Below are 288,358 nucleotides of genomic sequence, written 5' to 3' on the forward strand. Positions count from 1 at the left end.
TTTTCAATGTATAACATTGAAACTTGTTCCTGAATGTCCAAGAATTAGTGCTGTATGTCAGGCTGGCCTCAAACACACAAAGATCTAGCTGCCTCTGCCTCCCAAGTACTGGAGCTAAAGGAATAGACCACTGCCACCAAGTAAGAGTTGTGTTTTTTAAATATACTTAAAAATGTTATAGATATTATGTTACAATATTTTTATTTTGATTAATGACATGAACAATTCAGTTTTTCACTTGTTTAAATGAATCCCTGAAACACTTCCAGATTACAAATATAGATATGGATGTAACTTATCTCAGGCTAGTTAGTGATTCATAGGTTCTTATGAATGAATGAATGAATGAATGAATGGAGCCTAGTACACGCTGAGCCATGCATCCCACATTATCAGGATTAGAGCAGAGGTAAAGAAGGGCACATTGTTCTTTAAAGTTATACTCAGGAATTAGTCACTTGTGATTGTTTCCTGGAGCAAAACACTGCTTGGTGATGATGAAATATAGTGAGATCTACTTTATCAAATGCAAGAAAACTAAAGGACCAAAGACAATGCTTAAAAATGGTCATGTTAAATTGCTAAGTTTTAAGGTAATGGATAATTTTCTCACTTTATTCCACCTACCCAAGTTTAAAAAAGATCTAAACAGACTGATAGCTTCTAGTGATACAAAAGTAATTAAGAGTTTTCAAACCTCAAAATGCCCAGGGTCAGATGGTTTGAGAACAGAATTCTACCAGACATTTATGTAAGAGTTAATGCCAATACTCCTCAAATTTTCCATTAAACAGAAAGAATTGCTACCTGAAGCCACAGGTAATATGATACCTAAACCACATGAATACCCAAGAAAGAAATAGAAATGAATTTCCTTCATGTACATAAATGCAAAAATTCTCAATAAAAATACTTTCAAACTGAATTCAAGAACACATGAAAAAGATACCATGAACATGCTGGCTTCATCCCAGAGAGGCAGGTCTGCATATGAAGACAATGAATGAAACCCACCTAACAAACAGACAGACTATAATCCACATGACTATCCCATTAAATGTAGAAAAGGCCTTTCATAAAATAAAACAACTATTCATTGAAGATTTGCTCTAATTAATATTAATCAATAAAAATCTTGAATCAAATATTGGGGTAAAAGCTGAATGATCAGAGAAATAGAACAGAAGCTAATAGAGACTTCTAACCTCTCCAAATCCTTAGAATAGAAAGGCAAAGATGCTGTCTACTCCCCATATTATTACTTCCAGACTCCACTGCTGCAACTACTGAGGGCAATAACACAAGATTCACAAAACACATCAAATCAATATGGAGCTTATTGGGAAAGGGAACAGAGGGAAGGGTATGTTTTGGCCAACTGGTAACAGAGATGGAAATGGGAAGGGAAGAGAAAAGAGGTAAAGAAACACAGAGACAGAGAGAGAGAGGAAAAGAGAGAAGCAAGAAACAGGAAAAGTACAGTCTGCCCCAGGGGAACAGCAGGAAAGAGAGGATAACAGGAAAGATAGAGTGGAAAGAGAAGAGTAGAAAAGAGAGGAGAGCAGAAAGATATGAGCAGGCAAAAACCTGTTAAATAGGTCGGGGTTTTGTCTTAAATGGGTACTTTGCACCTCCAAGGAACCCCGAGCTGACCAGGGTACTGTCTGAGTGTGTTCTGCTTGGTGACTAGGGCAGGCCAGATAATGCCTGAATCCTTACATTCCAACCTTTATTTATTATTAAAAGATTAGGAATTAGGTGTTTCAGGACAGGGAATAAGGGTGTAGAGTTTGCTGAATTAGTTCTTGCTGACCTGGGGCCTTAATCATCTTTGTGGAGTGCTGCCACATCCTAGGGTAGCTGGTTGTGTCATTTAAGTCCAGGTTGTATGGAACTCACTGGTGCCTCTCAGATATGTTTGACTGGGTCCAATTCAGCTCCCTAGAACTTAAAAGAATCCTTTGGGTTTGTGAAAACATAAGTTTAAGACACATTAAATATTTGAGACTTAGCTCATTTGAATTTAAGTTGCCTATAGAGAGTTAGCTTGCATTCACATATATAGCAAACAGACAGGACATTTAAAGAGACCGGCTGGACTTAAACCTAACAGTGACAAGAAAGTAGATCCACTGCAGATGGAACCAGCAGGGTTTTTGAGTAAAATGTGTTCCTGCCAAGGCCCTGGAAAGGCACGCAATTATGCAACAAGTCATATGGAACAGAGTCACTGAAAGAAGAAATTAGGGACAAAGAAACAAAAGACAGAAAAGAAAACGACTTGTTTCTGGCAGTGGGATTTGTTGGCAGAAGCTGTCTTGATTGCCCTTCTGCCTAGACTGAGCAAAGGGAGTAACCCATGGAGTAGCTGGAACTACAGCTAGGCTGCATGGTTGCCCTCAAACTAGATAGTGGCTGTTATAAGCAGGGTCCTGTCTAATGGCAGAAAATAGAAAGTTTTGAGTGGCTTGCTTCCCATGACTGAGGCAGAAAAAATATGTGAAACCTATAGGACACCAGAATCCAAGGGGCACAATATCCAAAAAGACCACTGTAGGTCCAATAAACGAATGCACCAGTCAGTATAGACAGTTAGGGTACAAAACCCTAAAACCTCATTCGTGGGAAGAAGTAAAAATAAAAAATCTCAGAGCACAGTTGAGTAGAAAACAGGAAGAGGAAGAGAATGTTTAGCAGAGAAGTAGAAGGCTTGGATATATGGTAACTCCTTCCATTTACCTGTCCACTGGCAGTAATTGGAAAGGTCCCATAAAATATTGGGATGTAAAGAGGCTTTAGGCAGCTAATTTGGGACATTTCTTAGTACAGAGGTGAGTGAGTCTGAGGGCCTTCACAAGGACATTAAGTGCAGGGGCTTTAGATTTTCTAACAGGCATCCCAGTGGAGTGGATGGGCATATATATCAGGGACCTCCAGCCATCAGTCAGCTTACAGAGGCCGCTGAATGCCTATTTGGTCCTCAAGACCAGAACAGCCCCTTCCTCAAACAACTAGCCTTTGAAAATGCTAACCTTGCTTGTCAGGATATCCTTAAAATTCACCGTACCAAGCCTCTGACTGAGTACTTCGCCTCTGCTCTAGCTTGGGAACCGCCCATGCTCTAGGCTTGGCTATTGGGGTGGCTATTTGACAAACTGGTATCCCAGCCAGCTAAAACCTCTTTAATTGCAAATAGCCTGAGCATTTTCAGAGATAACGCCCTAAACATAAGAAGTCCAAGCCCTCTCGACCAGGGCCATTCATTACCTGGCTTTCCCCTCTGGGAGGGTTGCCAGGTTCCCCACCTACTCTTTGCCCTCACTGCAGTGCAGCTACCACTGGAGGAGAGAGTGCAAATCCCGTTTTGATTCACAGGGACAAGACTTACCCTCCCAGCCACAGGGAAAGTTCCTGCAGGGACAGCTGCCGGTTCCCAATTCTCAGACAAACGCCAGGGGCATGTCAGGGTTCTTCCCCCCCCACAATCAACTCAATATCACCAAAAATATGTCCCTTCATTTTCCAGCTCTGGTGGGCCACTGCTGGCAGCCCAGGAGTAGATATCTGCTCCTCCGCCAGCACAGTATTAACACAAGAGGAGGGCATCAAAGCCATACCAACTGGCGCATTTGGATCTCTTCCCCAAGATTTATTTGGCTTGATTATAGGCAGAGCAACTTTCTCTAAAAGGCCTCCAGATTATCCCTACCCACATTGCCCCGATCACGAAGGAAAGATTTTTGTTTTAGCTAGATTTCAACGGGGTCTTATACATGTCTCCCCCTCTCAACCTATTGCACAGCTCTTGTTCCTGCCTGTGGTTCCCCTTACTAATCCCTCGCTCAAGAATTACAGAGAGCCAGGCGAACTAGGGATTGCAAACGTGTTTTGGGCACAAAAGATCACCCACTTCTGACCCAGGCTTTAACTTTAGCTGGTAGAGAAGGAATTTTCGGGGGTTCTTGATTCTAGAACTGACTCCACTGTGATTTCTTCCCTCTCACCACATCATTTACCTACCTTCAAGGTACTGGCCAATTTAATAATCCCAAAATCAGCTCCAGCCCCTTGCATTGGGCAGACTCTGAGGGAAATTCAGGCACAGTCACACCGTTCATAGTCCGCGACCTCCCCATAAACTTCTGGGAGAGACATCCTCTCCCAGATGAATGTTTTTATGTGCAACCCGAATGAGGTGGTTGCCAAACAAATGCTCTCTCAAGGATTCCTCCCAGGACAGGGTCTTGGGAAGCATAACCAAGGCATTAAAAAACCCATTCAGGTCTCGCGCCACCGTGCCACATTGCCAGACAAAGCCTTGGGTTTTGCAACCTGCCTTTTTCCTATCAGCCACTTGCTCACCTGCTCCCCAGAATTATGCAGATAAAATCAGCTGGAGGGACAAAGTCCCAGTCTGGGTGGCACAGTGGCCACTTACACAAGAAAAGCTCTCAGTGGCAGGAAAGTTAGTGCAGGAGGAATTAGCCGCTGGTCACACAGAACCTCATCCTCGCCCTGGAATACTCCAATCTTTGTAATAAAAAAGAATTCCGGTAATGGAGATTCCTCCAGGACCTGAGGGCTGTAAATAAGTTCATGATTCCCACGGGAGCACTGTAGACAGGACTTCCCTCCCTGGCTGACATCCCTACTCATCTTTTTAAAATTGTCATAGATTTAAAAGATTGTTTTTTTCTCCATTCCCCTCCACCCTGAGGATTATTATCATTTTGCTTTCACCCTCCCCCAAATAAATTTCCAGGGACCTATGAACTGCTTCCAATAGCGAATTCTGCCCCAAAGAGTGGCCAACAGCCCCACCCTAGCTCAAAACTTTGTACCTCAGGTTATAGCTCCACCAAAGCCTGGCCTCAGGCTTGAATACTCCATTACATGGTTGGTATTTTACTGGCTGCCCTCATGGACACAGAGGGCCTTGACTGCTTTTCCCATCTCCAACAAGCCTTAACTCAGACGGGACTCAAGATCGCCCCTGAAAAGGTACAGACCCACCCGCCCTACTCCTATCTCAGGTTTGAACTCAGAGGCAGCAGGTTTTTACAGCAAAAATTGAGTTTCACCTCTCTTCCCTTAGGACACTTCATGATTTTCAGCAGCTCCTTAGCAATTTGCAGTTTTTGTGACCCTAGCTTGCCATTCCCCCTGACATCTTAGAGCCCCTACATGACCTATTAAATGGTGACTCATACCCTCTTTCTCCCTGCATTCTAAGTGAACCTGCCAAACAGGCCCTGGCTGGAATCCAGCAGGCTATTTCTTCTCATATTTTGTTTCAGTATGACCCTAGGCTTCTTCTCCATTTCATTGTTTGCAAAACCACCCCACCCCCTTAGGAGTCTTCTGGCAGAGGCAACAGAGACAGCAGCCTCATACCAGCCATTCACTTCTTTGGGTCCCCATTTTCTCCAAGCCCTCCAAAGTTCTTGCTACCTATTATTCCCTAACAGCAAGCCTGATTATAAAGGGCCAAAGGTTGGCCGACAGTATTTTGGTAAGGACCCTGACACTCTCATTGTCACCTACACAGCTGATCAGGTCACTTGGCTGTTACAAACAGATGATGATTAGTCTATTGTATACACTGCCTTCTCAGGAGAAATTCATAATCACTATCCAGATGACCCCCCCATTCAATTTGCCCAGCTACATGCCTTTACCTTCCCCAGAGGAACAGCTACCAGACCACTTAAAGAAAGACTGGCTGTATTCACTGATGGCTCTTCCAATGGTACCGCTGTACATGTTGTTAATGACAAGGTTATCTCCCTAGTCACCTCCTACACCTCTGCTCAGTTGGTGGAATTGAACTCAGTCCTTCAAGTGTTTAATATATTACCACCCACCCCATTCAACTTATATACAGATAACGCATATGTGGCTCATTCCATTCCCCTCCTCGAAACAGTTCTCTATATGAGACCCAGCTCTACAGCCTTTCAGCTATATTCCCAGATACAGACTCTCATTAGGCAAAGGAACTCCCTATTCTATGTTGGGCACCTAGGAGCCCACACAGGACTTCCTGGGCCACTCGAGGAAGGCAATGCTGCTGCGTATGCAGCCACTAATCTCACTGCATCCATCTTCCTTCCCTCTCAGCTTACACAAGCCCAGCAGGCTCATGTGCTCCATCATTTGAATGCCTCCACCCTGCGTCAGATGCTTAACATAACCAGGGATCAAGCTAGAGAGATAGTTAAAGCATGTGCTGCTTGTGCCAAGATGGCACCAGCCTCATATCTGGGGGTCAATCCTCGAGGACTGGTCCCCAATGGCCAATGGCAGATTGACATCACCCATTTCCCTGCTTTTGGTAAGCTCAAGTACATCCATATCACTGTGGATACCTTTAGTGGGTTCCTTTGTGCCTCACCCCTTATGGGACAAATTTGCCGAGATGTGATTACTCGTGTCCTGCACTGCATTTCTGTCATGGGCACTCCCTCTAACCAGACCTGGGTGGTCCTCAATGCACGTGGTGATGTTGTCTGGAGCCTGTCCGACACCTCCTCAGGTAAAAACAATGCCTGGTGGCCCGATCTGTATCCAGAGCTCTGCAAGCTTGCCCTAAGTAGATGGGATATCGAGGCTTGGACAAATCTTAACACAGCCCTGAATTCCCCCCCCCAATACCAAGATTAATAAAGATCCTTGGGTTCAGGGAGGATACCGCAATGCCATGTTCCGACAAAGGGTTAAGCGGCTCACACTTTACGTGTGTGTGCCCAGGATTTCACAATACCCGTAGAGGAGGCTATGGGGGCAGGGGTGATATTTTTTTTGTCAGACATGGGGATGTGAAACCACTGGCACTGGATATTGGAAGCCATCCTCCTCCTTGGATTTTATAGTGGTCAAAATTAACTATATTACCCTACTTACTGTTTTGGATGGTGCCACCCACTATGGATCTCCTTCACGGAGCCTGGAAAAAAGACCTTAAACTGGGAGGCCGGATTTACTTGGGGTCTCAGGCTGTACAAAGGCAGACATGACCCAGGTTTCCTTTTCACCATCAAACATATCAGAAAGCTGGTTAATTACCATCACTAATCACCTTGTTCCTCTGGCCCTACCACCACCTAAACTACCTAGCAAACCCCTCCTGCCTTAACGCCACTCCCTCCAATCACCCTACCTACTCCCCATTTTCCCACTGCCCTCCCCCCAGACTCAAAACATTGTGCTTAATATCATAGATCAAACCTTTCTCACACTTATTGAAACCTCCTTTGAGCTCGTAATGGATTGCTGGCTATGCTGTCACTCCCAGGCCCCCTTCTACAAGAGTATAGCTATCTTGGGGTCTGCCACTTATCCTAATGACTCACAGCATTGGAGATGGCACAGACTCCACTCGTGGAGTCTCTATCACCCAGATATCCAGTCTTTGGCTGTGCATCTCTACCTCTGAACCCCCTCCTCAATATAGACATCTTTGTACTATGACTATTAAGCCTGATCCAACACATGCCTACATTATTCCCTCTAATGACACTTGGTGGGCATGTATCCATGGCCTCACCCTTTGCCTGTCTACATCTGCCTTTGCAAGTAATAATAATGAACTTTGCATTCTGATCATGCTTTTACCCCACTTGCTCTATTACCCTCCCAATGAATTCCTTCCTTTATGGGAAGAGAGAGATGGCTCCTCATTTCTGAGACACCGTAGGGAGCCAATTACTGCCCTCACCATCTCTCTCCTTCTCAGCCTCGGTGCTGTTGGTGCTGAGACAGGCATCACCTTCCTTGTCCTCTCAAACAATAGGTACTCTGAACTGAGTTTGGCCATCGATACAGACATCCTGTGACTGCAAAAAGGAATAGACGACCTGGCAGATTCCATCGACTCTTTGGATGAGGTCATCCTACTAAACCGAGAGGGTTAGAACTCCTGTTCTTTAAAAAAGGAGGCCTCTGTGCTGCCCTTAAGGAAGAGTGTTGCTTTTATGACAGTAAGACCAGAAGAGTTAAAGACAGTATGAGAAAGGTCAGAGAGGACTTAGAAAAAAGAAAAAGAGAGAGAGAGCAATAGGGGAGTTGGTATAATAATTGGTTTTCCACTCCCTGGCTATCTACCTTATTGCCCAACATTTTGAGCCCCCTTTTAGGCTTTATATTGCTTATTTCTTTTGGTCCATGGGCCCTTAGGCATCTGACAGACTTTATTAAGCAGCAAATAGATAATCATTTCACAAGGCCTATCCAGATGCACTATCAGAGGCTGACCATGAAGGAGAGAGTCCCATTTCAGAAAGCTGACAATAGTAATGGCAAGGAGGAAGGCGAACTTCACCTAATTTTCCCAGTCTCCACATAGCAGAAGGAGACAAACTGCCCTGGGGCACATAATCTGCTTGTATCCCCCCGACCCACACAGCCCCAGCCAGGGACCTTGGATGGTCCCTTTACCCACAAAATAAATTCCCATCACTATGATGGTTGACCATGGACGGGCTCCCTTCTGATGCTTCCCCCGCCCATGACAGGAGCTTCAAAGGCTGGCAAAGTAATCCAATGACAGGTAAGGGATGAAGCCTCTCAGATCAATCCTAAAACAGGCTCCATCATCCTTGTGGTTTTTTGGGTAACTTACACTCTGTCTGCGCCTAATTTTTGTTAAACAGAAAGATGTAAGGGACCTCCAGCCATTAGTCAGCTAGGCTGTATCAAGTACTCATAGAGAAGACATGACACTAACACCACCCTGCCGCCTCTTCTGACATAAAGAAAGTTCCAAGAAATAGGCCTGCAGATTATCTGTCAGTTAAAGATCATCTTAATTGGAAAACTATAACATCCTCAGGAGCTAGGCCTGAGCAATAGTAAATTGTAATAGATAGGATCAGACCCTGCTGTCAAGTTAGCAAACAACATAGAAGGTCCTACCTCTGAACTCTTGGACTGTAGAATAGGTTGCCAGTTGGACAACTGGGACCAGAGATGGAAGGGAGAAAGGAAGAGAAAGGAGGTAAAGAGACACAGAGACAAAGAGAGAGAACAGAAGAAAACATCATGTTCTTAAAACGACTTCCTGCTGTCCGTGGGTGATGGCACCTTTAGGGGACCCTGAAAAAATTAGGTTAATTAATAAACATTGGGAGAGGTAGATGTATCATTTGTTGTTCAGTGAAGATGCAGGGTTTCTCTCAGATCCTGATTAGATTAGCCTGTGTGGGTGGACCATCTCATCTATCCACATTGAAACTGTCCTCAGCAGTTTGTAGTCCAAAGTTGATCTTTCTTCAGTGTTTGTAGGTTTAGTGTGACATTATAAGAGCCTTGGTGGAATTCTTTGGAGAATTCACAGGTAACTGTTAGGCATGTTCATGGTTCACTGAAGAAAACCTAAATAATTTAAATGCCACATGCAGAATATCTGGAATAAATTAAAGTGCCATATTTTATTAAGTACATCCAGAGTACAAAACCTTAATTCCTAGTTACCTGACAGAGACTCAAATGTGAAACGATGTGCAGGGAGCTAGATAAAGCCTTTTTCTAGAATCACTTAGTACTCTAAATTACCGTTAATATCATGACAAAAAGATTAATATATATGTATTATATATTCGTTTTATAAATTTTGAGCTAGTATCTTATTCCTTAAGAAAAGTTTAAAGATTCAAACTAAAACAAAAAATTATAAGGCTAGTGGCAATAAAATATTTCCTTAATTTTGGTTTTTCTTCTGTCCCATGTCAGGTGGCTCTTCTGTCATGAAACAGAGATTTTGGATTTTCCTCTAGCAAGCAAGCTTGGGTTTAGAAAAGGAGAGAGACACACTCTAAATCAAAAGCCAGCTTTAATTTTTATTTTGACTGGGACTACAAAAATACCATTTGCTTTATGTGTATAGAAAACATCAGAAACAAACATTTGGGAAGATTATAAAATTTTATTTTGTGGGAAATGTTATATACCAATAGGCCAATTTACTCTTTTTTCTTGGGACATTATCTCTGAACGATTCATCCTTTTTCTTCAGATGTGTCATTTGCTCAGTGATCTTCAGATTCCTTTGTTGGGTGCCTTCATTCTCCTGGTAAAAACAAAGACAAAGCAGAGCTCCAACCTTAAGTTCAGGGAGTTTCCCTTCTGGAAAGTTATATCTGATCAAATAAAAAGCATTTGTTCATTTTATAAATAATTTTAGATTGAATGATCATGTTATTTGGTGAACTATCATCATTTCTAATCTTTACCAATTTTGATGGTATTCAAATCTTTTCTTATGCTGTACAATGCCATTTATTTGTATTTTTAACTTTGGTATTTGATCATTTATGGAAGTTTGCCAACATATTTGCTTTACAGTTTCTCCTGAAAGTTTTTTTATCTTCTAAAGCTGTTCTACCATCCAGAGCATAATTGTTCTTTACAATATGCATTAGGTACTTTAATTGTTCTAGCAATGAGTTTTCGCCCATGATGGCAAGAAATGATTGAGCCAAATTTGGTATGGGGACCTGAGAAAGACCCCACTAGGCATTTCCCAACAGTAATATGATACCCTGTCTGTCTCTTGTTGATTTGAATTCATTGGTCCAATATAAGCCTTTGCTATATCTTCTGCATGTTCCAGAAGGCAAGGGCCTGCTGTTTAGATTAGAAGAAACATTGTACTTTGGAATGCCCAGTCTACAACCCCTTTTATGGTGACCTTGTATGTCACAATAAAAATACCTGACCTTTTATTTTTCTTCAAGCCTCTGGAAATCACCTCTCTTATCCAAGCATCGTCACAGTTACATGTAATGATATATAATTTATGATTTATTACAGCTTGCCTAAGGATTGAGAAAGCAAAGACAGCCACAATCCACAGAAGGCAGGCACACATCTTTAATCTCACCAGCCAGAAGCAAGGAGGAGGTGGTATACACATTTGATCCTAGGACTCAGGATTAAGAGGTAAAAGGATCTCTGTGAGTACAATGCCACCAAGATCTAATAAGATCAATTCAGTCCTAAAGAAAAGCAGCTCACACAAAGAAGATCTCAGCACCTGATGATCACATGACTTTAATTCAAGCATTAAGGAGATATATAGACAGGAGCAAGGTATCAGTATCAGGCATTAAATATCCAATCACAATGAAGTTAGGAAGCCATTAAGTCTCAGGATTCTCCAGTCAAGCTGAGGAGAGGCAGCAGGATCATTTCATTCAGACTGAGGTAGTGGTAAGAGCTAGGTGCCCAATTCCTTGCTTTTCTGATCTTCAGCTTGAAGTATGAACCCCAACATCTGTCTCTGGGTCTTTTATTTTTCATGCAACAGTTTTGAGATTCAATATTGACTGTATCTCAGATCCATTCCTCTATGGGTGCTGATCTTGCCTTTAAAGTGCTAATTAACTTTTTGCATTGTGAATTAGCATTTCTAAAAGCCAAGTATTCAATTATGATTTCTTTTGTTTCTGACTTTGTTATCATTATATTTACTGCTGAAGTCAATCTTCTTAAAAAATTAGCAAATGTTTCCTGTACAACATTGTTAAATGTGTCAGTTCTCTTTCTGAATCCTTCAATTCTATCCCCAAAATTCAAAGTTGCTGCACAGAATGGAATCAATGTGTGGTCATCATATAGATACTATCTTTGTTCATCAGTATAATCACCCCTTTCATGAAGTTGAGAAACTTCGATACCTCTAGCTCTATGGTCCTACTCTCATCTTTCTACCAGGTACTCTACTGAAATTGAAGACCAGTCTCCAACACTACTGTTACAAATTCTCTCTGGTCTTTTGGGATAAGTCTGTTACTATTTGACCATGAGTTTAACATCTGCTTCACAAAAGGTGAATGTATATTATATGAGACTATCACTTCCTTAAATCTCCTCAAATATAATATTTAGAGAATTCAGTTCATTCTTACAAAACCTTAGGGATAACTGCCATTTGGCAGTTCCCATGAGGTGAATGGAAAAATTATTGATTATCTGAAAACTTTTGCCTCTTACTTTCTAACCTTACAATATAATACTGAGATTTGTTCTCCTTTAAATTGTTCTGTCTGGGTCTGAATATCTCTATAATCTGTCTTAGTAAATTTTTGTAAGACTTGTATCTTGACATTCACATCAACCAACATTTTAAAGGATAAAATAAGATTTTTCAAAATGATAATTCACATTATGTCAATCTCAGTTAAGTTGATTATCCCTTCATTTAATTGTTCTATTTTAAGCCATCCATTGTGTAACCATACAGAGACCTAACCTCTCTCTATCATAAAAGTGTTTCCAATTTTTTAGCATAGGAAAAAATTCTCTCTCTCTCTCTCTCTCTGTCTGTCTGTCTAACTTATCCCCTCTTTAAGAATTCCCAATTGTTTTACAAAATCTGCTTAGAATAAAAATGAAGATGAGTATAAAGTATGAAGTTGGCTGCTGCTACAGAGCAGTAGACACCAGAGTGGGTAGCAAGGCAACTGTCTAGTGGGACAGTAGCCTGAGAATGGGGACCAGGGAAAGATCTCAACCCACTGGAAGAGTGAGCATGCTTTCTAAAAATACACACAGAGGACTGTGGTGAATAATTATCTGTGACAGGACCTGCTTAAAGGCAGAGCTGGTGGGTGCTGAGGAGATAACCCTGGCAACATTTGGAGCCCAAGTGTCCATGAAGTTTTCTACAGAGAGTCTCCAAAAGAAAACTCCCAGACCTGTTCAGAGGTCATAGGAAGAAAAAAAAAAAGCAAAAACTGATTAGCCATGCCATGACTCTGGCAAGATCTGCCATGTTATGTACAGCATGTGCAGGTGGCTGCAAAGTCACATGTAAGCAGATTTTTCATGAATTCATTCCCTAAAAGTTGGGTGCCAGATGAAGCATTAATCTAATTAACCCTAATCAATGAATACCAGTGTCAGGTATGAGGGTAAAGGCTGAAAGATCAGCTAAGTAGAGCAGCAGTCACCAGAGACTTCTTAACTTTCCAAATCCTCAGATTGAAAGACAGATATCCTGTCTACACCCTACCTTGTCACTTCTTATCTGTACCTCCCAAGTGCTGGGATTAAAAGCATGCCCAACATCTTTGGTTAACTATCAGCTAGATTTACCATCTGATCCCCAGGCAAGCTTTATTTTGTCAGAAGACAAACAAAATATCACACAATACTGCATAATTAAAGTTATAGAGAGATTAATAGGGATACAGGAGGGCATATATCAACATAATAAAGGCAATTTACAGCAAACCCATAGCTAGTATCCACTTAAGTGGAAAGAAAGTGAAATTTTTCCACTAGAATCAGGAACAAGGCAAGGGTGTCCAATCTCTTCATACCTCTTTAATACAGTACTGTAAGTATTTGTTAGAGAAATAAGAAAAGTGAAGAAGATCAAGTTACTACAAATTGAAATTGAAAATATGAAAGTATTTTTATTTGCAGAAGATATAATGTGTACATTAGTGATTCTAAAAATTTTACCAGAGAACTCCGAAAGCTAAGAAATACTTTCAACAAATCAGCTGATATGAGTAACTCAAAAAAATTAGCAGGATTTCTGTACACAAATGACAAATGGATTGAGAAAGAAATCAATGGAAAAACACCATTCACAATAACTTCAGATAAGATTGTCTTGGGGTAAATTTAATAAAACAAGTGAGAGACTTATGTGATAAAAACAAAAAGACATTGAAGAAAGAAATTAAAGAATATACCAGAATATGGAAAGATCTCTAATCCCTGTGGATCAGTAGAATTAGTGTAGAGAAATGGCAACCCTACCAAAAGCAATCTCTAGATTTAAAGCTATCTCCATCAAAAACTCAAAACAATTATACACAGGCCTAAAAGGATAATGTTCGACTTCATGTGGAACACAGGAGAGAGAGGGAGAGAGACAGGGAGGAAGAGAGAGAGGGGGAGGGAGAGAGAGAGAGCAACAAAACATGATAGCTAAAACATTTCTGAATGATAGAAGAACTTCTGAAGGGATCAGCATCCACAATATCAAATTGTCCTACAGAGCAGTAATAAAAGCAGCATGGAATAGCCACAAAAACAGATCAATGAAATAAAATTGTAAACCCTTATTTTTGATAAATAACTCCAGAAATGCAGACTTTAGAAGGAAATATTTGAATAAATATTGGGCAAAATTGGATGGCTGCATGTAAAAGAATGGAAAAAGATTCATATATATCACTGCATATAACTATTTCAAATGGGCCAATGATATCAATACAAATTTAGATATACTGAATATGATAGAAAAGAAAGTGGGGAATAGTCTTGAATTCATCAGCACAGGAAAAATTTCTGAACAGAACACCATTATCACAGGCTCTAGAAAATAAAGGACTAGAGTGAAGGACTGGATATCCCTAGTAACAGAAAGTAGTATAAATTGTTAAAGAGGAGAAGGGTAGCAGACTAGAATGGGACTATCAAATGGGGAGGATAATTAAGAGGGACACAACAAAGGGAGGGAGAGCTAAAACTAAGGCACATTTTAGGGGTCACATGGACACCCAATACTGTAGAATTATGTACTGAGAATACTGTAATCTATCATATATAGATAGATGATATATTTATATGAAGGTTATCTAAGCAATATTGCCAAATAACAGAGAACACAGAGCCCTAAGTGAACATCTCGTGTCAACAAATGAAGCTTCCAGTACTGAGAATGGGTTACCTATAATCCTGCTTTGGCCAAATAGGTCCCAAGGGAATCCACAAACAATTGAGATTCTTGCAAGTCTATTGGTGGCATTCTACAAACTGACAGAAAATCCCTATTTCTGAGGACAATGCCTATACAACTCACTGAACATAGAGAAGCCAATCTGATACACACCTAGAGCCTTCACCCTTATAGACTAGTTAATATTCATGGTATTGGAATGCACCCTTCAGCCTACCAAATGACAAAAGTTAACAGCAGCCCAGATACAAATCCCTCAATCTACAAAAGTGACCTGGCTGCAAGATAAGCTGGCATAGTATTGGCACAAAGCTTTTGGAATAGCCAAGAATAAGTTGGTTTGAGTTAAGGCCCACTCCCTGATATGAAACCCATATCCTGCGACCCCCCGGGAAGGGACCCCACAACCCGCGGGGGTGAGGTGATGAGGGTCGCTACTAATTTGGTGGGCCTTCACAAGCAGATCCGATCTGGAAAGTGAACTTCAAGAGGTTAAGGGAAGCAGGCTCAAGACAACTTTTGCTGATCAAGAGCCTTTATTTTTTGGGGTGCGCTGGAACTTATAGAGGAAGGACCTCAGGGGGGTGGTACAAGCATGTCAATCAAGTCAAAGCTGTAATTTTCCATCGGTCATCAGTTGCATTCCACAAATGCTTGTCAGTGTAAGTCAGGTGCAGGAATTAGGGAGGGGTAGGAAGTATTCAATGGAACACTTTAATCTTTTGTTAACAAAGACAATTACTCTGTAAGGGTACTTCCCCCTGGCTAGGCGGGTGGGCTGCCCTGTGTAAATTTAACTTTTATGGTTAGCCTTTTCCTTTGTCTCAAGGGCATGTGTGCTCCCAGTCACGTAGGCAGAAGGCCAAGAAACGGTTGACAGACTCCATTTTGTTCAAGGTTCTAGCAGTCCCCAACAATATCCTATGTTGCTTGGGTGGCCACAACCTGAGACTACAAAGGCTATGAACATAGGTTAAAAATATACTATGGTTCTGTTAAAGGAACATAGGAAAAATAAAGACTCCTAATGACATTCTGCTTTACTCATCGATTTGATTCATGTCTTGTTCAGCAATCATCAGAGAAGCTTGCTCCTGCAACAGATGGAAATAAATACAAAAACCCACAGCCAGACATTAAACGTTGAGTAAGAGACCTTGGAACACTCTTCCTTAAACTGGCAGTGTTTGTCATATTAATCCCCTTGACAAACAATGAAATCTACAGAAGAGAAGACAGCAAGACAGCAAGAATATAAAAGACAAAGGGGATGTTAGACACCAAGGAATCAAGGCCTTCTAGTCACAACAGGGCTTATCACATGTATGAAAAGATGGGTGCAGCATGCCCACTGCCTGAGCATATCTATACCATTTGGGATCCTAAAACACACACACACACACACACACACACACACACCATTTCCTATCCCAGAAGGTATCTTCAATTGATAGCCTCTTACAAAAAAAAAGTTTTCCTAAAGGAAGAATCACTGGGTAAACAAACCACACTGAAAGGTAGACCCCATACCCATTAGTACATGGAGGATATAGAATAAACTCAGTGCCATCTTTGGAAGATTTTTGTCTCATAATGTTGAGTCAGGGTTGCCAGGCCAAACTTACAAGACCCCATGTATCTGACACTTTTTAACTTAATTCAAACTGCTCACAGTTTCAAAGATTATGACTTCTAAATTTACAGTTTTATCAGATTTCTGGTAGGTAGTCAGAGTCAAACATTTTGTTTACCTAGGAAGTATATTATTTCTTATTGTAAATACAGTATTATACATCTAGTGGACAAAATAATGTAATTGTTAGTAAAATTATAATTGCTAAAATTACATTTTTTATCAAAGAGAATAGGACATAGTATTATACCAAACTTAGTTTTCTTATTATATTAAGAATAATCTGAAATATATCATCCAGCTGATTAGAATATTGGTAATTTTATTCCACTTTGGAGCAGATATAATTTGAATACATACTCACATTTTTCTTATTAGCTTAGCAAATATTTAATGAGCTTTACTGTATTAAGTGAATCACATCCATTATTTTATTTTAGGAATGTAAATATACATACTAATCAGCACAAGGGGCATCCTAGCAGACATCGAAGTCTTCATTTTGCAAGTAAATAATTCATTGAAAATCCTTTGAAGTTCTATTTTTAAAATGGTACAACATTGTGATAAATTACAAAATAAAACAGAATAATCCAGTGTTCATTTTGTTCTATTAAAGAAAATCTTTTTGTGAAACTTCCACTAGCTGTGTCACTTCACAACACATATTTGGTCTGGATTTCAAATTCTAGGGACCTTCCCAAGAAAGTTAATATAAATATTGATAAAAAGTTACCAAAATGCATAACAGTGGGAAGAGAAGAAGCAATACTCTGATTAAACATTAGACTTACTAGTGGAGTAAAGAACACAAGGCACAAACGTTCGCTGTCTGGTTTTTGAGTTTAGACTTCAAAATTACTAACCAATAGAAGAAAAGACAATAGGCAATGTTTAAGTTATTTATATCATGTTCAGTCCAGCAGTAGTGATACTGCATTTTTGAGTCTCCAAGTTCTAAAGGTCCGACTAGGGATTGTGGATGTTTGGTTAGGGGTCACTAATAATAAAACCCTTTGCATTTAACCATTTCTTTCTGAAGACTACTGAAATGAGGGGAGGGCTGTGTGTTTATCTTCACTGAATCAAGATGGCACCACTTCTATTCAAGACAGCAACTATATAGGCATTATATATATATAATATTATGCAGACAGAACAGGATACATTTGTATACTTAGGAATATGTACATATATACATACGTATGTAACAACAATTAAAAATATAGGTTATTAGTTTAAAAGAGAGCAAAGAGAGGTTCATGAGAGGTGACGGAGGAAAGAAAGGAAAGGGAGAAAATGTAATTACATTTAATTTCAAAAAGTAAAAATAAAATTTTAAAATAAAATAAATGCTGTTGCTGCAGCCAAAACAAAAAGATAGGCTTGAGGTGCAGGTCACATTTTTCTTTATTTCCCGAGAGTACCCTTCTTTTTCCTTGTGTACAACCTGCTTTGGCCAGGATCACAGTTATCCTTTTAATCTACTATCCCTTACATCTAAGATACTGTTTTTCATTCCATTGCCTTTACTCTGAGACAGTCTTGCATTTACTCTTAGACACTCTAGATTAATGGTTCTCAACTTTCCTATGTAACCCTCATGTGGTAACCCCATCCATCAAATTATTTTTGTTGCTGTAACAAACCTGTAATTTTGTTACTCCTATGAATCGTAATGTAAATATCTGATAAGCAGGATATCCGTTATCCGACCCCTGTAGAAGGGTTGTGACCCACATGTCTAGGTAGTCTTCCTTGGCAAATTAATACTCATTATTTTCTAGCTATCTACTTGCCTTTCTCACAAGACTCTGCTGCTGTTCCCAGACTCAGCAGCCCATCACATTTCCTCTGCAGTATATGTACACCATCTAAAATGACCATATGACTCATTCATCTGGTTTCAAGTGTTCAGAAAAGGAAATGGACCAGCATGCAGTAGAAGGTTAAGTTTGGTGTCTGTGGATGAAGACAGCAAGCAGAATTTCTTTTTATTTCAGAGTTGCCTTCTGAATGTGGAAGACCCAGAATTGGAACCTCAACTCTTAGAGAAACATGTAGAGGGAGAGAGAGAAGAGGGAATAAAGAAGAAAGGTAATCTGTTCTAATATATGAAGGAACACCTCATATTTGTATAATTCAGACAATTCCCACTTTAATAGACATTCAGTGAGTCAATTTAGGGCATATATACATATGCATACACAAAATATACACACAGACAAAACACACACACACACACACCACACACACACACGCATATTCCTTTTTGAAAGATTGTTCTAAATACTCCCATGCATTATTTCTTTATTTGTGACCATGGAAACCTGCATATATAATCAAATATCAAATTCTAGACTGGTATAATTTTCTTTAATGATAATACCCATTACCAGTGCTGATTTACACTCACACTAGTAGTATATGAGAGAACTTGTTCTTTCACACACTCACCTAGCAAACATTTCCTTTTTCAAGATGTATATTTAGTGGAGAGTGTATTATCCTTGCTTGGATTTAAATTTCCATGGCATATTGAGCAGCTTTTCACTGTTGGTTTTCTAGTTTCAGGACTTAGTGTACATCAGATTGTTGGGTGATATTTTGATGTGTGATATTTAGATCATGTTCTGGCAAATAAAGCTTGTTTGGAGTCGGACGGAGGAGCTCACCACTAGCCAAGCAAGATTAGCCATATAAATTTTGGAGGATTGTAGACTGATAAGATAGGAAGTAGTAGGTTGGGCAGAGAAGAATCTAGTCACTTTTGGAGGCAGGAATGGAACAGGTAAGGGAGGACTGGTGGTTTCTCTGCTCCTCTGATCCTTCAGGTTCTTACCCTAATATCTGACTCCTGAATTTTTATTGATAAAGAATAATTAGAAAGATGCTGCATCCGATGTCCAATTTGAGTGCACTAAAGCACAAGATATTTGCCCACCCTTTTCAGCTGTTGTTAATAGTTGCCACCTGTGGTTGCAGTCTTGGTGGCCACAGTTGGTGGAGTTTTCCTCCTTTGACTTAAAACCCTCTGCAAGAGTCCAGTTTCAGCCTTTCTAAACAGTCTCCACAGGCCTCAAACTCCATGGGGGCCTGGGCTCCAAAAGTACTAGGATTAGTGGCCTACGACCAGCCAGCTCTGCCTTCAAGCAGCCCTCTGCTCTCACTTTCTACCCATCACAGGTGCTGCTTCTGCATGTTTCCCTGTGACCACTTTTGAGATGAATGGCTGCTTGGCTCCATATTCCTATAGGTTGTGGGTTCCTCCTGGACCCCTCCTCAGGCTGTTGCCATACTTGGTTAGCTGCCATGATACTTGAAATCACTTCTATTATTGTTGTGACTGACACATACTCTGAACTGACAACTATGTGTGAGCAGTTGCAGCTGCCACTGCCCTATCCAATCTATATAATGTTGTGTTCTTCACCAAGTCCTCTCCACCTCACCTGGCCTCACACTTCAAGGTGATGGTCAGTAGATATGGTGAGACACCTAGGAATTATTAAAGAGGGGATTTAGTTTAAAAAAGAGAGAAAATGTTATTAAGCACAGAATTTGGTTGCTATATAGTTCCATAATGGATGGTTTGAAAATTAAACAGTAAAAAGAAGGAATGGTCAACTTATTTAGACTAGACACAATGTCAGTTATCATTTTGATAATTCTTATATTATCCCTAAAATGGTTGTTTGATATCAGTACCAAATATGAAAAATATACTGACAAGATAAAATCCTTAGAAAGACAGACAAATGGAACTAAGAAAAATATTCACACACAGAGCAAGACAGGCAAATTGATCTAAGAGGAATATTCAAACATAGAGGAGTTTAGAGCAGAAATTACCACACCATGGCATTAGGAAACTGAAAAGCACATACACAAGGTTATAAGAAAATCATCCTTAATTCATCCAGTTATCATTCAAGAATGACCACCAGATGATAGGCAACCCAAAAGCTATTCAGAAATTAATAAAGTCTATATAGAAATGTTAGATTTTAAGATGTCTAAGTAGGAAAGGAGAAAATAGTTTCATATGGTATACATTCACCTTTTGTGAGACAGATGTTAAATTCATGGCTCACTTGAAACAGAAATATTCCACAAAACTTGAAAGATTTAATTACAGCTGTATTGGAATCTGGCTCTCAGTTACAGTGGACTATCTGGTGGAGAGATGAAGCTAGTAGCATAGAAAAAGAAGGTAGAGTTAGAGGTTATGTGATTTTCTAATATCAAATCCTTGGTAAAGGCTCTTGTGCTAATTTGGAATGAAAAGTTACATTTGATTATCATAGCTTGGCCCTATGGTATACAGCAACTTTGAGTGCTTTGGATAAGACTGAAGAATCAAAAAAGAGAACAAAGCCATTTATTAATGTTCCACAAGACCGAAAAGGAGAAAGTTTCACTGATTTTCTTTTTAACGAGGACTGAACTCAGCTGTAAATAAAATGATATCAAATCCAGAAGTTAGAAGAATATTAATTGAATCTTTATCTTTTGAAAGTGCTAATTCAGCATATAAAAGGATAACCACACCTTTAAAGGCAAGATCAGCACACATATATGAATGGATTAGAAATACAGCTGAAATTGGATTTTACATTTATGATGATACTTGGATAGGAGAAGTAAACCCCCCAAAAATTTAAAAATCCAACTGGTTATATGTTTTAATTGTGGTAAACCAGGTTACATGAAAAGAAATTGCAGGCAAGGAGTTTCTAGTAACAATTCTTTCTTTTTCTATACATAATCCAAACATAAGACTACAGACTTCTGAAATATGCAGGTGTGGCAAAGGCCAGCACTGTCTAATAAATGCAGACTAACACAGTACATTCAAGATAACACTTTTCCATTGGAAAATGCTATAGGGGGCTTCTTACAGGCCACTGTAGCAAATTCAGTCATTCTTTGTCAGCCTTGGGGAAAGTCCTCTACAGAGCAATTGAAAGACTCAACACCTGTTATGGAAAACCATACTTATCTGGGTGACAGAATAGCTTTAGAAGATAAAACAAAATTTTCAGAAGAAACTATAAAGCAAATGTTTGCAATCTTTAATAAATGATAAAAGATCAAAGCTAAAAATATGAAGAAAATGCCATTTTAGTTGAGGGACTTGTTGACACAAAGGCAGAAGTAACAATAATTGTACAAAAATCTTGGCATCCAAATTTGCCTCCTTAGGAGGTAATGGTTTAGCTTTAGAAATTGGAACTTTATCTCAAGTAAAACAAAGAGCAAGATGGGTTGAATGTATAGGGCTAGAAGGACAGAGAGGAAAATTAAAGCCATATGTGGCTAATGTAGCAATGAATTTATGGGGATGTAATTGGTACAGCAAGGAAATATCCAGATCAACATTCTTCCAATCTCAGAAACAAACCATAAACTAACATATGTTTCTGGGGAAAATATTAAAAGATACAAAAAAGAGTCAGTGGCCATTCAAGTTGTATATAAATAAAGGTATAATAGCTCTGATATGTCAAAGGCACCAGCAGCATGTTGAATAATCAACCAGTCTTTGGAATTCTGTATTTGTTATTAAAAAGAAATCTGAAAAGTAGAAAATGGTAACACATCTAAGAACTATCAATAAGGTGATTCAGTCAATGGGTGCTTAACAGCATGGAATTTCTTTGTTTGCTCTATTACCTGAAGGATGGCCTATTATAATCATTGGTTTAAAAGGTTGCTGATTTACTATACCTTTGCAGGAACATGATAGGGAAGATTTTGCTTTCACAATGCCTACTTAAAACAATTCCTATCTGTTAAAAGATATCAGTGGAATGTATTGTATCAATATTTTGTACAGCAATCACTAAGAATAATTTGTATTTAGTTTTCTCGATCTATATTTACCATTATATGAATGATATCTAAGTAGCTGATTCAGATGCAGATGCCTTTAAGAAAATGTTAGACAAAGCAAAGAAAGTTTTGGCTTGTTGGTGATTTCAAATTGCTCCTGAAAAATTACCAAAGAGATTCTATTGATTACCTAGGATATATGATAGGCTTACAAAAAATTCAACCGATCTTCACAGGGTCTGCACAAATTGGCATTCCTACCAGCAGTGGAGGAGTTTTCCCCTTTCTCCACATCTTCTCCAGCATAAATTGTCATTGGTGTTTTTTATTTTAGTCATTCTGACAGGTGTAAGATGACATTGCAGAGTTGTTTTGATTTGTATTTCCCTGAAAACTAACCACGTTGAGCACTTTCTTAAGTGTTTCTCACCTATTTTAGACTCCTCTGTTGAGAATTCTCTATTTAGTTCTATAGCCCACTTTTTAGTTGGATTCTTTGGTGTTATGGAGAATTTCTTCTTCATTTCTTTATAAAGTTTGGAGATCAGTTCTCTGTCAGATGTGGGGTTATTGAATATATTTTCCCATTCTGTGGATTGCCTTTTTGTCTTGTTGACTGTGTGCTTTGCCTTACAGAAACTTCTCTGATGCTCCAAATGATGCTGTAATGATAAACCGCACACTTACTGAAAGTAAAACTAAGTATTTATTGTAGAAATTACTCACAAGATACCAAACAAGTAATCCAGATGAGCCCAGTATTTTTCTGCTGCCGAACCGGAAGCCGAAAATCCGGGAAAAGAGACCAAGACTTCCTTTGTGCAGTCTTTTATGCCTTCCCCCGTAATGCACCTTAGCCATGCCCAAAAGTGGGCCTGGCTAGTGACGTAGTTCACCGCCTACGTACGTATACGTCTTTACGTCCGTCCGGATACTTCTTTAGTCATGCTTAAAGTGGGTGTGTTTAGCGGTGTGGTAAACTGCTCTTTCATTACCTTATCTGTATATGCCTCTAGTAAGTCACATGGTTAATGGCGGCATACAGGCTTCCTCCTACAAGTCCCCTTTTAGTCTAAAAAGGACAACTAACTTGTGTCAATGAACAAAATGTATCAAACATCTATTCTATCTAAATCTAAACTTATCTGAAACACCCAAATCTGAACACCTCCTTCCAATCCCAACTCTAAAATAATTGAAAACTAACACTAACAAGTGTAAACTATCCTATAATATCAATAGTAGTGAAGGGGGTGTGGAATTCTCAAAACCACTTCCTGCTGAGATGGGACGATGATAATCTCATGGGGACCTGTGAGAAGAAAATGTTAGTATAACAAAATCTCAGTAGATCAGACAGTCTCTGTATGGCAGGAGATGCTTGATTGAAGTTCCTGACTGGGGTTCTAGTGTTGATTGAAGCTCTCATCTGAAGCTCTGGCCAGATTGTAGAAGATATGCTGTTTCAGTTTCTTGGTCCGGAGATGTGTAGAGTGATCTAGTTTCAAGCCAGTTTCAGGATAGTGCTTGTCAGGTGGAGTCAATGATGTGGGGCAGTTCAGATGCCTCCAGTAGAATCAGGTGAAGTCAAGGAAGTGGATCTTCATTCTCTTTCTGAAGCAGTTGAAGATTGATGCCAGGAAATCCCTTGTTCTCTGGAAAACTCAAACATTAATGTTAACAAAGAAATATTTTAACTTTTATATGTATGCATACTGGAAGAGGTGACAATAGGGAAGATGGTAAACCTGAAGGAAATTAAACTTTGCAGAAAAAGAAATCCACAGATAACAGTCCCTAATTTAATTTTCTTCTCTCTTATATCAATGGCTCTTTGATATAATACAGAAATTCTGAATTTTATTTAAATAATATGCTTGAATTTAGAGTAGGAGAGCCAATCCAACTCCAAAGCCAGCTTCAGTTAAATGAATGGGGACTAAGGTATGTGAAGAAATAAAGATAAGAGGGTACTATGAAAAAACAATATAGAGAGATTTAGACTTTGATACCACACAGTGAGTTACTGTTAGTTTGATGGTCCTCGGGGTAGCTATTCATTCTTCTTCAGGAATCCATATGTCCAGTATTCTTTGCTGAGTTTACCTGTGAAGACAAAAAACAAAACACTTCTCTTTCCTTTTAGGAGGTCACTTTACCCTTGGTAGAATATGAATATGTAGATGAGTTGTTATCTTCCTCCTCCAGAGATGTCTTCTGTTCTGATCGAATTTTAATTAATTTTGATGGAACCCAAAGCTTTTCTTCTCCTGTGGAAACAAAAGCATAACCCCTTCCCCAACGTAACACATATCCTGGTTTCCAGACTGAGGTCATAACATCCTTAAAATACACCGGTTGGTTCAGTTCAGAAGTCTTCTCTGTAGTCCAGTGTCTTTCTGCTGCCGTTTGTCCTTTTTCATCAGCATTAAGAAAATTCAACATTAGTAAAGCATTATGTAACCTGTGTTTAGGTGTCTTTGTTTTCCCTGGCTGTTTATGAAGCATCTCTTTCAAGGTTCGGTTAGATCTTTCAATTACTGCTTGTCCTGTGGGATTGTAAGGTATACCAGTTACATGTTTTATATTATAATATTTGAAAAATTGTTCCAATTTACTGGAGACATATGCTGGAGCATTGTCAGTTTTTATTGTTTTAGGTATACCCATAACAGCCATCACCTCTAAGAGGTGTGTAATAACAGAGTCAGCTTTTTCAGAGCTGAGGGCAGTAGCCCATTGGAATCCTGAAAACGTGTCTATGGTATGGTGTACATATTTCAAACTGCCAAATTCTGGGAAGTGAAATACATCCATTTGCAAAAGTTCATTTCTGTGAATACCTTTAGGATTACAACCTTCTGGTAATGGAGTTTGATTATAGAATGAGCAACTGGGGCAATTTCTTACTATTTCTTTGGCTTGTTTCCAGGTGATAGAAAAATCCTTCTTTAAGCCTTTGCTATTAACATGGTGTTTCTTATGAAATTCTGAAGCTCCAACACATTACCTGGCAGACCTGTATGGGATCTGATGTGTGTTTTATATATATAGGATGAGTCCTGTTTCTGATGATTTCCTGCAATTGTAAAAACAATGAGGTTAATTCTGTATTATCAGGAACAAATTCTGCAGTCTCAATGTGCAAGACAACTCTTTCTGCATACTGAGAATCCGTGACTATATTGAGAGGCTCTGTAAAGTCTTTAAGTACCATGCGAATGGCATATAACTCTGCCTTTTGTACTGAGTTGTAAGAGCTTTGAACTACTTTACTTATATTTCCTGATTTATACCCTGCCTTACCTGATTTGTTTGCATCTGTGTAGAAGGTAAGAACTCCAGAAATAGGTGTTTGCCTCACGATACGCAGAAGAATCCAAATTGTTTTCTTTATGAATTTGATTCTCTCTGTTTCAGGATAGTTATTATTAATACTTCCCAAAAAGTCACTGCAAGCTATTTGGAATACTCATTATCCTTCCATAAGGAGGAAATTTCCTCATTCGTTAAAGGTACAATAATTTCAGCTGGGTCTTTCCCAGTCAGTTGACGAAGCCTTAAATTACCTTTTAATATCAAACTGGAGATCTTTTCTATATATGTTTTCAATTTTTTATTCTGTTTATGTGGCAGAGATACCCATTCTAGAATGATGTCTTCCCTCTGCATTAATATTCCTGAGGGGTATTCTCTAGATGGTAAAATAACCAGAATACAGTCCAGCTTTGGATCCACATGGTCCACATGTGCTTCTAATATTCTTTTTTCTACCCATTCTAATTCTTTTTCAGCCTCAGCTGATAGTACTCGTGGGCTTTTTAGGTCTTTATCTCCTTTTAAAGCCATTTTCAGGTGTTTTAAATCATGCCCTTCTACACCGATAATTGTCTGTAATTGAGAGATTTCTCCTAATAGTTTTTGAATATCATTAAGAGTCCGGTAACAATCTCTTCTGATCTGTACTTTCTGCGGTCTAATTTTCAGAGCATCTATTTTATAACCTAAATAGTTAATAGAATCTCCTCTTTGTATTTTTTCTGGGGCAATTTGTAATCCCCAGCGAGGCAAAGTTTCCTTTACTGCTTCAAACATCTTTTCCAAAGTATCCTTATTTGAATCAGATAGCAATATGTCATCCATACAATGATATATTAACAAATGTGGAAATTTTTTATGAATTATTTCTAGAGGTTTATTCACAAAATATTGACACAAAGTTGGGCTGTTTAACATACCTTGAGGTAGTACCTTCCACTGGAATCTCTGTATCGGACGGGAATTATTATAGATAGGTACCGTGAAGGCAAACTTTTCTCTGTCGTTTTCTTGTAGCGGTATGGTGAAGAAGCATTCTTTTAAATCTATAACAATAATTGGCTAATCCTTAGGAATTAGAGAAGGTAACAGCATTCCAGGTTGTAGAGACCCCATAGGCTGAATTACCTTGTTGATGGCTCAAAGATCAGTAACCATTCTCCACTTACCAGACTTCTTCTTGACAACAAAAACAGTGAATTCCATGCACTAGTTGATTCCTCAATATGTCCAGCATCTAGCTGTTCCTGAACTAAATTCTCCAAAGCCTCTAACTTCCCAGATGTCATAGGCCATTGACCCACCCAGATGGGTTCATCTGTCAGCCATTTTAAGGGTAGAGCTTTTGGTTGCTCTGTAGGTTTGGCACTAGCATCCTGCTTCTGTACAGCCTGTAAATTTGGCATCTGTTTTCTGTACAGTCTTACTATATTCTTTCTACCACTAAGAGCTTGTCTATAATTCCTAGCTGATACAGGAGGAATGTTAATCTGTGTATTCCATTGCTGGAGTAGATCTTGACCCCAGATGTTTATAGCAATATCTGCAACATATGGCTTTAACCTTCCTCTCTGTCCTTCTGGCCCAATAAAAAGTCAATCAATCTAACACTCTGTTTAACTTCAGATAGGGTTCCAATCCCTAAGAATTGAACATTAACCTCTTTTAAAGCCCAATTGGGGGGCCACGACTTCTGATTAATGATAGTGATGTCACTTCTGGTGTCTAAAATGCCATATTCACCATATTATTTACTTTAACTGGTAACTTGGGTCTATGATATTGTATAGAAGTTTGCCAAAATATATGTTTTGTATCTCCTCCTGATATAATTGATTCATCCTTTGGAGCTAATGTATTATCCAGTGCCATATTATTTACAATGGGCAGTGGATCTTCTAATTCTCCTGGGAGAGGCTGTCCTCCACTGTCAGTGGGAATGACCTGATAATCTTTTGTTCTGTGGCCCACTTGAGTCCCCGATCCCCGTTCCCTAGCTTTAAAGATCTACCTTGTCTATCTCTTGTGGACCAGCATTTGTCAGTCCAATGTTCTCCCTTTCCACAACTCCTGCAGAGACCAGGAGGCTGAGGCCTTCTGTTTGATGCATTCCTGGTGAAAGAATTATTTCTAGGAATGTGTTGTCTACAGTTCCTACTAAGATGTCCTATTTTACCACAGTTAAAGCATGTGGCATCTTTATGTCTATTAAAATTCTTGGAGATTGCCTTCCCTACCCAGGCCTCTGTATCATCACTGGTAGGGTATTTGGCATCCTGGTGTCTCCTCAAGCCTGTAGAAATAGCTTCACCTACCCAAGCTCCCGTATTCTGACTTTTACATTCCAGGTTTGCCGTATGTAGGACCCATTCCTCCAATGGTGCTGATCTTATTTTTAATGGCCAAATTACCTGTCTGAATTGAGGATTTGCATTCTCATATGCCAAAGATTCTATAAGGAGTTGTCTAGATTCTGGATTTGCTACTTGTACTTCTATTGCTCTGGATAATCTCTCTAAAAATTCAGTGAACGTTTCCCTTGGGCCCTGTAATACCTTGGTATAGGATTGCATTATCTCTCCTGTTTCTCAAACCTTTTCCAAGGCATTTAAAGCAGCTGTACGGCATAAAGACAGCATGTGCTTGTCATATGCAGACTGAACCTGTGTGTCAGCGTAAGGACCCTCCCCAAGAATCTTGTCTTGGGGTACTTCATGACCGTTCTTTAATTCCTGAATCTCTAAGACTATCGCCTCTTGCCTCCACAAAGCTATCCATTGAATTTGACAAGAATTTTTGAGCACTGCCAAGGCTAATTGGGCCCAGTCTTTTGGGGTTACTTTATTTACAGTGGCCCATGAGGTTACGAGCTCTCTAACAAAGGGAGAATGAAGACCATACAAAACAATGGCCTCCTTGATTCCCTTTATATCCTTCATCTGTATAGGTTCTCATTAATAAGCAATGGGGCCATTTGATTGTTTTTTCATTGCTGGGTTTTCTGTTACAGATACTGGGAAAACCATAGGTGACTGCATAGCAACCTTAGGGAGATCTTTCCGCCATTTGAGAGGTGTTGGGAAACGCCTGTCCTGACCTGTTGCCTGTATGTCTGATTCTGAAGTATCAGATTGAACGTCTTCTAAACCCTGCAGTCTATTCATCATTGTTACTCTCACCTCTTGAAGTTCTAAGGACGTCATGGAATCTTTCATTTTTTTGCATTCATCATTTACACGTGATTACAAATACTTAATATTCTCATCCTTAGAAAGTACCTCAATGGCATGTAAATTACCTTCCACAAATGACATTCTATCAGTTAGTTTGTCATTGCTCTCAGACATGGAACAATTCTTTTCTGTTAGCATTTCAATCTTATGTTCCAGTCTTTGTAGTTTGCTAGTGAAATCATCAAACATGGAACAGTTTTGTTGGTTAAATGTTTCAACATTATGTTCCACTTTTTCTATGCTATCAGTTGAACACATTTTTCTTGAAAGTAATTCAATTTTGTGTTCTGTCTCTTTAAACCTGCTTGTCAGACCTAAATTATCATTTTTAATATACTGAATATTTTCTACCAAACCTTCCTTACTATCCTGCAAGATATTTTGCATTTCCTGAATTCTTTGTACTAGGATTTCAAAACTATCCTGCGATGACCGTATGACCTATATAAGTTTCATCCTATTTTTGAGCCATTTCTTTAGCAAAATTATATTGATTATGAAACTAATAATCACCATTGTGGGTAGGAAGTACCTTTCAGTTAGGTCCACAACCCTTTCTAAAATCCCATCCATACAAAAAACAAGAAAATTCTTAACATCCTGCATCGTAATGTTAGCTGACATTGTATAAAGCAGTTAAGTTTGTTACCAGTGGAGTCTAATTCAGACCGAGATCAGCAGGCTGCCAGCGTACGTGGCCGAAGTCAGCAGGCCGCGAGTAAAAGAGTACGTGGCCGCGAGAGAAATCTCGGAATATCAATTAACCTTACCGGCAGGTAGAAGGTGCTGGTTCCTGGTGGCAGGAATCGTGTCTTGCTGAGCGAGCGAAGTGCTGGGGAACTTAGCGAAATGAGAATCCACCTGTGCCTGGTCGGGCCAAGGAGCAGCCGCTTTTCTGGGCATCTGGATCCAGGTTCCAAAACTCCTGACACCAAATGATGCTCCAAATGACGCTGTAATTATAAACCGCACACTTACTGAAAGTAAAACTAAGTATTTATTGTAGAAATTACTCACAAGATACCAAACAAGTAACCCAGATGAGCCCAGTAGTTTTCTGCTGCTGAGCCAGAAGCCGAAAATCTGGGAAAAGAGACCAAGACTTCCTTTGTGCATTCTTTTATGCCTTCCCCCGTAACGCACCCTAGCCATGTCTAAAAGTGGGCCTGGCTAGTGACATAGTTCACCGCCTACGTACGTATATGTCTTTACATCCATCCATATATGTCTTTAGTCATGCCTGAAGTGGGTATGGTTAGCGGTGTGGTAAACCGCTCTTTTATTACCTCATCTGTATAAGCCTCTAGTAAGTCACATGGTTAATGGCGGCATACAGGCTTCCTCCTACACTTCTCAGTTTCAGGAGGTCCCATTTATTAATTGTCCATCTCAGTGTCTGTGCTACTGGTGTTTTGTTCAGGAACTGGACTCCTGTACCAATGTGTTCAAGGGTACCTCCCAATTTCCCTTTCAAGAGGTTATTGTGGCTGGATTTATGTTGAGGACTTTGATCTTTTGGACTTAAGCTTTGTGCATGGAGATATATATGGGTATGTCTGCAGTCTTCTGTACACCTGCATCCAGTTACGCCAGCATCATTTCATGAAGATGCTTTCTTTTTTCCATTGTATAGTTTTAGCTTCTTTGTTAAAGATCCGGTGTTTGTAGGTATGTGGGTTAATATCAGAGTGTCCAATTCAATTTCTTTGGTCTACCTGTCTGTTTATGTGCCAATAACAAGCTGTTTTCAGAACTATATCTCTATAATAGAGCTTGAAGTCAAGGATGGTAATGCCTCAGTACGTTCCTTTATTGTACAGGGTTGTTTTGGCTATCCAGGGTCTTTTGTTTTCCATAAAAAGTTGACTTTTGTTCTTTCAAGGTCTCTGGAGAATTGTGCTGGGATTTTGATGGGGATTGCATTGAATCTGTAGATTGTTTTTGGCAAGATTGACATTTTTATTATTTTGATCCTACCTATCCAAAAGCATGGGAGATCTTTCTTTTTCTGGTACCTTCTTTAATTTCTTTCTTTAATGACTCAAAATTCTTGTTATCCAGGTCTTTCACTTGTTTGAATAGCAGTACTCCAAGATATTTTAGGCTGTTTTTGGCTATTGACATAGGTGATGTTTCTCTGATTTCTTGCTCAGCCCTTATATTGTCTGTATATAATCGGGCTACTTATGTTTTTTTTTTAGTTAATCTTGTATCCTGCCACTTTTCTAAAGCTGTTTATCAGCTGTAGGTGTTCCCTGGTAGAATTTTTCAGGTCACCTATAGGAACTATCATATCATCTGCAAATAGTGAAACTTTGACTTCTTCCTTTCCACTTTGTATCCCGCTGATCTCCTTTTGTTGTTTTTGTTCTAGTTAGATCTTCAAGTACAATAATGAAGAGGTATGGAGTGAGTGGGCAGCCTTGTCTTGTTCCTGATTTTAGAGGAATCACATTGAGTTCCTCTCCATTTAGTATGATGTTGGCTCTTGGCATGCTGTATATTGCTTTTATTATGTTTAGTTATATTCTGGTTATCCCTGATTTCTACAAGACTTTTATCAAGAAGGGGTTCTGGATTTTGTCAATGAATTATCAGCATCTATTTAGATAATCAGGTGGTTTTTCTTTTTCAGTTTGTTTTATATGGTGGATTACATTGATGTATTTTCATATGTTGAATCATCCCTACATCCCTGGGTTGAAGTCTACTTGATCATGGTGGATGAATTTTCTGATGTGTTCTTTAATTTGATTTACCAGTATTTTATTGAGAATTTTGCATCAATGTTCATAAGGGATATTGTTCTATCATTCCCTTACTTACTTGTGTCTTTGTGTGATATGCATACCAAGGTAAGTGTAGCCTCATAAGAATAGTTTGGTAATCATCCTTTTGTTTCTATTGTGTTGAACACTTTGAGGAGTATTGGTATTAGCTGTTCTTTGAATTCCTGGTAAAATTGTGCATTAAACCACATTGCCCTGGGCTTTTTTGTTAGACTTTTGATGAATGCTTATATATCATTAGGTGTTATAGGTCTGTTTAAATTGTATATCTGCTCTTGATTTAATTTTGGTGATATCTTTCCCCAAAAATGTCCATTTCATTTAAACTTTCAATTTTTGTGGAATACACATTTTCAAAGTATGACCTGATAACTCTGAATTTCCTCAGTGTCTGCTGTTATGTCCCCCTTTTTCAATTCTTATTTTGTTAGTTTGCATGTTCTCTCTGTCTTTTGATTTGCTTGGGTTGAGGTTTGTTTATCTTGTTGATTTTCTCCAAGAACCATCTTATTTTTATATTGATAGTTTGTATCATTTTATTTTTTCTAAGTTACAGATTTCAGCCTTAATATGATTATTTCCCTAGCATTTACTCCTCTGAGGCAAGTTGGCTTGTTTTTTGTTCTAGAGCTTTCAGGTGTGTTGTTAATTCTCTAGTGTGACCTTTCTCCAGTTTCTTCATGTGGGACCTCAGTGCTATGAACATTTCTCTTGGCACTGCTTTCAAAGTTTTCCATAAGTTGGGTATGTTTTTTCTTTATTATCATTGAATTATAGGAAGCCTTTAATTTCTTTTTTTATTCATTCTTTGACCCAGGAATGGTGCATTTGCTCTTTATTCAATTTCCATGAGTTTGTATGTTTTCTGCAAATTTCTGCTCTTGTTGAATTCTAACCTTAAATCATGGAGGTCTGATATGATACAGGGGCTTATTCCATTTTTTGTATCTGTTGAGTTTTGCTAGAGAAGGTTCAATATGACGTTGAGAATAGGGTATATTCTTTTGTGTTTGGGTGGAATGTTCTATAGTTGTCTGATAAAACCAATTGGGTCATAATGTCTGTTAGTTCCCTTGTTTCAATGTTAAGTTAATGACTGGTGGTTCTTTAAAGTGGTAAGGTCGGGGTGCTGAAGTCTTCCTATATAAATGTATGAGATTTTTATGTGTGATTTGACTTTTGGAATGTTTCTTTTTTATAACATGGATGACTTTGTATTTGGGGCAAATATGATGAGAATTGAAACTTCAACTTGATTGATTGTTTTCTGTGATGAATATAAAAGAAATCTCTTCATCTCTTTTCATTCATTTTAGTTTGAAATCTAATTTTTAGATATTAGGAGTCCTACATTTGCTTATTTCTTGTGTCCATTTGTTTGGAAAATGTTTTCCCAACCCTGAACTCTGAGGTACAGTCTGTCTTTGAAATTGAGGTGTATTTCTGTATGTAGCAGAAATCTGTATTGATTCTATCTTAGTATCCATTCTGTTAGCCTGTGTCTTTTTAAAGGCTAGTTAAGACCATTGACATTGAGGAATATTAATGACCATGGATTGTTAACTCTTGTTTCTTTTGGATTTATTGATGTTGGTGGTATTGTGTGTGGATTTCCCCTCTCATTTTTTTCTTTTGGATGTTGGTAAAGTGGGATTATCTATTGCATATATTTTTATGGTTGTAGTTAACTTCTTTGGGTTGGAGATTTCCTTCCAGTACCTTCTGTAGGACTGGATTAGTGGGTATGTTTTTTTTTATCTGAAATTGTCATTGAACATTTTGTTTCTCCATCTATAGTGATTAAACTCTGCTGGTTATAATAGTCTCTGCTCACATATGTGGTCTCTTAGTGTTAGTAGGATATCCATCCAGGACCTTCTGACTTTTAGAGTTTCCATGGAGAAATCAGGTGTGAGTCTGATAGGTTTGACTTTATATGTTATTTGGCCTTTTTCCTTTGCTGTTCTTAATATTCTTTCTGTACTCTGTATGTTTGGGGTTTGGTTATTATATGGCAAGGCAACTTTTTTGTGGCCCACTCTATTTTATGTTCTGTAAGATTCCTGTACTTTCATTGACATGTCTTTCTTTAAGTTGGGAAAGTTTTCTTCCATAATTTAGTTGAATATATTTGCTGTACCTCTAACGTGGGTTTCTTCACATTCTTCTATACCTATTATTCTTAGGTTTGGCCTTTTCACAGTGTCCCATATTTCCTGGATATTTTGTGTTTTGGTTTTGTGGGACTTATGATTTTCTTGCATCGATGAATCTATTTCTCATAGTGTGTATCCAATGTCTGAGATTCTTTCTTCCATCTCTTTTATTCCATTGGTTATATTTGCATCTGTAGTTCCTGATCATTTACCCGGCTTTTCTTCTTCCAGCATTCCTCAGACCATGTTTTTTATTGTCTGTATTTTAGCTTTCAAGCCTTGCACTGTTTTTTTTCTTTGATTTCCTTGGTTTTCTTTAAGAAATTTATTTATTTATTGCAATTGTTGGTTTGTCTTTTCCTGCATGCCTTGAATTTTTGTTTGTTTTTATTCCATTTATTTAAAGGATTTTATCATTTCCTCTATATCATCCTCATAAAGTTGTTTTTAGGGTCATTGTCTTCTGCTTCATCTGTGGTGAGATGTTCATGTCTTAGTGGTCTGGAGCCCTAGACTCTGGTGGCATCAAATTGTACTTCCTGTTGTTGAATTTCTTCTTATACTGTCATCCTTCCAACCTTTCTTCCAGTGTGTGCTGGTGGAGTCTTCCTCTCCTAGTAACTATGGGTCCAAATTTCTCTTTGGGTGTAAGCAGTTCCAATACTCCAATGGCTCTCTACTTCCTATGGGTGGATGAAGGAATATCACCATGATGCTGGAAGACTCTGAGTGTGCTGGTTCACTCAGACTGGCTCCCCTTTGTGCAGTCATCAGACCCCAGGAGGTTCTGAGCAGAGCACCCCTGACTTCTTAATTTTTATTGATAATGCATAATTAAAATAATGCCTCATCAAAGTCTTCCATAACCCTTAACTAAACTTGAAAAAATGAAATCATAGAATTTCTACACAGAGCACACTAATGTAGAAGGAAAAAAGGGTTGTTTTAACACAGCAAAAATTGTAGTTAGTATTTTATACTCACTAATCTGGAATACATTGGTCTCATTGCATTCTTTTGAAGGAAATAGCTGAAAGAAGGAGTGTAAAAGAGGAAAAAGTTTTTTTGGTTCCAAGTTTTAGAGATTTACTTCTTGGGTTATCTGGCCCCATTGTCATGACCTGTCATGACAGCATCAGCATGAAGGGTTAGCTGTGTGTCATTCATCTCACAACAGAGTTTAAAGACTGAAAAATATAGGAAGGGTGGAGGGTCAGGAACATGATATACAGATAAATAATTAGTAGGCACACTTCTAATGATCTAATCTCTCTAATATGAATTCCTTCTAGCAGTTCATGCAGCTGTAAATGCACCCATGGTGTATGCCATGGTAGTAGCCTTATGACCAAATCACCAGTGAATAATGAAACTAGTTGGGGATAAACATCTTCAACACATGAACTTTGGGTACCACTTGGTATCCAAACCATAACACAGGATGTCACATAGTGACAGCATCAATTCAATTGTATTCACACTTGCAGTTATTTAGCTTTTACATCCCCACCTTGTGTATAACCTTAAATCTTGTATTGTTTCTCTCAAGTGCTGACAAATACAAAGTACAGCTTCACTCATTTGGAGCTTCCAGTAAATGTGTGTTGAATAATTGAAGAAAGAGCCTGAAGGAAATCTCTCAACCTGGAAATGAATCTTATGCATCCCTGAATTTACTTCTCCCAAGCTATTTTTCTTTTATTATTCAAAACAAAGCTATTGATTTAAAAAGAATAGTATACAAAGTTACTATTTGGATTCACAATATTGAAATAAAGCAGTCAACAAGATAAAGGCTAGCACAATAAACAGAATACTTGTTCAAATTGTCTGCAAATTCCTTTGTCTTCGGTAAATTTTGCTGATAGAATTTGAATGTATTCCGTTTCTGATGATAGAATAAACTACCCTAGGTGGGTGCTATCTTCCACTCTCTTCTTAAATGTAGACATGCCATTGCATGTGTTTAACAAAGCAGCACATCTGAGACAATGTGATTATTTGAGACTCAGGAGACTATTTGACGTGAGTAACTAGATAAAACAATACCATTAACAACTTCTAACAAACACTCAATTTGCTCCATTGAGTGTCCAAATTATAGCCTGAAATTAATTATTCATTTATCAATAACAGTCCACTTAATACATAAATAAATATGTTGACCTAAAGGACTTCATAATGTGTCACACAAGTTGTGTATTTTAGAGGTTATTTTGAAAGTATAAAAGGGCAGAGAAGTAAGTCTCTTGTCCAAATCTGCATTATATTTTCAGCACCATAATTATTGTCATTTTCAGCACTGTGAAGCTTTAATCCAGGGGCAACTCATCAGTGGAATATGACTCAGTTTGATCTGAGAGTCCTTGAGAGGAGGAGAACTTTCTGCAGATGGTTGCTCATCTGCATCTCATAATTACAGTGTATGCTCACACTCTAATAAACCTAAAAATATATGAAGACCAACATAGTCAGCCTTCTGAGTAAGCAATAACTAATGAACATCTGGAAATGCCAACACAGCTTATAATTGGGGAGATAATTTCCAGATCAGCCAGTGAAGCAGGGGCTGTTAATTTCTCCATGTACAAATCCCAGTCTCACCTTGGCATTTAAAAATCACCAAGCACATTCAACCATGCATCTGTACAAACTATAATATTCTGTAATTCTAAATAGGCCATAAGAAAGTATACTTCGATACAGACAATCACATTGTTTGGAGAGGGGCTAAAAGCACTGGTAAGAGAATTCTAGGATAAGCTGGACAGCTGTTGGGAAGATGGGTTCTCTGCATATACTTTGTACAGCACAGCCAGACCTGGGGTGGGGAGGGGACAAGTTAGGACAAACTATTTCCAGATACCTCACTTCCAATTGCCTTTACCATTAAATTACAACCAATACTCCTGTGGCCTTTGTTTAAAATGAAGTACAGATTTTGTTTAAAATTCATTGACTAGGATGCATGGAGCTCTTCAAAGTAGTGGTTTCTAAGTTTTGTACTTCAGCTGGGGCTCTAGGCTCCTAGATGTCTGACAGTGCTTGAATCAGATTTGCTCTGTTTTCATTTCCTTTAGATTTTCAAATGTCATCAGTACTCTGTTTTAATTAGGCTCTGTGGTACCACAGGGAAGAAATGTTTTACTCTTACACATAGAAAAGTGAAGGCAACTTTCTTAGTGACTTTTGCATGGAAACAGCTCTATCTCTGCCCCTGGTACTGGAGATTGACTGAAGCTACGGTCTCACACCTATTAGTCAAGTACCTTACCACTGATTTATACTTGTAGCTCAGAATGCAAGGTTTTTAACCAACAATGAATATGAGGTGTCTCTTACATAAAAAATCCAAAATGTAGAATCCTGAACAGTTAGTGTTAAAAAAATCTATGGTCCACTACTCCCTCTTCTAGGTATGTAGCCTAATGAAATTGGGACTCTGAAGATATGTTTATGTTCCTATTCCTAGAAAACAGCTCATTTAAACCAAGATATTAGAAAATCCTATCTATCTATAAATAAAAACACAACTTGACAATGGAATAATTTAACACATAAATTTACTATGAACAATATGATATTATTTGAAGTTACAAAGACTTAGAAACATTTGCAGTCAATCACATGGACAAATTTGAACAATATTATTATAAGTTTTCTGGTTTCATTTGCATTGCTGTCATAAAATACACTGACAAAAAAGTAAATTAGAGGAAAATGGCTATTTGACTCATAATTGCAGGCCACGGTTCACCATTTTGGGAGCACCAAGGCAGGAACTTGAAGCAGCAATTCGCATCACATCCACAGTCAAGAGAAAAGAGAAACGAATGTATGCAAAACTTCATGACCAAGATCACTCTTATAGAACTCAGAATCCAAACCCAGGGGATGGTGCTGCCCATTTTCAGTCAAAATCTTCTCAGATCAACTAAGGAAAACAAGAACATTTCCCACAGGCACTCTCACAGGCAATCTGATTTAGAAAATCCATGATTGACCCTCTCTTCTCAGATGCCTCAAGACTGTGTTTATGGCAAGAGGAAATAGTTCGTGAGTCGTGAGTCTAATCTATTGTGCAACACACTTTAATTTGCTATTATATTCCCACTCAAAGAGTTACATGTTGATTGTGATTATAAATTGCATGCTTTGTGTAGTCATTCCGCTAAGGACAAGCATACTGAAATATTTCATATGATATAAATTTAAATATAGTAATAAAGAAAAAGCAAACAATGAAAATTACAGTAATATTTTTTAACTTGGATATGATTTCCACATTATTGCTTTCCTAAGATGGGAATTTTAGACTTGTTTCCCTCTAGTATTAGATACAAAAGAGAATGAAGGGAACAGAGAAAGCCAAAACCCTTCTCTTACATTTTGTAGGCATTGAGTTAAATGCTTAATAAACATCATCTTATTTAAATTATAAAGCAACATTTTAAAATTGACAAAAATGGGTGGTATGACTTCTATCCCAATGTAATAAAGATTATAAATTTTACCTCTGACTGACATCCTCATGCCTCCATTGTTTCCTTAATTTTATATCTGACTCATTTTCCTGTTCTTGAACCCTTTTCTTCGTACTGGATTGCCTCATGTTGCCCTTATATGAGTGTTTATTCTTATTGTTATTGTGTCTTGTTATTCTCTGTTTGAAGGATTGGGGATGGGGGAATTGTGGTGTGGATGTCATGTATAAGAGAAGAGTTTTAAAATACACACACACACTCACACACACACACACACACACACACACATATATATATATATATATACATGAAGTGGACTCAGAATTATGTGAGCTGATGTGCCTTACTGTGTCTCATATTTATATTTTTCTCAATAATATGGATAAGGACAAAAATAACTGCTGTCACTTGCTCTTAACTACAAGCTGAATAACCAGTTATTCTGGATACAAAAATACATTCAAAATTTCTTTTTAGCTAATGTGAGTCAATGATTTTTTCCCAAGTAGATATTTTACACCTCCTCACTTATTTTGATGTAAAAAATGACACAAAAGGCAAAACATGTCATTCTCCTCAAAAATAATAGCAGCCCCCTCTCCATGCTTCAGATTATTAGGCATTTATGAATTTGAATCTGTGATTTATTAGTCAACTGCTTCCTAAGCTACCAACTATAGTTGCTAGCATATCAAAGTGTTTGGTGTTCTTTCTTCAGAAACAGGGAGTTTGACTTCCCTCATTGCATTCAGTCACCACTTTGTGACAGAGAACTAAATTAGATGAATTTATTTATTTATGATTATATTAAAATTATATGTTTGGTGGGGTGTGATATATGAGGGCCATTATGAGAGCTGGCTTAGTCCTTCACCATGTGGGTCCTAGGGTAGAAACTAGACCATCAGGCTTGTTGGTGGGTCTCTTTACAAAATGAGCTGTGCAATTAGCTTAATAAATCTACTTTGGCATTATCTTAAAATACTATTTTATTTACTTTATCAACTAGAAATATACTTAACCTTCACAGTGGAGAGGCTACCTTAAATGCCCTTCCCCTATAATGAGATTGATGTCTACCTTAAATGCCATCATAGAGCCTTCACCCAGTATCTGATGGAAGCAGAAACAGTGATTCACAGCTAAGCACTGAGCCAAACTCCTGGAATCCAGTTGTGGAGAGGGAGGAGTGGTGAGCAAAGGGGTCAAGACCATGATGGGGAAACCCACAGAAACAGCTGACCAAATCATGAAGGAGTGCATGGACACCAGTCTGACATTTGGGGAACACAGAGTGTGAACATGCATATTAAAAAATCAGAAATTAAAAGGGGGATTATAACAAAGGACACTAAGGAAATCCAGAGAATCATCAGGTCATACTTTGAAAACCTGTACTCCATAAATATGAAAATCTAAAGGTCATTAGGCTTTGCTGAAAGTGCCTTTCTGACTGAGCCCTCTCCCCAAAAACAAGAAATCCTTATTTGTAAGATATTTGCTTGAAGACTGGGAGGCCTGAGGACTGCACACAGAAGTTTCCAGCCTGCTCAGACACTGTCAGCTTCCAAGTCCCATTCTCCATCCATGGGACAGGAGAGGTAAGAGTGGGACTGTCTCCAGCCTGCCTTCTGGTGCCCTGAGCAGAACCACCAGAGACATGTGGACTGTGCAAAGCGGATCCCATCCTGACAGGATTCAGCCATCCCAGAGACTGCTAGCACCATCATCTCTTTCTCTACCAACAGAAATAGAGAGGTCTGGGCCTGTATACAGCCCACCTTCTGGTGATCTGGGCAAAACTAGCAGAGGCCAGGGTACTAAGCACTGCAGCTCCCACCCCGGCAGCAGCCAGCCTGCCCAGAGATTGTAAGCATCCAAATCCCATTCTCCACCCACAGGACAGGCAAGGTTCCAACCTACCCAGAGATTGCCAAGGCGCTGATACTAGGACGGCCTCCATCGATGCAAGCAGAAGGAAGGCCACTAGGGTATTGGACCTGCAAAAAAATGAAAGAAATGGAAGAAAAAATCCCCAAAACTGCAAAAAAATGCAAGAAATCGAAGAAAAACAAACCAAAAAATCCAAAAATGCAAGAGAGGAAAACACAAAGTAAAAATTGCAAGAAACAATTCAAACAGTGCAAGGGTTGAAAACTGAAATAGAGACAATAAAAAACACAGTAGGAATGAATGCTGGAAATAGAAATTCTGGGGAAACAGTCAATTACAACAGTACACAAGAGAAGGAAGAGAGAATCTCAGGTGTGAGAAATACACTAATGGAAATAGATTCATTGACCTAAGAAAATCTTAAGTCCAACAAATCACTAACACAAAATATCCAGGAAATATTGGACATAGTGAAAAGACCAAACCTAAGAATAATAGGTATAGAAGAAAGTGAAGAAAACCACCCAAGGGGCAGAAAAGATATTCAACAAAATCATAGAATAAAACTTCCCCAACCTAAAGAAAGACATGCCAATGAAGGTACAAGAATCACACAGAACACCAAATAGAGTGGACCACAAAAAAATCCCCTGACCACATAATAATCAAGGCCCCAAACACACAGAATAAAGAAAGAATACTAAGAGAAGCTAAGGGAAAAGATCAAATAACATACAAAGGCATACCTATCAGAATTAAACCTGACTTCTCCATGGAAACTCTGAAAGCCAGAAGTTCCTGGATAGATATTCTACCAATACTAAGAGACCACGGATGCCAGCCCAGACTGCTATACCCAGCAAAGCTTTCAATCAATATAGTGGAGAAAACAAGATATTCCATGACAAAACCAGATTTAAACAGTACATACTGACTAACCCATCCCTACAGAAAGTTCTGGAATGAAAACTCCAACCCACGGAAGTTAACTACAACCAGAAAAATACAGGCAATAGATAATACCACCTTACCAACAGCCAAAAGAAAAAGAGGTGGAAAACCACATACAATTCCCCCACCATCAACCATTCTAAAACAAACAAGAATGAGCAATGGTCATTGATATCCCTCAATATTAATGACCTTAACTTGCCCAAAAGAGTCACAGGCTAACAGATGGATTTGAAGACAGAACCCATACTTCTGCTGCATACAAAAAGCACACCTCAGCCTCAAAGACAGATTACCTCAGAGTAAAGGGTTGGGAAAATATTTTCCAATCAAATGGACCCAAGAAACAAGTGGGGGTAGCAATCCTAATATCTAAAAACTAGATTTTATCATAAAATCAATCAAAAGAGATGAAGGAGGGTACCTCATGCACATCACAGGAAAAAAAGTGCCAAGATGAAGTTTCAATTCTGAATATCTATGCCCCAAATACAATGGCATCTGTGTTCATAAAAAAATTACCAAAACTGAAATCACATATAAAGTCCCACACAGTTGTAGTAGGAGACTTCAACACCCCACTCTTACCACTAGACAGGACTACCAGACAGAAACATATCAAAAAAGCAAAGGAAGTTATGACCCAATTGGGATTCACACACATCTATAGAACATTCCATCCAAATAAAAAAGAATATACCTTCTTCTCAGTGCCACATGGATCCTTCTCAAAAATTGACCACATACTTGGCAACATATCGAACCTCAACAGGTACAAAGAAATTGAAATATCTCCATGCATCTTAACAGACAATCATGTGTTAAAATTAGAATTCAACAACAACACAAATTGCAGAAACCCTACAAACTCATGAAAATTGAATAATGCACAATTGCACCATTCCTGGGTCAAAGAAGAAATAAAAAAGGGAAATTAAAGACTTCCTACAATTCACTGAGAATGAAGACACAACATACCCAAACTATGGGACACTTTGAAAGCAGCGCAACAAGAGAAGTTCATAGCACTAAGTACCCACATGAAGAAACTGGAGAACAATCACACTAGAGAATTAACAGCACAATTGAAAGCTCTAGAACACAAAGAATCACACTCACTTCAGAGGATAAGATGCCAGGAAATAATCAAATTGAGGGCTAAAATCAATAAAGTAAAACTAGGAAGACAATACAAAGAATCAGTGAAATGCAGAGTTGGTTCTTTGAGAAAATCAACAAGATAGGCACAACGTTATCCAAACTTATGCAACAGCAGAGTGTGAACATGCATGCTAACAAAATCAGAAATGAAAAGGGAGACATACAAAAGGAAACTGAGAAAATGCAGACAAACATCAGGTCATACTTTGAAAACGTGTACCCAACAAAAATTGAAAATCTAAAGGAAATGAAATTTTTACTGGATTGATATCACTTGACAAAATTAATCAAGAACAAATAAGCAATTCAAATAGAACTATATCCCCTAAGGAGATAGAAGCACTCACGAAAAATCTCCCAACCCAGGTCCAGATGGCCTCAGTGTAGAATTCTACCAGAAATTCAAAGAACAGTTTATACCAGTTCTCAAATTATTCCATGCTGTAAAACCTGAAGGGTCTTTGTCAAACTCTTTCTACGAGGCTTGAATAATCTTGATACCCAGGCCACACAGAGACACAATTAAGAAAGAAAGCTTCAGACCAATATCTCTCATGAGCATTGATGCAAAAATACTCAATAAAATACTGGCAAATCAGATCCAAGAACACATCAGAAAACTCATCCACCATGATCAACTGGATTTCCTTCCAGGGATGCAGTATTGGTTGAACATACAAAAATCCATCAATGTAACCCATCATATAAACAAGCTGAGAAACAAAAAAAATAACCTGATCTTCTCACTGGATGCTGACAAAGTCTTTGACAAAATCCAACACCCATTCAAGATAAAGGTCTTGGATAGATCCGGGATAACAGGAACTTACCTTAACATAATAAAAGCTATATACAGCAAACCAACAGACAACATCAAACTAAATGAACAGAAACTCAATGCGATTTCTCTAAAATCAGGAACAGGACAAGGCTGTACATTCTCTTAATACCTTTTCAATTTGTCCTTGAAGTTCTAGCTAGAAAAATAAGACAAAAAAAGGACATCAAGGGGATACAAATTGGAAAGGAAGAGGTAAAACTTTCACTATTTGCAGATGATTTGATAGTTTACATAAGTGACACACAAAAAAAAACTCTACCAGGGAACTGCTACAGCTGATAAATACCTTCAGTAAAGTGTCAGGATACAAGATCTACTCAAGAAAATTGGTAGCCCTACTATATACAGATGATAAAAGGGCTGAGAAAGAAATCAGAGAAACGTTGCCCTTCACAATAACCACAAACAACAAAAAATACCTTGGGTTAGGGCTAACCAAACAAGTGAAAGACCTGTATCTAAAGAATTTGAGCTTTTAAAGAAAGAAATTAAAGAAGACATCAGAAGATGGAAAGATTTCCCATGCTCTTCTATAGATGGGATTAACATAGTAAAAATGGCAATCTTACGGAAAGCAATATACACATATTTAAAACAAGCCCTATTGAAGTCCCATTACAATTTTTCACAGACTCTGAAAGAACAATTCTCAACTTTATATGGAAAAACAAAAGACCCAGGATAATCAAAACATCCCTGTTGAACAAGGCAACATCCTGAAGCACCACCATCCCTGACTTCGAGCTGTATTACAGAACTATAGATCTGAAAACTGCTTGGTATTTGTACAAAAATAGACAGATAGACCAATGGACTCAGATAGAACACCCCGATATTAATCCACACACGTATGAATACCTGATCTTTGACAAAGAAATTAAAATTATACAAGGGAAAAAAGAAAGAATCTTCAACAAATAGTGCAGCATAACTGGAGGCTGCCTTGTAGAAGACTGCAGATAGATCCACGTCTATCGCCATGCACAGAACTTAAATCCAAATGTATCAAAGACCTAAACATAAATCCAGCCACACTAAACTACTTAGAAGAGAAAGTGGGAGGTACCCTAGGACAATTTGGTACAGGAGACTGCTTCCTGAACATAACTCCAGTAGCACACACTCTAAGATTGACAATTAATAAATGGAACTTCCTGAAACTGAGAAGAGTCTGTAAAGCAAAAGACACAGTCAGCAAGACAAATAGGCAGCCCACAGAGAGTGAAGATATTCACTAACCTCTCTTATGACAGTGGGCTGATCTCCAAAATTTACAAAGAACTCAAGAATCATGTCTCCAAAACACCAAAGGATCCAAACAGAAAGTGGGGTACAGAACTAAAGAGAGAATTCTAAATAGAGGAGTCTAAAATTGGTGAGAGATACTTAAGAAAGTGCTCAACATCCCTAGTCATCTGGGAAATGCAAATCAAACAATTCTGGGATACCATCTTATTACTGTCAGAATGGCTAAAATAAAAAACTCCACTGACAATTTATGCTGGAGAGGATTTGCAGAAAGGGGAACACCCTTTCATTGCTGTTGGGAATGCCAACTCTTACAGCCGTTTTGGAAATCAGTATAGAGATTCCTCAGGAAAATGGGAATCAGTCTACCACAATACCCAGCAATTCCACTCTTAGGCATATACCCAAAAGATGCACATTCATACAACAAAGACATCTGTTCCCGCTATGTTCATAGCAGCATTATTTGTAAGAGCTAGAACCTGGAAGCAACCTAGCTGTCCATCAACTGAAAAGTGCATAGAGTACGCATGGTACATTTACACAATGGAGTACTACTCAGCAGAAAAATCAATGGAATCTTAAAATTTGCAGGCAATTGAATGGCACTAGAAGAAATAATCCTAAGGGAGGTACCCCAGTCACAAAAAGAGAGACATGGTATGTACTCATTCATATATGGATTTTAGACATGAATCAGGCAAGTGCCAGCTCACAATCCCACTGCCAGACAGTCGGGGAAACAGAACCTTCATGCAGAGACTGTTGGAAGCAGAGGCAGACACCCACAGCTAAACACTGAAATGAACTACTGTAATCCAGTGACCGAAAGGGAGAACTGATAAGCATAGGGGTTAAGACTGGGCTGGTTTAACCCACAGAAACTGTTTACCTGAATAAGTGGGAGGCTCTTAGACCCTAGATTGATGGCTGTGTAGAAAGCATGGGACTCATCCAGACCCCCTGAATGTGGGTGTCAGAGAGGAGACATAGGTAATTTCTGGGGCCTTGGGTAGTATTTTTCCAAGGCATACAAATAGACTTTCGGTACCTATCCGACAAAGAGGGATGGTCTCTCAGCCTGGACTCTTGTGGGAGGGCCTAGGCCCTGCCCTGGATGAAGTGACAGACTCTGGAGATCCACCATGGAAGATCTCACCCTCCCTGGGAATCAGAGAGGAGATTGGGTGGGGGACTTGGGGACGAGGAGGGGAGGGCAGGGGAGGAGGGAGAGGGGCCTGGTGAAATAAGCTTGTTTCTAACTTAAATTTAAAAAGGGAAGAGAAAAAAAGATATTTGCCTTGATTTTCTATGAAAACTTGATGTCATTTCCCTTATAAGTTGTGGTTTGTGGACTATTGCTATTCAATGAATTATATCTGTTTGGGACAATCTCAACCTTCTTTATTCCAAAATGTGATCATGTAGAAGGATGACTTTTTAAAAGGTAATTAATATTAAATGAGAAGGATGACATCATGGGTGTAGAGTCTTTATCTTTCATGCCTCATACCTGAATAAAAAATAAAAGATACAACAGATAAGGTACATGAACAGAGCAAATGATCATGTGAGGACAAAACAAGAAGCCAGCTGTCTGCAAGACAAGTTTGGACATCAGGAAGAGTCAAGCTGGGGAAATCTTGATTCTCATTTTCTGTCCTCGAAGGTTACAAGAAAATAAATTTATAGTGCTTAAGGCATACAAACTGTGATTTGTCTTGTCAGTCCTAGAAAATTAAGACTTTATAGAGTTTAAGTTTCTTGGTAGCTACACAGGAATACTCTACATTTGAGCTGGTAATATAGATCAGCAGTTTAGAGTCCTTGCTGCTTTTGCAGAGGACCTGAGTTTGGAAGCACCCAAGTTGGGCAAGTCACAAATGTCTCTACCTCCAGTTCCAATGGATTTAACACTGTCTTCTGGTAGATAGTTATATATATATGTGGTATGCACACAAGTGCTCAAACACACACACACATAAATAAAAATAAAAACAAAATTATAAAAAATGATATTACCCTAAATTTGGAAACTCTGAGTGCATTTAATTTTAGATGAGTGTCAGATATAAGGACACAATTAATATACTCAATTAAGTGGCTAACTTATGTGACACAAAAATTTATTAAGCTTCAAATACTAAAGAGGAAAAATTATCAACAATTTAAAAATAAAGCACCTGATACTGAATGAAATCTATAAAAGCAAGGAAAAAATGTCAACCATACATTGCTTCCAATATACTCATTCTGAAGGGTGACTGATCTAATAATATAAAATTTTGTTTAAGTCAATATAGGCTTTTGCAGTTACCACTGGTTACTTCTCACTTGTTGAATGAAATTCTTATTACTGAAGATACTGCATATTTAGGACACAAGCTTTGGTTACACAAAATTGAAGGTAACCTGAAAACCTCCTTCTTGTGTTCTAACTTTCTTAGTACTAAAATATACTATGCAAGCTACCAAGGGGGAAGAGCAATCACTAGTTCTATACAGGTGTAATGTTTATGAACCACTATAATTATCAGCAGTTCAAGGTATCCGTAAAAATGCAATAGTGACACTCACATTTTTCCAGTAAACAAACCCTGTCAAATTGGATTTAAGACCTACCCAACAGGAGAAAAACCATGACTGCTACTAGAAACCTAGGAAACTACCTACTGCTAGTCCGGTCATGGATATTATTAAAGAATCTACTACTGCCACTTTAAAAGATCAGCATTTTTTAAACCTTTTTTGGGGATTTTACATTATGCATCATAATTCCACTCATCTCCCAGTACCCTCACTTCTGCCCTCTGTCCTTGAAACCTCCCCTGAAAGCAAAATTTAACAGTAAAACAAACCAAACAAAAAGAAAATTTAATCTGGGCATGGAAGCTATAGTTTGGCCCAGTGAGTCACACAGTATACCCATTAGGCCATACATCTTTACATGTAAGTGTTCAGGACAATGAGTCATTGGTCTGGCTTCAAGGCCTTAGGCTTCTGTAACACTATTTATACCGGACCCTCACCTGGACTCCTCTTGGATATTCTATTATTATTGCCTTGTTTCATGGAGGTCCTGTAGGGTTGAATCTTCAGTTCTGGCCCATTCACATTTTCCAGAAGTTCATAGATGAAGCAAATGTTGCTATGGGCTACCTAGTAGTCTGGTTTTTTTTTTAACCTGGGTGGTAGCTGAATTGGTCAGAGTGTCAGATTTCCTTTATAATTAATGGCAGGACAAGCTCCTGCCCTAGATAACTCACCCAATGCAGCAGACAGCAAGGAGAGAGACAAGTTCTCCTTCTTATAGACTCTCAGGACTGGCTCACCTGCACTCATAATACCAGGACCAGAACTACTATTTCTCCCAAGTGAGTTGCTGCACTTGGTAAGAGACAGGACAAGCTTCCACATGCTAGTGCCCCCAAGGGCAGCTCTCCAGACTTCCTCAAGGAGCAAGGGGTATTCGGGTGAGGGTGTATTTTGCTCACCCTTGCCACCCACCCATGGTAAAAGAGTGAGGGGGCTCTCCAGCTCTCCAGCATGGGAAGCTCTCCAGCTCCCATGCCCACATGTTTTACTCACTTGAACCCTCATCAACTGGATCAGCTCTAGTGTGCTGCCCAGGCAAGGTTCAGTGTCTGTTCTCTCATGTACTACAGGTGTAGAGGGCAAGGCCAACTCTTTCTCTCTCATGACCCCAGACCTAACTCTTTCACTTGCTGCAGATGGAAAGGCAATGTATGGGCAGTTCATTTTTTTCCCCTCACTCATGCTACCCACATGGCCGACAAAGAAGATGCTGGGGCTGCAGGGTTAGTCCTCCTGCCCTCATGCCCTCATGCCCTCTGGGTCAACTCATATGAGCTCCTGCCAATAGGATCAGTTCTATTGTGCTGTCAGGGCATGGTGTGGAGCCTGCTCTCCCAAGTGCTGCTGCTGCTGTGTAGCAGTCTCAGTTCTCCCACTTTCGTGACTCCCGAATCAGACATCCCAAACTTGCGACCATGGGACCAGCTTTACGTGCAGGAAGTAGGAGGTGAGGGGTGACAGGCAAGTGTGTGTGTTTGGAGGGGTGTCTCTTCCTCTCCCACACCACTGCGTGACTGACGATGAGGGTAGCTCTTCTACTCTTGGGTCTTCAGAGATGACTCACCCACATCGCTGCCAGCAATGGTAGCTCTACTGTGCTGCCCTGTGCAAGGCCCATTCTCCCCAGTTTTGCAGCCTGTGAGGGGCAGAACCAATTCTGTGCGCCTCTATCCTAAAGATTCCAATGGTAATGAGGACCCACAGACTGCAGCTGGGCCAGGGTCCTTGGCAACAGTCTGGTCCCAGATGTCATTGTGGCTATAGTTTACAATGCACATTGACCAAATTGGAATGGCTCCGGTGTTGGTACAACCCTCCAATGTCAACATGTCCCCAGGTGGCACCTCAGACCCAAAAATCTGCTCTGCCTTTGACGTTAAAAGGAGTCACAGACATAAAAGTCTCAGAGTGGTATGACAAGGCTGCAGTTCAAGTCTGGATATTACCATGGCCCCAGGGGGCAGCATGGGCAGGCCATTAAGGTCTTTGTGGCACTGCCTCAGATTGACTCCCCAAAACCGAAATGGCCTCAGGTCTCAGGCCAGACTGTGGGCCTCTGCAAGGCCCTTACTGGCAACAGAAGCCATGGGCATCAACTCAGAGCCTCACTACAACAGGACCATGGATTCAGACATGGCTCCTGGCAGCAGTCTGTGCCTGGATGTCACCATGTTTGTCAGTGCAGAACTCTTGGATCTACATAGCTCCATGGTCCCAGGTGGCAGTGCAGCCTCTTAGACCTTGTGGCAGCACATCCCTCAGACATCAGTGTGGTCACAGGTGGTGACCCAGACTCTGGGCAGCTGCATGGCTCTCGGGGGTACTGAAAGTCATGGACTTAAATACAAACACTCACAGCTACATCAGGGTCATGGACCAAGTCATGGTCCTTAGCAGCAGCCTAGACCCCAACATCATCATGATTCTATGTGGTAAGCAAGGAATGTCAGCCCATTCCTAACTGCCTTTCCCTTTACCTCATGCAGCCTTGCTATGAGGGTTTCTGTCTAGACTTATTGTGTCTTGCTATGCCATGATCCATTGATATCCCTGGGAGATCTGCTTTTTTTTTCTGAACTAGGGAATCAGTGGATCTGGGTGAGTAGGGTGGTGATGGGAGTGAACTGGGTGGTATGGGGGGAGGAGAGGTTGTGGTCAGAATGTGTTGTATGAGAGAAGAATCAATAAAAAATAAAAAATAAATTAAAAAAATAAAAAGTTAAAATCCTTTTTGACTTGCCTTACCATCACCTCAAGATCAACTCCAAATGCTTGTAATTTGCACAGGGTGGCAGCCTGAAGACCGCCATATTTACCTCTGGGCACTTTCCAACTTTCAGTCAGTAGTCCTATGGCTCTCAAACCCCTGCATCTGCCACATTCCTGGTTTACTCACTTGTTTGTATTACAGCTATACAGTTGTTCTTCTGTTTAAGTTACTCTCTTTCAACAACTTCATGCTATCATGCTGCAGTGGTAAAGACTGAAGATTCTGTAGCTAGATTTCATAGGTTTAAGCACTATTTTGTGAGTAATGATAATCTTACATACTATATGAGAAAAGTATATGTTTTCAATAAAAGGGAAAAAGGCATGATCAAAAATTAATTTTAAAACCAATATGCTAATAATTCAGTTTCCCTGAATTGCAGATATGAATATAAAGAATACTAGGTTCAAAAAATAAAAAAATAAGTAACCTCTTTTGCCACTTACTGGCTCTTCCCTTCTTCAGTGTTTTCATCTTTGGTAATTAAATACATATTTAATTATCATTCTAAGATTGTTAGCTTAATAAATGATTCAATACTTGTAAAGAGTGCAGTATCTCGTTTATTCATTATAAGTACTCACTTGACTGTTAGTTGTCAATTTAAAGCACTGGGTCTCTGAATTTGGGAAATCATTCCTAAGCCACTCCCCAGTATTCTGCATTTTTCTATTGTAAGAAGCCAATACATCTTAGCACAATTGACACCATTTTAGAGGCAGTATTCCAACCTTAAAACCCCCCACACAGGTTCCAACACCTGCCAAAACAGGAACAAAGACATAATACATAAAAATCTGACTCATAGTCCCAGGATCCAGGAAAGTCCCTAAATATACTAACCTTGTCTTTAGGTTCTACAGTTCTGCTTTGTAGTATGACAATATGCCATACTTGCACAGAATTCATAAAAGGAAAAAAAACCTGTGAGGACTTGGGATGCATGATTTGAGCAAGTTCCCCTTACAACTATTGGCAACAAGGAAAATTTTCTTTTTAGGCTTAAGGATGTCCATATGTGTTCTCTGGTGAACTTATGTCACACCATATTCGCATCACATTATCTAAAATGGATCAGATAAACACAGCTGTATATTTTTTATAATCTTTAAAAGAATTAACAGTTTTGTTAATTTATTCCTGACAATATCAAACATGTATGGAATACCTTTTGGTCATATTCATCACTCCACACTCTTATACTCCTCCCACTTTAGATCCTCCCTTTCTCCCTTCCTTCCTTCTTTCCCTCCTTCCTTTCTGCTTTCCTTCCTTCCTTTCTGCTTTCCTTCCCTCCTTCCTTCCTTCCTTGTACTGAGTACTCATGCCACTTTCATATCTTTCTTGTTGTTATTATTGTTTAAGTTTTATGACCCACTGATTTTAATCAGAGCCCTCTAGATAGGCATGAGTGGATCATGACTAAGTCACCCATGGTTATAGCACCGAAGTAATCACTTCCTTTCCTTCAGCTTTCAACTGTCTTTACGTCCTTGGGTGATGCAAAATTCCCATATGGCTCTCCTTTATTTATGACTGAAAGTTTACTGCCTCAGTCTTATGCAGACCTCACTCAGGCAATAAAGCTGTGAGTTTGTGAGTACCATAGCCATATCATACTCATGTCATTTTATGTGCCTTAGACATGCTATTCTGCCTCCTCTTTCAGAGTGTTCTTTGCTTCTTTGAAGAATGATGAGGTGTCATGGTCTTATTGGTTTAATAAAATGCTGACTGGCCAGTAGCCAGGCAGAAAATATAGGTGGGCCTACCAGACTAGGAGAATTCTGGGAAGAGGAAAGGCAGAGATATAGTCGCCAGCTGGACACTGAGGAAGCAAGATGAGAATACCTTACTGAGAAAAGGCACTAAGGCGTGTGGCTAAACATAGATTAGAATTATGGATTAATTTAAGTTCTAAGAGTTTGTTAGTAATAAGCACGAACAATAGGCCAAACAGTTTGTAATTAATATAAGCTTCTGTGTGCTTATTTGGGACTGAAATGCTGCAGGACTGGGTGGGACAGAAACTTCCATCAACAGATGAGATGGGTGCACTATTTAAAGATGATGACTCAACAGTCACATGCTCTCAATATCTTAACAGACATGAGTTAGAATTAACCTCCATTTACTGAAAAGAAAAGCTTGTTTGACCAAGGCTAATAACAGCACTAGTCTACTGGTGCAAACATAAAATATTTAAGTGTCTATTTATCTAGAGTCTATGATCTTCTCTGTCATGGACCTTTGTCCTTTGATAAGGTGTATAGGACGAAACATGTCCTGCCTCTTATGCATCAGATCTCAGATTTAATCAGAAATTAGTTACCCCTTAACAGTAGTGCCACTTTCACCAATAAACACCTCATGCCTGGAAAGTGGAATTGTAGAATGCAATGTGTACAGCTAGGGATCACCATTGCTGACTTTGCTTGATTAGTTGTCTGCTTAGCAATTTCCAGTACCCTGAAGCCTCACAGAGGGGAAGAACTTTTTATCCCCGTTACAGAATAACGTTATGGTCAAAATGTTCAGTGTCTCACCATCAAGTTCTGATGGCCAACCAACAGTAATGGTCACAAATTGTATGCTTTGGGGAATTCTCACCAATAACTTCCAGGAAGTCACCTCATGGCTTGCTCTGCATATTAGGTGCCTGTGGAGATGTTCACAATTTTAAAATGCATCCTCATTTTAGATTTGCTGAAATTTACAAAGCTTATCCTTTAATCTAATCTTTATGTGTCTAATAATATAAATGATGATGATATGGTAACCACATGAGCATGCTTTGAGTTGTATTGGTTCATGCTCAGATTTTTATATTATAGGTTACTTCAATGCAACAGTCTTCCTGAGTGTTTTTTTTTTTAGTTTTTATTTTTCTTTTTTATGTGTATGGATGTTTTGCCTCAATGTATCTCTGCCTGCAGAGGCATATCAGGGAATTGGAAATCCTGGAGGTAGAGTTTTGAGCTTCATGTGTGTTCTAGATGTCAAACCCAGGGTTTCTGGTAGGGCAGCCTGTGTTCTTAACTGTAAGCCATCTCTCCAGCTCTGGTAATCACTTCTACACTTACAAGTCAATGAATAGAAATAATTGATAGGTACCTCATACTGCACTCAAATTCTTAAAGAAAGAGTACATGGTTTTTAGGTGTTTATCAATATAAAACGCATGTTATGCTGTAATGTGTTATCAGAATGTCTCATAAGTAATAGACAATTAAGACTTTACTGATCAGACACCTCTTGCTTTCTCTTTCTCCTACTGATGAAGCAAGCACAGCTTCTCTCCTCAAAATTCTTTGATTCCAAATCAAATGTGTTCTTCCCACTGAAGCCAGTGTTTAAGACTTACTCTCTCATATATTTGCAGTAGAAATTTCCCAAGCTGCTCTTCCATCACTATACTTTTCTGTTTTTCACACTGACTCTGGCTGTCGAGGATTTATCTGCCCATTGTGTCTCAATTTCTGTTTCCCAGTTGTTGTTAGCGATGAGCCTACTGAACTAGCTCACACTTCTCTGCAGTGGGAAGCAGAGTGCAGACACAAGTCATTCCCTTGCTGCAAGTCAGTGAGTGCTTTCAGGAACAGCCTATTTCTGACTACAGGGCAAACTAATGATGCATCCCCAAGAATCTTTCTTCGAGAAAGCAATTACTAGCTATAGGTCCTGAACAATGACACTGTGGTGTTTGATCATAATACTCTCCTTATTAATTTTTAAATTACTTCCATATTAATACCCACCAAATTTGACAAGACTTGATCTAGTGGAGGATTTATTTTCATGCAACTCCTATATCATAGGCTGAAGAAACAGCTTTAGTGAAAATGGAATCATTTCATTATGTATTTGTACTGATCATAATATTTGGAAAATGGCAAATCATTATTTTTTCCACTTCATTAGCTTGCTGCCTTTTTAAAATTTGGCTTTAATATGTAAGAATATTATTCCTTTATAGTACAACAAAAGAATTATTTTTGAATAGCACAGATTTTTCTGATAATGTAAAATAATTATAGAGGTGGCATGTCAAGATAAGGGTTATGATTGCATAACAATAAGTCTCATTCACAACATCTGATACTTTATTGTCATTTATTGTTAATGACATTGATAGTTATCCTCTGATCGAAGTTCACTTTTTCTTTTTTGTTCTTTATAAAACTATGACTACAATTAAAACACAGTAGCTTAATCTATGAAAGCTTTTGAAGCTTATGAAAGCTTTTGGTAATGTTTTTGCAAGCCAGTTTCTCAGGAGCAAACTCATAGCAAAGACATATATGCATATATATATCTGCAAATGTGCCTGTGAACTACATTACACTCCTGCCTAACAATTTTCCTCATCCCATAAATTTTCTTTCTTGTTAATTGGCAGTATTTGTATTTTAATCTCTACTTAATTATCTGTTGACTACTCTAATTATTAGGCTTAAATTGCAAATACCAAAGAGGTATTTGGTTTGATTGAGTGCATATTGTGGATAGAGAAGGTTTGGGTTCACATGTGATTCATCTGGAGGTTTTTTCTTTCCTGGAATACTCAGCTATAAATGTGTCTTTTCTATATGTCTTAACATATTGGTTTATATTAATGATGGTTTTATTAACATAGCTGTTGAAGTCCTGGGCTTTATATTTGTGCATGGCACCATCAATTTATAAGCAGCTTAGTAATAGTTCAGTAACTCTGAGGTTTAATATTATTGGCCCAGTTTAGAATGTTTACACCCCTAAACCATGAACAGAGCAAAGGAACAGAGTGTGTTAAGATGGTATATTTCCCACATCTACTACTTGTATCCCATACAAATTATATCCACATTATAAGACTGGACACATTGGTGTACCATATTAAAGTTAGATACTGTTTGAAAAAAAGTAAATAAAGGAAAACAGATAATGAAGATATTGCCTATAAAAAGAGACTGTAGCTTCACAGTGTGTCACAAAGCAACAACAAAAGCCTCTGTGGTCTTCTGACTGCTATGTCCTATTCTGTAAGCAAAGTCTGACAGTGTCCTCAAACTACTTTAGCTTTTCTGTTAGGAATGAGTGTCAAAGAGGAGTTCAGCATGGATGCAGAATGAGGAAAAGATTGGACAATTTCCCAGCCTTCCTGAGTCAGGTCTTCACAGTATGGCTTCATTAATCTCTTTGAAGTAATTTTTTTCAGAACATCAGACACATTCCAATGTTAGCACAAAAATGGATTTCAAAGCCAAATAAAAAGTACTCATCATGCTATGCATGTTGTGATGAACCATATCTCTTTGGTACACATTTACCTATTCTTCCATGATTTAGCCAATTGTATCATTACATAGATATAAGAAAGGTATTCAAATAGTTATTGTCACTAATCAAGTCCTGGGTGATTGATAGTCCTAGAAATATCCTTCCACATGAAATCTTGAGTGGCCATATGAGGTCTTAAGGAATAAAATAATTTACTATGTAATGTTAGTAAAAAAAAAGCTATTAAGTGATCTCATGCCTTTTCCCTTTTCTAACTACTGTCGGACAACCTGCTCTCATTTTTCTTTGGTCTTCATTAGGTCTTTTTCCTATTAAAAGAATAAACATAAATTGGATGCTTTTTTACTTAAATCGTCATCAAACATAACTTTTTGATCATTTAGAATAAACAGCTTCTTGTTATCACAAGTGCTTTCTTTGTTTTGATTTACTTTTACTCTGTTGTTCTTATGTTACTATTCTGACTATGCTATTTCATTTTCTTTGTGAAATATGCATTTACTGAAATAAAATCAACATGTGCTTGGGTGCTGCTTTGGTTTTTTTCCTTTCCTTCCTAACTTTCTTCTTTCTTTCCTCTCTTCCTTCCTTCCTTCCTTCCTTCCTTCCTTATTTCCTCCTCCATTCCTTCTCTCTCTCTCTCTCTCTCTCTCTCTCTCTCTCTCTCTCTCTCCCTCCCCCTCTCTCTTTCTTTCTGCTATAATAAAATAGCAGAGACTGGATCATTTATAATGAACAGACACTTGGTTCCTGGTTCTGGAAGCTACAAAATTTAATGCTGGTATGCTATCAAGCTATGTGAGCCTTAAGTTGTATCATCCCATAGAAGAATTAAGAAAGCATGTTGGAGAAGCAAGAAGGGGATAAATTTGCATTTAAAGCATTTAAATTGGGAACTAATACCAGAACAGTAAGTTCACTATAGAAGTAATTCAGTCAATACATTGTTGAAGACAAAACTTTCTATCCTGATTAACCCCTCACAAAGATCTTTGTCTCTTAATATTGGCAAATTGCTGTGAAGTTTTACCTTAAGTTTGAGAAGAATGAATATGCAATTCTTAGCAATTATAAACTATCTATATAGTTGCTTGCATGTGTTCCCAGCTTTGCCATTTTTGTAACCAAATAGAGGACTCATGAATGAGAGCTGCCACAAATACACAGTATTAATTGTATATTTAATTTATTTTTTATTTTTATTCAGTGAGGTATCACTGGTAACTTTTGGAAAAATATTGGTGGTGATCTCCAGTTATTTAAAGCATTCACAGTTAGTAATTTTTATCAGATTCAACACTGAGATAAATACCAAAGCCAAACAAAAATAAAATGTGGTCTCTTTGTTAAATAAAAGTGGGTACATTATATGCTTTAACATATCAAATAATTGTGATGTATAAGAAGTTCTATTTACTTTCTAAAATAGTATCAAATTTATAATTGACTTGATATCTGCACTGAACATGAATATGTCTTAATTGTCAGTATCCCCAAGGAATGTGGTCTTTGAAACACAATAAATATGTCTATGTCTACATTTAGATAAATTATGTGTAGCATTTTCCTGGTTAGTTTTATGTTTGTTCATTTTTTTGTTTGTTGGTTTTGTTTTGATTTTGTCAACTAGACACAACGTATAGTCAGCTAAAAAGCAAACTTCATTTGAAGAATTGTCTTGATTAGATTGGCATGTGTCTATACCTGTATTAGATTGCATTGATAAATGTACAAAAACTCAGGCCACTATGTGTGATGCCATTTTTTAAACTTTTATTGATTTTATGTAGATTTTACATCATGCATTCTGAATCCATTATCTCCCTATCCCCTAATATTCACCCTCTACACTTACAAACCCCACTAAAACAAATTTAAAAGAAAAATACAAAAACCAACAAAACAAAGAAACAAAACAAAAGAAAATGAGAGAATAATCTTGTCATGGGAGCTGTAGAGTGGTCTATTGAGTCATACTTTACCCTTTAGTCCATTCATCTTTACTTAAAGAGTACATTGCTACAAGTCATTCATTGATCTGACTCCAGGCCTCTGGTTTCTGCTATGCCATCAATAATGGACTGTCACTGGGGCTCCTCTTGGATATCCTGTTACTGTCCTGTGTCATAGCGATCCTGATGTTCTTGATCTGTAGTTTTGTCTTCTTCACCTGCTCTAACAGTTCATACTTGAGGTGGATGTTGGGCTGGGCCAACTCAGAGCCCTGGTTCTGGGCCTGGGTGGTAGGCAGGTTGGTCACCTTGCCAGCTTTCTCTCATAGTCACTTCCTGGGTAAGCTCTACAACATTTCCTTGGCTAGCTCACCCAGTGCATTCTACAACAAAGAGTGGGGCAAGTTCTCTTGACCTTAGGTCCTCATATCCAGGTCACTTACAGTTACACCACTAGGTCAAGTTCTATTGCTTTGCCCAGGCAAGGTACTGGGAACTTTCTCCTGAATGCTGTAGAAGTGTGTAGTGGGGGTTTGATATAGTCAGCTCCCCTGCTCTCATGCCCTCATAGCTGGCTCACCTACACAGCCAATAGAAGGGTAAGCTCTAGTGTGCTGTCAAAACAGGGTTCAGGCCTGTTGTCTGGTGTGCCTCAGCTGGTTAGGGTCAGGGCTATTTCTCCCACTCCTGTGAACCCAGAGGAAGCCAGCTCCCTTAGCTGCAGCAAGTAGCCAAGACAGAGGGAGTAGGACATCTTTCCCTCACTCATGCCACTTCGTGGAAGATAAGGAGGCAGGGTCAGCTCTGTTGCTCTAAAGCCCTCGGTGCTAGCTCACCTGTATCCCTGAAAACAGGGTCAGCTCCAGTGTGCTGCCTAGATAGCATGCAGAGCCAGGTCTCTAGTGTGCTTCAGCTGGTGAGGGTCAGACCTAGATCTTCCACTCTTTGACCAGGGGTCAGCTCTTTCTTGTGCTGCAGGTGGCAGGTGGTAATGGGTAAAGAGGGAAAGCTGTGATGCCATTGGAAAGCAGACAGAATTCAATTGTACAAGAAAATTATACATACTAAACATGAGTTAGAGTGTGTGCAAATCAGTGAGAGTGTTCCTCAATTGTTTCTGATGACAGATTCCTACCTTGCATTTCTGCCCTGATTTGACTCAGTGACTGATTTTGATCCGAAAGTGTAAACTGAACTAAAAACTCTTTACCCAGCAAGTTGCTTTTGGTCAGATTGATTTATCACATCAACAGGGATCAAAGTAAAACATTATTATTGTTCTTCTATCTATGTCTTCAGTTACATGAGAGAGGGGAAATAGAAGAGGCAGGGAGGGAGAAATGTGTTTTTGAAAATTGGCTCGTATGAATGTGGAAACTTGATGAGTTTAAATCTAAAGCAGTTGACCAGGAAATTGCAATTGGAATCCTAAGTCAGCCTAATGGTATACTAGGAGGAGTCAATGCTGCATGTGAATTGCAAAGCTATCTGCTGAAGCATTTATTTATCCATGGTCAACTAGTATTTTCCATTAAACAGACCTTCAGTCTCTGTCACAAGATTACTTTTCCCCCCCCAAACACCTGGACTCTGTGTACTAGCTAATATAGTGTGTGTGTGTGTGTGTGTGTGTGTGAGTGTATGTGTATGTATGTGTCTATAATCATTAAAATTTATTTTTCCTTTGCATAGCTTTTTACTAGAACATTATATCTAGAGAATAATACATGAATTTTTCTTGTGAGTATATGTCATTGAATTTATGTAAAGAATACATTTTGATGCATGGGTTTTGTCTGGCTTAAGCCTATCACAATCAATGTAAGATCATATAAGCATCAGTGTTGTTATGTCTAAAAGACACTCTTATATTGAGGTCATCTACGACCTCTGACTCTATCTTTTTGCCTCCTTGAGTCTTAAGGGGAGTGGTTTGATAAAGATTCCACTTAGGGCAGAATTCTCCAAAATCTCTCACTCTCTTCACATTGTCCAATTATGAATCTCTGTTTTAAAGTGCAATATACTGTCTGTCCAATGAAGGTTTTTTTGATGAGGACTGAGTGATAGGCTGATATATTCATATAGCAATATATTATTAGAAATAATTTCATTTCTGTTTTTCTTTAGCAGAATAACACTAGTAGGTTTTCCTGTAGGCCCATGACCTATCTATTCTTGAGTTCCTGACATTATAGCTATGCCAGGTATGCATTTGATGTCATAAAATGTCCTTTAAACACAAATTATAAAAAAATTATTATTACATTTCTAACATCTGTGCCACTATTACACAAATATATTTTGTAGGAAGATTGCTACTGTAAGTCACAAGGTTGTAGCACCATTAAAGCTAGTAGGTAGGAGTAAATATTCTACTTGGGAACCAGCCCAATTTCTCCATGTTTGATGATATAAGTGGTGTCTTCAACAATAGGGGCTTATCATCAGGTTTTAGAGAGTAACTGATAGCCTTGGAAATGATCTGTGATGTGGGTAGGGCTCTATAGGATCTCTGTAACTAACCATTCAAAAGGATCTATCCCATTCCTTAACCTGGAAATTTTATTTGTTGATATGAGGTGTCTAACAGGCTTACCCTAACCAACAAGCTGTTTGCAACTGATAGCTGATTGGAAAAGGAAAATCAGTTTTCTCCATGGATTGCCACTGGGTATATTAGGCATAGTCTAGGGCTGGTCCCATGTCCAAAGGACATACTTGGCTAACATAATAGACACCATGTTTTCTTGTGACTTTTGTTTTGTTTTATGTTTTTTTATCCTAATTGGCTTTTTAAAATTTATTTTGTTTTTGTTGTTTTGGATCTTGTTCACAATTTTAAAAAGTTAAAAACTAAACAAACTTTGCAGGAAAATCCTGCAATGAAACAAATTAATTTACATCTTAATTGAAAATGTAATCACAATTAAAGCACAAGTCTGTAGATTCTGTTATCATTTCTTTTAATAATCTCATTTTTATGAGTAGTTTAAGAACACATCTGTCTTTAGAACACATCTATATGTCTGTCTTTAGAACACATATGTTGAAGTTTCTATTATTTCCTTGGATTGTTTGCTCATAGAGTCCAGGTTGGAAATAAATACAGTTGCTGTCTGCCATCAGCTTTGTATTGGATTCTCAATGTCTTAAACTAAAATACTCATTACAAGTGTGGATACAATCCAAATCAAAATGTTTACATAATCTACTATTTATTACTATTGTATAATAGGATATCATCTAGATATGTCTAAAGTGGCAGCAGAGGACACCTTCTCTAAGTTGCTCTCATTTTCCATAATCTCAAAATTTAATAAGAATATGTCTTTGGGATATGGTACATTTTTCTGGATAATCAAGCTACAAGAGAAGAAGCTGGCTTTATGGCTTTATAGAATGAGTTAGATAGTTCATTTATGGAAATATTTCTAAAATCATTTCCTTTAGATACTATTCCTTTGAAATATTAGTTCAGTCATCAAGAAGTTCAGTTAACACTATGCTGTAATGCTTGAGTGAGTCATGGCATGCAATAAGGGCTATTAACGAATTTGTGTACTTTAGGAAAAGTTGGTTTCAATCCTTTTTTCTGAAACCTTCCCAACTTTTCCCATTATTTTATATTATTTAGCATAATTCTGAGCTACACAATTATAAAATGCAAATTCAGAAGGTCCTGCTGCCATTTTAAACTCATTTACTAATAGCCAATTTGAACTTCTATTGTGTATGGTATTGCATATTTACACTGTGACACAGAAATATAAATTATGATGCCTTCTTGTTCTGAAGGGATCTACAGGTTCAAATTTCCAGAAAGAAAAATGGGAAATTGCAGTATTGTTAGCTAGAGTTTTAATGAAAGATCAGTATTGAATAAGGAATTGGAGAGTGATAGATTTGTGTTTCAGGTAGACTTGAGACACTAAAAATACAAGCATTGCTTCAAATACAGTATTTTCATCTTAGAGCAGGATTCAGACATCATCAGTTAAGGGTGTCTTAGACCTATGGTTAAAAATATGGAGGTGATAGTAGAGAAGAGAGCCTGGTGGGGTAAAGAATATATGAGAAGCTAAAGCAGTATTTCAGCAAATTGATGCTATTTATCCTAGTTATTGAGCTAAGGCAACCTAGGGAAATAAGAGAATACAAGACAACAAACATTGTGAGAAACAACTAATAAAGGATGCAAGAGTATGAATATGGAGAAGAATGGAGACAGAAGAATGTGTTGACCCAGGTTTCTTTGTTGAACACAGAGTGGATAGTAATTGTAATACCACCTTTGAGACAGAAGAAGAAACGGTATGTCTTGGGGATAATATTATTGATTTCAGATTTGGACCCACAAACCTTGATAAGCTTGTAGGACAAAAGTCACACATCAAACTAGAATTAGAAATCTTTACATGAAAGTCAAAAGAGATAAGAGCTGACAAGATAGATTTAGAAGACATCAACCTGGAGATAATTGGATTTGGGAGTGATGGCAAGAACGCTAACAGAGCATACTGATTGAAGAAGTAAAATAAACAAGACAGGAGCCTAGCTCAAGAGTACAGTGCACATGATGATAAAGTCCAAGAGACAGCAATTTAAAATATAAATGTATAGCAAAAAAATGGAGTTCTAAGTGACAGTGAAAGAAGAATATTTTTTAGTACTGCAGAGACTACTATTCACTTCTGTTGTTACAGTTTGTTCTACTGCTGGGGTACTTAAAAACATCTTTAGAGATGTTAATGACTATCAGCTAATTTGCAATTAATTACCAATTGCAAATGTGTAACTTGCTAATGAACCACCTTTTTAATAGTGTTGTTTTCTTTATTTAATTCTTCAATTCATTCACCTTTTTAAGGAATCGCATGCAATATATATGTTTAAAACAATAAGTTCTCTTACGCAAACCATAGTCAATTTTTCAATCTCAAATATACAACATGTGACAGACATTCTGCCCCAACCTTTCTTTCTCATGTGTTTATTTGTGCCAGCTTCAGGAACTATCCTTAAGACCATATGGGCCCTTCTGCATCCTGCCTAAGACCTAATGAAAGGGAGTGAGAACTTACTATTTTGTTTCTTTACAATATGTATTTAGGAATCTTCCTTTATCAATCTCCTTGAAGCATGCTGATAGCCAATGAAAATTGGGGTAGCCCTCAAAAGCAAGTTATCTAATTCTGGATCTAAGGTTTAGGCATTACTCAAGACTAATAATGAATCAAAATTTATTAATGATTCATTCTTTCCCATTGGTTTGCAATTCATCTATGTATTAATAAGTTAAATAGGTTTGTGGGGCTAAAACCAATTTATTTGATTCCTCTTTAGTTTTCTTATTTCCATTCCATAATGCTTTTTTAATATCCAATAAGTCAATTCTCTATACATTGTCCTTCATTTTGTAGAGGAGGACCATTTTGTAGAGGAGAACCATTTTGTAAGCTCTTTAGGGTCTCTTTCTGGCACTAAAAACAAATCTGAAAATGTTGCTCAAATATCAAGCATACACATTTATTTGATAGCATCTTTTCATTATGTAAGAACCTACAAAAAGGAAGCCCTAATTCCAAAGATAGCATACTTTGATATGAATCTGTTGAATGGCAATGAGAAGGTAGTGGTATGACAGAATGATAAATAGTGAGAACCCAGTATGATGTATTTGTTTAGATATCTTTGTGCTTTTATGTTATACTTTCTCACCATGTAGCAGAACTCTGGTCACATGAACACCTTTATGCAGCAGGGTAGGGATAAGTTACAGACTTTTCTAACTTGTCTTTCTTCTGTGAAGAAGATGTGTTCCATGATTGACTTCAAGGAGAGAAATTCCAATTGTTCAGCATTGTTTGATAGAAAAGGCAAATATTTACGTTTTCTTGCAACACTGCTTGATTATGCATTGCTGCCTAATAAGAAGGCATTGCTGGACATGAGAAACATTTCTCTGTTATTAAAATTATATATTGAGAAAGGCTTTGTAGAAAGTTGATAAATGACTACATATCTTCCTTACAACTGGTACAGAGCATCAGGCCAGCCACTCTTGAATTGTGTTCAGTGCAACTTGTGGTATCCTAAAGCAAACACCTGAATCACAGCTGGAAAATATAATGGAAAGAGGCCATTCCTGGGTGATTGACCATCAAGGTCACAGAAGAGGGCTTTCACAGGGAGCATGCTACACTGATGGGCAAAGTGTATTTTAAGGAGTGGAGGCTGTAAACATTTTATGAGGGACTCCAACTTGCTTCTGAAAGCAAAGCAAAGAAGTTAGGAGAAGAGATGTACTCTCAGAAGCAGGAAGCTGAAATGTAACCTTCTTTTTGCACAATAATGAATATATTCTAAAGAGACACTTTTGTTCCTTATTTGGCTATCAGATTATCTAAACTATGGATTCTAAGATATAACAATTTCCCCCAGAAATATCCTTTTCAGAGATTTAATAGCAAAAGCCATGGGTTTCCAGAGGATGTAGTTGGTCTCCCAGAAAAAAAAGATTTACAATTTGCCAGATGACCTTCTACAAAAAACTACCTTTGGCGGACAACCATGGAGCTAACACATAGACCAGTGACCACACCTTGCCAAACTGTTCAGTTATGCTTATCTCTTGCTTTCTGATTAATGCTTACCCTCATGTCATCACCTCCCAAAGACAACTTGGGGAGGTGATGGGGGCTTCCTCTCTTTATCTTTCTTCCTAATCAAATAAATATTTATTTTCTTCTTTGTACTATTATTTTGCCTCCTTTAATTGGCTGGTTGAACATGGGTGGCAAAACCTGGTTTACTGAGACAAAGTCTGTGACCCTAAGTACAATAGAAGAAGGAGAACTTCAGGAGAATACCAGAGTCAAGTTGAGATTGCAAGGCACAGGCAGGGAAGTTTTAAGAGCACTCAAAAGACACTCAATACATCTTCAAATGGAAGATCTACCAAAGAGGTTAACCCCACTAAGATTCAAATCCTTTTAATTCTTTTACTCCATGAGTATGAGACAGTGATACATGGCCTCTGAAGGATGACAAGAGTTTAGACAATTAAGAGCTGCCAAGGGTGATCCAGACTATTCAGATGAGGCCCTCCCTGAGAGATCTGAAGGTCAGGTCTGGAGGGCAACTGGGAGCCTGCTTAATGTTACATTTCTAGTGACTAAGACTATCTTAATAAAAATGAATACTTTCTTCCAGAGAACTAATCTAATTATCTCTAACTTGGGTCAGGTCACAGGGCAGCGCTTTGCCATCTCAGGAATCCAGAATGTCTGGATCACATTCCCCATCTTTCAGCCATGTATATGTATCATCTTCATCAAACCTAGGCTTTTGCTCTACCCAGCAGCTCTCAGTGACTCCAGAGTAGATTATCTTTCTGACCAGTACTAGCCCTAGTGATCCATGATGATTTCCCATCCTTATTTAATCACATAACAAAGTGCCAGTTGCCCAGACATTAAAATGTCTTGCAAGGAAACCACTCTGGAACAGGACTACTGCATATAAGCACTGAATGCAAAATGTCAGACATTTTCCAGAAGAGGTAAAGTAGATAATGTAAATAAACAGAGAAGGAATGTGACCCTTTCCTGGAATGTGAAAGTATAAAGATACAGGCTACTCTATATAGCTAACTTCCTTTTCATTGGCACTATATCCTAACATTTATTTTGTTTTATTATTTTCAGACTCTGAAAATCCCTCATGTAATCCCTTACCTCCCTGTGGAGGGGAGGGAAGATGGAGTGTGGCAGGGGTTCAGAAGGATTGTGGGATCAGTGGAGGAGGGGAAGGAGAGGGAACTGAGAGTATCATGTGTAAAAAGTTAGAAAAAAAAGAGTGTGTGCTTATGAGTGTGAGTGAATAGCAGTGTGTGTGTGTGTGTGTGTGTGTGTGTGTGTGTGTGTGCACTATGAGTCTGTTTTTATTTAGGACTTAAGATAAATAAGGGAAAGTTACAGGTTTTCCCAGGGTTTGGAAGGTATGCAGAACGAAGCATCAATGACAGTTTCTTTTTAATAGTATAGCAACTTTGTCTTTAAAAACCACCAAATTAAATTAGTGGTAAAAACTGACTTGGGATAGTGACTGTCACCTTGGCTTAGTGAGGAATATAGTTTTAAGTGACCTAAAAAGACAACCTCTTAAATCAGTATTATAAGGAAAAGTTTAGCTGGGAGCCTTGTTCCCTTTCATAGCGTTATCTCGATAGATTTGAACTTTACAACTGGAAGTCTTCCAGGGCAGTTCCTCTGGTGTCTCTTTGGCCTTGAGTTCCTGTTACTCCTGTTCTCTTCTGTCTTCTGTCAAAGCGAGTGTGCAGTCCAAGCATTCATGGACCTCAAAAACAATCTAGAGACTGGGGAACACTGTGAATAGTGAAGGCTGTTCTGGAGGACCCTTCTCACGGTGAAAGGCTGTCCACTTTAGGTTTTGCACAGTTTCTTGCCCTTTCATCTACCTCCCTGCCCTCTCCTTCTCTGGGAGAAATAACAAGCAATTCTCCAGTCTCCCACTGAGAGCTCTCTACCTGACTTCTCATGTTCCAGTATCTGACAGATTCAATTCCTAGGACAGATTTTGGTGGAAAAATCTTTCAGTTTTCCAATACAAGAAGGTCTTTAGGGGAATTACTAATTTTGTTTTGCTTTTTCTTCTAATTCTGTTCTTGCTATGCATGGATGAAGATGTCTTTTGTTTGAATGCTAAGAATTCAGTCCTTTCCAGATAAAAACAAGGGTTTCTTGCATGCTTAAGCAGGGAGGTAGGTGGGTTTCTCTCATCTTTGGCCAAAGGAATCATGAACAGGAGCAAGCAAATATAGGAGTAAGCTAACACAGGAATAGCAAATGTTCTCATTAAGGAAGACCAGTGAGGGACAGTGTGTGGTAACTTCGGATTAGCCATGGTAGAGCAAAACTAGGCACATTCTGATTTATTTTGAGTTGAGACCAGAAAACAGGCTGCAATTTACAAACTGACAGCAGTATAATGAAGAAAGAAAACAATAGAGATCTTCTAAATTAATTATTATTATGATGATTTAATATTTTGGCTCCAAAATTCTTTGTAGCCTCATTACTAGAGATACTCCATAGAAATTATAAATTCAGGTAGACATAATGTTTTGATTTATTTTTAACTGAACTTGAAAATATTTCATGGCAGATTGTAGGGTTCATTTTGTATTTAGGTGTTGTACAAATCTTGGAATCAAATACTTCTCAGAAGTAAATGCTATTTCCATCCCATTTTAGTAGTAAAAATACACAGCACCACTGAGAGAGCACTAACTCGCCTAATACCACACATTCAGCAAGTGTAAAGCCATAATTTCTACTCTAACAATCTCTCAAGGCAATCAGGGATCTGTGTCAAGATCTTAAACATCACCTTGTTTTGCTTTCTTTGTGTGTGTGTGTGTGTGTGTGTGTGTGTGTGTGTGTGTGTGTGTGTGTACAAGTATGTTTTGGACATGTTCATTCCAGGGGACTCATGTACAAATGCCTTAAAAAACATGCACATACATACATATACAAGCATGTATATACACACACAGTTAAATCCTAAGGAAAGCACAGTGAAACAATGGATAATTAAAGAACAAAGTGAATTACACTTCCTTTTTACTGTAGATGAAGAATGTAAGCTTGACAGGAAATTCAGTGGTTCATGCTCATTTTTAATTTTACATTAAATTGTTCAGGCAAAATATTTTCCCTGATAATTACAGCAATGCTCAATGTTTTGGCCAGGGCTTACATGTCTAATTTGTTGGTACAGTTGAAGCTTTTTCCAAGAAGACTACCTTGCCCTTCATCTATGTTACCTGAAACAATTTATGTGAGACCTTTTGCAGCCACAGAAGCAGTCTTGTCATTCATTTGTGTTATGAAGAAGCATAAATAATCACTAGGTGACACTTTGACACCAGGGTTTATTTAGTGATGTTTGTATCCTGACATTGACAGAATATGTGAGGACATTGCATCAGCAGCAACTCAAGCCTTGCAGAATGCAAAATTGAATATGCACTTGATTGATAGCTGGAACTGGGCATTGACCTTCTTCTACCTTCTAACGGCTACACACTTCTTTGTTTTTTACTAAGATAATCATGAAGAAAGGACTTGTTTTCCACACATATACAAAGTTAATTCACAAAGTTAATTCATTAGTTAATAACTTCATCATATTTTATATTTGTCTTTAAGCTTAATACAAAACACAAACAATAATGCCATGTAAATAGTACAGTGGACATCCTGCTGATGTTGCGTGTATAATAGAGTTTTAATGCACACTCACACTTTTTTTTTTGGTTTTGCGAGACAGGGTTTCTCTGTATTGTTTTGGAGGCTATCGGTCCAGCCCAGCCTCAAACTCACAGAGATCCACCTGCCTCTGCCTCCCGAGTGCTGGGATTAAAGGCATGGGCCACCACCGCCCAGCTATGCACATTCACACTTTTAAGGAAGATACTTACTTAATTTAAGTCCTCTTTGCTCAGCTCAGAGAACAGATGATCAGCAGAAAGAGAGAATGAACAAGATTAGCTTTGGAAACTATTCAAAATACTTATAAGTTCTCCCTGTAGATGTTTCTAGAGTTACGATTTTAACTATTGGGTCACAATATATAGGCAAATGAACTCTGTCAGCAAAATATACATAACTTTCATTTTCAGACCATATTTGATTAGAAATTGATACTCACCTTCAAATTTGTGTTGCTTAAATGTGGAATTTGCAAGTTGGAAAAGTGGCTGCATGACAAGAAAATGGAAAGTGGTCTTTTCCATGGTTTCCTGGGAAATCCGGAGCAGAATTGGGTGGGCTGCTGGGTAATCATGAAGGTAGGAAGGTCTTTGTTGCTATTAGTGGGTTGAGCCTGAAACTGGTTTATTTCTCGAAGTCAAAAATTGATGACTATTTTGGAGTTTCCTGGAGAAAAGCAGCATGATACTCTGCACAGAAGCAGGTGTAGTGACACTCCTATTTCTAGAAATTGTTTTATTCCAGCAGTTACACCTCATTTCACTGTGTCCCAACAATCACAGTACAAAAAATAATAATAAAAAGTAGTAAAACAGCAGCGCAAAACCAGAAACTGTCCAGCATGCATGACCCCATCTTACCTCTGCCCTTCTGGATGCTTAGTGATGAGCTTCTCCTCTAGCTTATAAATAGTCATTGTGATGACTGAAATTTCCATGCTTCTCTCCTTTCTACTTCCTCCCTCTTTTCCTCTCTACCTCGGTTCAACAAAATGTGACATATAGTGATGAAATTCTGAAGGCAGAAATTTTACATACTCCTCCGCAGAAAGCAGAAACATTATTAATGAATAACTTAAATCATTTATGTGTTTTACAACCCGTAGTTCTGGATTCCCCTATTCATGTTTCATTTATGACTGTGTGGGTGGTAGGATTGGTTTAACCTGCCCTTGTTGCAAAGCAACGTATCCTGCTCTGCTTAGGTGCTCTCCACTGAGGGAACGTTCGAACCTGCTGTAATCTCAAGCTTATGTCCAAGGATGGTGGAGTCTGGTGAGTCCTGAGAAAGGAGCCTACCTTTGCTAATCCCTGCTCAGTTTGTCACTAAAGATGAGGGCTGTCAGGAGAGGGCCAGAGATGGATGGGGATTCTGTAGGTAACATTTCCCAGGGAAGCTCCTTGCTAATGAGTGTGCAGTTCCCAAGCCACACCACTTCAGAGTCCCAGCTGTGCTGTCAGAAAAAACAGATGGGTGGGTTGTTCAAAATACTGATGCCTTGGTCACTCCCCTAGAGCCTGACATATATAATCTGGAGTGAAGCCTGAATGCAAAGATAATGCATTTCTAGAAGCAGTAAACATGACTCTTCTATTTCAATAAATTGTATTCGTGGCACTCCCATAACGCTTTGGCCATCATTCCTCTTCCTTTGTCTTGCAGCATCTTTCCTAGTTTTCTGCATTCTTCTCTGTCCCCAGCCTTGGACTGTTGTCTCACTGCTCCATTACTCACTGGTTTATCTCTCATGCTCTTTTTATGCTACCTTAGTATTGGAGGATGCTAAAGCAGAAGCACTGGAGAATTTCTACTTTTTAGTTGCATCTATCAAAACTAAGATCAATAGCCCAGGGCCACCCATTCCCACTCTCAAAGAATCTCATGTGATTGCACCAAAATGAAGCCAAAGGTTTATGCACATACTTAATATTACTTCTGGGTCTTCCTGAGTAAGCTTCTGAAGAAACACTGTGACTTCGGGTTTTTTTTTCCCAATAGCCAGGGATGTATGTTGCTGGATTTTCCAGATGGAGGAGCCTTTAGTTGGAAGAAACAGCTGTACTGCACTTCAAGGTGATGCAATAATCAAATCTTCTCAAAAGCAACCCCTCTATTGGCAGACACCAGTTATAGCAGCTTACTGGGCTTTGAGGACCAGGCTATCTATAACCAGGGCAAATAACTTTTGTTCCAGAGCTCCTATTTTGCTTGGTAAAAATGTATCTGTTTTACACCATGGCTTAGTTTTCTAGTCAATTCTTCTTACCTACCTTGCCTTTTATTGGTGTAGTAATATATTTTCATCACTGCCTCTAAATGATTCAGGCTACATGATGTTATAAAGAAAATAAGTTTATTTAGCTCACAATAAGGGAGAGGTAAGGGTTTGTATTTTGTGATAACAGTCTAGTCAACAGTTTTCCCAGACTGTGAAAGGTGTCACATGCCAAGAGACAGGCATATACACTATCAATTCTAGTCAGCTCTTTTAAATGATGTTTAACAAGATTCTACAGGATGAGTTTAGTCTAATCCTATCATCTCCCATTATTTCTACTTCTAACAGCATCATAGTCACATTCAGTTTCTACCATTTAAAGATTTCAAAAGGAAAATGAAGTTTCAACACAAAAACCTGGAGACACATAGCAGCTTCAAGCCAGAGCACAAGGCGTGGTCTCTGCATCACAGCTGAAACTTCTGCCTCCTCTGTCCTCCTTTTCCTGTTCCAAGTTTTTAAGTCCTAAAAAAAATCCTTGTCCTAAATCTTGGCACCTTCTTCACTAACTGAATTATTAGGTGGTGTTTCTAAATCTATCTTTTCTTTAAGTACTAACACATAGCATCTATTATTTTCAAAATACTTTCTATTTTATGTATTATCATTTTTTGTCTGTTTGTTTGATTTTGTTTTGCTTTTCTTTTAGAGACAGGGTTTATCTGTGTAACAGTCCTGGTACTCTGTTTGTAGACTAGCCTGGCCTTGAACTCACAAATATATGTCTGCCTCTGCCTCCTTAGTGCTGGGATTACAGGTGTGCACCACCACTGGGTCCTATATTACCATGTTAACATACTTCTGTTATAGATGGAAGTTTCTGTCCTGCCCCATCCTTCATGCATTTAGTGCCAAATAAACACACAGAGGCTTATATTAGTTAAAACCTGTTTAGCTGATGGCTCAGACTTCTTATTGGCTACCTCTTTCTTAATTATTAACCCATTTCTTTTAATCTGTGTATGTCTATGTAATCTTAGTTTACCCGTGATGCCTGGACCTCCAGCTTCCTCAGCATCTACGTGGCATCCACTTCACTTGGCCTAGTATATTTCTCTATCCCTGCTTGGATCTCCTGCCTGGCTAAATCCTTCCTGTGCATGGACTGAAACAGTTTTATTTATCAACCAATGAGAGAAACATCTATTCACACCATACAGAAGTACCTTTCCCCATCATTCCAATCATTCTGTGATGTGGTATATCTGATACTTGCCTTGATGTTGCACTAAATTCCGTGCCAGAAAGCAATTTTGAAAAGGAATGGTCTGTTTTGGCTTGCAATTGCTTGGGGCAGTCACCATAGTGAGGAAGTCATGGTAGGAGCATGATGTTGCTGGCAACCTTGCATCTGTATACCATTGGTAAGATATTTTGTTGACATGCTGTCCTCCCATTCCCCATCGGTACAGCTCTGGTCTAATGATAGCTACATGATATACTTACTTTTGTTATTTGATGTATCTCAGTAGTATAATCCTCATACAGATTTTTGTATCTCAGATTTGGTAAGTCTCCAGGTGCTCTTCGAGGCCAATCCTAGGAAATGTTGACACAGGGAGGATTTTTTTCTTTATACCTTCTCTTTATACTTGTGCACCTTTATGCCTTATAAAACAAGCATTTACTTATTAAACAGACTGACTTCCAGAAGACTCTTTAAAAGTCTTTACTATTTTATAGACCAGAGTAGTCTATGGCACAGCTCTGTGGTAAAGAAAAGGTTTAGTGAGGAAAGCCTTGCTAATAAATGTCCTCCTGGTAACAATGGATTATTGCCTTTCTCTGAACCCTTAGGCAGAGGCCAGGGTGGAGCCGAGATGAAAGGCTTCCTGAATCATCTTACATGGTATGGAAAGGCCTCTGTTCTCAAGTCTGTGCAATCAAATTTCAAACTGATTTCTCTTTTTGGTTTTCTTCTTCTTTTTTTGGCAAGAGAGAAAATAACTCCTGTATTCTTTTTTAGGAGAGTGAGAAAAATGAATATCATTCTATTGCTCAAAATTGCATATAGAATTTCAAAAAGTGACCTCTTCCCAGATGTAGCAAAAACCTATGTTAGCAATGGGAGCATGTCATCTTTTGAAGGATGAAAGCTTTAGGACTCCTGCCTTGCCACACCTTCATTAATCTTTTAGAAAGGATTTGGAAAAGAAAATCACCTACAAAATAATATAAAACAAGTTTTCCTTTATGAGTAATTAATAATTCTGGCAAGCTGTCAAGTCAGCTGTCTCATGGTGTGTCACTGTCACAGACCATGAATGAGGAGACCCACTCCAGGTGCACTGGAAGGCTCAAAGCCTTACTTTTGTCACAGTTGGACGATTAAGTCATTTTTAGAATTTGGACTTGTCAGGGGCAGAGGTTTTATCTTTTATATTAGGTATGTTCTTTTCCTCACACTGTTCTGTTACATAATAGGATAACTACATGTTCAAAGTCATGCTTTTTTAAGTATAAAATACAAAATCATATCCTTTACTTTTGAAGTAACAGTTATTCATGATATTACTTATTTTGGACACAGCAAATAAGACATAGCCAAAAGTACTCTCTGGGCAAAATAAATATGCAGCTGGGCTTTATCTGAGTTTGTTGTTAAATATAGCTTTGCTCTATCCCTCTGAACTCCACGTTAGTTCACGTATCATCTACCACCTTATCTTGAAATACTAGACTCCAAATGAATAGGCACTCTGTAATTATTTTTCTTCCAGATTTTTCTGACCATTGTGACCTGTTCTGAATGTTTGTCCCTCTCCCACATTTTGACCCAGTCTGTACAATACTTTCCCTCAATTCATCTACTGCACCAGATCCAATGGCCTTCTGTCATCTGTTCCTCACACATTCTCCTGGCCTCAGAACTGTGGGGCTGGCTGCCCTCCAGAACCTCATCCTGCAAGCAGCTGTCCTCACAAGGAGAGAGGAGCTTGGTTCATCTGTAAACATTTTCAAGGAGGGGGAATCAATGTCACAATGGGGTCAAAGCTTCAGTCTTATGTGAAGTGTGAGATGATGGCATTCTAAAAAATCAAATAACTTACCAGGAAGTACTTTGTATTCAAAATGATAGGAACCTGAAAGTGAGCCAGTGTATATTGGAATTTCTGCACCACTGACTTTCTAGCTAGATACTACAAACACAACCTTAAGATGCAAGTATGTTGCCTTGAATATTTCAGTGAGCTCCTTGTATAGCTTGGTTCTTTAGAGCTCTCTTAAGTACTCATATAGAAGGCTAGGATATACCACTGGAGTACAGGGAGTATCAAAATATTAACAGATACATGCACAGAGGGCTGGCTGTCCACTTGGACAATTTTGGTGAATTCCAGTCTCAACCCAAGCTAGAATGTTAAACATGTCATAATGAAAATCTAAAGAAATGGGCACATAGGGAGAGGATGTATTATTGCCAGGAGGAGGATTCAGGAAAGTATTATGCAAGAAGTGGCCACTGAAATAAAATGTGGAGAAATTCTATTACTGCCTTGTATGCTAGTGTCTGAGATGTGGATTTCAGAGTGTTAGGAAAAACTTTATGTCAGTAATGGGAAATAAGGTGAGTTAATATGACAGTGACTTAATGAAGTTAATATAGAGTACTGTTTGGAGAATAGAGGTGACTAGAGAAAAAGCCCATTGCGAGCAGGATGTAGAAAACAACTTGATAGACAAAGCTGGACCATTTTGGAGAGCTGTGGATCTTAACAAGAATGAGAAACATGGCCTTATTTGAACAGGGTTTGAAGGTTTGTAAACCATTCTTGGAGTAGTAAACCACTCCTCTAACTTTGCTTGCAAGGGATGGATGGACCACAAAGTTCTAGACACAATACTGCTTGAATTAAAATTTAAGTATGTACTTTTGTGTATGTGATACTGAATAATCATTTGCCCTTTCTAACCCCAGATCGCTCTTTTATAAAAGGAGAAACTTAAGCTGTACTAAGTCTTCTTAAAATTTCAACTCAGACTCTTAAGTGTATAAAATATACATACAAATCAAACATAATTAATAATAAAAGGTAAATTCATTTAAAAAATAACATTTGGTATACATAAATATTTGCTATTTATTAAAGACAGACAAAAATTTGCTCACAAATGGGATGTTTGTGCTTATTTTATGAAAATAATTACATCTTGGCTGAATATTTGACACCACAGCATGTGGGACAAATTCGACATTCTCTGCAGAGATGATGGATATTTTGACTTTATAGTTGTTAGTGCTGAGAATGACACTTTTCGTGTACATGTAGTTTAAAATGGCAGAAGTGAAAATGCTTAGCATTATTTCAGAAATCGTTAGAAATTCTTCCCAACTACTAAGCAAAAATTACTCTAAGATTTTTTCAAATGAGATTCAAGAAGATAGCTCAAACAAAAAATTAAAACCAATCATTCTAAAATGGAACTCAAAGATATATTACTTTAATATTTACAGAGGAATTATAGTAGGGGTATATTAAAATATTTTTATTAAATAATTATGTTTCTGTAAGAGCCTCACCATGTAGGCATGATGGCCTGGAGGTTGCCTGCCTCTGTTTTTTAAGTGCTGGGATTAAAGTCATACTGCACCATGATTGACTGAATTGAGATCCTAAAGAGTGGTTTTTGATGTTGTGTTAAACAAAGTGGAGGAATTATTTCAAATATATTGAATAAATATGCATAGGACTGATAGAATATGATTTTTTAAGTAGCAAACATAAGAAATATTCTCTTTTATATTTAAGTGATCTTTCATATCAATTCAAGTAAGTGCCTCTGTTTAGTGATGATTATATTCTGCCCTAGAGTTTTAGTGAACTCATATGGAGTTCCTAATGGTTTAGACTGTCATATGTAATAATCCAAGAAATATTGTTTGCCAAGTATGAGCCAAGTACTATTCTAGGGACATAGCAAGGAACAAGCAAAGGAAACATGGGCAGCACCCTTGCCCTTGAAGACCCTGTTTTATATAATTGGCCATGGAGGGAGGAGCACTAAGCAAAGGAAGATAGCACTCAGAAAGTTTTCTCATGAAGAAAGAAGCTCCTGATGAGATAGGGTAGGCCTGAGACACTAAGGAGGGCTACCCTACAGAGAACACACTTCAGCAGAAAACCTAGCAATTCCAGGAGACAGTAACGCCTATGGGGAGGACAGGAACACTACAGACAGCAGAAAGGCACAGGCATCAGCCTATGTGTTTCAGTAACTGAGAGCAGCAGCCTGCCAGGGGCAGAGTGAACTGTGGAGGTAGCCATTCAGATGGGAGATGAGAATGCATGTTAGTTCACTGCAAGGCCACAACTTGAGAAACTCATTAATAATCTCCTCTTGGCTTTGTTAAAACATTGTATCCCAGTAAATCCTTCAGAGGAGAAATAATAAAATCACCTTCACTCGTTTTCTTTCTTCTTTTGCTTTTTATATCATGACTGGGGAAATGGAAAACTCTCAGTTTTCTGAAGGAGAAAATTTGGGGCTCTTGCTGAAGGTCATACAGCCTGTAAAAGGCACAGCTAGGATTCAAATTAGGCCTTAGGATTCCAGGATCACAGCCTTTTGTGAGCCCCATAGTGTCCTTATGTAATCTCCGGAGAATAAGTTGCTGACATCTTAAAAGAGACCCACAGGAGAAGCTGTAACTGGAGCTGAGTGTTTACAAGCCTCCACTCATGGCTCACAAGTCCTTCGCTTTTGCTGTTCAGGGTTTCTGGTAAGGTATAGGAACCAGTACCTTCTCTGGAGAGATGGTCTAGTGATTGTGCGTTTCTTTTGCTTAGCAGCTCTTTGCTTTTATCACAAGAGTTGACTCTCTACCAACTTTGTGTATCTGGACTGAACGGAATATGTCAAAAGACATTTTAAAACGAACATGAAATGGGGTAAATAAGCTGGCATTTACTCATGGACGCTATATCAGCTGTTTCTACACTTTGCCCCTCCATTAAATTAACTGCCAGTCTGGGGCCATTAGAACACATCACTTTTCCCTCAATTATAGTCACACACTAACTCCAGGTAGTCTAAGCCTTTCTCATAGAATCCTTTTCAGAAAGGATTGGGAATTTCTTTTCAGTATGGCTCTTCCTTGGTATTCCCATTGTCAGGTCTCTGTGATTTGGAATTTTGGGTTCTGAATATGCCTATCTGAAAGCCAGTTCTGTTGATGATATGTCCCCTAGTATTTGCTTAAGCGAGAGCCCTAGAAATAGAGACATATTGTACTCCTCGCAGAAAGCAGCATTTGTTGCTTGCTTGGGGTTCTTTCTGATTGATGCAAGGGGGCGAGGGAAGAGTTGGCTATGGTTAGGGAGCAGATTTAGAGCGGCTTCTCATTGGAGGGGCTTGCATTCTCTAAGCTGCCAGACACTGCGGGCTCAACCAAGGCGCGGAGGTGCAATTCAGGCTGGTGGAGCAGCGGGGGAAGGCAAGGACAGGCGGGGCTAGTGCGGCTCTGCAGCTGATCACACGCACCAGCACACACACCTCATCCCTGCTGTCTCTGCTTGAGCCTCGCAGCATCCTCCATCCACCCCGGCAACCAAAGCGCGGACATGGAATAGGAGAATCAGAAAGGAAGGCTCAAATGTTTCTATTGCGAGGCACAGGAAGAGCTGGAGCAATGCCAGTGTTTAACCTGAAAGTCTGACCTCGGATAAGCAGCCGCACTGTCTACTGGAAAGAGGGCATCGCGCTCCCAGGAACCCCAGAGTCAGGCTTCTGAGTCAGTCTCTGCTTGGAACACCAGGGTCTTTTGGCGGAGGTTGTGTAGTGCTCCCCCCTCCCTGGGGGTGCGGAGGTTGAGGCACCTGCAGTGGCTCTCACCGTGGAACACCAGGAAAAGTAGGAAGGGGTCAGGCAGCCCTGAGCTCAGGGTGCTTGGCCAAACTGCCTCAGCTCCTTGCCGCGGCTCTGTCTGTCCTCTGCTGCTGGGTGAGTGCCCAGGCTCCCAGTGCTCCCCGGAGTGCCCGAGTGGCCTTCAGGCCCCTGGGGGTCCACACTAAGGCTCCGGTGGCGCACGAGGAAACTCGACCGCCCGCGCACGGCAGGAGTACAGGTCTCTGGAGTCCCGGGAGGGGGATTCTGAGCCAGCTGAGCGTGGGTAGGGGGCGTTGCACCACTGCCCAGCAGACATGCCTCTGGGCGGGATTTTGGCTAAAAGATAGGAGGCGGGAGTGACAAGGGAGGCAGGAGCACTCCGGGGGGGCAGCTGATCAGGGTGAAGCTGGGAGGGGGGAGGGTCTGAACTAAGCAGGTAGGGCAGCTTAGAAGCTTAGGGAGTTGACAGGTGGGGTGGGACTTGCTTGTCAAAGTCGTTAATTTTCAGCAGCCAGTTCAGGGGTGCTGCAAGGTAGTCTGGGTGCTGTAGAAAGGTAAGAGGTGGACCGGGATGCTGGTGGTTGGGAGAGAGAAGCGGGGCCTCAATGAGCTTGGAGGCAAAGTCGCACTTGAGGTCTTACAGCTTGAATCCCTCTTGCCTTAAGTGTTGGGGAACACTTCTGTTTTAACACCGCTCTTGGAAAGAAAGCCTCTGTCCCAGGGGAGGAAAGGTGTCTGCAGGGGTAGAGCTTGCTGCTACCTGCAGGGTGCTCCCCAACCCCCCACCCAGGCGCCTGCTTTCGTCCCCTCCCTCCTGCTTTCGTCCCCTGCCCCCACCCCCTTATTGGTGCTGGTTTGCAGCGCTTGGCTCCTGCGCCTCCGCTTCGTGTTTGAATCTGGCTCGCCCCTCCATATTATGTCTGCACTCCGAAGGAAATTTGGGGACGATTACCAGGTAGTGACCACTTCGTCGAGCGGCTCAGGCTTGCAGCCCCAGGGGCCAGGGCAGGGCCCGCAGCAGCAGCTTGTACCCAAAAAGAAGCGGCAGAGGTTCGTGGACAAGAACGGCCGGTGCAATGTGCAGCATGGCAACCTGGGCAGCGAAACCAGTCGCTACCTCTCGGACCTCTTCACCACCCTGGTGGACCTCAAGTGGCGTTGGAACCTCTTCATCTTCATCCTCACCTATACAGTGGCCTGGCTCTTCATGGCGTCCATGTGGTGGGTGATCGCTTATACCCGGGGCGACCTAAACAAAGCCCACGTCGGCAACTACACTCCCTGTGTGGCCAATGTCTATAACTTCCCCTCTGCCTTCCTCTTTTTCATCGAGACTGAAGCCACCATCGGCTATGGCTACCGCTACATCACCGACAAGTGCCCCGAGGGCATCATTCTTTTCCTCTTCCAATCCATCCTGGGATCCATCGTGGACGCTTTTCTCATAGGCTGCATGTTCATTAAGATGTCCCAGCCCAAGAAGCGCGCTGAGACCCTCATGTTCAGCGAGCATGCGGTGATCTCCATGAGGGATGGAAAACTCACTCTCATGTTCCGGGTGGGCAACCTGCGCAACAGCCACATGGTATCCGCACAGATCCGCTGCAAGCTACTCAAGGTAGGTGCAGCCCTCCCCTTTCCTACCAAGAATGAGCTACTCAGAAACCCAAGATTCCAATCCCTGGGTGCCACTCTGCCCTCTCCTCCGGTTTTCCTTCCACCACAGGTAAACTTCTTTGGAGCAAGGAAGTAGTCAAAAGAACTGGGGATTGATCAGGGGACTTAGTTGCCAGTTCTGATTTTTCCCTTACTTTGATGCTCTCTCTTATGCTCCTCACCTCAGATGCTCTGTAGTGCACCATGATGGTGACACAGAGTGCTGTGGGCTCCAGGAGCTCTGAGGGAGATAGAAGCCCTACTCTCATGCTGCTGCCTTGTCCTGACAGCTCTTTTGGTTTGCTGTCAACTCCTTCTTTCCCTAAACTTAAGGCACCAAAGCTTCTATTTTGAAGAATTGGGTGTTGAAGTTTCCTTCACTTCACTTTGGCGACTGTTTTCAGTGTATCACCTCTCAGTTATACTACCAGGTGGATTACTTTTTAGGACACGGTAATTTAACTGTGGTCTTCTAAAGCAAGCACACACATCCAGGAAGCTGTTAATAAAGTAAAAGACGTGGTTCTTTATAATTGTTATTTTTACTAGTTTCCTTGAGACATATTCCGTGAAATCCTGAGTGCTTTTCCTGTAGTGTCTTGTTAATTTTATTCTTAATTGCCTGATTCTATGAAGCCTTTGCCAATTACAGATTACACTTGAAGCCTTTCAGCATCCATTAAAGAAGGCTGCTTCCTAACACCTTGTTGTAGACATGTAAACAAAGTGCTCAGAGAGTATTTATTAAGAACATGTCCTTGTAGCCCTCAGAAGGCACCACCACAAACAAGAAGGGTCCCTAGTTATTTACCAATTAGAATTTGTGGAGGAAGGGTTGAAGTCTAGTTCTCACAGTCTACAGGTTCCACCTTTCTTAGGGAATTTCCAGAATGGTTTTAAATGTTCGTAATTTTAAAAGATAACTTCAAGTGATTAGTGCACTATTGAAAAAAGACTGCTCTAAAGTTATATAAAGGATCACAGAGCCAGGTTCAAAACTTACAGGTAATGAAAAAACTGCTGATATCCAAGTGGAGGGAAACTTTTGCCTTTGAAATTTCAATATGCTCCATTCAACTATGTTTCATTTTATACAGCTTCAACTTATATATAGTTCAAAGTGTTCTCCCAGGATTAGAAAAAATAATATTTTGCTCTTATGTCACTTTCATTATCACTTATAAAATCTCATCCTAATTATTCTTGACCAACTTGGCCAGTGCAGTGCTTGAATTAAAGCAGTTCACTTGCCCTGTCACTTCTCATCAAGTGAGTATTTCCTGAGCCACACTGGTGCATAAATGGCATTTTTGAAACAAGAGTATACAATTTTCAGCCTAGCTTTCGTGTACGTTTTCATAATGATAGCTATGATTATGTAATTTTAATTGACTATTTTTATAGTACACTTTAACTGTACAGAATTATTACATTTTTAAGGTAGCATTTTGTTTTATCGATGTCTGTTCAAATTAAGTGACTTGGCAGGTCTAAGTAAGTGGATGAGATGTAGCTGTGCTGATGGCAGAGATACTTGTATGTGCTCTCTTCTATATGTGTGGTGAATCCTTCCTCTGCTTGTTTAGGGAGGCCTAGTGGGCAAACAGGAGCAATTTGAGTGTTCCAACAGCCACTGTTAAGGAATCTGTGTGTAGATATCACTTTGAAACTTCCATTAACAATAGTTTATCCTCTTCACAAGAGTTGAAGTTGTTATTCTCTATTTTTTTCAAAACAAACAAAATTGTTATTTTTTACATGCCACTCATTTTAGGTGTTTTGAACATCGCCAAAGTTTATTTTAGCAAATTAAAGATGCAGTTACAAGATTAGTGACACATATGTGTACAATGGATTTGAGGTTCTTGGTCTCGACAGTGGTGCATATACTCTTGGTGATTTTTCTATATAATGTTATGAACCACATTTACCAGAAGAGTGTCTTGAATTAAGAAATAAAATATTATGATATTGGAGCAAGGTGCTATATTGACACAAGGTGATTAAAAATAATGTGACATTCAAATACTGGAGTAGCAGTGATGTGCTGAGATTATGATTTAATAGGAAGACAGCAGTGCTAAAAATCAAAGAACATGTGATAATAAATTTCTGTTGAAAGAAAATTATAGTGAAGTTAATGGAGCTCATTTTAAATTTGTTTGTTTTCTGGTAGCCAAGCTAAATAAAAAGAAATGTAATATTTTTTATCATCTTATTACACTACATTGAAAAGAAGTCATGCTCTACTGAGGAATTAATAACGATGAGCAAAATTAGAGGAGACATTTGCTTTAATGAGTGACCCCTATTTCCTGTTAGAGACACTTGAAGTGACATAAAACAGTCAACTATGATATGGAGAAAAACTAAGTTTTAATATTTGTTATCAATTGTGTATAATATTACCAAATATCAATTCAAATTTTAACCATTTTTAACACTTTAGATGCTATATTTACATATCATCAAAACACAATATAGAGAACTTCCATGTCAATAAAAGCCAGTATATTGTTGAACAATAGCAAGTATAGCACAAATATAATTTCTTATAATTTAATTAACATTTTCCTACTCATATTTTACTTGTTGAATAAAAAGATCCATTATTGGCACAAATATAGCTTTAATGAATCATTGTAAAGTAGTTTCAATTTTGGGGAAGACACTGAGATCAGGATACTGACTTTCTAGTATTGGCTACCATGTAGTTTTTCATGCACAATTCTTTGTAGTTCCCAATTATCTAGTGGAAAGATTATAACTTTTTAATCTAATTTCAATCTTGCATTTCATTTACATGAAGGAAATTTGCATTTAAACTTCACTCCTCAATTTCCTGCTTGAAAACACTGACATTCTTCTGACTAATCATGGTGAGATTCCCTAGCTTTGACTGGAGAGGTCAATATTTTCTTATAAATTAAATAAAAGGTGAAGTGTATAATTTGAAGTTATTTAAAATTTTTACACTCTAATTATAAATAAACCTCTATAAACTATTTTAAGGTAAATATTCCCAATATTTCCCCTCTCGTCATGAAATTAACATTTAGTTAGTTTTTTTTTTTTTTTTTGGTTTTTCAAGACAGGGTTTCTCTGTAGCTTTGGAGGCTGTCCTGGAACTCACTTTGTAGACCAGGCTGGCCTTGAACTCACAGAGATCCGCCTGCCTCTGCCTCCCGAGTGCTGGGATTAAAGGCGTGCGTCACCAATGCCCAGCAACATTTAGTTAGTTTTAAATTTTATTTTACTTAACTTTCTCTCAACCTAAGGAATAGAGATTAATTAATGTCATGGCTTGATAATTTTATGTATTATACTTGATAAGTTTTAATAAAAGTGCCTGGACTAGGGAGTTGAAAACTCTGTGGCCAAGATGGTGGAGCATATAACTTACGATGGGTCTGAAGAGAGTAGAAAGATGACTAACCTCTTCTGCCACTAATAACTGACTGACCTTATTAGAGGAAGAATAAAATGATCTCTCATGGACTGTTCATGAATTTATAGTTTATTATTCAAATACTGTCCTTTACACTCAAATATTTTTAAAATATAAACAAAAAGGGCAACTATTATAGCCACACTTGAAAAGAGGTAAGCAGAGCTTCCTCATGGAAACAATTCTTACTCCCTCATATTTCTATCATTACCAACAGTTCTTGTCTTCCTTGGGAGACCCTACACAGCTTTTAACTTTCATTCATTAAAAGGTATTAGGGAATATTCCTTTCTTCCCTTACCATCAGATACATTGTCTATGTACACTGCTTCTATTTTTCATTTATATAGCTAATCAAAATTTGATGCTGTTTGGTTTCTGCAATAGGAGTGTGATCATGTTCAGATGCAACAGAAAATAATATTAAAGTCTGCTCTTTGCTCTCTTCTTAGTGCTGGGAACCTAAAGTCTCATATATGCCAGCAAGTCTCTGCCATGGAGACACAATTTTGGCCAAACTTATAATTATTATTGTTACCATTACTAATTATTACTATTATTATTTCATCACTGCAGGATATCTACCCCAATGACTACCCACACTGGGAAATTATTCCACCACTGAGATACATCCCCAGTACTGTTCCAAGCATTTTATTAGTCAGTAACCACAATGACACATGGATTTTCTCATAAGTGTATTGATTTGTCTTTATCTTGCACTTAAATGCAGTTTTGCTTTTCACTGTATATAACTTCATCTTGTCTGCATGCTCACTTTTTCAAATAGATCTTTGTTTAAGCCTTCCCTCATACCATCACTTTCTTTTAAATGCATCAGTCCACAAATTTGAGTATATCTTAATATGATGAAAGCTTTATACCAAACTACTTGAGATGTCAGCGATGGAGTATCTCATAACTGCTGGGAGCCAGACTTGATGTTATGTGTTTTAGATAGGCTCATCATAACCCTCAAAATAGTGCAGTAGCTATTTATTTATTTATTTATTTATTTATTTATTTATTTATTCTTTGGTTTTTACGAGACAGGGTTTCTCTGTATTGTTTTGGAGGCTGTCGGTCCAGCCCGGCCTCGAACTCACAGAGATCCGCCTGCCTCTGCCTCCCGAGTGCTGGGATTAAAGGCATGCGGCACCACCGCCCGGCTAGTAGCTATTTATTTTAACCTTGCTTCCTTTGCCACATGAATGATGTTTCCCTAATAGGTACCAACCTTGGGTTATTTCTAAAATCTGTAGTTATTATTACTTTTTACTGTAATAGTAATACTTTTTTGGTTTTTATTTTAAATATGGCACTTAAAGAGTATGGGGTTCCTTGTATTCTTAAAGTGTGAAGACAAGTAAGGGATGTAAAACCCCACAAGCAAACAGCAGTAGGTAAGAACAAATGATAAAAGGAAGCAGGAAAAGGCATTTCATGGACTGAAGGGTGTTGTTGAGTAGGAAAGTAATGTACAAACAGGGATACAGATCCTGCCTGTAGTTATTATAAAGTGAACAAAAGGCCCCCATAGTGACACAAAGCAGAGCTTTCATTTGAACAGTACAAAAGCCTTACACAATTTATTACAAGAGAAATTACATTTCATCTTAATAAGGTACATTTCTTTCATAAAATGGACATTTTATGGGTTAATTAGCTTAGCATTAAAAGGGAAACTTTATTTTAGACATGGCATTGACTTTAATAATTCTACATGAGCTAAAATTTCAAGCTTTCATCATCCAAATAAATGTACAAAGTTCTATCAGAGTCCAGATAAATTTTGGGTCTGTATGCCTCTCTAACTACCTTAAATTTGGACCTGTAGGTCATAGGTTTAGTCATAATTGCTTTGAGTACAGAGGCAGTTTAGTTCCTGGTCTTAGTGCTTGTCCTAGACATAGTTCCTACATTTATCTTTAAGATATTACTCTGACTATATTCTATGTATTTCTCTTTGTGACATCACCATATACTTGGTGTATATAAATTCATACATATGACACGACACATTTAAAGATAAATGAAACTCCAGTCATAAAAACAGAAGTGGCAGGAAAGACTATTTTGTCCTCTCCGTCTTATCACTAACTATACAGTACCTTATCAGCTGACAGTTGAGGGAAGTGGCAAATATGGCCAGGAACTAGACCATGGCAGAATTTGGTGATTATGCGTGGGCACAGTTATAATTCCTGTGCCCAGACTCAAGGTGGGACAGAATATAATTACAGGTCAAAGATGGGAGGACAGGAAGATTCTAGGCAGTGAGGCCCTGGAGAACGAATATGGGCAATTGGCCATATAATGCCCAGAATGACAAAGGCTTAGTGTAGGTCTGTTTATGTATGCAAGTTTAGTGATATAATGTTTATGAGTATATATCTTCAATTATTTTTGTTTGTCACACTGAAAGTAAATTATTTGTTTAAAAGTACCTGAATATGATGTTCCCTTCTGAACACATGTGATTTTTTTGCTTTTTTTCTATCTGCATTAAAAATGTACTTCATTAGCTATACTTTTGTGGAAACTGAGAGGACACAAAGTCATTGGATAATAATAGATTTTTTTGAAAGTCAAAAACATAAGTCAACAATTACACAAAACCCTTAAAATACTTTCAAAGATATCTTTTCATTAAACACCAATCCTGTTATTTGTTACTTAGATGTTTAGTATGAATAGTAACTTAGAAGTTATTGCTACAATTAAAATTATTTCAAACATCCAAGTTCATATGAACAATTAGTAAGCCTTAGAGATCCTCAATCTTTCCTCTAACTCAAAACCTTTTGCTTTAGTATTAGCAACTAGCTTGGCTTTGGGATGCTAGAGCAGTATTTAGTATTGTTCTATGATTCCACGAAATCAAAGTTCAGTTGTTTGTAAACCTTTTCATATCAGAGTTTCATCAACTTATCTTCTCACTTGTTTAGAATTACCCATTTTCCATTGCTTTTATCCTCCTACCTTTATTTATTTTCTCACTAATTCTATAGCTTTGATGAATTTTATAATCTGTATTTTTACTTTAAATATTTTACTATATCCATCTAAATTTTTAGCAGCTGTTTGTATCTGAATGCAATGTGGCTTTTTGTCTAACCAGACCCCTGTTTCACATTATATTCTGTGTAATAATCATGGTCTATGCTTCCTTTGAAATAGGAAAATTGTAGAGTTGCAGGATCTAAATACACTAGCCACAAACACTCTATTAATGGCATCCTCTGAACTCTTATAATGACATAATTAAAAATTATTTTTACCTGAAAGGATTCTGCCTATTATTAAATCTCTACATTAAGCAATGTAGTTGTTACCAATACACGACAGGAAGCTGTGGGATATAAGTGTTACTCATTTATCACGTAGTCACAATGTAGAGTACAGCATACTTTTATAAGGTTATTTACAGGATTATCTTTTCCTGTTTACCCTTATTTTCCATATGCATGTGAAAGTCACAGTTCTTTAAACAAAAAGTACCAACTTCTCTGCTCCCACTTTTATTTTTACTTTGTTAACTTTGTTCTGGAAAATCTTGGGACATATACCAGAATCAGGAGCTCCTAGATTACAGTTGTCAGAAATCCAGATAGAATGTGTTTGCTCTGAGAATGCAGGTGGTAGGCACCTACATTTTCTGCAGTCTTGAAAGTGTTTGGTTGATCAGTGATAGCAGAACTTCACTTTGGTTAGCAGTTCAGGCTTCAGAGAGGTCCAGCCTTCCAAACACCCTCTTCTCTGACAGCATGTGTTTCACTTTTGACCGGCACCAAAGCCTTCCATCTGGTTCTAGCTATTAATAGACCTCTTAGACTAGTACCAAGTCAAAAAGGCAAACAACATTCAGGAAATTAATGCATTTCTAGTCTAAATGTCTGATGTCCTGACATAAATGACAAAGACATGGATGATAAATTTGGAAATATGTGTGAGGTATCTCAGGTAATTATGCAGTATATTGTATAGTGCCTGCTGGGAAACATTTTTGGTAGCATGGGAGGGGTATCACTGATACTGCAAGAAACAGGGGAAGCACCTTCCAAAGAAATGAAGCTATTAACCCTTTCTCCATAATGTCACACAGTAGGGTCATCTGAATGAGACATAGGGTTGTCAGGACACTCAGTCTCCATTGGCAGGAAGTAGATTAAAGGGCATTAATTTGACTATAAGAAACAAGCATTTCAAAAATGAAGACATGTTGAGTCTGTATGGAATGGACGTATGCACATCTGAATATTATTTGCCTATATCTTAATATACCACCTTACTAAAAAATGAGATATTTCCAATTCAGGCATACTTATCTCCTTGTTGTCTGGCTGTGCTTAGTCCACTTCTTTTCTTCAGTTATTCAAAGGTTAGGACATATTGGGCATAAAACTTACTCTAAAGCCACTGGTATGAATAACAAATTTATCAAAAACTAGGCACATTTTAATTTTAGTATACCATATGATAATAAAAAAATTATCTTCTTTGGAGAAATATTACCCTCCTCAATGAGAGTTTAAAGACATTGCCCACACTGTAGTACAGAAACAGGGAAGGGACACAAATTATAGTTATTAATTACAGATTTCAGAATATCACCTTCTGCTTGTATAGCACCTGTTGCTTCTTAGGTTGGAGAAACATGAAGTGGACTCTGTCTTTGTCCTTGTTTTCTGTTTTTCAGTCATTATTTTCAAATATGACTTAATATTACAGCTGGCAGTGGGGAAGTTTTTAGTCCCACTCTTATTTTATTAACTTGGCAATATGTTGAGGCGATAGGTGCCTGGAAAAAGCCTCAAACAGGTTTTATTTTTGTGCTGGCCTGACTTGAAAATACCAATTGCTTTCTAATGTCTAGAGATGAGGTTTTGGTTTTTGGATAATGAGTTTTTCCCAGAGATTAAAAGCAAAAATGTAATAAGGAATCATTTCTTCCCCTTTTCCTTTCTCCTTTTCTTCTACTTTTACATTCTACTTGCAGAAGAAAAGTGATCTCTATGTTTTTCATGAATATTCTCCCACACAAGTAAAAATTTCCAGTATTACCAATTGTAATTGGAGCTTCTCAAATGAATCAGCTTAGCTTTTGAAGTCCTGTATGGAAATTATAACCATGATAAACCACCACTGATTCAAAACCACTCAGGGAAGTTTTTTTTTTCAGGAAACAGACTATTCAACAACTCTTTAGAATTGCCAGCCTCATTTACCAAACATGAAATCCAATATATTTATTCCAAATGAAAATAAGATTTCTGTCTTTAAATAAAGAGTTTGTCTTTGGGCAAACCCATGATCTAGATTCATTTTCATGTGTTAAATTATTTGATGAAGGGTATTAAAATATACTGAACATTTCCCAGTCCTATTTGACCACTGCGATAGAAGTATTCCCACGGTTGTTGTTTTTTTCTGTATAAGTCTCTCTTTTTGTCTTTGTTATTTATGTTAAATCTAAATATTTGCTTGTACAGCTGTTATGTGTAATAGATATGCTAAACAAAATGGAAACAAATGGAGCATAAAGAATGAGTAAGTCTACTTTAATCATTTTCTGATATTGCATTTTCATTCACAGTCTTAGAATGTATCTGGTTTGTTGAATGAAGCTTTAGAGTGATTATATTGAAACAAAATACCAGTATCCCATGGGATTTTTAATGAACAATTTGTCAAAGACAGCTATCTTAAAATTCTATTTTGTTTTAAAAAGTTCAATAAGGCATTTGGCTATATTTTAAAATTCATAAATAGAACAGTAGAGAATTATAATAAGGTTATTATTATTAGGAGATGAAAACTATGAACTAATAGCATATGCCTATTAAGACTATCACAACTCAGTGTGATAGTGTCTCTTTTGTTTTTTATCTGTGTGTTGCTTTACTAAATTCCTGAAATAAAAGCAATTATTCATTTTTCTTTTCAAGATAACAAATCTCTTCTTAAAACATGCTCAGCATTTTTTTCACAGTCTCCAGTGGAAGTGCAAATTTATTTGCTTTCTAAGAGAAGACAATTCTAGCATGCAATTGGTTATCATGAAGGGATTTCTTTCAAACAGTGTTCGCATACACACTCAGTTCCATAGTTGTGTTCACAGCCATTGTTACAGCAACTATTTCCTCCAAAGCTCAGGAGTTAGGGACTGGTAATTATAGCAAATTGTTTATTATAAATTATGTATGTATGTTCTGCATGAGCTATGTGGGATTTCAGCCAGTTTCATAAAATATGGCTGTATAATGATTTGTTTGGATTACATTGCTGATGATTGATTGTGCAGAATGTTGGCAATAATGTGAATGATCGCTGGCTTACCTTGAAATTGTCAGTACAAGTAGTGATTTTTTTCTCTTTTTCTGTGTGCTTGTCTAGTCTCGGCAGACACCTGAGGGTGAATTCCTTCCCCTTGACCAACTTGAACTGGATGTAGGTTTTAGTACAGGGGCAGATCAACTTTTTCTTGTGTCCCCTCTCACAATTTGCCACGTGATCGATGCCAAAAGCCCCTTTTATGACCTATCCCAGCGAAGCATGCAAACTGAACAATTCGAGGTTGTCGTCATCCTAGAAGGCATCGTGGAAACCACGGGTGAGTAAAAACACAAATATATGGCATCAAATTTTTCATTTAGAATTCTCTACAATGTTACTTGCAATAACTGGCCTTATGTCGCAGTTGACAGGCATGAAAGTAAACACATGTCACTTAACATCCTGATAACACAAAATAGATACAATTGAAGTTTTCTTTTTTGGTGGTTATGTTCCTGGTATTAACCCAGGAATAGTGGTTAAAACTAAATTGAGATAATGGGCGAGTTTCTTGATGAAGCTCTGACATCTGTTATGTGGAGTCTCAGGGTAAAGTGTCCTCCAAGTTTGTGTGTGCACACAGAAGCAATGCTGTTGTTTCAGAGTTGAGCAACAATTTTCATATCTAAACATTGATTAGAGCTTTCTTCTTAAAACAGGACTTTTGTTTTTGTGCTTCAGATTGCTTAGTTCTTAAGCATCCAATGCCATCAAAAGTATATTGCTACTCACTGAGGAGCGTTAGGCAGGCAAAGAAAAGAACCGATAAATGTAAGTGTATCATTTGTGCCATAAGTATTCAGTGAAGTTTAGAACCTGCTGAATGCTTGAGACTAATGATACATGACTATCTACATACTTTTTGTGTGCATGAGCAGATATATGTGTATGCAACTTGGCTTTTGCATTTTCTTCAAGTGATAAAGAAGCAAGACCTATTACAGGTTTTCTCTTTATTATTTTTTGGACCATTACAAAGAAACAGTAACTGTTAAAGCATGCCAATACTGCAATTAGCATTGTCAAAACTATAAACTCAAGATTCATACTAGGGTACCTTTGATTTTGATAGTACCACTTGTCCAAGGAGTAGGCAGGTAGCTGCCTCCTTTTTTTTTTTTTTTTTGTTCTTTTTGGTTTTTCGAGATAGGGTTTCTCTTCATTGTTTTGGAGGCTGTCCTGGGACTCGCTCTGTAGACCAGGCTGGCCTCAAACTCACAGAGATCCGCCTGCCTCTGCCTCCTGAGTGCTGGGATTAAAGGCGTGCGTCACCGGCTGGCTGCCTTCTTTAATATCTGTGGTATAGTGACTGTTTGAAATTAGGCAAGGTACCATTTGCCTCTAAACTGCACCATTTCTTTTTTTAAAATGAGGAAAATACAATGACCAACTCACAACTGCTGTTTAACAATGCCTTTGTTATTAATGCTTATCTTAAGATTAAGATTTTTGAAAAGAAGTGACAAAAGATTTATTAAATCAATTAGGTCAGAAATTTGACTTCTGTGTGTTTTATGATTTACATTCCCCACTCTGTTTTTATTTTGGAATCAAATAGTGGTAGTATTCTTATGAAGTAATTTACTAAATAAGGAACCAATTTAAAGTTACTTCACATGCCAATATTTGTATATCATTTATCACAATAAAATGTAATATTACAGCTTAAAGACAGATGCCACATTTTACCTATTGCTTATGTATTTCTTAATTGATTATTGTCATAGTAATTGAGATAAGTGAATTATTCCTTTTCTTGGCAATGTTAAAAATCTTCCATTAATTCCCCTACCTATTTAAATGTGTAATCATTCATCCCTGATTTCCCACCCTAATCACTGCAATTTTAAAGCACAAGAACATTTCTCTGCAAAGTCAGTTTAAAGATGAAATCCTTCGTTTTTGTTTGCGTTTTTGAGATTTACTTAATTTTTAATTCTATGTAGCTTTGTTTGTTCATGTATGTTCCCTCAGAGGCCAGAATATAGTGTCTGATCTTCTGGAGCTGGAGTTACAGGCAGTGGTGAGACACATATCTTGGTACAGGGAATGTAGTTAAGGTCCTGTGCGAGATCAGTAAATTCTTTTAATTCCTGTGTCATCTCTCCATCCCTTTATTTTGTGTTTCTTTACCTTGTTATATTTGAAAAATCTAGACGAGGTTATCTATATATTAGTTCTATTTTTGCGTGATCTTCACATAATCATCAGTTGTTTTGAGATGTGTGTATGTGTGTGTGTATGTGTAAAATGATGTCTTTTGTTATTGTTTTTATATCAATATCTTAAGGACAAATGCTGAAACATGTCACTTTGTAATTTTAGCTGTATTTCAGAGAGTCTTGATTAGTAAATGGTGCTGTTTAAGGTCAGATGCAATTCTGTAACATCAATTATTCATTAGTGTTATTGATTTTATTTTGATGACATTCTTCACTCTTCCATTTTTATTCTGTCTCTTTTGCTGAAAGTCAACTGGCAGAAAATGCTTTGCACAGGCAATGTGAACCTGGGTGGACACTGAATTACTTACTGACAGACCGCTTTTCATGGCAAAAGGCATACATTCTTCTTCCTTTAAAAAAATCTCTTAGTTAAGCAAAATACAAAGTGAAAGCACTGCTTGTTATACATTCTTTATGGGAAACTCATTTATCCACCTGATTTTTTTTATATACCTGACACAGCTAACAGAATCTTATACTGTTCTCATTCTGTAAAACCTGCTTCCAGCCCCTATGTTCAAGATTGATCAAAATAACACATTTTTGTTTTCACTTGACCATTTAATACTTTTATTAAAATATACTCAGTTTTTCTCATGAATGAGTTTTGCCCCATATGACTCCATCCACAATAAACAAAAGTGTTCTCATGTCATTTATTTAGGGGAACAAGGCAGATGGGGTCAGGATGATTTATGAGGCAAGAAAATGATTTTTTCTCCAGTTTTTGGTTACAGAGCCTTGGGATTAAAGTTGTGCTTGGTGTAACTTTCCATCAGGTTTGAAATTAAAGAATCAACATTTGTGTCATTCATTTACTTTCCATGTAAGTGTTTATTGAATATGTGTTATATATGCTTGCAGGAATCTGAGAGACCAAAGGTATAATGGTGACTGTTCTTCCTGGGGTTTTTAATTGTAAGTGATAGAGACATACTACTAAAAACAAAAATAAGCAAAATGTTATCATTGTCAAGAAATGACTAAAATCTATCAGAAACCAAACCCCTCTTCCCTACTCCAAAGTCATCTGTTGGTGGGTGATGTTGATGACTAAATATTGCTTTAGGTTGATGCTCAGAAAATCTTCTAAGGGAGGGGATGCTTAAGCCAAATCTCAGCTGGCTGATCTATCTAAGGACAGAATATGACAGATCCTCACAAAGAGCTCCTGCAAAGGCCTGAATGCTGAATAAGCTGGATTTGTTTTGGTAGCCAAGATAAAGCTGTGGTTGGAGTAAGAGCTAACAATGTCGGGTGTAAAGAGAAAAGTTAAAGAGGAGGTCTAGCCTTCACTAAAAGGGTATTGCTTCATTGAATGCAAGCATTCGGTGTTATTTAGAAAGAGGAGTGATCATTTAATCAACTCAGCTTTCATATGACGAAAAAAATTCATTTTCCCCACAGACATGTAGTTTCTTTAGAAGTGACTAACTAATGTCTTGGAAATGTATGCAATTCTAGACGGTTCCTTCCTTCCTGACACTCATCTTTACCTTCTGCCTCCTGTGCAGCCCCACTCCATAACTGGTCACTTCAAGACAATCCTTTACTAAGAATTTTAAAATTTCATGTTGTTTTTGCTTGTTCCTGATCCTGGGGTGTCAGCAGGAATGGAGAGGGGCCACGAGGTAAGAAAGCAGAGGCTTCCTAATTTGCAGATTGGGTTAGCTAAGCAGCCTAGGGTTTCTAAATTAATCTTTTCCCTTCAGAGACTGTTGCTCTGCTTAACTGAAATGTGTCAGGCTCCCATGCATGCCACAGTCTGCCTGGGTTTCAGCAATAGCCTTTGTATCTTCATCACAGCAAGGTCCTGCTGTAGGATATACCTCTAACTTCTGTCCTCTTCACTGCTTCTCCCAGGAGAGTGAGCACTGCTGGACACAAACAAAGCACTGCGGATTTGGCTCATTAGAACTGAATGCTTTCAGGCTTCAATCTGGTTTCTGCTGCTATTTGGCAGTCTTTTTAATTGTCTTTTCTGTAATCTCAAGCTCAGTCCCCATGGGATCTATTTTAGACCTTTCCTCTGTCTCCATGCCCCCAGTCCCAGCTGTCACATCCCTTTCTTGGCATGTCATCTTTCCACCTATTCTATTAAAAACTAGATGACACTTCAGTTTTTGTACATTTCTTTGCTTTCACCCCTTTCTCACAGTTATGTTCTGTTCTTTCCTGGTACTTTTAACGAAGGCTGTCATTTCTTGTTTTCTTTTTGTCTATACTTTTTCTTTTTTGAGACAGCTTCATATTCTCTAACCAGGCTGGCCTGGCACCCATGGAAGTCTTGTCTCAGCCTCCCAAGTGCTGCTCTAACCTGTGTGAGATAGCACATCTGGCTTAGTTATGCTCCTTAAGCATTGCTACCTACCCCCAGGGTATCCTATTTAGTACCTACCACTAAAGTATCACATTCGGTTCCTGCTGCCATCTTCCCATTGATCCATTTTCTGTGATCTAAAATCTCAATTCTTTCCTCATGAGAGAAACACCATCATTCTTCCATTTATACTTTGAAGATTTTTTTCCTGAGCTTCAGAGGCATGACATTCTCCCCACACATCTTTGTCTTTCTTCTTTTTGGTATTTCTGATCATTCCTTATGTCTTTCAGTCCTTCATCTTGGTCTGTGTCATCTGATTCTCCCAAGCTCCCTGACCTTGCTTAGTGACTTTTTTCATCATCTGTAAAATTTGTTTACATAACAGCCACAGTTTCTCCTCCTTCCTTCCCCCAGGTTACTTTTTCTACCTCCCTTTGTCCTTCCCATCCACTCCTCCTCCATCTCCATTCAGATGGGGTAAGACCTCCCATGGGAATCAACAAAGCATGGCATATCAAGTTGAAGCAGGACAAACTCCCCACCCACACATACATAAATGGTCAACAAGGCATCCCACCATAGGAAATATGTTCCAAAATGCCTGGTCCCTCTGCTAGGAGCCCCACAAAAGAACAAACTACACAACGGTCACCCAGATAGGGTTTTTTTTTTGTTTATGTTTTTAAACTCAGTTATAGCTATCCCTACTCTACTATTCATGTCTAACTAAGAAATCTTGCAGTCAGGTTTTTTTGTATATTCTATTAATTCCACATCGTTTTCTACTTACATGCTGTCATTTTAATTCAGAGTTTCCTTTTCCCAGTATCATGTCATCTTTTTATCTTCCAGTTACAATGAATTTTATTTTGGATCGTTTATCTGTTTTACTAACATTTTTATCACAGACCATCCCTTTCCTTTTCATATCCAGATAATTTATTCATTGCACTAATAAATCTTAAGAACTTATTATTCTGGACCCTAGAAAACATAAATTTGAAAAGCAAAACTCCTGCTCTTCTGGCTTCTTCTTTGAATGCAAGAAACAGGAGGAAATGCCTCATCTCAGCAAGTGGAAAGTGCTGTGAAAACCAGTATTGATGGGCAGGAGGTATTGGGAATGCAAAGCCAGAAGGCTACCGTGAAAAGTAGACAGCTGCACTTTGAGAAAAGGAAATCTCTCTGATACGGTGACTGTGAGTAGAGGGGCCAACTGGTGGGAGTGTTCCCAGGCAGATGCTTCTGTTCTTAGTAATGTCTGTTTTGTTTCTGTGTGGTTACCTGCTTCCTCCTGTTTAGGCATACACCACAATGATACTCTGAAATCATAGTTGCTCAGATGAACATTTAGCTCCTGTAGGATCTCTACTCACTAGCAGATGGTATATGACAGCCTAGTACATGTGCCTAAGACCAACTTTTATTACTTGCTTCTGTTCAAAAATCCTAACAACAGTTGATATGAAAACACACATATTATTGTTGCTGTTTTTGGAGAAACTAGATTGTGCCTCTTCCTCTAAAGATCATGCATTAACACTCACTTTTGCCCCTCACGTTTGTGATCACTCTAATATTCATTGCGTAGGTTGGCATTTCTGCCTTCCTCAAGACCCCAAGAGCAGCAGAGGCTTTGAGTTTTTCGTGTGCACTTTAGCCCCTAATTTCTTTTACTAGGCCATTAAACCTTATGAACAGTGCAAGGCTTATTATTTAAATAATTCTTTCAGAAGATGTGAAAAGTACAAATATGCAAAAGGGAAAATTTTTTAAAAATTTCATTTGTTGTCTTATTAACATCTTGATTGATTAACTGTTCAAGCTTCTGTATTTGATAAAGTACTGTGCTCAGTATTCCATTTCATAACTTTTTTCATTATATTATCTACTTTTGCTACCTTATGTCAAGTCTTAATGCTACATCATTGATTTTAATGGTTCTATTGTATGCTAATACATTCCTATCTTAACTGAGCTAGGGGTCTAATCTGGAATCTTTAAATATTTTCTTTTTAACAAGGCAAACAATATTGATTGCGTCAACTTTATTTACTCCCAATTGACTGTTTTAGATAAACTACTAGAGATGGTACTATTGGTTATGTTGGTCAGGTTTTGTTTATTTGACATGAACTAGGTTCATCTGAGAAGGGGGAACCCTAACTAAAGATTTACTTCCCTCAGTTTTGCCTGTGAACATTTTTGTGGATTATTTTCTTCCTCCCTAATTTAGTAAGGAAAAGCAAGTTAGGACACTGGATCAATAAGCACCTAAGTCTGCTCACCTTAATTTTATTTTTAATTAAATTTGTTATTTTTCTATAGTGTTGGTTATTTAATTCAAGTCCTTGATGAAGTTAGACAAGTGATGTATCATGTCACCACTTTACCAATCCAAATACTTTTAATCATTTTTTATGATTTATCTATTCTCTTATGTTTAAGAGTGTTTTGCCTCATATTTTTGGTGCTTGCAGAGGTCAGAAGAAAGCATCAGATCTCCTGGACTGGAGTTACTGATAGTTATGAGATGTCATAGGGAAGTTAGCATGGGTCCTTTGCAAGAATAACAAGTACTCTTAATCACTGAGAACTTTCCAGCTGCCTGCACTTTTTAAATATGTAAGGTATCTCAGGAGTTCTATCTGAAATGACACTATCAGTAAACACCTGTAAAGTAAGGTACTCATTTCTTCTTATAGCTACCCAAAGTAAACATTTAAAAAACATTATCATTACTTCAAACCCTTGATTAGTGATAAGAAAAAATATATTCTGTCTTCCTACTTACTGGCTATATTTTTTTGTCTTACAAATTGTCAGTTAATATGCCCTCTTAGTATGAATATACTACTTGTATAATCAGTAAGTAATATCCTTGATAGGTTTTTGATATAAACATTTTCATTATATAAATTCAAGTAAGTACATTGTATTTATCTCATAAGTCCTTTGTTACAAGCAAGGCCATCAGAGTGGGATATTGGCCTTCTATCCAGACAGACAGCAAGTGTGAACACTGATGGTTCATTTTGCTAAGGGCATTACAGATAATTTGAAAGGCAAAGAAATATGTAGATTGACTGATTAAAGACAACCCTAGGCTGATTCCTGGATAATTTTCCAAATGGAAAGTGCAGATGAGACTGTGAAAAGTATTAAGTAAGAGTGTGCCATGAAGCTACTCCATGGTAGTAAGTTCCCTCTGGCAGTAGGTGGAAGATTGATTCAGTGGATCTGAGACTGACTATAGTCTAGTCATTAGGTTGTTACAGCAGCCCGGAGCAGAGGTAATTGAGTTCTGTTTGAAATTTGGGGGCTGAGGCAACTGTGTGGTTGTTGGAAGTAATGAAAAAGGCCTCAGGTTTGAAATCCCTTACTTGTGATTAAGCAGGCATGGTGGAGAAAAGGCCCTAGTATCTTTCCCACTGAACTTCCCCTTGTTACTGAGAAGCCTAGACATCTGGGGTAGAGGCAGGGTGGGGTGGGAAGCTGCATCAGTAAATAACACAGCAGTGACAACCTGTTGACTCTTTCTTACCCATGAAAAAAATCACTGAAATGCTCTAAAAAGAATAATTCAAAGAGTAACATCTCAGCTTCTTAGTAATTGAGATGTGCCATCATTTTCTTCTTTTGAAGAGTTTTACAGTATTTAGCTTTATTATATGTAATCAGTCATTGGACCTTTATGATCTATTTGGGAAAGAGCAATCAGCAAGCTGACTTGTGGTACCTAAAATAACACTACTCCAACATGCCTACCGGAAAATTTATTCATCTCTCCTTACTGCACCCTTTCTGAATTACTAGCTTTTGAGTGAGCCAATACATAATTTGGAGCTAAGAGTTGTTACCTTCCCATGTTAATGGCAGGCATATAGTCTGTATGGATGCAAAGTTTCTAGCTAGCATCTTCTCATTAAATTCCACTACCATTCATTCACTAAATTTTTATTGCTTCTTAGTTGTAATTATATGCTAGTTGTCTTTTTAACCTTAATTTACCGAGTCAACAAAAATCTCAGAGACTTGGATCCCTGTTTAAGTTAAAGAAACATTTTTATAAGCTGTTTCTAAACAAAATTAGATCTTATTGTTTTCTTTTGATAGATAGGTCATAGAAAAATTTCAAGCTAGAAAAATAATATGTTAGTATTAAAGCGTGAAGGAGGATGGCAAACTAAAGCTGCTTACTACTAAAAGGCTCTGTGGAATATAGAAACTTCAGTGATGAAAATAAGAAGGTCTTGGGCAAACAGAGATGACTGTTCATCAGAAGCACAGATTATTAGCTCAGCCTTATGAAATGCCAGCTTCAATTCTGATGAATTATGCTTCAATGGTAATGGAATAGACTTTTCAGAACTCATGGTTGTTATCTCTCACCATTTCCCTTAGTCTACATGTATCAACATTCTCTCAAGAAACAGGACACTGAGAAGAAGATATACTCTAGTATTTGGATACAATGTTCTCTAAATATCTGTTAGATCCAATTCAGCCATCACTCTTCTGTTAGTTCCTCTGTTTCCTTAAGTTTCTGTCTCGTGGTGAGAAATGGGTGTTGAAGTCTCCCACTTTAAGTGGGTGGGGTTTTATGTGTTATTTAAGTTTTAGTAATATTTCTTTTACGAATGTGGGTGTCCTTGTATTTGGGGCATAGAATTGAGACTTCATCTTGATGTACTTTTCCTGTAATGAATATGAAATGACCTTCTTCATCTCTTTTGATTGATTGTAGTTTGAAGTCTAATTGGTTATATATTGAATTGATACACCAGCTTGTTTCTTGGGTCCATTTGTTTGGAAAATCTTTTCCCAACCCTTTACTCTGAGGTAACATCTTTCTTTGAAATTTAGATGTGTTTCTTGTATGCCACAGAAGAATGGATTCTGTCTTTGTAGCTATTCTGTTAACCTGTGTCTTTTTGTAGGTGAGTTAAGACCATTAATATTGAGGGATATTAATGGCCATTGATTGTTAATTCTTGTTTGTTTTAGATTTGTTATTGGTGATGGTATTGTGTGTGGTTTTCCCTCTTTTTTTCTTTTGGTGTTTGGTAAAGTGGGATTATCCATTGCCTGTTTTTGTTAGTTTAGTTAACTAACTTGGGTTGGAGTTTTCCTTCCAGTATTTTCTATAGGGCTGGATTAGAGGATTTGTATTGTTTAAAACTGTTTTTATCAAAGAACCAGCTGACCTGACCTAGTGAAAGCACTAGTGAACCAGCATTGGACTGGACCAAACTCTCTGAATGAGGTTGCCAGTTCGGAGGCCTGGGCAGTCTATGTGTCCTCTAACAGTGGAACCAGTATTTATCCCTAGTGTACACATGGGCTAAAGTAGCCCATTCACTATGGAGGAATACTATTTCAACCCAGATATATGGAGGAGGGCCTAGGCTCTCCCTCAAATAATGTGACAGACTTTGATGATCCCCATGGAAGGCCTCACCATCCTTAGGGAACAGGTGTGGTGGCATGGGTTGTGGGTGTTGGTAAGGGGCACGGGAGGATGGGAGGGAGAGGGAAAGGGACATTGATGCGTAAAATGATTAATTCTAAATAAAAAAGAGAAAGGACATTAATTATTAGTTTGTTCATTGTTTTTAATTGTTCTTTATACTTTGTCTGATGCAATCGTTGGGATGTTTAGAAGGAAGTTTCTCAGTATAAATTCCTAAGCAATTGTGATTTGTTGTTTCTGCCAATGTTACTGTTGTGTCTAAGGATGCTAGGAACAAGGAAGTTATAAAACCTCTTGTATAACACAAGTAATTGTTAAATATAAGCACCAAGAAATAATATTAAAAAAGATAATTTTCTCCTTTTATTAAACAAGAATTCTTTTCTCATACTATATAATTTGAATACACTTTGCTTCCCTTTATTTTTTGCCAACTCCTACCCATCTCCTCTTTCATTTGAATCTATTACCTTTGTATCTCTCATTAGAAAATAAATAGACTTCTGTATATAAACAAAACATAACAAAATAAGATAAAACAAAAACCATCATATTAAAGTTGGACAAAACACATCAACAGAAATATAAAAGAGCCCCAAGAGAAAGCACAAGAATCAGAGACCCACTCCTTCACACATTGAAGAATCCCATAAAAGAACTAAACTGAAAACAATAGTATATATGGAGAGGACATTGTATAGACCTGTGTAGGCCTTGTGATTGCTACTTCAGTCTCTGTGAGTTCATATGAGGGCCTAGTTCTGGTGCTCTCCATCACCTCTGTCTCGCCTCCTTCTTCTTCCTTCTCTTCCAAGGAGTTCCCTGAGCAATGACAGGAGGGATTTGATATTGACATCTCATTCAGAGCTATGCGTTTGAATGTATTTCTCTTTTCTAAATGTCTGGCTGTGGATCTCTGTATCTGTTACTATCTATTGCAGGTAGAATCTTCTCAGATGACAGCTGAGAAATGCCCTGATCTATGAATATACTAGAACATCATTAGCAGTGATTTTATTATTACTGTGTTTTTAGACCAGTTGTATTTGATTGTACTCCTGGTCTGGGAGTTATCTTGTCTCTGGTTCTTTGTCACTCAAGCAGTGTCAGGTATGGGTGCCATCCCCTGGAGTGAGCCTTAAGCAAAATCAAGCATCAGTAGTTATTCCTACAAGGTTTGTGTCATTATTATCCTAGAATATTTTGTGGACAGGACAGATTATAGATCAAATGTTTTGTGTTTGGGGTAGTGTTTATATTTCCCTTTTGGTAACCTGAAGTAAATTTTCCATATCAAAGACACTAGAACATAGGGGTAAAGAATCTACACAGGCAGCTGCTCAACCAAATGTTCTTTTGATTAAAGTATTTATTGAACTAACTACTCAATTGTAATATACCTTTACATCTTTTCACTTATTTATGTATGTGTGGAATCTGTTTTCTTCTTTTACAACATGAGTGACAAAGACTGAACTCATGACAGGTGTGGTGGCAACATGAAGCAACTTTGTCCACCGAGACAGCTTGATGCTCCATCAACTGTAATATATCTTGAAAGTATCAAATTTATTACTATCTGTATTAAATTTTGTTATTATTTGTGTGTATACATATGATATGCGGAGGTTGGAGGAGGGAAGAATTAATGGCAGGCACATGAAGGAGACTGCTGTGGACTCCATTATATTTTTCATCTTTCTTTAAGTTCTGTTGGTTGAATTTAGATCTCCAGGCTGACATGGCAATATCTTTACCCACTGAGCCATTTCACTGTCTCTCAATGGTAATACCTCCCGAGTAAACCTTCCAATATGTTAAAACTGAAAGAGAACACAGCTCTTTAAACTTGTGCAATCTTCTTAGATGCAGTTTGCTTGATTCAGGCTGTGCTGATCAACGTAGCCAAATGCAAATTAATGTGGGGGAAGAAACGGTGAAAATCAGGGGTATGAATTAAAATGTGTTGCTGTTCATCATCCTAACTATGAACAAGATGTGATATCTATTGTGGAACATTGTGGAAAGATGTGACATAAATGCCAAGCAAGGATGCTGATGCCACTCACGGAGGGAGACTTGCTGCACACTCATTAGATTCAGAACACAGTGTGCAGTTATTTACTGATGCACAGGAGGGAATAGCATTATGCTCACAACAAAGTTCAGAAAGACAACTTTAATTTCACAAGAAGACAAACATTGGCAATTAGTCAATGCCAAGCCATTTTGGACCTTTCTTTTCTGAGGACAAATTTGCAGAGATAGCATAGATTAAACATAATGGCATTTTAGTAGATAATAATAGCAAATGGATTAGATTTTACATTCAGATAGAGTGAATGTAGCTTGACAAATTAGAATTCTAAGCCCAATTTGACGTTACGTCATTGTGATTAGTTTATACTCTGTTATTTCCATGCCTTAGGCTGTGTCTGAGAAAAAAAAAACTAAGATCAGTGACCTACTCAGCTCATGGCAGAGACTTTGGCATTGAAATTCAAATGAAAATCAGGGCTACTGAATCATTGCTACTGCCTAACATAAATACCAAAGCATATGAAGTAACATGGGGTTACTTTAAAGGTGCAGCATCTCAATATTTTCTAATGTTAGCAGGACAATGGTATCAACACGTGAAAATGGTACCATTAAGGACAAGAGTTGTGAGGAAATGTGGATGGATATTTGATTCTATATTTTTCAATGGAAAATTTATCCTTGATTCTGATTCTTTTTGATTAAACATATGCTGGTTTGCTTAGTTCCTTTTACAAAAATGTCCTCATCAACCTAAGAGTAGCTTGATCCATCGCTGTTGCCAAACTCTGGACAGAACTATGTCTAGACTGTTGCATAGAGATGATTAGATCTTACAAATTTTAAAAGAAAGAAATTCTTTGTCTCCTTCACATTACTATCAAACAATTTTCCATATATGTCTAAGCTAATTTTTAATATAATTTAATCTCTTCATTTTATTATGTCTAATTTAATTTTTATTTTTTGTTTAACTTGGAAACTTCTGTTTTCAGAGTCATCATTAGTCATATGTAGTACCAGTTATCTTTGGCTATAAATTACCATTAAGTGAAGGTATTATTGACTCTTTGGAAAGCAAGCTGCCTCCCATACATGTAAGTATGAGAGAATAAGTGTGGGAGGGGCAAACACATCATTCTCCATGGATGAAAGGAAGCTGGGCCTTACAGATGGCACATACCTGTCTGTTTTGTGAGTGTTTTCACAGCATTAACTTTTATACGGTTTCTGCATCAAGAGTTTAATTATGATGGATCCTTCATGGTTTTGGACTAGGTCCTCTGCATATATGTTATCATTTTGTAGCTTGATTTTCTTGGGGGACTTCTAACAATAGAAGTGGGTGTTGTCTCTTTTTTTTGCCTGTTTTTGAGACCCTTTTCCTCCTAGTGGGTTTCCCCATCCAGAATTGATATGAAGGTTTGTGTTTAGCCTTTTTACAATTTGTTATGCTGTGTTTGGTTGATATCTCTGAGAAGCCTGCTCTTTTCTGAAGGAAAACAGAAGAGAGTGAATCTAGGTGGAGGTGGGCGGGTCTGGGAGGAATGAAAGGATGGGAAACTGTAGCCAAGATATAAATACCAGAGAATTAAATGGAAAAAAAGGTTTCTTCTCTGACTTATGGTCCTGATTCAGCATTTCCCTAGAAATGGCTTCAATATTTCTTAATTTGGAAACACTACTTTTAGAGTTGATAAGGAAACTGATGTAGTCTCTTTGTATATGCATCTTCATTTATTTCTATTAGCATTATCAGCTCCCCAAAGATTTCAACATGTGTTATCTGTCCCCAGGTTTTGCTTTGTCATGAATTTTCCTGGCTCCCAAACTTTTTCCAATTATAGCTTGTTTTGTCCCCACTTAAATTTACCACACTTTCCACACAAAGCATCCTGAGTACACAGAATATAGTGTACACACTTAAGTGTTAATGATTTATGCCCTATGATTCCAGAATAGTTATATTTTATAGTGATGGAAAAATCTAGTGTCTTAGGGCTTTAAAACAATTTTCTGAAGTTGATTGACTTTCAGCTTGAAATTTGCTGTCTTTTCAGTGCAATTATGAATGATCATATGGCTAATGTGATGGCCTTCTGTAATTCTGATGAAACACCAAGTAAATTTATAAGAGAGAGACAATAGTTTTGACTCATGTTTTCATGATTTGGTCCATAGTTCTCCCAGTTCCACTCCTTCGGGCTTTCAATGAAGCTGCTCTTTCATGGAGGTCAAGAAACAGAGAGACATAGAGGGAGGCCCAAAGTACCAAAAGCTACATGAGTATGCCTCCATTCATCCAACTTCCCCTCACTTGGAACTCAAATCGAGAGATCAAGTCTTTAGAACCAGGCATTTGGAAGTACATTCGAGTTTCAAAACATAACATTGTTTAATTCACTTACTGAATTTTTAAACATTTATTCTATCAAGCCAAATTTAGTTTCTCTTTAAAATATACCCGATGTTACTAAAAATACGTATAAAGCTTATACGTATTAATATATTTCAAGTTCTATCAGATCAATAGCTCAGATGACAATATTACAATTTTCCTGATTTGATCATTTAATTATATTTGCACAAGGTGACATTCCTGAACTTCATATAGTTAGTAAAAAATATGAGAAAACAAATTCCTTATCTCCACTTATCCACCTATTGTAACTATAAAAAATATAGAAGAATAGCAACAGAAGACACATTTATAACATTTATAATTTTTTGAATTTTAGCTGTCATCTAATTGGATAATAGAATTAGAATTATAAGGTGAAATATGCCTCAGTGATAATCTTATTAAAACTTTCCACTTAGCAGAAACAGAATCTAAGGTTAAATGACATGGAAAGACTTGCTGATCTCAAAGCCCTTGTTTGGACTAGTCTGCAACAGGTTTTATGGTCCCATCTTATTCTAGCATTCTTCTTATTACACCAATTTAGTTTATGTAAATATGTTTCGTTTTTAAATGATAAATGAGTGTTTTATTGGGGAACAACTCACACAGAGAATAGTAAAGAACCACCATGGCATTCCTGCTCTAGAAGATGCAGTCTCTGCAATCCAAGACCTAGGAGAGAGAGCCGCCCTGCCCTGAGCTTTAAATATATTTCTTGCTTCCTTGATTTAAAGAAGATATATAGAGCTTATTTAATTAAGGCATATCATCATCTTTGCCATTTGGCATCTAAAGATTCCAAGTTTTGTTTAGATGGATTTCACATAACAGTGAAAAACAAGGCAAGCTGTGACCCTCTGAAGACGTGGCTTCGTCAGTAAAGTCCTTGTCAAATAACCATAGTCACCATCCCCATGAAGACAGCTAAACGTAATGGCATGGGCTATAATCTCAGCACTGAAGAAGTGGAGATGTTGACCAACCAGCGTCATTAAATCAGTGAGCTGACACGTTCAGTGAGAGACAAATGTCTTAAAGAAAGTAAGGTAGATGAAAACTGGGGAAGACCTGGTGTTGACCTTTGATCTCCACAGGCATGTTTACACATGGACCTTCTCATATGTATACACACAAAGATACAGCCCCATTTCCCACACACACATCATTATCCAGAACTCAATGATCTGTTTCTTTGGAGGGTTAAAGTATACTGATTATCACAGCTGATACAGAATACTTAAAGTCAAGAAAAGGCCATTTTATGATTGTTATCTTTCTTTTTTGTTGTTACAAGAAAAATGGTTTAGTAAGTGCTAGCTACAGATAAATTCTGCACTATTTTTTAACAAAATAAATTTTCAGTGGATGTATTGAGAAAAGATCCGGTTAATTCACTTTTTATTACAGCTCAATCTTTTTCTTTTCATGTGTTGCCAAGGATCATGTAAGTTGTGATGTGTTTCTTGCTCATATTTTGAGAGCTAATCCTCAGGGAGGAAGCTTCCAGCTCAATTCCACCAAGTCTTGTGTCAGCAATGGAATTATACTTTGAAATTCTAGGAGGAAGCTAGGGGTGACAACAATAACCTACATTGCTTTTGGAATTTCTTTTCTTTTTAAAAAAATTGTCTATCATATTTCACATCCTAACCATAGTTACTCCTCCCCCAAGTCTTCCCAGTCTTTCCTTCCCACCTCCCATCTCCTTCCAACTCCCCTTGCTTTTCCCCTCAGAAAGAATATGCATCCCAGGGTCATTAACCAAACATGAACAATATGCTGCAATAATAGCAGGCACATACCATCATATCATGAGTGGATGAGGTGACCCATTTGAAAGAAAAGTGTCTCACAAGCAGCAAAAGAGTTAGAGACAGTCCCTGCTCCCAGAGAGATACCTAGTCAATTTGTGGGCCATGTTCTCGTGGTGTCCCTGTCCCTCCTGGCTCCTCTGATATTTCCTTCGCCTTCTCCACAGGACTCTTGAAGCACCTTCTAATGTTTGGTTGTGGGACGATTCATCTGCTCCCATCAGTTGCTGGATGAAGTTTCTCTAATGACAAATTTAGCCTCTGGTCTCAGAACACTCTGAAGGCAGGACAAACTATAAGTTGAATGCTATGAGGCTGGGATGATGTCCTAATCCTTCCTCATGAGGCCTTTCCTGGGTACAAAGATGACTGGTTGAGGCTCTTTGTTTCCATTACTAAGAAGCATTGCTAGGGTTACTCTCATATGAGGTAGAAACCTAGTGCAATGGAAGCTCCATGTTTTTAAAATTTCTTCAGCTCTCTTGACCAAGAAGGGAAGTTTCCCATGATTAGCTCTGGAATTTTTCTTTTTTTATGTTTTAGATAGTCTCTGGTTCTTGGGGTAAGCAATATCACCATAGGTGGCATGATCTTATTTAAACTCACGCTCTCTCTATCTCTTTACACACACACACACACACACACACACATGCACACACACAGACACACACAAATGTATATGCATATACACATTCAAAGTTTCTGTTGAATATTTGTAAATTAATATATTGAGTTATACATGAATATTATCAGAAATACTGTGTTACTCATGGGTTTTCAAACAAATTTAGTCTTATTTATCCCTTTACTTTCCTCTTCCATTGTCCTTCCTCAGCTCTTTCCAGTTAACTCCACTACCAAGTCTCCCATTTTTCCCTTCATAACAACTGTGTCCTACTATGCCTTCCATAGAGCTCCTTATTCAGCCTCTCTCCTAATTAACATGATCACGTTTTCCCCTTTCCTTTGTACTTTCCTGGTTTCTGTACTCATTCCAGGTTATTTGCTCATTTGTAAAAATCTTAGAAGTAGAATCGACAAATAAGATAGGTATAACTCTCAGAGTTCTCTTGAGAATTCAAATATGAGGTCTAGCACATTAGTTGTTAAGCTGGAGTCCTATATAAGAAAACATTTTCAAGCTTACTATGTGTGGCTATCTTAACGTTTTCCTTCCTTGCTGCCAACTTAAAACATGGGCTTCCTGTGATTATGTTTATTAGAAATATTGGATTCCTATATCGTGCTCTATACCATTAATTCATGAAAATAATATTTTTCCCTCTTAAAAATCTTATTTAGTATATTTCGAATAGATTTTCAAACAACATTAGAATCATTTATGTGTTGAGCCATTATAATGGATATAAAGAATGCAAATTAACTCTATGTATTTAGTGTTTACTGAATATTGTGAGTAATCTTAAGAAAATACCTGAACCCGTAGTCCTATAAAACTCTTCGTTCTACATGTAGCTTTTTTTGTGGTGTGTTTATTACATCAACAAAGCACTAACCAATGAACATATAATATTAACTTTAAAAATATTTTCTTTTCGAGAAATTTTAAAGATACGTGTGTGCATTGTATATACTTATGTATAGCAAATTAATATACATAAACACACACACATACATATATATATAATCATATGCAGTTCTCATTGCACTTTCCTCCTTCCCTGTACTTTTTTTAATCCCTCATCTTCTCTGACACAACTCCCTTTCCATTCTCACTCTCCCTCTTTCTCCTTTCCACCTCTCCACCTCACTACTCCTTCTGTTGTATCTTTACTCTTGTCCCTTTCTTTTTCCTTCTCCTCTTCCTCTTGTTCTATAATTATCTGAGTCTACAGTGCTGCCCACAAGAATAGGGCTGCTTATATACCAGGAATAAGAGTCTGAAAAGAACATACTACCTCCCACAAGTCATTAACTGCTAGTTCCTTCATAGCTTGGACTGTGGCTTTTATGCCCCTCTCTTATCCATGCTAGAATATTGACAAGATTGGTTTTGGGCAGGTCTTGTGAAGGTAACCACAGCTCTTACAAGTTCATGTGTGCAATGGCCCTGTCAGGTCCAGCAAACACTGTTTTTTCTTTTTATAACCACAACCCTTCCTGTCCTGTGGCTTTTATCATCTGTCCATCCCTCTTCTATGATGTTCCCTGAGCATTAGTGAGCAACTTGTCTTGCAGTCATACAGCAACTGATACATAAAAGCTGAGTTATTATTTCAGATCTGCTCTTAACTGAGATTTTCTCTTTTAAACCAAGTATTACTCTAAAATACAATTGGTCTTACACATAAGAGGTGATAACCATATTATGTCCTAATTTTTACTATGACAAAGAAAAACTAATATGTTATGAAATTATTTAGTGCTACAATATGAAAATATATGTATGAATGGAAGTGCCTCAAGTATAATTTTTCTGTCATTTGTTCTGAGTATTAAGTAATGATTTCTGTTGTTTATTCAACTCTTATTGATTACATCAAAATAATTAATATTATTATTGTGTTGTATTATTATTTACTGAAGAAATTTAGTACAAGTTCAAGGCCAGCCTAAGGTATATAGCTGTTACCATTATTATGACAGAACCCAAGCCTCATAAACATGTCCAGTTTCTGTTGGTGGGGATCTGGGTGAGGCCCTATCAGTGTGACCAGGACTTATCCTGGGTACATGAGGATACTTTTTGGAGCCTATTCTCAATGGCGGGATAATTTTCTCAGCCTTGATATCAGACTTTGGTGACTCCTCAAAGGATGCCTTACTCTGAGAAGTTGATGAGTGGTGAGAAAGGAGGAAGGAGGGGGCAACAGGAGAAGGGGTGGGAAGGGAAGTAGTGTTAGTATGAAAAATGAAAAAAAATGTTTTGCCAATAAAAATAATGTCCAATTTCATTGCCTTACTCTCCCCTTATACCCAGAACCCTGCCAACGTACACTTGGTTTTTCATTATGATGTATTTTTCATTAATATCAATTTGCTTACAGTACTTATAATTACTGGTACCCTTGGCATCATCTACTTTTATAGAAATAGCTTTTTCACTTTTATCTACCTTCTTATCAGCTCATTTATAAAATGTAATTTGTAAAAGTCATAGTAAAACAAGGGCTGTTGTGTGGAATTGCTATTTACATAAATGCCTGTGAAGCAGTTCTTATATTCTTAAAGCTTCATTATGCTAAAATGTCTTCTTTGTTAACTTACTAGATATTATTAATAGTTTTGGTGTCATTTTTCTTTTCTTTTAAATTTATATACTTTGGTACTGAAAGCACTGGGACAAATACATCTCCAATAGTGAAACATAATGTTTGCAGAGTTGTTTGGATTTTCTGTGGAAGAATTTGGCAAATGCCATTTCAATTTCTTTGTGTTTAAAATATGTCAGATGTTAGAAGGAAGCTGGACTGCAATATTTGAGAGAATGTTTTCATAGAGTGACTGCAACCACTTTGAAATGAAATTGCCTGGTTTCGACTCTTTGTGCTTTGTGTTATCTGTAGGATGATTTCAGGTAACTTGGTTTACTTCATTTTGGCTTGGTTCTTGCATAAAATGAACTAAGGGTGAAATTATATCATTGCCATGTTCCCATTGTGGCTAGGGTAGGGCAAGATTAACAACATGAAAATAAGATTACACAGTGGGTATGATCAGCTCATTGCTATGTAAGGATATCTTTAAGTAATTGTTTCTTTGTTGCTTTTAGCATTAAAAACGTTTAATATGAGACTGGAGAGGTGGTGGAGAAGTTAAGAATACCTGCTTCTTTTTTATAAGACTGTAGTTTGGTTCCCAGAACTCACATCTTTTAGTTTCCAACTACTTAAAATTCCAGATACAGGAGGAGGTTATTCTTTCTTCTGGTCTCTATAGGATCTCATGTGGAAGCACACACACACACACACACACACACACACACACACACACACACACACTGACACACACACACATATAAGTAAATATTTTTTAACATTTCTGTGAAATTTAAATTGACAAAATTTTAGAAACAAGGACAAAAGATGAAGATTTTCTTAATTTCAACATACTTTTGCTTAAAAAGCACAGGACTGGCATAATTACAAAAAATAATAAATTTAGATTGATTAGTTTCTGGTTGGGAGAATTACACCTCAGTTTGAACATTTCTAGTTTGTTTGCCAGCCAGCCCATAGCAGAAGAGGTTCATCAATTCTATGATGTTAAATGCTATGACATAAAATAAAGAACTAAAAGAAATGAAGGGTTTTTTGTTCAAATGATTAATTATGGTAATTTAGTTTTCTTTTGAAGTTGAATGGAACCTTGAAGATAATATTCAATATTTACATTATTGGTATTTCACATTTTATTAAAATCTTATTGTTTGCTTCTAATTGACTCATTCCTTGATTTTTTCCCTCTGAAAATATGTGATTTCCTTGTCTTCATTGTTGTATAAACGACCTAAGTGAAACAATACTTGGGCTTACAATGCCTATGGACTTTAAACACATGGATTTTCATCACTGAGGAGGTTCAGAGACTGAGGACTAAGAGATTATGTGGGAGACCACCACAGATTCTATCTACAAACCATTTAATAAAATGAGACAAAAGAATAGTATATGTATTATGAACCAAACAATAATGAGATCATTTAGATCAGAATGACCCTATTCAGAAAGCTTGATTTATGCTTGCAGCACTTAATCTCTAAATCATATTGTACAAATTAGAAGTGTACTTTATTTCAACTAGTAGAGAACCCAAGACAGCTAGTTTACTATTCATTTATAATGAGATATTCAGAAATAGCAGCTATAGCTAGCCCTGCTGTTAAAAGATAGCATTAAAGATTCTAACTCCTGCCTAGTTTTGACTCTTTTAAGCATAGACCTTCCTTACTGAGGACTTAGAAATGGTTACTTTAGTAGAGGCAGGAGGATCTCTGTGAGTTGAAGACCAGCCTGGTCTACAAGAGCTAGTTCCAGGACAGCCTCCAGAGCCACAGAGTAACTTTGTCTCGAACACCTCACCCCAAAAAAGAAAAAAAAAGAAATGGTTATTTTATTTAGGCAGAGGCATCATCCCAGTTTTAAGATGCAAAAGTGAGGACAAAGAAAGACAAATCATTCTTACTCCTAGAGATGGTTTTGTCATTTTATTCAGAAAAGATATTTCCTAGGAAAACCCGTCTCCATAGCCATGTTCACAACTGCCTCCTTCTACCCCTGGTCCCAACTTGATGAGTTTTAGTAATTCAGTATTTTTAGCTATACATACTTTCTTGTACTAAATAAAGATTCTCTTTTTTTAGTGAGGAATAATGAGAGGTGGGAATATGAATAATCTCACATATGAAAATGTATTCCTTCCTCAGCCAAGTTTTAAAAGTTATGCTAAAGAAATAAAATAAGAAACATTATTTTATATTAAAATTTCTAGCTTATTTATTTTAAAAACTAAGCAGTGAAATAAAAGGATGCTGTATTTTTTTTTAGTACTACGTAATCTAAGAGGTTGTCATAACTGGGAGAGTATTACTAAATTTTGCATTATCAAACGGTGTGATTGTTAGCCTCTTTGCTTGCTACTATGAAGTAAGAACACTAAGGTATGAATTAAAAAATATAAAACAAAAGGCCAACAACAATGCCCAAGAACATTGCATATGAAATGCTATGTGTAATGTTTTAGGAATATTATATTTTATTGTTTAATAAGACAAGCTTCTATCCCTGACACATATAGACTGAATTTCATCAGAGATGAAAAAATAGGACTTTCAGTATGTGATCCTTATCTATAATATACTGTTTCCTCACACTGTAAAATAAACTAAAATTATTCTTTACTTGATGTGTAATTCAGTAAGCCTACCCAAAGTGAAATCACATAAGGAATAATTAATTTATCAGGGCTTCAAAGTTGGCCCACAGGTCAAGTACTCTTACTGCTCTTATAGATGACCATAGTTAATTCCTATCACCCATATTGGGCACCTCAACACCACCCACAACTCCATCTCCTGGGTATTTGACAGCATTCTCTAACTTTCCTGGAGAACCATGAACACATTGAGATATATGCACATACACAGATATAAATAAAAAAGAGTAGAACCTCATAGATTGGTGCCTAGCCCAGTGGTCATCAGAGAGGCTTCATCTAGCAACTGATGGAAACATATGCAGACCCACAGCCAAATATTAGGTGAAGTTTGGGGAGTCCTATAGGAGAGGGGGAGAAAGGATAATAGGAGCCAGAAAGGTCAAGGACACCACCAGAAAATTTTCAGAATCAAATAACCTGTGCTCATAGGATTTCACAGAAACTGAGTTAGCAAAAAAACAGGGAACCTGCATGGGACTGACCTAGTCCCTCTGAATATATGTTACAGTTTTATAGCTTGGTCCTCTTGTGGGACTACTTGTGGTAGCAGGAGCTGTCTCTGATTCTTTGACTGACTTCCAGGACCTTAATCTCATACAGGGTCACCTTGTCCAAACAACCTTAATAGATGTGGAGGGATGTAGTCTTACTGCAACTTTATTTGTCATGTTTTGTTGATATCCATGGGAGACCTAACCTTTCATAAACAGAAATGGAGGAATAGTGGATTGGGTATTGGGGACAGAGTGGGTAGAAAGGGAGGAACTGGGAGGATAGGAATGAGAGGAAACCGGTAGGGTTGTAAAATTAATTAACTAATTAATTAATTAAAAGTAAGTGATATCGAAGACTTTTTTTCTAAAAAGAAGAGTATGATTTATTCAAATGTGGTGGTACTATTCATGTCATAAAAATATATGCAGCAAAATGCCACTTAAAGAGGTAGATATGCTCAAATGACCTTGAGAATGTGAGGCCAGGGTCATTCACTCAGATGAAGTGTTTCTTCAGGAAGGCTTTAGTTGTAGGTATAATACTAGCCATTACCAAGATCAAAGATTAGTGGAAGGTAAAGTTTGATTGGAGCAAGTTATGGCATTAACTTCTTACATGAACATATGACAAGAAAGGGGTGGTCAGATCTTAGGGTGTGCGGATATATTCTTTAGGGTTAGGAGAATCCTAGAGAGTTGTGGAAACTGAAGTACATGCAATATAATTTTAATATGAAACCATAGGCTTCAATTTTTCATCTTCATTGTGTTCTGACAATATGCCTGACTTATAATAGGAAATTCTTAGTTAATGCAAGGATAGTCTTATTTCTAAAATATACATGAAACATAAAGTAATCCAAATAATTTATTTTGCTATAGCTTGAATGCATGTCATAGTACTTTCTGTTCAACTAAATAATGGTATTTATATAATATTATCTGATATATTTTTTGTCAGTGAGGTTACTCTTTCAGGTTGCTGACAGGGAAATGAACTGTGACCTGGAAAAAAAATCAAAAGCAGGATTTTGTCTGTTAATATTTTCCCAAGGGAACATTTTGCTTACTACTGCTTCTCTGTATTTGAGGGTTTCTGTACTACCTAGGTTTTTCATTCTTTGGTGATTAATATTTTCTACTAATGTCTCTGTGCAGACAAATTGTGGTACACAGTAGAACGAAATCACCATTGTTCTACTATATGGGAAAAGAGAACAGCAGAAATGCAATGCTTACAATGAACGGAGATGAAACTGGGAAGGATGGAGATATTTCAATTATTCACCTTACTTTAAAATTTATGTTATTTTTGAGATCATACTATAGTTATACCATTTCTTCCTTCCCTTTCCTACCTCTGTACTGTCTCATAATTGCCGCCTTGCTTTCTTTGTGGTCTTCTTTTTCATTAATTGCTGTTACATAAGGAACACAGAGATAAAGAAATAGTCTTCTCCAGAAAAGATTATACCAACTGGCTACTTACAACTAAATGGTCAGTCCTGAAAACAAACATAGAAGTAACAGTATACAGATTGTGCATATTATATTCATGTATCTAAGAATATATAAAAACAGAAATACATATACATGTATGAACAATTATTTTTAAAAGAAGTTTCCCATATGTAAATAGAAGGAAAATGTTTCAGAGTAATTTGCCATTTAGATGTAAAAGTGAACTTGAACCTTGAAGAGATACCCATGATCAAGACAACTCTTATAAAAGAAAATATTCAATTGGGGTCTTATTTATACTTTCAGATGTTAGTCTATTATAATCATGGCTGGGAGCATGGTGGCAGGTCTTATTTATACTTTCAGATGTTAGTCTATTATAATCATGGCTGGGAGCATGGTGGCACACGGTGCTAGCAAAGTAACTGAGAGCTTTACAGGAGGGAGGGAGACCCTGGACCTGGCAGGGGCTTTTGAAAATTCAAGTATGATCCCCAGTGACACTGTTCCCCCAACACGGCTACACATTCTGCTTTTTCCCAAACACTTCCACTAACTAGGAATCAAACATTCATATATATTGACCCATGAGTGCCATTCTCATTTAAACTAACACAGCCTTTGTATCATAAATTAAAACAAATATGTTTAGCTGTCATGTTTAAAAGGACAGATATACACTTTAATGTTTATCATGAATTTTTCTTCTCATGAAGTTCTGTTTACAGAGCTGAGAGCTACTAAACTTTTTCATTTCTTTAGTTCCGATTGTTTTCACTTTTAAAGTTTCTTAAGTGTCTTGTTTATATGGAAGAAAAGTTTTTGTGATATAGTTTAATATTTCTTAAACAAAATAAATCATATGGAACCATTTGCGTTTCTACTTCTTCTTTTTCCTGACTTCTTACCCAATGGTTTTTGGAGAGATAAAAAACAACTGTGAACTTTAATGAAATCTTCAGGAATACATGAAGGAAACCTTGGCTTAAAGTTTTGCATGGAGGCAATGTCAAGTAACTATCTGCATAACTCATTAGGGGTTCACATCTGCTTTCTTTTCATTGCTTTGTAAACTGACCATTAAAACTCATTCATAATCTGGAATTACTTACAGATCCCGGAAAGTATGGAGGATTAGACAAGGATGGATAATGCATTTAGCTTTCTTTTATTATAAAATTTTATTTACCTTAGAAACAATATTATTTTGCACAGTAATCCCAGTTTCCTCTCCCTCCCATTCTCCCATGCCCCCATCAAGGCTCCCATCTAACCCCATCCAATCACCAGGTAGGGTGAAGCCTTCCATGGGGAATCATCAAAGTCTGTCACATCATTTGGGGCAGGGTCTAGGCCCTCCCCTGTGTATCTAGACTGAGAGACTATCCCTCCATGGGGAATGGGATCCCAAAGTCCACTTGTGCTTTAGGGATAAATACTGGTTCCACTGCCAGAGACCCCATAGACTGACCAGAACTGCTAACTGACACCCATGTTCAGGAGGCCTGGTTTCATCTTTGCTGGTTCTCCAGCTGTCAGATTGGGGTACTTGAGCTTCCACTTGCTCAGGTCAGCCATTTCTGTGGGTTTTCCCAGCCTGGTCTTGACCCATTTGCTCCTCACTCCTCCCTCTCTACAACTGTATTCCAGGAGTTCGGCTCAGTGCTTAGTTGTGGATCTATCTCTGTTACTGCTTCTATCGGCTCCTGGGTGAAGGTTCTAGGATGACATTTAAGGTAGTCATCAATCTCATTATATGGGAACAATGGTTAAGCTAGTCTTTCCAGTATTTCTTAGCTTCTTAGCTGGGTTCATGCTTGTGGATCTCTGGACATTTCCCTAGTGCCAAATTTCTCTTTAAAACCATAATGGCTCTCTCTACTAAGGTGTCTCTTTTCTTGGTCTCCTCTATTCTTCCCCTGACTCAATTTTTCTGATCCCTCATGTTGTCCTCCTCTCTCCTCCTCTTTCTTCTACCTCGCTTCCCCCTTGCTTGTGCTCCCAATTTGCTCAGGACATCTTGTCCCTTTCCCCTTCTCCGGGAGACCATGTGTGTCTCCCTTAGGGTCCTCCTTGTTTCCCAGCTTCTCTGGAGGTGTGGATTGTAGGCTAGTAATCATTTGGTCTATGTCTAATACCTATATATGAGTGAGTACATACCATGCTTGTCTTTGTCTTTCTGTGACTGGGTTACTTTGGATGTTTTTTTCTAGTTCCACCCATTTGCCTGTCATTTTCAAGATTTCATTTTTTTCTGCTGAGTAGTACTTCATTTAGTAAATGTACCACATTTTCTCTATGCACTCTTCAGTTGAGGTTCTGGCTAATACAAATAATGCTTCTATGAACAGAGTTTAACAGAAGTCCTTGTTATATGAATATGCATTTAGTTTTAATCAATGATTTATTTTAAAATTAGAGAGTAAATTAGATTTATATGAATTCCTTGAAAGAGAAGCCGATTCTGCCTATTAGATTAACAGAAAAATCAAGCCAAAAAAGCAACAACAAAACTCTAAAACAAACCTTTTGCACTAATTTTAACTTAAAATGTTGGTGTTTTGCTTTTCAAAGCAAACTTTACTTATATAAAATTTCATATTAAACCATCCCATGTCTCCTATTTAGGAATTTATTTTTAGTGCTGAAATAGTTTCTACCTCTGGAAGATTCAGTTTTATATTAAAAATTTCTGTATATATAATTCTCAATTGGCTCCTCCTACCCTTAATTCTATAAGAATTGCACCTCTAAAAAATGAGTTGTCAAACCTCTGAAAATGATTCCCCAATGTTTAATTTTTAGTGAGAAATGCTGAGCATGTGAAATAGAAAACAAATGACCAACTATTTCTACTCTTCTCTGAAAGACAAAATTTTATTTTCCCAGAAGTACTAAGTAAAATATAAAATAGATTTGTTATGACAAATATCTTTTATATATTTTGAATTAAGCCCCTTTTTGGATGGATGGAGAATCCTGAGTCAGTGACGTTCACCTGTGTCATCTCAAGTGAGTGATATCCACATTACAGGAACTTCATGAAAATTCCTGTCTTTAGTATTAATACTGAAGAAACAGCTGGAATGACTCAGTGATGGATGTCTCATGTCACAAGCAGATGCTGGATGCTGGATGCTGCTTGTGGGATTTTTTAAAGAGAAAGGAAAGATGCTCAATGAAAATTAGCATCTTGTTTGTTCTCTAACTGAAAAGCTATAAATTATTAATATGGTACATGTCATTATGCTAAGAATATTGTTTTCTTTTTAATTAAATTTATGTTCATTTGATATATTTGGATCATGTTCCTATCCTTCCATAACTGAAGTCCTTCTACACCTTTCCAATCTGCCTACCTACCCAACTTCATTCCCTCTCTGAACAAAGAAAACAGAAAAAAAACCCAATAATCCAAGTCTTAATAAACTAAAATTATCCCAACACAAAATAAATAAATACATAAGTAAGTAAATAAATAAATCAAAAACAAATACATAAATGAAAAATATAAAAGTCTGGAAACAATTCAGTTCATTTAGATCTAATGATCAATAAAGGGCTTGTTTCACACTCTGAGGTGACTAGAAAGATTGAAATGTCAGAGTTTTGAGGAGCGAAGAGTGAATGGCAAGAGAAGATGGAGAAAGGGAGGTCATTGTACGATTAGAAATCACATTTATGTTTAGTCAAGTAACAGCATGACTTCAGCTAGCTGGACTTTGAACTCCTATTGCCTGGTCACTGAGGAGATTTCTCAGTGTGTTATCATCAGCATTAGTTACCTAAGATAAGACAACCAGGCTCACCTGGCCAGAATACATCTCCTTATGTTGAGGCTTTGCTCTAAACCCTAAGGCAAACATAGGAATTAGTTAATATTATAATATTTTAATTTTATCTGATGTCTTTGTCTACTTAAGTTTGCTGTAACACAATACCCAAATGAGTAGTTTATAAATAAAAGAAATGCATTTGTCTCATGGATGTTTAGTCTGGGAAGTCAAAGAGAATAATGCTGTGTGTGGAAGATTAAGTGGACTTGCATGAGACAGAAAAGAGGCATTGCCTGTAACACACCCACTCTGAGATAAGGACTGTGGCCCATTCACAAGAATGCAGTCTTTCGGCTCACACTATTCCTTTTGAAAATCAGTTCTAGTATTTATTTCTTCTTTAGCATACTAGGTATTGGGTTCTAGAATGACATTTTTCACTCATGGTTGATTGTAATAGTTCTCAATCATCTTCTTTCCCACAGTGCATTCCCATATTTCTCTCCTCAGCTGACTGGTTCCCTTCAGCTCCTGTTAGATAGCGCTTCCACATTCTTTTTAACTGTAATACATCACCTCTATTTTATTTTATTTTTAATATTTTTTCATTTTATGTACCAAACACAGTACCTCCTCAAATTCCTCTTTCTGCTCCCCTCCTCAAACCCACCTCCCATTCATTTTCTGAAAGGGTGAGACCTTTCATGGGGAGTCAACAAAGCCTGGCATATTCAGGTGAGGAATTGCCTCTATTTTCAACCTCATGTAACCTTTCTTCTTGAATTATTTCCTTTATAGTTTCTTGACCTATAAAAATACACATCTAGCATATACAGTAATCTTAATATTTTCTGTATATGAGAGAAAATATGAAGTGTTTGTCTTTTTGAGATCAACTGGTTTAGTTTGGTTAACATTTTTATTTCCAGTTTATCTTCCTGTAAATACCATGTTTTTATTCCTATTTATAGCTGCACATAAATACCTTGTTAATGTGTATTACATTTTCCTCATTCATCTGTGGCAGACATCTAAAATGATTCCATTCCCTGCATATTGTAAATAGTACATGTACAAAAAAATGGATGTAGAAGTCTTTCTGTGGCATATTAACTTAAAATTTGGATATATAACAAAATATAGCTGGGCTATAATGAATTTTATTTTTCATGTAATTGGTGTTGTGCCTGCATGTATGTCTTTGTGAGGGTGTCAGGTCCCATGAAGTGGAGATACAGACAGGTATGGACTACCATTTAGTTTCCTGGAATTGAATTCAGGTCCTCTGGAAGAGTAGTCAGTGACCTTAACCACTAAGCCATCTCTACAGTCCCCATTTTAAAGTGGGTATGAATCTGTGTGGTTTGGTATGTAAGTGTGTGACTGATTTGCACATGGATATATATATTCTATGAATACATGCAAAGGGTAAAAGAGAAGACTGATATCCCTCTCTATCACTCTTAACTTTATTATGACAAGGTCATTCATTTTCAAGTGCTCAGATGCTTCTGCCTCTACTTCCCCCTCCTCCACTCCCTTGGAGTTATAGACATGTAATGACAAACTTATTACCTGGATACTGGAATCCAGACTAGCTCTTCATACTTACGATTGCACAGCATGCACTATTACCCACTAAACCATATCTCCAAGCCTCATAAGGTATTTTTATTTTCAGTTTTATGCGGAGCTTCCATACTGACTTGCATAATTGCTACACATTTGCATTTCTGCCATTGTTGAATATGTATTCTTCTTTTCAAATCATCCATAGCTTTTGTCATTTGGTTTTGTGATGATAGCCATTCTGACTTGGATAAGATCTTTTAATAAAAAGAACAAATTAAAAACATGTCAATCCCAGCTCCCTCTCTGTCCCCTCCTCCCCTGGCTCCCAACTACCCACCCAACTCTCCACCATCATTCCCACTATGCTACCCAGCTAGGGTGAGGTCTTCCATGGGGAATCTTCAAAGTTTGTCATATCATCCCGGTCAGGGCCTAGGCACCCTCCCCATGTGTACAGACTGAGAGAACATCCCTCCATGTGGAATGGACTCCAAAAGTCCATTTGCATGTCAGGGCTAAATACTGGTCTACTTTCCAAGGCCCCATAGATTTCCAAGGCCTCCTCACTGACACACACAATTAGGGCATCTGGATCAGTCCCATGCTGGACTCTCAGTCACCAATCTGGGGTCCATGAGCTCTCCCTTGTTCAGGTCAGCTGTTTCTGTGGGTTTTACGAGCCAGGTCTTGACTCCTTTGCTCATCACTCTTTGTTCTCTCCAACTGGGTTCCCAGAGTTCAGTTCAGTGTTTAGCTGTGGATGTCTGCCTCTGATGGCTTCAGCCAATGGATGAAGGCTCTAGGATGGCATATAAGGTAGTGATCAATGTCATTATCGGGGCATGGCATTTAAGGTAGCCTCTCCACTATTGCTTAGATTACTAGTTGGTATCATCCTTGTAGATCACTGAAAATCTCATTAGTGACAGATTTCTTCTCAAACCTATAGTGGATCCCTCTATTATGGTATTGCTCATCCTGCTCTCCTTTATTCTTCCCCTGACTCAACCATCCTCCTCCCCAATGCCCTCCTTTCTCCTTCTCTTTTCCTCCTCCCTTTCTCCCAGCTCCCTCTCCCATGCTCCTAATCACCTTAGGAGATCCTGTCCCATTCCCCTTCTCCAGGGTACTATGAATATCTCTCTTAGGGTAGTCCTTGTTTTCCAGACTCTCTGGCTGTGGGATTGTAGGCTAGAAATCCCCTGTTCCATGTCTAAAATCCATATATGAGTGAGTACATACCATATTTATCTTTTTGTGACTGGGCTACCTCACTAGGATGGGTTTTTTTGTGCCATTCATTTGCCTGTAAATTTCAATATTCCATTGTTTTTTTCTGCTAAGTAGTATTACATTATGTAAATGTACCACAATTTTTCTATGCTCTCCTCAGTTGAAGGCATAGAGGTTGCTTCCAGGTTATGGCTATTACAAATAATGCTTATATGAACATAGTTGAGCAGATATCCATATTGTATAAATGTGCTTCTTTTGGGTATATGCCTAAGAATGGAATTGCTGAATCTTGTGGTAGACTGATTTCCATTTTCCTGAGGTATCTTCATACTTATCTCCAAAGTGGTTGTACAAGTTGGCACTCCCATCAGCAGTGGAGAAGTGTTCCCTTTTCTCCACATCCTCTCCAGCATGAACTGACATTGGTGTTTTTGATTTTAGCCATTCTGACAGGCATGAGATGGTATCTCAGAGTTGTTTTGATTTGCATTTCCCTGATAGCTAAGGATGTTGAGCCCCTGTTTATGTGTCTGTCAGCCATTTTAGATTCCTCTACTGAGAATTTTCTATTTAGTTTTGGACCCCACTTTTCGTGTGGATCCTTTGGTGTTTTGGAGACTAGCTTCTTGAGTTCTTCGTAAATTTTGGAGATCAGCCCTTTGTCTGATATGGGAATGGTGAATAATTTTTCCCATTCTGTGGGCTGTGGTTTTGTCATGTTGACTGTGTCCTTTGCCTTACAGAAGTTTCTCTGTTTCAGGAAGTTCCATCTATTAATTATAGATCTCAGTGTCTGTGCTACTGGTGTTATGTTAAAGAATCCATCTCCTGTACCAGTTCGTTCAAGGTCACTTCCCACTTTCTCTTCTAAGAGGTTCAGTGTGACTGGGTTTATGTTGAGGTCTTTGATCCATAAAAATGGCAATTTTACCAAAAGTAATCTACAGATTCAATGCAGTCCCTATCAAAATCCCAGCACAATTCTTCACAGACCTTGAAAGGACAATTCTCAACTTTATATGGAAAACAAAAGACCCAGGATAGCCAAAACAACCCTGCACAATAAAGTAACTTCAGGAGGCGTCACCATCCCTGACTTCAAGCTCTACTATAGAACTGTAGTAATGAAAACAGCTTGGTATTGGCAAAAAAAAAATAGACAGATAGACTAATGGAATCAAATTGAAGACCCTGATATTAAGCCATACACCTATGATACCTTATCCTTGACAAAGAAACTAAAACTATACAAAGAAAAAAGAACCTTCAGCAAATGGTGCTTTTATAACTGGATGCTGGCATGTAGAAACCTGCAGATAGATCTATATCTATCACCATGCACAAAACTTAAGTCCAAATGAATCAATATAAATCTTAATGCAGTTTTAATTTGTATTTTCATGATATCTAAGATATTAGACCTTTAAAAAAAGTACTGTTTGGATATTTGTATCTCTTATTTTGACAACTGACTACTGAGTTCATTTGCCAATGTGACTTTTGGTGTTTACTATCTACAGTTCTTTATACATCATGAATATTAACACTGTCTGATGTGTAATTTGTAAAGATATTCTCTCAATCTGTCAGCAGTCTCTTCATACTCGTGTTTTTATTTTGGTACAGAAATCATCTCCATTTAATGTAATACATTTGCCATGTTTCCGGATTGTTGCATGTGCTACTGGAGTCTTCTTCTTGTAAAGTCTTTGCCTATCTTAAAAGACCTTTTCTAGGAGTTTCAAATTAGTATACTTTACATCAATGCCTTTATCCAAACTAATATTCCAACTACTTTCTTCTCAGACCAAGGGAAAAAATCCCCAAATTAACTTAGAAGCACAAAAGGCAGGTCTCAGTTAAAAGGTCATTACTGGAGGCCTAAGATACCTAAACTAAATTATATTTTGGAGACATCTTAAGAAAAATATGTCAGTCACACAAAAAGTAGACTTGTGGAATAAAACAAAGCACCCAGAAACATGTTCACAGGTTTACCAATTACATCCATGGAAAGAGGGGTGGAGTTCCTATGGAACTGAAATTACAGCACTTGTGAGGTGCTTGATGTGAGTGAGGGGAATGCAAATTATGTTTGGTACAAGATAGTATATACTCTTAATGGCTTTGAGTCATCTCTCCATCCATACAGCTACCTAATATTTTTTAAAAGCTGCCAAAAACATACATAAGGGAAAAGACAGTTTCATTTTAAAGATAAATTACTTTTATTCTTTGAGATTTGTTGTTTTTGTATTTCAGGATTGGGTTTCTCTGTGTAGCTTTGGAGCCTCTCCTGGAACAAGCTCCTGTAGACCAGGCTGTTCTCGAACTCAATGATCTTCCAGCTTCTGCCTCCTGAGTGCTGGGATTAAAGATGTACAAAACCAACACCAACCTTATTCTTTGAGAATTATATGGAATGAATTTTGATTATTTTCACCACACCTTAAGACTTACCACATTCACCTGTCACCATCCCAAGTCCTCCTGACTTCATGTCTTCTTTTTGTTTTTTATATAACTAACTGAGTCCAATTTTTTGCTGCCACACACTTCAGGTTGTAGGGGGTATCAAATGGAGCATGTCCCACATTCTACAGGAAACTCCCTTAAAGAAAACAGACATTGCCTTCCCTAGAAGCCATCATAATTCAATAGCTCCCCAGGAAAAGGGAGTTATGTGCCTGTCTCCTCCCTCCATTTTAGAACATTACAAACTTGGTCTTGCAAAGGCAACTACAGATGAATTGATGGATGTAGCAGTCCTGTCATATCCAGAAGCTGTTTCTATTTGGTCCTTCTAAATCTCTGGCTTTAATATTATCTCATCCCAACTGTTCTCTGATATTCCCAGAACTTTAGTGGGTGGATGATACAGATATCCCATTGGGATTTGAATATTCCATGAGTATTTATTTGTGGCATTTTAATCACTCATGAGTTTCCACATTAACAGAAACACAACATGGAAAAAAACTTCTCTGATGAGGAAACGACAGTCTCCAAGAACTGTAGCTCAAAAACTGGATTACTTTCCATCTGGAGACAAATGAAAGAAGATTTATATGTCTCTCCTTCCACATGAAATCCATTTAAATAATACCTCTTCTTAAAGGTCCCTGCTCTTGACAGTTACAATGACAAATCACATTACCAGTTCTCAAGGAGATATTTAATCAAAGGATTTGAGATGTATTTAGTTAAAGCTTTAAACTTTCTTTGTGTGAATACAAAATATCCTCAAGTATTCAAAATTCTGGAAGTCCACCTTAATGGTAAAAGTAGGACAAATAAATATTCTGACAATTATTTTAAAAGTTTAATTTTTCTTTTATTATATAATGTTATAGATGGTTTTTACAAATAACCTTTTAATGCAGACTGTCCAAATTTCCTGGAGAAAACCATAGTTTTAGCTCTCACACATCAATTTCCTTTGTGTAAAAACTTATGAAAAACTGATACATTTTGCCTATGGGTGACAAGCATTGTAAGAAGTTCAGTTCAGTTTCAAATTCCAGGTTGTAATATTCTCATGGTTGTAGACCATGAGAATATCACATGTGACCACACTGCTGTCACCGCCTGGTACAGGCAAACTAGCCATCTACGCAGGGCTACTAAACTCATTGCTCTTGGAGGACGATATACAATTTCCACTTTACTATACCGGCATAATCCTTAACTACATTCTAAATATTTATCCTTATGCCCACAGATAAATGTAGTTCACATGCCTCAGCTAGAAGACACCTCTTTCTTTAACTTTCAAAGTTTTATTTAGCAAAAAATAAAATAGATCGATATTAAGCTATCCTAACTACAGATTTGGAAAAAGGCTTAAAATTGTCTTAGAGAGTTAAAAGTATATTGCTTCAAAATGCCTTAACAAATGTTTGGTTTTGTTTTTCCTGCTTTTATTTTGCTATTTGGGAAATGAGACAACATCTTTCATGTGCTCTTAAGTTTTAACATAGTATTGTGTCACCAGGGCATATTTACCAGTTGTCTTCTCTGTAAAGATGTAATCATTAGTGGAGATGGAAATAAAAAAGGGCTAGGTTATGATAAGGCCTCCTGATCATTTTGTCAACAAACGACAGAAATAAAAGTGGAAATAAAAACATTACAAGGTGAAGCAGAAAATGAAATGAATAAAATGCCCACACATGCCATTCTTTTCATCAATTTCTTGTTCTTGAGGCTGCATTTAATTACACTTTGCTTTTAATCCTTTATTATAGAGGATAGAGGGACAATATTAAAGTATCTTTAGGAAGGTATTCCCTAGTGGCTCAAACTTCATGCCTTGCAATGTTAATTTTTTTTTCTGTGAAACACTGCATAGGCTAGATACAAGACTGTGTAACACAGGGAATTCCCATCTGAAACACATGTGGACTCTCATAATTTTTGTCTTTTTTAAAATTTTATTATTTTAATTTTAAATAGCTTGCTTCACATGTCAATCCCAGTTCCCTCTCCCTCCCCTCCTCCTGCACCTCCCTACTATCCCCCCAGCCTCCAACCCTATTGCTACTTCCTTCCACATAGGGGATATCTAGAGTCTGTCATTTTACTCAGGGCAGGGTCCAGGCACTCCCCTAAGAGTCCAGGCTGAGATAGCATCCCTCTTTTTGTTATGGACACACGAAGTCCATTTGTATGCCAGGGATAAATACTGATCTACTGCCCAGGGCCCCATAGGTTGCCCATGCCTCCTCACTGACTCTCACACTCAGCAGGTATGGATCAGTTCCATGCTGGCCTCCCAGCTGTCAGTCTGGGGTCCAAGAGCTCTCCCCTGTTCAGATCAGCTGTCTCTGCTGGTTTTGCCAGCCCATTCTTTGCCAATTTGCTCATCGCTCCTCTCTCTCTGTCACTGGGTTCCATGAGTTCAGTTCAGTGTTTCACTGTGTTTGCCTCTGCTTCCATCAGTCACTGGATGAAGGCTCCAGGATGGTTGTAGACATCCAGTTCGTATTGTTGCCACAAATTTTGTAGAATGAAAAAACTCCAGGATTTTCTTTCAGTTCTTATGAGATCTGCTATTATTTTCTCTTAAGAATAAAATTAGCCGGGCAGTGGTGGCACAAGCCTTTAATCCCAGCACTCAGGAGGCAGAGGCAGGCAGATCTCTGTGAGTTCAAGGCCGGGCTGGTCTGACAGCCTCCAAAACAATACAGAGAAACCCTGTCTCGTAAAACCAAAAAAAAAAAAAAAAAAAAAAAAAAAAGAAAAGAAAAAAAAGAATGAAATTAGATACAGAATCATAATCTTTTCCATTCTTTACTTATCTTAGCTTTTTGTACACAAAGCTAAACAGAAACCCCATAGTTGGAGTAACACAGTACTGCAAGAGAGCAAACCCAAAGAATTTAGTTATTTTTATAGTGATGAATTTTAGTTGAGATAGAGACCCTTCTGAAATCACTGTCTCATACACATTGTGGGCTTTCATGTCTAGGTTATTTGTTCCCTTATGTTTTTAAACAAAGCTCAATACATACATTTATGAGCGTTTATGCAACATGGGTCTTTCAAGCTAAAACAACAGCCCTTTTCTTTATATTGAAAAATGAGATTCGGTAGCACCCGCATATCTTTCTAGATTGACGTCCAAGAGTGTCCATTGTTTGCACCTTGAACTCACTTTCCAGGTACCCAGATTGCCTGGCTCTCTCATTCCCACTATCTCTTTGGCCCACTGTTTCAGTTCACAGCCTTCTCCTTATGAGCTGAAGGAATTGCCAGCAGGGCCCTTTTTTGATTCAACTTGTGAAATACATGTTGCATCTTAACATGTTTAAAGCTCATAAAAGCTAAAAATATTTTCTGATAAAGGTGAAATTGAAAGAAACTGAAAATATAAATTTAGCAGTTCTTGTGTAAACACAAACTAGGTTTTAATAAGGGATATCTGTTTTTGGTTTTGATATTAATTATAGATTGTTTTCCTTTTTAATGCTGCATGATACATGGGAGCCACCAGTTTTTATCTTCACATGCTTGTCAGGGTATTGTTAAACAAAGAAAGCCTTCCTTATTATTTTGCTTCAACTCTACATTGTTATTGGACACTATATTTAGTAGTGGCTTCTGTTATTATTTTCCTGCTTGATCATATGTTCCTTGTTGTTGCCAATGATTAAAAAAAACTGCCTGCCAGTTTCTTGGAAACTAGTTCAATACAGATTTTACATCACATCCCACAAAGCAGTATGCTCATTTTTGTTAATAGAATTTCATAGTCTAACAGTGTAATGGAGTCCATTTTTCATTAGGAGGGCGCTTTTGTTTTTTCATGACTTCTCTGTTGTCTTGTGGAGCATGCTGCTTCTTTAGAGAGACATTATAGGATTCTGATGTCACGTCCTCAATGAGACTTTCCAGTTTTAGCATCTGTCCCTTTGGCACTTTTCCTGGTGTTGACAGTTGGGCAAGAAGACACCCCTGGGTTTTGTGAAGTGCTCAGGCTACAGATGGCAGGCATTTGCTTTTAAAGACTTTGTTTTAGCACTAACTCCCTTTTTAACCTCATATATATGTATATATATATATATGTATATTGCTGAGCATTTTATGTAATAAAAATTATGCCACACATACAAAATAAGTGTAAAATCACTTAATGTTGCTCATGATATATGGAATAAAAACTACAGACATTGATTTCACAGAATCTGCCACTGTGGAGTCAATATTTTATTTGCCTCACTGGAAATAAAGCACATTGCAAAAAAGCTCAGGATGAAGCACTTCAAGAGCTTGCCTTAAGGTTTTCTACAAGTACCAAGGACTTGAATATTTTATTTCCTGTAACATGAATTTCCAGATAATATCATAACTGGAATTAATTGCAACATCACACTTAATCTATGACTTTTGTTAGTATTGCATCAATACATTTTGCGAAATACAGTTTATTTTAATGACATTAGGAAACACTTTCATGTGCTACTGGTATTTGTCTTTGTCTCTCTATTTGTCTGTTTGTCTATCTATCTATCTAATCATAATAATCATCTTTTCCTCTACTTATATCTCTAACTCACTCCCTTCCCCATCTATCTGGGTGACTGAACTCAGGAACCCAGGACCTGTGTCCTGTTATATAAGCACTTTCCTCATAGCCCTTGGGTCTTTTTGGGGGGACACAGTTAAATGTTTTAGGACTCCATGCTTGTGGTACAGTAATCTTTCATATTTTGTTGTTCCATATTTCATATCATGAAAGTTGAATTTTATTTATGAAAAATAAGAATGATAGTAAGCACCAGAGCAATCATCAAAGCTTTTCAAGCTACATGGAAAGTTAAGTCTTTACGCCCTTTTATTTCTAGGCTTCTTACCCAATGTTCTGGAAAATCAACTGTGAAATATGTTCCCTTCATTATTAGATCATAAAAATAGATGACACTTTTGTTTATAAGTGCAGCAATTTCACATAACGTGTGTCTTAGTAATCAAATCTATCTGTTTTTTATGAAATGACAGTCATGGCTTGCAGTAAGAGATTTGCTTCCTGCTGTTGTTATTGAAAATCAGGGAGCTCCACAGTACTGTTGTATCTGTAGCACACTCAAAACTTGTAGTGCTTTTTTATCATGAGGACTCCTTCAGTGTATAATTTATCAGGAAATGAATGAAGTGAGCACTGACATAAAAGTATGTCTTTTGAGCTTTTAATGGCCCCTACTACCCCCCCATCAGTGGGAGTAGGACTGATAGGTTCTTTTGTTAATATCTGAAACTTAAAAGTATTTATAAAAGATGAAACTATGTAACTTTGGCTGGTATTTGTCATTACCAAGGATCTATTAGTCAGAATATTGTTCTGTTTTCTATCACCATTCCAAGAAAACAGGAGTAAAATAGCATGTCTCATTAATGTGTCTACAATATGAGTCTTCCATACAATGTTCATCTACTCTATTAGAATTAAACAACATATTAGTACATGTCCACACCAGATAAAATAAAGCTCTGTTTTCAACCAAAAAATTAACAGATAAGTGAACATAGAGGCAATTCCTAAAGAGAAATGTACTTGGTCTTAAAAGTACAAAAGTTTTGAATCCTGAACCAGGAGAAGTTTTCCCCCCCTCAAAAAATATGAAAAGATTTTTGGGAGATAGGTATTTAGTAGGATATGAAAATGAGGGATATTCAGGAATCTCATTTGATATTTCAGTATCTAAGGTATGAAAATAGCTTGACTTTGAAAGAAATTTAAATGGGCTTTAGTGAGTAGTATATTTATCATTAGTATATAATTTTCAACAAGTCTACAGTTATTAAACCTTTCCTTTTGGATAAAACATGCCCCTTAGGGATTGTTGGAGCTCCTTGTCTCTCCCTCCTACTGAAAATTATAGCAGTTCTGTCCACATTTGTGCCAAGAGGTTTTATTCCATTCAATTCCAGTGCTTGGATACAAATTTGTACCTGTTTTGTTCATGCCTCTTCTATTTTTTGAAGGCAATTCAGTTTCCAAATTTGAATCAAGTTTTAATCATTTGGATTATTTATCTTTTAATATCTCATTTTATTTGTTAGAAATATAGTGACATTTACTATTAAATGTATAAATGTAGTAAAGATATGTTGGCATTTTATTATATAGTAGTTCATACTGACTGTAAATTTTAGAGAAATTTTCCAGTACCTTTCAAGTGTTATATCCTCTAGGGAAAGCAGCTGAAAGTTTCATCTGCATAGAATTTCTTGAATGCCTTGTAGTCTTTCTACTGTGTCATAGACCCAAATCACCCAACAGTAATGTACTAATTAGGAAATTAGAGTGGATCATGGAAAAATTTGCTAGAAACCTATACTTTTCTCCAATCACTGACACTAGAACAGAAAATTAAGTAATAACTCACATCTTCAAGCAGCTATTGAATAGAACCCAAATATTTTAAGCTAAAATGTTAGTGAGAAGATGGAAAGATATGCCAAGGAAGATCTTCTTATTTTCAAATGAATTTGAACATTGGGTATTTGATAATTATACCAAATATATAGGACAATTAAATATTAGTTGTAAAATTTTTTCTCACTTGACAATGGAAAATGAAGTGGTTTGCAAAATGCTTTGCATATTTCACCATACCTGACTCTGTAATACAGAACTATTAGTGTTTTCCTTCTCTGGCATCCGCAGGAAACATTCCTTTTTAATTGTTAGGTTACCTGACTACTTTAAAGGAAAGTAACACTGTCACCTTGAGCGGGATGGGCAATGGTTGCACAGTGTGCATCAATAAACCAGTCAAGCCACTGATTTTGTGTAAACTCTTACTTAGGGATGTAGCCATCATACATTAAATAATCAGTTTAATTACAAGCAAGCGAAATATGAAATGCATGCTCTTGATACCAAGTGACTCCTATAATTAATTAAATCTTTCTTAGATACTACCTGTAGTTATACAAAGTCTTATGTGAAGGTCATGAAACAAAGTACATCTATTCAACATTTCATAAGTACTTTTCTGTGAATGATGAAGATAGTAGTTCGATTACTAACCACTAGGATGGAACATAAACTGCAAACCTCACATTTTCACAGGTGTGCACATATGAATGGAAAAGACAAACTTAAGCTGCATATGATGAATACAAAGGAACCTCAAGTACTCAATTCCCTGAGCATGTATCTTACTCTGGAGAGATAAAACTCAAGTCATTTCATCTTTTGTTTTTCCTTATTTAAAACACACTTTGAGGCTGGATTTATCTCATGCTCTATGACTTTGGCAATGTAAGATGAATTTCTTTATATTCGTTTCTCTTATCTGGTGGAAGGAAACTTATGTATCACTTAGAGGTGATCTATTAACCAGGAAGCCAACATTCAACCATCTTTCTTTTGTATGCTTCAACACCGAAAATTGTGCTCAAAATGATTTATCATCTATAAATGACTTATGGCTAAAAGCCTAGTGTATAAAAGAAAGAAGAGAACACTTAAAATGTTGGTTTTCTTTTCTCTTTATCATGATCCACCCATCAAACAGTATTAATGAGATATATGTAAGCATGATGTACAACATATATGTAAAACAGGTCCTCTTATAAAACATTATAATAATTTAATTATGCTGCTGTAATAATCATATGTCTTTAAAAGGTTTCTGAACGTATAAGTTTTGGTTATAAATTTTGATAATCTATAATAGCTTTGTGCTATGATTACTGCTAATATGATAAGAATAACTATACTAAACAAGATGTCAGATAATACCAGCTTATGTAAATGTATGAAATTTCAAAAAGGAATTAATTATACTTAATAAAATGGTCACTAGCTTCCTAAACTATACAGCATTCCTGTTCTATAAGTTACCTTTTGCTTTATGGGGACTGTAGACTTTTCCAAGGACAGTTTCTGAACTGCGGCACTTCAGCTTTGCTCTGTTCAGCCTGAAACAAGAACACAAATGTGCAGCCTTCAGGAATCACTAGGTAGTGCTGATGCACATGCAGTCCCCTAGCTGCTTGTTTCTCACATCAAACATTTCAAACAGCTGACCTCATTCAATACAGAGTCTTGATTTGTCTTTGTAGCACAGTTATCAATTAATGGCTTTTACCTGTGCTGTCTATATTGACATGTCATATTTACTAGATCATGAACTGGATGAAAAAGGCATATATTGTGTGCATAGAATGGCCACAAAAATCCTCACAACTGGGTATGCATTCTATTAAAAAACAATGCTTCCCAACTCTTTTGTTAATAGTAGAGATTTTTCTTTGAAATAAAATTCAAAAACTTATATTTGGGATAGAAAAATTCATTTTTTTGTTTTATGAGACAGGGTTTCTCTGTATTGTTTTGGAGGCTGTCATTCCAGCCCGGCCTTGAACTCACAGAGATCTGCCTGCCTCTGCCTCCCGAGTGCTGGGATTAAAGGCATGTGCCACCACCACCCAGAGAAAAATTCATTTTGAATATGACCATTACAATATCAAATGCTGCTCTAAACCAATTAAAAAAATAAAAGTTCTGTGAATTTAATTTTCTATTTTTCTGAAATTTTGCAGCGTATATTTAACTTACAAAAATCATATATTAATATACATTATACATTTTCTTCTGAAAAGAATTGCTCTTAAGATAAAAAATATCTGAGGGTCCATTCCCTACTGAATGAGGCTCTCCTATCCATTCTCATTACCTTAAGATTGAAAAAAATTTAATTTTTTTGTGTTAAGATATTTAGAGTTTCATTTTAGTTGCTAAATATATGGCATTGCAAAGTAAATTTTACCAAGTTTACTTATCAATATGATAAATGTGTACTTGTTAGATTCTGGGTGAATATATACCAGACACAGTGTGTGTGTGTGTGTGTGTGTGTGTGTGTTTTTCTCTCTGTGTCTCTGTTTCTGTCTCTGTCTCTCTCTGTCTGTGTGTGTCTCTCTCTCTCTTTCTCTGTGTGTGTGTGTATGTGAGTGTGTGTTTGTGTACATGAATACGCATGTGTGTGTGTCTATATCTGTGTCTGTGTAGGTCAGAAGACAAGCTTTGGGAATCAGTTTACTCCTTTCATTGTGTGTTAATGGACTTCATCTCAAGTTGTCAGACTTTTGCAACAAGCAATTTTGCTTTCCAAGCTATGCTCCTAACTCTCTAAGTTAAACTGTTTATTCAACAGCCTATGTCGTATCTGTCCACGAAATGATATGCGTTATATAGCTTATCCCTTATTAATCTGTGGCATTATTGGGTGTACTTTGATCATATTTATTAAAAATTCACCAAGAGATTAATCTGGTGTTATATTATATTTAATACAATTATACAATTAAATTAAAAAGGAAAAAACACAAGTGCTTTATATTTTCATTAGTTTATGGGAGATCCTTATTTAAAATGCATAGACAAGGCAGCTTAAGCATCAGAGAGTTACTGTCTCTCAGTTCTTAGGTTAGAAACTCAAATTCTAGCTTAAGATGAATGTGGATTTCTTCTGAGGACTTTCTTTTGGGCTTGGAGATGAGATGTTAGGTTTCTCTCTGTGTTACTCTGTCTACCTGGCCATCAGCTCTTCTCACAAATATATTAGTGCTGCTGACTTTGGTCCCTTCCCCATTGCTTCATTTCAACTTAATTGTCATTTTAAAGCCCCCCCACCCAAATATACTCACATTCTAAAGGTTAATATTTAGGATTTCAATATTTTATAAAGACTCTTTAAAACATAGAGTAGGTAACATATTTTAACCCAACTAAGACAACTTATTTTTCTATTTTAAAATTTCAAAATAAAATTCAAATAATTCCTTCTTACAAATTCTTACGCAATTGGTGGGTAAGCCAATATGTAATTACAAAATAAATGTGAATAAATCTCATAAAGGTTACAAAAAAACACAAAAAGTACGAACTGTTGAATAAGAAATTGTGAAAACAATGCTTTAGGGAATTTTTGTTGTTTGTTTTATGATTCACAGTTTCTCTGTGTAAACCTGGCTCTCCTGGAACTTGCTCTGCAGATCAGGTTTGCCTCAAACAGGAGACCAGATTGCTGAGACTAAAGAAATCACTGTTAATGTGACTAGCCAAAGAGCAAACCTGAATTACTAAGACATCAACAGAATTAAAGGATGTGTAATAGAAGGAAAATGTGACAACAGATGAAATTGCTTAATGTGTTTAATAGCAGCATATGAAACAGTTTAATGGAAACAACACTGGTACTGTTTGTGTACTAGTTATTGTTTTAAGACAGTAATCTTGTCAGAGCAGTGATATTAACCTCAGGTGAACACCTTAATTTTCTCAGATTAGACCTTAATTTTTGTCTTGTGACTTATGTAATGATGTTGTTATAATGGATACTAATGCTGCAATCAGGAGGGCAAAGTCTGGTCATGTGAATGGTTCACATTACTTTCAGTACAGGTTTTTGCCAGTTATTCCCTGCCAAGATCAACATGGAAATGCTTTTATGTAGGACTTCTTATGGACTGGATCCAGTCAGAGACAACATATGGCTTACTAAAATTGAGTTGATACCTACAATAGGAAACGTCATTTTCATTTCTTATGACTATTTACTATTCTTGCCATGCCCAGGTTTAATATTGGAAAATCATCTTAATCATTTAACTTGTCCTGCATGCATGTTGTTCTATAAGTGCAAATTTTTTGAGATACTGTTAAATAAGTAATGTTTTGTTATTTGCACTCCAGAGTCTTCTTTTGTGAATGTTTATTTTAGCCACATTGATGACTCAATCAGCAGATTAAATGTTATTCAAATTATGTTCCCTACTCAAACTTTGCATCTACTTTATTTTTATGACCCTCCTTTACTCCTTTACAAGTGTTAAATTTATTTATATTTTGTTGTTGAGAGTGTGTCACACATTTTAGCTCAGGCTGTCCTGGACTCACTGTTCAGCCCAGGGTAAATTCAAATTACATGCAGTTGTCCTGCTTAGTTTCTTGAATGCTGTGACTACAAGTATGAACCAGCAACACAGATTTACCCTTTCTTTGTTATTTTGAATAATTTTAGATTTAGAGAATTGCTACATAAGGTTCTTACTCAACAGTGCTGTTTCTCTTAATATTCATACTTTTCATAACCATGATATGGTGTTAAAAAACATGTTAATATCACTATTTCAGTAATCCTTTGCTATAAATTTGTATTTTGCAAAATATAAGACTAATCTTTTATTAACTTATCTTACAGCAAAAATTTTCATTCATACATATATTTTAAAAAATTGTTGCCATTTTTATCATGAATAATTGTTGGCTTATGCCAATATTTATGTACCCATTAAAATTCAATTATTTCTTTAATTCATTCTTATATTAAATTCGGTAGACTTTAGAAATTTTAAAATGCTTATCACAACTCATTAAACTTTGAATAAACTTTCTTTTACTAAAATTTAGACATATGGAGAAAATGTAAAATATGCTTTTATATATTGGTTTATTTGATATAGAAATATTTTACACAGGCTTGTGCATCTATTGCTCAAAAGAATTTTATCCTACAATTTATATTCAAGTATGTAATTAATATATTTGACAAATTTGTCATTACTAAATCAGAGATGTGGACTAAGTTAGTAAAAGTTTTATCTATCTAAAACAATTAACTAAAAATAGTGTTCTACCTAAAGTGTGATTAAGTTTACTAAGGAACATCTCAGTATTGACTTTCATCAAAGTAGATTTTAATGAAAATTTATCTGCTTCTTTTTTTTGTTATCATTGTTGTTTTTTGACAGTTTGAAATATAGTTGATGTTAGCCTATCCTGGCTTAGAACTGACTGTAGCCAGGTCTCAAATATCAGTCTATGTTTTGAAAGACCTTCAAAGAAATTACAGAGATTCTCGACTTTTTGTGTTCTCTATGGTCACTAACTTCTAAAACCCTTCCTTTCTCCAGTCCTTCTGAAGATGTACATTACTGCATTTTCTTTATTTCTTGAGAAGATACCTTATAATAATTATCATTTATTTCTGAATTTCATTGAATTTAAAATCCTGGTTTTAATTTTAAGCTTTTCATTGTAGCTATTTCAGATGTTTTGTTGTTACATTTCTAATTACTGGATTATTTTCATTAATCTCATGCTTTATGATTTGTAAACATTTTTTCTACTTAAGGAAAATGTATTGAGCCATCAATAATTTTGCACCATGTTACTAGATTGTTTAATTACATGACAGCATTTTATGTCCATAAAATATATGCAAGAAATGGACACTTTAGTATATATTATAATGAATCACATAATTGTTATCCCATATACAAATTATATTATTAAGATATAAATAGTGGGTAAGCCCTCCGTTAAATGTACCTGAGGATGTCTAACATTTAGAAAAAAAACATATTTAAGCCTTAAGACAAATCGACTCTGAAAACAAAACTAAAAACAAAGCAGATAATTTTGTTTAAAATGTCTTATAGAAAGTTTCCTAAAATAAATCCTTTTATTTATGTATTTATTTATTTATTGAGTTAGTTAACTAGTTAGTTAGTACGCTGGGGTTTATCATCATGGCAGGAGAAAACTTTCAATAATTAACCCCTCATACTTTTTATTACATATTCTTTCACCCATTATAATAAAATATCATGCCATAAATATGTTACTGATACACTTGTTTAGATTCCTTACTTTATTATTATTATACAATATAGTGAAATAAAATGTCTAAAAGAAATAATCTTTTCTGACACACTAACTCAAGCTAGTGCAAGTTAGTTAACTTGGTTAGTACAGGGATAATAAACTATTTGGTTTCCCTCCATACTGTACTATTGCCAACTTTTTGCATGTCTCTTTTTATGTGTTCCAAAATAACAGTGCAGTACTATCATTATTATTACTATTATCTATATATTCTGATCATTAAGCAACTATACTCAACCAACCTATCTGCAACATCTTTTGGTCATTAAAAAGATTAGTACATGTATTTAGAAACAAGGTGTCTTTTTTAATTGACTTTTTTCGGTAAGAGTAATTCTTTATATATATATATATATATAATTTAAATTAGAAACAAGTTTGCTTCAATTCCAAGTCCCTCTCTGTTTCCCTCCCCTCCTCCCGTGCCCTCCCATCAACCCCCCCAATATCCTCTCATTTCCCCAGGGAGGGTGAGGTCCTCCATGGGGGTGTCCATAGTCTGTCATTTCATCCAGGGCAGGGCCTAGACCCTCCCCCAAGAGTTCAGGGTGATAGTGCATCTCTCATTGTTGGATGGGAGTCCAAAGTCCATTTGTATACCTGGGATAAATTCTGATCTACTACCCAAGGCTCAACAGATTACCTAGGCCTCCTCACTGACACCCACATTCAGGGGGTCTTAATTAGTCCCATGCTGGATTCCCAGGCAGCAGTCTGGGATTCAAGAGTTAATCCTTGTCAGGTCAGCTGTTTCTACTTCCTAATATCACAGATGTATCTATGTGCACCATATCTCAAATTCTGCAAGCTAATTGTGATTGAGTCCATGCTGTGTCCTTTATTGATTTTTTTGCATTGCATGTGCCATTAATAAGAGCAACTGTTGAAAGTTAGCTTTGGAAAGATGTGGTTGCATAAAACAACAAACTGTGGTGGGGTGTTGACACTGAAATAACAAACATTAAAAGCTATCAAGGTATTTGGCAAATGTTACTATGTCTACATTCTCCCAGACATCACTGGACAGCTGTATACAGCCTAAAGATCAATGTAATCATAGAGTTCAGAATTAAGATCCACTGAGTTTATATTACAGCAATTTTTGCACTTGCAAATCAGCAGGCACAAATTAAAAGACAGGGAACCATATATGTATACATAAGCATCCATTGTATGTGAGACCATGACTTGGTCCTTGGCAAACAGCAGGGAACAAGGCAGGGGAGCATGACCTAATTTTTGTACTTTATTTTTAAGCAGAAAAATTGCTGTAAAGCATATAGACACTTCTCAAACTCTAGCAAGGTCCTATCTGAAAATCTATTGCCTGCTGAAGGTACTTCACTGAAAGGTCATTTAATCCACTTAACTTCCTGAATGCCTTGTAGACTAGCAAGCTCTGTTCCTTACCCTCACTATCAGGTGGCTCACAGGGATCTGCCTTATGTTGCAGTTGCCAAGCAGTGAAAGAGAGTGGCTGGCTGCATATTGCAAGGCTCAAGAAAGATCATACTAAAAACCTTTTATACTGTGTGTATATCATTTCCATAAATGATCTTTTCAGATTCATTAAGTCAAGCTAGTGCGAGTTAGAGACTGTTTACTTAAAATTATTTTCCTTCCATAATTTTTAGAAAGATGTGAACAAAGGAGTCCCATGGACAAATTGAATTGGGTCCTAAAGTTCAGAAAGGGAGCTGAGATATTTGGGTGACATAAAAATTTTCCCTTAGTAAAATTTTCAATAAGAAGTAAAACTACAGGTCTCAGAAAAAGTCAGTTTGCCCTCCATGGGATATTTGGGGTATATTTTGTTTGCATATCTGAGGAAGATGATAATGCAGGGAATATAAATTTTAAAAGCTCTCAGATTTCAATTCTCAATACATTCCCTGACAAAAAAGTCTATACTATCTTGTCTGGGATTTTTTTTCTAATGCATAGAATTTATAAAGGCAAAAGTATGTACACAATTATTGTTCAAGTGTTAAAGCCTCTGTGATCATTTGGTAAAGTGAAGAGTATTAAAGATTTCATGGTACTTGGACCACAATATAGCTAAGAATCAACAGAAGGCTTTTGTAGACACACACAATAATTCTCACCACCTAGAAGAGCATGAAAAATATAATAAAAAAGAGATTCCTGCTACATCATTCTCAGAATAAAAGGAAGAAAACATGAGGGGGTAAATCAAACATTATTTTGATTATTCAAGCGAACACTAGGCTATATATAACATCAAACTTGACCTTCTGCTGGGGAATGTGAAAGATCAGGGAAAGCAAGTGACCGACTGAAAGACCTATACTGTCATCAAGTGGCCATGTGGTGCTGGCCACTTGGTAGCTACACAATTCAGAGGTTGATCAAACAGACTTGGTCAAGCTGAAAACCCAAAGGTAGAAGGCAGGAAAGTGTTTTATGATCAGAGAGGTCTCTGCCCTTTACTTTTCATTGTGAATGATTATGTCCATTTTTCCTAATAAAAGCATTTCTTTTTTGCCCAGAATGTGACCAGGATTGGCACAGCATTTTTATGTTCATAAGCAACTACAGCACTTTTATGTTCATAAGCAACTAGATAGGACAGTACTCTGACACAAGACACTGACATCAATTGAAAAAAGAGAATATTGTTTGCTTTGAGTGATAACTTTGGAATGTTCACAGAGCACAGAGATGCTAGCTGTATCTTCTCTATCTCCTCACACTGGCTATGATAAAAGCCACATGCTCTTTACAATTTTCACTATGAGCTGCATTTTTAAATTTTGTAACAGCTATACACCAAAGGAAGAAACAAGTAAGGTTCCTATGTTTATTGAATGTCTATTTAGTATATGACAGATTGAAAGTGAGATATTTTCATCTGATTCTATTCAGGGTTGCAAACAGCTTCATTTTAAGTAAGAAAAAACATGCCATGCAAGGCTCTGCCTGCCCAGATTTAGCAGGTGGAACTCTGAGCCCATATTTGATATAATTATTTCTTATTTACAATCTGCTATTATACCATACTTCCTATCAGAACACCCTCTAGTCTTCCATTCCATTCCAGCAGCATTTTTCTCTCTAGAAGGTACTGGAAAAAACTGATTGATTACCTAATTCAACACCCTGCTTCTCACATATGAACGTCCAGGTCATACTGTGCCCTCAAAGCATGTGATCAATGGCTATATAAGAACACGGTGTTGCACTTTCTCTAAAGCAAAAACTGTAAGGCATCCAGTAAGAAAATATTGGAAAGAACAGGCATTAACATCACATGGAACTGTCAGTACTGGTAAGAATCTAGGCTCCATGCAACAACTTGAATAGGACAGACCAGGAGAGCACAGAGGAACACAATGAAAAAAGTCTAGGATTCCATTAATTATTTGACCCAAGTGTTTTCTCAAAGCTATATCAGGTATTCCCAGGCAAAGGCCAAGTTAATTATGATGATATCAGCTCAAACAAACTTAAAGGTTTTGCTTTAACATATTTAAATTTTATTAATCATGTGTTATTCATACAGATTAGATAACTAGAAGCATAAATATCAATGGGAATGACTTTTTCTGAGAAATGTTGTTTGAGGCTTACCTTTATAAATCAAACTTTCATCCTCCCTATTACCAAGTTATAATATGTATCGAGATCATTAAGAATGCAATAATCACTCTGCTTGTATGTTGTTTTCTCAACTTGTTCAGATCGCAGATCTTTAAAGGAAAACATTGTAATTGTTCTTTCTACATTTTGGTTCCCAGACGTTCCATATTCCCTGTTCTTCCTTTGTGACCCATTCATGTACCTGAATCAGAATAATATATGTGAGTGAGAAATATGGTAGCTAGTCCTAAAATAATTTGCTAAAAACAATGGGACATGGAAAACAATGCTGAAATCCCCCACCAAAATGGTGAGGACAACATGTGCTTATATATTGATGATATCTGATTGTGCCTTTGTGGTTCCTAACCAATATGTCCCCAAACAAATTTACTCTCATATGAGATGCCTGTAAATGATTGAGACAAAAGTTCTGTATTCCTTTTCCCTACCATACTTGCTGTGCTAGTAAATGAGCAGGAGGATGGCCTCTGTTCCAGACCTCAGAGAAGTAGACATTAGATCTCTTCTGAGGAAATCAGGCCCACTCTCGGGTTAGAGACACCAAGGGTTAGTTTTCTTCCTTTGTGTTGTAACAAATTATATATGTATTTATAAAATTATAGATATAAACATAAAGGGCTGGGATTTTCCCTATTTCATTTCATTTCATCATTACAATTGCTTTGCCCAGATTAAGAAAATAAGGCTTTAAACATGGAGAATGAGGAGAGGATTCTTAGTAGGACAGAAATGTCACTATATATTGTTCTCCAGACCAGTTGATGGAAGGAGATTGACATTTTTTACACTTTTTATTAATTTTAAATTAAAATACAAAATAATAGATTGCATCATGCCATTTTAACACAAAGGACCACACACAAACAGACATACAGGCACATGTACTCACGCACATGAAAATATACACATATATCACATATGGTCACACATGCACACCCATATATATTAAACATGCACATGCACACATGCATACACACAGAACTATAGAAAAATCAGTTGCTATTATTGTTACCAGTGTGTGTGTATTTGAATTTCAATATAGACTCTTCATGTGTGAGAACACATGTCATACTTGCCTTTATGTATCTGCCTTATTTTACCTCGCATAATGCGTTCCAGTTCCTTCTATTTTTCTACAAAGTGCCTATTGTAATTGTTTCCCACAGCTGAATAATTTCTAATATGTACATATACCACCAGCTCCGCACCAGTTTCCCCTTGTTGGTTACCTAAGATAGGTCCATATCTTTGTCATAGAATAGAATACAACAATAATCATGGATGTCAAATAGTAGACAGCTAAGACATTAGTTCATAAAGCTGAAGCTCTCTGGTCCATGTGAAATTCCTTCTCAGTCCCAGTCATAGCACTAGACTACCATCCCTGTCCAGGAAAGAGTGTTTGTTTTAGAGTGCAATTCTCTTCTGCAATCTGTATTTTGTAGCTGAGACTTGCTCTGGGTTTACTAAACGCAGGAAAAACTATACATGGATGATTAATGGAAGGATTAGGAGGATGATGTCCCTGAGACAGCAGAAACAAAACCCATCATGTTATTTCTTTGCATATGAAACTGGTTTTGATATTACCAGAAACCTGCAGGGCAAACATAAGAGTCCAATCAACCGCATAAGCTGCAAACTCAAAAGGCTGGACGAAAAATATAAAAGAGAACTATCAAGACAAATACTTAAGAAGAACACTGTTCTTTAAAACTAGGTCCTTTTTCAGCTTAATAATTAATCCAATGAAGAGATTCACATAAATTCAAATCAGTAAAACCAGCTTTCTTCTTTAACTTCTTAACTGAATGCAGTTCTTCCAGGGACACCCAGCATCCACATGGGAACATATTCAATTTATATTTAAATATTCTTACATAGTTTCACCTTCTTTATGTCCTAAACATGTATTATCTTAAATTTAATGTATACTTTTCTAAAAAAATCACCAATTATAAATTGTGGACAGTGTTGCTCACCAAATACCACATATGTAACAATAAGCCTAATGTTTTCTGGCCTTTCTATATGTCATTCATACACCACCCACCTCCATACTCACAAAGAAACATATAACTTGAAATAGACAAATAAAATAAAATTTAAAATTATTGAAATAAAGGCCCTTATTCAGATATATGACCAATTCTCTGCTACTATGTGTGGAATGTTTAAATATGTTCTGTGAATATATTTTCCCCAAATTCCTATGTGAAACCTACCAGCTGAAGCCATAGTATTAAGAGGTGTGTGTTTGGGAAGTAATTAACTTACCAGCTCCTTCCCATACACATTATTTGTACATTAACAAGGAGCCTATCTCAGAGACTTCCCTAGCCTTTGTCTACATGCAACAAAGAAAAAAACTCCCATCTCAAATAAAGAAATCCCTCACCAGAAATAAGCTCTATCAGTTCTTTTATCTTAAAATCCCACAACTCCAGAGCTGGGAGAAATAAAGTTGTATTACTTCTAATAACCCAGTCTAGTATTGAACTGCACCAGGTGGAATACACAGAGAGACTTTCAATATTGCAGATTAAAAAGGTAAGCTTAAAAAACCAAGTGAATAATATGAATGCTATTTGCAGTTGTATTAGTTAGCAAGACTTTATGTGAGGGAAAGACAAGATGTGCACATATGTAACACTGAGGTTCAAGAAGGGAAAGCGGGTGAGGGATTTTTTTTTTGGTTGAGTGAAAATTGTATTTTAAGCTCCTATTTCTACTTTTGATAGTCTAGAAGTACTATTTCTGATAAGGGAACAGCCTGAAGCAGCTGTTGCAATGCTAAATCTTCCTCCCTAAAAATATCCTCTTCACTTATATTGCCATACTGCTCACAAGTACAGAATCAGCAGCTTTCTCAAGTTGTTCATCTAGAAAAATGCTAAAAAAAGAGTGGAAGGGACGTTCTGTTATGCCCAAATGTGTCAGTTCATATTCTGGATTTATAATATTTCATTTCCTAGTGCCTTACTTCAATATAAAAAGAAATCATAATTGCTATGAATATGCTTTGACAACAAAATGTATCTGTAAAATCCATTATTCATTTATTTCTAAATCTCTATATTGTCATCCTGTTTTTTCCCTTTACGATATGCAGATTCGTGATAAATTCTATAGTTTCTAGAGAAAATTTAGTTATATGAAGTGGATTCCAGTCAAACTTTCTCCCAAAATATTTGTTTTTCCTGTTATACATTCATTTATGAAAGGACTTTGTCTTTAATTGTGAATTAGACAGAAAACCAAGGATTTTATTCTCTTATACTACATAGTACTAGGCATACCAATGACATTATACATATTTTAATGTTCATAGCACCAGTATTATGGAATCTTAGTATGTAGATTTCCATGGAACAAAGTAATAATTTATTTGCTAATGAGTAAATTGTCAAATGTGAGTTATGATGGAAAAATATCATAGCAGGACTGTATAATAATTTTCAAAATATAAAATAGTTGTTTTGTTTCTTTGGTTTTAGCTAGAAACTTGAATATATTAGAAGCAATTAACTGGGATGATACTATTAATGCCATCATTATATCATGCTGACAGTTAATCACTAACTTCCTGTGACATTCTTATATAAAGGTGAGAGAATATAAGAAAGATTCATCTACTATCAATAGCAACGAAGCAGCAACAGGTATGCTACTGTAGCATAGCACATAGCTGAAATGATGCAGTAAAGTATTAAACATATTGATTGGGAATTGATATTGCACCATTTGCTATAAAATAAGAGTAAAATTAATGATTGCAGAAACCTTAGTCCTAAATTCTGTGCCAACAAAGATCTCAGGGAAAGAAGAATCTTGGCATATTGGAATAATGTTGAAATGGGATTATTAGTGGTTTTGTTTTTTCCCTCCATTCCTTTCTCCTTCCTTCACTCTCTCTTTCCTTCTTTCCACCTCTTCCTTTTCTTTTCTTTTGAGACAGGGTTTCTCTGTATTGTTTTGGAGCCTGTCCTGGTACTTGCTCTGTGGACCAGGCTGGCCTCGAACTCACAGCAATCCGCCGACCTCTGCCTACAGAGCGTTAGATTAAATGCGTGAACCACCAACACCTGCCTCCTTCCTTCCATCCTTTATTTTTCTTTCTTGTCATAGCATTGGCAAAATATCTCAATTTTATTGTACAATGACTATTTGTTTCTTTAATCTACTTTATTGATTACACTTCAGATATTTTAAAGTATTATTTTTCATGTTTATCTGAGCTTTTAGGTAAGGTGGTGTATCTTAATGGGATAGGAATCATGTTACAAATGTTCTTTCATAATTAAGAAATCTCAGAACATAGGCTTTCTTCATGGTAATTTAACCAGAAAAACAGAAATACTAACACTTTGGTCCACCAGGAAAAAAGTAAAAGCAACTGTACTTTTATTAAAGAATTTTGAAGCATGCAAAACATTTCTAGAAATGAAATAAATAGGACACATTCCACATGTGTATGATACATTTCAAATATACAAAATACTTAAATATAAAAATAAGCCCTAAGTGTGCTAGATGAAATATCAGATGATTATGTTTTGACGATATATTGTGGGACACTAAATTGATTGCAGTGTGTGGGGTATCTGTGGGGAGTGTGGAGCTGTTGAAACAGAGAAAATGGTGAGTGGGCAGAAAAGTGCAGACTGCACTACAGAGTTCAGAGGTAATATATTCCAACAGTCATATATATATTGCCATGAATCAAGTAGCTGTCAATTACAGTTGATATCAAACATGTACAATATGATTATAATGTTATGAGCATTTTTTAACAAAAAGAAATACTTGATACTGTTCAAGAATGAAGTAGACTCTAAATAATATTATTGCTGGTTAGTAGTATGTCTTATGCAGGTGACACAGGCTGGACTGCTCTGGTATATTAGTGGGTACTGATAGGAGGCAAAATTCTTTCTAAGTGACTAAGATAAGGTCTCCAGAAGATAGGAGTATGGGTTCATGTAAGAGAAATATGCAGCCAAACTTTAGAAAAATGTGCTAGTTCAATTTTCTTTTTAGGTTACATGGAGAATCTCACAGGGTTAAAGACTTTGAGCCTCTATCATGTTGGAAAGACATAAAGAGATAAAAATGAAATAAAATATGTGATGTAAGTTATTAAATACTGGGACATAGAGATAGCTTGTCACCTGTCTGTCCAACCTCAGTCTGATACCCAAGACTAATGTCACGGTGGAAGGCAAGAACAAACTTTCACAAATATTTATGACCTCCATGTAGGTTCTCTGGTACTCATGAATACATGAAATAATTAAAAAACAAACAAATAATAAGTAAATGGGAAATGGAAGTGGAAAACTATGTGGCAGATGTCTTCCTCTCCTCTCTCTATTCACTTTTACATTGTTTTATAGTGACAGAATCTGAAAGAAAATCCACCATTCTAAACTGATGATGTTTCAAATACAGCACTGAATTTGGAATGACTGATAAGCTAGGGATATAAGCTTAGTTTAACCATTGCTTTTGTTTTTGAAATATGATTTTTGCAAAGCAAATAAAGGATGATTATACTACCATTTTGTTTTCTCTAAGAAGTCTCCTTGGAGACTATTTATAAATTTCATTTTGCATTCCAACCACAGTTCTCCCTCTCACCTTCTTCCTAATCCCCTTTGCCTCCCCCCAATCCACCCACCATCCACTCCTCCCACAGTGTAAGGGTTCCCATGGGGCACTGACAAAGCCTGAGTGATAAAGTTGAGACGGGATCAAGCTCTCCCATCTCTTTCATTAAGGTTGAGAGAACCCAAACTACTCTAAGAGTAGATTGACCGCATGCCAGGCAATAGACTGTCAATAGAAAATCATCTCAAGTGTATATATGAAGGTTCCTTGTCTCAGCATGCCATTTCAGGGCTTTTCCTTTTTATTTTTTTATTTCTATTTCATTTTACTTACTATTTATATATTTTTCTCACTGTTTTTACCCTACAAGCCTTTTGCATATCTAGCACAGCTTCTAGTTAAACATATATGGTACCTTACTAAGTATTTTTGATTTACCTTTATTTTTCTTTTGTAATAATCATAAAATCATTTTATATAAATATTTCTTATAACAACTTTTTTTGAAAGTTAAAATATTGTAATCTTATAGAAGGGTAAAAATGCCCCTACTTGGCACCAGGGGTTAACAAAAAAACATAGTGCCAGGAATTAGCTATCTGTTGTAATATCTTTTGTGGTCAGATAAATTCTGCCTGGGGCTCAGAGAATGGAGCTTTCCACTAGCTAACCATAGATGTCTGGAGGTCTGTGCAGACAGGCAGGAAGTGACATCGCTGGGCAGTAACAGTATATAAGCAGGGACAAACAGGAAATCACTCTCTTCTCTGTGGAGATGCTTAGAAGGTAAGGTGTGCTGTTGCATGCTCCTCTCTGATCTCTCAGCATTTCTCTCTATATCTGACTTTGGCCTTTTATTATCTAGACCAATTAAAGACTCTATTTACAGTTACCCCTTTGGAATTATTTTCCAGTGAGGTCACAAAGACCCCCATATATTATAAGAGGTTGGTTCTATGGATTGTAATTTGGTTTCCATTGACTTTATAGCTAATATCTACACACAAGTGAATATAAAATGTATTAGTGTTAATGGGTCGTGGTTACTTAAATGATTGCTTTCTAGTTTCATCTATTTATATGAGAATTTCATGATGTCATATTTTTAAACAGGTAAGTAATGCTCCACCGTTTCTTTAAACATTAATATATATGGGACATCTAGATTATTTGCTATTTCTGATAATGATGAGTAGAACAGCAATGAGCATTAATTTCTGGATATTCAACTCTATTCCATTGATCAATGGAATTGTCTCCTTTGTGGTAAAATAACTCGGATGTACACTTTGAGTCCACAGGCGGTGATACCTCCAGCAATTCTTTTATTTTGGGGGATTATTTTTAGCTGTCTTGGGTTTTCATGTGTTTCTATGTGAACCTAAAAATTGTACTTCTGATATTCTTGAAGAATTACTCTTTTGGGAGTGAGTGCATAGTCTGTAGTGCTTTTGGTAGCATGATGTATTTATTTGGTTTGTATTGTATATTAATCTTACTCATCAATGAACATAGGATATCTTTACATCTTCTGGTATCTATTCTTCAGCCACGCACTTTGACTTGTACTGCCTATTGAGGATACATACTTTTTTCCAGTGACTTCTTTATGAAAATGCTGGCATCAATAGGTGTGTGGATTTAAGTCTAGGTCTTTAATTTAGTTACCTTGATCATCCTCTCTGTTTTTAGGCCAAAACCTTGTAGTTTTTCTTACTATGGCTCTGCAGTACAATTTGAAGTTGGGAATGATGAGTCATCTAAGAGTTTTTCTTTATTGATTGGGATTCTTCTAGCAATCCTGGGTTTTGATACTATCATACCATCTGAGTTCTTCCTTTCTAATTTGTATCCCTTGACCTCTTAAAGCTGTTTTACTGTTTTAGCTAGAACTTCAAGTACTATGTTGAATAAATATGGGAAAAGTAGACCACCTTGTATTATTGCTGTTTTTAGTGGATGGCTTCCAGTATCTCTCCATTAAATTTGATGTCATATATAGGCTTTCTGTAAATTGCCTTTGTTATATTTACATATTCCCCCTATATCTTTAATCTCTGTTGGGATTTTAGCATTGAGTCATGCTAGATTTTTGTCCCAACCTTTTTTGCATCCAATAAAATGATCATTTGGTTTTTGTTTTTCAGTTTCTATTCAATATGATTAATTACATTTATAGATTTACATATGTTGAACTATCCTAGCATCTCTAGGATAAGGCTCACTTGGTCATGGTGGATGACCTTTCTGCTGATGTGATATATATAATATTACACATATATATATATATATATATATATATATATATATATAATCCTGACTGTAGTGTGTCTTCCCTCCTCTCCTCCCAGTCACTCCCCCACCCTCCTCTATTCCCACCCCCATACACTTTTCCTCTAGTTCTGTTTTGGAAAGGGTTCATTGCCCTTGAGTATCAACAAAACATGGCATATCAAGTTGTAATGTACTTGATTTGCTAGCATTTTATTCTGAAATTTTGCATGTAGGTTAATAAATGAAATTGGTCTATTACTTTTTTCCTTGTTCAGTCTTATTTTTTTTCTTGGTTTGGGTATCAGTATTACCTCAAAGTGGCTTTGGCAATATTCCTTCTTATTCTATTTTGTGGAACAATTTGAGGATTATTGGCTCTTCTTTGTCAGTAAGTAAATGTTCTTCAAAAGCTTGGTAGAATTCTATTGTTAAAATCAACTGGCCCTTGGCTATTTTTGCATGGGAGAATTTTAATGTTTGCTTCTATTTCACTATGGTTATTATTTATGTGTAAATTGCCTATCTAATCTTGATTCAACTTTGGTTAATGATATCTATTAAGAAAATTATTTCTTTCAGTATGGTACGGTACACATTTTTAAAGTCTGTCCTTATGAGTCTCTGGATTTTCTTAGTCTGTGTTTATTTACTTTACTTATCTATAATTTTCTTAATTTGGAAAGTTGGTGTCCACATTTTTATTAATCTGGTTAAGTGTTTTTCAGCTTACTGATTATCTCCAAGAACCAACAGCTTGTTTCATTTATTCTTCATATTGTTTTTGTTTGTTTCTACTTTATTGATTTCAACCCTAAGTTTGATCATTTCTTCTCATTTCTTCCTTTTGAGTGTGATTGCTTCTTGCTTGAGGTTTTTGGTGTGCCGTTAAGTCACTAGCATTAGATGTCTTATTTTTTAATGAATGGATTTAGTGCTATGAACTTGTCTCTTAGAACTGTGTTCAGTGTTTCCCATAAATTTGGATATGTTTTGTATCCATTTTCAATCAATATTAATTTTTAACTTTTTTTTTAAGACTGGGTTTCTCTGTGTAGCTTTGTAGATCAGGCTGGCATCGAACTTACAGAGATCTGCCTGCCTCTACCTTCCAAGTATTGCTGTTAAAAGTGTGCACTAAAACTGCCAAACTTTTTAAATTATTTGTAAATTCATCTGTTCACCCATTTTTTCCTTCAGTACTGTGTTCTTTAGTTTCTATGAGTTTGCAAGCTTTATGTTGTTTTTATTGTTGTGGATATCCATTGCAATTTGTAGAAGTCAGATAGGATGCATGATATTATTTCAATTTTCTTGTACACCTTACAACTGGCTTTGTGTAGCAGAATGTTGTCAATTTGGAGGAAGTACCATGAGGTTTTGAGAAGAAGATAAAGCCCTTTGTGTTTGGATTAAATGTTCCATAAACTTTAGTTATCTCCAGAATTTCTCTGTTTGGATTTTTTTTCTGAATGGCATTTCCATTGGTGATGATGGGGTTTTGACGTCTCCCATTATCAGGGTTTGTGGGTGAATATCTGATTTAAACAGTAGTAGTTTCTTTTATGAAAGTACATGCCCTTATGTTTGGTGTATACTTGTTAAGAATTATAATGTCCTCTTGGTGGATTTTTTCCTTTGATGAAATATTGTAACATGTTATGTATATGTATAGATATATTTTAGGTCATTTCTACAGTAGTATATTTCATATGAATTTTTGGATGAGTCTTTTTATTATATAAGATTATACTTTCTACCCTGAAATCTCTTCCTTTACCCTAATTTATCTCCATTCCCATAAAAGAGGTCAAGGAATTCCTAAGGGCTCCTTAGGGATTGGCTTTAAAGGACAGGATGCTCTGGTATAATTTTAATTATCTGCCATAGCTCTGTGTTACTTTGGGACAAGTTGGAAATTGAAAGAATTTAGACTTCTGAGTATAACAGAAAAGTCAAATTGACAAATGCAAAACTATTTACCAAGATATTCTGATTACTATTTGCAATACCATTTACATTTTACAAGCCTGTATCTTGAAATAGGCAGTTCTATGTCTAAATGTCAAATAAGTGGAAAAAATGTAGCTACTTCCTTACCATTTTTTTACTTTAGCCTTGAATCCCATTTGTCAACTATTTAACACTTGACTAACACAAAACATTTCGCACTGTATATCTTTTTAATTAAATAGAAGCTCGTGTGTGTGTGTGTGTGTGTGTGTGTGTGTGTGTGTGTTTGGTAATAGACTTAAGGCCAGAGATAAATCCTCTCCCGTAAAATTTAAATTAAAGAGATAAACAACCTTTCAAAGAGTCTTGGCTACTGTATGTTTTGTGTAAGAGCCAGTATTTTTTAAAACTATTTTGATTGATGATTCATCCATGTGACTCATGCCATTTTCTCTCTTCACAGCATTGTTTTTCATCTCAGAACTGAGTATCTGTGTTTTTCTGTTGAATGTTCCTTTCTATGTGCTCTTTATCCATTTTCCTAAACATCACATACTGCCAAAACCAGATAAGATGGAATTTCAGTGCATTTGCTGAAAAATTGAAGACTGCCTTTGCAACACACTGTACGATACAAATTGACCTCAAACGAGAACCAAACAGCCACTACTGATTGTGAATGTACTCCTGTAGTCCTAGCATTCAGTAATCTGAAGCAAAAGATTTGCCGCTCCATGGCCATCTGCTGTACACAGTGAAACCCTCTCATAAGTAAACCAAAATAAGAATATCTGCCCATCAAAACCGACCAAAGAAAACAAGCAGACAAAATTTCACTCCCCAATAAAAACAGAAACAAAAAAAATAAAATAAAAATAAAGCACTCAAACAAAAATTAATAATGCCTTTCCCTGGATACAGGAACTGAATTATGAGCCAATTCTATTCTTAGAAATATCATTGTGTATGAAGTATTCATTTTAGAAACAGGAATTTTGTACATGCCCTCTTGGTCATTTACAGAAAAATTTCAAAACATTTACACAATGCTTAAATAAAACATAAGGCACAGGAAGACTGTTTGTATACCAGGGATAGACACTGATCCACAGCTCAGGGCCCCATAGGTTGCCCAGGCCTTCTCGCTGACACTCACATTTGGGGAGTCCAGATCAGTCCCATGCTGGCCTCCCCACTGTCGGTCTGGGGTCCAAGAGCTCTCCCCTGTTCAGAAAGAGGGATGCTCTCTCAGCCTGGACTCTTAGGGGAGTGCCTGGGCCCTACCCAGAGTAAAATGACAGACTCTAGATATCCCCTATGTAGAAGGATTTGGCAATAGGGTGGGAGAGTGGGGGGGGAAGGGGAGTGCGGGAGGAGGGGAGGGAGAGGGAACTGGGATTGACATGTAAAACAAGCTATTTAAAATTAAAATAAAAAACGATAAAAAATAAAACAAATAAAACATAAGGACAAGTTGGTACACAGGAGCATGGTTGGGAGATTAATAGTAAATGTAGGAACAGATAGGGATTGGTAATCACAATTTTACTTGAGATCAAATACTTTTTCTAAGCATATTATCATTTTTAATTTACAGAAACTACATTTTTAAAAGTCAGGAGTAAAACTTCCTAGTTTCTTCTCTTCTGTTTTTCATTTCTTTTCTTTGATATGTTTCTTGAGTATTGATGACTAGCTGAGGAAGTCACATGACCAAATGTGGCTGTGTACTTAACTGTTTGTGATGTGGACAGGAAAGGACAGGACAGAACAAAAATAACTAAAATGCACTGCAATGAATTCATTTACAGAGTAGTTAAATTTAGTGAATTTGAAATTGAGGAATTTGGTTATTTTGTGGCTGTCTTTGAAGTGAATTATTTGTAATTACTAATATAAATGTTTCCAAATTTGAGATTTTCATATATCTAATTATAAAATGCTAGATTATGTGTTCCATGTCTTTACAATAAGATTTAGTAAGAATTATTATGTTATTTAATTTATCATTATTAAACTGAATCAATACTCTAGCCACACTGAATATATAAATATATATGCAGATAAATTACTTTAGCTAAAACTATGTTAATCCAGAAATTCAGTACCACGAGACATTCAGCTGTGCTTCAGAAGGTGAATTTTTGTCATCTTTGTCTTTTATTTTGTTGTCTCTTAGTAATTCATTGGCAATTAGGAGGCAATACCTCCACTTTCATGAAAAGAATATTGGTGGAGTGTATCAGTTGCCTCATATTCTAGTTTTAAATAGCATTATACTAGCTCATCACTTGGTTTCTAAATGTTCTAAAGAAACTGTGTTTCATAAAATTTCTAGAAGTTATTTGTACCAACTTAGTGGAGAGTGGGGGGGGAGGAGGGAGGCAGGGAGAGAGGGAGAAAATTGGATGAGCTAAGATTTTTTTTTTGGTCACAACAGTATAAAAAACTACTCAGTCTGAAATCCTGTCTTTGAACATCAGAGACTTTACATGAATATTATGGGTGTGAGGAGAGTGTTTTTAAGAATGCAGGTTGGCAGGTGTTATTAAATTAATGTCACCTCTGGACATTCTCTTACTTAATGAATGTAGTATTTGTAGTATATGTGTATGTGGGTCTCAAACTTTATCAAATATTCTTTTGTTTTCCCCCTTTCTAATAAACACTGTGTACATTTCCTCATTTAGAAGTTGGCTATCTGATGTCAGAAATCAGTGACCCTTTTCAACCTGTCACGTTAACAGCATACATGTCTCAGCTTCTCTTCACCATTTTCTGTCTAGCTATATTTTCTTTTGCTCCATTTTTGCCCTTCTCTCATTTTATGCCATTCAGCTGACATGCTTTTACAGCTCTGACTGATGTAGGTATTGCAAGTGGTAATAATGGCTGAGTCAATAATTACCATCTTTCTATACCCACTGTATGGTGCATTCTTTTAAATATAGGGGACATTGGTAGTACTTAGATTTTTTTAAATAAATTGTTTCAGTTTTGCTTTCTCAGATATTTAAAAAGATTTTTTCACATAAACTTGTAGAAATGTTAAATTGTAGCAACTCTGAGTCAGTTGTCCCAATTTAATTTCACAGACTTGGGTGTCAAAAGAAAACTTAAAAGACACTGGATTCTTGGAGATTTTATCCTGGGAAACATAACATGGTCATAAAAACAGGGCTTTAATGCAAATAACTAAAACTTAATTCAGTAGTTACTTAACACACAACCTGGGCTTTCCTGCCATCTCATACATGGGGTAGTCTATAATGTGTCAATTTATTGTCTTCATTTTCCTTTATGAAAAGGAAAAATGAATAGACAGCAAAAATGAATGGTGTTGTATGTGGTAACCACACAGCTCTGTTATATTCTGACCCTGAGTTGAAGACTGCAATCTGATTTAAAAGCCAGTTATTTCGGTGCTGAAGATTTTTTTCATGGGTTAACTAATCAACGACCAATTTGTATTTTCACTGATACATAAGATTATCAAGTACTATTTAGCAGTTATTCATTTTATTCTTCAATTAAAGTGGAATAAATGACCACCTATAACTCTGTTTAGTATGTTTTTAACAATGTTCTTATAGTCAACTGAGGTATTTCAAAGCCAAAACAAAGGATCAACATGACTTTTGGAATTCTTTCAATAATGATGTGGCTGTTGTATGCCTCAAGTCACAGCAAATGCGGTTCCTTGCTAAAGATCAAGTCATCCAAATCCCCAGGAATGAGGGAGAAATCCCCCAGGGTTCCTTTCCTATCCAAGGAGGAGCTTTTCTAGATGACAGCTATTGATGGAGGGGCAGTCAACCTCCCTTCTAGATGTGACTTTGGTAGATTGTGCTTGACTCAGTGGATGACCACATGTGCATGAACATGAGAATTTAAACAGTGCTAATTTGACTCAGGGGCTATTAATAACACAACAATAAATAAAAAGTAGGCATCAAAAGGGAGGTGAAGATCATGACTGGAAAACCCACAGAGATAGTAGACCTGAGTTTTTGGGAGCTCAAGAACTTTGGATGGACAGCTAGGAAGTTGACATGGGACTGACTTAGGCCCTCTGGTCTTCTGCATGTGGGTGACAGTTGTGTAGGTTTGCCTTATGTGAGACCCCTAGAAGAGGGACCAGGAGCTTTCTTTGATACATGAGCTATCTCTTTGGAACCTATTCCCTATGTTGGTATGCCTTGCCTAACCTTGATGCAAGAGGGAGTGTCTTAGTTCTGCCTCAAGATGATAGGTTGACTCCCATAGGTCTTACCCTTTTTGAATGGAGATGAAAGAGAGTATGGGGGAGGTGTAGAAAGGAGGTATCAGGAGGAGGGAATGGAAGGAGAGGAAGGAGGGTAATCTTTGGTTAGTATGTGAAATAAAAAATATATATAAAGAAAAAAGCCCAAGGGTTGGTGAGAAACATATTCCCTAAATTCCTTTATTAAAGAGTGTCAAACTGCTAACAATACTATTTCAGTTGCTCCTAAATATTACCTTTTTCTGGAAAAGCTAGTACTTATGTTTCAAGTCATAAAATAATAATTAATTGAGAAATTAAAAACAAATGAACTTTAGGTTGGGAGATATATGAGGTCTGGGGAAACTAGAGAAAGTTGTTGTAGGGACACTGTGGTGGATGCATGGGTAGATATGTTTTATATATAATATTTAAGCCTATGAGACTGAGAATACACATTATTAATGAAAAAATAATATTTAAAATGCAGAAATTAAGAAAAGATGGCCAATTTCGTTTTGATAGTTTTCATTTTGTAGCTTGATATTCAAGGACGGAATTTAATTTTTGGAATATCTGTTAGAGAAAGCTGATTTTTCAGGGCTGAAAACTGCTTCTTTCCAACTTTTCTCATAGTACATTAGAATGTGTTGTGTCATAGAGTTTTCTTTTAGGATGCTTAAGCCATATTTAAACAATGCACAGCTTCAGGAACTGAGAAAAATTTTTATAGAGTTGTCAATATTTATTTAAGAGTTCTAATGTACACACTTGTGTCTCTTTGGAAGAGCATGTCTTCCTGTGAAAATCCAGTTGAAACTAGAAATTTCTTCTTCCTTCTCTTTTTTGACCTGTGTCATGAGAAGTAACCTTTCACATATATTTTGCTCTCATGCTCAATGTCAAAGCAGGAAAACTTAGTTTAGGGCCTAGATTTCATTGTAATAGGGGCTAAAACTTTGTGCTCTTAGCACCAGAAGGCTTATATAATGCCTTAATTCTCTGTTTCTTTCTATATTTAAAACAGAGCATGCAATGTGCCTTTATGTGAGGTGTCATAGAATTAAACATGTAAATCCCACAGGATATGCTTGACAAAGTGACAAAGGTTACTGCTCAATGACATTTAACAAAGCTTTTTATTCTGAAGTTTAACAGCACAGCTAGCTCATTAATATTTTTCCTATTCTAACATGAGCAAGAGAAACTGCAGTATGTTGACTGTTAATACCATTGTGTGCTTTGGAAACTGATTAAATATAGAATAATTTGATATGTTTAACTCTATTAGTTTGGAGTTACTCATTTCCAGTCTAGAAAAAACATTCTGTATTATGGTTTGTTCTCTCTTTGTTTTTTCTTGAAGAAAAAATAACATGTGAGATGATGCATAGTGACCTCACACTACTCAGGATTATCTGTTTCACTAACAGGGAAGCTATGTATTACCACCTAATGAATTAAAATATTTGATGATACATCATGTCAGTTTGCAGTGTTACTGTTGCATTTGAATAACGTGTTGGTTAGAATATCTACCAAAGTCAAACTTCCCTGTGTCCCTCTAACTTTTGAGTTATGATGTATTGGAATTTTATTTTGATGCCTTCAAAATGTACCTTGCTTTACTATTGCAAAGAGGAAAAAATTCTTCTAAACACTGATTTTTTTTCACAAACATTTGTCAGTAAACTCTAGTTTCCTGTTATATTTATTCAGAAGGATATTTAGAATTTGTCCTTGAAGGGCTAAAGTTGTAATCAGAGAGGAAGAGACAAACAGAATGAAAAAAGGAAAGGAGGAATAGAGGCAGCTCTGCAGGCATGAGAGAGGGGAGGAAAGCAAGAGGAGGAGTGTAAACACAAGTTCTCTGGGCTGTGTTCTGTGACAGGCATTAGCCTCCAGTTGCACAAACTCTCATCTAAGCTGTATATATGTTCATGTATTTTATGCATGCACACTATCTACATATTAAAAAGTTGTCTCAAATTTACCTCTTTTTAAAATGAAAGTCTCATCTTGAGTTATTTGTGAGTAGCAATGAAACCATTGTCTTTTTTTGGTGGGAAAAATAGTACCCCCGAGGCCCAAGATACTCACATTCTTCTCCTCCAACATTTAAAATTGCTACATTAAAGTAGAAATGGAAACTTAAAGCAGATGGATGGAACTAAGGCACACAGACAATCTGGTGACCCCAAAACAAGTGACTATTCAGAGTAAATGTGTGCTGGGATACCTAAATGTAGAACGCATAGCCTAAAGGTGGTTGCTAATGGAGTAATGAGAATTTAGAAGAACAACTGGTCACTGATGGCTGTGATGTGAAGAGAGCCATGAGAAGAAATGTGAGGTTAGACATGAGGAAGTGTGAAGTTCAACAAACAGAGTCCCTTCTTCAGTGCCCACAAAGGATGCCCTCCAGTTCACTTTGACTTTGCTCCATGCGGGTTAAAGCTCAGTTCAGGTTTACAGAGCAATTTGTTTTCAGCTACCTTGATAAGTTATTGTTGCTATGAAAAATAAGTTCACCTATACAACATGAATCACCCCTTTGGCTACAATGTTGTAACTGAGCTTTTTTGGACTCAATTATTTAAAGAAAATAGCAGGTAATCCATTAATGTTAAGGCATTACCCACAGCCTTTTCAAAGGGCTCTCACCTTTGAAGTTTAGGCTTTTTCTAAAGGCAGGCCAGTCTCTGAAAGAAAAAAAACAACAACAAAAACAAAAACGAGAAACCTAAAAGATATGCATATATACATAGTACCCAAGAGAAGAGGATGGAGACAAGATCCTCTGAGTGGATGGGGAACAGGGCGAGGGGGGGTAGTGGGACCTGGGAAGAATAGAGGGGGTAAAGAGGAAGGGAGTTGGTCATGGGGGAACAGGAAGTTGAGGGGGTGGGGGTAGAATAGGGGGAAGAGGGAATCATAGGATCGAAGACAGATCAGGCACCAGAGTGACCTCGAGTGATCTAAAGGTATAACATCAATTGGCAAGCTAAGCAATAGTGGAAGGACCACCTCGAATGCCCATTCCTGATAATGAACTTGATGTCTATAACTATCCGGGAGCCTTCATCCTGGGACTGATGGAAGCAGAGGCAAACACACAACTAAGCACTGAACTGAACCCAAGGAACCCAGTGACAGAGAGAGAGGAATGATGAGCAAACTGGCAATGAATGGGCTGGCAAAACCAGCAGAGACAGCTGATCTGGACAGGGGAGTGCTCTTGGACCCCAGACCGACAGTGGGGAGGCCAGAATGGGACTGATCTGGACCCCCCCAAATGTGAGTGTCAGTGAGAAGGCCTGGACAACCTATGGGGCTCTGAGCTGTGGATCAGTCTCTATTCCTGGTATACAATCTGTCTTCATGTGCCTATAGCACAAAGAGAGATGCTCTCTCAGCCTGGACTCTTAGGGGAGTGCCTTGACCCTACCAAGAGTAAAATGATAGACTCTAGACATCCCCTATGTGGAAGGATTTGGCAATAGGGTGGGAGGGAGGGTGGAAGGGGAGTGCGGGAGGAGGGGAGGGAGAGGGAACTGGGATTGACATGTAAAACAAGCTATTTAAAATTAAAATAAAAAAATTTTTGAAAAAAAAAAAACAAAAACGAGGAAGTGTGCAGAAATTTGAGATACAAGAATTTCCTGTGAGAACTATTTGGAACTAAAACGGTATGCATTTTAATTTTTGAAATAGTAGTAGAATTCAGAAGGTCTTGGCTTCTAATTGGCATGATTTTATTACTAATAGCATGGTTAAATAGGTACTAAAGGGAAAAAAGCCAATATTTGTATGGTTCATAGTTACCTGGGGAATTTTATAGTAAATTTAGAATATTTAGTAGAAGTAGAGATTAACTTGTAAGTGTGGAATATGTATTTTTCAATTTCTCACATTATTCTGGCCATTCACAAGAAGATTAGTAGAGCTTTAATAAATTACCTTTATTTGGTACTTTAACTATGTCAGTTCAAGGATTAGTGAACTAGTGTTCTTATTGGGTATAATATTCATAGATTTGAGTGCTAAAATATATCCTCTTATGAACTGGTATATAAGGTTCTGTGGTGATTTTAAATATCTTCCAGGGATTACTTTGCTTGCTGGTGATATTGAAGTATTAGTAGAACTATTGCCTACTACTGTATATTTTAGTTGTTTTATTACTACTACACACTGGGTTAAAAGGCCAAATGAAATGTTAAAATTCTGGAAAGTAAGGATTATGGGGCAAGTATACTTAGTTAATCTTGACTTTGATACTTGATTGTCAAGTGACTATGAAGAACTCCTCCATCCATTCTGGGTCTTGCTTTTATTTTGCAAAATATGAGAGTATTAATAATTACTCTTTTATTAAGCTTTTGGATGCTTACATGAATTAATACATTTGATGTAGTCAGAGCAGTAATCATTCATACTAGGTGATAAGTCAATCCCACCTATAATAATATTTTGCTTATGTGTATAATTTAAAAAGGGACAGTCATACAATTCAATCTTCCATGAAATTCAATACAATATAAGCACATACATTCGTGCTACTAAAATGCAGACATAAATGTTCTGCTCATGTAACAAATTTTAATCAGAAAATCAAGATCCAATGATGCAATAAAGTATATAATAATAAAAGAGTATCCTCAATTGCTGGTCTGGTTTTCTGTGGGAAAATCAATAAATGTCTTAAAGTCTGACTGGGAAAAAAGGTTTGAATTAATGATGGGATTAGGTCACACTGCTGTGCTCAAGTCAAAACACACATAACCCAGGCCCCACTTTAGCTTGCTTTTTTTTTAATCCTTTCCAGTAGTCCAGGAATGTAAATGAAAAATAAGGGCTGAAATTAAGTCACTTCAGACAAAATTTCCTATTTCTTTTGGGTTAGAGTTGTACATTCAACCATTCAACTGATAAAAACACACTTTTATTCCATTTCATTGGAAAAGTACTTGGAAAAATATTCCAAGTGATTACTGAGACAACCAACTGTGATTTGCATTATTATGATGTTGTAAGTCAGATATGTTTAAAGATGTTGAAAGTCATATATATTTAAAGGCTACCTTTAATAGACTTTTAGGCTCTTCATGGGTATCTTCTATGTTTTATCCTTGATTGCTTTGGTCACAAGATAAAGTGGCATGGGATGTACAACCATATAACACCATGATAGGTGAATGACTCACTGGAGCACATTTTTACTGTCATTACTAAGCTCCTAGATTTATTACAAAGTGTTAATACTCCCTTGGCTTTAGGCAATGTATAGGTGATAATGTGTTCACAACATGTTTTAACTGATTAATGAACACTAACATAAAACCATTAAAATTTGGGTTAGATGCAGTAACAATCCATACTTCATAGAAGAGAAATTGAGGAAGAAAGACATTTAATACTTTTCTGAATGTATATCAGCTTGGCACTAGTGTATCATTTGTACTTAAACATAGTTATTCTCTGCTATCTGTAGCCCAAAGGTTTTTTTAGACTTTCTGCTCTGTTCAAGGAACTGTGTGTTACTGTTTCCATTATATAAGTTTTAACTTTTTAAGTTCAGCATGTGCTGCATTCTTCCAACAAATTTCTATCTCTAGTATCATTGCTTTATTTATGGTAAGAATGTCTTGAACACATGATATAGCAATATTTATTCATGAAAGCATAGTAGAAAAGGTTACTGTGTGTTTCATAAACTTTAAATGAAAATCTTATGTGAAATATTTTCTTGATATAAGACTAAATTTGAAGGTTATTATATGCCACATTCCTCTTTGAAGGTAGATTTTATGTGGATATGTCAATCATCGTGACAAGACTCAATTTGGTGTGACGATTCATAATGTTACCCACAAATTTTCAAATAAAATTCAATAATTTGAATTTTTGTCTATCATTGAAACATTATTTCTGATTGTGGAAGAGTAGGGTATACTAGAGTTATATATCTTAATCAAAATGATATTGAAATTATTAGAAAGAGAAAAATCTTTTAGGAAAATGTAGGTGTGACATGTGTAATAAAGTCTCAGTTTACTCAAGTTATGTAGTTGAGTTAAGAAAGGGCAGTTTATCTTTCCAGAAGTGAGAGTTATGTTTTGGAGGGTCTGTGGCATAATGGATGAAGAACACAACGGGAACTGCTGTATACATTGTATTTGAAATGTATATTCGTATCTGTGAGTTTAGGGAAGTGACACAACTTCTTTTTGTGTCTTAGTTAATAACATAATGTAGTAGTTCCTACCTTGTAAAATCATTGTGAGGCTTAACATATTTAACATACAAAGTGCTGAATAGTGGCTATATTATGCAATGTGCTTCATGAATGTTTCATATTATAATAGTGATTATAGTAGAGTGATGAAGAGTAAGAGAAGGAGGAGGAAAATGGAGATCTTTTCTGGTCTAAGTGGGCTAAACAGCAGCTTCAAGGCAACCTTATATAATTGCATTTTTCTTTCCTAAGAAGGATTGCTATAGTGGTTCTTATAAAATTGTATAAATACATAATTTTACCTAAGTAATAAAAATGGGCAGTAGTGTCCTTTTCATGGTTAGCAGAAACAACAGAATATTGTATTTCATAGCTCAAGACTGCTAGTTCAAGAAGAATACGCTGGAAACTACATCTCCTTTGGAGGCATCCTTCATATTGTTGTCACATGTGATCTTTCCTCTGAGCATACGTATCTCTGCTGTCTTTCCCTGCACCCAAACTATCTTAAGAGGGCATTCAGATAAGATTAGAACTCACTTCTAGAAGCTAATTTTAACCTAATCATCTATTTACTGTTCCTGTTTCAAAGTCCAATTGCATGTAAGTAATCCAACAAATGCAAGAATAGAGCACGATTTGTCTCATTATGGTACCTCTCACACCATTTACTGCTTGAAACTGCAATTTGGGCCTCATACAAGCCATTTCCAATGAATTGGACTCCCACCCCTTAATAGTATTTTTGAAGCAAATGAATTTCAAATTTGTTACTATGTGTCAGAACTTATTCTAAAATGCTATTATCTTTTTTCAAAGTTTTAATCTTGAAGTTGAAGAATAGTCATCTTTAAGATTCCTGCTATAAAATTAGTTTTTTCTCCTAAGAGGATTTGAGCACCATTGCTCTGACAAACTGAGGATATTGTATAAGCCTCTAAATATGCAGGAAAATATTGGAGGAGGGCTGGCAATTCATTCATATAGAGATGAAGAATCTACCAGTTAAAAGACGGAAATGTTTTAATTTTACATTTATTTACTCTGATAAATTTTTATCATGTTTTTTTGAGAATTGATTGGTGTCAAGAAATTGTAAATAGTCTCTTTGTATACTCCTGGGAAGCAAGAGATCATTGAATGCTTGTCATTTCCTACATCAACAAAAAAAAACCTCACAAATATTTTATTTGTTTTGTTTCTGAGTCATCAGATATCATACAAGAGAAATATGTTTCAGGTTCAATGATCTTTCTCTATAAAAGTTACATGACTGACAGTTGAATATCAGATACCACTCATGTAAACAACACAGGGTCATTCCTATGCCATTTTTATTCAAATTTCTTCTTGGTGCATCAAGTTCTGCACTATAGATAGAACCACATTTTATACACATAGACACATACACAGATACACATGCAGATACAAACACAGAATTTATGGATATATCACATGTTATTGAAGAGAAATTTAAGGATGAAATGTTTATGGGCTATTGTCTACAGGTTTATTTGTAGAGGACAAGGAGATAAATATATAGTTTCACATGTAATATGAATTAGAGGATATTGATTTGCTATTCTCACATTTTGGTTAGAGTATGACTTAGAGGAATTTTGAAATGACCACAGTTTGCATATGAGCTCCGTTCTCCTATTTTCTAGACTATTCCAATGCATGTTTTTTCTCACCCATTATAAATAACGTGTCGATTTAAGTATAGGTCTAGGTATGTTATAAAGATGACCATGTAATTGAGAGATGGAGGAAAATGCTTTTCAATGTCTTTGTTGTACTGTTCCTTCTTCCTTGCATTTTCAAAACATTTAGTATAATTTATAATTGCTTTATCTTCCTTTCATTTTTCTTACAGGTCCATCAGTCACTAATGGCCTGCTTTCATAAGATTCCTTTGAAATAAATTCATTTTTACTACTTGACTGCTCTTTCCATTTTAATTTTTAAATAAAAACTTTGGTAGTTTATCAAGCCCTCTTTATATATCTAGTCTGAATTGATGATCGATTGGAGATGTTCTCTTAATCGATTTTCTTCCTCATCTGCCACTCCTGACAGAGTGCCATAGACATCTCTTTGAAACCTCAACAGAATGAGTACAAAGCATGAATCTGTATAAACTGCCATGTGTGGCTTGTTCCTTCCTTCCCTCCTTCCTTCTTTCCTTCCTTCATTCCTTCCTTCCTTCCTTCCTTCCTTCCTTCCTTCCTTCCTTCTTTCTTTCTTTCTTTCTTTCGTTTTCTCAAATTTTCTGAAGTCTACTTCCTATGTAATGGAAAAAGTTCATGAAAAAGCCATCTCCAGGATTTGCTGATAGTCTATTAGCCCAGGGTATACCCAGACCATGGTGCAGTCTATACTTTTCATGTTCATATAATTATCTTGTCCCCATTTATGCTTAAAGGTTTGTCCCATGATTTTCACACTAAAGTAAATGAAACATTTTCCATCTCTGACTTTTGAAATCTTTTAGTCATTGTAAACACCCCAAGTAGCATTTCCTGGTACTGTCCTAGAAAAAGATATTCAGTATGTGTTTATAGCCACAAGTTGCCCTTGCTTATAATAAAAGCCAACATAAACGTGTGTCAATTAATCTTTTGTGTTCTGAAAATGATCATTTTTTACCCATGTATTTGTGGAGAAACATTAAGAATTTGAGTAGTTAATATCACCACAAAGTGCTTGGCAACTGAAATTTAAAGCTCGGATTCAGTGTCAGAGGTTTTATATACAGCAAAGGAGGTTGCAGAGAACACAAGCACAAACACCCTCCACTAAAGAGTTTCTTTAGATGTAAGGCTTCTTGGAGATATGGAGCTGCTCAAATGAAAGCACTGACAAGCTATCTTAAAGCAACCAGCAAATACTATGAAAAATGAGTATGTCTGCTTACTGTGTGTGGTTTTGCATCATATAAGGTCCTAAGCTGAACAAATGGCTCTGGGGAACTAGACTGTTACAGTTTCAGAAGCTGTACCAAGATGCAGTTCTGATATCTGGATGAATTGAACTTCTCATTTGGCTGATGACAAAATTAGTAAACACAGACTCCTTTATGTACCAAAGAAGATATTGTCTTGTTTATTACTGTATTATTTTTAAACTTTCTACTGCTTGTCTGCCAGTAAAAGCAGGATTTTAAAGAAATATTGTTGTAGAATGTTTAGTGTTTAATTATTCTGATATTTATTTTTCTTCCTAATTTTAAAACATTAGTTTCAACTGTATTGTGTTTCCTGCTATGAATCTATATAGTTTTTAATTTGGATGGAAAATTTCAGTAGATGAATTTGAGATATTGGTAGATTCTTGGGTGTTAGAATGGCAAATGTATATATTTCTTTGCAAGAGATAGGATATTGTACTACAGTAAAAAGAAAATTTTAGAAAAAAGGAATTTCTCAAAATTTATTATAGGGTGACCAATGTGAGGCTTATAGATGGAGTCAGCTGAGACAGTATGAACTGTATGGGACAGACAAGGGAAGACACCTAAAAGAGTTACTGCAAATAGCATGGGAAAAGTAGATAAAGACAGTTATAAGAATCAGTGTGGCTGGATGGGGATGATAGGTGAACACAGCTGTCAGAGATCTAGAAAATAACAATAATATTTTCTGCTTGAGATTTGAAGTACCTTGTGACTCTTCAGTGCTTGAAACTAATTTTAGGCTTTAAGAAACTTTATCAGTGATTGAGAATTTACATGCATGCATGCCAAATCTATTATGTAAATTCCTGGGTTAAAAAGATTCCATAGCTTTCCATTTGTTCAACATACAAAGATTTGGTGGCAGATATTTTCCTTAGCTGAATCTTAGTGTAATAAGAAAAATGTAAGTGTGTTTGCCTATTGGATTTCATTCTAACCAGAAAGCCCAGAAGTTACCATGTACCTAGGGCTTAATCGCAATCAAGCTAAACTTAAAGCAAAGAAGACAGTGGACGCAGGGGAAATGAAAGCAAGGATCTCTTTGAATTTACTTCGTTTCTTGGAACACCATGGGGCTTATATATGAGGAAAACACTGGGGATATTTATTTTATCTACCTATCTGAATTTCATAAGTTTGCTTGATAGAGAGCTTTATTAGAATCTGGGGGAGCAAACCTATCTTTTATTTGGGAGACTCTGCATTTTGTACCTCTAAAATACTTACCAGGATGCAGGCTAGGAACTAATTATGATTACTGAGATAACATAAATTAAATTGCCTTGAGAGATATGAAAAATGGCTCACATGTTAGGCATTATTAGATTATTAAAACTAATGTTTCTTGGATAGACAAAAACACAGAAACAAAGTAGTATATTGGGTGCTTAAGCTAATTTCTACTATACTCTGTGCTCACATTATGCACATATACATAAACAAAATATACAAATAATCAAACAAATACTTATACACACACAAATGCAGAAAAACCTACAGACATACACACACACGCAGTAACACTTGCAAGGCCCTGTTTTACCCACATATTTTAAATTATCCTATATATTATAATAAAAGCTTTATTAACATTATGTACATAAATGTTTAATTATTTTATTAAGATGCCTGTTTAGGAAAATCTTTGCATAATTAACTGTAGAGAGGATTATAAAGGAAGACAATTTGAAGGGGTTATATGAGGATTTTTAGCCTGGGGCTTTTATAACAAATAAGGAACACAGCATGCATTAATGTTACCAAGGGCACTCTTACAGGAATATTATTAGGGATATTTTACAATGATAAGTTAAAACCATCAATCCCTTCAGATAATAAGCATTCACTTTATGATCTATAATAGAAGAGGTGGGCAAATAATCTGATGTTTCATAAGTACCACTTCAATTGTGGCTCATCATCTTGGCTCTCCCTCAAAAGGGATAAACTCAATGTTATCAGGTACAGTTTTAATGCCACTTTAATGTGTTTAAACTGACACAGATTATGACAACATTTTCCTAGAATATGCATTCTCCACCACAATTAATGCAGTGATGTGTAAAAGGGTTTTAACAAATCATACACTAAAAATGAATTTATTAGATATATACAGTAACAGACAACAAGAATCATTACTAGCACCAGCAAGCTCTTTGAGTAAGGCTCATGATTTCTAATTTACCTTAGAAATGAGCTTTGATTTCCTCTACTTTTTTGCCTGCATGTCTGGCTAACTTAGAGGCTTCTCAGATCGGTAGTCATGGCAGCAGAAGATGGGACAATACCTTGTTGTTCAACTGTGTTGCTTGTCTCAAATTTATTACTATAGTTTTGTTTTTGGTTTTATGCTTTGAAGATACTTGCTATGTTTAGAGAATGGTGTGGCGAAACAGGTTCTAAAAATGTAGGTTGCCATAAGATGTGACAGTGTTCCTTGTTTGTTTTTATTTTTCAAGATAGAATTTTGCTATTTAACTCAGAGGCTGGCCTGGAAGTTGACATCCCCCTGCCTCAACCTCCTGAGTGCTGGGGTGAGAAGTTTTCAATACTCTGCTGTAATTGACTAAAAATATAAGAGCACTTGCTGCTCTTCCAGACGACCTGAGTTCAATTCCTAGCACCCACAAGACAGTTTACAACTGCCTGTAGTTACAGTTCCAGGGGATCTAACACTCTCATGCTGCCACATATGTGGACAAAGCAACGATGTACATAAAATGAAAACAAATCATAAAAAAATGTCCATTATTAAGCCAAATCAGTGTTCTTTTATGGATAACCCTATTTTGTTATTATCATTAGCTTCCAATTCCAGTACTCCATGTTTAAAATTCTGTCCACCTTCAATGATGATTCCAGCAGAAGAAAGCTATGTGAAGAATTGTCCAACGGGCTTTGCTCTTTCATAAGAAGGCTGCTGAGGGTACTTCAACCAAAGAAAGGTATTATCTATGAAGAAATGAGAAAACAATTGAAGACATCACCATTTTTTAATAAAACTTTGATACCGATCTCACAATCCTTAGACTCTCCTACAAATTCTGGATTGGGAGGCTGTTTGGTGAGAAGAACACAGTACGTAGAAGAGGAGGAGAACAATGTGAAAATGGACAGATATACTCACCTATTTATTGACCAATAAGGTCACTTACTCATGCCTGAGTTACAGTAGTTTTGAAAGTTAACTGGTTAAGAAGTCTTAGTAAGTTAAAACACAGGAGAGCTATCGTTGATTAATTTCTCCAATTCGTAAGAATAGGAGATATTTCTATCTTTTCTTATTTTCTTCATTTTCTTTCATCAGAGACTTGCAGCTATTGTCAGACAAATTTTTCACTTGCATAATTATAGTTACTCCAAGATATTTTACATTATTTATGCCTATTTTGATGGGTATTTTTGACCTACTGCTTTCTTCCTCAGCCCATTTGAGATTTGTATATAGGAGGGCTACTCCTTCTTTTAGTTAATATTTTATTTATCCACTTCAATAAATATGTTTATTAACTGAAGGATTTCCCTGGTAGAATTTTGGGGGTGTTTTATTATACTGTCATATCATCAGCAAATAACGATACTTTGACTTCTTCCTTCACATATGGTATCCTTTCAATCTACTCCAATTTTCTTATTACTGTAACTAGAATTTAAACTGCTATATTGATTAGATATTGAGAGAGTAGACAGCATTGTCTTCTTCCTGATTTTAGTAGAATTGCTTTGTGTTTCTCTCAACTTAAGTTGATGTTGTCTATAAGTTTGATGTAAGTTGCATTTATTATGTTTAGGTATGTCCCATTCAACTATAATGTTTTAAAGGCTTTTATCATGCCATCTTATTTTGTGACAGGCTTTTTTTAGTATCTATAAAATGATCATTTTTTCTTCCAGTTTGTGTATATGGCAAATTAAATTGACAGATTCTTGTATGATGAATCATCTCTGCATCTCTGGGATGAAGCATCTTGGTCATGGCCTTTTGGATGTGTTCTTGGACTCAGTTTACAAATTTTTTGAATATCTTTGCATCTATGTTCGTAAGGGAAATTGGTCTTTAATTCTCTTTCTTTATTGAATCTTTTTGTGGTTTGGTTATCAGGGTGACTGTGGTCTCATTAAATAAATTTGGCAATATTCCTTCTGTTTCTGTTATTGTGGAATAATTTTAGGAGTACTAGTGTTAAGTTTTCTTTGGTATTCTGATAGAATTCTATACTAAAACCATCTGGCATCTGGTCCTGGACATTTTTTTGGTTGGTAGACTTTAATATTTGTTCTATTTTACTAGGGTTTATTTAAATTATTTGTATGATCTTTATTTAACTTTGGTAAGTGGTAACTATTAAGAAAATTAACCATATCTTTTAACTTTCCAATTTTTTGTAGTACAAATTTTTAAAGTATATTCTTATGATCGTCTGGATTTCCTTCTTGTCTGGTGGCATTTCCTTCTCTTTTTTTCTTCAGTTTTTAAATTAAAAAAAGATTCTTTTATAATACAATACATCCCAATCACAGTTTCTCTTCCATCCTCTCATGTTAAATCCTTCCTACCTCTGCTCTCCCCCAGATTCACTTCTGCATTTCTCTTTAGAAAAGAACAGGCCTCCAAGAGACAATAACCAAACATGACAAAACAATATACAATAACACCATATGCAGGCAAAAGAATCAGAGTCTCATTGGCTCCCACTGTTATGAGTCTGACAAAACACTAAGTTGACAGCCATGTATGCAGAGGACCTGGTGCAGACCTATGCAAGCTGTACTTGTTACTTCAGTCTCTGTAAGACCCTATGAGCATTTCTCAGTTTAGTCAGTGGACTATGTGCTCCTCATGTTATTTACCACCTCTGTTTCCTACAAGCTTTTCTTTCTCTTTTTTCCATGATGTTCCCTGAAGTCCAAGTGGTGGTACATGATAAAGATCTCCAATTTATACTCTCTTTCTATATAATGGTGAGTTTGGGTCTCCTCACTCACTTCTATTTGTTTCTGGAGGAAGTCTTTCTAATGATGTCTGGACAATGCACAGAAATATGAGTATATCAGAGTATCATTGGAAATCATATCATTCCTATTTTGGCCAGTCATATTTGCTATCTCTGGGCTATTCAGCCTCTGGTTCCTAGCCAGTAGATGGCTTTTGTACTCACTGTTGTAGGTTTCTGTGCAGCTTATTCTTCACCTGACTGTGCATTATTATTCAAATCTCTAGGAGACTGATTCAAATACTGTCCCTGGTGAGTGTGGACCCAAGAGAGCATACATTTGTTTGAGCTATGTGAACTCACTCAGCCTGTGATGGCTGAGCTAACTTGGGAACATTCTATAACTTGATGCCCTGACACCCACAAATCCAGGATATTAGCCAATGTGGAATGGTTTTGGGGGCAAAATATCAAAATGTAAATTCCTGGGCATGCATAACAGAGTAAAGGTTGCTTGAGAAAGGCCCTGAGATGTCTATGACAGTATTTTCTTTGACCATGCCTAATCTTATCTGAGTTTAAAGTAGAGGGGTTCAAGTAAACATGTGACAGGCAAAAAATAAACAAGGCAGAAGATGGAAATCTTATACTCCTAATCTGGAGGGAAAATCGAATTTTGTACATAGCCAAAGGTCCATTTCCAAGCATAATGTATTCTGTATCCAGATGTTTAATCAGCACAATGTTCAAGAGAATATGACAAGTGCACCAGAAAATAGGTTTCCTGTATTCATTCAAGAAAGCACAATAGAAATCTTATTACAAGTTGAGTTTTAGATCTGGTCTGACACAACATTAGTCAGTAAGCAAATAAGAGTGCCTGTCCTCATGTGGCCTTTTGGGAGATGATGTACAAGCAGGAGTGGGTGGTTGGTCTTCTAACTGCTGTCATATTTCTAGTCCTAAGCACATAGCTTCTTAATCTTGGATATGTACAAAGCAATTTTCAAATGTGCTAAGAAGCAGTCATCCAGTCTCTTCTTATCCTTTTTATTTCCTTCTGTTGGTTGAGATGGCATGGCCTTGCCTTTTCATTTATCTGCTTGTTAGCAAGCAACTATGCAGGAGACATTTCTGAATGGGCAGAACATCTCTGGCATGTGTTCTGCTTCTCCTCTCAAACTAAGGACAATGGACTACTCATTGTTCTTAGGATTCTCTTTTGCAGCAAAATACATGTTGTGCACATGCTACTGCATTGAGCCTAGCCCCCAGGGCTTTCCATCACTAGTGTGCTCCTGGAGGAAGATATATATATATCTTTTCCTCTGTGACCTATCACACTTGATATAAAAAACCCAATTAAAAACTCAAGATTAAATAAGAATGGAGATATGTATAGCATGAGGAAAAGGATGGGTTTGTTCATTTTTCTCTTTTAGTTATTTGTGCTTTAAAGTAATAAATAGAATATTCTGAAAATGCTAACTTAATTTCTATGTTATAAAGCCATAATTTAACCTCTATGGGGAATTATATCCTGAACAGACTTACCTGTCATGATTATAAATAAGCTTGCAGAGTTTGGGAAGTGATAGCAGAAATTTTGCTATGGATCTCTAATATAAACCTTCAGAAGTGAATTGAAAACTACTTGTTTTCTAAATCATTTTATTAAATAACATGTTAGAAATACTTCTTAAAGTGCACAGTTTTGTGGAGATGACAAACAGTACAGTGGCTGCTTTCATCAGAATGTGATATGAATGAAAGGTACAATAGACAGGGGAAAATGTCAAGATTTGAAGAAATAAGTCATCTGTGAAAAAAACACACAAGAATAGGTTGTAAGAATTGCATTTGACACATCTTCCTTTCCTGAAGGCAGTACAGTTAGTGTATCTCTTTCTTATCTCCTCTTTGCTCACTGGAAAATGTTCACTTATGATATCCAATTGTTTGGAATATTCAAAGGAACTGCACTGACTGATCTGTGCTCTCTGTGCAGCACTCATGAGTGTATGAAGTGAGTTGTTCTGTGACCCTTTTCCAAGTAGAGCAAAAAAAAAAAACTAGTCACCATCATGCATATTTTACATCCCTTAAAAGGTATAAAATACCAGGAATACAGTAGTTCAGAAAGTGTGATTGCTCGAGCTTCTTAAACTGTTCCAAAATCTTCTAAAAAATCATCTTAATATACATGAAATTAAAAAATATTTTCAGAAACATTCGTAAGCATATAGCATTGCAAAGCATTAGATTTACCCTTGTCACAAGTATGTAAGATGAATGTCTCTCTCTCTCTCTCTCTCTCTCACACACACACACACACACACGCACACACACACACACAGAGACAGAGAGAGACACAGAAACAGAGACAGAGACAGAAACTCAGAACACAAAAGCTGTGCTGACTTGTTTCTGTTAACTGTGGACTTATCTTGAACACTTTACATGTTTCTCTCTAGCAAGTCTGCAACGATTGTGGGGAAACTGGCACTTAATAGAAACTGGCTGGCTGAATGAATAAATGAATGAATACTATCCAGTGAAATGAAAGTGGGTTGAGCTTGTGTAATTGGATTTAATGCCTAGAGGCACTTGGATTGCAGATTCTAAGCCCAAACATTATGGTAATTTCTTCCCCTGAAGCAAATACCTTGCTATTTTGAGGGCTGCTGAGTGTTCACTTTCAGCACTGTGAAGTGGAGGTGCTCAGAAACTCCTAGAAGCCAATTGCTGAGGAGGAAAGTTTGGTGTTGCTGAACTTGGTGCTGACATTTCAATTCTAATTGAATCCTAAGATTAACATATTGTACAACTTTGTGTCCTAGCCTATTGAGTGTGAATCTGTATTCTTTTCTTGCTAACAATCTATTTATATAAATGTTTTATATATTATTTCAAATAAAAGTAATTGATAGTTTTATTGTCAATTCCTCTCTCATGCTTCTTCCTCAAGGAGAACTGATTTACTTTAGAAACTTTTGTTCTTATTCAGTATTTCCTTTCAATGTTCTCTAAAATATTTCTGCCAAGGAAATATAATTCACCTTCTTGCAAAATGTTAGCATTTTAATATTTAAGGAAAAGCCACCTTGCCAACAGTGTTATTTTAAATGTTTGATTCGTCATGCTATGCTCAGTCTATTTTTAAGTTTTTTCCAATTTGAATTTTAAGGTTGCTTCTTGTTCCAAGTTGGATCAGTGTGCAATATGTTGCAGAATGACTGAGTGGGGGAGAGAAAGAAACCCAGGAACAAATGCATTAAAGGGGGGCTCACAGCAAAAATCACTCATTGCGTTTCTTTACCAAAGAATCTCACTTATCAGTAGATGAGGTTGTTACTTATCACAATATCTTAATTTATGTAGTATACTAAATATGGTTGTATGAGAGAATTATTATCTGCCTTGTTATTTTCAACCTAGGCAGTTTAATTCGTAGTTATACTTAAATATTTGTGTTGTTCATCACATAGTAGGTACTCAGTGGAAAGAACAATGAAGCACAGAGTTTCCACCCAGTGTGGAAACTGAACTTATGCTGGGATGAGCTTCTCTCATAAACCCAGAAGGGTATGGCTAGCACCATACAGTTAGATGCACAAAGAGTGTAAGACAGGAATAACACAAATAGGGAGGCAATGATGTAGAGGTTCAGTCCTGTAATACTTGTGTGGTAAACAAGAAACTGAGGAAGCCTCATGAAGGAAAATCATTTTTCTATTAACATAGCTAAGTGTCTGGAAATAGTCTGAATTAAACTCTGCCATATTGTATATTCAAAGCACTTAATTACCTGTAGATTTCCTTCATCTTCTTTATGCAGTGCATCGTTTAATGTCAGCAAATATTCCTTGCTAAATAGCAACACAATTGTTTGCCTGGGACCACTTGGGTTATTCAATAGAATTAACTTTACTAGATTAGATTAAGATTTATGATATAAAACAAGTGTGGATTTTATTTTTGCTGAATATATTCCAATTTCTGTTTCCTTGTCCTTTTACATTAAAGGAAGCATGTGCTTATTTGTGTTACCATTAAATATTTTGGTACATAGTTTCAAAGGAAAGTTTATATTCTATACAGCTGGTGATTATATAAATAATGATATAATATAACATATTTATGTATATGTTACGGGTTGCGTAAATAATTTTTTTCATGTAGTGGACATTCATAATAAAATGTTACCCTGTATTTAACCATTCAATATAATAATGTTCTTTTATGCTTTTTATAAAGTTTGAGATAGTTTACTTTCTAAAACATGTTTAACCTTTAGATATTGCTCATATAGAACCTTTTCTATTTAAGAATTTCAAGTAATTTTAGATTATAGAATTTAGTATTAAATTTTCATGGCACAATTTGAGAGTAAAAGCTTTCTGGGTTAGCGGGCATTTTCTTAAAAAAATAAAGTATATTTCTGTTTTGAAATATGCCAGAAATTGTGCATATTTGTGGGTTATAAGGCAACATTTCAGTACATGCGTACAAAGCATAATATAGTACCAGGGTGATTGCCATTTTGTCTTTCAAACATTTAGTCTTCATATTGGAATTGTTTACAATCCTATCTCAGTTATTTTGTAAAATTATTTTATTATTTATACATATTCCCCTTCTGCCTCACTTTACATTACATTGCCTCCTTGTACCCTCTCTCAATCTTGTAACAATCCCGTCTTTCCTGTTACTATTCCAAGCCTCTGGTAACCTCTGCAGTATCCTCTATTTTCTTTAAGTGAACTTGAAATCTTTCTTAGTAATGCCTCATGCTGATTTTGTAGGTAATTATATGGATAAAATTAATTGTGAGTGACTTTTTAAATATATACTTTAAACACAGGACACTTTTGTGACATAAAAATATTCCCATAAGCTTTCTCTCCCATGTCTTGTGTGGAGCTTTCTGCTTTCTACCCATGTTAAATCAGTGTGGCGCCCTAAGTATCATTTCAGAGTAAGCCAAAACTTAATTAGGTTTCTTCCTGGGAAATTGGATTCTGAGCAATTGAATTTCGCTAGTACACTGTGAGTGACAGTTATTCTAACTCTCAAAGATGGGTACCTTTGGAATGCCCACAGGCTGATTCACAGGAACTGAGATGGAGTGACTTTTACTAGGTTTCAGATTTTTCCTTTCATTGGCTTTTTTCTAACTAGTACACATAAGTCCCAAGTAATGGATTGAACAGCAATATCTGTTGAGGCTGTGATACTGCGGTAAATTGCATAACCAGGTAAGGTTAAGTGAGGAAATGAAAGAATTGAAGACTGTCTTTGAGGTGCTGAGAAAATATTTTCCGAAAGAAATGGCAAGCCAGGTAAAAATCTGAATTTTCTGGGTGTGAAACCTTTCTTTTGTACAAAAGTTTAAAAGTTTCAGTTTTTCCAATTACATTGTCTAGACAGTGTTTAATATCTCACTTACTTTCTTTCATATTTTCTCTTGGTAATTTGATTGATATGCTGACAATGACATGCTTGTGTTTTAGAAAGGTACTACTTTGCAAATGAGAAGATGTCTTTTGATCATATCTTAGTCGAGGGTTCTGGGCTGTTTATTTTCATCCCATTCAGGCAAAGAAGTCAGTGTTTGAAAAGATCGCAGAAGAGTTGGTGTTGCTCATTAGCTTTTGCATCCTTCAACTTAAATCATAGATTAAAATGTCTTTTGAGATGACAGCTTTGTATAAATGACACCACATAGTCAGGTTTAAAGTGGGGAACATGGAGACATTGTAAACTGTGTCAACTGAGTTTCCAGAATATTGACGTTTTAGTTGATCACCACTTCTCAAGTTTTAAATTTGCAGAATATTTTGAGTCATAGAATACACTGTTTCTAATCAGAAAAACAGCTAGAATAATCTAGTTAGGATGGGAACATCTTTTAAAAGACACTTGATATGCATTATTTGGCCATAGTTGGCAGGATCAGCCACTGAATTTTAATCTTATTTTTTATCACTCTGCTATTGCATGGCTTAGCTGCAGGCTGAGAAACATCTGCTATGTAGTGTTTAAGACTTACTTGTTCTGTGTAGGTGAGAACCTTAAAGTGAGGATTAAGACCCTTGGAATCTAGAAACAACCATCTCCTCATGTCACTTAGCATTCATTAAGACACAATCTGCTACCCAGTGTTCTAAATGTTATCCACTTCTCTGCTGCGTAAGTACTTCACATATATGCTGCAGAGCATCTTTGAGATATTATATTATTATTAATGTTAATAATGGTCTGGTTGTGTTCATGAAGTCGATATGAGCCTTAAATTAGATAAGTGTTATAAGAAGCTTTGACAATAATATATGTACATTTAATTATAAAGCCAACATGAAAACTATTCCTCAATAATGCAGGACTTCTCCTTCCCAGAAACCAGTGTGCTGTTATGTATTTACACTCACTAATGATTTTCAACACATTTATTTATTTTTCTGTCATTGTTTTAATGTGTTTATTTGCAAAACATTGTAGCATTTTCTATATTTGTATCCTATATGTTTGCACATATATTATGTATAATATAATTTGCTTTTCTTATGGAAGTATATTGTGTGTATGCCCCTATATTCCATATAACATAATTTTTTTGAGACAGGCTTTCACTTTGTGGCCAAGATTGTTCTCAAACTGATGATTCTTTTGTCTCATGCACCCAACTGCTTGGATTAATGGTATGTGCCACCACATACAGCTCTCCATATGTCATATTTTATTAAATATGTGAGGATTTATTTAATGGTATTCCTAGCTTCAAAACACAGATTGCCTATTTTACTATTGTTATTTGTTATTATAATAGTATTTGAATGTGATTAGGATATTTTGTTTGTAGCATACAGTATTACATATACAATATTGTAAGGGAGATGTGTAGAACTTGCAATTTCTGTCTCTATATATTTAAGAATTAGTTTCTTCCTGCTTACATTCTCTGGTAGCCACAATCAGCATTATTAAAAACAATGTAAAGTTTTCTTTCTTTTCCTATTTTAAGTTTTTATTATGATTTTTTTAATAATACATTTTATTTGGTCCTTTACCTCCCCAACTTTCAGGTTTCTCTACATTCTCCTTTTCCACTGTCTCTTTTTTGCTTATATTATTAAAAAGCTTGCTTCACATGAAACTCCCAGCTCCCTCTCCCTCCCCTCCTCTGCTGCCTCCAAATCCCCCCCCAGTCCCCACTCCACACCTCAGGGAGGGTGAGGCCCTCCATGAGGGATCTCCAAAATCTGTCATATCATCCGGGACAGGGTCTAGACACCCCCAACCAATGTGTCAATAATGAGGGAGCATCCCTCCATGTAAAATGGACTCCAAAAGTCCATTCATATGAGAGGGGTAAATACTGATCCCATAGATAGCAAAGGCCTCCTCACTGTCTCCAAAATTTAGAGGGTCTTGATCACTCCCATGCTGGCCTCTTAGTCATCAGTCTGGGGTCCATGAGCTACCCCTTGTTCAGGTCAGTTGTTTCTGTGAATTTCAGGAACCCTTTCCTGACCACTTTGCTCATCAGTCCTCCCTCTCTACAACTGAGTTCCAGAAGTTCAGTTAATTGTTTAACTGTGGGTTTATGCCTCTGCTTACATTAGCCACTGCATGAAAGTTCTAGGATGACATATTATGTAGTCTTCAATCTCATTACCAGGGAAGGGTATTTAAGGAAGCCTCTCTACTATTTTTTTATATTGCCAGTTGGTCTCATGCTTGTAGATCTCTGGATATCTCACTAGTGCATGATCTCTCCTCAAAGCTATAATGACTCACTCTAATATAGTATCTCTTATCCTGCTTTCCATTCTTACCCTGACTCAACCTTCCTACTCCCCCATGTCCTCCTCTCCCCTCCTCTTCTCCTTGTCTCTCCTTGCTCTCTCTCCCCTCCACTTTTGATCCCAATCTGCTCAGGAGATACTGTCCCATTTATCTTCTCCAGGGCACCATGCATATTTCCCTTAGGATACTCCCTGTTTCCCAGACACTATGTTGGTGGTATTATAGGCTTGTAATTCCCTGCTCCTTGTCTATAATCCATGTATGAGTGAGTACATGTCATGTTTTTCTTTTTGTGATTGGGTTACCTCATTCAGGATGGTTTCTTCTAGTTCCATTCAGTTGTCTGCAAATTTCAGGATTCCATTGTGTTTTTCCATTGAGTAGTTCTCCATTGTGTAAATGTACCATATTTTCTCCATCCAGTCTTCAGTTGAGGGGCAAATAGGTTGCTTCCAGGTTCTGTCTATTACAAATAATGATGGTATGACTATAATGGAGCAGATGTCCTTCTTGTATGAATGTGCATCTTTTAGGTATATGCATAAGAGTGGAATTGCTGAATCTTATGGTAGACTGATTCTCTTTTTCTTGAGGAATCATGGTACTGATTTCTAAAGTGACTGTACAAGTTGGCACTCTCACCAGGAGTAGAGGAGTATTCTCCTTTCTCCAGCATAAACAGTCATTGATGTTTACTATTTTAACCATTCTGACAGAAGTATATCAGAGTTGATTTTATTTGCATTTCCCTAATGGCTAAGGATGTTGAATATTTGCTTAAGTATCTATCAGCCATTTTAGACTCCTCTATTGAGAATTCTGTATTTAGTTTTGTACCCCACTTTTAATTGGATCCTTTAGTGTTTTGGAGACTTGCATCTGGAGTTCTTTGTAAATTTTGGAGATCAGCCCCTCTGTCAGATATGGAGTTAGAGAATATCTTTTCCCATTCTTTGGGTGGCCTTTTTGGATTATTGACTGTGTCTTTTGCCTTACAGAAGCTTCTCAGTCTCAGGAGGTCCCATTTATTAATTGTCAATCTCAGTGTCTGTGCTACTGGTGTTATGTTCAGGAAGTGGTCTCCTGTGTCAATTCATTGAGGGTACCTCCCACTTTCTGTTCTAAGAGGTTCAGTGTGGCTGGATTTATGTTGTGGTCATTGTTTCATTTGGATGTAAGTGTTATGTATGGCGATAGACATGGACCTATCAGTGGTCTTCTACATGCCAGCTTCCAGATATGCCATCACCATTTGTTGAAGATGCTTTCTTTTTTCACTGTACAATTTTAGCTTCTTTGTCAAAAATAACGTTTTCATAGGTTTGTGGGTTCATATTAGGGTTTTCAAATAGTCTACCTGTCTATTTTTGTGCCAATACCACACTGTTTTCAGTACTATACTGTTTTCAGCTCTATAATAGAGCTTGAAATCAGGGATGGTGATGCTTCTTGGAGTTCCAGTACTGTACAGAATTGTTTTGGCTATCCTGGGTCTTTCATTTTTCCATATAGAGTTGATTATTTTTCTTTCAAGGTCTGTGAAGAATTATGCCAGTATTGTGATGGGGATTGCACTGAATCTGTAGATTGCTTTTGACAAAATTGTCATTTTAATATGTTGATCCTACCTATCCAAGATCATGGGAGATCTTTCCATTTTTTTGGTATCTTCTTTGATTTCTTTCTTTAAAGATTCACAATTCTTGCTATACAGTTCTTTCCCTTGTTTGAGTATTATTATCCCAAGATATTTTATGTTGTTTAGATATAATTTGCCAAGGACACTTTATTTCTTGTGGTCCACTCTATTTGGTGTTCTGTAGGCTTCTTGTACTTTCATTGGCATGTCTTTCCTTAGGTTGAGAAAGTTTTGTTCTATGATTTTGTTGAATATGTTTTCTGCCCCTGTGAGGTGGTTTTCTTCACCTTCTTCTATACCTGTTTTTCTTAGGTTTGGCTTTTGCATGGTGTCCCATATTTCCTGGACATTTTGTATTAGAAATTTGTTTGACTTAAGATTTTCTTTGGTCGATGAATCTATTTCTCCTAGTGTATCTTCAAAGCCTGAGATTCTCTCTTCCATCTCTTGTATTCTGTTGCTTATGCTTGAATTTGTAGTTACTGATCATTTACCCAGCTCTTCTAATTCCAGCATTCCTTCAGACGTACTTTTTTAATTGTCTCTATTTCAACTTTAAAACCTTGCACTGTTTAAATAGTTTCTTGAAATTTTTTGTTTATTTTCTTCCATTTCTTTAAAGGCTTTTCTCATTTCCTCTTTTAGGGTCTCTATCATCTTCATGATATTCTTTATAAGGTTCCTTTCTTCTGCTTCATTTGTGTTGGGATGTTCATGTCTTGCTCTGGTAGAGTCCCTGTACACTAGTGTTGTCATATTGGTTTTCTGTTTTTGAATGTTTTCTTATTTTGTTGTCTTCCCATCCATTCTTCTAGTGGGGACAGTTGGGATCTCTTCCTTTCTTGGTTGGTAGGGGTCCAAGGTTCTCTTTCGGTGGGTGCAAGTAGGTCTAATAATCTGATGAGTCTACTGGTGGGTGCAGGAAAGTCTGAGGCACTCTCTCCATGTGGGTTGGAGCTTGATTAGGAAATTTTCATCAATAGACTCCCGGTTTTCTTGGTGACCCAGGGGTGAGTCAACCTGCCTGCTTTTCCCAGGTCAGGAGATTCCAGAGTATAAAATTTTCATGTATAGTTTAGTGATGAAATGTAGGCAATAAAGTTATGTTGGAGTATTAATCAGCCTTAAAAAGTTGAAAACTTTAGTAACTGTAGATAGATTTTAATAACTGTAGATAGATGGAAGAGCTTTAAGGATATTATTCTAAACAGAACAGTCAAACAATACTCTACCTGGATTATGTATCTTAATGATCAGATGCCAGTATCACAGAGTCTATTCTTTTCCATAAGTGTATTAATGCACTGTAATTATGGTATATTAACATTTTGTATGTTTCAGCCATAGAGAAGACTGGCCTTGCATTAATACTTCACTTTTCTGAGAAATTTGTTGCCTGTTCTCCACATTTTTCTCCATTAGAAGTTAGAATCAATCTGATTATTTCTCTAATAATAGGGAAAGTTTTGAGACTTGGTTATCAAATGGACTGACTTGTTGATACATTTTGAAAATCCTGACCCTTTGTACATGAACCTTTTAAGTTTGACTGTATGTATTGTGTTTTGCATTGTGTCTTAGTTATGGTTTCCATTTCCACAGAGACAGCAACTCTCATAAAAAATTTAATTGGGGCTGGCTAACAGTTTTACAGGTTTAGTTAATTACCATCATGGAGAGAAACATGGTGGCATGCTGGCAGACATGGTGCTGGAGAAGAAACTGAGAGTTCACATTTTGAACCACTGTCAGTCTGGGGTCCAAGAGCTCACCCCTCGTCGGATCAGCTGTCTCTGTTGGTTTTGCCAGCCCAATTCTTTGCCAATTTGCTCATCACTCCTTTCTCTCTGTCGCTGGATTCCTTGGGTTCTGTTCAGTATTTAACTGTGGGTGTTTGCCTCTGCTTCCATAAGTCACTGGATGAAGGCTCCAGGATGGTTATAGACATCAAATTCACTATCAGGAATGGTCATTCAAGGTGGTCTCTACACTATTGCTTAGCTTGCCAATTGGTGTCATCCCTTTAGATCACTAGAGGTCACAATGGTGCCTGATCTGTCTTCTAACCTATGATTCCCTCTCAACGTAAGGAGAACCTGTTGGTAAGCAGAAGTGTGAGTTCTGGTGTGGGCACAGCAAATAAATGGTAGGACCCAAGGATTATGATATGTCTTTTTGGCAGTCAGGGGCATTATTAGCTTGGGCTATCTATGATTTGGGGGTTTGTTTGTTTTTGAGACAGGGTCTCAACAACATAGACCATGCTGGTCTCAAATTCATAAATCTACTTGTCCCTGCCTTCTATGTGCTGGGATTAAAAACATGTACTGCCACGCCTACCTGGAGACATCTTCACTAAGGTCCCCAGAGTGAACTTCAGCTCTTAGCATTCTATGTGTCTCTGTCTCCATCTCCAAGCACTGAGCTTACAAGTGTGTCATGGCACCCCAGTTCTTAACTCCTCGTTTGCTGGATCCCTCTGCTTTGATTAATTGGTTAAGTTCAGTGGCAATGCCAGCCTTGGGCTGCTTGCCGGTTTTCAGATGTTCAGAGCCCACCACGGTAGCAGGAAGGAGCACCTCGGTAAGGTGGTCTGCTGGGTTTTCTTCACCGGAGAAGACATATAGACACCTGGCACTACAGAGGTCTTTGGGTGTCCCTAGCTGTGCTGAACTCAGAATGAATTATGTCTTTTTGGATTTCTATGATTTTTTTGTTTCTGCACTTTTTCATATTTTCTTGATTATTGACTATTTTCACACCCGGTTTGTCTTCTCCTTATGGAACCTTTTTTTTGTGCTTCATAGAGCATAATTCTTTGCAATAAGTGTATTCCAGTTCCATTTCAGATATTTTTCTTTTTACTGGTACTCTTTTTTACAAGCCTTAAGTGGAAGCCTCAGTATAATCCATAGATCGTATTTCTAGTAAAATACATAAAAACATATCTGCCATCAAGGCAAGACTCTTCAAGCCTCCTCTGCATCAGAGGAGCAAGCTCCCCTGACCTTCATGGCCTCTCCATAGCACTGCCTATCTAGTCCCTGGTGACTACAAGAGGAGTCTTTGGGTGCTGGCAATCTGCTTTAGTCATTATCACTTAGGAAAAGACATGGGTGCAGAGCATAATGTGTTGGAAGTTTGCTATCAAATGCCTGAGTAAAATTCCACTTCTGCCATCTTGTTAGCTCTGGGTTCTAGCAGAGGTTGCTAAATTTAATTTCTCTACCCTTCATTATTGTGACATAAAAATGTGAAAATGAAAATGCCACTGGCTTTAGGGTTTGTTGTTGTTGTTGTTGTTAGAATCAAATTAGTGAATATGTGTTTAATTTTTGCATGTATTTTTAAAATTTATTTACTTGAGAGAAAGTGGGGGCAGAAAGACAGATTGTGAATGCCATAGTATGAATTTGAAGATCACAGGAGTACATTCTCTGATTCTACCATGATGATCCCAGAATTAAACTCAGGCCCTTAGCTTAGGCAGCAAGCACCTTCACCTGATTTGCCCTCTCACAAGCACAGTTTATTTTTTTTTTCATTTAAATCAGAAGCAATCTTGCTCTAGAAGTCAATCCCAGTTCCCTCTCCCTCCCCTCCTCCCATGCCCTCACTGACCACCCACCCCCATCCCATTACCTTTCTGCTCCCCAGGGAGTGTGAGGCCTTCCATAGGGGGTAATCAAAATCTGTCACATCACTTGCTTTCCATTTGTCTTCAATGTACTTGAAAGTGTTGATGGTGACAAAACCTACTGTTTTGTGTAAAAGAAACAGTTCAGCATGGTCTGGGCTGGGTTAGGGATGCTAAACAGGATTGAGATCACCTCCCATTTTTCTTCTCACCATGCCATATTATCTTTCCAACAGTTTTAATCAGTATTTGTTAAATTTTTCTTATTTTTTATAGTTCTGTAAGTTCATTAACTTTTAAAATAGACAGCTTTAGAGGCAAAATCAGTGTTAAATGGTTTTAATCCTCTAAATATGTTCATATTTGAGACATTTGTGTTCCTAACACAGTTTTACATTGGCATATGATGACATTTATTCTGACGGATTTGTCAAACAAGAAGGAAAATACTTAAGTAGAACACCTTACTGTCCAAGATGCACACATATAGAGGGACTAGAAATACATGTCCACTGTTAAGACTGCTGATTTTTCTTTCAGAGGTCCTGGGTTCAGTCTCCAGCCCCAAAATGGCTGAGCGTAATTATCTACATTTCCAGTCCCAAGCATTATTATGCCTTCTTCTGGCCTTCAAGGATACTGTATATACTTGATACCCATACATACTCAAAACACTCACAGATACTAAAAATTAAATTCATATAGAAATAAAATTTTATTGTAAAATATACATGATTTATAATCAATATGAACCACAATTTGAGCTTAAGAGTAATACAATGAGTCAGTAATGCCGACTTAGTTGAGGCTGAGTAATAATGTTTGGGCTAAATAAATTGCAACATTAACTATTAATTTTGGACTAAAGAAAAAAACCATATGAAATATGTAAATTCTAATATTTTCAGTCTCTCAACATTTCAATCAAAACTATATTTAGTATTATAAACTTTTTAATGTGTTTTTATATTTATACTCAAGGATTTAGTATTATGGAAGGCATTTTATTTATTTATTTATTTATTTTATTTTTTATTTTATTATTATTATTATTTATTGTTAAGTTTAAATTTAGATTAGAAACAATGTTGCTTCACAAGTCAGTTCCAGGTCCCTCTCACTTTCCCTCCCCTCCTCCTGTGCCCTCCCCCAACCCCCCACATTATCCCCTCATTTCCCCAGGGAGGGTGAGGCCTTCTATGGGGGTGTCCATAGTCTGTCATTTCACATTGGGCAGGGCCTGTACCTTCCCCCAAGAGTTCAGGGTGAGAGTGCGCCTCACATTGTTCTATGGGAGTCCAAAGTCCGTGTGTATACTTGGGATGGGTACTGATCTGCTGCCCAATGCTCAATAGATTCCCTAGGCCTCCTCACTGACACTCACATTCAGGGGATCTTGATCAGTCCCATGCTGGTTTCCCAGGCTGATGTCTGGGATTCAAAAGTTAACCTTTGACAGGTCAGCTGTTTCTGGGGGTTAAACCAGCCCAGTCTTAATTCCTTTGGTAAACATCCTCCCTCTCTGTTACTGGCTTTCTTGAGTTCATCTCAGTGCTTAGCCATTGGAGTCTGCCTCTTCTTCCATCAGCCACTGAATGAAGTTTCTGTTTCCCAGACTCTCTGGCCATGGGATTGTAGGCTGGCACTCCCCAGATCTACGTCTAAAATCCATATATGAGAGAGTACATGCCATGTTTCTCTTTTTGTGACTGGATTACCTCACTCAGGATGGTTTCTTCTAGTGTCATCCATTTGCCTGCAAATCTCAGGATTCCATTGTTTTTTTTCTGCTGAATAGTACTCCATTGTGTAAATGTACCACATTTTCTGTATCCACTCTTCGGTTGAGGGGCATCTAGGTTGCTTCCAAGTTCTGGCTATTACAAATAATGCTGCTATGAACATAGTGGAATAGATATCCTTGTTTTATGAATGGGCATCTTTTGGATATATGCCGAAGAGTGGAGTTGCTGGGTCTTGTGGTAGGTTTATTCCCTGATTTCCAAAGTGGCTGAGCAAGGTGGCACTCCCACCAGCAATGGAGGAGTGTTTCCCTTTCACCACATCCTCTCCAGCATAAATTGTCTTTGGTGTTTTTGATTTTACCATTCTGACAGAAGTGAGATGGTATCTCAGAGTTGTTTTCATTTGCATTTCCCGGATGTCTAAGGATGTTGAGCACTTTCTCATGTGCCTCTCAGCCATTTTAGACTCCTCTATTGAAAATTCTCTATTTAGTTCTGCAGCCCACTTTTTAATTGGATCCTTTGGTGTTTTAGAGACTTGCTTCTTGAGTTCTTTGTAAATTTTGGAGATCAACCCTCTGTCAGATGTGGGATTAGTGAATATTTTTTCCCATTCTGTGGGCTGCCTATTTGTCTTGCTGACTGTGTTCTTTGCCTTACAGAAGCTTCTCAGTTTCAGGAGGTCCCATTTATTAATTGTTGATCTCACTGTCCGTGCTAGTGATGTTATGTTCAGGAAGCTGTCTCCTGTACCAATTCGTTCAAGGGTACCACCCACTTTCTCTTCTAAGAGGTTCAGTGTGGCTGGATTTATGTTGAGGTCTTTGATCCATTTGGACTTAAGTTTTGTGCATGACGATAAACATGGATCGATCCGCATTCTTCTACATGCCAGCCTCCAGTTATGCCAGCACCATTTGTTGAAGATGCTTTCTTTATACCATTGTATATTTTTAGCTTCTTTGTCAAAGATCAGATGTTCATACATATGTCGGTTAATATCCGGGTTTTCAATTTGACTCCATTTGTCTACCTGTCTATTTTTGTGCCAATACAAAGCTGTTTTCAGGACTATAGCTCTATAATAGCGCTTGAGGTCAGGGGAAAGGCATTTTAAAATACTTTGACTTATTGCACCTTTTGATTTTTTTCTTTGAGCATTTGTTTTTTCTATAAAGTGACAGAAATGACATTCTTCTCTCTTCCACTTGGTGAAACAAAATACTGGAAAAGCCGAATAGTATGTTCTGTGAAACTTAGGAGGTCCCCACTGAGTGTTCTTTAACACTTAATCAAGGCTTCAATCTTGGAAGAGGAAATAGAAAAAAATCATATCCATTCCTGAACACTCAGATTCAAAGCATTGTGAGGTTAAGTTATTGCTCCTTTTGTTAAACATACCTTTTCTTTATTTTGTACTGTGATCCCTTATTTCCAAAAGTCTGCAAGATATTTTATGCTATAATATGGATAAACGTTCATAAGTAGGAATAGAGGAAAAGCCACCTACCACATATTTTGGACACAGAATTCCATTTTGTACCCGAAGTTCACCTTAAACTCTTTATCCTTATGCCTCTACACCATGAGTATAGGCATTTGCTACCATCCCTTCTCCACATTCTTATCATAAGATTCATCTTGATTTTAGCGAATAATGTATCTTATTTAACCTTTTACAAGAACAGTGACAAGACCTGGTGACTGCCTATCATCCTGATGTGTAAAGAAGATCTTGTAGATACTCACTCAATGAATAGTGTAGAATGGAAGCTCTTAAGGTGCTAACCAATATTCCTCCACAAAATATAACAGTGTTAAAAATCTAAGTCTGTTCTGCCCAAAGTAATGTTTTCAACTGAAGGATGGATCTGCTTGTTTTTGGCATGTTTCTTAAATGTTTTAATCATTTGACATAATAAGCAGTAGAATTTATTTGTGATCAATTTACATTTTTAATGTATACGTGTCTGCATTGGGTTCTATATTCTTCGGGGTCTTCAAGTTGCAAATAGATTATGTTCTGAAGGAAGGCTCATTTATAATTCAGAAGTTACAGCATAAAAATAGAAAATACAATTATACTTAAACTTTTAAGTTGCAATACACTAAGTATTATGAGAAATGAACAAGATACAGCACAATATATGCTCAATGTGAAAAAGGAGGTCATCAGTGCTTTGAAAGTAAACTAATGAAATTTTGAGGAAATGAGCCCATTGCCTAGTATGTCCCGACACCGACTGAATGAAAGTCACAATGTACAGATGTTTGTATAAGATTTACATTAATAACATGTGGAATTAAAACAACAGACAACAGTGAGGTCACTTACTCATGCAAATGGACATTGAACAAATTCTGCTGGTAGATTAAAGAGATATGAAATAAATTGATATAATTAAGGGCAAATGATTTTCCTTGGTGTTGACATGAGATTGCCTTTAGCTTGGGTTATAGAAATGACCTAAGTGCATGGATGGTAGAAGAAACTTAAGCAAGCGTAGATCAACCTGAGGGTAAGATGAAGTCTTGTGAAGTTGAAATACTTTGTACTTATTAATAGAGTATCATTAAGTCTTTTCTCTTTTTTGTTTCAGAAAATATTTCAGTAACACTTTGAAATGATTTAAAATTGGCCCTTTTTTCTTCCTGATTAATTACTGAATTGTACTGCAGGGATAATTGCAAAGTTGGCACAACATATGAATTATAATTTGAAGCAAAGGAACTGAAAGAGCATATTTTTACTTTTCAAACTCCTACCATGAAGATTTTCTGGAACTTTTTAATAAAAAAACTAAGATATGTCTTTATTTGAATTATTTTAATATGAAATGGATATCCTTTATTACTCAAAAGATAGACTATAGTGTGTAACATGGTCATGGTATAATTAACTTAGTGGAGTATTTTAAGAATATGTACATATCATTAATGTACTATAGATTAGCTTTGCCAACTTTATGCAAATTAATTATCAAGATAGAACCTAAGGCTTTGATAAATGTTCTTTTGTTAGTTAATCAACATATTTATGTGAAGATCATATAGGAAATATAATAAGTAACATAAAAATGATCTACCATTCTGAAACTCTTTCAACAAGTAGAGAAGTATTGACTAATGGTTAAAAGGTGTTCTTTATCCATAATATTCAGTAGAAATATTAGTCTCCCTTCTATGTTGTTTATGTTCATATTTTAAGGAATAAGTTATACTTTTATGCAAAGTGATGAAGATATGCTTAAATGGAATATTATGGTTATATCCCATTTTAGGTGCGCATTGTTTCCTTTATGAACTGAAAAGATTCTAAGATTTTTTTCTTATCCAACTTTGAAACTACAAGTTAGTCTGTTACATGGAATGTGGATGAAACGTGGGTATCCTGGATTAGGGATAAAGGATTTAGTTATAGCATATCTGGCAGCAGGCATATGAATTATATATTGATGTACATCTTCCTTGCCCCCCAAATACCACCTGACAGAACTAGATATTTAAATACATAATACAAAGCATTGCCTTTTGTTTTAATAATTGATTGATCTAAAGCATATGGTAGAGGTTCATACTTTTCCCATATCAATCACAGAAAGTTTCAAAGAAGTTAATTCTTTTATTAGAAACAAGCAATGAAGTTCTTTTTTTATTTTTTTATCATTTTTTATTTTAATTTTAAATAGCTTGTTTTACATGTCAATCCCAGTTCCCTCTCCCTCCCCTCCTCCAGCACTCCCCTTCCCCCCCTCCCTCCCACCCTATTGCCAAATCCTTCCACGTAGGGGATATCTAGAGTCTGTCATTTTACTCTTGGTAGGGTCCAGGCACTCCCCTAAGAGTCCAGGCTGAGAGAGCATCTCTCTTTGTGCTATAGGCACACGAAGACAGTTTGTATACCAGGGATAGACACTGATCCACAGCTCAGGGCCCCATAGGTTGCCCAGGCCTTCTCACTGACACTCACATTTGGGGAGTCCAGATCAGTCCCATGCTGGCCTCCCCACTGTCGGTCTGGGGTCCAAGAGCTCTCGCCTGTTCAGATCAGCTGTCTCTGCTGGTTTTGCCAGCCCATTCTTTGCCAATTTGCTCATCACTCCTCTCTCTCTGTCACTGGGTTCCTTGGGTTCAGTTCAGTGATTAATTGTGTGTTTGCCTCTGCTTCCATCAGTCACAGGATGAAGGCTCCCGGATGGTTATAGACATCAAGTTCATTATCAGGAATGGGCATTCGAGGTGGTCCCTCCACTATTGCTTAGCTTGCCAATTGGTGTTATCCCTTTAGATCACTCGAGGTCACTCTGGTGCCTGATCTGTCTTCGATCCTATGTTTCCCTCTTCCCCCTAGTCTACCCCCACCTCCTCAACTTCCTTTTCCCCCATGACCAACTCTCTTCCTCTTCACCCCCTCTCTTCTTCCCAGGTCCCACTCCCCCCCACCCCTCGCTGTGTTCCCCATCCATTCAGAGGATCTTGTCTCCATCCTCTTCTCTTGGGTACTATGCATATATGCATATCTTTTAGGTTCTTTCCTGTTTCCCAGACTCTCTATCTGTGGAAGTGCAGACTGGCACTATCCTGATCCATGTCTAAAATCCATATATGAGTGAGTACATACCATGTTTGTCTTTTTGTGACTGGGTTACCTCACTCAGGATGTTTTCTTCTAGTGCTATCCATTTCCCTGCGAATTTCAAGATTCCATTGTTTTTTTCTGCTGAGTAATACTCCATTGTGTAAATGTACCACATTTTCTCTATCCACTCTTCAGTTGAGGGGCATCTAGGTTGCTTCCAGGTTCTGGCTATTACAAACAATGCTGCTATGAACATAGTGGAGCAGATGCCCTTGTTGTATGAACCTGCCTCATTTGGATAAATGCCTAAGAGTGGAATTGCTGGGTCTTCACCTAGTTCATATCTAGAAAATATTATTTGTATCAAAGAACAGATAAATTTTTCTGTTTGTCAGACTCATAAATATACAGGATGTTCAGAATGCTGTATGATTGCTTGTGGAAAAACATAAGGTATTGGCCCTACATGTTTTTTACCAAACTCAAATTTCTATGTGAGCATATGCCTCCACGAGTTATAATATAAATTTTGTCAACAAATTCTGTATCTGCAGGGATGCAGTATATATAACATTTGGGTAAGACTATCCTCATGACTCCACACAACTTTATAGAGACACTATGAACTAATGATCCTGACCATGCCCCCAAAGGGTCCCAGATTCAGCTTTTAAGAAAATTTCACAGATAGCAAAGTATTCTCAGCAAAGACATGTATCTAACTCTTTTATTGTTTCTCCTTGACCCATTTTCTTGCCCAAGATAACTAATGCAGCTACACTAAGAGAAACTGCTGTTGACTAGTGTTCCAATAGTGTTTCTTTACAGTAGTTTTTGGAGGTCCTCATATGGAAAGAGTCAACATTTGTGAGCACATGGGTGTTTTATCTCTGGATTAGGTTTATCTATGAATAGCATAATATATTTCATATAGTACATGTTAAAATTTGCATCATAGAAAAGTATATGATTTTATGTATGTCTGTACATATTTCTGCTTACATTTTCCCTCATTTCATTATAAGGTAAAAACAGCATTTATGTCTACAGGCTTCTAGATGCTACTTCAAATCACATTGTTATTTATTTCAAGATACTGAGTACAAATGTAAAAGACAGGGACTCATTGAAAGTCAAATAGTGCTTGTTACAGTATTATGAGACACTTTTCTGAAAGTAGTTTATCAAAATCAAGACATCCAGTTCTTAAAATAGCACCATTATGAGTCTATTTAAAATCTTTAGTAAAAATACAGTACTAAAATATAGATGCTGTGTCTTGAACCTTGCATTTCACAAACATTTCATTTCATTTCATTAAAATTGTAATATATTTAAATATATCAAACAAAAATAAATAATTAAAAATTAACCACATATTAAGTAGTGGTTTTTTAATGTTTTAAATTTTTGAGTATTAGTATTAAAAGTCACAAGTCATTTCCCTTGTCAAATAAAAGAAAACTTTGAGAATAATCAACATTTAAATACAGAAGACTTCCTTTCCAAGCAGAAGCTTTAATTGTCAAACACTTGTGTAGCTCTGTTAGGATAGAAAAGTTTGTTTGACAAATGTCCTGGGTGGTGCTTTTAGCATTCCAACTTAAAGACTGTTTGTGAATATTTATTCAATATTTTATTTAATATTTCCTGTATTCTTTTATGCAAAAACAACAATAGGATGCATGCCTAGATTTACAACACCTGAACAAGTCTTCCCCCTCAAAAAAGATTTATTTACAACTATTTCATGTATATGAATATTTTTATCGTTTGTGAACTTGTGCATTATGCAACACACAATGCCTGTGGAAGCCACAGAGAGTATTGGATTCTCTGGAACTGGAATTTCAGACAGTTGCTATCCACCACGTGTGTGCTGGAAACCAGGGTCAGGTTCTCATGAAAAAGAGTCAGTTCTCTTAACAATAGAACCATCGTTCCTGTCCTCTCAGTTTTTTCCCCCAACATTCTTCATTTTCAAAGACACGTAGTTCTTATTCATTTTTTGAGTTTTTTTGTGTATGCATGGAATAAAACTGTCTTCTTTTTTAACCTAAAAATCTGCATTTATGTCAAAATATAATAATAAATACTTAAGCTGAAATATATAATAAACACACATGTAGACTGTCTGACAACTTAAACATCAAATTGCAATGAAATAATTACACTAAAAACTATAATGAATTGTATCCCTATCATTTATCACATGAACTTTCTTCCACCATTTTTTTAGCACATATGTATGTATGTGTGTTTGGGTGCATAGGTGTCACAGCATGAAGATGTGGATGAGAGGGCAACTTGCCAGAGTTATTTCTCTCCTTCAACTATATGTGTTCTGAAGATAAAATTCAGGTAATTAGGCTTGCAGCAAGAAAGTTTGCCCAATGAACCATCTTGCCATCCCTGCCCATCACTTCTGAATCTCTTGGAATGAATAGTAGGTAGGAGCAGAGATGAAGCCAAATACTTATGATCGTCTACATCAAATATGATATAGGTAGGAAGGTAACTGGCCCAAACTATTCCATATGCTTTTGTGCAGTGATGCACTTCATCAAGGAAAACCACCATTTAAGAGGCACAAAGGTGATCTTAATTTGACGCACCCCATCAATTACTTGAAGTGTTGCTCTTTGTTCCCTGTCAACCCATAAGACATATTTATTACACTTTTGATGGTGGACTACTTCACCATCAGGCTTGACTTCAAGATCAGGAAATGCCAAGTAAGAAACATATATCAGTATGTACTTCTAAGAGTGCAGTGAACTGATTTTTGGAAGAATTGAAGATATAAAGTAGAGATCTTTGTTATGTTGGTTTTTTATTATTCCATTCATTTATTTCTGAGATATTTAATTATATTATTTTTACCTCCCCATCTTTCAGACTAACTTTGCTCCTCCTGATCTTTCTCAAATTCATGGATTTTTTCATGAGTTGATATGGAAAGATAAATGATAGAGAGATAGATAGATGATATGTATATGTATATGTATATATATAGAGAGAGAGGGAGATGATAGATTATAGAGATTTTGAATGCAGTAGATATGTAAATACTTAAATATTCCTAACTATAACCTGTTCATTAATTTAATTGTCATAAAATTTTATAGTAAGCCTGAATTGCAGTCTGGCCCCATTGATTTACATTTTTCCTAGAACAAAATATACTTAAAGCCTTGTATATTTTCATTTCATCTTGCTTTTTACTATTAAATTTTAGACAAAGGAAAAGTCCCATTTAACACTGTTTCCCACTGAAAATTAAAAAGTGAATACAATTGTAGAAGAGGATATATTTTTACCAAAACAAAAAATAAACTCAAAATAGTTTAAAATTTATATGACCCATTTAAGAACATTGCAAATGCAATATAATGATATCTATTTACTGTAATAAATGTGTGTTGACTATTACACAAAAATAGTGAATTGTTCTGACTGTGATAAGAGTAAGGGTGCTCAAACATAACTCTACAATTAATAAAATATTAAAAATATTAAAACCAAATAAGGGCACATATCAAGGGCACTTGGCAACCTGCCTTTTCATGGTGTGAAGGGTCAATTTACTAGAAGAAAAATAAGGTTTTAGTAAATATGATCTTTTTACACTGCATCTCTGAATATACATGTTTATCTGTAATTCTAAACAATCTTTAGACAATGCTTTTCTATTGATCATTGTTTATTTATGACTGTTGTGAAAGGTGTAAAGACTTCCTTAAGATATTTCATAACAATTTTAAGGCACTGATGTAACTGAAACTCTAACCCTGTTCTTAGCCTCATGATAATTCAATTGTCTTTAACTAAATGATTTTTTTTGGATTTCTCTTGTTTCAATGCTGGAAGTTGACATAGTATTTTTTCTTTCTTCAAAATATATTTGGGTTTAATTTGATTGTTTTGTAATTAAGATGTGGTGGTTTCAATGAGGAATCTCAGAGTTAGGCTCATGTATTTGAAGCCCTAGTCTTCAGGTAGTGTTCCTTGCAGGAGGTTAGAGAACCCTCAGGAGGGTCAGCATTGCTGGAATAAGTATATCACTGGGGTGAGTTTTGCGGGTTCATGGTGTTACCCCACTTCACTCAAGTTCTATGTCTTTCTCTGCCTCTTTGTTTCTCTTAGTCTCTCTGTCTCTCTCCCTCTCTGTTGCTCTCTGCATTTCTTTCTATGCCTCTCTCTATATCTCTGTCTCTGTGTCTTTTATTCCTCCATGTCATGTCAAATTCTTCAGGGTTATAGAAATTGCTTCAATTAATGATTGAAAATTTAGGCCTTTCCCTGTTGTTTCTTATATTTTTTATCTTGTTCAGTGAATTGTAACAGAAAGTAGATTTAAATACATATGTCAATTTTCATGTTGGTAATGATATGTGTTTTACTGTTTGTGGATTATATAACCTACCACAAAATACAAATACAAATAAATATAAATACAAATAAAGTATAATTGAATATAATATATGATATTATTATGTCTAAGATTGTAGTATATAATATAATTATATATACATTTATTATAAAATCTTATTATATATAATATGTCTACTTAGAAACATGGTAATAATAATAACATTTGCAAAGAATTTGTATATGAGGCAAATAAGTACATTACATAAGAAACCCTGAATACATGAAGTTAGTAAAATGTACTTTTGTAATTTATTTTTACTTTCATATTGGTAGAAAGGTCTCAAAGGCTTTCAATTGGAAGTTTGTAACACAAGTAAAAGATTATTTTCAGAACACTTTAGGAATCTGTGGTGCCCTCACTACAACCAAGTCCAAGGTATCAGGAAAAGAAAGACAAGATGTCCAGCAGCTTGTACTAAGAGAATGCATGTGCTGCCTTTATTGCCAGGAGAGTGTGTCTATGTGTGTCTTTATTGCAAATGCTGAGAGGTCTCTTGTAGGAGGGAACAGTTTTATATACAGGCTTACAGCACAGTGGAAAAACCCCAGAGGTAGAGATTGTGTTTTCCTTCTGCTAGATATTGATGTCAGAGGGTCAAGGCCATGGCAGGATGCCAGGACTAGCAAACAGGATGCCCTTATACTGGAAAACAGGATGGACTTGTTGACTGACCAGTGACTCACAGAGAACCCATGGAGGCTGGGGCCCAACAAGAATCATTGAATTTGAAGATGAAAGTGTTATCTAAAGGACTTTATTGTAAGATGCAATATTAACCAGATAATTATTTTATAAAAAGGCAATTTCCCCATACACAGCCATGAATAGTTAACACAATTCACACATGCACCATGATTTCACAGAGGGGAGGCTGTGTATCAATGTTAGTTGAGTCATGCACACATATCTGGTATGGTCTTCAGAAATCAAGGAGATATGGAAATGGAGGAGTCTATTTTTTTAATATAAGCATTTCCTTTAAAACAAATTTCTTTAAAAGTTATTATTTTGTATCTTTTTGGACTGTTGTATACATCTGGAGAAGGCAATCTGACCAGCTAACCCTTATCTAAAGGTCAATGTGAATAATTGGTAATAGCAACCAACTATTTTTTTCTACATTTCTTCTCTTTGTAAAATGGTTTTATTAAACATCAATATTGACTGCATTCAGCTATGTTCTGCCTTGTGATTTATTTACAGTTTTACTTCATGTTGGTGGAAAAGAATCAATGAGGTGGGCAGGTGGAAAATTTTGATTCTATTCTAGTACTGGCCTAGCATGCCCTTATGAACAGCCTTAAATGAAGTACTATTGCATTTGGCTAGTAGGACATACTTCCTAGAAAGCTTCGTTATGCTTCATACTCATATCCTTCCACTTCTGGGGGCCACATTAGCCTTGGGTAGTGCTTTTTAATTCAATATTTACTCCATTGATTGCTTGTCAGCTCAACTGGACTCTGCTGCTGCCCATAGTTTTAGAGATGTACCTACTGAGAGGCCTTTGAATTTATTGTCTATTTTTTCCAAAAATCTAACTTTTAAAAGAATTCAGTGTGTGTGTGTGTGTGTGTGTGTGTGTGTGTGTGTGTGTGTGTGTGTACGCGCGCGCGTGCCCACCTTTGTATAGCATTGTTAGCAGGGAAGTGTTTCTTGTAATTAAGGTATAAATGCAGATTCTGTCATACTGATTTATTTTATTTAGTAACTGATCACCGAGATTGCTATATTATTTCTTTCTCTGGTTTTTGTAAACTTTTGTCTCTTCATGTCAGAATTCATATTTCATCAGGGTGTGATTTTGACTGCCACGTAGTAGGTACACAGAACTGTTGATGAAATAAAGGGAAATCTTCATTTGAAATTCAGGATATTTTAAAGGTAAATGAGTAATCTAATGAATATAATCAAGCACATAATACAGTAACATTTTGCTCCTATGAATGAAAACAAAGATATTTTGTTCCTAGAACTATAATTCTGCTCATGAATGCTATAAAAACTGTATGAAAACTTAACATTTGGCTCTGATGTTATACATATTCAGAATACATAATAATGCAAAATTGTAGTATGGTCGTTTTCTATATTTTTGTGTATAAAATAACATATATATACAAAATAAGTATGTAAGTAAATATAATAAAAGTAAAGATTCTTAAAACTTCTATAAGATTGCAAGAACTTATAGAAACAAACTTCTCTATAATGAAATTTTCTAGCAAATAGTAATTACTCAGTAGAACTGTTCTGAAATTTGGATTTCAAACAGCTCATTGTAAGCCTTTCTATCCTTATTGCAACTGCTTGTTGACCTTTAGAAAGCTGCTAATAATAGTTCTACATTCTACAGATAAAGCCCACGAGTGATATTAAATGTTCAAGACTTTATTTTGTTCATTACAAGTGATTCAGTCCCTGGGCACTCTGTTATACCTGTGCAATTCTCTACAATAAGAAGTGATATATGTGTGGAAACAGGAGAATACTGCAATCATTTAAATGAACTAATTGCATTCCAGAAACAATCCTCCACTCCAATAATAAGAACCTATGTTTGGTTGTCTTCCCATTAATTCATATTGCTTCTTCATTTCTAATAATAACCAGGAATATGCAGCCTTAATCGTGATAAGCAGTCTCAAATCACTTTATCTCATCATGGTGTTGGATAAACACTTCTGATTTAAATTTCAGTAATTCATCATTAACAGAGCTGGTATGAGACTTATCTAAGTCAGACATCTTCTGACAGAAAATCTGAACAGGGATTACTTAGTAATGCTGGTTTCACAGAGGTTTCTGTAGCACTGCAGTTAGTTATGTGTCAGAAATCAAAGCCCCAGAGAACAGGCCAAGCCAAGCTTGCATGATCACTGCTGTTCACCTATTAGACATGTCATAAAAATGAAATTAAAGTGTCTCTAGTGAGTGATCAAACTGTCGAAAATCTCACAGAATTTCAGAATCATGGAAAAGTAAAGATGAGAAAACTCAATTAGATTACTTAATCACTTCCCCATCCCTCTCTCTACGGGGATTGTTCATTTCATGCCATGTTTGATTATTTTGTCTAGCTATTGAAATGACTTGGTCCAGAACACTTCAATACTTCCCTCAGGAGAACTTGCCCTGCTCTAATAGATTTCATTGTAAGGAAGAGATTCCTGAGGGCAAAATCTTTTCCTCTGTTGATTTCAATAGTTCACCCTTTTCAAACTCTGTTGGGTGTTCAATTGTTTTTATACCTTGTGTACAACCCAATTCTCCAAGAAACAAACAACCGAACACATAAACAAACAAAAAGGTGGATAAAATGTAATTACTACATTTAATTTTCTGAGATGAAAATCAAGAATACAGAAACTTCTGATGTTTCTGTAAAACATCAGAAAGGTTAAATCTGGTTTACTGATGCCACATTTTTAATACTCAACACGATCCTTTTTATATTATCAATATCTTCTCCCCTGCTTTTTAAAATAATTAACCATACTTGGTCATGTAAATGAAATATTGACATCACACTTTTCATGGGACAAAGCTGCAATAAATAGTCTACTGATTAGTTTTAGGAAAAGAAATATGCATTAATTACAATGACATAGATTACCTCTGCCTTTTATAGTTTGTGAAGGATGGCATGTCTTTCTTCAATATGTGGAATCCTCCCAAAGGACTGGCAATTGAATAGAGCTATTTAATCATTTTTGCAGAAATAGCTATGGATAAACTAGACATTGGAAAGCAATGTTGAACACCAATGTAACACTCGTATGACCATTACTGATGTCTACTGCTCCATGTAGAGTCCAAAAGCTTTGAATCTCATAACTTTTGCTTGGCCTGGTTAAGGGTCATTTTATACTATCTGGTGTTTTATGTTAATTATTCCCAATTTTTTGGATTCCAATGACTGCTACCTCCCTTTATCCAACCTACAAAGTGAAGTGAATATAAGAGAATTGCCTAGTAAACCCAGATACCTAAAAATTGTGTGGTCTCTAACACAAAAATAAAGACTTTTCTTTTAGTCACTTTTACTTTCTTTGCTCTCTCTGAGTATTTTCAAATAAAACATATAATAACTACTCTTATATGTACCATAAAATATTTTGTATTCATTTTCTAGAAAAAATGGCAGTCTAGTGCTGTAGGATCTGTCTGCTATACTTATATGAGTATGAATGGAGAAGTTTCAAAGCCTCTGAATGTCTAAGTTGCAATAAAATACACCTGATACGTTTGTCACTTTGTTAGCTTTGTTAGAATTAAGTGACCTACTGTATGTATTAGAATGTCACCACATCTGAGCTTCAGTTGCAAACTCCTGTTTTAAACCATCTCTAACGTTTTTCCTTTGAGTCTCAAGCACAGAATTATTCCAGTCTTTAGTACACCAACATTAAGAGATGATATGGATGATACCAAACAACATATAATGATGAAGAGCCTGATTAAGGACTGAGTTAGACCCAGAATATTCAGCTACTAGTATCCCCAATATAGAAACCTTTGATTATTATATCTTGCAAACAAACTCACATGTGGGGAACTGTTACACACATTCTCTGATTCAGTCAATATCAATGAGGAATAAGCAAAGCTTATATTTTCTGTAGTTTTATTTTAAACATTTGCATGTTGTCATTATAATTTAAAATTCTCTAACTTTCCAAATAATACAATTTTCCTTTATGATCACAGTATCATTATTATATCCCAGGTAAATTTAAAAAATCTAATACTGAATTCTTAATTTCCTAGCTTTTCTAGAAAGTTTCCCTTTAGAGTTGATTACTTAAATTTGAAACAGAAGTGGTGTGGGCTGCCTTTGATTTGCGCATTACTATTTTTAAATGTTCAATTATAAATAATTTCAGAATTATTCAAACATTGACAAAACAGCATTGAGTTCCATAATATTTTCCATCAGTTCTTCCTTCTATTAATATCTTAGGCACAATTCAATGCTCAAAATCAAATTAATATTGCAACCTAGACTGTTGCCTAGACTATGAATTGACCTTTTGTCAATTTGCAGAGAGAAAATTACTGAAGACAACAGCTATACAAGTTATTGAACATGGAGAAGTTCAGCTGATGACTACATAGAGCTTTTCACCATTACATGCTAGCATCTTTGGTACAGCAAGATACTCTACTTTCTACAAAAGGAGAATTGTAAATCCTGATTCAGACAGTAACCTTTTGATCTACAGTTTTGTCTTGTCTTCAATCAAGATTTACTAGTTTAAAGGTGGCACAACACTTGTGGAAGTAACCAGCTAGTATCTGATTTATTTAAGTTCCACATTAGAAGTTAAAACCCATACCCAACACTGCTTGGTTAACCAAGAACCAGAGACTAGATATCCCAAGCACCATGGGTAAAACAAAATGCCATTGTTCTAGTTGAAGAACCTAGCAATAAAATGACTCTTGATAACATTCTACTATACTTACAGATCAGTGACTTACTCAGTCCCCATTAAAGAAGCTGTCTCCTGGAGTAGATCGGAACAAATACAAACTCATACGCAGAAAAATATGCAGAGAGAGAGAGAGAGAGAGAGAGAGAGAGAGAGAGAGAGAGAGAGAGAGAGAAACACACAGTTCTAAATGGGATGTCTACAACAAATCCCTTCCCTTAGGACTCAGGGAACCTTGGGGGACAGGAGATGGAAAAAAAGTGTTTGATCCAGAGGAAATAGAGGATACTATGGAAAGAAGACCAAATTATTTAAGAAATCAACATAATATGATTTTACAGATAGTGTGGCAGTATGCATGGGGCCTGCGGCGTAGGTCTGCACTAGGAGGGGTCCTAGAGCTGGACACAGAAGTAGATGCAGGTTCTCATCGCCAAACCAGAAACTATCAATCAATTGGCAACCACTTGCAAATGAAAATGTAGTTTTCTCCAAAGTAGTCTAACTGGGGACCAAACTACTCTCAATGGTAGACTGTATATCCTGAAGTAGAGAGCCAACAGACAAAATTGCAATGACATGTAGGAGATTGCTTGTCTTATAATATCGTGTCACTTTTTGTTAATTTTTATATTTTTACTTCATTTTATACATATGTATGCACTCACGCACTCGAGCACACCTGCAAACATGCACAAGCTTCTAGTTTGTGTTTTTATGGAATTCCTGAATGTGTGACCAAGTGAATCTCTACTTTTATGTCTGTTTCTTGTGACATTTCTTGGGCTCCTTTCCTGGTTCATTCTGTTCCGTTCTGATATGATAGATTTTATTCAATAATGCTATATTATGTTGTATTAAATATGTTATATATTATGCTATATTCCTTAGAAGTCAGTTTCTAATGAGAAATAGAGTGGGGGTGGATTCCGATGGAAGGAGAGGTAAGGAGTAACTTGGAGGAGTAGATGAGGGGAAAATATAATCAGGATATGTTATATGAGAAAAATATCTATTTTCAATAATGGGGAAAGGTGTTGAATAAAAACTAGAATTTCTTGAAAAAAGAATGTGTATTTGTGACTGAAAGGTCACTAGGAAACAGCAAATAAAGACTGATGAAAAGACAATAGAAACAGAAGCAGAGAGAAGTACATGTGGCATGGAAGACTCATTGGATTTCTATTTGGAACTTGTTATCTGCTCACTTTGAAAGATATTTATATGTACTCTTTATGGGACATATCTTTATTTCAGTGTTTGAATACAATTGTAAGTACAAAAGTGGAATAACATTTTTCTTACAGATCTTAACTTATAGGGAGAAAAATTTCATTGAAAATAAACACATTGTTATTCCACAAAAATAATTTCGTACCAGTCAGTACTAATTACTAATGACTGACCACTAATCCATTGGTGCTACTAAGCTTTCACCATGGTTTTGCTTTGTTTTCTCTTTTTTTAAATTGATGTTTGCTTCTCCATTCCAGGATCCAATTCAAAATCTCTCATAATATACAGAGTCTACTTTTCTTCATGATGTCAGTGAGTTTTTAAAAGAAAAAACAATCCACTGTACTAGATATTCATCATTCTGAGTGTAGTTACCTTTTCTATTGATTATGCCTAACATGTAGATTAGATCTCATAATTAGAAGCAAAAGCAAATGGTTTTACTGAGTTTAGTTCCTCATACTCACAAAAAATAGAAGAAATCACTTTGAAAATTATTCTATGTACATAACGTTGTAAAAATCAGGAAAATTGTGTTCTTGTTCCATTTCAGTGGTAGGTAAAAGTGTAAGTATATGAGACCTGAATTTCCAAATCCACTTTCACTCTTAGTATTCACTGATAATTATTGCCTGGTTTAATTTTAACATGCTCTGTGAAAATTATTACTAATTTTCTAACTTTTAGGAGAGCAGGGAGGGTATAAAAAAGGGTTTGGAGAGAGTAAAATGAGGAGAGAAATTATGTTATTTTATTATAACCTAAAAATAGTTTAATCTATATAATTATCCTCTAACAGAGACAATGACTGAATAACCAGATGTAGTCAGTTGCTATGAATTTAACTGTGGTATTTTTTTAATCAGTAGTATCTATAGCAAAACATTGGCATGTTAGCTATTCCCATTACAGACAAGGAATATGACTCTCATGTATAAATGCTTTTCTGCTCTCTCATGGCTCGCTCATTTCTTCATCTATGCATATTTGCTAAAGTATCTTGATCAGTTTATGTGTTTGTTGTACACAAGGTGTCTCGTAATTGCACTCATTATTCGTTTCACCATAAATTTTCTCATCGGAACTATACAAACCTAGATGACATCATTACTCTTTGCACACAATCCTGTTAGGACTCTGATGGCTTCCTTAATTTCCATGGTAAACTACCAGCCTCACCTTGTGTATTTCCTTTCGCACATTTTTAATGAGATGACCTTCTGGAAAGTTCAAGTTCCCTGTTTTCTTTATTTTCCTTTATTTTGTAAAAATGACATTGAAAGATTATAGCTTAGACCCACAGAGCAAAACATAGACACCATTTATTTGAAATGTATTATTTTCATGGGCATATTGCTGACAACTATACTTTAAAAAATAATTTACTGTATTTGTTTTGAAGCTGGGAATTTTTCTTAGAAATATTCTTCTTGTATTCTAACAAAAATAATCTGTGTTCATACTACATTTTCCCATAGAAATGTCAACAAAATTCTATAATTCTAAAAACTGCAGCTTTTACTTTCTTTGGAATGGCTTTACATTTTTAAGACACTTACTGCTCCTGAAGATTATAGCGATCTAATGGGAAGGCTAGCACCAGAGAATATGCAGATTGTTAAAACATCAGTGTACCTTTGCCTGCAGTATTTTTTGCAATCAAGTTTCTTTATTCAAACTAGAAAGACTTTTTTCTGCCAAATACTATTCTTCAGGAGAGAAGTAGAATTTTTAAATCAATTAATTATTTTATTTTTAGACATATTTTTAATTTTAGAAACATCTTTTCTTATAATACATATAAACTCCATTTCCCACTCTCTTCCCTCCCCCTGCTCTCCCTACCTTCCTCCCCCCACCACCACACTTGATCCACTTCTCATAGAAGGTAAGACTTCCATGAGGAGTCAACAAAGTTTGGCACATCTCTTTGAGACAGAACAAAGGCCCTCACCCCTATATCTAGGCTGAACAAGGTATTGCTCCAAAGAGAATGGTCTCCAAAATGTCAGTTCAAGTGCTACGGATGAATGCTGGTCCTATTGCTAGTGGCTCAAGACACACAACTGTCACCAACATTCAAAGGGCCCAGTGCGGTTCCATACAGCTTCTCCAGTTATCAGTCTGGGGTCAGCGAGCTTCCACTAGCTCAGGTCAACTGTCCAATGATAGTGAACCTGAGAGAACAGAATGTGGGAAGTAGCCTTGAATGCCTGGTACAGTAGAACACTTCCTAAATGTAAACCTAGTAACACAGACACTGAGAGCAACAATCAATACATGGGACCTCCTGAAACTTACAAGATTCTGTAAGGCAAATAATAAGATTAATAAGACAAAATGACAGTCTACAGAATGGAAAAAGATCTTCACCAAATTAACTTAAAGGAGTACAATTCCAACTAAACTAGAGAAATGGGTAGTTATCTTAAATAGAATGCCATAACATATTTTTTAATTTGTCAATTTAATAAAAATGTATTTTCTTAAAAGACTAGCTAGTGAGGCACAATGTAACTGAAGATGGAGAAAATAATGTGACACATTATGCAGAAATAAAATTTATGAAACTAGGATTACAAATGATTTCAACTCAACTTGCATAATTAGAACTGAAATATTTTGATTTATAGGTGAAATTTGATATAGGGTGTTTTACTAAAATGATATAGGTCTATAGTTACTGTCTTAAACATTTCTAACTAATATGTGTCAAATTTGTCTCATGGTACATATTAGAATCTTACTAAATATATGAAATACTTTAACATTAATGAATCATTATGAAGTTTATATCACAATATTTAATTCACCTTTACTGACATGTCTAACAATTTATATTACAGGATATTATTAGTATTTTACTATGAAAAAGTATACAAGATTAAAGAATGAAGTATTGAATTTACTTTTAGCCTGTTATTGCTATAAATAAATATACATTTTTGAATAAGAATTTAAACAAAAAGATAGTGGAAAACCAAATAATAGTAACATTGATAAAGAATTAAACCATTGAAGAGTATACAAATATATGAGGGAAAAAGGTAAAGATGATTCATATGCCACAGTATTTTGCCACTTCCTTTGTAACATCCAATCAGTGACCAAAGTCCAGCAATAACTGATAGCTTTATGTATTTAATCATTTATCTCATCAGCCAACTCACATTTTCCAAGCAACCACCATCTGTCAAGCACATGAATGCCAAAGCCTACATATCTCATGTGTAATTTCCTATTTGTGAATTCACTGCTTTCCCCAATCCTTAAACATATTGATTCTTCTTTATCTTTTAGTTCTTTTCTCATATTTGGAAATTATTTTTGTATCAGCAATTCAAGTTCATTTATTACTTCCTTATTTACTAGTCTTTCTGATTTTATACAAGTTGTCCAATATTAAGTAGTTAACTTTTCTATCATTTTGATCTTCAGTCTTCAACATTTGAGTGACAGTCCTGTCCATGTATTTTCTTGTATCAATGTCAGTTAATTCTTTAAGATAGGAGTTTTCTATGCTTGCTTTATTCAACTGTGTTCTTTTAACTTTTTATATAAATAGAGAAAGTTCTCATAAAAATGCTGTGAGTAAGTGAGTGAATGAAGACTTGCTATCTCTCTGGAGTAAACTATACTGATATTTTAAGTTATTTCATTTAGTCATAGGACTATGAATTTAAGGAAAAAACTGTTCTTGACCTTATATATCCCTGTGCTTGAAACCATATCATTATAATATTACATTGAGGTTTACTTTTAACAAACTCACATCAACATCTTAAAACATTAAATATCTGATTTTCACTCCAGAATTATAGGAGTTCTAAATTATGTTGCACATAAAAGTAGCACTGCTGCAAACTTTATGATTGTGGTAGTAATATAAAAAGTTGTGTGTCTCCTGAGGATGCATTTCTGAAGTATAATCAATAAGGGCAGTATCTTCAACTGTCCCTCTTGTTTGTGATAGTATTTTCTGTATCCAGAAAAACATAAGTGCATCAAAAAATATTAAAGGTAAAAGTCTTAATGGCATATGATAAAACAGTTACCATACATAGTTTCATGTGTAGAGAACAGAAAGAACCCAACTATAATAAAGGATGTTGTAGAAACCAGATTAATGGTTTTTCTGTTGGTGGGTGTGTTTTTGTATTACAAAATATCTTTTTCTAAGGTTATCCTGATACTGATACAGATAATCTTCTAGGGCAAAGCAAGCACTATGACCTAAAGTCTGGATGAGAGTGTGGAAAGAAGCTATGCAGGCCCTAGAATAAAAATAGTGAAAAGCAGTCTGTGAGGGGTGTTTCTAAGGAAATCCTTGTGAAAATAATGCAGTCATCCTTAGGGCGGGGAGGTGATTGAAATTCTCCCTTATATATTTGTTTTGAAGTCTATAGACTGCGCTTGACTCCAAGGTTCTCCATGACCTGGTCACTCCCAAGTTATTTTTTTTACTTTTCATTTACCTGTCTTTTAATAGCCTATTCCTTTTCTGTTAATTTTCTTCACTTCATTCAATTTATTATTATGGCTTCTGTTATGCTTAAGAACTGATGGCTTGGAACAGCTCTACACCTTTAAAAAAAGTTATCACTCTATTCTTTAGTTTTATCAATATAAGGGATTAAACATGGGGATGTGTACATGTCACACAGTATTCCTCCAATGAGGTATACCACTTGATATTTTTTGCTTTTTATTTGAGACAAGATCTGACTATGTTACCTAGGCTATTCATGCTTTTATTCTGTAGTCAACCTAGATTGCCCTTGACTTTTTTATTCTAAACCTGTGCTATTAGGCACCATCAAAATCATTATTTGTCACTTTGTTCACATTTCTTTGCATTAAATGAGCCAAATAACTTCCTGTGCTTTATATTCCAGAAATGCCTGGGATGTAATTAATTCATCACCCATTGCTGAATAATTGTTATTTAAGTCACTTTAAATTTACTGTATATTGCTGTTTTGCCTACATGTATACCTGCATACTACTTTGGCTGTCTGGTGCCTTAGACTCCAAATGAGAAGGGTATCCAATACTCTGGAACTGGACTTAAAACAGATAATTGGGAGCCACCATGTAGTTTCTGTGAGTTGTACCTGGGTCCTCTGGAAGAACAAACAATGCTCTTAGCTTCTGCGATGTCTCTCCAGTGCCCTGAAATATCATTTAAAGAAAATCTATTGTGATATTCTTTGGTGTGTAAAGGTAAGAACCAAGTGTATTTGACTTAATCATTCCCCTTAGTAACCTAAGCAGTGCCTAATATGTGGAAGAGTTATTATTGACATCACTAAATACATCTGGAGAAATGAAAATTAACATGAAAAAAATTTGTAGTGGCTAGTCACAAGAATGAAGACTCAGATTTCTTATTACAAATAAACTCAATTATAAATGCACACATTAGTAAGATCACGGTGTAAAAATATGAGTACTCAAAAGACCAGTGATGAAACACCATTTTACAAAACAAATTCTCAGTATCAACTCTTATTTTTAAACTAATGGTCTCATAGAATAGTAATGTTACATCCTTCTTTAATTTACAAGACTGAGTTAGGAAGAACAGACAGAATGGAGTTCTTACTTCCTAATGGAATCTGTGTTCACTTGGCTCCTAATCAATAGGCATGAGATATGACTACACTCAATTAATAGTTAGAAAAGACACACATAAATTTTTTTCCAAGAGAATATGTAAAAATATCACAGAGTACAGATACGAGGACTTAATGTATGGACAAATGAGGCACCCACGCCACAAGCTGGTCCAGGATATCAGGAAAAGAAAGACCAGATGTCCAGCTGTTTGTACTAAGAGGTGTCTTTATTTTGCAAATGCTAAGAGGTCTCTCTCTTTTAGGAGGGTGCAGTCTTATATATAGTCTTACAACACAGTAGAAAAACTCCAGATGGAAGAGAGCATGTTTTCCTCATGCTAGATGTTGATGTCAGTGGGGCAATGCAGGGGCAGTAAGCCAGGACTAGAAAACAGGATGCACCTGTGGCTATAAGATGACAAATAGCTCAGAGACCCTGTGGGGGCTAGGCCCCAACAGACAAACAAGAATACCACTTATAAACTAACCTTGAGACTAGGAATCTGAAAAATTGCAGATACCTGTAAAATATTTGAGAAATAATAAAATATTTATTGTGTTTCTGAGGTGTAAGAAATAACATCTGATGAAGATAATTTATAGCTCAGTTCATGGTCATTTCTAATTTATTTAATGTAGGAAAAACTTTATTAATTCTTCATGGTTAATTTACTAAGACCTGTTAAAATTTACTTGCAGATAGGACATTAAAATTTTATATCTAACTGGAACAAATGAATATGAATAATATTCAATTATCTTTTGGTTAAAATAATAACATTAAAATCAGAGTTCTAAGAATGAATATCATGAGTTTGTACTATAATTTTCATGCCAAGCCTATATATGGTTGCTGTAGGCCAATTAATTATGAATGCTAAGAAAATATAGTTAATGTATTTTTTTTGGTTTTTCGAGACAGGGTTTCTCTGTGGCTTTGGAGGCTGTCCTGGAACTAGCTCTTGTAGACCAGGCTGGCCTCGAACTCACAGAGATCCACCTGCCTCTGCCTCCCAAGTGCTGGGATTAAAGGCATGTGCCACCAACGCCCGGCTAGTTAATGTATTAAACAAATTGTATGTGCACACTTTGTGTGTGTGTGTGTGTGTGTGTGTGTATGCAGGATACTTTCTGAATTTTATTTTAAATCAGATACATGTCATTTTAAATCTTTAAATTTAATAATATTCAACTATTTCTATTTTCTGGCCAAATCAACATGCAAAATATACAAGGCCCCTAGGTACTTTGCCTAGTTTTCTACCTTTTAAAAATTATGTAGCTATAAATTATTTATGAGATTATAATATAGTTTTCCCTTTCCTTCCTCAACCTTTCCTATGTATCTCCAGTCTTTTGCTTTCTTTAAAGTAGATGGTCTCTTACATAATTGCTATTTTATCAATATATGTGTTCATATATATATATATATATATGTATATGTCACATACTCAGTCCATATAATCCATATGATAATAATATTACTTATATGTGTGTGTGTGTTTTATGGAAAACCTCCTGGTATTGAATAACCAATCGATGTTCTCTTCTTTAGGGATGATTATTTTTTCCACTGTGAACATTTGTTAGTTGCCTATGGTTGTTTCTGCCGATTTGGGCTAACATGAACATTCCCATATCAATGTTAGCATGTCTATGGTGTCATCTTTGTTCCTGACTTGTTTGGGTAGCCCTGTTGGTGAAGTAGCTTCTGAACTTTTTAGCAGACACAATCTTACAGCAACCTCACTGGGCCACAGGTTGTTATAATACTTCTGTTGTCTCTCCCATGATGATCACTGAGTCTAAGGTGCTGGAGTTATTTTATAACCATATCAATTTGGGAAGGGGCTCCAGATCTCAGTTGTGATTTTCTGTAATGGTCACCATCTGTTGCAAGGAGAAGTTTCCAAAGAGCAAATTTGCTGCTTCTCTCATTTTCCTTTATGTGATGATTCATCTGATCAATGTACGCTCCCTTCTTTCTTTTCTTATTGGTACATTCTATTCTCCAAGATGAGGTATCTTGACAACACAAGACCTATACCTCTAGGTTAAACACATATCTTAATATATCTGCCAACATTTTCATTTCACTTTTGTATACTGATATCCTAACATAAGTGTATCTTTAAACCTATTTATATTCCCTTTGACAGGCTGAGAAAATTCATGGAATCCAGATGCTTCATCATAGTTAGAAAAATTTTCCTTTGCAATAGTTTTGTTTATTAGTTTGTTTTTATTTTCAGCTTCAAAGGCATATTGAAGGGGTTCCTCACTCCTTTTGGGGTTTATGTGAAAAATTCTATCATCCTTCTATTTCTTAGTACTCAACTCAGAAACTTCCCAGAGGACGTCGCCAGAGTGCTGTTTTCCCTGAATCAGTTTCACAGATGTTCTGCTAAGCAGGCTGCCTCCTATTTAGGAGACTATTTCCACTTGGCAAGTATGGCAAAGCCAGTCACCCTTGCAGAGATGACTTTTTCTTCAAAACCAACCCACAGAATCTTCTAAACATTTTGTCATTGCCGGCTAGTGGATTGCCTAGTGCTCAAGAGACACAACAAGTAGGGTAGAATAATTTCAGATTGGTTTATAGGCTTATTTATGAATGTTCACAAATGTATCATTGTCCTTCAAACCACTGTACTTCAAAATTTTTCGTGTTTAGGAAGACATTGTCTAGCTTATCTTAATCTTTTGGTCTTGGTAGACATTCCTTTTGTGACTTCATGATTTAGGCACATGATTTACTGAAAAAAAATATAGCAAACACTTTTATTCTCCAGTTTCTTTCAGTGATTCTAGCAGTCAAATTCTGGAAAGACCAATATATTTTCTGTAACTAATTCAGATTTTCTGAAGTCTATCTAGAATGTGTCAGATGTATATTAGTGTCAGACTCAAGAAAATATTTTTCTGTGCTCTGTACTGAATACCATATTACTTACTTTCATATTAAATTGGTGATATATTTGATATTTCCATTTAATGAAGCTGAAGTTCAGTCTCAGACATCAGTAAGCAGTCTGATGGCAATATGTCAACTCTAAAACAAAATGTCTGAAAATTTCTTATTATTGTTTATACTAAAAAATGTAAGACAGCTTTCTACAAAATCTCTGCAAAAACATCTTCATATGAAAACCACCTTCATTTGTACCTTTGTTTTTTATCAATTACAAGTTGTAGATGTCTTATTGCAACTCCCAGTGACCTGAGACCTATCTTCGTCTCACATACACAAGAAGCTCACATACACAAGAAGCTCACATACACAAGAAGTTAAGGTAAAACAGTTTTGGGGTTTCTTAGTGATGGGAATGGGAAGATTGAACTAGAAATTTGTAGTATATTAGGATTGTCAATTTGCTTCATGTGGTGATGGCATTTTTGCTTAAAACTGGTTAAGACTGGTAAGAATAATTGTGGTAATTATCACTGGACTTTGTACAACCAAGGATGAGAGTTATAATATGTGGGAATCAGTGAGAACAGCCCTAGACTCTTAGCTCAGGCCAAACAGGCCAACAGCGTGTTAATACAAGACACCAGCCTAGGCATTTAATGCCTCCCCTTGAAGCTTTTCCCTTAGATTGTGCTCATGCTTGCAGATTGTGCCCTTTATTCTCTTTTATTTCATGCCTATGATACATACAATCCATCAAAATCCATAATTTTTATCTGCATTGGTAAATATATTGGGGGAACATTTAGATTGAATTTTTCAAAGAAATATAAAATTCTTAAGTTACCATTTCTAAGTGTGTTATCTATGTAATAAATCTCATACATACTCTATTTTATGTAATGGTTAAGTTTGGAGTAAAAGAAATCTTTAAATCACTAGTGACTATTGCATTTTACATATTGCACCATGTTGATCTTGTGTCTAGAAAGGTTGATGGGACCTCAAAGAAGGTATGCCAAGGTCTAGAGCATTAATGTTATTTTTAAATGACAGTAGAGAGTGCAACAGATGGCTATTTTCTTTGAATATTCTAATAGCAACCAAACTGTTGCTATTATAATAAGAGGTAACTCCGAATGTTCTCAACCTGTTGAGAGAAATAAATTAATCTGTTTAATTTTGCCATAAAGTTTTCTTCATTTTAAAACAAAGATCAGATAGTATCAATTTAGTCTCATCATGGGGCCATCTTCCCACTTCATCACACTATGTTTTCTCACCTGTTACAAATTGTGTCAAAAAGTGAGGAAATAGATGTGACTGGCATCTGTGGGGGTGGTAAATTCTTTACCCTAGTTACCCTGTATATAACAAGATAGAATTTTTGTATGTGAATCCTGAGACTTCTTCAACTGAAACCAGTCCAGATTGTTTAATTGTCCCACCCAAGAAGTAAAGTTAATTCATTCACAAAGAACACAGTTCTTCTTTCATCTATGACCTTATCAAGGTAATTTTATTTTCTAGTTTTGTGTTTTCAATCTTGGAAAAGAAGCAGTGAATCTACCCATATATCCAGAGTCCCTATAAATTACCGGAAAAATAATGGCTTTCATTAAAACTCTACTTTTACATCACCAAACCATCATATGATTGTTGAGACTCTGAAAAGCCTTGGAAAACAGTGGCATTAAGATGCACATCGTGTATTTCAAACTGAATGTATTTGATCTGATTATTTGGCCGAGAACCTGTCAGTGTTCTGTCAGCATATCCAGAGTAAAACAAAGAGGCTATAATTAATAAAATTAATGCCATATATAGAAACTTGAGGCACGGGGTGACAGTTTGATCATAACATTTCCTCTAATCTAAGCAGAATGCACAGACAGTAGTTTCTCTTAGTTTTAAGGCATGGGTTTAGATCAGGGGTGATTAAGTTTTCATGTTACAAATGTCTGCAGCTGTTGTCAAGCTTGTTACACCGTGGTCAACTAGCTTTGGAGAATAAAACTCAGAAAACAAAAGGAATAATTTCAGCTATTATTTTATCTTTACCTTCTTAGGAAATTCTCCAGTGACATTCGAGAACATATCCATCTTCATCATTTAAACAGCACAAATTTTTGATAGCCAGTCTCCTTTACCAAATCCAAAGAGTTATCAGTTGCTATGAAGTTGTTCTCCTCAACATCATTTCCCTATCTACTGACAGCTGTGTGATTTGCCCTTGTCTTTTAGTACAGTTTCTGACCTGAGCTTTCAAATATTTTTCAACACAGCAGTCTAAGTTATCTCTGCCAAACACTCTCATAATGTGTTGAAACTTTTGACAAAGCAACCCATTGTTCATTCTGTGTGTAGTAAGACAGGTTTCAAGGGGATAAGTGTAATTTCTTTCATAAATGCAATAGAAGATATTTAACTGACAGAAGTTTTGCAAAACTCAATGAAAATAGGAAAGTCAAAGCTTTAACAAATGACATAGTATTGTGTAATTCAACTTTAGTTCCTGAATATAGATTTTAACATTTTAATAATTTCGTTAACAGTCAGTATTCATTGCCTACATCTTGAAAGAGAAGACTGGAGATCTTGATGAATTTTCAGGACAATAAAAATTGTTGCATCTTACTTCTCAATACTGGTTAATTTGACTTCATTGTTTAAAAATACCACAACCAGAAATTGTCATTATTTTGTTTTGGTTTTATAGCTTTTTATTTATGTTTTTAATTATTTTTATTTAAATTAAAAACAATCTTATTTTATATACCCTCTGTCTCTGTTCTTCCCTTTCTCCCCACCAAACCCCATCCATTCTTCAGGGAGGGTAGGCCTCCCATGGGGGATCATCAGACTCTATCACATCATTTGAGGCAGGACCTAGAACCTCCCCCATGTATCTAGGCTGAGAGAGTATCCTTCCATAAGGAATGGGCTCCTAAAGTCCATTTGTGCACTAGGGATAAATACTGGCTTCACTACCAGAGACCCCATAGACTGTATATGCCTGCCAACTGATACCCACATTCAGGGGCCCTGAGTCAGTCTTATGCTGGCTCCCAGCTGTGCACTTGGTCAGGTCAGCTGTTTCTGTGGGTTTCCCCAGCATGGCCTTGATCCAGTTGCTTATCACTCCTCCCTCTCTTTAACTGGATTCCAGAAGTTTAGTACAGTGCTTAGCTGTGAATTTCTTCCTCTGCTTCCATCAGCTACTGGATGAAGATTCTATGGTGGCATTTAAGGTAGTCATCAATATCTCACCAATTCTAGACAGCAATGAAAATGTTACTCTATGCCAAATGAAACAAAAATTGATATACAAAATTGTAAAAGGTCTTGTTATTTACAGAATTTATGAAAATGTAGTTTCAAATTCTGTATGACTTCAGGAAGATTAGAAAACATTGTGTTTATAAGTGATTCAAAGAAAATCCTTTCTTAATGAATTGCCATTTCTATATAATGAGTCGTTAGTGAATAGCAGGTCAGAGCAATTGATTTAAAATGGTCCAGATGAACTAATTCATCAGACTTCCCATCCGTTTCACCTCCTTCTGTCTCACAGTTACATCGTTAAGGACTATGCCTTTTGAAATATTAGCTAGGCTTTGACTATTGAGGATTTTCTATATTAAATATCTTTACCAAATTTTGTGATATAAATATTACTGTCAAAACATTTTTTCAAAGATGTATATGGTAACATTTCTCCAAAAGTTAGCTGATCATTGAAGAGTTTTTGCCTCTAGACAGACGATCTTTCCACTAATGGAAAGCTTGAAGACATGCCATTTTTCACTTAACCACTTGGGAGAAGATGTAAGCTACTTTTGGAGTTTGTTACATTTTGGAATAGACTTACAGAGTTTGCTTGTCACTTTCTTTCTTATAATGCCAACTTTAAGGAAGTCACTGTGTCTTATATTTCATATACTCTTTGTCTTAGTATTTCTCTATTTTTAGATTCATAAAATCAATCTGTTTTTCATAAAGTTGAGACAAATTAAAGAAATATCAAAGTAGATGAGAAACTAATGAGTTTAGAAAGCAATTCTTTGACTGTCTCTAGACTCTGTGTTGCCCCCAAATTAAGTTCATTTGTAAGACTTGCACATGCATGCTACAATTGATCACTCATTTTATTTTGAAATACATGTGTTAAAAGAATGTGTATATGTGATTATTACTGTGATATGCCATTTTCACACTTAGAGAAAATATATTTCCCCTGGAAACTGCTCTCTTAAAATTATAGGGAATTTATTTTTCACTTGGCTTCTAAAAATAGCATAACAGCAAAATTAGAATAAAAATTCCCTGACCTTTTGCTGCAAAGTGTAGAACCAGAACAACTGCTGAATTGCAAATGTTTATTCAGCTCTGTTCTGAGCCTGCAAGCAAACAAAATGTAGTTGAATTCCTGCCAAAGGAGATGTTAAAAAGTAGCTACAGTTGGTGACTGTAAAAGATGTGTCAGTCTCTATAAAAAGGAAGAGTCATGAGCTAGGAGAAAACAAGTTTTAAATTGTCAGGTAGAAATAGATGTGCTGCACTGTATGAGGTGACCAATTTAGTGATATGATGGACAGGGATTTCAGCAGACAAATAGGTTTTGCATGAGACAAACTTTGAAATGTATGCAAAATATTATGTTGGTTTAATTATAATATAGCATATTATCTAATTCCAGGGAAATTATCTCTTTCTAATAACCATCTTACATCTATATCTACTGTGTATGATTTCACATTAATGTAAGGAAAGTATGACATCATCTAATGTGACATGTATTACTTATCATGTTTATAATGATTGCATATAACCTATTACTATATTTCGTTTCCTTGCTTCACTAACCATTATAAGAAGCTTTTTGTATAGATGTTTAAAGGCCAAGTTTTGAGTTCACACGAATAACAAATTATTTTATTTCCAATGTATAGAAGTTAACCTAGATTGAAATATCACAGATGTTTATGCCATTAATATTTGTCTCCTGCAATTTTGTTAGTGACTTTAGTAGTATTAAAATAAGGTATTGGTAAGTGGCTAGAAATCAGTGAAAGAGTTAACCATACCACTAACACGTCTAACTTCATTCTTTCCTCCTTCCCTCTGGTGAATGGAGTGTCTGACTCCTTGCTCATCATTGGAAAATAATTAGATAACATAATTGAGGTCTCCTTTAGGAAAGTTTCCTCCTTTCTTCCTTCCTTCCTTCCTTTCTTTCTTTTTATTTCTTTTTGTTCTTTCTTACATTTTGTTTATGTGTTCTTTATTGTGTGTGTATATGAGAGAAAGAAAGAGAAAGAGAGAGAAGAGAGAGAGAGAGAGAGAGAGAGAGAGAGAGAGAGAGAGAGAGAGAGAGAGAGAGAGAGAGAGAGAGAGCACATGAATGTACACGGGTCAGAGGATGTCAACAAGAGTCAAATTTTCCCTGCCATTATGTATGTCTCAGAGCTGGAGCTCAGGTGTTCATTCTTGGTTGCAGGTAACTTCATTTGCTGAACTTTTTCACTGTCCCTAGAAATACTTGTGACATCTGAAATGTGACTGTTGCTACAGGAAGTTATCAAATTATAGCTGTGTCTTAAATTTAAATGCAGCTAGTGTGCTTTTACATGTCATTTCTCCACCCTGGTATACCACTTGTAAGCATTGTCAGTAAAGACTATTTCTAATACTACCATCCAGTATTAGAAATACTGTGAACAAATGGAATTTGAGAGGGTTTATTTTACAGTTCCTTGCACAACACTTTATAACTGAAACAGAAGAATGCACCACAGAATGCAGATGCTCAATAAACGAGTGAACGTTATTAATTATGCTATCAAGGCATTTATGGCTCCCTACGAGTGAGGGATGTTGATACATGTGAAGGCATGTATAAGTGAGACAATTTAACACATGAAAATGCTACAAAGCTAGAATATAAAAACTGGCAGTAATATGGTAGAGTTTAATGCATTTGACTTATGCTTTGGATATGAATAATTATTGACATACAAATGAGTGAAAACATACCTTTCCTTTTGAAGTAGTATGTGTGAACACAAAACAATATTTTGTACAAAATGAAAATTGGTGTCTTGGTTTGTGTGGGGGGTGTTCTACTGTCTTTAAAATTCATATGAGGAATGGGGCGTGGACAAGGGATGAGCACAGGTGTGAATAAAAGGAAAGCAAAAGAAAAAGCTCTCTCTCTTGGAAGCCTGCCACACTTCTGATCTTCCAAGCTTGTGTGTATGTGCTTTTTCCTGTTAATGAAAATATTTGTTTCCACATTGCATTGATTTACTTATACATGATCATATCAATAGATGCTGAAAATGTCTTTGACAATATCCAACATCCTGTCATGATAAAGGTCTTAGAGACCTCAGGGATAACCAGGAACATACCTAAGCATAATAAAAGCAATATACAGAAACCAACAGCTAACACCACACTAAATGAGAAGAAACTCAACATGATTCCTCTAAAATAAGAACAAGACAAGGCTCTCCACTCTTCCATTTCTCTTCAATATTTTACTTGAAATTCTAGCTAGAGAAATAAGACAGCAAAAGAGGTCAAGGGGATACAAATTGGAAAAGGAGTCAAACTTTCACTATTTGCAGATGATATGATAGTTTATATAACGGAAATGAAAAACACTATCAGGGAACTCTTACAGCTAATAAAAACGTTCAGCAAAGTGGCAGGATACATGATTAAATAAAAAAATCAGTAGCTCTAATCTATACAGATGATAAATGGGCTGAGAAAGAAATCAGAGAAACATCACACATTTCAATAGCCACAAAAATAAAATAAATTTGGTAACAGTAACCAAACAAGTGCAAGATTTGTACAACTAGAAATTTGAGTCTTTAAAGAAAGAAATTAAAGATGATACCAGAAAATGGAAAGATCTTCCATGCTCTTGGATAGGTAGGATCAATATAGGAAAAAATGACAGTCTTGCCAAAAACAATCTGCAGATTCAATGCAATCTCCATCAAAATCCAAGGACAATTCACAGACCTTGAAAGAACAATTCTCAACTTTGTATGGGAAAACAAAACACCCAGAATAGCCAAAACAATCCTGGACAATAAAGGAACTTCAGGAGGCATTACCATGCCTGACTTCAAGCTCTATTATAGAGCTATAGTCCTGAAAACAGCTTGGTATTGGAACAAAAATAGACAGGTAGATCAATGGTACGGAATTGAAAACCCTGACATGGACCCGCACTCTTAAGAACACCTGATTTTTTACAAAGAAGCTAAAATTATACAAGTCATGCTAGAATAACTGGATGCTGGTGTGAAGAAGACAGAAGATAAATCCATATCTATTGCTATGCACAAAACTTAACCTCAAATGGACCAAAGACCTTAACATGTATCCAGCCACACTGCACCTCTTAGAAGAGAAAGTATGTGATACCCTCAAATGAACTGGTAGAGTAGACCACTTCCTGAACAAAACACCAGTAGCACAGACACTGAGATGGATAATTAATAAATGGAAGCTCCTGAAACTGAGACTCTTCTCTAATGCAAAGGACATAGTCAACAAGACAAAACAGCAGTTCACAGAATTGGAAAAGATATTCACCAACCCCCATCTGGCAGAGGGCTGATTTCTAAACTACACAACTCTGAGATACCAATTTGTTCTGGTCGGAAGAGCAGGTTGAGAGATACCATAATAGAGGGAGGCACTATAAGTTGAGAAGACACCTTGCATTACTGAGATTTCCACAGATGTACAAGGATGACACCAACTGGCAATCTAAACAATAGTGGTGAGGCTACCTTAAATGCCCTCCCCAGATAATGAGATTGATGACTACCTTATATGCCATCCTAGAGCCTTCATCCAGTGGCTGATGGTAGCAGAGGTAGACACCCACAGCTAAACACTCATCTGAACTCCATAAACTCAGTTACATAGAGAGAGTAGTGATGAGCAAAGGAGTCAAGACCAGGTTGCTGAAATCTACAGAGGCAGCTAAACTGAATAAGGGAGAGTTCATGGACCCTAGATTGTTGACTGAGAGACCAGACCCCCTAAATATGGGTGTCAGTGAGGAGGCATTGTATTGTGCCCACTCCACATGGAGGAATGCTCTCTTAGCCTGGGCACTTGGGGGAGGGACTAGGCCCTAGCTTAGATGGGAAGAAATGACAGACTTTGAAGATGCCCCATGGAAGGCCTCATCCTCCCTGGGGAGTGGTGGGGGGATGGGGTAGGGGTTGGGGAGCTGGTAAGCAGCATGGGTGGAGGGGAAGGAGATGGAGCTGGGATTGACATGTCAAACAAACTTGTTGCTAATTTAAATTTAAAAAGCGAAAAAAAGGAAAAAATTCTTTCCCCTGATTTTTGACAGGAATATATTTACCCAAATGATTACTTGCTAATGTCACCTGGAAGGCAACCTTTGTGTGTGTGTGTGTATGGGGGGGTTTGAGCTATACATTTCTTCCTTTATAAAATAATCTTTCCTTTTATCAGTCATCTATACTTCATTCTCTGTAGTAACTCGATTATCCTTCTGCTACACAATGGAAGAATTTAGAAACTAAATCTTGTCTTGTTAAGGAAAGAATAATGGCAACCCTTAATTTGTTTTGGTTTTATAATTGACCATGCAAGCCAGCACATTTTAATAGATACTACAAGGAAAAGTCCCCAAATAGGTAGCTGTACAGGAGATTATTTCCACTGTATAATTTAGGGAAATGTTAATCATATTTGTCATTCTGCAATGCTTCCCTAGGAATTAAGACTAGATAGCTCTAGGTGGTGTCTTGGCCAGTGTCTCTGGAAAGTCAATTGTAGTGAGAACAAATCTTTCTGCTATAGTGAAGTTTCATTTCCTTATGGAAAGGGAGGTACATAAGTGGTTCATGATTTGCTATTAATAAGCATGATAATGTATGCTTGTTAGACCACAGGGCAATGTAGGCACCATGATATAACTCAGTGTCTGTTTATGTGTGTTTGTATGTGCCTGTATTTATGTAGAAAACAGATTGAGGGTTAGATATTAATAACCTTATTTCTACCCACATTTTATAGCAGCTAAGGTTAATATGTTTTAAGCAATATGTCATTGGTCTTCTAAGAGCAATCTCTGATTTGCAGTCTAGGTTTCTGTTCTTTGATTTTTAGCATTTCCCTGTACTCCAGAGTATTCAGCACAGTAGCACACTGCATGCTTTTCAATAGACCTGAGCATCAACACTTAAATTCTGTTCTGGAAGATCAACACTTATTCTTTGTTTATTGTTAAAAATCTTTTTCCTTTTACTTTAAGATCTTAGAAATCTAAAGTGCAGTTTAAAAATTTGTTGTCAAGTAATTTACAGATTTTATTCCCTTACAAACATAATTAGTTTTTTCTGCTTTGATTAAAAACAAATCTCTGACTTCACCTGAACAAAACTAGCAAAATGACATCTGAGTACACATTGAAGACCACATGCTTATAAAGAGCATAGTATAGACTTAAGTGCATGCTATAACTCCTCTCTAACAGTCTACTTTGGAAGATTATGTTGGGCTTTAAAGAGATTCCACCTATTTGGACAATGTACTTTCTGGAAACAATTTATTTGCACTAAATGACCTGGCAGCATGTATCCCAGGAGAGCCTGATGCCAATAACCTCAGTGTTATTGAGCATTGAGGTACACCGTGTCTTTTTGTTTTGTAAGGAAGAGTTAAAATATCAAAAGCTTCCTTGAAAAGTTTATAGTTTAAATTTGTGTTCAGCTTAGAGGAGTGAAATAGAAAACAAGAGGAGAATGCTGAATGCGTCCAACAGTTGTTGTCTAAGGGGGGGGTGGGGAAATGCTCAAGGCACTTTGGAGAAGAAACAGCAATAGACTTTATTCAATTGTCTTAAAAGAAGTTTGCAAGATAGATTGGGGAGTTATTTGTGATATACAGCATTCACTGTATCAGCTATAGCTGCCAATTTAAAGAAAAGATAGAAGACAAGGATTTGAGAAAGAAAATATAATGCTTTTGGCTAAATTTTTCAGCTTTGTATATTTTATAAATGTGAAAATGAATTTGTAGTTATATAGCCTTCATTTGGAGACACTCCTTGAAAAAAATGATCACTGTGTATCATGTAAGCAATTTATATACATTTCTTAATTTATTCCTTTTGAGGGAAGCCTCAACCAACAAATGAAAAAACGATGATTCCAAGAGCTTCTACATTTTTTTGTCTTCAAGAATACTAATTAATTAATGATTGAGTTAAGATCCACTGTTTCATTTTACGTGGGTCTGGCATCGAAACCCATGATTCATCTGCTTGCTGGCCTCTAGGGCTGGTATGACCTGCTTCTTAGATACTAGAGTATCATCAGCTGTATTTATCCTACAAAATCTATGTTCATAGCATTGCAGTCATGTCTAAAAGTAGTCTTGTCTTTGCTTTTTGTAATCTGACACAGAATGACAAAGAGCAAAATGACTTGCATAATCAATAAACTACTATTTGCCTGACCCCTACACACATTCACACTCACAGGTATATATGGTAGACTTAAGTATGATCATATTTCAGCTCTTTGACTAAAGATTACATGAGAAAGTAAATCATTGATATGTGGTTTGTGACCCCTCTAGATTTAGTTCTGAAATGATTTTTCTGCTTCTGTTTTTTTTTTTACAAAATCTGGTATTTTTCCTGAACCATGGACTTAGTAAAACTGGCTTCAGAGTGCCAGCGTGATGGTATAAAAAAATGTTAAGCTACACAGCACAATGCCCAGGTGGTATTAAGTATACTGTGTGTGATCAATGCTGTCACTCTTATCTTACCAGAAATAATGATCATTTAAACAATAGGCAGAGGAACATAGGCTAAGAACTTCTATTTTGGATAATTGTAGTGCCATTTTTTGGGTTGTCATATATTTTCTATATTTCATGAAAATAAAATTAATGGCAACAGTAAACAAATATCTAATACTTGTGCAAATATTTTAAATTTAAAGGTAATAAATATCTCATGGGATGTTCCTGATGGCTCCAAAGTATAAGAACCAATAATATTTTAGTTTTTAAAGATTAGAGAAACTGAGAATCAACAAAACAAGGGTGGGTACTTTAACAAAGTTATGCATCCTAGGTACTAGCCCTGGGAAGTGGTCACAGGGTTTGGGGTGAGTGTTAATACTTCCTGGATCTGTACAATGCTACTTTGGTGTTCACCTGAATGATCGCTTTCCTTATGTCTCATTTTTGTCCCTGCCATATCAACTTGGTTGTTCCTGACCACTAATTTACAGAAATTATCACTTGAAATTGAATTTTCATTGACTACATTTCCAATGCTTCTAATAATCTTTTATTCCTTTTCCTGACTACACAGTGCGGGTTGGTAGACAGCCAGTATTACATAGGAATTAAAACATATGCCTTTCTAATCCAGTTCCTTCAGTTCAGCCCCATTCACCCCATGGTTATGTGATCTACCTCTAACAGAGTCTTACTTCCAGAATTTGGGAAAGGTGTAACAGTACCTCAAGTATCTCAATCTTTCATGAGGATTGGCATCACAGAAAAAGGGTGACAGTATTAAGGAGCTGTACAAGGGGAGTTTGCAATTTGTAAAACTAACAAGCTTCCAAATTTTCCTGAAAACCTCTATGCTGCTCCTAACTTTATGAACTACAGACAAAAGGAAACTCTCATATTTTATGCAGAAGTTGAAAATATGTGTAGTGTTTGGTGAATCGACGACTGTTCTCCTTCTGGCATAAAGATCATTTTTATCTGGTGTGCTCCTGAAAATTTGTGATAGTGTCTGAATGGAAGTGAAAATTTTGATAGATTTGTAATATAGAAAATTCATGTTCAAAACTGGTTCATTCACAATTACTTTTTGCCAACTCATAAAGAATTAACATATTTACATTTTTAATTTAAATTTTCTCATTCAACAAATTTTGCATTTTCCCTGCTCCCATAGTCTCTGAGATCTCCAAAATCCACACCCACTAACTTCATGTTCTTTTACTTTCCCCCCATTAACCACACCTCTATATCTCTCAGAACTTCACCAAACAGAAAAACATCAAAATGGGGACACCACAGGGTCCTACCACTGCCCAAGAGACTATTTGAAATGGATACCTGCTGGTAAACGGGAAATAAGTTTTCTGCAATGGAGTGTCACTGGTCATATCAACCACACACTACAGCAGTACCCATGGCCAGCCCACAAAATGATGTCTCTGCTTTTAGTTTGTTTGTTTTGTTTTTTATTTTCTTTTTGATTATTTGATTCACTTTGTTTTGTCGTTTTTTTTTCCTAAAACCTTTTAAGTTAAATTAGTCATGTTCCCACATTTTAGACTTTATTTCACATTTTGTGTTAGAGACTCAAGGTGAACATTTGGTTTTCATTAAATTTCCAGCAAGTGAATGAATAAATCTACTATAACTTCATATTATTGAAACAAAGCAAATTGCTCAGTACATTACCTTCTCTTTTCCCGATCCTTCGATTCATTTATTGCCTGTAAGATCACCTATAGAATATCCAAATCCACATATCATTGTTTGAAAATCTAGTCTCAACTTGGGATCCTGACAATTTGAAATTGAAATATGGATAATGATGAAATTTTATTTATTGTATAACAGAAAAATACCTATAACTCTTATTCTCTGCCTTAGACAATGAGCCAAGATATAATTGAAAAACTACTTGTTTTTGAAAATCTATCCCAAATTGGTGTCCCAAAACTTAAAATGAAAAGCTCTAATTGAGAAGCTTTAAAGTAGATATAATTAAGTTTTCTAAGAATATCCATGCATTATAGAAACCTTCCTTTTAAAATGCTCTATCTTTTCATTACTTCTTCTATTTAAAACTATTTAAAAATAATCCATGATTACATTCATGACCAAAGATACCAGGTGAATTAAAGTAATTGCAGGTGAACACCATAATTCAAATGACACTATGTGATTGTACCTCTCAGCTGGCGAGATGACTGTTTGCATGCTTTAACCAGATTCCAGACTGGAACAAATGTGGTGAAAATCAACATGCACTCATCCCTGTGGAAACTGGAGAAGCAGCAGATGCTGCTGCTGGAAATAGCTGGGACTTCTGCATCTCTGGATGAAAAACATTTTGTGAAAAAAAAAAGATTTGTTTCATGCATTGACTCACAGATTAAAAAGGGTATATGTTATTGTTTAATGTGTTTTATTCTAGAAGCATTATAAATTTAGAATGTTAAATGTAATGCAGATAACATCTTTGGTCTTTCCTATTGCCAATCCTTTATTTACCATAGATCAAGGTCATGTATTCAACCTAACTCAATATTCCCTAGAATAACAGGTCTGGGAGATTTTGAGGTGCAAATGGCAAAGCTTGATATTATTACAAGTCCTTAATTAAACTGTCAGACAACCACTAACTCAGTAATTGTCCATTGTTTCTACAAGCAGAGAGAGGGCATGAGTAAGTCACAAACAGTGGGCATGGTATGCTTGAAAATCGTATAACCACATGACCTAGAGCAAGAGTTGCTGTGGAGATGGATTAGAGATTAAGAGTAAGGGGTCAGCAAGAACAGACCACATTGGTGACTGTTTTACCAACATGCCCTCAACAAAATATAGATAAGCAAGCAATCAAAAAGGGTATTCTACAATGCAGGTGGTCATCAGATGTTTCAGTGTGTATTCTGACTGTTTGAAAGAATTGCACAGTGCTCATAGCTGTAATTTCTTTGAGATTTTTTAATGAACCATGGCATTTACAAAATTTTAGGACAAACCTACAAAGAATGCAAGTTTCAGAACACTAACCTCCTGACTAGGTGCTTTTACATACAGTTTACTGAACCCTGATTGTGGTAAAAATTGAGTAAGAAAGTTGATTTGTTTTAAATTAAAATAGGGCTTTAGGGGAAATATCACCAGTTGATTATCAAATACAAAAATGGTAGTCTTGTTGCATTTATTCATAAATATAGATTTTGTAGTTCCATACAAAAATGGTTTAGTTTGAGGAGACAAAGAGCTTGCTAATATTGTTTGCTGTATTATTTAGTATATAGAATATTTATTTCTTCTGAGTAGTTTATCTTCAAATTTCTCTAATAAAAATGAGTGGCTTTTTATCTTTTATGATGAAGTAAAAATGCAACATTGTCTTTAAAAATACTTAGTAGTGGATTACAAATATGTCTAGAATACAAAATGATATTCTACTAGTACGTTAAAATTCAGAAGGATCTTTTTTAACTCATTTAATTACCCTCACATGTGAATATATAGGGGAGTGTTCCTGGAGTAGTATTTATTATAGTGATTTTGTCACTGCCAGGCATGTATATTTCATAACAGTCTTAAAGTGATGACTGGGTTTACACTCATAACTGAAACATTAAAAGTAGGGAAGGAAAGGGAGGGGGAGGAAGGGAAAGAGAGAATGAATGACAGGATGAGAGGAGAGATAGTAAAACCATGCTGACATTTATCTCTGCAGATTATTAAATCAGTTTCCTGTAAGTTCAAACAATGTAATGCCTCTGAGCCCTGGGTTACCCTATGTTTCTATTTAACAGAGCCCATCTCCTTAACATGATTTTATAGAGGATGAAGAAGGAGAGCCAGGACGTATAACACAGTGCCTACCATGACACGGATCTTTATTTTCTGCATTTAGAAAGTTTTAATCTCTTATGAAAGATGGCATGTAATGACGAGTATGATGTACTTTGTGATATGTAACTGATAATATCCATTTGCGATATTTTGGAGGGAACCAATGAAGGATTTAATTTTTTTCAATATGGCATTTCACATCACAGATCCTATTCCTAATTCTCTGGAAGTATTGTGTGTGATTGCTTTTCAGGCAGCAGAAGGGTACAGCATCCCTTTACTCGTGCTCTGCTGTGTTTTAAAACAACAGAAATCACCTGTGTGATGTGAATAACTGAAAGAAGGAGGATGGTTATTGCTCATTAGATAATACTTAGTTCCTAAGGGAGAATTATTGGTTCTGTGACTTCACATTTGAATAGCCAGTTGGAGAGGTTTTTTTAATGAAATCACAAGGAAGCAAACACTTTAATTCTCATAGAAAAATCACAGTGTGATTTGTATAAAGCTGAGATTTAATGTGTGATTTTAAATTTTCACTTCATTTTAAAACCTGGTTATTCAGAGGACGATTACGTAATAACTTAATGTAAATAAATTATATTGAAGAGAGCAAAATTGTTATGTCAAGGTACCATGAGACACATTATATTTCAGCTTACATAGTATGTAAGCAGCACAAGTTTACAGCTGATATTTATCATGACTTCCAAAACTTTTTAGAGTTGAAATGGAAATTGATACATTATAAGAACCAAAGTAGCTATTTTACCATCAAAATTTTTACAATTTTTACCAAAGTTTATCCTGATAGATTTACAAAGGTAGAACTACCAAAATGACTGGCCATTATCCATCACAGAAATTTCTGGTTTTGTAAATTTAAGAAGTACTTTGGGGAGAGATCTTTGGTGATCCTGTCTCACCTTGCTAACCCTTTAAAGAGCTAATTACATGTAATAACTACATAATTTGTTGTGTTTATATATTTGACTTTTATTCCCTCCTCACAGCATGAAATTCTTGGTGTGTCCATACATTACATTACTGGAAATCATTTTGAGCTTCTGACTTTTTTACCTTTACACTCTGGCACAGGTTGCATCCAAAGCCAGATATATTTGACATATCACATTGCTTTTTAAATGGCAGATATAATCATATCAATTCCCCTTCCTCATCTTCCTATAGACATGAGATCTAAAGTTATCCTTTGTAGGACTGAGACTTATTTCGTGGCTAATAAAACATGAGTCATGTGAATCTGAGCGTTTCCAGGACCTTGTGTGTTTCTATGGGAGGAAAATATATGTAGTACAGCTTTAACACAGAGTAAAACTTCTGAAGACTTATACTGTGTCCTCTACTTATATGAATCTGTGAGCAGAATGGATTCCTGCTTTTTCTTCAGTTTCTCTTTGCATAATTCATCAAAGAGTTTCTTTCTACTTGCAGGGATGACTTGCCAAGCTCGGACATCATACACTGAGGATGAAGTTCTTTGGGGTCATCGTTTTTTCCCCGTAATTTCTTTAGAAGAAGGTTTCTTTAAAGTTGATTACTCCCAGTTCCATGCAACATTTGAAGTCCCCACCCCTCCATACAGTGTGAAAGAGCAGGAGGAAATGCTTCTCATGTCCTCGCCTTTAATAGCACCAGCCATAACAAACAGCAAAGAAAGACACAATTCAGTGGAGTGCTTAGACGGACTAGATGACATTAGCACAAAACTTCCATCAAAGCTGCAGAAAATTACTGGGAGAGAAGACTTTCCCAAAAAACTCCTGAGGATGAGTTCTACAACTTCAGAAAAAGCCTATAGCTTGGGTGATTTGCCCATGAAACTCCAACGAATAAGTTCGGTTCCTGGCAATTCTGAGGAAAAACTGGTCTCTAAAACCACAAAGATGTTATCTGATCCCATGAGCCAGTCTGTGGCAGATTTGCCACCAAAGCTTCAAAAAATGGCTGGAGGACCTGCCAGAATGGAAGGGAATCTTCCAGCCAAACTAAGGAAAATGAACTCTGACCGTTTCACATAGCAAACACTTCTTTAGGTATTATTTAAGATTTTGATTTAGTATTAGTCCAATATTTGGCTTACAAAATAATCCTCCCTAGGAAAATTGAGAGACCCATCACAGTCCAGCAAGTACATTTGAGAACTCTTCATTCCAGTGTTGTTACTGTGCAGATTATGAGTTATGAAGGGAGGTCATCATAAGGAAGTTATTAGTGGGCATGTATTATCACATCAAGCATGCAATAATGTGCAAATTTTGCATTTAGTTTTATGGCATGATTTATATATGGCATATTTATATTGAATATTCTGGAAAAGATATATAAATATATATTTGAAGTGGAGATATTCTCCCCATAATTTCTAATATATGTATTAAGCCAAACATGAGTGGATAGCTTTCAGGGCACTACAATTACGTACGTATATACCTACACACATATGAACACACACATGCACATACACACATACATAACATACCCATACAAACACATATAACTAATAAAAATTGTGATGTTTTGTTCAAATTTGTATTTCTTGTGCATGTTTACTTTATTAGACTAGGAAGGCTGCTGGCATTAATTATGAATACCAAATATTTTAGCCTTAAATTATTTGTTATTTTAAAAATATGATTTAAAGTTTTCTGCTGTTAAGGTCATGGAATCTTTCAATTGTACTTTGTCATGAAAGATCTTCAGAAGTTTGTAGTGTTCACCACACCACAGAGACATCATTATTAAGTATTTAATTTGTAAATTTTAGAGTGTGCCAGTACCTGGTACACACCATTGAACTTTTCTTATGATTTTTAGAAGTCACTAGAACTGGGGTTGGGTAAATAAAAGTTTATTAATTCATCAATTAGTCTCTTCCTAGACTAACTAATATCTTTAAGTTGGATTTGTATGCAATCTAATAAAATATGAGCTCTGAACAAATGCTGGAATCTTTCGAATAGTCAGTAGCCAGGTTGTATTTGAATCTGTCAGAGTTTGTGTGAAATCTACAGGGTAATGATCCCTGTTTCAAAATGAGTTGATTGCAAATCGTCTTCTCAAACTTTTGTCATTCATTAAACAAAAAACCCATAGATCTTTGAAGAGATACGATAGCACAACAAAGCAGATGAAATACTCGTGCTTAAATGTGTATGTCTAACGGAGATTTTTTATGCTGTTCTCTTGTCTATGGTTAATGTCATGAAAGGACAGAATTTTCCCTTAGCTGGGAACTATAATCCCAGGCTTGTCAGTCATAATTTAGCACAGAGCTGAAAGAAATTAAAATCAAATGAATTGACAATGTTTGTATACTCAGGATATTTTAGTTTTGTTTTGTTGTTGAAGAATTCTTTTATTGATGCCTTGGATTCCTGGCCTCCAAAATAAATTTAGTAGTACTGCTTTTCAACCCCTAATATCTGCCTGGAATCAAACTTGATTAGTAGTACACTTTTAACATGGGGTTTAAGGTGAGAAGATTTTTTTGAAAATGCAGAAGTGCTTCTTGTGATAATAGAATATGTTTTTCTATATAATTTCTTTGGAATTTGCAATCCAGACTGGCCCAGAATTAACTCACTTCTCATTAATTTGTACATCACCAATGGATGGTCTGAACACACAGCATTCCTTGTTGTTTAATGATCTTGTGATAATTTTATTACAGGCAAATTATTACATCAACAGGATATCATCCACTATATCTTCTGGCTACCTCTGTATCAACCAAATTTTGTAGGTGCAAACACATACCAGGGAATGATTACTGGAAAAATGATCGATTCTAGCATCCATCCACTGTGAACAGAGCAGTTGTCCTACCCCTTGATCACTAAATGTTCTTATTTGCCAGATGAAGATGATAAAATATTAGCAGAAAGTAAAGGGGACCATGTAGCAGTGGAGGAAGCTGCATAGATCATTTAGTCCAACACCTTAAAACTATACAGAGCCATAATATTCTTTGGAGAGTCATTTTAATTTGTTTTTGGTATTGTGAAGATGAACCAAAAACAAACTCTCTGGATTTATTCATTTAACAAAAATTGTTGCATGCCTTCTTTGTCCTGGGCATTGTATTTTTTGTGTTTTCTTTTCATTTTTAGTTTAGTTCCTGGGGATATATACATGTACAGTGTATTAGAAGCAGAGTGTGGAGGAGACAGAAGAAACAGAGATAGTGCCCAGTAGTCAACATTTCAAACACGAGAATGAAAACCGGGTAGAAACGAAAGTGACTGTGAGCTGATGAGTACATAGAAGGATGCATGTATGGGGTTGGTTAACATTAGTATTGGGATCTGGATGACAAAAAGAACCAGTATGGCCGTAATAAACCAATTTAAGAGAATAGTACACTTTTACCTTTTCCGCATAAGTGTGGGAAAAGTATGCTTTCTGCATGTACTTGCAGTTTAATCTCACTTCTAGGTTGATTACAGGATTCAGACTGCCCAGGAAAATTGCAGTTTATACTTGTCGTTCTCATGTAATTACTAGTACCCCTCTCTTTAATTCCTATTCTGTCCTGGTTTGGATGATACATGGTAAAGTTTTGTTGATGCTAACAAAATTATTGAGTCTAATATATTTGGAAAAAATAAAGAATTTGCTTTTCTTCTCCTTTTCTTGATTTTTTTTCTTTCACAAACTATTTTGGGGAAACTCCTTCTAATATCACCTCTTTTAGTCTCAAGAAATTCTTAGAAAAGAAGTTGAATCTGCACGTGACATAACTCTTAGGTTCAATACTAAGGCATTTTATTGAAAGCATAGCATACAAAGTAAACCTATGTCCATTTAAAGAAGTTGTGTTAATATAAAAAGAACTAAAAGTTAATTTATGCACTGATAAAAAATCTGCTTTTCAGATTACCATTTTAGTGGTTATTGTGAAAGAAACATCCTACCAAATAATTGGACACCAATGTGCTCCTAGCATTTTTCAGCATAGCTCTGATTATAGCAAAAGATTTCATTCTATTTATCAAAATGTTAACAAAACAAAATGATTCTGATAATGCTTATCTTCAGTTCAAGAACTTATTCATTGCAGCTATATGTAAATATTTTTGTAATAAATGTAAAACAAGCTGGAGGATGTTTTATCATCAATTATGTTTAAATCTTATGATATTTTTAAACTGTTTATAGATAACTTTACATTTTATCAAAGAGTTCTGTTTCCCCAGTACTGAAAAGCCCTTTTGTCTGCAGGGGAAAGATTTATCTAATGCATGATTTTTTTCCGGATGCATAATTACAGCACAGCTGACTTACAGTATTTGTATCAAAACATTTCTGGTATTTCTTACTATGAAGAAAGTTCAGTTTGATTTCATAGTATGTCTGCGTGTTCTATTTTACAATTTATGCCTGAATTATTTTTGCATATTAAATCAGTATGAAACTTCTTAGATTTTAACATCCAGTCTATGAGTATTTCAGTGTACAGGTTTGTGTTGTAAACATATAAACTAACGTATTTAGTATAGAGAGGTTAATTGAAAAATACATGAAAACTTTGGAGCACTGTTGGGCTTAATTTTCAGAACATCACCCTCATTTTTTTCACTTCCTACAGTCAGTTGACCACACACATTCATATAGCTTATGACTCATTTTTTTTAAAACAGTGTTTTGATGCACTACAAGGGCTTGGTTATAAATTACTTTTATAGAGTCTCTTTATTGATGAGTTTTTCAGCAACATGAAGCATCTACTTACTAACGCTGATTTCTCAAGACCAGATACCATGGAGGAAGCTTCAAGAACAGTTTGTCCCATACTAAATGTTTTTGGAAATGGTGGTAAGTAAAGCAGAAAAAGTGCAGTTTTGTTCCAATAAAAAATAAATGAATACATTTTTGCCTGAAAATGTTTCGTAGATATAAATGTGTCACCAGGCTAGGGCTACATGGTTCATTTGATATGTACTGCCTCCTGCTCCTGGGATAATTACAGAATTAATTTTATTAAAAATTTAAAAAAGAAAGATTTCTCAGTAGTTAGGAGAGAGTTTACTCAGCATGTAGAAGACCTAGTATTGGTTTCCAGCACCCATGTCAGAGTCTATAGGCAGAGTCTGTTACAACTGCCTATAATAAAAATACCAGGAGATCTTTATCAGTTTCCTTGTTGTTGACAACATGACCAGGGAAGCTAAAGTAAAAATAAAGTATTTCCTTTGGGCTTATGGTTTCAGAGGGTTAATGTACATGATAGCAGAGTACAGGCATATTGACAGGAACACTTGAAAGCTTACTGGAAATGCTGCTGTGGGTCTTTTAAAACCATTGTGCCTAACCTGCAGTGACACACCTCTTCCAACAAGGACACACCTCCCAATACTTCTTAAATATTTTTACCATCTGACCAAATGTTCAAACAAATTTTCTTATGGGAGCTATTCTCATTCAAACTACTACATGCCACTCCATAGTTTCCATAGGTTTGAGGGCATATCATAATGCAAAATGCATGTTATTCAACTTCAAAGATCCCCATAGTACTTTAAAGTCTCAACAAGATTAGAACATCTAAAGTTCAAAGTCTGAACTCTCTTCTGAGACTCAAGGAAATCTCTCAGTTTTCACTCCCTGTAGAAACCAAAATTCAAATTACTGAATGCCAGCATAAAATGACACAGAACATACCATTCCAAAAAGAAGGGATGGATACTTGATATGAAAACACTAGATCAAAGGAAGATCCAAACCAACAGGGCAAATCCCAAATCATATAGCTCTATGTCTGAAGTGAAAGAGCTTTGATGGTTTGTCTTTCTATGTTTTCGGCCTGCAACATTCTTCTCTCTCTAGGGATGGTTCTGCTTCTTGTATATAGCTCTCCTTGGTAGATGTTCATGGCTTTAATATCTCTAGCATATACCACAGCTTCAGATAGCAACCTTTCAGGGTCTCCATTGAAGGACTCCCCTGACACACATCTGGTCTCAGTGCATCTACATCAACATAGAGGAAGATTTCAGAAGTCCTTTTTTTCATGTATCTTTTATTATTCTAAAACCATAATCGCATGGGTGGCACTTTCAAGTTTGATTATCAACTCAAGGCAAACCCTAGAAACCTTGAATCAATTCATATCAGCTTTGATTTGTTGTTACTTTTCAGGATCAGACAATTCCTCAGGCCTTTCCTTTCTACAGGTTAAAAGACTAGTTGGGTGGGTGTTTCCCTGAAAACACTCCTTCCTATATTCCATTGAAGATCAGGATTTACTTAGATATTTTCATCTTAACACAAGCCTTGACTCCAACATTAAATTTCCGGGTAATATTATTCTCCTCAAACTCTACATGTTACATTTTCTTTTGTTCTACATTCTGTTTTTCATTACAGACATTCAAAAAAAGATTGCTAATCAATATTAGGCTGTCTTGTAATCTCCTTTACTTTATATATTAGTTCCTCACTTTTCAATTTAGTCTCAGGTAGATTCTTAAGACACTGGCGAAGCCAACCATATTCTTTGCCAGATCATTACAAGAAAGAATCCAGTCTATTTGCTAATATTATTTCCCTCCGAAACTCTTTGTGTGGGATCTCCATTGTCCAAAATGCTTTTAGTCCTATTATCTTCCAAACTACTATAAGGAAGCCTGCTTACAATATTCAACTGCTTTCCTAGTACCAAGTACCAACATCTTCCGCACTCTTCCAACAAGCTGCATGGTTACACCTGAAACAGCAATACAGAGCTTGCCAGTACTAACTTCTGTTTTCCATTGCTGTTATATGAAACTGTGCCTGAGACAATAAGAGGGCACATTTGAATTGGGTTGACAGTCTCAAAGGGTTAGAGTCCATGAATGTGGAACTTAGGTGTTTTCATTCAAATACCTGAAAGCTCTCATTTTGTTTATATTCTTCATTTGTGTAGTTTAATTTTTTTGTTTTTATATCTCAATCAACATTTACCCCCCTCTCCTCTTCCAAATTCCTCTCTCCCATTTCCCCTTTATCCCTAGCTCATGCATTCCGCGTCCACTCTTTCTCTTCAGAAACAAGTGGTTCTTCCATGGATATTAGGTAGTTAAGATATATCAAGTTGCAATGAGAATATGCTCCTTTTCTATTAAGGCTGAATGAGGCATTACAGTAAAAGGAATGCGGCCCAAAATCAGGTCAAGGTCAGTGACATCTTCTGTCTCACTATTAGAGTCTCACAAGGCTGCATTACATAATTGTTAACATATATGCAGAGGGACTAGATCAGTTTCATGCAGGCTCCCTACTTGTTGATTCAGTATCCATGAGCAACTCTGAGTTCAGGTTAGTTGGTTCTGTGAGTTTTCTTGTGGTGTCCATGATCAGTCTGGCTCCTAAAATTCTTCTTCCTCCTCTTCAGCAAGATTACCTGAGCGATATCTAATTCTTAGCTGTGGGTCTGTACATCTGTTCCTATCAGTTGCTGGGTGAAGTCTCTCTGCTGATGGCCTTGGCGAAAGTATATATACTCTAGCAGATTAGCATAATATCATTAGGGACCATTTCATTAACATTTTTTGCCACTCCAACTGGTATCTAGGAGCATCACAAGGATAAGTTAGAAACCTAGAGCAGTGAAAAATCCCAGGATGAATGTGACCCAGGTAAGACTTCTAGCAATGGGGGCTATGGAGTCAGCCATTCCTTGTAATTAGACATGAATTCCAGTGTAGGTATTGGGACACCAACCCCATCACAGCCATTCAACTTACAATTTTTCCTGCATACAAGAAGAGCTGGGGTAAAGATGGCACAGAAACATTGCGAGTAATAAACTAATGACTGCCCAGCTGGAGACCTATAAATTGAGAGAGCTTATATTTTAATATTCAAGTATGAGACAGAGGGAGTCACAAGTCTTTTTAAATCTCATGGCCCACCCCCAGTGACACATTTATTCAAACAAGGCCACACTCCCTAATCCTTCTCAAACCATTCCACCAACTGGAGATCATTATTTAAACATATGAGCCCCCTGAGGTGGGTCTCAATCAAACCACCACATGATCCAACACCCTTTATAGCCAACAAGCATCTGCAGAGTATGATGAACATAAAATTGCATAGATATGCATGAAACAAACAAACAAAATTAAAGTTCTTGAAACTCTAATCTTGTGGGTTCAGTAAGGTTTGTCTTCAGTAAATTTGAATTATTATTATTTCTTCTTACTTATACCTTGATATTGATTTTAACTTTAAATTTTCTCTCTCTCTCTCTCTCTCTCTCTCTCTCTCTCTCTCTCTCTCTCTCTCTCTCTCTCTCTCTCTGTCTCTCTCTGGAGATGAGCTGGTTCTAAGCTCATAGCCCTGCTTCACCATTCTTGATGCTGGTGTTATAGGTGTGTACCATCACATCATGTTGAAAATTTCTTACTTTCATTTTTTCCATTATCTACATATATCTCTGTCTTACATTCCTACTATCTTTCCCTTTACTTGTGTAGGGATCACTGTGAGGGTCTTGGCCACTAAGCTCCTTCTCCAGCCATGTTCCCTGAAATCACAGTTGCTTCAAAAAGTGTAGGGTATATATAATCAATGGATGGCATAGAGAATATGTAATAGGACTAACTGTATTCAAATTTCTCACAAAGAATCATCTATAATCCTAAAAATGTCAGTTACTTAGATGGTGATTGCAAAATGTTTTTGAATCATTAGCCCAAGTAAATGGTAAATGTTGTTTTGTTTACAGTTAAAGAAATTGTTCTCAGACAGGATGTTTAGTGCATTTTTAAATACTTCACTGTACACTGTATGTGGAATCTTTTGATTAAGTGATTGAACATTCCAGACATATCCATGCTTTAGCATATGGTTTCAATGATGACATGCAGTGGTTATAATTCTCCACGATATATATGCAGTGAGGCTCACTGTTTCCTTTGCCATGATATGAAGAGCTGGTAAGTGGAACACAGCAGTAGATATGGTCAGCATTATGTGTTATTTAGAACAAAATTACAAATACAAATAATAAAAATACAGATGAAGGTAAAAGCTTTAAATGATGCATAGATAATTTCATAAGGGGGTGAGGAATCAGACTTAAGGCAAAAAATCAGGAGTCAACTAAATGCCTGGCATGGTGGCATATGCCTTTAATCTTACCAATCCGGATTCAGAGGCTGGTAAATCACTATGAGTTCAAGGCCAGCATAGTCTCCAAAGTGAATTCTAGGATAGTTAGAGCTTTTACATTGAGAAACTTGCTCCTGGTACACAAATATATAAAACAAAACAAAAATGGGCAAAAATGGAGCTCGAGTGATGGATCAGTGGTTAAGAACAGTGGATATTCTTCCAGAGGACTTGGATTCAATTCCCAGAAGTTACATGACTATTCATACCTGTCTGTAATACAAGTCTAAGGACTTCTGACAGCCTCATAGAGATATACATGCAGGCCAAACACCAATGAATATAAAATAAAAATAAATAAATAAAAATACTTCTTACTAGGAATAAGTACTTATCGACTACCAGAGGCTCCATAGATTGCCAAGGCCTCCTTACTGACACTCATGTTCAGGGGATCTGGTTATCTTTATTATACAAATGGACTTTAGGAGCCTATTCCACATAAAGGAATACTCTTTCAGCCTAGACATACAAAGGAGGGCCTAGGCCCTGGTCCAAAGGATATGACAGATTTTGAAGATCCCCCATGAAAGGCCTCACCATCCCTGGAGAACAGGAGGGTATGGAATATGGCTTTAGTGGGGGCAAGGGAGGAGGGAAGAGAGAGGGAACTGGGACTGATATGTAAAACAATCTTCTTTCCAATTTAAATAAAAAATAGAAAAAATAAGTAATTTGTCAATGCATTTTGCAATCAATAGCTTTTTATGTAAGTAATATATGTGCACAGTGCAAAAATTCAAACTACCAATGAATATAAAACAATATTTATTACATTTGTTGAACCATAATGAAATTGCCCCACAATCATGCACCTCAGACTTGAGGATAAAAGAGTAGCTATTCAGTATATGTACTTCTCATGATATGGACATTTAAACATGGTAGAAATACATGAAATAAACCTCAGATTCCTTTAAACAATCTCTGTTCTACATCTCTCTCTCTCTCTCTCATAAGAAGTCATTATATTTGGAAATATTTCAGAATACTACTCTGTGTATATGTGTATTATTGTGGGAGTATGTATGTGGGTGTGTGTGTTTGTGTGCGTGTGTATTGTGAAAAAATTCATAAATATGTGTACATCTTTAATGTACTATATTAACTGTAAGCTAAATATATTGGCATTTAAATATTTACTTCATATAGATTAAATATATAGATATGTAATTATATCCTCATTTTTTTCTGTCTTCTATTACAGTATGTATTTCCATTATCTTTTAAGATATTCCATTTTATTATTTCACCAATCCTTAAATTTTAAGCTTGCACAAGTGCTCTAATAAAATTATAATTAAATATATATGCTCTTTTCAAACAACAGAGGGACATTAACCCATGCTGACTTCAGTTGAACTTTATATCTTATGTCATTGTTATTATGTAATTACTTTAATTGTTACAATTACAGGGTTTTGTTGTTCTTCTTATTAGATATTGTGGTAACTGACTTGTAATCCTAGTCCTTTGGTGGTACTGGAGATGTTTCTTGTCTCACCAGGTCCCACCACCCTTCTCTACCCCAAATAAACACACAAGATGCTATACTATCTATAAAACTGTTGACCAAATGGCTAGGACTTCGTACTGGCTACCTCTGTCTTAATTATTAACACATAACTAATAATCTATATATTTCTACATGACCTTATCTTTCCAGAGAATCCCTAACCCATCCTATCCTCCTGGTCCCTCCAAGGTGTCCTCTGTTTGGTTTCTCCCTGCCTACATTTTCTAGTACTCTCCTCATCTCCTAGCCCTGCCTATCTTCCTGCCTCTACTGACTATTGCCCAAGCAGTGCATTATTCATCAATAGGAGAAACATAAATACAGAAGACCATCCTCCATCACTTGGGAGATGGAGTAAGAGATATCATGAGCTCCAGGCCAGTCTGGGCTGCATAGAGATTTCTAAGTCAACCAGTACAGTGATTTAATTTCTCATATATTTACTGAAGCCACCTGTGTCTCTCACCATTTCTTTTCTCTTTTTCCTAAAATTAGTTGTATATTTAAACATTCTTTCAAAAATATTATTAATTGCTGAAATGTTTTTAATTTTCTGAAATATCTTATTGCTTTACTCTTGTTACCTTGATTTTCTTTTGGGTAAAAAATCTTTTACATATCTATGGTGCTATATAACCCAGATAAAGTACAATTTAACTACGATTTTATTATCTAAGATCCAAATAGTACAAATCTCTGAAGTTGAAATATGTTCAAGAATAGTTTCCTAACTCCACAATGTGTAGATGGAGGTGTTGACTTCTGACATCCCTTTCCCATTCCTTATCTACATTCACAGCTAAGATTCTCTGTTATGAGTTCCTTGGAGTAAAATTTGCTTGCTGTTAGGGCTCTGGTACCACACAGAAACATTCATTCTTAGTTCTGGTTTTACAAAGGTTAATCTTACATGCTTTTTCCCCCATGTTTTCTACATTTGGCATACCAATGTGAGACTATCAAATTTCCATAGAGACTGAAAAATCTAAAAATACAAAAAGGAAAAAAAGGTTCTGAATGCACACAAACAGAGCAGCACTGAGTTTCCTAGTGTCACTGTCTCATGCCAGCAGCTGCCGGGAAGATGAAGCAGGCTGCAATCCTTCATGAGTTAGGCAGGGTGGCATATTTCTGCAGTCCCACACAGGCTTCAGTAAATAGACAAATCAGCTTCAAACTGTGTGGTGGATTTAGATTTTACTCATATCGACAAAAAAGTTTATGGCAGCATGCTACAGGATGCTTGGTGGCAAGGACCTGCTGCTTCCCAGAGTTGGGGTGGTGATCATGGTTCCTAGAGCTGGTGATGAACATACCTCCATCATGTTGGGAAGCTAAATGGGTAGAGCCAGTAGCCGAAGCAGTCACTTTGGTCCTAGTAACGCCCACTTAGCAGTTCAAAACAGTAATCAAGAAATAATTACAGATATGCAATACAGGCAAATTCAGATAAAAAGAATCCTCTAAAAGGGTCACAGTATTTTTAAAAATGTAAATAGGCTTAAAAGAGAAAGAAATTGGTATAAACAGTTATAAAAATAGTTTAAAAAATAAACAAATACTTTTTAATTTAAATTTAAATTAGAAAAAGGTTGCTTCAAAAGTCAATACCAGATACCTCTTCCTTTCCTTCCCCTCCTCACACACCCTAAAACCAACCCCTCCAATATCTCCTCATTTCCCCAGGGAAGGTGAGACCCTCCATGGGGGTGTCCATATTCTGTCATTTCATAAAGGGCAGGGCCTAGATCCTCCCCCCAAGAGTCCAGGGTGAGAGTGCATCTCACATTGTTGGATGCGTGCCCAAAGTCCATTTGTAAACCCCGGATAAATACTGATCTACTACCCAAGGCTCAATACTGACACCCATGTTCAGGCGGTCTTGATCAATCCCATGCTGGATTCCCAGCCATCAGTCTGGGATGCAAGAGCTAAAACTCGTCAGGTCAGCTGTTTCCGGGTGTTAAACCAGGCCAGTCTTAAACCCTTTGCTCATCAGTCCTCCCTCTCTGTCACTGGATTCCTTGAGTTCAGCTCAGTGTTTAGGTGTGGGAGTCTACCTCTGCTTCCATCAGCCATTGAATGAAGGTTCTGTTTCCCAGACTCTCTAGCCATGGAACTGTAGGCTGGCACTCCCCAGATCTATGTCTAAAATCCATATATGAGAGAGTACATGTGATGCTTTTCTTTTTGTGACTGGATTACCTCACTCAGGATGGTTTCTTCTAGTGCCATCCATTTGCCTGCAAATTTCAGGATTCCATTGTTTTTTTCTGCTGAATAGTACTCCATTGTGTAAATGTACCACATTTTCTCTATCCACTCTTCAGTTGAGGGACATCTAGGTTGCTTCCAAGTTCTGGCTATTACAAATAATGCAGCTATGAACATAGTGGAACAGACATCCTTGTTGTATGAATGGGCATCTTTTGGATATATGCCTAAGAATGGAGTTGCTTGGTCTTGTGGAAGGTTTATTCCCATTTTTCTGAGGAATCTCCATGCTGATTTCCAAAGTGGTTGTACAAGTTGGCACTCCCACCAGCAGTGGAGAAATGTTCCCCTTTCACCACAACTTCTCCAGCTTAAATTGTCATTGGTATTTTTGATTTTAGCCATTCTGACAGCAGTAAGATGGTATCTCAGAGTTGTTTTAATTTGCATCTCCCAATGACTAAGGATGTTGAGCACTTTCTCTAGTGCATCTCATACATTTTAGACTCCTCTATTGAGATTTCTCTATTTAGTCTGTAGCCCACTTTTTAATTGGATCCTTTGGTGTTTTGAAGACTTGCTTCTTGAGTTCTTTGTAAATTTTAGAGATCAGCCCTCTGTCAGATGTGAGGTTAGTGAATATCTTTTCCCATTCTGTGGGCTGCCTTTTTGTCTTGCTGACTGGGTCCTTTGCCTTAGAGAAGCTTTTTAGTTTCAGGAGGTCCTATTTATTAATTGTTGACCTCAAAGTCGGTGCTAATGGTGTTATGTTCAGAAAGCTGTCTCCTGTACCAATTCGTTCAAGGGTACCACCCACTTTCTATTCTAAGAGGTGCAATGTGGCTGGATTTCTCTTGAGGTCTTTGATCCATTTGGACTTAAGTTTTGTGCATGTCAATAGACATGGATCTATCCGCAAACTTCTACATGCCAGCATCCAGGTATCCGAGCACCATTTGTTAAAGATGCTTTCTTTTTTGCATTGTGTATTTTTAGCTTCTTTGTGGAAGATCAGATGTTCATACATGTATGGCTTAATATCAGGGTGTTCAATTCGATTCCATTGGTCTACCAGTCTATTTTTGTGCCAATACCAAACTGTTTTCAAGACCATAGCTCTATAATAGAGGTTGAGATCAGGGATGATGATTCCTCCAGATGTTTCTTTTTTTCAGTATGGTTGTTTTGCCTATCATGGGTCTTGTGTTTTTCCATACAAAATTGATTATTGTTCTTTCAAGGCCTGTAAAGAAGTGTGCTGGTATTTTAATGGGGATTGCATTGAATCTTCAGATTGCTTTTGGCAGGATTGCCATTTGTATACATTGATCCTACCCATTCAACAGCATGGGGGATCTTTCCATTTTCTGAGGGCTTCGTTAATTTCTTTCTTTAAAGATTCAAAGTTCTTGTGATACAGGTCTTTCACTTGCTTGGTTAGCATTGCCCCAAGGTATTTTATGTTGTTTGTGGCAATTGTAAAGAGTGATATTTCTCTAATTTCTTTCTCAGACATTTTATCATCTCTATATAGTAGGGCTACTGATTTTCTCAAGTTGATCATGTAGCCTACCACTTTGCTAAAGGTGTTGATCAGTTGTATGAGTTCCCTGGTAGAGTTCTTTGGGTCATTTATATAAACTATCATATCATCTGCAAATAGTGAAAGTTTGTCCTCTTCCTTTACAATTTGTATCCCCTTGATCTCCTTTTTTTGTTATATGGCTCTAGCTAGAAGTTTAAGTTCAATATTGAAATGGTATGGAGAGAGTGAACAGGCTTGTTTGTTCCTGATTTTAGCAGAATTGTGTTGAGTTTCTGTCCATTTAGTTTTATGTTGGCTGTAGGTTTGCTCTATATAGCTTTTATTATGTTTAGGTATATTTCTGTTATCCCAAATATCTCCAAGACCTTTGTCATGAAGGGTTGATGGATTTTTTTCAAAGGCTTTTTCTGCATCTAGTGAGAAGATCATGTTATTTTTGTTTTTCAGTTTATTTATTTGGTGGATTACATTGATGGATTTTTGATTGTTGAGCCATTCCTATATCCCTGGGATGAAACCTACTTGACCATGGTAAATGATTGTTTTAATGTGTTCTTGGATGCAATTTGCCAGTATTTTATTGAGTATTTTTGCTTCAATGTTTATAAGGTATACTGGTCTGAAGTTATCTTTCTTAGTTGTGTCTTTTTTGTGGCTTGGGGATCAAGGTTATTGAAGCCTTGTAGAGTTTGGCAAAGAATATTCTTGTTCTATTGCATGGAGTACTTTGAGAAGAATAATCTGCTCTTTGAATATCTGGTAGAATTCTGGACTGAGGCCTTCTGGACCTGGGCTTTTTTGGTTGGGGGACTTTTGATGACTGCTTCTATTTCCATAGTGATTATAGGTCTATTTAAATTGTACATCTACACAATGGAGTACTATTCAGCAGAAAAAAATAATGGAATCATGAAATTCGCAGGCAAATGGATGACACTAGAAGAAACCATCCTGAGTGAGGTAACCCAGTCACAAAAAGAGAAACATGGCATGTACTCTCTCATATATGGATTTTAGACATAGATCTGGGGAGTGCCAGCCTACAATCTTATGGCCAGAGAGTCTGGGAAACAGAAATTTCATTTAGTGCCTGATCGAAGAAGAGGCAGACTCCCTTGGTTAAGTACTGAGCTGAACTCAAGAAAGCCAGTAACAGAGAGGGAGGACTGATGATCAAAGGGATTAAGACTGGGCTGGTTTAATCCCCAGAAACAGCTGACCAGACAAAGGTTAACTCTTGAATCCCAGGCATCAGCCTGGGAATCCAGCATGGGATTGATCAAGACCCCCTGAATCTGGGTGTCAGAGAGGAGGACTAGGGAATCTATTGAGCCTTGGGCAGCAGATCAGTACCCATCCCAAGTATACACACGGACTTTGGACTCCCATAGAACAATGTGAGTTGTACTCTCACCCTGAACTCTTGGGGAAGGGTCTAGGCCCTGCCCTATATGAAATGACAGACTATGGACACCCCCATGGAGGGCCTCACCCTCCCTGGGGGAATGAGGGGATAATGGGGGGGTTGGGGGGGAGGGCACGGGAGGAGGGGAGGGAATGGGAGAGGGACCTGGAACTGACTTGTGAAGCAACTTCATTCCTTATCTAAATTTAAACTGGAAAATAAAATATAAAAAAAATGAAAAAAAGAAAAAAATAAATTGCTTATCTGTTCTTGATTTGATTTTTTCCAGTGAAAGCTATTCAGAAAATTGTCCATTTCCTTTAAGTTTTCAAATTTTGTGGAGAACATTTGTTCAAAGTATGACCTGATGATTCTCTGAATTTCCTCAGAGTCCATTGTTATGCCCCCCCTTTTCATTTCTGATTTTGTTAATTTGCATGTTCACACTCTGCTGTTTGGTAAGTTTGGACAAAGGTTTGTCTTTCTTGTTGATTTTCTCAAAGAACCAACTCTTCGTTGCATTGATTCTTTGTATTGTTTTCCTAGTTTCTACTTTATTGATTTCAGCCCTCAGTTTGATTATTTCCTGGTGTCTACCCCTCCTGGGTGAGTGTGCTTCTTTGTGTTCTAGAGCTTTCACCTGTGCTGTTAATTCTCTAGTATAACTATTCTCCAGTTTCTTCATGTGGGCACTTAGTGCTATGAAATTCCCCCGTAGCACTGATTTCAAAGTGTCCCATAGGTTTGGGTATGTTGTTTCTTCATTCTCATTGAATTCTAGGAAGTCTTTAATTTCTTTTTTACTTATTCTTTGACCCAGGAATGGTGCAATTGTGCATTATTCAATTTCCATGATTTTGTAGGTTTTCTGCAATTTGTGTTGTTGTTGAATCCTAATTTTAACACATTTTAGTAGGATCAGATGCATGGAGTTATTCCAATTTTTTTTGTAGCTGCTGAGGTTTGATATGTTGCCAAGTATGTGGTCGATTTTTGAAAAGGTTCCATGTGGTGGTGATAAGAAGGTATATTCTTTTTTATGTGGATGGAATGTTGGATAGATGTCTGTAATCCCAATTGGGTCATAACTTCTTTTACACCCATTGCTACTTTGTTAAGTTTCTGTCTGGTGTTCCAGTCTAGTGATGAGAGTGGGGTGTTGAAGTCTCCCACTATAAATGTGTGGGGATTTATATGTGATTTGAGTTTTAGTAATGTTTCTTTTATGACCATGAATGCGTTTGTATTTGGGGCATAGATGTTCAGAACTGAAACTTAATCTTTGTGGATTTTGCCTGTGATGATTTTGTAATGACCTCCTTCATCTCTTTTGATTGATTTTATTTTAAAGTCTAATTTGTTAGGTATTAGGTTTGCTACCCTGCTTGTTTCTTGGGTCCATTTGATTGGAAGATCTTTTCCCTAACTTTAACTCTCGGGTAATGACTGTCTTTGAGGGTGAGGTGTTTTCTTGTATGCAGCAGAAGGATGCGTTCTGTCTTCGAATCAATTCTGTTAACCTGTGTCTCTTTATGGGTGAGTTAAGGCCATTAATATTGAGGGATGTTAATGACCATTGATTGCTCATTCTTCTTTGATTTGGGATGGTTGGTGATGGTGGAATTGTGTGCAATTCCACCCCTTTTTTCTTTTTCCTGTTGGTAAAATGGTATTATCTAATGCCTATGTTTCTCTGGTTGCAGTTAACTTGCTTGGGTTGGAGTTTTTTGTTTCAGAACTTTCTGTAGGGCTGGGTTAGTGTATATGTATTGCTTGAATGTAGTTTTGTTATGGGATATCTTGTTTTCTTCGTCTATAGGGATTGAGAGCTTTGCCGGGTATAGTAGTCTGGGCTGGCATCCATAGTCTCTTAGTGTTGGTAGAATATCTATCCAGGAACTTCTGTCTTTCAGAGTTTCCATAGAGAAGTCAGGTGTAATTCTGATAGGTTTGCCTTTATATGGTACTTGGCCTTTTTCCTTAGCTGCTCTTAATATTCTTTCCTTATTTTGTATATTTTGGGTCTTGATTATCATGCTTTTTTGTGGTCTACTCTATTTGGTGTTCTGTAAGTTTCTTGTACCTTCAATGGCATGCCTTTAGGTTGGGAATGTTTTCTTCTATGATTTTATTGAATATGTTTTCTGCTCCTTTGAGGAGGTTTTCTTCACCTTCTTCTATACCTATTATTATTAGCTATGGTCTTCTCATGGTGTCCCATATTTCCTGGATGTTTTGTGTTAAGGATTTGTTGGACTTAAGATTTTCTTTGGTTGATGAATGCATTTCTCCTAGTGTATTTTCAACACCTGAGATTCTCTCTTCCATCTCTTGTATTCTGTTGGTAATGCTTGTATCTGTAGTACCTGACCGTTTGCCCAGCTTTTCTATTTCCAGCCTTCTTTCAGATTGTGTCTTTCAGATTTTTTATTGTCTCTATTTCAGTTTTCAACCCTTGCACTGTTTGAATTGTTTCTTGCAATTTTCGTTTTATCTTTTCGTCCATTTGTTGCATTTTATGAATTTTTTGGTTTGATTTTCTTGCATTTTTTGGTTTGTATTTTCTTCCATTTCTTGCATTTTTGGTTTGTTTTTTCATCCATTTCTTTGAGGGATTTTCCTATATACCCTTTTAGGGCCTCTATCATTTTCATCAAGTTGTTTTTAAGGTCATTGTTTTCTGCTTCATTTGCATTGGAATGTTGGAGTCTTGCTGGTGGGGAGTCTCTAGAATCTGGTGGTGTCATATTTGTTTTTCTGTTGCTGAGTGTGTTTTTGTATTGTCTCTTTCCCATCTCTTCTTCTAATGGCTGCAGCAAGAGCCCCTTACTTGTCTGGTGGTTAGGGGACCAGAGTTCCCTTTTGGTGGGTGCAAGTAAGTCCAATATTATGGTATTTCTTCTCTTCCTGTTCCTACTCCTGATTCCATGTTTGGAGAAGAAGCCCAGGAATCTGGGGTGTGTCGTCTTCTACCTGATCCCCTGGTCCCTGGTGGAAGAGAAGACCTGGGATCTTGGGTTCGTGGTTCCTGCAGGGATCCAAGGCTCTGTGGCAGTCCCCAGGCACTGGTCCTGCTGGTCACACTGGTCCCACTGGTCCTGCTGCTCCCACTGTCCCCTGGTCCAGTTGGTGGAGGAGAAGACCTGGCATCTGGGTTACTTGACTTCCACCTGGATGGGAGCCTCTGTGACAGTCAGTAGGCAGTCCCCATGCACTGTAAGGCAGGCCTGGATACAGGGCCCTGCTTACCTGGACCCGCTGGTTTCCTGGGTTCCTTGGTGGAAGTGAAGACCTGGGATCTGGGATGCATGGATCCTTCCAGGATGGGAAGCTCTGTGGCAGTCCCTAGGCAATCCCCAGGCACTGGAATTTAGGCCTGGATGCAGGGCCTGGTTGAACTGGTCATGCTGGCCCTACCAGTTCTGCTGGTTCCCTGGACCTGCTCTTCCCCTGGTCTTGTTGGGGGAAGAGAAGATCTGGGTTCTGGGCTGCTTGGCTCCTGCTGGGATGGGTGGCTCTGTGGGAGTCCCCAATCACTGGGAAACAAATTCTTAAAAGAGACAGTAAAAGTAATTTTGAAGAGCCATGTAAATATGGCAAATACACAGAGTGTGGATATTGTATATCATTTGTTGTTTTTTTTTTAATTTTTGATTGTTAATGAGATAACTGCAGAGAGACATTTGATTGTGGGTCCTACTAAGCTAAACCAACTTAAAGGTATCTTGACTTCATAATTTGGGTATAAGGATATGTTGCTTTGGGAATGAGATTCTGCTTTTGTTTCCACAGAAGATGAAAATCTGTGGATTCCTTCTATGCTAATATGGATTTTTCAAGTAAGAACCTCCCCTCAAAAAAGGTCTCCAAAGAAAGTAATGATCCAGTGATCCAGCATCCAGAATAGCTTCATGGAAACTGGCTGAGGTGATATAGCCTCATAGACTACTGCAGCCAAGATTTAGCCATAATTCTAAATTTTTTCAGGAGTTCCATGAGATTACCACCACCCCCAATCAGCAGAAACTAGCATAGAAAACTACACCCAATATCCCAAGATATTGTTTTTTTCATTTATAGGAGATTGGTTATAAATGATTAACAGACATAGTCAAGCTCTTTCTAAAGAAAAAATGGGGGATATGATATAGAAATGAATATATTGGTATTAATTTTGGTTAACTGAATTCCTAGAGTCCATTTGCAGTGAGGGAGGACTGATGAGCAAAGGTATCAAGACCAGGCTGGAGAAGCCACAGAAACAGCTGACCTGAACTAGGGGAAGCTCATGGACCCCAGAGTGATAGCTGGGAAGTCATCGTAGGACTGATCCAGAACCTCTGAACATGGGTGTCAGTTAGGAGGCTTGGGAAATCTATGAGGCCTCTAGTAGTGGATCAGTATTTATCCCTAGTACATGAATGGACTATGGGAGCCCATTACACATAGAGGGACATTCTTTCAGCCTAGACACATGGGGGAAGGCCTGGGTCCTGCTCCAAGTGATATGACAGAATTTGAATCTCCCCCATGTAAGGTCTCACCCTCCCTGGGTTCAGAGAGGGAACTGGGATCCACATGTAACATAAATTTGTTTTTAATTTAAATAAAAAACTACTCTTTCTATTATGTAAAAACTGGGGTTAATTTACATGTGAAGGCTAGATAATAATATAGCTGGCCATTGGTCAAACAGTTGTTAATACTAAGCCTCAGAATGATTATTTTATAAGTAGCTTTGGGACAGGAAGGATACATAAAACTTCCAGCTGTAGATGTGATAATTCAGTGTCCTAATTAGAATTAACCAAGTCCACTTCTTCTGAACACAAACACACACACACACACACACACACACACACACAAATCACATACAAATATATGTTTGACTCTTTTACCTGTTCCTGAGACTCTTTTTCTCCTATTGTGTTGCCTTGTCCATTGTCAATATAAGGGCTTTTGCCTTGTCTTGTATTTTATTTTGTCCTATTTGCCTGCTGGCTCTTGGAGGCCTGTTCTTTTCTGAAGAGGAAACTGAGGGCAGGGGAAGAGACAATGTGGTGGGAACTGGGAGGGATGGAGGAAGTGGAAACAGTGTTGGAATATTATTATATGAGAGAAGAATCATTTTCAAGTAAAAAAGAGTAGTCAACAAACTGGGATTCTTCCTTATTTTTCACTGAAATTGTTTACAGATTACATTTTTTGGATAAACAATTAAATAAGACTTTCTCAATTATCAAGTAAGACCAAAAGCAAGTATCATTTTTATGATACTTACTAGAAAAATAGAAAGGGAGCCATTCCTTGAGGACTCAACAATAATTTCAGTTTCTTTTAAATCACATAAGACTTTCACATAAGGGTCTCTTTCCTCATTTCATGTAATCAAGTTTTCTGCAGAACCTTTCCCTAAGGATAACGCTACTTGAAAGTTGTTTTTCTTTTTCCTCACTAAATTAATCAAAGGAAGCTGCTTAAAAGAAAGGCAGAAAAAAGCGTACTGTACAAAAGCAAAGTTTAAAAATAAAGATTGTGGTACTGGGATTCTTTGTGAATCAAGAGCAGATTTTTGCCTTGGCTGTATATTTCTGATGAATAAATCCTATTCATCTTTGCTGAAAAAGGAAATTTAAAAAATAAACATTGACATATAGGCTATGTATTATATAACATTTTACATTTCATTATTTGAAGTGTAATAAATAAAGAATGACTAGTATGATCACTATTCTTTGTGTAGTTTTGTGTCTTAATGTATGTGTGTGGACTCATGTCTGTGCACATGGGCAAACAGGTGCATGTGTGGAGGCCAGTGATGCAAATGGAAGTCTTTCTTAATCACATTGCACTTTATTATTATTTAAAAAGATGTATTGACTTTTATTTTATGCATGAGTTTTTCCCTGCATGCATATCTGCATACCATGTGTATGTAGCCAGAAATTGCATGTGATCTAACTGAGCCATCTCTCCATTTCCGTCAAAGGCATTTTACATGTAGCAACAGGGATATTGTATCATGTCTTCTTTCTTGCAGGATAATCACTTTATCAAATGAACAATCTCCTCACATGTTGTTTTGATTGACTGATTAATTGATATAATTACTTTTCTATTCATTTTAGAAAGGCATGAAACACACATAACAAGGCATATATATGGATGTCTGAAGATATGTTGCCTGAAATAGTTATCTACTTCCACATAGGTCACTGACTTTTAACTTGGCTTATCAGGCTCAGGACCAATTGACTTTTACATAATACCCTCCCTTGCCAGGCTCCTCTCACACCTACTTTTGCTTTTAAAATTAATTTTTTAGTTGTAACATTCTTCCTTTCTCTCTGTCTCTCTGTCTGTCTCTGTCTGTCTCTGTCTCTCTCCCTCTCTCCCCTACTCCCCCCCTCTCCCCCCTCTCTGTGTGTGTGTGTGTGTGTGTGTGTGTGTGTGTGTGTGTGTGTGTGTGTGTGTATGTGTGTTTAGTATTAGACATCAAACACAGAGAACTTTTGCATTCTGGGCAAGCACTCTACTAATGAACTTAAATAAAATCAGTCATTAGGTATAAAATATGCAGCAAAAGTATATTTCCTAATTATTTGAATATAAATAACTGACTGATTGCTGAAAGATATCATGATATCATTTTCAGACATTAGTATTCATGTAGTGAACATCTTCAACAAATAATTCTGAATAGTGATTGATCACACATTTCTCACATTCTAGGAAGTAGGTTGACTAAACACTTCCCAGATTCCATTCAGTCACTTGGAATATGCCAAATTTAATTTACACCCAATAAAACACTGTATAAGTATGTGTATAGTTAGTGGTAATTGTCAATTTTAGAATAACTAGGAACACTTGGGAGACAGGCTTCAAAGAATGTCTATGAATAATTATCTTGATTTTGTTAATTGATTTGGGAAGACTCATCTTAGTTTTTGGCAAGACCTGAGCTATAAATATGGAATTGAGTACCAACTAGCATGCAGTTCATGGCATACTCTCTGCTTCTTTACCATGGATGTAGTGTGCCAAGTAAGAAAAATGACTTCTTTATGGTTTATAGCACATATAACATGCTTCTGCAATATCAACAGGAAGAGGGGACCCATAGCATGATTGCTGTCACACTTTCATGTATAACGTAGATATACTCATCTGAACCTCATCATCTTTGTAAATGTCAGATTAATTTTATTTACACAAGATTGTCTACCCACAGTCTCAGTGGCATGAGGGTCTGAAGGACATTATATTAAGATATTAATACCAAAAAGCAAGCGTTAGTTTTATAAATCTACCTTACACGGTGTGATAATCTTGAAAGAAATTAATAATCAAGGTCTTTAAATTCTAGATCAGCATACACTTAACAAAATATTTTCTCTACCACAATCAACTTGTTTTAAAATTACCAAACATCTACTAACCCAAGAAATTGTATTTGTACTTAATGTTACCACATTTCATGGATAATAAAACTGCAGAGTCTTACATGTTTGCAAATCTAATTCTGTGATATGAAAAACTTTCATGAAAAAATACTGCAACAATTAAAATAAACAATGTTCTACTTATCTGCAAATTGATACCCCAAATTAAAATATTAAAATATTAAATACAGCACATCAAAAAGTCATTATGGAAACCAACTGCTAGAGAAGTATCTTATAAAGCATGTATAAAAGAAATTCAAATGAAGCCACCATATAGTGGAGGATAAAATGTGCCAACTTAATACCGTATGGCCTCAAGTAAAACTTCCAGTACAAAGAAGCGGTTACATGTTGTTAAGTCATTTGTAAAAAGTGGTCCGTGAACCCCTCCTCCACGAAATATCACAAACTATTACCAAATCTATGGTTTGCTTTTCACAACCATAATACTAAGTGTTGCTGGGGAATATAACACTTACTTACTTATGACATCAAAAAATGGAGAACTAGAACTAGTGCTCAAGGAGAATATTTACCATTACTATCTAGATAGAGTTTATGGTGCTGGGAGATACTTTGCACGGTACCAGAGGAGAAAATTATTCATTAATGTGATCTAACTGCAAACTAACATATATACAACAGCAATACTCTGTGATATACTTAGGCAGTAGTGACACAAATGTCATGAGAGTAACCAATCACTTTTTAAAAATTGGATTGAAGGCCGACTCCATTAGATTTAAACTACACCTGACCAATATCTGGAAACTAAGTTATATAGGTAATAGGCCCTAGGGGAAAACCTATTACTGCTAAAGGAATGTAACAAACAAATGACTCCTAATGACATTTTGCTATGCACATGTGTCAGTACATCACTCAGCCTTCATCAGAGAAAATCCTTTTTGTAGTAGATGGCAGCTATCATAGAGTCCCACACCTGGACAATGTACAGAGAGTGAGAGAAATTTTGGCACTTAGCCCCAAGTGGAATATCTTTATCAAGCCCCTCCATCAAGGCTCAGGACCTTATGAGTAAAAGGATAGAGACAGATTTTAAGAACCATATAATCTAAGATTTTGTGTGTTATGTATAATACATAGTGGGCATACTTGCTTAAAATATTTCTAATTTTAAGAACCATTTAAAATTTGATTATAAAATTATAAATTTTCATACTCAATATAAAACTTCAACATATCTCGAATTCCATATTATCTATATATAAAAATGACTATAGACTAGTAACAGTTGCTATTTTTGACATCTGTAATATTAAAGCTTGGTAGTAATACAATATTACCATATATTTTCACATTCATTCACTAAAGGCAACAAAAATTAGGGAATAAAATACTATAAGCATTCCATAAACATAGATGATAAAATGTTTTAATTTTTTACCTTAAATGAAATGGCAAATAGGAAGTATATTAAGGTATAAAATGATCATTTGTCTTGGAGGACATTTTATTTGATAGTAAAAATAGTAAAGAAGATAGTGATAACTGAAGCAGCAATAAACAGAAAAGATGAAACTATAAACCTTCCAATCACTTCTCTGGTGAACAATGGTGGCCAAGTAATGTTTACAATATGAGGATACACATACTTCTGGCCAATAGACTTTTAGTTTTCCAGTCTCTTTAGAGAGTCAGCTGCATGGATTTTGTTTGCTTATTTGATTTTATTTTTCTTTTTCCCCAATATTATGTGTTCCTATGAAATCAAATTCTACCATATATTTCTTGAAACTGTAATAGATCATTATCATTCATCACTGTCAAAATAACATTATAATCTTCTTCTGAACACCATATAGTGCATGGTCTTCTATGAACACTTCTTTCTTTTTTAATGTTTGGGAATATACAATTGAATAAATACAATTACTACTCACATAACTAAAGTAAATAAGAGGCACACAGTACTGTCAGGCAGTCAAGTCATGCAGGGAAGCCAACTAATATAATAACAACTATATACCATGAGAAAAGAAAAATGCTAAAAGTATACACATATTTTCTCTCAAAAATTATAATGTAAAGTTGCAGATATGAACATGAAGAATGTATATATTAAATATATAATGTCTGGACAGTAACAAATGTTGTGTAGAAATTGAAGAGAGGGAGGTTAAATGTGTTTAAGTATGGGCTGAAAATTTTAGTGAGGTTGGAATAAAAATATGAAGTAAGGCACAGAAATTCTCTGGGAAAAGAAAATTCCACCAAGCAATGATAGGTTCAAATTAGGAACAGGCTTAAAATTTTGATGTCAAGAAATAAGGGGTAAAAGAGTTGTCTCAGGTTAAGAGCACATATTGCTATCACAGAGGACCAGGGTTCTATTTCTAGCACCACAGGAATGATTAAGGAAGACATAATTCATTATTGTTTCCTGATTAAAAACTGTCTATACCTCTTCTCCCAGGCTACACAATGCTCTTTTCTAATCTTTGTAGGAAACAGATTTACTCATGGTGCATATACATATGTATATGGGTTTGCATATGTATGCAGGTAAGGAGTTCATACACATAATATAATAATGTAAATCTAAAAACATTAAAAGAAAAAAATGAAAAACACATACAAGTATGTATGAGTTGAAATGATCCTATTTGGTCAACAACCTAGGGAAATTTTGTGAATAAAAGGTAGGCAAATATATTCAATGAAAATATTTGTGTAATAAGCACAAAAAAGATGTTAAAACATCAAGGAGTTATGTGTGGTCTTAGCAAGTAGTTTTATTTTAGAGATTTGTATGTATCTGGTTGACAATGTTTTTCTGACTAAATAGAATATTATATCATTATGATTTTACAATATGATTTTCAAGACAAATATTTCATATGTTATTTCATGATTCACAATGGTCTCTTTTGATGCTCTTTTCTACCATTCACAGGCAACAGAGATGTACATAATGTGCACATATATTTGTAGGCAAACATCCAATACACATACATAACAAAATAAAATGGTTGTAAAAGAAATAAAGTAAAAGAGAACCTTTGGGTAGGTATGATTGATTAGAAAGTCCTAAAAAGAGTTGAGTGAAAAAAAATCAAACTTTCTATACATCTTGTAAATCGAGCACAAGCATGCAGTGTGATATTTTTGATAGATGTACATTATGGGATGGTTAGACATGTCATATAACATTTGAATTATTTCATGGAGCATTTTCTTTTGTAGTGATGTGGAAGGAGAATAAGTCCTGGATAAAGCTGAGGCAATATTACTAAAGGGAGATGAGCTTCACAGTCCAGCACTTTGGGAACAGATTCCTTTTCCTGCTCACTAGCCAACTCTTGTTCTCAGGAAGCCTTTTTTCCTTTTTTTTTAATCTTTTGTATAATTTTGAGACTCGTATAATTACAATATTTCTCTGATATTTTTCTCTCTTCAAACCTTTATTATATTCCTCCTTGCTCTCTTTAAAATCCATGGCCTCTGTTTTCACTAGTTGTATGCATACATACAAATATATATAAATATAATCTCATTTCAAATAATGTTACTTTGTATGTATGTATTCAGGAATGACCGATTGGTATTGGATTACCAATTGCTATGCTCTTCCTTGGAGAAGATGAGTTCTGTCATTCACAGCTTTCCTTAGTCACCTGATGTTCTTTGTGTAGGTTTGAGGCCTGATGGATTTTGGGCCATCCACTTTGGCATGTTTACTGGTATGTCCTTATTGATATCACATTTGTGTAGTTATACTTGTTAGACTATGGGTGCAACTTCTGATATTCCCAGAGACACAGTCTCATAGAAGACTCCCTGATTTTCTGGCTCTTACAATGTTTCAGTTCTCTCTTCTTCAATGTTCTGTGTTAGGTGTGAGAGTGTTTTCTAGATGTATCCATTGGGAATGCATGCCACATCTCTGAATAAACTGTCTTTAGATCTATTCCTAAAATACAAAAAAAGAGAAAGAAAATAGCTAAAATTATCACTGCCACATATCAATAGACAATAAAATTAGAAAGGGAAGGGATGGTGTGGAAGAGCAAGGAAAAAGATATATTCACAGAGGGAGTCATTATGGGGATAGGAAGAAACCTGGCACTAGGAAAATTTCTAGGAATCCACAAGTATGACCCCTGCTAAGACAAATAACAATAACAGAGAGGGTTCATAACCTGACTATCTCTTGTAGTCAGATTGGTGACTACTTTATCTGTCATCATAAAACCTTCATCTAATAACTGATGGAAACAGATGCAGAGACTCACAACCAAGCTGTGGAAATCCAGTGAAAGACAGGGCAGAGTGATTATACAAGCAAAGGGGTTGGGGTCAAGATCATGATAGAGAAACCCAGAGAAACAGTGGACCGAAAATTTTGGAGTTTACAGATTCTAGACTGATGGCTGGGGAGCCTACATGGGACAAAAACCAGGTCTTCTACATGTAGGTGACAGATTTCTAGCTTGGTCTGTTTGTGGGACTCCTGCAGTGGGACCACGATGTATCCCTAGTGCATGAACTGGCTTTTTAAAGCTCATATGGTGGGATGCCATGCTCAACCTTACTTCAGGGAAGTGGGGTTTTTGGTCATGACTCAACTTAATGTGCAAGGCTTTTTTGACTCCCCATGTGAGCCCTTACCCATTCTAAGAAGTAGATGAGGCTTGATTTGAGGGAGATGTTGTGAAGTGAGAGGATAGGAAGGAGAAAGAACTGTGTTTGATATGTAAAATGATCAAAACATACAATAAAATATAAAAAATAAGACAGGAAAACGCTTTTAAGGACGTTTATCAAGAGAAATCAGTTATGATTACTCACCAAAAAATAACTCAAATGTTCAAATGTTCAAAGAAAATAATATCCATTTTGACATAGACATGACATGTTTTAGATTCTGAGACAATTGACCCAGGGTGCATTGGCCAAGCCATTGCAAACCTGGTTCAGGCTGAAGAGGGATGGCAAACTTTTCTAGAGAGTCAGACCCAGCACGATTTTTTAATGAATAATTTATGACTGATACAGAGACTAGCAACTATGACTTCCTCATCCTAATGTTTATAGATTGACACTCTTCAGCTTTGGACACCTATAACAGAGAGTAGCCAAGATCCCATGACCCTATTCACAACTCAGACAATTTTCATAGTTCCATGTTTCTCATAGCAAGAAGTTACACTATAAAATATATATTCATTTTATCTTAGAGAAGAGTTCATTAAGGCTGGAAGTCTCATTAAGTTAGACAGATAGGAATTAGATGAGGATCATATGACTCTGAGAGGAAACCTTATTTATTTGTTTTATTTTCCCTATATCTTCCACTGAAAGACATTTAATGAATCAATAAGAACACAAATGTTAGAAGAAAAAAAAGTTTAAAAACTAAGGCTAAGGTTCTCTTCTTCCATAGATACAAAATGTAATTATTCATTTTTATTTGTCAATTGGTGAGAGTGTGTTAGTCAATCAGAAGACAATCTATATATTAACTGTTAGCAGAAACCATCACCTACATATTTGTTTTAGGATTCCTAGAATAATGATAAGGAAAATCTGAGTACAGTAAAAACAAAAAGACAGAGTCATTTTGGATTTTAAAATAAACACTTTGTTTATCCCCAAAGTATACCAAATGTGTCCCATTGGAAAGGAAATTTAGATTGTAATATATTTAGCTGTTTTATAGATAAAACATGAAAATTCATATTTCAAACTCATAATTTACAATAGTTATGCAGTAGGAAGTTTGTACAATTCTATACTTTTCATGAGCCATGTTTTCCTCCTCCTAAGAGGCAAATATTGTAAATTAGTAATGAAATATATATTGGGCTAGGCTCAAAATTTATCAATAGCCAATCATCATCAACCTCTGAATTCTTCTTACCGTTATTGTAAGTACTAGACAATGCTGGTCAAATATATGCCAAGTTTAAGAATTTCTAGACTCCAGCAGCCCTAAATGCAGCACTGTAAAAATGAAAACATCTAATTATTTTTAAATAAACTCCCATAGTTCTTCATTGTCTACAAATATCTTGAATCCACCAACTTCCTTCCTTCATTTCTTTCTTTCTTTCTTTCTTTCTTTCTTTCTTTCTTTCTTTCTTTCTCTCTTTCTTTAGCTATAAAAGCTCTATAAGTTCAAACAACTTCTGCCTTATACAAGATATTCTTGACAATTTCTCATTCAGGGAAAGAATCAATACTCCCAGGCTATGCTTCCTTATAGGCTCAGAGAAAGGTATCAAGACCTGGCAGGAAAAGCCACAAAAACAGCTGACCTAAACAAGGAGGGGCTCATGGAACCCAGACTGTAACTGGGAGGCCTGCATGGCACTGATCCAGACCCCCTGAATGTGGGTGTCATTGAGAAGCCCTTGGTAATCTATGTGGCTCCTGGAAGTGGATCAGTATTTATCCCTAGCAGATGAATGGACTTTGGGAGCTCATTTCACATAGAGGGATGCTCTCTCAGCCTGGACACATGGGGAAGGACCTACAACCTGCTTCAAAGGATATTACAGACATTTTAGATCCTTCATGGAAGGCCTCACACTCCCTGGGGAGCAGAAAGGGGATGGAATAGGGGCTTAGTCGGGGGCTGGGGAGGAGAAGAGGGAGAGGAAACTGTGATTGACATGTAACACAATCCTCTTTCAAATTTAAATTTGAAAAACAGAAAAAAATCTGTTAAACAATGTCTAGGGCTTCTTACTTGCTAGTTCTTTCTTAATTATTAACCCATGACTACTAACCTATGTATTGAGAACACTTGGCCTTTCCTATCTTCCAGGTCTCTACCTGGTGTCTCTTTGTAGTACCTCTCTGTCTCTCTCCCCAGCATTCTCCTCATCTCCTAGCCCTTCCTATCTCTCAGCCTCTACTGGTTATTGGTCAAACAGTGTTTTATTCATCAACCTTTAAGAGAAACATGTGTACAGAAGGACATCCCTTGTCACCAACCACCTACACCCAGCTCTAAGTCCTGCTGCAAAATTTCAGAAGAAAATTTATACTTTATAAGAGTCCAGGTTACATCTATTCACCTCAAGTCTATAACTTGAGAAAAATTCAGCTTTTCTGGAGCACAGGACAGATCTGGAGACCCTAATGCCAACAACTGTACTGCATGTCAGGCTGGTCCTTACTCTATATCTTGATCGACCAGAGGATAGGCCATATCTAGGAACCCTTAGCTCACAAAAACTCAGAGAGAAACCCTACTAAACCTAAAGAGACACTAGTCATAAGAATACTTGGACATTAGGCTAGAAGACAAGAGAGAAAAGAGAAATGAAGAAACAAAATGCGAATCTAACAAAGATAAAAGGAGGGATCAACAGCTAAATCTAAAATCATTCCAAATCCAGATAACTAGACCCAGTGTTAAAAAATAATAAATAACAGAAAAGTCAATAAGAGCCCATGATGTTGCAAGTCTCCTACAACATCTAGACCTGAACAATACAACACTGCAAAAGAACAAGAAAATGACCTTAAAATTAATTTATAAAGATTCTAAAGGTCCTTAAAGACAATATGAACAAATCCCTTAAATAAGTTGACAGAAAGACAAACAAATGAATGGAAGAAATCAATAAATCCCTAAAAGAAAACCAGAAAAAGCAAACAAACAGGAGGCATCAGTTCAAGACATGAAAATGGGACTAGAAGCAATAAAGAAAATATAAGTGGACAGAATCCTGGAAATGTAAAATCTGGGTAATTAATCAGAAACTACAGGAAGTATCACCAACAGAATATAAGAGGTGGAAGAGAGAATCTCAGGTGTTGAAGAATAAAAGAGTATTACATTCATCAGTCAAAGAAAACATTACATCTAAAAAATATCAAACATAAATCACCAAGGAAATCTGGGACACTGTGAATAGACCAAACAAAGGAATAATAGGAATAGAAGGAAAAGAAGAACCTCAGGTAAAAAACTCAGATAATAGACTAAGCAAAATATAAAAATGGAAATTTTCCTATCCTAAAAAGGAAGGTGCCTAAGAAAGTACAAGAAGCTTATAGAACACCAAACAGTTTGGATCAGAAAAAAAAGTCCCCTTACCATACAGTAATCAAAACACTAAACATACATTACAAAGAAAGAACATTAAAATTGGCAAGGGAAAACAGCCACGCAACATATGGAGGTAGACTCATTAAAGTCACACCTGACTTCTCAAGGGGACCCTAAAATTCACAAGGTGCTGAACTAATGTTTTACAAATTATGAGACAATGTATGTTAGCTCAGACTATTATATCCAGCAAAACAGATGGGGAAAACAAGATATTCCATACCAAAGTAAAATTAAACAATATGTACCCACAAACCTAGTCCCTCACAAGATGTTAGATGGGAAACCCCAACTTCAGATAGTTAATTGCACCCACAAAAACATAAGGAATAAATAATCTCAAACCATCAAAACCCAAAGAATGGAAACACACACACACACACAAACTGACACACACACACAAAATAGCAAGATATATCAATCTTTGGTCATTAATATGTCTCAATATCATGGACTCAATTCACAAATAGAAGGACACAGGCTAACTGATTTCATAGAAAACTAGGACATTGTGATGTACAAAAGAAACACCTCAACATCAAAGATAGACATAACCTAAAAATAAACGTTTGGAAAAGCATTTTCCAATCAAACTGCCAAAAGAAGCAAGCTGCTGTAGTCATCCTAATATCTAACAAAATAGGTTTCCAAACAAAATCAATCAAAGATATGGAAAACAGAATTTTATATTCATCAAGGGAAAATTCACCAAGATGATATCTCAATTCTGGGCATCTATGCCCCAAATGTAAGGACAACCATATTTGTAAAAGAAACATTACTAAAGCTTAAATGATACAAGAATAGTAGGAGACTTTAACATCCAACTCTAAACAACGGAAATTTCATCCAGACACAGAAATAATGGAACTCATAGACATTATGACACAAATGAATGTAACAGATACCTATAGAACATTTTACATCTGTGCACGCGTGCGTGCACTCGTGCACACACACACACACACACACACACAAACACAAATACTTTCTTCTCATTTTCTTCTCATTACCACATGGAACCTTCTCTAAAACTGATGATATGATCAGCCAACAAGCAAATCTCAACACATGCAAAATAAATTGAAATAACCCCTTGGTATCTTATCAGACTATTATGATTTAATACTGGATTTTGACAACAACAGAAACTACAGAAAGCCTGTAAATTCATGAAAACTGAAGAACTCCATACTGAGTTACCACTGGGTCCAGGGAAAAATACAGAAATTAAAGATTTCCTAAAATTTAATGAAAATGAATGTAAAAAATACACAAAATTAAGGGACACAATAGAAGCAGTATTAAGAGGAAAGTTCATAGCACTGAGTGCCTTCATGAAGTGTTTGGAGAGATCTAATACAATCAACTTAACAGCATATCTAAAAGCTCTAGAATAAAATATGCAGACACACCTGAGAGTAGTATAAGGCAGGAAATAATCAAACTGAGGGTTGAATCAATAAAACATAAACAAAAACAATACAAAGACTAGATGAAACAAAGAGTGGGTTATTAAAGAAAATCAACATAATTTATAAACCCATATGCAAACTAAGAGACAGAAAGAGAATAGCAAAATCAGAAATGAAAAGGAGATACAACATTTTCTGATTCATTAAGTCATACTTTAAAAATCCATAGTCCACAAAAATAGAAAATCTAAAAGAAATTGATGAATTCCTTGAAAGGTACCATTTACATAAGTTAAATCAGGTCAACTTGTAAATGGGGGCATTTGGTTGCTGACTTGATTGCAGTTTTCAACAGGTGACTCTGTGGTTGTCATGTGGGAATCATGGTGGAGGGGAGGGGGGGCAGAGATGTGATACTGGGGCAGTAGCCAAGAGTTTGCATCTGATCCACCAGTAGAGGCAGCAAGAAGAACACTGGGCCTGATGTGGGCTTTGGAAACCTCAGGTCCATCTTCAGTGGCACACCTTTTCCATCAGGGCCACACCTCCTATTCCTTCCCAACTACCAACTGGGAGAACCCAACATTCAAGTATATAAGCCTAAGGGGTCCGTTCTCATTCAAACTACCGCATATGACTCTACTCCCCAGTACAATGCTGAACAGAAGTTGTGAAAGCATGTGTCTTTGTTCTTTTGTAGGCAAACATTAAGTGTTTCATCCATTATCGCGAGGCTAACCATCTGATTACCACAAATCAGCTTGTCAGGTTTAGTTGTTTTCCTTCTTTTCCTATTTAATGAGAACACATGGCTGGGTTTTCCAGCATGGGACTGACCAAGACCCCCTGAACATGGGTGTCAGTGAGGAGGCCTAGGTAATCTATTGGGCCTTGGGTAATAGATCAGTATTTATCCCTGGTATACACATGAACTTTGGGCGCCCACCCAACAATGAGAGCTGCACTCTCACCCTGGACTCGCAGGGGAGGGTCTAGGCCCTGCCCTGGATGAAATGACAGACTATGGACACCCCCATGGAGTGCCTCACCCTCCCTGGAGAAATGAGGAGATATTGGAGGGGTTGGTTGGAGGGCGTGGGAGGAGGGGACGGAAAGGGAGAGGGACCTGGAAATGATATGTGAAGCAACCTTGTTTCTAATTTAAATTTAAACTTAAAAATTAAAATTAAAATAAAAAAGAAAAAGAGAACACATTAGTCATGGTGTTCAGCCATTTTTATATGTTGTTGAATTAACTTTGGTATTATCATTTTAGTTTTTAAAATGAAGAAATAAAGTGTGGGGTGTTGATTGTGCACACCTTTAATCCCAACACTCAGGAGGCAGAGGCAGGCAGATCTCTGTGAGCTCAAGGTCAGTCTGGTCTAGAGAATGAGTTCTAGGACAGACTCCAGATCAATAGAGAGAAACCCTGTCTTGAGAAACCAATAATAATAATAATAATAGGAAGAAATATTTTCATTGTTAAAATGAAACACATTTCATTTATTACATTTCATTACATTCAATACATTTCATCAAACACTATGTTATACATACTTTTACTATCTTCACATATATCCCATTCATTTAAAAACACACTCCTGAAGATCAGTAAAGCAACTTTACCCTCAGTGATATTTTGTGGGATTCTTTGCTTTGTTTGCTTTTGGGTTTTTCTTTTAAATTTGGTTATGATTTGGGTGGGGGAGGTTGCAAGGGCAGAGGGCAGAGATCAGATTCAAGGAGACAGGAAGATAAGTGGGATCAGAATGCATTATTCACAAAGAATCAATGAAAGTAAAAGTAAAAAAGAAAACACATAAATAATTTAAATAGACAGTAATCCATAAGGAAATAGAGGCAGCCAGTAAAAATCTCCCAACCAAAAGAAAAAATGTCCAGTACCAGGTGGTTTTAGTGCAGAATTCTACCAGTCTTTCAAAGAAGATCTAATACCAATATTCTTCCAATGATTTCACAAAACAGAGACAGATGGAACATTGCCATATTTTTCTTTGAGACCACAGTTAAAATGACACAAAACTACACAGAGATCCTACAAAGTAAGAGAATTACAGACAAATTTCACTCACTGACATAGATACAAAAAGACTCAATAAAATACTGGCTAAGTGAATCCAAGAACACATAAAAAAGTATATCCACCATAACCAAGTAGTCTTCACCCCAGAGGTGCATGGATGCTTCCACACATGAAAATCTGTCTTTGTAATCGACCATAATGAAAGAAAAAGAAAAAAACATGATCATATCCTTAGTTCCTAAAAATCCACTGTCAAGATTCAACCTCCTTTCATGATAATAGTATTAGAGAGATCAGAGATACAGGTAACATACATAAACATAATAAATGCAATATACAACAAGTTGATTGCTAACATAAAATTAAATGATTTGAAACTCAAAGCAATTCCACTAAATCAGGAGCAAGACAAGGTTTTCCACTCTCTCAATGTCTGTTCAGTATAGCTCTTGAAGTAGTTCTAGACAGAGCAATAAGAGAGCTAAAGGAAAGCAAATGTTTATAAATGTGAAAGGAAAAAGTCAAAGTATCATTGTTTGCAGACAAAAGGATAGTATACATAAGTGACCCCTAAAATTATATCAGGGAACTCCTATAACTGATTAACATTGTTAGCCAAATGGCTGGATACAAGATTAACTCAAAAAAATCAGTAGCTGCCCTATATACAGAAGATAAATTGTCTGAGAAAAAAAATCAGAGAATCAACACCTTATAAAATAGTTTCAAATAAGATAAAACATTTTGTAACTGTAGTCAAGCAAGTGAAAAACCTGTATGGCAAGAACTTCAAGTCTTTGAAAAAGGAAATTGAAGAAGATATCAGAAGATGGAAAGATGTACATGCTCATTGGTCAGTAGGATTATCATAGTAAAAATGACTATCTTAAGAAAAACAATACCCATTCAATGCAATCCCCATCAAAATCCCAATGTAGTTTTTTGCAGACCTTGAAAGAACAATACTCAACTTCATATGAAAAAGAAGAATCTAAGATAACTAAAACAGTCCTGTACAATAAAGTAACCTCTGGAGGTATCACTATTCCTAACTACAAAGTTTATTGCAAAGATACAGTAATAAAAATTGCATGGTAGTGGAATAAACACAGGCCATGTTCAATCAACGAAATTGAATCAAAGACACAGATCAAATCCACACACCTATGGACACCTGATTTTCCACAAGGAAGCCAAAATTATACAATGGAAGAAAGAAAACATATTCAACAAATGGTGCTAGTCTAAATGATGTTAGCATGTGGAAGAAAGTTGATCTATATTTATCACTCTGCACAAAGCTAAAGTCCAAGTGATGTTCTAGCTTCCAAATCATAACAGGGGGACTTATTGGTTTTGAGTGCTCAGCTTAGTTTAGGCTCATTTCTGACTAGTTCTTTTAACTTAAAGTAATCTGTTTGTTTTTTTCTACCTTTTGCTTCAGCACTTATTTCCATTCTTACTTCTGTATATCTTACTTTCACTGTTTATATGTGCCGGTCTAGCATCTGCCTGACTTCTTGCTCTGGCTGTCTCCATTGTTCTCCACCTCATTCTTTTCTTGCTCCCCTTTCTTCTGTTTGAGCCTAGATTTCTTTTCCTGTTTATTATGTCTGCCTGGCAGCCCCACTTATCTCTCTCCTGCCTAGCTATTGGTCATTCAGATTTTAAGGTTCATTAGGTAGGCAATCTGAAACAAATACAACACATCTCTTCATAATTAAACAAATGCAGCATAAACAAAAGTAACACTCATTTACACAGTTAAAATAATATTCTGCAGTGTAAACACATGTAATACTTCTTTGCATAGTTAAAACTATATTCCACAACCAAGACCTCAGCATAATTTTAGATATACTTAATCTTATAGAAGGGAAAATGGGAAATAACCACAGGATATGACTTTCTGAACAAAATACCAACAACACAGGCACTAAGATCAAACATTAATGTTTCTGCAGGGCATAGCAGACCTAGGACAAATCAGCATGCTAAAGAATGGGAAAGATCTTTACCAACTCCACATTCAACAGAAGACTGATTCCCAAAATATATTAAGAATTCAAGAAGCTAGATATCATCAAACCAAAAATAACCTATTAAAGTGCTATACAGATCTTATCAATAGAATAATCTCAAATGGCAGAGAAACACTTGCGTAGATGTTCAACAACATATATATTAGGAAAATGAAAATCAAAATATCTCTGAGATAGCATCTTACACCTATCACAATGGCTAAGGTCAAAACACAAGCAACAGCTCATGCTGGACAGAATGTAGAGCTAGTGGAATTCAAACTTGAACAGACACTTTGAAAGTCAGCATTGTTTCTTAGAAAACTGGGAATTGGCCTACTACCTGCTATACTGCTCTTTGGCATATACCCAAATTATACCACCAGGACACTTGCTCAGCTATATTCACAGCAGCTTTATTTGTATTAGTTAGAATCTGGAAACAACCTAGATGTTCCTTAACTGAGGAATGGATAAAGATACCATGGTGCATTTAAATAATGGAGCATTATTTAGCTGTTAAGAACAGGAAAGGGCAGGTTAAGAACAGCTAAATTTGAAAGTGACCATACCATTATGAAGTGAAACTTACCATGAATACAGTACTGATACTGCTAATTGGGACCCTCAAAGTCTCTAATATCACTAACTCGTTAATCTATAGCCATTTATTTAGCCACTTTTCCATTATTATACCTACATGAAAATATAAACTTAGCAGAGGACAGATGTATGTTTCGTCGTGGTTTCAAAGTCTTTAGTTCATAGTCAATCTATTGTTTCAGGTTCAGTAGTGGGGCAGAACAGCATGACATTGAATAAATAGTATATCAAAATGACTGAACAGCCTTCTGCCCATCCTCCCCTACACGTTCATCTCCCATCATCCATTTCACTCTTGAATACCCTCCTCTTCAGTCTCCATCCAGGAAAGGGCAGGTGATTTATTAGAAAGTAACAGAAAAAGAAACTTATTTCAAAGTACTACCAAACAGATTTGGACTGTAATTTTTTTCCTTTGCGGGTTAATTAAATCAAGTCTATTATTCTTTCACATCAATATTTCATACAGTACAAATAAAAGTGTGATGGAATTTCATAGCTAAGGTAGAATAGAATTGTATAATTGATAAATTAAAACCTGAAAATAGACCTTGAATAGCTTTGGTGAACAATGTGTTCCATTTTGTTATAAAGGCCAATTTTAAACTATTTTGCATAACTAATATTTCCAAAGCATGGCTTGGCAGGTATTTCTAAGTTCACTTTTACAAAAACTGTAAAATGTAATATTAATAGAATTTAACAAAACAGTCCTATCATAAAATTAACCATTAAACACGATTTAAATATATATTTTTTCTAAGAGACATAGGGCATGTGTGCAAATTTAAGTAAATAAAAATGCTATCCTAGATACCCTCTGTGTAGACATATTATCAAAAAGATAAGCAAACTTTAAAGTCATAAAACATTATCAACAATGACAAAAGCCAAAGAATGTATTAAAGTCTTTACTAAACATCATGATTGAAAAATATTCAATCAGAACAGCCTTAAAATCAAATTATATAAGGTGTATTCAATGAAATGTTAATGAGTTAAGTTGAATAAAGGTAAATGTTGCAATCACTTATGGTAGAAGGAGAAAATATAATTTATCTAATAGTTCTATGCTGTCCACATGTGAACCTAGTAGTTATACTCACATAAGCACATACTCACATAAACAGACACAATTCAATAAAATTTAAAAAAAGAAAAAGTAAATTAAGTGACATATTTTTTTAAAAATTATGCCAGTTTCTCAGAAACCTTTGAATAGAACTAGCTTAAGATCCCACTATACCACTCTTGGGCACATATCCAAAAGATGCTCAATCATATACCAAAAGAGATGAGTGATTTATTAGGAAGTAAAGGAAAAAAACTTACTTTAAATTGTGGCTGTATAAATTTCAGTCATTTTTCTATTGTAATTTAATTAAATTAAGTATATTATTCTTGCACATCAATATTTCATACAGTACAAATAAGTGTGATGGAATCTGATAGTTCAGGCAGACTAAGAATTTGTTCAACTTGTTCAGCCTTGTTCAACTACAGTCAGATTTATTTGTTTTTTTTTTACTTTTATGTAGTTTTATTTTTTAATTATTTTAATTTTAAATAGCTTGTTTTACATGTCAATACCAGTTCCCTCTCCCTCCACTCCTCCTGGACCCACCCACCATCCTCCCCCAGCCTCCCACCCTATTGCCAATTCCTTCCACATAGGGGCTATCTAGAGTCTGTCATTTCACTCAGGGTAGGGTCCAGGCACTCCCTTAAGAGTCCAGGCTAAGAGAGCATCCCTCTTTGTGTTATGGACACACGATGTCTGTTTGTATTCCAGGGATAAACACTGATCCACTGCTCAGGACCCCATAGGTTGCCCAGGCGTCCTCACTGACACATTCAGGGGCCTGGATCAGTCCCATGCTGGCCTCCCAGCTGTCGGTCTGGGGTCCAAGAGCTCTCCCCTGTTCACATCAGCTGTCTCTGCTGGCTTTGCCAGCCCATTCTTTGCCAATTTGCTCATCGCTCCTCTCTGTCACTGGGTTCCTTAGGTTCACTTCAGTGTTTAACTGTGGGTGTTTGCCTCTGCTTCCATCAGTCACTGGATGAAGGCTCCAGGATGGCTATAGACATCAAGATCATTATCAGGAATGGGCATTCGAGGTGGTCTCTCCACTATTACTTAGCTTGCCAATTGGTGTCATCCCTTTAGATCACTAGAGGTCACACTGGTGCCTGATCTGTCTTGTAACCTATGATTCCCTCTTCCCCCTATTTTACCCCCCCACTCAAGCTTCCTGTTCCCCCATGACCTACTCTCTTTTCCTCTTCTCCCCCTCTCTTCTTCCCAGCTCCCACCATCCCTCACCCCTTGCCAGGTTATTCCAAATTTTTTGTATCTGTGGAGATTTGCTATGTTTCCCATTATGTTGTCAGTTTTAGAGAAGGTTCCATGTGGTGCTGAGAAAAACGTATATCCGTTTGTGTTTGGGTGGAATGTTCTGGAGATGTCTGTTAAACCCAGTCGGGTCATAACTTCTATTAGTTCATTTGTTTCTTTGTTAAGTTTCTGTCTGGAGGTCCTGTCTAGCAGTGAGAGCAGAGTGTTGAAGTCACCTACTATTAGTGTGTGAGAGTTTATGTTCAATTTGAGCTTTAGTAATGTTTCTTTAACGAATGTAGGTGCCTTTGTATATGGGGCATAGATGTTTAAAATTAAGAGTTCATCTTGATGTACTTTTCCTTTGATGACTTTGAAATGTCCTTCTTCATGTCTTTTGATTGATTTTAATTTGAAGTCTAGTTTGTGAGATATTAGGATTGCTACACCCACTTGTTTGACTGGAAAATCTTTTCCCAACCTTTTACTCTGAGATAATGTCTGTCTTTGATGTTGAGATGTGTTTCTTGTATGCATAAGAAGGATGGGTTCTGTCTTCGTATCCATTCTGCTAGTCTGTGTCTTTTTATAGGCAAGTTGAAGCCGTTGACATTGAGGGATATTAATGACCATTGATTCATGATTCTTGTTTGTGCTTGATTTATTGGTAGTGAATTTATTTTGTGTAGTTTCTCCTCCCTTTTTCTTTTGGTGTTTTGTAAAGTGGGATTATATATTTCCTGTGTCTTTGTGAGTGTAGTTATCTTCCTTGGATCTAGGTTTTCCTTCTAGCACTTTCTGTAGAGCTATATTCATGGATACGTATTGTTTAAATCTGGCTTTGTCATGGAATATTTTGTTTTCTCCATCTATGGTAACTGAAAGCTTTGCTGGATATAGTAGTCTGGGCTGGCATCCTTGTTCCCTTTGTGTTTGTAGGACATCTGTGCAGGATCTTCTGGTTTATATATTACTTGGCCTTTTTCTTTAGCTGCTCTTAATAATTTCTCTTTATTCTTTAGGTTTGATGTTTTGATTACTATATGGCGAGGTGACTTCTTTTTCTGGTCCAGCCTATTTGGTGTTCTGTAAGATTCTCGTATTTTCATAGGCATATCCTTCTTTAGGTTAGGGAAGTTTTCTTCTATGATTTTGTTGAATATGTCTTCTGTACCTTTGAGCTGTATTTCTTTGCCTTCTTCTATACCTATTATCTCAGGTTTGGCTTCTTCACAGTGTTCCATATTTCCTGGATATTTTGTGTTGGGGATTTGTTGGTTTTGAGATTTTCTTTGGTTGACGACTGTACATCCTATAATGAGTCTCCAACACCTGAGATTCTCTCTTTTATCTCTTGTATTCTGTTGGTGATACTTGCATCTGTAGTTCCTGATTGTTTACCCAGCTTTTCTATTTCCAACATCCACTAATTATGTGTTTTCTTTATTGTTTCTATTTCAGCTTTCAATCCTTCAACTGTTTGAGTTGTTTCCTTCATTTGCTTGGTTATTTTTTCTTGGTACTCTTTAGATTCATTGAGAGATTTGTTTATTTCTTGATTTTTCCCCCATTTCATGGATTTTTGTTTGTTTTTTCTTCTATTTCTTTAAGGGATTTCCTTCTTTGAGGGTCTCTATCATCTTCATAAAATAATTTTTAAGGTCTGTCTTCTCTGCTTCATCTATGTAGTGCTTTTCAGGTCTTACTGGCATTGGTTCCCTAGATTCTGGTGGAGTCATGTTGGTCTTTCTATTGCTGAGTGAGCTCTTATTCTGTCTTCTTCCCATCTCTTCTTTCAGTGGGTGCTGGGGGGTTCTTTCCATCTCCACTGGTCTCCTTCCTTTCTGAAGATGAAGCTGTTGACGCTGACACTGAAACTGAAGGTGAAGCTGGGGTCACCGGGGGGTGGGGACTGGAAGGGCTGATGTCTTTCCTGTGTGTGAGGGTCTTTTGGATGGCAGGAGCGGCCCCTGGGAGCCAGAACCCATAAACAAGCTAGATACCCCTCAACTGACGACTGTATAAAGAAAATGTGGTACATTTACACTATGCCGTGTAACTCAGCTGTTAAAAGCAATGCCATCATGAAATTTGAAGGCAGATGCACAAAACTGGAATACATCAATCTGAGTGAGATTGGTGATAAATCCACTTGTCATTAGATTGTGTTCATCCAGTAACTGATGGGAACCAATGCAGAGATTCACACTCAAGCATGAGTTGAGTTGGGGAATTCTACAGAAGGGATGGTGGAAAGATTGTACAAGCCAGGAGTTCAGTAACATTGCAAGGGAACCTACAAAACATAGGAGTTCACCGAATCTGTCATGACAGCCAGGGAGCCTGCCTGCATCTAACTAGGTCCTCTACATATGTAAGACAGTTGTGTATTTTGGTCTACCCATGGGACTCCTTACAGGGGTCACAAAGCCTGTCCTAATACTTTGGCTGGCTCTTGGGTACCTATTCCTCATTCTTAGTTGCCTTGCCCAGTCTTATAACAAGGAAAGGTGCTTAGTCCTATCTCACCTTCTATGCAATGCTTTGTGGATACCCATGTGATCCTTGACCTTGTGTGAACAGAAACAGAAGAGAAGTGGATGGGGGAAGGAGAGTTATGAAAGGGAGGGAAAGAAACTACAGTTGGGATTAAAATAAATGAATAAATTTAATTAATAAAAATGAGATGTTTAACTAGTGAAAATAAGTGTAATACTTTAAAAAATGACTTACAATGGGATATCTAAAATTATTTTCAGTAACTGGAAAATTATGCAGAACAGTGAACAAAAATGTTTCAGTACAGAGGTCTAGAATATTTCTCAGTGGTTAAAAGCACTTTCTAATCTTCCACAAATCCTGATTTTCATTCACAGAATCGACATCTCATAGCTTCCAACTACTTCTAACTAAATTCATGGAATCTGACACCCTATCTTGGATTCTGCATGCTTCAAATATATTGTCTCATAAACACACACACACACACACACACACACGCACACGCACACACGCACACACAGACACACACACATACACACACAAACACACAAAACAGATAGAAGATAGATAGGTAGATAGAATGATAGATCGATAGAGAGATAGATATATAGGCTGATTGATTGATTTATTGATGATAGATTTAGATAGATAGACAGAGGAATTAATTATTTCATTAGTCAGAAATGACATACTGATTACATAATAACAAAAATATATTGATTTGTGAATTGTAGAGGTTTTAATACATTAATTGTTTGGCTGAATTTTCACAACTCTGTGATATTTTGGACAGGCATGCCAGAGTAAAAAGTATCATATCATATTATAATAGCCAGGAAGCAAAGAAAGAAAGAGAAGAGTCTGGGGACAGGAATATCCTGTAGTTTTAAAAGGCATGCTCCCAATTTTATCCATGTGCTCAGTTTCCCAACTCCTAATTTCTGTGAAATAATTCTCTACAACAAAGCCCTTGTTGTTTCCACTTAGTGACCTTCTAGCTACTGTGTCTTTTTTTTTCTGTGTATGAATCATTTTGTTTGATTCAGTTTGCTTACATAGCACAGGTTGAAGATTATTTACTGGAGATTTCTCCTGACTTAGCAGTCATTATCTAACTGTCTGCCAACAGGTGCTCAGGGTAGTCTTATGATGCAGTTATTCTCAAACACACTGTAAATTGGAGATCAGGCATTCCGCAATGATCTTTTGGGGACAATTTATATCCAAACTATAATGACACTTGGAGTTTTACATTGCTTTCAATAAAGAATAATATTGGTTGTTTTGAAATGTAATTGTAATATCCACAAAAATTTATGTTGCACTGAAATATGAAGTAAATGTCAGTAAGTTTCAACTTTAAATAGTCAGTAAAAGATAGTCATGCTGTGGTTCACAGATCAAGAAAGGCAAAGTAACACAGAGGACTTAAAGACAGATGCTTAGATCTCCCTGGGAAGAGAAAATAAAATAGATTTTGAGGGTGGACTTCAGGTAGGTGGGGTTGATAAAAAGAGGAATCAAGTGGGGGACAGGGAAGTAGAAAATACTGAAGCAACTGGAATTGAGGACATTTCTAGGGTAAGGTGGAAACCTAGTACAATGGAAAATGCATGGAATTTTTGAGAGTTATCTAAGAAAGACTCCTAGTAATGGAGGATATGTAGCCTGAACTAGCTGTCTTCTATAACCAAGCTAGGCCTCAACAGGAGGTATTGGGACACCAACCCAGGCACAAAACCTTCCATCTACAGTTTGTCCTACCTGCCTACAAAATGTCCTGCTACCAAAGCCTAGTAGAATCATCATCAAAGAGACAAGAGAGACTTCATCAAGTAACTGATGGGAGTAGATGCAGAGTACCATAGTCAAGCCTTAGGCAGAGGTCCGGAGTCCTGCAAAGAACCCAGGGCAAAAATAAGCTGAGGGCTGAGAAACACCACAAGAATACAAACCACAAAATTAATTGACTGGGATTCATCCAGCTCACAGAGACCAGGGAGCCTGTAGGGGTCTGGCCCAGATCCTCTAGTTATATGTTATGGCTGAGAAACTTGATATTCTTGTGGGCTCCCAAACAGTGAGAGCATGGGATATCTCTGACACTTTTGTACTTGTGGGACCATTTTTTCCTACTGTGTTACCTCACCTGCCTTGATATGATGGTATGCGCCTGGTATTTTTGTAGCATATTGTGCTATAATTGGTTGATTTTTCTGGGAGACATGCTGTTTTCTGAGGTGAGACAAAGGGAAGGCTGTGCATCTCAGAGTGAGAGGAAAGAGGAGGAGAGACTGGGGGATATGAAGGAGGAGAAACTGCTATCTGAATGTAATATATGAAAGAAGAATAAAATCATTCATGGAACATGCCTTGGTGTTGTGCCATCACTTGGCTAAAATATAAAATAGCTAGCTAGAAAAAAAAAGTACTTAAAAATTAACATATCTCTATATAATTCCATACTTCTATAAATAATACTTGAAAGTAGATAGGATTTAGGAAAATGATAGAAGGGCAGTTTTCAAAATTTATACCATGCACCAAAATAAAAAGAAACATTGACTTTGCTTACAAGAGAAAGAAAAAATAATTAAAATCAATGTAATGAAACTTCTCCCAATAGTTGACTAAATAAAATAATAGACCAAAATAAAATGATATGTATGAAATAATAGTGACAGCAACATAATTTATTAATGATATATGACATTATTTTCTAATCCCTTATTTTATCATGTGTTGTTTGTAATACTGAGCAGTAATTAAACTTATCTCTCACTTGGGAAGATCAATCAGCTAGGGCTAAATCCAATCTTATTTCATTTTCTCAGAAGACTGAAGAGAAAGGATATTTCTTCAAAATTTTCATTTACTATAGTTTAGGAGGAAAACAAAATTGCTAAGTTCAGTGTAGTAATTTGAATGAAAATGCCTCACATTTGTTCAGGTATTTTACAACTTGTTGCCCAGTTGGTAGGGGTTTGGATGGTAGAAGCTTGCTGGAGGAAGTACATCAGTGGAGATAGGTTTTTTGAGTTTGCTACATCACTCTACTTAGAGTGAGCTCTCTGATTCTTAATTCCTGTTTGTGACTGTGGGTGTTATCAGCCAGCTTCATTTTCCTGGAGCCATGAATCCACTGTCATAATGGGGTGTAATCTCTCTGGAACTAGGAGCCAAAAAATCTTTTCTATAAATCATTTGGTCACAACAGTAGAAAAGTAAATAATACAGTCAGGATATGAAATAGAATAATATGATCTAAGACATATGATATCTGATATTATTATTATCTAGACTAATAGTGTTCAAAATATTATACTGGATATAATAATGAAATTAGTACAGCAATGCCAAACATTAATAAATAATTACATTTATTTCATTAATATACCCAGTATAGAAGCAATTCAAAATTGAAAACAACATTAGAAATAAAAACATTGAATTTCTTGTTAATTTTCTAAGTTTTTTATATATAAATTCTATTTCAATTAGAAACAATCTTATTTTGCATACAAATTCCAGTTCCCTCTCCCATCTCATCCACTCCCCAGGGAAGGTGAGGCCTTTCATGAGGGATTATGAAAAGTTGTCAAGTCATCTGAGGCAGGACATAGGCCCTCTCCAATGTATCTAGGTTAAGAGAGTATCCCTCCATGCGAAATGGTATCCTGAAGTCCAATCTAGGGATACATACTGGTTCCACTGCCAAAGGCCCCGTAGAATGCCCAGTGCTCCTAGCTGACATCCACATTTGGGGGGCCTGGTTTGGTCCTATGTTGGCTCCCCATCTATCAGATTGAGGTCCACGAGTTCCCACTTTGTCAGGTCAGCTATTTCTTCGTGTTTTCCCAGCGTGGTCTTGACCCCTTTGTTGGTCACTCCTGTCTCTCTGAAGCTGGATTCCAGGAGTTTGGTGACTCAGTGCTTTGTTGTGGATCTCTGCTTCTGCTTCTATCAGCTATTGAATGATGCCTCTAGGATGGCATTTACGGTAGTCATCATTCTCATTATGCAGGAAGAGCATCTAAGGTACCCTCTCCACTATTGCTTAGATTCCTAGTTGGGGTCATCCTTGTGGAACACTGTACAATTCCTAGTCCCAGATTTATCTTTAAACGTATAGTTGCTCTCTCTATTGATGTGTTTCTTTTCTTGTTCTCCTCAATTCCTCTTCCCACTCAAACTTCCTTATCCCTTATGTTCTCCTCCATCCTCTTCTCCCCTCCTCTTTCTCCTACCTTCCTTCCCTCTCCTTTCATGCTCCCAATTTGTTCAGGGACTCTTGTCTTTTCCACTTCACTGGGAGATCATGTATGTCTCTCTTTGAGATCACACTGCTGTGTTAGTTCCTGTGTTGTGTGTAACTTGACGACCTCTGTTAAATGGAAATACTGTCTAACGAAGAGAGGAAGACTATTTGTCAAAGGCCAAATGCTTCCCTACCCACAATTCCCCTTGAACAGATTTTTGACAAGATCTTACAAAGAAGTATTACTAGTAAAGAAAATACAGGTATATGTTGTTTCCTTAAATAACAGTATGTGTGCACTTGTATTTGAGTGTGAGTGTGTGTGCAAATTTTCATGGCATATGAAAAAAACCTATTTCCTTTTCAGCCTTCTAATTAAATGATGCAATGTTCCCATGGCCAAATGAACTTTAGAGCAAGTTCAAAACTCATGCACTTGTTCATGGCTGAAACCTCTATTGTGAGAACTAACCCCGAAAGGGCTCAGAAACCTGAGGACTATGATTATTTACAAATAAAAACAGCATGCTTCCTATCTCCAAATGGGTTTACAGAAAACTACTTTTAAGCTTTAATACACAGAGTGTAAGGAATTATATCCTTGCTGAAACATGTACTCCATGCCTAGAAAGAAATAAAATGACTAGAGATGATGTTATCTTAAAGCAAAATAGTCCATAGATTTGTTATTTTGTTTGGTGTGTCATCCAATGTCCCTAATGTCATCCATTCAAACTTTATCCTGTTCTCTTAAGCCAACATATAAATTACACAGTGTGCAGGAAAAATACACTGAAAATAAGCAATTCTTTAAATGCACTTCAATGTGTTATAATACTTTACAGTAATGTATATCAAATACTTTACAGTAATATAAAGGTTTTTAGTGAAATACTTCCCAGATATGTAAGCAGATCTTTTTATAGCCTCCAGGAAATGATTTACTTTTAAATATCCCCTTACATTACTTTTCTGACATACGATCATGATGCATCTATCTAATATTCAATTGAAGTATAATTGTGGTCATTGAAATTTTTCTTTGGCTTCATTTCTGTGGTGCATAGATTCTCTGAGGACTTATCTTATAGTTTCAATTTCTTCTACAGTCATGTTCATTCTTCAAACCATAAAAATTAATTTAATTGAAAAACTCAAACAAAAATGTAGAAAAGCAATCTTTTTGAGTACCAATTTGTGAAGAACAGTATTTTCAGATGTACATCTCCACAGTACTGCATTAACTGTATTTCTATGAAATATAAAGGAGTAAGTATTTATTTTTCTGATGCTTTATGAGGTTTTAATCCTTAAAAAATGGGGGCAAAGTGGTAAAGAGAAGACACATCATGGCATTGAGGAAGCAGAAAAAGTATCTCGACTTTGGGTCTTTCCTTTAACCACTGTGTTCTATTGGCTCCAGATCATGGGATGGCACCAACATATTCAAGGAATATTTTTAGGTTGGGTTTTTCTCTTTGGAAATTCCCTAATGAATAACTGAGAAGTGTGCTTTACAAGTTTTCAGGTGTGCCTCAGTCTAGTCCCCATGACAACCAACACTAATGAACACATATACATAAATATGCCTACTTCTTTAAATCACATACAGCCATGATCATAAAATCATTGCCAATCATTTTATCACACAACACTGTTATTACATTTTCATGGAGAATAATACGTGTTGTACATGTGATGGGGGAAGTCCTGTGTATATGTCAATAAAGCACTGTTGGCCAATAGGGAACCAAGATAGTTGTACATGGAATCTCTTCTCTAACAATTTAGTTGTCACACAATTTAACCAAATGAAAATAGCTAATTTGTAATGTTAGTTCAAAGTTTAGTAAAAATAAAACGTTGTAGAGCAATTACTGTAATTAATTTTGATCATATATATTTTCCTTAGGAGACATTTCATATCCATTTGTAAGTAACACACTCACTTAAACTCATCTGTGGTGTGCCACTAATCTCATTTTTCCTGCAATGAATCCTTTTTCTGATCTTTTCATACTACCAGAATCTTTAGGAATCAACTATACTTTTCTGATGAATCAATATTTACAAATTCCCATATTGTTTGTCTTAGGCTAAGTCTCTTTGTATATTTCTGAATTACAAATATTTCCTCTCATTCTGGCTAGGACTTTCTTCAAAGGTTATTTTTGAGAAAGCAGAATAACATGGGCATGTAAAAACTGACCAGCTGTGGAACAGTGCTGGCATTTGAATGTATTGCTCTTAAAGTGCAGCATTAAGTTAATAGAAATTGAAATACAAATTTAAATTTTTATTTTGATTGCTGAAGATAAGATGAAATAATTTATGTATAACCACAGTTTACTATAGTGCATGGCATCTAGAATGACATCTTTTGAATATCCAACAAAAAGAGCGAACGATGCAGCATGATATAAATGAAAATGAAAAATAAAAACAAAAGTTGTTGACACATTTTACTAATTTTCTTGTGGATAAATGATAAGATCAAATGTAGACTTAATTTATTAAAATAGATAAATAAAGCTTGTGTTTGCTTTTGCAAATTTGTCTAGTTTAATTTTTCATTGAAATTGGCCAAGTTCCTAGTTTTGGTCATATGATTCCAATTCAGAAAGATCCACCTCTCTCACATATTTAGTTTTCTATTTCATTGACGATATAATTATTCCTTCCTAATTTTACTATGGTTTGATTAAGCGTTGGATGTCAATACTGATGTTGTTTGGTTGTTGTTGTTTTCTTTTGTTTTATTCTGGTCTGTAGGAATATGGGCTAATGTGTATTCACTTCAGGTTGAAACCATTCAAACTCAAAATATTTTGATGGATCATGAATGAGTTTTGTTAGTAAGCATTAATTAAGGGCAGTTGCATCACCACATTATCCACTCTTGCTTGGACAAGTCACAAGAGATAAGTCATTGAACTTATAACCTGCATGTAGCCCCACTAAAGTGTTATATTAATTGTGTGCAACTCTGCCAGATTCACATATCTCCCAGCAACATTTTATTGCTTATTCTCATACTGCCCTGGTGATGGTCCCATGAGGCATACAAGTTCTGGAAGCTTTCTGAAACTTATAAATTTTGTGAAGTTCTTTACTCATATGAGTCTCCCTACTCTCTCCCAGAGGAATTCTTTCAAGCCAGTTGGAAGTATCTACACACTAACAATCATACCAAGTAACAAACTTTACATCAGGAAACAAGAATTTAATGTCATCAGTATGGGCTTCACACAAGACTTCAGGTTTGTACAATCAGAAGTTAAATCAACAGTCACAATATCTTGTAGTATCTTACATATTAATGATTCAATTTTTAATTCCTAATTCCTTATAGTATATATTACCTTATTTGACCTGTCAATTTGTGTGCTTCTATACCTTATTTCTACCACCGTTGTTACCCTCACTTCTCTTTCCCTGATTTCTCCTATTTTACCTAGATAAGAGGCTAAAATGCAGGTATTAATAGACAAATGGTTGCAATTTATCCAAATGTTGGTAATGCTGATAAGCCTCTGGTAAGAAACTTGAAGAGCAAGTAAAAAATGCGTGACATGTACCTATATTCTAACAGTGAGAAAAACATTGCTAGTATCATTGTTTCTTTTTTCATCCTATGCAAAATTTGAAAAGGGCCAATGTGGTACTTAAAATGCAAAATTATATTAAAACAGCATGCACAACTGTTTATTCTTGAATATATCAACACAAAACACATGGGTCTGGTGGACACCTAGGAAAAAGATGGGGGGCAAGGTATACAAGGACGGACGCCAAGACAAGAATCTGATCAAGGCAACAACTTTATTCATCCCAGAGGGATTTATATAGGGGAAGGGGGAGGAGAAGGAATGCGGGATGTTCTGTAGCTGAGATGAACCTGGTGGGGCAGAAGGTCAGTGGGATGAGTAGGTCATCCTGTGTCCTCTGGTAACCTAACTGCAGACTCTAACTTTATCTTTCACATCCCACCTTCTATTGTTTAAACCATTGCCCTAGATAAGCCTCAGGTCTGTTTCTGGAATTTGGCAGGTAGCAGGGTGGTCCCGAGTCAAGTACTTTCTATGAGAGTCTTTTCTTATGAGTATGTGAGGCATCCATACCTGGTTGATGGCTGGAGGTCCCTGACATCTCCCCCTTTCTGGTTAAACAGAAATTAGGTGCAGCCAGAGTATAAGTTACCCAAGAACCACGGTAATGATGGATCCTGTCTTAGGATTGATCTGAGGGGCTTCCACCTTACCCATATGGATTACTTTGCCTGCCATCAAAGCTCCTGACTTAGGGGGTGAAAGCATCAGAGGGGAGCCCGATCTCGGTCTGGCATCAATAGGGGTGGTTATTTTTGTGGGTAAGGGGCTGCAAGGGGAGGCATGAGCAGATTATGTGCCCCGGGGGAGTTTGTCTCCTTTATGCTTTGCGGAGACTGGGAACATTAGGCGAAGGTTGCCTTCCTCCTTGCCATCACTGTCCTCAGCTTTCTGATAAGAACCACTCTCTGGAAGAAACCATTCTGAGTGAGGTAACCCAGTCACAAAAAGACAAACATGGTATGTACTCACTCATATATGGATTTTATACATGGATCAGAATAGTGCCAGTCAGTCTGCACTTCCACTGATAGAGAGTCTGGGACACAGGAAAGAACCTAAGAGATATGCATGGTAACCCAAGAGAAGAGGATTGAGACAAGATCATCTGAATGGATGGGGAAAATGGCGAGGGGTGGGGAGAGTGGGAGCTGGGAAGAAGAGAGGGGGAGAAGAGGAAGAGAGAGTAGGTCATGGGGGATGAGGAAGGTTGAGTGGGGGGAGGGTAGAATAGGGGGAAGAGGGAATCATAGGTTAGAAGACAGATCAGGCACCAGAGTGACCTCTAGTGATCTAAAGGGATGACACCAATTGGCAAGCTAAGCAATAGGGGAGAGACCACGTCGAATGCCAATTCCTGATAGTGAACTTGGTGTCTATAACCATCCGGGAGCCTTCATCCAGTGACTGATGGAAGCAGAGGCAAACACCCACAATTAAGCATTGAACTGAACCCAAGGAACCCAGTGACAGAGAGAGAGGAGTGATGAGCAAATTGGCAAAGAATGGGCTGGCAAAATCAGCAGAGACAGCTGATGAGAACAGGGGAGAGCTCTTGGACCCAAGACCGACAGTGGGGAGGCCAGCATGGGACTGATCTGGACCCCCCCAAATATGAGTGTTAGTGAGGAGGCCTGGACAACCTATGGGGCCCTGAGCAGTGGATCAGTGTCTATTCCTGGAATACAAGCAGTCATCATGTGCCCATAGAACAAAGAGGGATGCTTTCTCAGCCTGGACTCTTAGGGGAGTGCCTGGACCCTACCCTGAGTGAAATGACAAACTCTAGATATCCCCTATGTGGAAGGAATTGGCAATAGGGTGGGAGGCTGGGGGGGATGGGAGAGTGTGGGAGGAGGGGAGGGGGAGAGGGAACTGGGATTGACATGTAAAACAAGCTATCTAAAATTAAAATTAAAAAAAATTAAAAAAAAAGAACCACTCTCTTTCATGGCCAGCCTCTGATAATGGATCTGGATAGGCTTTGTGGCAAGATTATCTACTTGCTGCTTAATGAGTTCCTTCCGGTGCCTAAGGGCCCATGGGCCAAAGGAAATAAGCAATATAAAGCCTAATAGGGGGCCCAAGATGTTGGCAATAGGGATAGCCAGGGAGAAGTGCAAAACCAATTATTACACCAACTCCCCTGTTGCTCTCTCCCTCTTTTTCTTTTATGTAGCTCCTCTCTGTTTTCCTTCACACTATCTTTGACTCTCCATTTTGTTAATGGAGAAACAGGTTCCTCTTTGTAGGAGAGCACAAGGAATGGAATCCTAGTGCCTGTTCCTGTGGCTCACAGCACCAAAAGCACATCTAGGTAGAATCATAGTTAAGGCAGGTAATCACTTTAACTAAAATATAAAACATAGGGGCAGAATTTAGCAGGTAGTAAGGCCATCCTTGACAGGCCCACCATTCTCAGGGATCAGATAAAAGAAGGAGTTAGTATCCTGGAGGAGAGTGAGATTGCAGAGGTGGGATGGGTTGAGGGAATTTGGAAACTGGGCAGGGGAGGGGCTATGCAGGTTCAGGAACTCTGGTTCAGCATGTTTCTCTGGAACTGCTTTCCATGGTTTCAGGTCCGGGTTTTCTAAGCTCCATGCATCCCCCCAAGCTTTGTTCTTTTCCTTTAAGAGACCACAAACATTCTGTCCACCCCAAATTGGGTCTTTTCCACTGTCTAATGTATGGATGTCTTTATCTGACCTGGGCAAAAGTCACTTGAGTTCTATCATGTCAGAATCTGTCTGTAGCAGACTGTTTACAGGCATCCACATTTAAAAATTTAAAATGAAGAGTGTATGATTTAATGCATCATGTGGAGACAAAAGCTGATTTTATAGCCATTTTTGCAGTTGGCATGTGACTAAGGTTCATTGTAGACTATGTCTGAATAGCTACTCCCATGCCTGTGGAGCTGATGGCTAAGGCCCGATAAGCCAAGTCCCATTAACAGGGGTATGAATTAGATGGCTCTCTTGAAAGACCCCGAATTTATAGAAATAAAATATAAGCTTAAACAGGGAGGGCACCCCACTAGAGATCTTGGGAAGTGAACAAAGGACGCCATCCCAGGAACTGGCCAAACCACAGAATGGAATGTATGGTTTAGCAACCTTAATTTCAGAAGGGCTGTAAACCCACAAAAGGCCAATTCTGGGCTGCTGACCACCTGTGAATAACTGTCCAGGGGGTCAGAGATGGGCAAACAAGATTCGTGGGAAACAAGGAGATGATAGCCACCATTTACTTAGGGAGAGATGATTAACTCATTCCAAGGTTTAAGGAATTTACAACGTGTAGGTCAGGAAGACATCTACTTCCCCTGGTCAGTAGTCACGTACCCCCCCCATCACAAGATAGGGACCCCTCCCAAAGGCTTGTGGTTTTTGTCTTTAAAAGCTAATTGTAACTGAACCTCGGGGCCATTCAGTCTAAAAGCTGACTGAGAGGCCCATCTGCAGATGTCTAATTAAAGCCTCTTACATGTTGCATCAATTGGCATGTGGACTCTTGATTCTTAGGGTTATGAATCCAGCTTGGGGACCCATCCTCAATTCGGGGTACCCCAACATTGGAGGTCCCACCGGGATTGTGTCCCCCAGACTCAACTCCACTGCCAATTGGAGGTAAGACTGAGCTCAAAATTTATGTTCTGTGTGTTCTCTCCTGTCTGAGTCTATTCTGGTGTGGGACCTGTATTTGTGCTCTGGGGGGGCCTGTATTACCCAGGTTTCGTTTTTGCGCCCCAGAGACCTGTGTTGTGCCCTGGGATGGAAGTTCCAGGGACCTGTATTGTGCCCTGGGACGAAAGTTCTAGGGACCTGTATTGTGCCCTGGGATGAAAGTTCCAGAGACCTGTATTGTGCCCTGGACGGAGGTGCCAGGGACCTGTATTTGAGCCTCAGACGAAAGTCGTGAGGACCTGAAGTGCCTGCAGGACCTATATTTCATGCCCGCACCAGAATTTTCTTTATAGCCGCGGCCTGTCTGTCATCTTTCGTACTGTTTGTCTTCATCTATACCCATGGGACAATCTCTAACAACCCACTTAAGTTTGACTTTAGATCATTGGCCAGACGTCCTGGACTGGGCCCACGATGAAGCGATGGAGGTCCGAAAGAAGAGATAGCGAACTTTCTGTTCTTCAGAATGGCCCACTTTAACATGGGCTGGCCTAGGGATAGTACCTTTAATATCACCATTATTTTGCAGGTTAAAGCTTGGGTTGTTCAACCCAAACCTCAAGGCCATCCTGACCAGGTCCCTTACATAGTCACCTGGGAAAGTCTGAGCCGCAACCCACCCCCCTCTACCAGGCTGCAGCCACAGAAAGATCGAACAACGGGAGGGAGCCGATAAGCCTGGGACCTCCTAGGCTTTCCCACTCCGCTCAATGGGGGGGAGGGAAATACCAATACTGGCCCTTCTCCTCTGCTGATCTCTACAACTGGAAAACTCATAATCCTTCTTCGTCACAAGACCCCCAGGCCCTAACAGGTCTCATCGAGTCCATCCTCATGGGATGATTGCCAGCAGCTACTACAAACTCTCCTCACAACAGAGGAGAGGCAGAGAGTCCTCTTGGAAGCTAGAAAGAACGTCCTGGGGCTGGATGGGAGACCTACCCAGCTTCCCAATGGATAGAGGCACACTTTCCCTTAACCTGCCCGGAATGGGACTTCAACACACCACACGGTAGGGAGCACCACCGTCTCTATTGCCAGACTCTGTTGGCGGGTCTCAAAGGGGCAGGGAGACGCCCCACAAATTTGGGCCAAGTACGTGCAGTAACTCAAGGTAAGGAAGAAACCCCTGCTGGGTTTCTAGAGCGCCTCATGGAGGCTTACAGAATGCATACTCCTTTTGACCCCCAGGCCCATGAGAGGGAAGCTGACATAATCATGTCATTCATCAGACAGTCAGCACCTGATATATGCACTAAGTTACAATGCCTTGAGGGGCTGCAGGACTATACCCTGCAGGACTTAGTAAAGGAGGCTGAAAAGATTTTTAACAAAAGGGAGACACAGGAAGAGAAGGAGGAGCGGCTATGTAAGTTGCAGGAGGAGAGAGAGAGGACAAGAAAGATAGAAAGCACAATCAGGAATTAACAAAATTTTCAGAGATGCAAGAAGAAAAGGAGGAGAGGCTACATAAGTTGCAGGAGGAGAAAGAGAGGACAAGGGAGACAGAAAGAGCAATCAGAAATTAACAAAAATTTTGGCCACCGTAGTGCAGGAGTCTAAAAATAGGCCTAGACAGGCGAGAAACCTGGGAGACAAAGCGAGACAAAAAGCTAATGCAGTCGGGTACCCTTAAACCCTGTCATAGTCCATGGAACAATCCCTTCCTCCCTGTGAAGAAGCCAGATGCGGGGGACTATAGGCCAGTGCAGGACCTCCGGGAAGTGAATCAGAGGACAGAGGACATTCTTCCAACAGTACCCAACCTGCCTCCAAGCCACATCTGGTATATGGTACTCAACCTTAAAGATGCATTCTTTTGCCTCAGACTGAGCCCTCGGAGTCGTCAGCCCCTATTTGCCTTTGAATGGAAAGATCCCAGGACTGGGTTCTCTGGCCAGCTCAGATGGACACAACTCCCTTAAGGGTTCAAGAACTCACCAACCCTCCCTGATGAAGCCCTGCACCAAGATTTGGCGGACTTCTGAGTCTACAACCTCAATATAATTTTACTTCAATATGTAGATGATCTCCTTCTGGCCGCAGAATCAGAACATGACTGCTTCTATGGTACTGGGGCGTTATTACAAAGGTTGGGGGAATGGGGATATCGGGCATCAGAAAAAAAGGCTCAGCTCTGTAAGAAGCAAGTCACCTACCTAGGGTATCAGCTTCAGGATGGTCTGTGCTGGCTGACAGAGGGACGAAAACAGGCTGTAGCCCTGATTCCCCCACCCAAAAATTCCAGGGAGGTGTGTGAGTTTCTGGGTAGCACAGGGTTCTGCTGCCTCTGGATTCCTGGCTTTGCAGAATTAGCAGCCCCACTCTACCCTTTGACTAAAGTTATGGCCCCCTTTGTATGAAAAAATGAGCACCAGGAGGCCTTTGACAATATCAAACGGGCCTTGCTGTCAGCACCTGCCCTGAGTCTCCCTGATATAAACAAGCCCTTCATCCTCTATGTGGATGAAAAAGCAGGACTGGCAAAAGGAGTCCTAACCCAGCAGCTTGGGCCATGAAAGTATGGGTAGCATACTTCTCAAAGAAACTGGACAATGTAGCATCAGGATGGCCCCCATGCCTCCGAATGGTGGCTGTAGTGGCTGTCCTCGCCAAAGATGCAGACAAATTGACTTTGGGTCAGCCACTCACAGTGGTGGTCCCCATGCAATAGAAGCTGTGGCCTGACAGCTGCCTGGTAGATGACTTTCAAATGCACAAATGACCCATTATCAGGCACTGCTCCTTAACCCCGACAAGTTGCGGTTTCGGGGCAGCCACATTCCTAAATCCAGCTTGGGGACCCCTCCTCAATTCGAGGGACCCCAACATCCAAAGAACTCCTACTCCAGTTACATCGATGGACCCACCTTGGACATAAGAAACTCAAAGACCTCCTGCAGAGAGAAGAGCAATTCTATTACATTCACAACCTCAACAGACTCCTTCAACAAATCACCAATTCCTATGCTCCTTGCACCTAAGTAAACACAGGGCAGGTGGCTCAAGCTGCCTGAGGAGATTAGAGTCAGAGGGGAGCCACCAGGAACTAACTGGGAAGTCAACTTCACTGAAATCAAACCTGGAAGCCTCGGAAACAGGTACCTTTTGGTTTTCATAGACACTTTTTCAGGATGGACTGAGGCATTTCCCACCAAGTGTGAGGCTGCACAGGTGGTGGTCAAGAAAATCCTTTAAGATATCTTCCCACGGTTCGGGCTACCCAAGATAATGTGGTCTGGTAACAGACCTGCCTTTTTCTCTCGGGTGAGTCAAAATGGTTTTTTTTTGTGGCCAAAACATTGGGGATTGATTGGAAACTACATTGTGCATACAAACCCCAAAGTTCAGGACAGGTAGAGAGGGTAAATAGGAAAATTAAAGAGACCTTAACAAAATTGACCATAGAGGCTGTCACTAGAGACTCTGTACGACTCCTACCCATGGCACTGTTCCGAGTTCAGAACACCCCTTCAGTGCATGGGCTAACTCCATTTGAAATCCTATTTGGAGGGTCCCTGCCTATCCTGAGTACACTTCCCATAGACCCTAATCATCCCATTGACCCCCCCCCATCCTTCCAGGCCCAGTTACATGCCCTTCAACTCATTCAGAATCAGATCTGGAAACCACTGGCTGCAGTATACCAGGCTAGAAATTCCACAGTGCCCCACCCGTTCCAGATCGGGGACTCCGTGTACGTCCGACACCACAAGAGCTAAGACTCTTGAACCCCGCTGGAAAGGCCCTTACACCATGATCCTGATGACCCCCACGGCTCTCAGCATTTATGGAATTGCAGCATGGATCCATGCCTCTCACACCAAGAAGGCCTTGGCCAATGGAGGTTCAGCAGAGGACAGGTCGGCGAAATGGAGGTTACAGCACACTCAAAACCCACTCAAGCTAAGACTCTCACAAACTGCTTGATTGTCTTGTTATGCTTAATGCTTTTCCATTTCCCTGCCCCAACTGAGGGAACCCCACATGCTCCCCAATAGCTGACCCTCACCCAAGTCTCGGGAAAGGGCACATGCTTGGGAAATATACCCAGATCCCACCAGGACCTCTGTAACCAAACCCTCCTACAACCCAAAACTAACATGGGCTCTATGTATCTGGTACCCAACCCAGGACTATGGTGGGCCTATAATACTGGGCTCACCCTCTGTCTCCTTAACAGGCTTTTGCAATTTATATGAGAGAGTCTGTCTATTACCCAGGCCCTTGTCCTAACCCAACAATATCAAGCTGTATCTAACATTGAGGCCCCCTAAAAAGTTTTATGATTAAAATTATGCCCTAGAGAAAAGGGAGGAATGAAGACCCCGAATTTATAGAAATAAAATATAAGCTTAAACAGGGAGGGCACCCCACTAGAGAACTTGGGAAGTGAACAAAGGACCCCATCCCAGGAACTGGCCAAACCACAGAATGGAATGTATGTTTAGCAAACTTAATTGCAGAAGGGCTGTATACCCACAAAAGGCCAATTCCGGGCTGCTGACCACCTGTGAAGAACTGACCAGGGCGTCAGAGATGGGCAAACAAGATTCGTGGGAAACAAGGAGATGATAACCACCATTTACTTAGGGAGAAATGATTAACTCATACCAAGGTTTGAGGAATTTACAACGTGTAGGTCAGGAAGACATCTACTTCCCCTGGTCAGTAGTCACGTACCCCCGCATCACAAGATAGGGATCCCTCCCAAAGGCTTGTGGTTTTTGTCTTTAAAAGCTGATTGTAACTGAACCTTGGGGCCAATCGGTCTAAAAGCTGACCGAGAGGCCCATCTGCAGATGCCTAATTAAAGCCTCTTGCCTTGCGTGTTGCATCAATTGGCACGTGGACTCTTGATTCTTGGGTGATGAATCCAGCTTGGGGACCCCTCCTCAATTCGGGGTACCCCAACACTCTTATGTCTAGGAATAAGAGGAATAAACTCCACATCTGAAAGGAGGGCAGCTAATAAACATAAATTTGTAGGCAACATGGAATAAGGCATTTCATTTTCACATGTAAAAACTTACCAGGTAGGGATTATTGACATTACTATTACTCCCCCTTTTTAATTTTGTAGAAGTTGCATTTTTAAGGTGCTATAAGCATGCTCCATAACTCACTGAGGACTGTAAGGAATACCTGTTTTGGTTAATTTTTTTGAGTACAAAAGAGCTGAATGCTTTATTTGAATATCCAGACCTATTGTCTGTTCTTTATCACTTTTGTAACTCCCATGTAAGCAAAATATTTTAAACAGTGATCATCACAAGCTTGGTAACTCTCAGTTTGTGGTGACCATCAGAGAACCTGAATACCTATCGACTGCCATGTGTACATTTTTTTAATTTGTTAAATTCTGTAACATTTGTCATAAATAATTAGGAAGTAGGCCTCTAGGGCTCATGTTCAAATTAGTTACAGATAAATATTGTGGGCAAACCTCATTGTTTGACGATTTTGACAAGCAGTCTCTTTAGGTAGACCAAATTGCTTTTCTAAGACCTTTGCTATTTTGATGATGAAAATTGACGAGACTGTAGAGCTCTCTCCACCAGAGTTAAAACGACCAACTTTGTTTGTTTATCTGTTTACTCATTTCCCCTGGCCAGTGGGCTGGGAAGGTTTGAATGAGCTCTTATGTTACCCACAAAACATGGCAATTGCATTTTTAATTTGTTTAAATGATATTTTAACCTGATCATTGTTAGTTCCAATGTACTGAACTATCTTTATTATTTGAAGAGCTTTAAAAACATAATGATTATTAGTATACAATTGAATGAATCATTTACTGGAACTTATAAAAACATTGTAACAGCTCGTAACTGGAGTATCTGAGCTGAAGCCAGAGTTTGTTTCACACATTTCTTACCATCTATACCATAAGCTGTCTTTTTACTAAAATAACCATTAGTAAAAACTAGCACAACATTTTTTAAGGACTATCTTTTACTGTTTTGGAGCATAAAATAATGTATTAGCTCAAACAATAACAGCCTATAAGCTGTAAACTGATAATTTTTCCTGAAAACTGAGTGAATGCAGTTGTTCACAAATCACTGTTTTGAAACAATAAATTAGGAGTACCTGAGCCCCTGCCCTCAGAGGAGGGGAGGCAGCTGTCCACCATTCCTGTTAACATTCCTTTGCTAATTATAGGTCATAAAGGTCCTCTGCTAGTTGTAAAGATTCCCTGGCCCAGGGGATAATTGACAGACCCCATGTCCTAGGTAATTCTGCAAGCCTTATCTTATTTAGATGCATACTGCCCAAAACATATACTGTTTCACTCTGGATCTTGTATGACCCTAGACCCTAAGTAACCATGGAAGCTGAACTCTGTGGCCCTTTTTTAAAGGCCTCCCTCTGACCGGCATCTCATCTCCTCTGTCATGGAGAGAAATCCAATCTGACCAGCCTGAAGAGAAGAAACCTTTTTCCTTTATAGCAGAAGTGTTGACTCCTTGGGTTAGTCTCTGGGAACCCACAAACCTAGCACAACAGTATTATACCTTGTTCTCTGTCAAAATATATCCCAGATTTCATATGGTATTTCCGTACCATACAGGCTACTGCTTTAAAATAAGGATTTAACACTTTGGCTGGGCAAACAGCATAAGCCTTCCATGGTTTTGTATTGTGAATATAACACTAGGCCTTGTTATCTTCTTTAGTCAACTATCTAGGTGAATTGGGATCACTATTTTCTATTAGAATCTGATTAAGTGTTTAAAAAAAGGACATAACCATTGAATATTTCCCAACAATTTAAAAAAATCGCTTAAAAGATTGTAAGCTATCTTTTTTATTTTTTTAATTAGAATATAACATATGTCCCAAATAAGGTTTAATTTTTATTAGAATATAACATGTCCCAAAAAACTTTTGAAAAATCACTCAAAATTTGCAAGTTGTCTTTTCGAATCCAACCAGCAAGCCTCTCACTAGCTGACAAGGCCACATTTGCATCTTAGCTGACATGCTCTAATTTGCATCTACACAGACACCTTTGGGGGTGGGGCCTGACCAATTGGCAGCTCTCTGAAAAAAAACTTTTTTAAATCACATATTAACTTTTATTTGCTAGATTTTCTTTTTTGCTAACTATAAAAAATTTAGGAGGATTTCTCTATCCTCTCCTTTTAAACTTTATAGAATCATCCATACATATTTTCTTGGGTCCTAGGCTCTGTGCCAATAATGTCCTGAACCCCAGGACACTCAACATGGGTCTGGTGGACAACAAGGAAAAAGATGGGGGGCAGGGGAATACAAGGACAGACGCCAAGACACGAATCTGATCAAGGCGACAAATAAAACACAGACTAGCAGAATGGATATGAAGACAGAACCCTTCCTTCTGCTGCATACAAGAAACACATCTCAACACCAAAGACAGACGTTATCTCAGAGTAAAGGGCTGGGAAAAGATCTTCCAATCAAACGGCCCCAAGAAACAAGCGGGCGTAGCAATCCTAATATCTAACAAATTAGACTTCAAATTAAAATCAATCAAAAGAGATGAAGAAGGGCACTTCATATTCATCAAAGGAAAAATACATCAAGAGGAAGTCTCGATTTTAAATATCTATGCCCCAAATACAAAGGCACCTACATTCGTGAAAGAAACATTACTAAAGCTCAAAATGCACATAAAATCTCACACACTAATAGTAGGAGACTTCAACACTCCGCTCTCACCGCTAGATAGGACCTCCAGACAGAAACTTATCAAAGAAACAAAAGAATTAATAGAAGTTATGACCCAACTGGGGTTAACAGATATCTATAGAACATTCCACCCAAATACAAAGGGATATACCTTCTTCTCGGCACCACATGGAACCTTCTCTAAAATTGACCACATATTAGGAAACATAGCAAATATCCACAGATACAAAAAAATTGGAATAACCCCCTGTATCTTATCAGACCACCATGCATTAACATTAGAATTCAACAATAACACAAATCGCAGAAACCCTACAAACTCATGGAGATTGAACAATGCACAATTGCACCATCCCTGGGTAAAGGAACAAATAAAAAAAGAAATTAAAGACTTCCTCGATTTCAATGAGAATGAAGACACAACATACACAAACTTATGGGACACTTTGAAAGCAGTGCTGAGAGGAAAGTTTATAGCACTAAGTGCCCACATGAAAAAACTGGAGAACAGTCATACTAGAGAATTAATAGCACAGCTGAATGTTCTAGAACAAAAAGAAGCAAACTCCCCCAGGAGGAGCAGATGCCAGGAAATAATCAAATTGAGGGCCGAAATCAATCAAGTAGAAACCAGGAAAACACTGAGAAGAATCAATGAAACAAAGAGTTGGTTCTTTGAGAAAATCAACAAAATAGACAAACCTCTGTCCAAACTAACCAAAAGACAGAGAGAGAACATGCTAATTAACAAAATCAGGGATGAGAAAGGGGACATAACAACGGACTCTGAGGAAATCAAGAGAATCATCAGGGCATACTTTGAAAATCTGTACTCCACAAAATTTGAAAATTTAAAGGAAATGGACAATTTCCTGGATAGATATCACTTGCCAAAACTAAATCAAGAACAGATAAATAATCTAAACAGACCTATAACCCCTAATGAAATAGAAGCAGTCATCAAAAGTCTCCCAAACAAAAAAGCCCAGGCCCAGATGGCTTCAGTGCAGAATTCTACCAGAAATTCAAAGAAGAGCTCATTCCAATACTCGTCAAAGTATTCCACACTATAGAAGCAGGAGGCTCACTGCCAAACTCTTTCTACGAGGCTACAATTACCTTGATACCCAAGCCACACAAAGACACAACTAAGAAAGAGAACTATAGACCAATTTCCCTCATGAACATTGATGCAAAAATACTCAATAAAATACTTGCAAACCGGATTCAAGAACACATCAGAAAAATCATCCACCATGATCAAGTAGGCTTCATTCCAGGAATGCAGGGATGGTTCAACATTAGAAAATCTATCAATGTAATCCACCATATTAACAATCTGCGAAAGAAAAACCACATGACCATCTCACTAGATGCTGAAAAAGCCTTTGACAAAATCCAGCACCCCTTCATGATAAAGGTCCTAGAGAGATCAGGGATAACAGGAACGTACCTGAATATAATAAAAGCAATATACAGTAAACCAACAGCTAACATCAAACTAAATGGAGAGAAACTCAAAGCAATTCCTCTAAAATCAGGACCAAGACAAGGCTGTCCACTCTCTCCATATCTCTTCAATATGGTACTTGAAGTTCTAGCTACAGCAATAAGACAACAAAAGGAGATAAAGGGGATACAAATAGGAAAAGAAGAAGTCAAACTTTCATTATTTGCAGATGATATGATAGTTTACATAAGTGACTCAAAAAACTCCACAAGGTTACTTCTAGCGCTGATAAACACCTTCAGCAATGTGGCAGGATACAAGGTAAACTCAAAAAAATCAGTGGCCCTATTATATACAGATGATGAAGTGACTGAGAAAGAAATCAGAGAAACATCACCTTTTACAATAGCCAAAAACAGCATCAAATATCTGGGGATAATGTTAACCAAGGAAGTGAAAGACCTGTATATCAAGAACTTTGTGTCTTTGAAGAAAGAAATCAAAGAAGATACCAGAAAATTGAAAGATCTCCCATGCTCTTGGATTGGTAGGATCAACATAATAAAAATGGCAATCTTGCCAAAAGCAGTCTATAGATTCAATGCAATCCCTATCAAAATTCCATCACAATTCTTCAAGGACCTGGAAAGAACATTAATCAACTTTATATGGAAAAACAAAAGGCCCAGGATACCCAAAACATCCCTATACAATAAAGGAACTTCAGGAGGCATCACCATACCTGACTTCAAGCTCTATTATAGAGCTATAGTCCTGAAAACAGCTTGGTATTGGCACAAAAATAGGCAGGTAGACCAATGGAACCGAATCGAAAGCACTAATTTTAACCCACACACCTATGAACACTTGATTTTTGACAAAGAAGCTAAAACTGTACAGTGGAAAAAAGAAAGCATCTTCAACAAATGGTGCTGGCATAACTGGGTAATGGTATGCAGAAGACTGCAGATAGATCCATGTTTATCGCCTTGTACAAAACTTAAGTCCAAATGGATCAAAGATCTCAACATACATCCAGCCACACTGAAACTTTTAGAAGAGAAAGTGGGAGATACTCTTCAACGAGTTGGTACAGGAGACCACTTCCTAAACATAACACCAGAGGCACAGGCACTGAGATCGACAATTAACAAATGGGACCTTCTGAAACTAAAAAGCTTCTGTAAGGCAAAGGACACAATCAAAAAGACAAAAAGGCAGGCCACAGAATGGGAAAAGATATTCACTAACCCTACATCTGACAGAGGGCTAATCTCCAAAATTTACAAAGAACTCAAGAAACAAGTCTCCAAAACACCAAAGGATTCACTTGAAAGGTGGGGTACAGAGCTAAATAGAGAATTCTCAGTAGAGGAGGCTAAAATGGCCAAGAGACACTTAAGAAAGTGCTCATCATCCTTAGCCATCAGGGAAATGCAAATCAAAACAACTCTGAGATACCATCTTACTCCTGTCAGAATGGCTAGAATCAAAAACACCGAAGACAATTTATGCTGGAGAGGATGTGGAGAGAGAGGAACACTCCTCCACTGCTGGTGGGAATGCCGACTCATACAGCCTCTTTGGAAATCAGTATGGAGATTCCTCAGGAAAATGGGAATTAATCTACCACTAGACCCAGCAATTCCACTCTTAGGCATTTATCCAAATGAGACAGGTTCATACAACTAGGGCATCTGCTCCACTATGTTCACAGCAGCATTGTTTGTAATAGCCAGAACCTGGAAGCAACCTAGATGCCCCTCAACTGAAGAGTGGATAGAGAAAGTGTGGTACATTTACACAATGGAGTATTACTCAGCAGAAAAAAACAATGGAATCTTGAAATTCGCAGGGAAATGGATAGCACTGGAAGAAACCATCCTGAGTGAGGTAACCCAGTCGCAAAAAGACAAACATGGTATGTACTCACTCATATATGGATTTTAAATATGGATCAGGATAGTGCCAGTCTGCACTTCCACTGATAGAGAGTCTGGGAAACAGGAAAGAACCTAAAAGATATGCATATATGCATAGTACCCAAGAGAAGAGGATGGAGACAAGATCCTCTAAATGGATGGGGAACACGGCGAGGGGGGGGTAGTGGGACCTGGGAAGAATAGAGGGGGTAAAGAGGAAGGGAGTTGGTCATGGGGGAACAGGAAGTTGAGGGGGTGGGGGTAGACTAGGGGGAAGAGGGAATCATAGGATCGAAGACAGATCAGGCACCAGAGTGACATGAGGTATAACATCAATTGGCAAGCTAAGCAATAGTGGAAGGACCACCTCAAATGCCCATTCCTGATAATGAACTTGATGTCTATAACCATCCGGGAGCCTTCATCCTGTGACTGATGGAAGCAGAGGCAAACACACAACTAAGCACTGAACTGAACCCAAGGAACCCAGTGACAGAGAGAGAGGAGTGATGAGCAAATTGGCAAAGAATGGGCTGGCAAAACCAGCAGAGACAGCTGATCTGAACAGGGGAGTGCTCTTGGACCCCAGACCGACAGTGGGGAGGCCAGCATGGGACTGATCTGGACCCCCCCAAATGTGAGTGTCAGTGAGAAGGCCTGGGCAACCTATGGGGCCCTGAGCTGTGGACCAGTGTCTATCCCTGGTATACAATCTGTCTTCATGTGCCTATAGCACAAAGAGAGATGCTCTCTCAGCCTGGACTCTTAGGGGAGTGCCTTGACCCTACCAAGAGTAAAATGATAGACTCTAGATATCCCCTATGTGGAAGGATTTGGCAATAGGGTGGGAGGGAGGGTGGAAGGGGGGTGCGGGAGGAGGGGAGGGAGAGGGAACTGGGATTGACATGTAAAACAAGCTATTTAAAATTAAAATAAAAAATGATAAAAAAAGAGTACTTTCTATGAGGGTCTTTTCTTATGAGTACATGAGGCAGCCATACCTGGTTGATGGCCTGAGGTCCCTGACACTACTCTACTGTTAGAAAAGAAATTACATCATGAAATTTGCAATCAAATTGCTGAAACTACGAAAAAGTCATCCTGAGTGAGGAAACCTAGAGCAGAGAAACAAACATGACCAGCACTCACTTATGAATGGAGAGTGACTGTTAGGTAAAGGATAACCTCAATACAATCCACAGACCCAGAAAGGTCAAGTAACAATGAGGGCTTTAGGGGGATCCATGGATCACCTTGGGAAGGGGAAACAGAACTGTTTTTCAGGTGCATTGGGGATGTGTGAGGATGGGAACAAGAGGAATCAGCAGGAGACAGGATGGAAAGAGAAGGCTGGAATAGGTGGACATTTATAGGAATGTGGAAACCTAGTACCTAGTGGGGTGAAAACTTCCTGGAACCTATGAGGGCGATCCTAGGGGGTGTCCTAATAATAATGGAGGCTAGCAATCTTCTGTAACCAGGCAAGACATCTAGTTCTGGGACTAGGATACCAACTCCACCACAAAACCTTCAACCCACAACGTGTCTTGCCTGATTGATGTGCTGGGGCAATGGTAACTCAGAGCTTGTGAGTCAGTGAAATGATTCCTAATGATACTCTGTTTTACTCATAGGTTGTTGCCTAGCCCATTCGTATTCACAGAGACGTCCTCCAGCAGCTATTGGGAATAGTTGCTCACACCAACAGCCAAATATTAGGTGGAACTCCTGGAACCTCACGGGTTGAAGACACCAGGATTATACAGCCCCCAGAGTCAAGTAAGCAGGTCCCACAGTGGGCTCACAGGGACTGAAGCAGTAATCACAGAGAATACCTGGGGCTGTGCTAGGCTCTCTCCATTCATACTGTGGTTATTTAGCTTGTATTTCTATGGGCCTACTAATTTGTGAATGGAGAGTCTGACACTTTTGACTGCTTGTGGAACCCTTTCCCTCTTTCTCAGTTGCCTTTTTCAGGCTTAATATGAGGTTTATGCTTACTCTTATTACATCTTGCTATGGAATGTCTAGATGATCTCACTGGAAGTTAAACTCTTTTTGGAAGGGAAATGATGGAGCAGTGGATCTTGGGGAGGTGGGGGATGCTGAGGAGAGAGGAGCAAAGGGAAACTTTGATAGGTATGTATTGTATGAGAAAAAGAAAAAGAAGGGAGAGAGAGAAAGAGGAGAGAGAGATCCTCGGCAAAATAATTCTGGGTACACTCATCAACTACACCAACTACTCATCAGGCACAGCTGGAAACATCCTGATTCCAGCCAGTTGCCCTGCAGTCAGATGTAAATCGGATACAATGTTTTTTGATCAACCTGTAAAGTAGCTCAGGTGGGTGCCCTCTCTGTTTCTTCATGAGTCTTACATGGACTGACATAAGAGTTGTAGTTTTTTTCTAGAAGACTACATCACTGAAACACAGGCTGTGATAATAAGATTAAACAATGATAATATGACAAATCTGTGATGTTTGAATTTTTCCAGTTACATAAAGTAGTAGATACTGTGAAAATTTTCAAAATGTTATTAGTTCATTTTAAATGATAAAAATTGAATACCATTGGTTCTTTTTTTAAGCCTAGGATGAATTACTTAATAACCATGACCTTAACTACTTTTAAGTACTTCATACGAATGTACCATTAACTGAGTGACAATGTATTGAACATCTCCCTGAATATTGAACATAATCACATGGATTAGTGGAAATCCAACATCCATTAGTGAGTTTTTTTTAATATGTAAGTCTGCTTGGGACACATTTGTGCCCATGAACTCCATAAAGATTCATTGTGCCCTAGTATGTGTTATAAATATACCAGGGCTTTGGGACACAATAATGACAATGACTGTTCTCACTTAAGAAGTAACAGCTTTGAGGTGGAGGTAGAAAAGTCGTTGCCAGCCCATTGAAGATGCTGCAGAGAGAAGAAAGGGTTGTTTCTCAGTAGACACTGAGTTACCTTAAAAAGGATCCAGATTTCTGATGTGCTACTCAACAACAGTGTAATTGCAGGTAATCATAATGAAGAAAGGATTTTGAATGTTTCAAAAAATACATTGGTTTGTTCTGAAACACGGTGACCTGCATATGCATGTATTCTTTATATCTGATATGTTGATTAAAATGAAAAAGGAAGTACTTTAGTAGAAATATTGTTTAAGGACTAAATGTGTGCTACTAATAATGCAGGCAATGTACAAAATCAAGTTATGAAAATAGTTGAGGAAAATGTTCATGCTATTTGCAGGTTTCATAGTTTTATGAAAAATTCACTGCAACCAAGGCCTTGAAAGAGAAAAGCCTTCAGACTGCAA

The 288,358-nt window shown here is 37.0% G+C and overlaps 1 protein-coding gene across 3 annotated transcripts; it reads left to right on the forward strand.

Moving 5' to 3' along the window:
- The first annotated feature begins 75,761 nt into the window (after positions 1-75,761).
- Kcnj3 (potassium inwardly rectifying channel subfamily J member 3) lies at positions 75,762-223,756 on the forward strand. Of its 3 annotated transcripts, none has more exons than XM_040745361.1 (3): positions 75,776-77,856; positions 87,739-87,955; positions 127,969-129,204. In XM_040745361.1, the coding sequence occupies exons 1-3, from the start codon at positions 77,155-77,157 to the stop codon at positions 127,980-127,982; spliced, it is 933 nt and encodes a 310-aa protein (XP_040601295.1). In that variant the 5' UTR covers positions 75,776-77,154; the 3' UTR covers positions 127,983-129,204. The 3 variants fall into 3 exon arrangements, with proteins under 3 accessions (XP_040601297.1, XP_040601295.1, XP_040601294.1); XM_040745360.1 differs by lacking the exon at positions 127,969-129,204 and adding an exon at positions 220,562-223,756 and having other exon boundaries at positions 75,799-77,856; XM_040745363.1 differs by lacking the exons at positions 87,739-87,955; positions 127,969-129,204 and adding an exon at positions 220,562-220,681 and having other exon boundaries at positions 75,762-77,856.
- Positions 223,757-288,358: the final 64,602 nt, after the last annotated feature.

The sequence above is a fragment of the Mesocricetus auratus genome, unplaced genomic scaffold (assembly GCF_017639785.1).
Source record: "Mesocricetus auratus isolate SY011 unplaced genomic scaffold, BCM_Maur_2.0 Super-Scaffold_100004, whole genome shotgun sequence".
Taxonomy (NCBI): Eukaryota; Metazoa; Chordata; class Mammalia; order Rodentia; family Cricetidae; genus Mesocricetus; species Mesocricetus auratus.

Excerpts from the sequence above, each read along its gene's own strand:
- Kcnj3 (XM_040745360.1), top strand. The coding sequence starts at position 77,155 with ATGTCTGCACTCCGAAGGAAATTTGGGGACGATTACCAGGTAGTGACC. Across the intron at positions 77,857-87,738 it reads TCCGCTGCAAGCTACTCAAG|TCTCGGCAGACACCTGAGGG; the intron begins GTAGGTGCAGCC and ends GTGCTTGTCTAG. Across the intron at positions 87,956-220,561 it reads AGGCATCGTGGAAACCACGG|GGATGACTTGCCAAGCTCGG; the intron begins GTGAGTAAAAAC and ends TTCTACTTGCAG.